The sequence below is a fragment of the Megachile rotundata genome, chromosome 16 (assembly GCF_050947335.1).
Source record: "Megachile rotundata isolate GNS110a chromosome 16, iyMegRotu1, whole genome shotgun sequence".
Classification (NCBI taxonomy): domain Eukaryota; kingdom Metazoa; phylum Arthropoda; class Insecta; order Hymenoptera; family Megachilidae; genus Megachile; species Megachile rotundata.
The window spans coordinates 8,307,074-8,538,791 of record NC_134998.1 but is presented as its reverse complement, the minus strand read 5'-3'; the positions used below and the strand labels follow the sequence as shown (position 1 = coordinate 8,538,791).

The 231,718-nt window shown below is 30.6% G+C and overlaps 44 protein-coding genes and 1 long non-coding RNA gene across 115 annotated transcripts; 27 read left to right on the top strand and 18 right to left on the bottom strand.

Annotated features, from left to right (window-relative positions):
* Nucleotides 1-3,699: 3,699 nt before the first annotated feature.
* LOC100884079 (aminopeptidase N) lies at nucleotides 3,700-12,665 on the bottom strand. Its single transcript, XM_012292693.2, has 10 exons — nucleotides 12,033-12,665; nucleotides 11,808-11,966; nucleotides 9,646-10,283; nucleotides 9,351-9,432; nucleotides 7,374-8,028; nucleotides 6,864-7,051; nucleotides 6,609-6,776; nucleotides 5,242-5,388; nucleotides 5,082-5,157; nucleotides 3,700-5,002 (listed from the first exon to the last, which is right to left on the bottom strand). Exons 1-10 carry the CDS (start codon nucleotides 12,479-12,481, stop codon nucleotides 4,859-4,861), a joined length of 2,706 nt encoding a protein of 901 aa, XP_012148083.2. The 5' UTR covers nucleotides 12,482-12,665; the 3' UTR covers nucleotides 3,700-4,858.
* A 1,285-nt stretch (nucleotides 12,666-13,950) lies between these two features.
* LOC100883967 (dolichyl-diphosphooligosaccharide--protein glycosyltransferase subunit TUSC3) lies at nucleotides 13,951-16,257 on the top strand. 2 transcript variants are annotated; one of them, XM_076540948.1, is made up of 8 exons: nucleotides 13,951-14,285; nucleotides 14,511-14,689; nucleotides 14,760-14,877; nucleotides 14,943-15,083; nucleotides 15,155-15,295; nucleotides 15,379-15,529; nucleotides 15,629-15,794; nucleotides 15,971-16,257. In XM_076540948.1, the coding sequence occupies exons 1-8, from the start codon at nucleotides 14,205-14,207 to the stop codon at nucleotides 15,978-15,980; spliced, it is 987 nt and encodes a 328-aa protein (XP_076397063.1). In that variant the 5' UTR covers nucleotides 13,951-14,204; the 3' UTR covers nucleotides 15,981-16,257. The 2 variants fall into 2 exon arrangements, with proteins under 2 accessions (XP_076397063.1, XP_003706497.2); XM_003706449.3 differs by having other exon boundaries at nucleotides 13,955-14,285; nucleotides 15,995-16,257.
* An 83-nt stretch (nucleotides 16,258-16,340) lies between these two features.
* Nucleotides 16,341-22,170, bottom strand: Rep (Rab escort protein). 3 transcript variants are annotated; one of them, XM_003706426.3, is made up of 12 exons: nucleotides 22,021-22,169; nucleotides 21,863-21,920; nucleotides 21,709-21,775; nucleotides 20,868-21,062; nucleotides 20,624-20,804; nucleotides 20,226-20,463; nucleotides 19,610-19,832; nucleotides 19,318-19,524; nucleotides 19,102-19,226; nucleotides 18,867-19,027; nucleotides 18,384-18,560; nucleotides 16,341-18,263 (listed from the first exon to the last, which is right to left on the bottom strand). In XM_003706426.3, exons 2-12 carry the CDS (start codon nucleotides 21,909-21,911, stop codon nucleotides 18,096-18,098), a joined length of 1,791 nt encoding a protein of 596 aa, XP_003706474.1. In that variant the 5' UTR covers nucleotides 21,912-21,920; nucleotides 22,021-22,169; the 3' UTR covers nucleotides 16,341-18,095. The 3 variants fall into 3 exon arrangements, with proteins under 3 accessions (XP_003706474.1, XP_012148060.1, XP_076397043.1); XM_012292670.2 differs by having other exon boundaries at nucleotides 21,863-21,945; nucleotides 22,021-22,157; XM_076540928.1 differs by lacking the exon at nucleotides 18,384-18,560 and having other exon boundaries at nucleotides 22,021-22,170.
* A 154-nt stretch (nucleotides 22,171-22,324) lies between these two features.
* LOC143263894 (uncharacterized) lies at nucleotides 22,325-33,173 on the top strand. Of its 5 annotated transcripts, none has more exons than XM_076540943.1 (7): nucleotides 22,325-22,567; nucleotides 29,175-29,384; nucleotides 29,494-29,725; nucleotides 29,828-30,096; nucleotides 30,175-30,510; nucleotides 30,582-30,802; nucleotides 31,042-33,173. In XM_076540943.1, exons 2-7 carry the CDS (start codon nucleotides 29,209-29,211, stop codon nucleotides 31,305-31,307), a joined length of 1,500 nt encoding a protein of 499 aa, XP_076397058.1. In that variant the 5' UTR covers nucleotides 22,325-22,567; nucleotides 29,175-29,208; the 3' UTR covers nucleotides 31,308-33,173. The 5 variants fall into 5 exon arrangements, with proteins under 5 accessions (XP_076397058.1, XP_012148073.1, XP_076397057.1 ...); XM_012292683.2 differs by having other exon boundaries at nucleotides 29,152-29,384; XM_076540942.1 differs by lacking the exon at nucleotides 22,325-22,567 and adding an exon at nucleotides 27,657-28,862.
* On the bottom strand, nucleotides 22,755-26,235 carry LOC100883859 (lipase 3). 4 transcript variants are annotated; one of them, XM_012292677.2, is made up of 8 exons: nucleotides 25,965-26,235; nucleotides 25,064-25,349; nucleotides 24,875-24,947; nucleotides 24,550-24,711; nucleotides 23,987-24,216; nucleotides 23,605-23,851; nucleotides 23,267-23,516; nucleotides 22,755-23,159 (listed from the first exon to the last, which is right to left on the bottom strand). In XM_012292677.2, the coding sequence occupies exons 3-8, from the start codon at nucleotides 24,914-24,916 to the stop codon at nucleotides 22,864-22,866; spliced, it is 1,227 nt and encodes a 408-aa protein (XP_012148067.2). In that variant the 5' UTR covers nucleotides 24,917-24,947; nucleotides 25,064-25,349; nucleotides 25,965-26,235; the 3' UTR covers nucleotides 22,755-22,863. The 4 variants fall into 4 exon arrangements, with proteins under 4 accessions (XP_012148067.2, XP_012148063.2, XP_012148065.2 ...); XM_012292673.2 differs by having other exon boundaries at nucleotides 24,875-25,349; nucleotides 25,965-26,234; XM_012292675.2 differs by having other exon boundaries at nucleotides 24,875-25,078; nucleotides 25,965-26,234.
* On the bottom strand, nucleotides 30,309-34,181 carry LOC143265977 (uncharacterized). Of its 4 annotated transcripts, none has more exons than XR_013040827.1 (3): nucleotides 34,026-34,181; nucleotides 31,607-31,704; nucleotides 30,309-31,240 (listed from the first exon to the last, which is right to left on the bottom strand). It is a non-coding gene; the product is annotated as an uncharacterized LOC143265977 (long non-coding RNA). The 4 variants fall into 4 exon arrangements; XR_013040826.1 differs by lacking the exon at nucleotides 34,026-34,181 and adding an exon at nucleotides 33,507-33,615; XR_013040829.1 differs by lacking the exon at nucleotides 34,026-34,181 and adding an exon at nucleotides 32,628-32,768.
* A 153-nt stretch (nucleotides 34,182-34,334) lies between these two features.
* On the top strand, nucleotides 34,335-38,310 carry Liprin-beta (liprin-beta 1). 3 transcript variants are annotated; one of them, XM_012292681.2, is made up of 10 exons: nucleotides 34,335-34,473; nucleotides 34,633-34,790; nucleotides 35,077-35,238; nucleotides 35,377-35,502; nucleotides 35,637-35,718; nucleotides 36,342-36,640; nucleotides 36,824-37,000; nucleotides 37,079-37,450; nucleotides 37,512-37,689; nucleotides 37,759-38,310. In XM_012292681.2, the coding sequence occupies exons 1-9, from the start codon at nucleotides 34,344-34,346 to the stop codon at nucleotides 37,668-37,670; spliced, it is 1,665 nt and encodes a 554-aa protein (XP_012148071.2). In that variant the 5' UTR covers nucleotides 34,335-34,343; the 3' UTR covers nucleotides 37,671-37,689; nucleotides 37,759-38,310. The 3 variants fall into 3 exon arrangements, with proteins under 3 accessions (XP_012148071.2, XP_012148070.2, XP_076397044.1); XM_012292680.2 differs by having other exon boundaries at nucleotides 35,637-35,811; XM_076540929.1 differs by lacking the exons at nucleotides 34,335-34,473; nucleotides 34,633-34,790 and adding an exon at nucleotides 34,864-34,955 and having other exon boundaries at nucleotides 35,637-35,811.
* Nucleotides 38,311-38,573: 263 nt separating this feature from the next.
* On the top strand, nucleotides 38,574-44,247 carry hop (tyrosine-protein kinase hopscotch). Of its 2 annotated transcripts, XM_003706422.3 has the most exons (12): nucleotides 38,576-38,891; nucleotides 39,002-39,300; nucleotides 39,378-39,737; nucleotides 39,952-40,155; nucleotides 40,232-40,512; nucleotides 40,603-40,927; nucleotides 41,014-41,403; nucleotides 41,579-41,958; nucleotides 42,033-42,229; nucleotides 42,312-42,596; nucleotides 42,674-43,011; nucleotides 43,085-44,247. In XM_003706422.3, the coding sequence occupies exons 1-12, from the start codon at nucleotides 38,790-38,792 to the stop codon at nucleotides 43,416-43,418; spliced, it is 3,495 nt and encodes a 1,164-aa protein (XP_003706470.2). In that variant the 5' UTR covers nucleotides 38,576-38,789; the 3' UTR covers nucleotides 43,419-44,247. The 2 variants fall into 2 exon arrangements, with proteins under 2 accessions (XP_012148059.2, XP_003706470.2); XM_012292669.2 differs by lacking the exon at nucleotides 41,014-41,403 and having other exon boundaries at nucleotides 38,574-38,891.
* Nucleotides 44,248-44,285: 38 nt separating this feature from the next.
* On the bottom strand, nucleotides 44,286-45,931 carry RpS30 (ribosomal protein S30). Of its 3 annotated transcripts, none has more exons than XM_003706421.3 (5): nucleotides 45,788-45,931; nucleotides 45,259-45,344; nucleotides 44,733-44,868; nucleotides 44,571-44,626; nucleotides 44,286-44,479 (listed from the first exon to the last, which is right to left on the bottom strand). In XM_003706421.3, exons 2-5 carry the CDS (start codon nucleotides 45,331-45,333, stop codon nucleotides 44,348-44,350), a joined length of 399 nt encoding a protein of 132 aa, XP_003706469.1. In that variant the 5' UTR covers nucleotides 45,334-45,344; nucleotides 45,788-45,931; the 3' UTR covers nucleotides 44,286-44,347. The 3 variants fall into 3 exon arrangements, with proteins under 3 accessions (XP_003706469.1, XP_012148057.1, XP_076397068.1); XM_012292667.2 differs by having other exon boundaries at nucleotides 45,706-45,821; XM_076540953.1 differs by lacking the exon at nucleotides 45,788-45,931 and adding an exon at nucleotides 45,555-45,657.
* Nucleotides 45,932-46,250: 319 nt separating this feature from the next.
* Nucleotides 46,251-54,192, top strand: Dcr-1 (Endoribonuclease Dcr-1). Of its 2 annotated transcripts, XM_003706448.3 has the most exons (20): nucleotides 46,255-46,479; nucleotides 46,553-46,668; nucleotides 46,737-46,896; nucleotides 46,975-47,270; nucleotides 47,368-48,278; nucleotides 48,356-48,534; nucleotides 48,773-48,924; nucleotides 49,005-49,146; nucleotides 49,227-49,457; nucleotides 49,576-49,755; nucleotides 49,836-50,049; nucleotides 50,117-50,289; nucleotides 50,361-50,539; nucleotides 50,611-50,864; nucleotides 50,930-52,101; nucleotides 52,173-52,745; nucleotides 52,823-53,054; nucleotides 53,116-53,336; nucleotides 53,472-53,637; nucleotides 53,715-54,192. In XM_003706448.3, the coding sequence occupies exons 1-20, from the start codon at nucleotides 46,420-46,422 to the stop codon at nucleotides 53,960-53,962; spliced, it is 5,859 nt and encodes a 1,952-aa protein (XP_003706496.2). In that variant the 5' UTR covers nucleotides 46,255-46,419; the 3' UTR covers nucleotides 53,963-54,192. The 2 variants fall into 2 exon arrangements, with proteins under 2 accessions (XP_012148052.2, XP_003706496.2); XM_012292662.2 differs by lacking the exons at nucleotides 52,823-53,054; nucleotides 53,116-53,336; nucleotides 53,472-53,637; nucleotides 53,715-54,192 and having other exon boundaries at nucleotides 46,251-46,479; nucleotides 52,173-52,419; nucleotides 52,520-52,696.
* Nucleotides 54,193-54,764: 572 nt separating this feature from the next.
* On the top strand, nucleotides 54,765-59,384 carry LOC100880950 (fatty acid hydroxylase domain-containing protein 2). Its single transcript, XM_003706420.3, has 6 exons — nucleotides 54,765-54,989; nucleotides 56,811-56,940; nucleotides 57,079-57,182; nucleotides 57,873-58,200; nucleotides 58,333-58,605; nucleotides 58,726-59,384. The coding sequence occupies exons 1-6, from the start codon at nucleotides 54,962-54,964 to the stop codon at nucleotides 58,883-58,885; spliced, it is 1,023 nt and encodes a 340-aa protein (XP_003706468.1). The 5' UTR covers nucleotides 54,765-54,961; the 3' UTR covers nucleotides 58,886-59,384.
* A 1,005-nt stretch (nucleotides 59,385-60,389) lies between these two features.
* LOC100880838 (uncharacterized) lies at nucleotides 60,390-62,890 on the bottom strand. The gene is made up of 2 exons (XM_003706419.3): nucleotides 62,358-62,890; nucleotides 60,390-62,188 (listed from the first exon to the last, which is right to left on the bottom strand). The coding sequence occupies exons 1-2, from the start codon at nucleotides 62,568-62,570 to the stop codon at nucleotides 61,493-61,495; spliced, it is 909 nt and encodes a 302-aa protein (XP_003706467.1). The 5' UTR covers nucleotides 62,571-62,890; the 3' UTR covers nucleotides 60,390-61,492.
* A 1,581-nt stretch (nucleotides 62,891-64,471) lies between these two features.
* LOC100880729 (uncharacterized) lies at nucleotides 64,472-65,873 on the bottom strand. Its single transcript, XM_003706418.3, has 2 exons — nucleotides 65,390-65,873; nucleotides 64,472-65,246 (listed from the first exon to the last, which is right to left on the bottom strand). The coding sequence occupies exons 1-2, from the start codon at nucleotides 65,871-65,873 to the stop codon at nucleotides 64,495-64,497; spliced, it is 1,236 nt and encodes a 411-aa protein (XP_003706466.2). The 3' UTR covers nucleotides 64,472-64,494.
* Nucleotides 65,874-66,516: 643 nt separating this feature from the next.
* On the bottom strand, nucleotides 66,517-69,509 carry Oscillin (glucosamine-6-phosphate isomerase Oscillin). 5 transcript variants are annotated; one of them, XM_076540951.1, is made up of 6 exons: nucleotides 69,368-69,509; nucleotides 68,582-68,737; nucleotides 68,218-68,502; nucleotides 67,790-68,148; nucleotides 67,632-67,713; nucleotides 66,517-66,649 (listed from the first exon to the last, which is right to left on the bottom strand). In XM_076540951.1, exons 2-5 carry the CDS (start codon nucleotides 68,703-68,705, stop codon nucleotides 67,636-67,638), a joined length of 846 nt encoding a protein of 281 aa, XP_076397066.1. In that variant the 5' UTR covers nucleotides 68,706-68,737; nucleotides 69,368-69,509; the 3' UTR covers nucleotides 66,517-66,649; nucleotides 67,632-67,635. The 5 variants fall into 5 exon arrangements, with proteins under 5 accessions (XP_076397066.1, XP_076397065.1, XP_012148045.1 ...); XM_076540950.1 differs by lacking the exon at nucleotides 66,517-66,649 and adding an exon at nucleotides 66,802-67,102; XM_012292655.2 differs by lacking the exon at nucleotides 66,517-66,649 and having other exon boundaries at nucleotides 66,802-67,713; nucleotides 69,368-69,508.
* Nucleotides 69,510-69,804: 295 nt separating this feature from the next.
* On the top strand, nucleotides 69,805-74,128 carry Rtel1 (Regulator of telomere elongation helicase 1). 2 transcript variants are annotated; one of them, XM_076540926.1, is made up of 13 exons: nucleotides 69,805-69,922; nucleotides 70,102-70,377; nucleotides 70,444-70,867; nucleotides 70,937-71,192; nucleotides 71,259-71,519; nucleotides 71,589-71,896; nucleotides 71,967-72,173; nucleotides 72,240-72,402; nucleotides 72,483-72,740; nucleotides 72,815-73,054; nucleotides 73,149-73,625; nucleotides 73,696-73,840; nucleotides 73,918-74,128. In XM_076540926.1, exons 2-13 carry the CDS (start codon nucleotides 70,245-70,247, stop codon nucleotides 73,989-73,991), a joined length of 2,946 nt encoding a protein of 981 aa, XP_076397041.1. In that variant the 5' UTR covers nucleotides 69,805-69,922; nucleotides 70,102-70,244; the 3' UTR covers nucleotides 73,992-74,128. The 2 variants fall into 2 exon arrangements, with proteins under 2 accessions (XP_076397041.1, XP_012148049.2); XM_012292659.2 differs by having other exon boundaries at nucleotides 69,810-69,922; nucleotides 70,034-70,377.
* A 372-nt stretch (nucleotides 74,129-74,500) lies between these two features.
* Nucleotides 74,501-76,519, bottom strand: RpL10Ab (ribosomal protein L10Ab). Its single transcript, XM_003706445.3, has 5 exons — nucleotides 76,370-76,519; nucleotides 75,830-75,985; nucleotides 75,251-75,399; nucleotides 74,845-75,017; nucleotides 74,501-74,732 (listed from the first exon to the last, which is right to left on the bottom strand). The coding sequence occupies exons 1-5, from the start codon at nucleotides 76,372-76,374 to the stop codon at nucleotides 74,562-74,564; spliced, it is 654 nt and encodes a 217-aa protein (XP_003706493.1). The 5' UTR covers nucleotides 76,375-76,519; the 3' UTR covers nucleotides 74,501-74,561.
* A 255-nt stretch (nucleotides 76,520-76,774) lies between these two features.
* Nucleotides 76,775-81,048, top strand: LOC100880617 (TBC domain-containing protein kinase-like protein). 3 transcript variants are annotated; one of them, XM_012292641.2, is made up of 14 exons: nucleotides 76,775-76,920; nucleotides 77,264-77,476; nucleotides 77,543-77,792; nucleotides 77,856-78,084; nucleotides 78,159-78,433; nucleotides 78,500-78,646; nucleotides 78,739-78,859; nucleotides 78,941-79,102; nucleotides 79,168-79,345; nucleotides 79,413-79,619; nucleotides 79,686-79,945; nucleotides 80,015-80,142; nucleotides 80,226-80,388; nucleotides 80,450-80,749. In XM_012292641.2, the coding sequence occupies exons 2-14, from the start codon at nucleotides 77,272-77,274 to the stop codon at nucleotides 80,555-80,557; spliced, it is 2,433 nt and encodes an 810-aa protein (XP_012148031.2). In that variant the 5' UTR covers nucleotides 76,775-76,920; nucleotides 77,264-77,271; the 3' UTR covers nucleotides 80,558-80,749. The 3 variants fall into 3 exon arrangements, with proteins under 3 accessions (XP_012148031.2, XP_076397042.1, XP_012148030.2); XM_076540927.1 differs by lacking the exon at nucleotides 80,450-80,749 and adding an exon at nucleotides 80,909-81,048 and having other exon boundaries at nucleotides 76,787-77,098; XM_012292640.2 differs by having other exon boundaries at nucleotides 76,791-77,098.
* Nucleotides 80,909-86,780, top strand: LOC105663485 (protein broad-minded). The gene is made up of 8 exons (XM_012292644.2): nucleotides 80,909-82,585; nucleotides 82,652-82,989; nucleotides 83,075-83,271; nucleotides 83,343-83,678; nucleotides 83,745-84,064; nucleotides 84,563-84,740; nucleotides 84,868-85,083; nucleotides 85,143-86,780. Exons 1-8 carry the CDS (start codon nucleotides 80,910-80,912, stop codon nucleotides 85,248-85,250), a joined length of 3,369 nt encoding a protein of 1,122 aa, XP_012148034.2. The 5' UTR covers nucleotide 80,909; the 3' UTR covers nucleotides 85,251-86,780.
* AIF (Apoptosis inducing factor) lies at nucleotides 84,224-89,457 on the bottom strand. The gene is made up of 12 exons (XM_012292645.2): nucleotides 88,955-89,457; nucleotides 88,208-88,494; nucleotides 87,994-88,048; nucleotides 87,773-87,927; nucleotides 87,570-87,700; nucleotides 87,326-87,501; nucleotides 87,070-87,261; nucleotides 86,809-87,002; nucleotides 86,479-86,731; nucleotides 86,216-86,403; nucleotides 85,926-86,132; nucleotides 84,224-85,837 (listed from the first exon to the last, which is right to left on the bottom strand). The coding sequence occupies exons 1-12, from the start codon at nucleotides 89,043-89,045 to the stop codon at nucleotides 85,766-85,768; spliced, it is 2,001 nt and encodes a 666-aa protein (XP_012148035.1). The 5' UTR covers nucleotides 89,046-89,457; the 3' UTR covers nucleotides 84,224-85,765.
* A 513-nt stretch (nucleotides 89,458-89,970) lies between these two features.
* On the top strand, nucleotides 89,971-94,167 carry LOC100880317 (T-complex protein 11-like protein 1). 4 transcript variants are annotated; one of them, XM_076540930.1, is made up of 9 exons: nucleotides 89,971-90,245; nucleotides 91,191-91,278; nucleotides 91,549-91,668; nucleotides 92,038-92,157; nucleotides 92,245-92,539; nucleotides 92,607-93,125; nucleotides 93,197-93,381; nucleotides 93,445-93,611; nucleotides 93,670-94,167. In XM_076540930.1, the coding sequence occupies exons 2-9, from the start codon at nucleotides 91,268-91,270 to the stop codon at nucleotides 93,915-93,917; spliced, it is 1,665 nt and encodes a 554-aa protein (XP_076397045.1). In that variant the 5' UTR covers nucleotides 89,971-90,245; nucleotides 91,191-91,267; the 3' UTR covers nucleotides 93,918-94,167. The 4 variants fall into 4 exon arrangements, with proteins under 4 accessions (XP_076397045.1, XP_076397046.1, XP_012148038.2 ...); XM_076540931.1 differs by having other exon boundaries at nucleotides 91,165-91,278; XM_012292648.2 differs by lacking the exon at nucleotides 91,549-91,668 and having other exon boundaries at nucleotides 89,974-90,245; nucleotides 91,165-91,278.
* On the bottom strand, nucleotides 92,037-101,969 carry Dim1 (thioredoxin-like protein Dim1). Its single transcript, XM_003706413.3, has 3 exons — nucleotides 101,830-101,969; nucleotides 101,624-101,760; nucleotides 92,037-101,525 (listed from the first exon to the last, which is right to left on the bottom strand). The coding sequence occupies exons 1-3, from the start codon at nucleotides 101,905-101,907 to the stop codon at nucleotides 101,312-101,314; spliced, it is 429 nt and encodes a 142-aa protein (XP_003706461.1). The 5' UTR covers nucleotides 101,908-101,969; the 3' UTR covers nucleotides 92,037-101,311.
* LOC100883298 (Protein tyrosine phosphatase 52F) lies at nucleotides 94,933-101,520 on the top strand. Of its 6 annotated transcripts, XM_012292652.2 has the most exons (19): nucleotides 94,933-95,072; nucleotides 95,700-96,046; nucleotides 96,216-96,491; nucleotides 96,639-96,914; nucleotides 96,985-97,251; nucleotides 97,319-97,648; nucleotides 97,774-98,088; nucleotides 98,166-98,504; nucleotides 98,674-98,961; nucleotides 99,038-99,241; nucleotides 99,337-99,442; nucleotides 99,530-99,756; nucleotides 99,836-99,912; nucleotides 99,978-100,112; nucleotides 100,180-100,302; nucleotides 100,383-100,531; nucleotides 100,620-100,755; nucleotides 100,831-100,897; nucleotides 100,977-101,520. In XM_012292652.2, the coding sequence occupies exons 1-19, from the start codon at nucleotides 95,053-95,055 to the stop codon at nucleotides 101,069-101,071; spliced, it is 3,777 nt and encodes a 1,258-aa protein (XP_012148042.2). In that variant the 5' UTR covers nucleotides 94,933-95,052; the 3' UTR covers nucleotides 101,072-101,520. The 6 variants fall into 6 exon arrangements, 5 of the variants coding, with proteins under 5 accessions (XP_012148042.2, XP_076397038.1, XP_076397037.1 ...); XM_076540923.1 differs by having other exon boundaries at nucleotides 96,216-96,914; nucleotides 98,445-98,504; XM_076540922.1 differs by having other exon boundaries at nucleotides 96,216-96,914.
* A 465-nt stretch (nucleotides 101,970-102,434) lies between the features above and the next one.
* On the top strand, nucleotides 102,435-104,768 carry Ugalt (UDP-galactose transporter). 6 transcript variants are annotated; one of them, XM_012292637.2, is made up of 6 exons: nucleotides 102,507-102,658; nucleotides 102,743-102,815; nucleotides 102,975-103,052; nucleotides 103,136-103,255; nucleotides 103,341-103,555; nucleotides 103,630-104,768. In XM_012292637.2, exons 3-6 carry the CDS (start codon nucleotides 103,034-103,036, stop codon nucleotides 104,275-104,277), a joined length of 1,002 nt encoding a protein of 333 aa, XP_012148027.2. In that variant the 5' UTR covers nucleotides 102,507-102,658; nucleotides 102,743-102,815; nucleotides 102,975-103,033; the 3' UTR covers nucleotides 104,278-104,768. The 6 variants fall into 6 exon arrangements, with proteins under 6 accessions (XP_076397062.1, XP_076397060.1, XP_012148027.2 ...); XM_076540945.1 differs by lacking the exon at nucleotides 102,743-102,815 and having other exon boundaries at nucleotides 102,438-102,577; XM_012292638.2 differs by lacking the exon at nucleotides 102,743-102,815.
* An 837-nt stretch (nucleotides 104,769-105,605) lies between these two features.
* Nucleotides 105,606-108,630, top strand: Taldo (transaldolase). Its single transcript, XM_003706411.3, has 6 exons — nucleotides 105,606-105,735; nucleotides 106,706-106,829; nucleotides 107,426-107,665; nucleotides 107,738-107,863; nucleotides 107,947-108,083; nucleotides 108,157-108,630. Exons 1-6 carry the CDS (start codon nucleotides 105,639-105,641, stop codon nucleotides 108,429-108,431), a joined length of 999 nt encoding a protein of 332 aa, XP_003706459.2. The 5' UTR covers nucleotides 105,606-105,638; the 3' UTR covers nucleotides 108,432-108,630.
* Nucleotides 108,631-108,832: 202 nt separating this feature from the next.
* Noa36 (zinc finger protein 330 homolog Noa36) lies at nucleotides 108,833-110,956 on the top strand. Its single transcript, XM_003706442.3, has 7 exons — nucleotides 108,833-109,261; nucleotides 109,374-109,544; nucleotides 109,615-109,846; nucleotides 109,926-110,090; nucleotides 110,177-110,254; nucleotides 110,321-110,482; nucleotides 110,559-110,956. Exons 1-7 carry the CDS (start codon nucleotides 109,142-109,144, stop codon nucleotides 110,573-110,575), a joined length of 945 nt encoding a protein of 314 aa, XP_003706490.2. The 5' UTR covers nucleotides 108,833-109,141; the 3' UTR covers nucleotides 110,576-110,956.
* Nucleotides 110,696-112,159, bottom strand: Spase22-23 (Signal peptidase complex subunit Spase22-23). The gene is made up of 5 exons (XM_003706410.3): nucleotides 111,848-112,159; nucleotides 111,500-111,573; nucleotides 111,179-111,267; nucleotides 111,011-111,114; nucleotides 110,696-110,924 (listed from the first exon to the last, which is right to left on the bottom strand). The coding sequence occupies exons 1-5, from the start codon at nucleotides 111,988-111,990 to the stop codon at nucleotides 110,795-110,797; spliced, it is 540 nt and encodes a 179-aa protein (XP_003706458.1). The 5' UTR covers nucleotides 111,991-112,159; the 3' UTR covers nucleotides 110,696-110,794.
* Nucleotides 112,160-112,749: 590 nt separating this feature from the next.
* Nucleotides 112,750-114,813, top strand: Max (MYC associated factor X). Of its 2 annotated transcripts, XM_003706409.3 has the most exons (4): nucleotides 112,750-113,025; nucleotides 113,083-113,142; nucleotides 113,553-113,787; nucleotides 113,930-114,813. In XM_003706409.3, exons 1-4 carry the CDS (start codon nucleotides 112,987-112,989, stop codon nucleotides 114,109-114,111), a joined length of 516 nt encoding a protein of 171 aa, XP_003706457.1. In that variant the 5' UTR covers nucleotides 112,750-112,986; the 3' UTR covers nucleotides 114,112-114,813. The 2 variants fall into 2 exon arrangements, with proteins under 2 accessions (XP_003706457.1, XP_076397067.1); XM_076540952.1 differs by lacking the exons at nucleotides 112,750-113,025; nucleotides 113,083-113,142 and adding an exon at nucleotides 113,235-113,368.
* A 2,454-nt stretch (nucleotides 114,814-117,267) lies between these two features.
* On the top strand, nucleotides 117,268-122,127 carry MED26 (mediator complex subunit 26). Of its 5 annotated transcripts, XM_076540932.1 has the most exons (5): nucleotides 117,268-117,843; nucleotides 117,947-119,056; nucleotides 120,088-120,162; nucleotides 120,316-120,594; nucleotides 120,818-122,127. In XM_076540932.1, exons 2-5 carry the CDS (start codon nucleotides 118,985-118,987, stop codon nucleotides 122,018-122,020), a joined length of 1,629 nt encoding a protein of 542 aa, XP_076397047.1. In that variant the 5' UTR covers nucleotides 117,268-117,843; nucleotides 117,947-118,984; the 3' UTR covers nucleotides 122,021-122,127. The 5 variants fall into 5 exon arrangements, with proteins under 5 accessions (XP_076397047.1, XP_012148023.2, XP_003706456.2 ...); XM_012292633.2 differs by having other exon boundaries at nucleotides 117,268-119,056; XM_003706408.3 differs by having other exon boundaries at nucleotides 117,273-118,168.
* A 3,405-nt stretch (nucleotides 122,128-125,532) lies between these two features.
* Nucleotides 125,533-129,544, top strand: Ras64B (ras-like protein 2). The gene is made up of 4 exons (XM_003706406.3): nucleotides 125,533-126,146; nucleotides 126,833-126,920; nucleotides 127,189-127,400; nucleotides 127,469-129,544. The coding sequence occupies exons 1-4, from the start codon at nucleotides 126,042-126,044 to the stop codon at nucleotides 127,661-127,663; spliced, it is 600 nt and encodes a 199-aa protein (XP_003706454.1). The 5' UTR covers nucleotides 125,533-126,041; the 3' UTR covers nucleotides 127,664-129,544.
* A 5,336-nt stretch (nucleotides 129,545-134,880) lies between these two features.
* Nucleotides 134,881-153,541, bottom strand: RSG7 (regulator of G-protein signaling 7). 7 transcript variants are annotated; one of them, XM_076540940.1, is made up of 16 exons: nucleotides 153,376-153,541; nucleotides 150,685-150,910; nucleotides 150,500-150,596; nucleotides 150,372-150,422; nucleotides 150,132-150,287; nucleotides 149,828-150,051; nucleotides 149,514-149,740; nucleotides 149,276-149,389; nucleotides 149,073-149,198; nucleotides 148,813-148,999; nucleotides 148,627-148,719; nucleotides 148,267-148,322; nucleotides 141,546-147,913; nucleotides 140,902-141,269; nucleotides 140,764-140,824; nucleotides 134,881-140,668 (listed from the first exon to the last, which is right to left on the bottom strand). In XM_076540940.1, the coding sequence occupies exons 1-13, from the start codon at nucleotides 153,402-153,404 to the stop codon at nucleotides 147,904-147,906; spliced, it is 1,596 nt and encodes a 531-aa protein (XP_076397055.1). In that variant the 5' UTR covers nucleotides 153,405-153,541; the 3' UTR covers nucleotides 134,881-140,668; nucleotides 140,764-140,824; nucleotides 140,902-141,269; nucleotides 141,546-147,903. The 7 variants fall into 7 exon arrangements, with proteins under 7 accessions (XP_076397055.1, XP_076397051.1, XP_076397050.1 ...); XM_076540936.1 differs by lacking the exon at nucleotides 148,267-148,322 and having other exon boundaries at nucleotides 134,881-136,738; nucleotides 136,851-140,668; XM_076540935.1 differs by lacking the exon at nucleotides 148,267-148,322.
* On the top strand, nucleotides 140,964-146,752 carry LOC100882967 (monocarboxylate transporter 12). Of its 2 annotated transcripts, XM_012292624.2 has the most exons (5): nucleotides 140,964-141,177; nucleotides 141,591-141,717; nucleotides 142,681-142,860; nucleotides 143,021-143,184; nucleotides 143,262-146,752. In XM_012292624.2, exons 1-5 carry the CDS (start codon nucleotides 140,964-140,966, stop codon nucleotides 144,275-144,277), a joined length of 1,701 nt encoding a protein of 566 aa, XP_012148014.2. In that variant the 3' UTR covers nucleotides 144,278-146,752. The 2 variants fall into 2 exon arrangements, with proteins under 2 accessions (XP_012148014.2, XP_012148018.2); XM_012292628.2 differs by lacking the exon at nucleotides 142,681-142,860.
* An 8-nt stretch (nucleotides 153,542-153,549) lies between the features above and the next one.
* LOC100882855 (uncharacterized) lies at nucleotides 153,550-163,738 on the bottom strand. Of its 2 annotated transcripts, XM_012292616.2 has the most exons (11): nucleotides 163,257-163,738; nucleotides 160,786-160,883; nucleotides 160,431-160,577; nucleotides 160,233-160,352; nucleotides 159,887-160,037; nucleotides 159,390-159,519; nucleotides 159,104-159,257; nucleotides 158,805-158,993; nucleotides 158,604-158,723; nucleotides 155,277-158,533; nucleotides 153,550-153,692 (listed from the first exon to the last, which is right to left on the bottom strand). In XM_012292616.2, exons 1-11 carry the CDS (start codon nucleotides 163,546-163,548, stop codon nucleotides 153,683-153,685), a joined length of 4,668 nt encoding a protein of 1,555 aa, XP_012148006.2. In that variant the 5' UTR covers nucleotides 163,549-163,738; the 3' UTR covers nucleotides 153,550-153,682. The 2 variants fall into 2 exon arrangements, with proteins under 2 accessions (XP_012148006.2, XP_076397036.1); XM_076540921.1 differs by lacking the exons at nucleotides 159,887-160,037; nucleotides 160,786-160,883; nucleotides 163,257-163,738 and having other exon boundaries at nucleotides 160,431-160,572.
* On the top strand, nucleotides 162,936-165,283 carry LOC100879271 (phosducin-like protein 3). Of its 3 annotated transcripts, none has more exons than XM_012292621.2 (4): nucleotides 162,936-163,181; nucleotides 164,283-164,462; nucleotides 164,530-164,731; nucleotides 164,804-165,283. In XM_012292621.2, the coding sequence occupies exons 2-4, from the start codon at nucleotides 164,286-164,288 to the stop codon at nucleotides 165,067-165,069; spliced, it is 645 nt and encodes a 214-aa protein (XP_012148011.1). In that variant the 5' UTR covers nucleotides 162,936-163,181; nucleotides 164,283-164,285; the 3' UTR covers nucleotides 165,070-165,283. The 3 variants fall into 3 exon arrangements, with proteins under 3 accessions (XP_012148011.1, XP_012148009.1, XP_012148010.1); XM_012292619.2 differs by lacking the exon at nucleotides 162,936-163,181 and adding an exon at nucleotides 163,962-164,112; XM_012292620.2 differs by lacking the exon at nucleotides 162,936-163,181 and adding an exon at nucleotides 164,022-164,155.
* A 2,486-nt stretch (nucleotides 165,284-167,769) lies between these two features.
* On the bottom strand, nucleotides 167,770-170,325 carry Scm (Polycomb protein Scm). The gene is made up of 7 exons (XM_003706403.3): nucleotides 170,109-170,325; nucleotides 169,658-169,948; nucleotides 169,326-169,558; nucleotides 168,703-169,270; nucleotides 168,365-168,622; nucleotides 168,088-168,242; nucleotides 167,770-168,018 (listed from the first exon to the last, which is right to left on the bottom strand). Exons 1-7 carry the CDS (start codon nucleotides 170,134-170,136, stop codon nucleotides 167,884-167,886), a joined length of 1,668 nt encoding a protein of 555 aa, XP_003706451.1. The 5' UTR covers nucleotides 170,137-170,325; the 3' UTR covers nucleotides 167,770-167,883.
* Nucleotides 170,326-170,961: 636 nt separating this feature from the next.
* Nucleotides 170,962-175,653, top strand: Pcif1 (Phosphorylated CTD-interacting factor 1). Of its 2 annotated transcripts, XM_003706402.3 has the most exons (6): nucleotides 170,962-171,167; nucleotides 171,698-171,975; nucleotides 172,079-172,234; nucleotides 172,310-172,449; nucleotides 172,523-173,887; nucleotides 173,953-175,653. In XM_003706402.3, the coding sequence occupies exons 2-6, from the start codon at nucleotides 171,721-171,723 to the stop codon at nucleotides 174,221-174,223; spliced, it is 2,187 nt and encodes a 728-aa protein (XP_003706450.1). In that variant the 5' UTR covers nucleotides 170,962-171,167; nucleotides 171,698-171,720; the 3' UTR covers nucleotides 174,224-175,653. The 2 variants fall into 2 exon arrangements, with proteins under 2 accessions (XP_003706450.1, XP_012148005.1); XM_012292615.2 differs by lacking the exon at nucleotides 170,962-171,167 and having other exon boundaries at nucleotides 171,835-171,975; nucleotides 172,079-172,242.
* Nucleotides 175,654-176,635: 982 nt separating this feature from the next.
* JMJD4 (jumonji domain containing 4) lies at nucleotides 176,636-179,049 on the bottom strand. Its single transcript, XM_076540944.1, has 6 exons — nucleotides 178,917-179,049; nucleotides 178,582-178,846; nucleotides 178,176-178,431; nucleotides 177,791-178,088; nucleotides 177,436-177,706; nucleotides 176,636-177,362 (listed from the first exon to the last, which is right to left on the bottom strand). Exons 3-6 carry the CDS (start codon nucleotides 178,408-178,410, stop codon nucleotides 176,907-176,909), a joined length of 1,260 nt encoding a protein of 419 aa, XP_076397059.1. The 5' UTR covers nucleotides 178,411-178,431; nucleotides 178,582-178,846; nucleotides 178,917-179,049; the 3' UTR covers nucleotides 176,636-176,906.
* Nucleotides 179,050-179,262: 213 nt separating this feature from the next.
* On the top strand, nucleotides 179,263-183,944 carry CycY (cyclin Y). 3 transcript variants are annotated; one of them, XR_013040824.1, is made up of 6 exons: nucleotides 179,263-179,699; nucleotides 179,795-180,065; nucleotides 180,191-180,411; nucleotides 180,487-180,773; nucleotides 180,859-181,198; nucleotides 181,520-183,944. XR_013040824.1 is itself a non-coding variant. In XM_012292609.2 (5 exons), the coding sequence occupies exons 1-5, from the start codon at nucleotides 179,604-179,606 to the stop codon at nucleotides 181,145-181,147; spliced, it is 1,164 nt and encodes a 387-aa protein (XP_012147999.2). In that variant the 5' UTR covers nucleotides 179,264-179,603; the 3' UTR covers nucleotides 181,148-181,273. The 3 variants fall into 3 exon arrangements, 1 of the variants encoding a protein (XP_012147999.2); XR_013040825.1 differs by having other exon boundaries at nucleotides 181,459-183,944; XM_012292609.2 differs by lacking the exon at nucleotides 181,520-183,944 and having other exon boundaries at nucleotides 179,264-179,699; nucleotides 180,859-181,273.
* An 842-nt stretch (nucleotides 183,945-184,786) lies between these two features.
* Nucleotides 184,787-187,165, top strand: LOC100878828 (malectin-A). Its single transcript, XM_003706400.3, has 4 exons — nucleotides 184,787-185,554; nucleotides 185,633-185,815; nucleotides 185,897-185,954; nucleotides 186,028-187,165. Exons 1-4 carry the CDS (start codon nucleotides 185,198-185,200, stop codon nucleotides 186,234-186,236), a joined length of 807 nt encoding a protein of 268 aa, XP_003706448.1. The 5' UTR covers nucleotides 184,787-185,197; the 3' UTR covers nucleotides 186,237-187,165.
* Nucleotides 187,166-187,311: 146 nt separating this feature from the next.
* On the top strand, nucleotides 187,312-191,107 carry Xpc (DNA repair protein complementing XP-C cells homolog). The gene is made up of 5 exons (XM_003706438.3): nucleotides 187,312-189,299; nucleotides 189,371-189,576; nucleotides 189,639-189,903; nucleotides 189,973-190,141; nucleotides 190,300-191,107. Exons 1-5 carry the CDS (start codon nucleotides 187,620-187,622, stop codon nucleotides 190,653-190,655), a joined length of 2,676 nt encoding a protein of 891 aa, XP_003706486.2. The 5' UTR covers nucleotides 187,312-187,619; the 3' UTR covers nucleotides 190,656-191,107.
* Nucleotides 191,108-191,133: 26 nt separating this feature from the next.
* Nucleotides 191,134-193,273, top strand: LOC100882527 (uncharacterized). Its single transcript, XM_003706437.3, has 4 exons — nucleotides 191,134-191,394; nucleotides 191,563-192,226; nucleotides 192,299-192,429; nucleotides 192,498-193,273. The coding sequence occupies exons 1-4, from the start codon at nucleotides 191,360-191,362 to the stop codon at nucleotides 192,943-192,945; spliced, it is 1,278 nt and encodes a 425-aa protein (XP_003706485.1). The 5' UTR covers nucleotides 191,134-191,359; the 3' UTR covers nucleotides 192,946-193,273.
* tho2 (THO complex subunit 2-like protein) lies at nucleotides 193,264-202,091 on the bottom strand. Of its 3 annotated transcripts, XR_001096946.2 has the most exons (29): nucleotides 201,922-202,091; nucleotides 201,732-201,775; nucleotides 201,319-201,410; nucleotides 201,109-201,222; nucleotides 200,895-201,010; nucleotides 200,691-200,821; nucleotides 200,248-200,627; nucleotides 199,989-200,167; nucleotides 199,334-199,926; nucleotides 199,031-199,265; nucleotides 197,273-197,390; nucleotides 197,044-197,206; nucleotides 196,780-196,961; nucleotides 196,431-196,715; nucleotides 196,243-196,355; nucleotides 195,975-196,170; nucleotides 195,782-195,910; nucleotides 195,589-195,717; nucleotides 195,261-195,518; nucleotides 195,040-195,191; nucleotides 194,834-194,963; nucleotides 194,653-194,758; nucleotides 194,539-194,573; nucleotides 194,358-194,468; nucleotides 194,172-194,232; nucleotides 194,043-194,104; nucleotides 193,636-193,708; nucleotides 193,493-193,557; nucleotides 193,264-193,401 (listed from the first exon to the last, which is right to left on the bottom strand). XR_001096946.2 is itself a non-coding variant. In XM_012292607.2 (28 exons), the coding sequence occupies exons 1-28, from the start codon at nucleotides 201,984-201,986 to the stop codon at nucleotides 193,371-193,373; spliced, it is 4,275 nt and encodes a 1,424-aa protein (XP_012147997.1). In that variant the 5' UTR covers nucleotides 201,987-202,091; the 3' UTR covers nucleotides 193,264-193,370. The 3 variants fall into 3 exon arrangements, 2 of the variants coding, with proteins under 2 accessions (XP_012147997.1, XP_003706447.1); XM_012292607.2 differs by lacking the exon at nucleotides 193,636-193,708; XM_003706399.3 differs by lacking the exons at nucleotides 193,264-193,401; nucleotides 193,493-193,557 and having other exon boundaries at nucleotides 193,635-193,708.
* A 273-nt stretch (nucleotides 202,092-202,364) lies between these two features.
* Nucleotides 202,365-203,369, top strand: RpL31 (ribosomal protein L31). Its single transcript, XM_003706398.3, has 3 exons — nucleotides 202,365-202,496; nucleotides 202,887-203,113; nucleotides 203,190-203,369. The coding sequence occupies exons 2-3, from the start codon at nucleotides 202,893-202,895 to the stop codon at nucleotides 203,338-203,340; spliced, it is 372 nt and encodes a 123-aa protein (XP_003706446.1). The 5' UTR covers nucleotides 202,365-202,496; nucleotides 202,887-202,892; the 3' UTR covers nucleotides 203,341-203,369.
* A 667-nt stretch (nucleotides 203,370-204,036) lies between these two features.
* LOC100878493 (protein phosphatase 1 regulatory subunit 14B) lies at nucleotides 204,037-209,005 on the top strand. Of its 7 annotated transcripts, none has more exons than XM_076540956.1 (6): nucleotides 204,079-204,188; nucleotides 204,451-204,485; nucleotides 205,059-205,276; nucleotides 205,349-205,438; nucleotides 205,522-205,563; nucleotides 205,810-209,005. In XM_076540956.1, the coding sequence occupies exons 3-6, from the start codon at nucleotides 205,070-205,072 to the stop codon at nucleotides 205,849-205,851; spliced, it is 381 nt and encodes a 126-aa protein (XP_076397071.1). In that variant the 5' UTR covers nucleotides 204,079-204,188; nucleotides 204,451-204,485; nucleotides 205,059-205,069; the 3' UTR covers nucleotides 205,852-209,005. The 7 variants fall into 7 exon arrangements, with proteins under 7 accessions (XP_003706445.1, XP_076397071.1, XP_076397070.1 ...); XM_076540955.1 differs by lacking the exon at nucleotides 204,079-204,188 and adding an exon at nucleotides 204,201-204,301 and having other exon boundaries at nucleotides 206,544-209,005; XM_076540954.1 differs by lacking the exon at nucleotides 204,079-204,188 and adding an exon at nucleotides 204,203-204,301.
* A 205-nt stretch (nucleotides 209,006-209,210) lies between these two features.
* On the bottom strand, nucleotides 209,211-214,520 carry Bap60 (Brahma-associated protein 60). 6 transcript variants are annotated; one of them, XM_076540941.1, is made up of 8 exons: nucleotides 214,397-214,520; nucleotides 214,263-214,345; nucleotides 211,622-211,753; nucleotides 211,377-211,552; nucleotides 210,722-211,079; nucleotides 210,465-210,662; nucleotides 210,124-210,382; nucleotides 209,211-210,010 (listed from the first exon to the last, which is right to left on the bottom strand). In XM_076540941.1, the coding sequence occupies exons 3-8, from the start codon at nucleotides 211,733-211,735 to the stop codon at nucleotides 209,604-209,606; spliced, it is 1,512 nt and encodes a 503-aa protein (XP_076397056.1). In that variant the 5' UTR covers nucleotides 211,736-211,753; nucleotides 214,263-214,345; nucleotides 214,397-214,520; the 3' UTR covers nucleotides 209,211-209,603. The 6 variants fall into 6 exon arrangements, with proteins under 6 accessions (XP_076397056.1, XP_012147987.2, XP_003706444.2 ...); XM_012292597.2 differs by lacking the exons at nucleotides 214,263-214,345; nucleotides 214,397-214,520 and adding an exon at nucleotides 212,361-212,512; XM_003706396.3 differs by lacking the exons at nucleotides 214,263-214,345; nucleotides 214,397-214,520 and adding an exon at nucleotides 212,361-212,512 and having other exon boundaries at nucleotides 210,734-211,079.
* A 24-nt stretch (nucleotides 214,521-214,544) lies between these two features.
* On the top strand, nucleotides 214,545-216,190 carry Mp20 (muscle-specific protein 20 transgelin). Its single transcript, XM_003706395.3, has 4 exons — nucleotides 214,545-214,704; nucleotides 214,876-215,087; nucleotides 215,185-215,305; nucleotides 215,891-216,190. The coding sequence occupies exons 1-4, from the start codon at nucleotides 214,675-214,677 to the stop codon at nucleotides 216,080-216,082; spliced, it is 555 nt and encodes a 184-aa protein (XP_003706443.1). The 5' UTR covers nucleotides 214,545-214,674; the 3' UTR covers nucleotides 216,083-216,190.
* The last annotated feature ends 15,528 nt before the right edge of the window (nucleotides 216,191-231,718 follow it).

The window sequence follows — 231,718 nt, the reverse complement described above, 5'->3', positions numbered from 1 at the left end:
ATGTACGTCATTCGTAATACACGGGAGATTTTCGCAGTTTGCTGAGTGGAACTTTTATGTAGTTACGTGTTTAGTAATTTTTAAGTTGACTCTCGTTATATTGCCGTTTTTGCATGGAGTTCAAGGAAGGGGATTATGGGTTTAGAAAATGGATTAGGAGTAAATGAATTTGATGGTTTTTGAAGTTGGGAAAATATAAACTTTTAGATTTTTCGATTGATGAGGTTTCAAGTTTTTTAAGTCTCAAATTAGCGAGTTCGTAAAATTTCCAAATTATCAAATCTCCCAATTCCTTTATTCTTCAATTCTTTAATTTGTCAATTTCCTAATTTCCCAATACTCTAACTTTCCAGCTTTCTAATTTCCCGACCTTCTAACTTCCCAATTTGCTAATTCCCCAACTCTCTAATTTCCCAATTCTGAAATCCCCAAATTCTCAAATCCCCAATTTCCCAAATCCCCAATTCTCTAATTTCCCAATTCCCTAATTTCGCAATTCTCTAACATCCCAACTCTCTAATTTCCCGATCTCCTAACTTCCCAATTTCCTAATTCTCCAACTCTCTAATCCCTAAATTCCCAAATCCCCAAATTCTCAAATCCAAAATTTCCCAAATCCCCAATTCTCTAATTTCCCAATTCCCTAATTTCCCAATTCCCTAATTTCCCAATTCTCTAATTTCCCAACTCTCTAATTTCCCGATCTCCTAACTTCCCAATTTTCTAATTCTCCAACTCTCTAATTTCCCAATTCTCAAATCCCAAATTTCCCAAATCCCCAATTCTCTAATTTCCCAATTCTCTAACTTCCCAACTCTCTAATTTCCCGATCTCCTAACTTCCCAATTTTCTAATTCTCCAACTCTCTAATTTCCCAATTCTGAAATCCCCAAATTCTCAAATCCCAAATTTCCTAAATCCCCAATTCTCTAATTTCCCAATTCTCTAACTTCCCAACTCTCTAATTTCCCGATCTCCTAACTTCCCAATTTTCTAATTCTCCAACTCTCTAATTTCCCAATTCTGAAATCCCCAAATTCTCAAATCCCAAATTTCCTAAATCCCCAATTCTCTAATTTCCCAATTCTCTAACTTCCCAACTCTCTAATTTCCCGATCTCCTAACTTCCCAATTTTCTAATTCTCCAACTCTCTAATTTCCCAATTCTGAAATCCCCAAATTCTCAAATCCCAAATTGCCTAAATCCCCAATTCTCTAATTTCCCAATTCTCTAACTTCCCAACTCTCTAATTTCCCGATCTCCTAACTTCCCAATTTTCTAATTCTCCAACTCTCTAATTTCCCAATTCTGAAATCCCCAAATTCTCAAATCCCAAATTTCCTAAATCCCCAATTCTCTAATTTCCCAATTCTCTAACTTCCCAACTCTCTAATTTCCCGATCTCCTAACTTCCCAATTTTCTAATTCTCCAACTCTCTAATTTCCCAATTCTGAAATCCCCAAATTCTCAAATCCCAAATTGCCTAAATTCCCAATTCTCTAATTTCCCAATTTTCTCTCTTCCCAACTCTCTAATTTCCCGATCTCCTAACTTCCCAATTTCCTAATTCTCCAACTCTCTAATCCCTAAATTCCTAAATCCCCAAAATCTCAAATCTCCAATTCCCTAATTTCCCAAATCCCCAAATATCCACTCCAAAAATCCCCAAATCCCCAAATTTCCACTCCAAAAATTCCCAAATCCCCAAATTTCCACTCCAAAAATCCCCAAATCCCCCAAACATTAAATTCCTAAATTCTCAAATCCCCAACTTCTCAAATCTCCAAAATTCCAAATTCCTACCACACAAGTTCGACCTTGAAGATTTTCCCCTCCGCTTTCACCGAATAATTCGAGCAACTCATTAACAGACTCTTAATCAGCGCACAAAACTGTAGGAAATCTCATATATTCTCTTTACTAGATATTCAAACAGAAATTCAGTGCTAGACAATGTAATTTGAACTGTTTTATAACTCTGTTTGCCTACCTTCCGTGCGTTATCGGTTTCTTTATCTACAGTAATTAAATTTATTTGTGAAACGCGGCCTGTTACTTCGATAACAAATTAAATACCTTCTACCAATTCAATCGAGACTCATAAAAACACTTCGGATGTATGTATTACATTTTTTTCTTTTTTGATTATGTTCAATTTTTATGATTACTTTTAAACTCGTTTGTAAATTCCCGCCATTTTTTCGAACGATTTAAATCAAATCTTATTATATGTTAACACTGTTATATTTTTGCATAATACAGTTTTTATGCTTGATTATTAATGTATAAATATTTATTCATTTGTTTATAATGAGTTATTAAGAATATTTTAGGTATTTTAGTGGGTATGGAAGAAGTATGTGAATAATTGTAAATAACCTCCTTTCGCTAAGGTCACCTCAGTGTTGTCAGAGCGTCACAAAATGGCGGACACAGAAGAGGACAAAATGTACAGAATTAATTTTTCTGTTTAGCAATGAAAATTGTATTTACGTATAATAATTTATAATAACAATTGTTGATACGTTACATTATAATACACGTTAAATACATAATAATAATAAACTTTATATAAATGTATATGAATACATAATAATAATAAGGTATACATAAATGTACATAAATACGTAATAAAATAAATATACGATAAATGTAATCATGCAGATAATAGATATAATAAACATAAATCTACGATAAAAATATAAAGATTAATAAAGATAACCAATACAATTAATACATAAATATAGACATTATTAATTTCACAAAAAAATTAATGAATAATAATTTTACGAAAACGTATGACAAATCAAGTATCGATCACTATTGCATCGAACCTGAAATTGAATGGCACGTAAATTCTTCGAACGATGACAAATCATCTTTACGGATAACAGAAGTTGGATATTATTACGAAACCGATATTAATTTTCCGTAGTCTTCTTTGATCGATCGAGATAATCGTCGGAATAAAGTACGTGTAAGATCAAGGACGTTGATTATGTATACATAGAGAAGAGTACGTTTAAGAAAATAATTACTGACAAATTGAAAAATTTTTTATTGCGGATGCAATAATGTGTAATGCGTTTTATGAATGAGGCGGAATTGTGATGTCATTGCGCGCCGAATCAATCATTTTCGCACCCTGATAATACAAATCTTGTACATCCGGAACGAAGGACAAGTCATCGTTTTACTCGGAGTTTATTTATGAAAGAGAATGTCTTCGATTTCGCAATTCCATATTCCATAATAATGATACGTGTGATATCAGTTTTTATCTCGATCGTTTAAATCGTGTTCTTTCATTTTAATCCGGAAGGTTTAATATGTTTGATGGAATATGTAGCTTGGAAGATGTAGTGAAAAGAATTGTATAAAATGTTACTTGTTTAAAATAAATTAATTATTAATGATACTATATTGTAGTATTAAATAATACTGTAAAAAAAAACTGTAAAATATACTAAATAGTATTATGTTTTGCAAACCGAGAATTGTATATTTTTTCGAGGGTACAAAGTTCCATATTGTTTTGAAATTAAACTATTGAATAAAGTAGATACTTTTCGAATTATCTCTGATCAAGCTTCCGGGTTTTTCCCGATTTCAGCGATTCGATTATCTCGTTTAATCAGGGCTTGTTAAGGCTTGTTAAGGAATCTTAAATGTTCTTTTTATTTGATATTGTATTCATCAATTTTATTTTGTATTGATACATTGATACATCAATTTTATATTTCATTGGTACATTGATACATTAATACATTGATGCATTGATTCATCAAGTTTCTTCTACATTGATGTATTGGTGTATTGATACATTGATACATTGATACATTGATACATTAATACATTGATGCATTGATTCATCAAGTTTCTTCTACATTGATGTATTGGTGTATTGATACATTGATACATTGATACATTGATACATTAATACATTGATGCATTGATTCATCAAGTTTCTTCTACATTGATGTATTGGTGTATTGATACATTAATACATTGATGCATTGATTCATCAAGTTTCTTCTACATTGATGTATTGGTGTATTGATACATTAATACATTGATGCATTGATTCATCAAGTCTCTTCTACATTAATGTATTGGTGTATTGATACATTGATACATTGATGCATTGATTCATCAAGTCTCTTCTACATTGATGTATTGGTGTATTGATACATTGATACATTGATGCATTGATTCATCAAGTTTCTTCTACATTGATGTATTGGTGTATTGATACATTGATACATTGATGCATTGATTCATCAAATTTCTTCTACATTGATGTATTGGTGTATTGATACATTGATACATTGATGCATTGATTCATCAAGTTTCTTCTACATTGATGTATTGGTGTATTGATACATTGATACATTGATGCATTGATTCATCAAGTTTCTTCTACATTGATGTATTGGTGTATTGATACATTAATACATTGATGCATTGATTCATCAAGTCTCTTCTACATTGATGTATTGGTGTATTGATACATTGATACATTGATGCATTGATTCATCAAGTTTCTTCTACATTGATGTATTGGTATATTGATACATTGATACATTGATACATTGATACATTGATTCATCAAGTCTCTTCTACATTGATGTATTGGTGTATTGATACATTAATACATTGATGCATTGATTCATCAAGTTTCCTCTACATTGATGTATTGGTGTATTGATACATTGATACATTGATACATTGATACATTGATGCATTGATGCATTGATGCATTGATACACCAAATTTTATTAAAATGAAAAAGAATACTGGTATTAAACACACTGTCTCATTATCCTTGTTCTATCAAACTTAAGTTAAATAAAGTCTCAATTAAATTGAAAATACTTCGCGATTCCAGGCGAGAAATGTTCAATCCACTGCACAGTTTCCGAAGCTTTCTTAAGTGCCTTTTCAACGCCATTTAATGACGGTCCAAGTACATCATACCTTTCCTTGACGAACGAACGCAACTGCAAAACGAATATCCACAATCAAATTATATTTCACAAGAAGTGTAACAAGAATAAAAATAAGTAATTCTGGTTATACCATCACCACTTGTTCCGCTGTCGTTATCGCATTGCTGATCGCAGAGATTATTTTGTCCAAGAAATCGTGACCTCTTCTGTAAAATAAAATGAATATTTATCGCCGATGAAATTTTGTGATAACAGATAAGAATATATCGAAAATGCTTGTACCAACTTACAGATTGATAATCGTTGTTAAATTTTTTCCAACGAATTCTAAAACCTTCTCAACGTTGTCTACGTGGCCATTTAGAACAGCGTTCACTATGTTGATTCTGTAATGCTTGCGGACGCCATTTTGGTCTGTAATCGACATTTCGAGATACCTGAAAAAGACATGATTTTTTTTTTATTATATTTTTGTTATTTACAGTGGTAAAATTATCTTCTTTATATTATTATTCTCCGTAGAAATATTGGGTATATAATGGGCACTTTCCCCAATTCCACTTTCCTTAATTCCCACATTTTTTAATTCCACATTCCACAATTCCCACATTCCCCAATTCCCACATTCCCCTATTCCCACATTCCCCAATTCCCACATTTCCCAATTTCCACATTCCGCAATTCTCACATTCCCCGATTCCACTTTCCCCAATTCCCATACTCCCCAATTCCCACATTCCCCAATTCCCACATTCCCCAATTCCCACATTTCCCAATTCCCATACTCCCCAATTCCCACATTCCCCAATTCCACATTCCCCAATTCCATTTTCCCCAATTCCCACATTCCCCAATTCTCACATTCCCCGATTCCATTTTCCCCAATTCCCACATTCCCCAATTCCACTTTCCCCAATTCTCACATTCCCCAATTCCCATACCCTCCAATTCCCACATTCCCCAATTCCCACATTCCCCAATTCTCACATTCCCCAATTCCCATATTCCCCAATTCCCACATTACCCAATTCCATATCCCCAATTCTCAATCTCCCAATTACCAAATTTCCAAATTCTCAAACTTTCAAATCTCCATATTCTCAGCTGACGCCAAACCACCATTTGCAATCGGTGCACATTTAAGATGGCGCCCAAAAGTACAATACCGATGTCAACCCACGAGTTGGCGCGCGAAGCCGACGTGTTTAGAAGAGCTAGTCAGAATAGAAAAATGGACGCCTCACACGTATTTTCGGCGGAACAATTGGCTCTCGCCGGTCACGCGCACCGATTAGGCGAAAAACAATGAGAGTCGGCAAACGTCTCTCGAGTGAGCGAGATAGCCATTGCCTTCAGCAGTTGTTGTCATTATTATTCTTATGCGCCGAAATGTAACTGGAAGTGTTCACGGTGAGGAGCTTCTTTTACTTTGGGTCACGCGCCATCTCGTGGGTTATCTGTATGTCGATTGTCGACATCTGAAGCTGTCTAAAATTTGAAGGTATCATGTGGACAGTTACCGAGAGCACCTATCTAAAGTCTCTTTCGAATGGAACATAAACTTGCATGTGGACACTTATCAAGGGCTATCTAAAATTTGAAGACATGTGGATTATCAAAGTCTATGTAAACTATGCCCTTCCAAAATAAAACTTACTGGTTTATTAAGGTAGCGTTTGTAGTACAGCCAAGAGCTTGCAATAGTAATTCCTGCTCCGTATGCAAGTCGGTTGCTTTCCACAAGTTCAGCATCTGATACCAAACTTCATGGTTGCCAGCTCGTACACCTTCGCAGTAAACGAAACTCTTTGTATCTTTCGGTATACTGCGAGGAAAGAAAAAAAGATGAACTAATTCCTCAATGTTCGGATTATTAATAATAAAAATATTCTGCATTTAAATTGAAAATTACTGCGTTAAAGATGAAGGAAACCACTTCCGGAACAGACTTGTGGCAGTCTTCAGGCAATCAGAATTGCGTAGTAAACAGGAAGCAGATAATATCAGCTCCCGAGATAATTTGTCAGTTATGTCCTCGTTTAGGGATTCGTTAAAACTCAATTTCTCATACATCGGCAGCAATAAACGACCGACGTATCCCTGTTAATGTGGAGCAACGGTTATCTTTCTTATCGAATAACTCAAAATTAATTAGTCTTCCTTTCTAATGTTACTTTTGGTATGCTAATGGTTACGTCCTATTTTCAATTTTACGAGTTCCTACGTTTTTAATTATATACTTCTTAAATTTCTTGGTTTTAAACTATAAAAATTATATCCTGTAGCAAACAATTAACTGACAGCTAGTTATTACACAGTCAATTATCTAGCAGTCACTTGTCGCACTGTCAATTATCTGTCAACTACCAACCCAAAACTCAATTCTCTCGCTTCTATTAAAATATCTCACAACGACACTCACCTGGAAAGCCCCTTGCACATCCGGCGAACCATACAACATCCTATTCAAAAACTTAAAGCTATTCACCGCCGCCACCCAAGGTTCATAATCAATCTCCTGCTGCAAGTACCCCGCAAGATCAAAAGCGATCGAATAATTAAGATAACCTTCTCTCGCCAAATTAAAGGCGTCGTCTACCAACGCAGCTCTATTGACTCTGTGAATCTTCGCATAATCCTTAGATTTCAAATAATCAATAATCATTCTCCAGTTACGTTCATCATAATTCACTCGATAGTACCCCATTTGTTGGACATTGAAAATAACCCAATCACTCGCAGGAATATAAGTCATCATCGTAAACGTATTCTTAGGACTCAACCAATGTTGGACTGTCGTCTTCGAAAAGTCAATAAACGTTTTCGAGACGTAGTTCAATGGTATCCACCACTCGTCCGTCTGGTTTGATCTCAATAAATATCGTTGAAATGGTTGTTGTTCTACTGTTATCCATGCTTTCTCGTAGTCTCGAGTAACGGTTACCAAAGGAAAGCCCGGCTTGTCGGTCCAGGAGTCCATTATACGCTCGACGTGGACGCCATTTTGTTCACCGGACTTGTCCAGAGAAGCTTGGAAGTGGTGATAGAGATCTGATGGTGATGCTGCTTTGTATGACCTGAATTAAATATGATTTTAGGTAAATGTTGAGGTACATAGAATAATATTGGAGTTGTTTTATGTTCTTAGTGATGGCTTAAGTTAACGTACGTATGCTGTATGGACGCTTTGATTTGGAGTTCAAGGGTAAGTGTAATTTTTGTAGTTGGGTATTTGGGGATGTGGGATATGGGGGCGTGGGGATTTGGGGACGTAGGGAAATTGGGGACGTGGGGATTTGGGGACGTTGGGATTCGGGAACGTGGAGATTTGGGGACGTAGGGAAATAGGGGACGTGGAGATTTGGGGACGTGGAGATTTGGGGACGTAGGGATTTGGGGACGTGGAGAAATTGGGGACGTGGGGATTTGGGAACGGGAGGAAATTGGGGACGTGGGGATTTGGGGACGTGGGGAATTTGGGAACGTGGGAATTTGGGAACGTGGAGATTTGGGGACGTGGGGATTTGGGAACGTGGAGAAATTGGGGACGTGGGGAAATTGGGGACGTGGGGATTTGGGAACGTGGGGATTTGGGTACGTGGGGAATTTGGGAACGTGGGAATTTGGGAACGTGGAGATTTGGGGACGTGGGGATTTGGGAACGTGGGGATTTGGAGACGTGGGGATTTGGGAACGTGGAGAAATTGGGGACGTGGGGATTTGGGGACGTGGGGATTTGGAGACGTGGGGATTTGGGGACGTGGGGAATTTGGGAACGTGGGAATTTGGAGCGTGGGGATTTGGGGACGTGGGGATTTGGGAACGTGAGGAAATTGCGGACGTGGGAATTTGGGGACGTGGGGAATTTGGGAACGTGGGAATTTGGGAACATGGGGAAATTGGGGACGTGGGGATTTGGGGACGTGGGGAATTTGGGAACGTGGGAATTTGAAGCGTAGGGATTTGGAAACGTAGGGAATTTGGGGACGTGGCGATTTGGAGACATAGCGATTTGGGGACGTAGCAATTCGGGAACATAAAATTCGGTTGAATTACATCTTCGCAAACTCCCCTATCAAATCGCATAAAAATAAAGTAAGATCAATCATGATTCGATAACAGATACCACAGAAGTAACACTTATAACAATTTATTAAGTAGAAACACTTGTCACGTGTCTCAAACACCAGACTCTTAACTCTTATATCTTCTTTATCAGCACTGGTACTTACTGTTAAAGAAGCTTATCTTAAGTTAAAAACATATTAACTAAACTACAGATACAGCAAAATTGCAGATAGCACCTACTATCATTTTCTTATTGCTTCTCGTTTAATGTTAACAACAGAACCATGTAGAAGCATATTTCAACATTTATAAGTATTTATTGTATACTTACATATTTTTCAAGTAATTTTGCAGACCATCTTGGAAGGCTGGTTCCCCCATCACGTGGGAGAGCATTCGAATCACAGACGCCCCTTAATCACAACATCTTACATTTTAATCTATCCTCTCAACAATTTCCCCAAAAAGAACCTCTATGTTTTCAATTCCAATATAATACACAGTAACATAGAAAAGCTTTTCGCTCTTAAATATTTAAAAAATTCCTTCCTCCTCTAATTTCATCTCTCCCTTAAAAAAAACCCCTAACCTACCTAACCTTAAACCTAACCTAACCAAGAACCTACCCTTCTTATAAGAAACAAAATCCAGCACCCCCATGATGCTGCTAGGACTGCCCACATCCTTCCCATCCATACTCCTAGTATGGTTCTCAGCATCCAGTAACAAAGTAGGCTGCAGTATATCCACAACAAATTTATCCATCATCCCCCAAGTCGGCTGCACCCTCGACAAAGCGAAATACTGGAAATACGAGGCAAATCCCTCCTTCAACCACGCCACATCCCAGAATCTCGGCGTGACCAAATTCCCAAACCACGTGTGAGCGTATTCGTGAGCCATCGTAGTAAATCCATCCACCATTTTCTTTGTCGGAGTCACGCCACCTTCGTACAGCAGCACAGACTCCCTGTACGTGATCATTCCCCAGTTCTCCATGGCGTTGAAGTTGAAATCATTTAAAGCAATCTGCTCCATTTTGGGGACCGGGTTCGGAACCTTGAGGTACTTCGTCAGAAACATGTACAGGGATGAACCTTGATAGAGGCTGGTGGTTCCGTGACGTCGCATGGCCTTCCGGGTCCAGATGCTGAGATTATCGGAGAAGGCTGAGGTTTCTTGCACGAAGTCGTGAATGGCCCAGCCTACTAGGTATGTGGACATCTTTGGTGTTGGGGAGAATGTCGTCACGTAGAGGTCATCGCTGAAAGAGTGATTGTTATGCAGTAGTTGCGGTGTTGATTCTTTTGAAACTTGCAGAGAATGAGTGTCAAGGCTTTGATAGTAAGAGACTGGGAATTTGGTATGCATTACGTGAACATGTGAGGCAGCGATTTGGAGACGTAGGGATATGAGGACGCAGAGACAGAGGGACATCTGATTGGCCGGTGTTTTTTTGTTAATAACTCGAGAACGGAGCTTCAGATTCAATTTTTGTAAAGGGAAAAGTTGTTCAGAATCGCGAACCCAATGGACTTGTGATGGGAGGGGTAGTGTTTGTGAGACACATTTTTACCCTTTCTGAAGGGGTGGACGTAGGGTTGGGGGATATAGGGATTTGGGGGCGCGGGGATTTGGGGACGTGGGGATTTGGGGACTTGGGGATTTGGGGACGTGGGGACGTGGGGATTTGGGGACGTGGGGATTTGGGGACGTGGAGATTTGGGGACGTGGGGATATGGGGACGTGGGGATTTGGAGACGTGAGAAGTTGGGGACGTAGCAAATTGGAGACGTGGGGATTTGGGGATGTGGGGATTTGGGGACGTGGGAATTTGGGGACGTGGGGAATGGGGACGTAGCAAATTGGGGACGTGGGGATTTGGGGACGTGGGGATTTGGGGACGTGGGAATTTGGGGACGTGGGGATTTGGGGACGTGGGGATTTGGGGACGTGGGAATTTGGGGACGTGGGGATTTGGGGACGTGGAGATTTGGGGACGTGGGAATTAGGGGACATGGGAATTTGGGGACGTAGCAAATTGGGGACGTGGGGATTTGGGGACGTGGGGATTTGGGGACGTGGGAATTAGGGGACGTGGGAATTTGGGGACGTGGGGATTTGGGAACGTAACAAATTGGGGACGTGGGGATTTGGGGACATGGGGATTTGGGGACGTGGGGATTTGGGGACGTGGGAATTAGGGGACGTGGGAATTTGGGGACGTGGGGATTTGGGAACGTAACAAATTGGGGACGTGGGGATTTGGGGACATGGGGATTTGGGGACGTGGGAATTTGGAGACGTAGCAAATTGGGGACGTGGGAAGTTGGGGACGTGGGAATTTGGGGACATGGGAATTTGAGGACGTGAGGATTTGGGGACGTGAGGATTTGGGGACGTGAGGATTTGAGGACGTGGGGATTTGGGGACGTAGCAAATTGGGAACGTGGGGATTTGGCGATGTAGCAAATTGGGGACGTGGAAATTTGGGGCCATGGGAATTTGGGGACGTAGCAAATTGGAGACGTGGAGATTTAGGGACGTGGGGATTTGAGAACGTAGCAATTTGGGAACGTGAAAATACACTGCTCCCTGACGTGAATGACCTCTAAATATACAACGTGCGCCACACACATAATAGGTACCATGGTAACGCATAGAACGCTTATTGACTTCCATTTCCTTAATATTAACAATTTTTGAAAGACTCCCAAAAATAACGTAACTTAACATTATATAATAACATCAAATAACAAACACCAAAAAAACATATACCAAAACTTACTACATATGTACAGTACTTTCAGCCACAGTATTACTAGTCGCCGTCTGATCCCGAGTATGACCAACATGGAGGGTGAAGGTCGCTTTCAAATGTGGCTCGTCCATACAAGGAAACGCTTTCCGTGCATGTACCGGTGAAAACTGAGTGACTCCCATGTAGCTAATTAAAATAACTCCTAAAAATTATCATTCTAAAAATAAGTTATCATAAGAAACACATATGTACTTAATATCATGAGGCCCATAGCTGCTTCTGTAAAATCCGAACAAGTCGTCCCGGACTTGACCTTCGAAGTCCAGTGTCAATATATAAACACCGACTTCCAGTTTCGAGGATTCCAGAATATAGAATTGTCGTTGTTTGTTATAAGTTGTGGTGGTGATTGGAACGAGTGAATCGATTGATTTATTTGTTCCTCGGTGGAGAGAGTTGTTTCGGATGAGGAGACCATCGTTGTGGAGGATGACAGTGTCTGTTGTTTGAAGGACGTTCAATGTTATGTCCACGTGACCTTGGAAGGTGAAATTGTCGGCGGCTAGGCGGGTTAGTATCCAAAGGTCGTAGGAAACTGGGACGACCTCTTCGGGAAGACGGTAGGACGCAGGATCAATGTCACCGTTGCATGTCGCTGCTCCGAGGACGATCAGGAAGAATATAGAGATTCCACGCTCCATTGTGTAATTTTGTATGAACTGGGTTTGTTATATTAACGACCAGGTATCTCAACGGATACGTGGACGTTACTGACCGATTTTATCGCATGATACTCTTTTATCGGCCGTTGCTGAGGTGAGCGTGCAGGTAAATCTGATTTCCTCGGGAAAAATGGCGGCTGAGCTCCCCACCTGCTTAATAAAGCATCAGCACTATATTTATTTAGCAGAAATCGATGAATAATACAAATCAAATGAATGATTATTTTTGAAAGAAAACTGGTTCATTCTATAATAAAAAAGTTAGCAATAGTTTGTAATAGATTATTGCTAAAAAAATTAGTTTAAAAAGTTAAACGTATTTCGATAGACTCACCGTTGTACACTTTTTGAAGTTTGAATTTCGCGCGCAAACGAGTGGCGCCATCTCTGCGGCGAACAGGGTGAACTACGCACTTTTGAAACAGTACTTTAATTAGTTCCCATCTTTTGCCGCTAGATGGCGAACCAGAAGAAACCGTGGCGCCGTCTGGTGGCGCGTTTGAGAACTAATGAAACTGCGGTTGAAAAAGTGTGTAGTTCACCCTGTTCGCCGGAGAGATGGCGCCACTAGTCCCATTTTTTAAACAATCGATTTTACGGCTTAATTTACTATAATATACATCAAATTACATCGGAATGCAAGTCTAATCAACTTAGAAATGTATATTATAGTGAATTAAGCTTATAAAATCGGTATTAATTGAGTTTTCAGAAAATTGAACTAGTGGCGCCATCTCTTCGGCGAACAGGGTGAACTACACACTTTTGAAACAGGTAGTTTCATTAGTTCCCATGTACTGCCAGTAGATGGCGACGTGTATCACGTTCTGTCATTGACAGCTAGTGGTGCTGTTCCGAAGACAGCGCGCGAAAATATGAATTTTAAAAACCTGCGACGATTTTCAGAATACTTTCTACTTTTTACTACTTTACAACAAACTATTGTGAACTACTAATTACTTTTGTTACGTAATCTATAGAATTATTGATAAAATCAATAAATAATTTAGTATATTCTCAACGCATCAATTTGTAGCAGATTTTAATACGTATTACTATTGCTATTCATAAATCCACCAATTAATTTTCAGTGAATAATTCTATATAAAAATGTTCCTATTTCCTTATTAGTATTTGTTCAAACAACGAATTTATTAATTATTGCAATTAAAAAATATTGGCGGTAATAGAGTGACGAATTAGAGAACTCGAATTCGATAAACAACCAATCCACTGAAGTCAGGTGTCTATCAAGAGCCTATTCTATATGTTCGAACTATTAAACTTTTCTTTATAAAAATCCTGTATTACATTACGAATATCATAATGTATTGTAACAATTTGTAGTGTATTACAAATATATAAAAATTTGCAAATGTATCAAAATTTTACTTTGTACGACACATTTTACCAGAACATTTTCATACACCCCTGAAAGTACCGGCGAATGGAATACATTTTTTATGCTGATAATTTGCTATTTCTTCGATTAGATCAACAATTCTGATACCCTAAATGATAAGTTTGTTCGAAATAACTTATTAAGATTTCGATATTATTGACATATTCGTAAATCACGGTATCACTGTTTTGCGATGCCACGTTGTATCACACAGACCAATAGGCTTTCTACTTTTTCGGCACAGCTGTAGTTGTTCCCAGTAGAAAATAGGTTGTAATATGTTACTTTACAACAGGAACAATGGATTGTAAAAACTTCTTTATATGTTTAACATTTATTTTAAGTTTAAATTATGTCTGCTGTCAGTACCGAGTAAAAAACGTAAGAATCCATTTCTTTTTGGAATACCTGTCATGAATGCTAAAATGTTGAATGAAATGTTTGGATTTGATAAAATGCATATGTTGGAATATATTTTTGATAACATAACTTAACAAGCAATGTTTACCAATTCAGCATATATAAATATTTCTAATCACAATAATTAAAAGCAAAAATATATATATCTTTATTTTCTGTTTAACATAAAATGATAATATGTTTTAGACTCAAGGTTCTTCGTTATCTGATCGAGTACAACAATTAACAGAGCTAGCTCTGACGAGACCCGTAATCAAATTCAATGGCGCAAGATTCAAAGAATATGTTAAAACTATGCCAAGAAATTATTCTGTCATCGTTATGTTCACTGCAATGGCACCTCAAAGACAGTGCCAGATATGCAGGTAAATTCAATATTAACATATTTTTAATATCCATCACATTTAATTCTAATTGTTATTTATATTTTATCAGGCATGCAAACGATGAATTTGTCATAGTAGCAAATTCATTTCGATATTTACAAGCTCATTCTAAAAAATTATTCTTTGCATCCGTGGATTTTGATGAAGGATCAGATGTGTTTCAAATGGTAGGTATAACATATTTAATTATCTATCTATAAAATGTATATTGTTGAAACTTAAAATTGTACAGATGCGGTTAAACACTGCACCAGTGTACATGCACTTCCCACCAAAAGGAAAACCAAAGCCTGCTGATACCATGGATATTCAAAGAGTTGGATTTGGAGCAGAAGCAATTGCAAAGTGGATATCCGAACGTACTGATATTCAGGTATCCATACACCCAAGTATTTTATAGTTGAAAACCAAAATTGTTAATAATATTGTTAAAATATATTTCAGATTAGAGTATTTAGACCTCCTAATTACTCTGGCACAGTAGCAATAATAATGTTGCTAATACTTATTGGAGGATTCTTGTACCTTAGGCGTAATAACTTAGACTTTATTTATAATAAAACAGTGTGGGGACTTGGAGCATTGGTAACGATTATTTGACAAATATTATAAGTTCATGTATTAATATTTCGTGTAAGTAACTTCTTCTAAAATGGTTTCATTCATAGTTCTTTACGCTTACAATGATTTCTGGTCAAATGTGGAATCACATCAGAGGACCTCCATTCATACATAAATCTGCCAGTGGGAATGTAGCTTACATACATAGCTCATCTCAAGGCCAGTTTATTCTAGAAACGTATATTGTTATGGTGTTGTGTATCCTTTTCACAAAAAAGTACTGATTCAAATTTGCAGTGTGGGCTATTGTAATTAGTAACTGGTATACTGGTATTTTCCTTAATAAAATGTAATTAGATGGAGCAGTGGTTTTAGGTATGATTTTAATGATCGAAGCAGCATCACGCAAAGATGACGTGAAAAAGAGGCGGATATTTGCTATTATAGGGGCAGGTTTAGTTGCTATTTTCTTTAGCCTGTTGTTATCAATATTTAGGAACAAAGCGCAAGGTTACCCATACAGGTATGGAAATTCAAAATAAAGTTTTTCTTATAATTAATAAGATGTAATTACCATAGTGAAGTATACTAGTATATTCATAAGGCTATCCTGTAATATATCTCTAAACCTTTAATGAGTATAGTAGTATACTTCATTTGTTTGCTATTGTTGAGAACTATTATTACATCGTGTCTCAGTGAGGAATAACTTGTTTGTTTCAGCTTGCTGTTCAAGTAGACTTGAAAATCTTTGAAATTATTAATCTTATATTTATCAATTGTATATAGTACAAAAAAAGACTTCTGCTGTCTGTCACAATTAAAAATTGTATTATAAAAGAGAAATCTCACTTACTGTCAGAAGTGTTATAGAGTGACTACAGTTGGCATTTATATATAATATAAAAGAAATGAATGTTTAAAATTCTGTTTTTCAATGCACGTTACTTGAAATATGAAAAATATATATATATATGATACTATAATGCAACATGTTTTTTTTTTAATTCACTTAAATCGTTAAAATTATGTAAATAATTTAATAGGGCAGAGAGAAATAAATGATTGGTTTTTAATTTATATCAGTTTAATGTATTTCAATGCTGAATACGGTGTATTATCAGTTAAATGCAAATAAATGCGCGCACATCAAAGCAATAATGGCAAGAAAACGATATCGACTTTGACATTCAAGCCATTCTACGAACAATGTGTCTAAAAGTTTTCATAGATGTGAGTGAAACTAGCCGATAGCATCTCTTTTCTCTTTTTTTTTTTCAAAACAATAATACAATCAGTGAAATATGTTTTATTTAAAGATCAAACATTGAATGTAAGTGAAAAGAAATCGAAATAAATAAATAAATAGTAGTGCGTAGCGGTATTAAGTATTAAATAAAACTGGTGAATATAAAAGTATATAATGATATAAAACTGATAATATATTGTATAAAAATTATTTTAGAATGATCAAAAAAAAAAACAAAAAAATTCATAAAAACGTGTAACAAAAAATGCGTGATGTTAGCAAATATAAAAATTAATAACACATAATTAAGTAACTAGCGAAATAACTTACAAATACAAATAAATAGTCGAGGAACGATTAGTTTTTCACGGTGTAAATTTGTTCTTATACTAACAGTATATAACGAATAAACTATGCTATGTAATACAATGCATAATAAATACACTAACGATATATAATACTAAATGGTTAATGATATTAACCATTCGATAAAAGGCATTACAATAGTTTTTTATATTATTGATGTATAATAGAGTAACACAGAATGATGTACACGTGTCTTTGCATATACAATATAAAATCAATCAGAATTTTATTAATATATTATAACCACTGAATTCTCAAAAATTTGGTAATTCATAAAATATAATCAATATTACGTAGGCCTTAATTATCTCCACTATGTTAAAACTCAATCACGACAGGAAATAATAAATTTGAAATTAATTTTAAACTTAATTCGAGATGATTAAGAGATTAATTTACAAAAACTACCTACTTAATTCAGTCAAAATTCTACGTTTAGTAGTAATTTTAATCTCTTATATATTATAAAGCTACATTTCGCTTCCTCAAAGTTCAACACAAATCCAAAATTTGACCAAAAAAAGAAAGAAAAGCGAATGCTTTCGGCCAATTGGTCCATAATTCAATAAAAGAGCGAGTGTAATGCAGACTTCAGCGCTAGTCTATTGGAATGTTATTCGAAAAATTTACGAGCAATTTTTTAAATATTCGACGAAACAAAATTTCTTGCTGAAGAGACAATTTCATCTACAAAAACTGCTAGACAAAAGAATATCTCGATCATTTATCTCGTAATAAATAAACTTATATCTTATAATATTATTTAAATAACCATTTAGATAAACATTTTGACTGTCACGATATTTATTACTGCATAATGCATAAATTTCCACAAAATCGCTCATTTTATATCCAGTTTGTGGAAAACTATTACACAATTATGAATAACTTTACTAAGTACTTGAGCGTACAAGTACTAGAAAGAACTAAGTGTATCTAAGAAACTTATTAAGAGCGAAATCACTGGTGACAGAATATTCTATGATTTCAACGTAACAGTCAAAGTGTTAAAATTATTTACTATAATATTTATCACTGTTTACTTATATAAATGATAATTCATCTTCGTAAAAATTAGTTCGTCAATTATTCGGATAAAAATTCTCCAATTTTCAAAGAAAAATGCGCGAAGAACTTCGAATAGAAAAAGGTGTGCGGCTAACGGAATTGGCCTGTATTTTTCAAGATGAAAAGATGGAAAAAGATATCTTAATCCTCTTTCTCAGCCTTCTCAATATCCTGTTTTTCTTCAGCCTCTGTATCACCTTCAAACTTCGGTCCTGGTGCTTCTTCACCTTCAAGTACGATCTCTTCTGGATCCGGTGCGCGAGGAAGAAAATCTTCTTCGGGATACATTGACTTGAAGATGCTCTTTGCCTTGAAAAATTAGAATATTTTATAACAAAAAATCATGCAAAAATTCTTATAAAATAATTCTTTAGTTGCCACTTCAACAATACTATTATTAAATTCTAGCGATAATTAAATAAGCTGAACCTGGTTGACAGCAAAATCAAAATCAAGTTCCAAATCTGGACCAGAGCAAAGATGAAGATTAGTTGGCGCAGAATCCTTTAATTTAATGTCACTCGCAGGTAGATTTAGGTACAATGACCACAAAACCTGAGGCTTTGTACTCTCAGCAGGTTCTTCCTTGTTGTTTTCTTCACCCTCCTATAAATTTCTTTTATTTTTCAATTTGAATATAATTTCCGTGATGAATGTTTAAAACAATTCATAATCAGTTTCTATTTAAAATAAAAACAGTCGAATGAAAGAAACTTACAAAACGAAATTACGACCTGGATGAGAGCTTTTTAGACAAAATTAAGTTTAAAATATATGCAGATAACAAAGGTAGGTTTTAACACAAAAATGGTTTTAAAAATATATAGCTATTAGCATGAAATTTATATCCAACATATATCTAACTAATTAATTATCACTGTAAAGGGAAAACAATTATACAAAAAGACATACCTGAATGTGTCTTTTATCTGGAGAAACAGTCTGCGTATGGCTATGAATAGATGAACGGGTAGCCAATGGATCAAGTGGCTCTGCTTTTAAAAACTTATTAACTGCATAGCTTAAATCTTCTTTCGCATTTGTTGTTCGTTTGCATGTCATATGAACCACGACTGTTTCAAACAAAATAACATATTTAAAATGATCAAAAAGATGTACTAAAAAATTATAGAAATATACCACATACAGAGTCCTTGAGGACAAGCATTTGTAGATGGTCCTAATTCAATCACCGTAACAGGTTCTTGATCAGGTTCTTCTGGAGGATAATATAAAAGTGTTAAGTTCTCTTTTTCACCTTGCATAATTGACCTAAAACAAACGTCATTATAATTTTATTTTATCGCATAATTTACACCGTGTTCGCATAACTAGAATTTGTTTGATTGCTTTTTATTGTTACCTGTCAGTTATAAAAATTCCACGCGATATTCGTTGTTCTCCTTCAGAAGCAACAATTTCTGGCGGCAAATGACCTTGACCAACAATCAGATGTTCTAAACTTATTCTTTGTTTGCCGCTAATAATAGCTTTGCACTTGTCCTTATTTATTATTACGCCATCAAGCTGCCTCTTTAAACAGTAGACACCTCCAAATACTGCACATAATCTGTAAATAATAATAATAATCAATTTATGCCAATAACAATACTAATCATTGTAAAAAAGTAATTCAACAGCTATGATAACTTTACCTACAGAAGCACTGAGGCAATTCACCACTACCATACATAGGCCAAAGAAAAGGTGTATTTCCATATCGTCCAAGACTATTCAGAAAATGCTTTGTACGATTTACACCATCCCTACAGGAAGTCTTTTCAGTGGCCATAGCAATTGCTTGAACAACATAATGCTGCACGATTGGTGTCAAATTTTTTGTGTTTAAATACTCTAAAAAGGTCTTGTCACGGAATCCTATTAATGTATCACATCAATGAATTGTAATGCTGAATTTAGTCAATCTTGCTATGTGTTATACTTTATATACTGTTAAATCTTAACGTTATATCTGCAGCTAACATTATGTTTCATGTTGCTACATTAATACATAGATAATTTTACATTGTCCTAAAGTCTTAAGTTCATATTTCTATTAAAATCACGTTTAATAAAATGTAACTGTGACACTGAGAAATGTATAAGAAGTTTATCACATTGACAAATCAAGTCATCATATTAAAACCCCCTTAAAATTACAAAAGTAACAAGAAAACAACAAATGGTAAAGTAACAGTAAGATTACAAAACAACATTATATTACAAGTTATGTACAATAATAAAAGATTCGATAACAAAGTCAATAGTTACCATCAAATTCTGGACTATCAGCGCCTTGCTCCATGCATGAAGTGAGCAATTGCATTAGCATTCTTTTTTCGACAACGCTAACAGTTTTATTTGCAAATACATCAGCTCTTGAGCAAGGTACTTGCGTTAATTTTCCATCCATAAATGTTGCTACTCTTGACACAGCACGAAATTCCGCGTAACGAGCAATGTTACTAGAAATCAAGAGCTCAACTAGTTCACCACGTGCAAATAGCAACTGTTACAAAAAAATCGGAGTTATCGATTTAAACATTACAATGTAGCAATAGTTAATAGCAATGTCAAGTTCAAAGAGATATATTTATTTTTCTATTGCAACATCTTAATTGATATTGGCATTTTCTGGATTTGACACAAAGTTGCTAATATTTTTGTACCTTTGGTGCCAGATCAATATTAAATTTTCTGTATTCGTTGCTTATACGATCTATGCTCCACTGTTTTACATTCTCTTTCTTTTCAATTTTATCATCATCTACTTTTTCATCGCCACTACCACTGTTATCTCCATTATCAGTCTGAGTATCTTTTGAAGAAACTACTGGTAAATCTACTTCACTGCAATAAAACAAATAATTAAGTTTCGAATTTAAATAAACAACACAAATTATCTGAACTTACTTTGAAATAAACCAAGTTTGTTCAATATTTTCAACAGTAGAATATTGATTACTAGCTTCTAAAAACTGTTCTTCAGGTTTTAAATCTAGATTAAATGCATTTTTGGCATTACTTCCAGAAACTTTCAAATCATCTATCCATTTCTGCAGACCATCAAAATTAAATGTTGCCCATAAGCCTCCATAATATTCATTACTGCAATAACAATGGTTTTAATCAAGATCATTTGTTCTAAATTTCTGATGTAAACTTACTGATTTTTAAGGACAACAAAATTAATACATTGATAATATAAAATATCTTTTACATGTAATATATGTGTAAAGAATAGTATATGACATAAGATAAATTTATCATTCTATGTGACCATCTGATTAACAAGTATAAGTGATATTAGTATACAAGTATTAATTAATTGATGAAATACCCTCATTATGTAATTCCATAACAAGTGACTATATAAAAATCAACTACATAATACATGGCAATATAAAGAGTGGCAATACAACAAATGGTAATGTAACATGTGATGATATAATACAGAATAATAAGGTAGGTATATATGTTCAAATGTAGTAGTTGATACAATAGTAATTTAACAAAAATTATAATTAATGTATTAACAAATGTTGCATAAAAATAGATAAAAAATAGTTTTCTTATTCTTATAATATTTTTTAATTTACAATCAAATTACAATTAAAAGATATCGACTATATTGAAAGCAATATACTTAGAAAAAAAAAGGTCAGCAAAAAATGGAAAAAACAATACAAGTAAAAGAGAAACCGGCTACGTTGCGAGAGCACCGCGCATACGCAAGAAACAGAGCCCAATATACCTGTCTAAGTGAAGAACTTTTTTCCCAATTCTACTTGCTGCTGCTGCAACAATGGATTCCGTCATACCTGTAAAATTATCAAATTCATTATATCTAAGTCACGAAATGAAAAAGTGGTCAAAATAAATGATACATATGTTGCAAAAATCAATACCTGTCCCTACAACAACGACATCGTATTCATTTGGCAGATAGTCCTCCATGGCTTCCAGCTGTAAATTACGACAGACTAAAAGACTTCGAGCACAAACAGTTTTGAAATTCAATGATAAAACAACTTAAAAATCATTTCTAAAAGATTTCGTATATTACATTCAGTGAAGGGCCACTCCTGTTTCTCTCGCGCCCTGAATTTTCACCGTTTCTGAACAGTCTCGAAACGCCACTTTGACAGAACAGAACGCTATAAGCTGGAACTGCACTTAAACCTGATTCGTCTAGGTTTAGAACGCTTTCAGACTAGCCACAAAGTGTGGCACGATGAACGCGCCACACTTGTCGCTATTTTGTAGTGTGGTGAACCACATCGTGATGGCGCTTTAATCACCATACGTACGAAATGTGTAAGACAATGCTCTAGAGTCTAGACTACCGTAGACCTAGTGAATGGCACGAGAACGAATTGATGGGAACGAAGTTTCATAGGTTGCAAATAATGTGCATTTTTGAAAGTAAAAGAAAAAATTAACACGTCTAAGATAAGAATTCGTCAGTAGTTATGATAGCTATTGAATTTATCTGTAAATTATGTGGCAGTGAATGCTCCAAATCTGCATTATACACGTCATTTATATATTGTAACATCACATTTACTAAACAGCCAAGAAAGAAGAACGAGAAATTGTCCCTGTTGTACTAGGTATAGTCATTATTTGTAAAAAATTTTACAATTGCTTTAATATTAATTTCAAAATTCTCTTCTAATGCTATTAAAATGCGAGTAACATTTTATATTAAGAGTAAATACAGATCCAAGTTTGTCATGATCTTGCAGGACTACAAAAATTCAAACTTAGCACTAAAGTCATAATAAAAAGATCAAAAAGTGGTGGAAAAAATATATTTAATTAAACTATTGCTCCTTTGAGTATTATCCTTCACTTTACATTTACAATAATAATAAAATTAAAAATAAACAACTTTATAATAGTTTTTTTATTTAAGTTTCTTTAAAACTGCGATGATGGGATTATAGATCAATGATTTAACATCTCTACCCCATAAATAATCTACATGGTTAAATTTTGGATAGCTGATTTTCCATGTTCCTATAACATTTGGTAGTCTATCCGTCAGCTTTTTGACATCTGCAGGATCTGTTAAAAAATCATGATCACTATAAAACATTGCAACTGGAACTTTTATTTTTTCAAGATCATATTTTGGCGGTTGTGTTGATCCATAAATTTTTAAATTTTCTGTTGGCCCATAATCAAATTTACGAAAAGCTCCTGTTTGAAAGAAAATAGTAATTAAACATACATGATTCTGTATAAGATTTTCATTATACGAATTTTACAAGTTAGGAAACATAAATGAAAAAGATTTAAAAAATCACCTGACAATATACTTTGGCTATAATGAATAATCTGCTTAGCAGAAGCACCAGCTGGAAAATGTCCTAAAATCAGTGGCAGCATAGATTTATCTAGCTGGTCACTACCAAATCCAGCAATTAAAGAGAACCAGCACACACAGAAACCTTTAGTAAAACGGTCTGGAGCATTCCTAATTAAGGTTCCCAAAGCTTGTGCTTGTAATTTGTTGCGTGGAAACCACTGATGTAGATTACAGTAAGAAGATCCCCACTAAAACATACTTACTATAGATATTTGACGTTTATTGTTAGTAAGACTTTGTTCTCTAAATATTTATTTTACATATTTAGAAACACACCTCCAGTAATCCATAAAAATGAACAACTAATTTAAGCAAAGGACTTCTCTGATTTGAGAGAAATGCTACTGGTGCCAAACTAACCATTCCTTTAATTTTCCGATTATATTCAGGTTTTTCACTGATCATTACATAAAATGCAGTGGTACCCTGGCTATAACCCATGTAATAGAGTTCTGTATGTCCAGTATGTTCTAAAATATAGTCTATTGTTGCTGGTAAATCATAATAGCCAATTTCATGCCAACTAAAAGATTATTGAATTATTCACCTGCTAATTAATATAATTATTTCCTTACATATTCATTTATGTATCTTACATTTAGTATCACACTATAATAATTTCAATAATTTTGTTGAATAATTATAAAACTATAATTACCTGAAATTCCAGAATTCTCTGTCCCTAGTTGTATACTGCTTGTGTTTTCTGGAATATGCATTACCCCTTGCATTTCCCAACCAAACATCATAATTATCGTCACACAAAAGATATGCTAAAGCTTTTCCTGGACCCAATAATACCCAGTCAGCTGAACTTGATAGGAGTCCATGATGAATAAGAATTGGTACTCGTTTGTTTATATTATGTGTGATATCATAACTTGAATGCTAAATATTAGATACTTACTTTACTTTAATCTCGACAGAAAGTTTATTATACTATAATTTAATCTAATTTGAATGTCTTTTAACTCTTTCACTACGTTACAGTTTGCTGCAAAAATTATAAAAACATTTAAGCTTACCAAATTACATGATATACCACAGAAATAGAAGCTACTATAAATTATAAATTAGAATGAATAATAAATTAATTGGAAAACAAGAACCTTACTATTAATATTTAAATGTGGCATTTGATACTAATCGTTAGTAGAGAAAGAGTTAAATTACTTTTTGATTTTATAGTTATCTTATTTATTTATTTTATTATTATTTTACCTTTATTATGTTATCATTTAAAATATTTTCATTTTCATTAAAGTCATGGGAATGCTCATATGGTTTCTCAGGGAGAACCCTATGTACACTTAAACAATATCCATCTTCTGTCCAAATGTGATGTGTTTCGGGTATATAATTATGTGACGCAATTAGTTCTGGCTAATACAAACAAAATTTTATTATTTTATGATGTTGACACTGACATAAAAACAATTCATTAAAACTTAGAAGGTATTTAAACGAATTTTAAAAAATGTAGTACTAACAATAATTGTAATTAGAGCACAAGTTACAGCTATTAAAAAAAAATAAAAAAGCTTACTGTTGTCATATGAGTCTCATCCTGGTTGGCCACTGAGGTCATTATATGAACAGCAAATGGAAGAAACTAGTTTCTGCAACGAAAATTACGTCCAACTTTCACCACAAGACACTTTCTTTTTTTGTTACCTGTTACCCTTTTATACTTGAAATATGTGTCAAATAAAAAAATTGTTTTATTTCGTCACACCTTATGAACAGCACCCTATAAATTTCGAAAGATCGAGAAATATCGAAACAATTTTCTGTTATTCAATTTTTTAAAGTATAATTGACGAAGCTAGAAGAAACGCAGCTCGAACTGATAAACAAAATAACTCATGCTCATGAATAACACGTTGTTATTGAATATATTAAAAACACAGAATTATCAATTTATCTTGAAAGCCGCGCACACAGAACAAATGAAGGCATCAATGGGACTATAGATATTCGCACAACTACATGCAAATGTAGATGGATCTGCCATCTATTAGCTGTAATTACAAGTTTGAAGTCGTGTGAGTAAACCACTTGCGTAGATGGATATATAATATTTACAAAAAAATATGTATTACTACATGGCCATTTCAGAGTAAAATTTGCACCGGAAATTATCAAGAACACGTTTCACAAGTGAAATTGTACTGAGCTACAAAGTATGCTTATTAGGGACATCACCCAATTGATACACACTGATTTTGATGAAATTTTTATATGTTATAGAACTCGAAAAAATATTTGACACGTATTTTTTTTTATCAGCAAACATCCACTCTGAAGTGGTGAAAATAACCCTTAAAGTTTGGGTTGAAAAAACTATTTTCGTAAATATCTCGGGAACTATGAGGCCTAGACAAAAAATTCAAAGTGTAAATTTTTCTGTTTTAGAAGGCCAGTAATATAGCGTAAGTGGATTTTTGTAAAATTTATTTGTTCAAAAAATATATTAAAAATTAACATAAATTTGCAAATTTTTTTAATAGAACGTTGTACCATTTTGATCAAATTTCACATACATAAACTATGGGTTCAAAGAAAAAATACGGATAAATTGGAATTTTTAATTTCACTCGTGGAAAAAATATTACTGTCGTTGAAGTTATACGTACATTTTATACCTTCCGTTCGGTTCACGATTGACTTGTGTACATAGTATTCTGGCAATTGTATTATATTATATTTTTTGTACTAATTTATTTAAAAAAAGAATTTAGGGGTCGATAAGTGCCTCTATAAAAATATGGGCCAGAGTAAGATATCCTATGTGTTCCGCGTTCTGGGCGCATACTGGTGACCGTGTGCGACGCACGGAAGATCTAAACGCGTAAATTGTATTTTTGTGAAGCGTAATATCTTCATAATATTGTAGAATACATGCAATTAAAGAAATTGCATCTGTCGATTAAGAATTACCTCACGATTGTAAAATGTATATTGTTAGGTTGGGTAACTTTGGAAATATCAGTTTTGTTATCATTTTATAATTTTTTTTAATTTTGATAAGAAATATCATTTCGCCAAATAAAACTTTGACAGTTTTAAGCATAAAAAAAAACGCTACTGCATTAATACAACCTCGTGATGTATATGGTTATAAAATATGGAAAAATTTCGCGCAAGAAATATCAAATCCTATACCTACATTAGACTTACAAACTAACCTATAGGCATGCGACCGTACGGTTGCATCAGTAGCAGACCGGAATATTTTGATAATCCCGGTGACTTTAGTTTCAATCAAATTAAAGCTACGTCACTTTTACAAAATATGCGCTGACAAATACTGATATCCGTTTCGATTTTATAATACATAACACCACTACATCTTTTACATTTACTACCATTTATATTACATTTCAAAATAAAAGACATAATTTTCAAAATTATAAAAAAATTATAATTTCTGTGTTACTATATATTTTACAATCGCGAGGCAATTCTTAATGAACAGATGTAATTCCTTTAATTGTATATACTCTACATTATTATGAAGATATTACGCTTCACAGAAATACAATTTACGCGTTAAGATTTTCCGTGCGTCGAATACTACCACCAGTACGCGCCCAGAACGCGGAACAAATAGGATATCTGACTCGGGCCCCATATTTTTATAGATGCACTTATCGACCCCTAAATTCTTTTTTTAAATAAATTAATACAAAACATATGATATAATACAATTGCCAGAATACTATGTATAGAAGTCAATCGTGAACCGAACGGAGGGTATAAAATGTACGTATAACTTCAACGACAGTAATATTTTTTCCACGAGCGAAATTAAAAATTCCAATTTATCCGTATTTTTTCTTTGGACCCATAGTTTATCTATGTGAAATTTGATGAAAATGGTACAACGTTTTATTAAAAAAATTTGCAAATTTATGTTAATTTTTAACATATTTTTTGAACAAATAAATTTTTCAAAAATCCACTTACGTCATATTATTGGCCTTCTAAAACAGAAAAATTTGCACTTTGAATTTTTTGTCTAGGCCTCATAGTTTCTGAGATATTTACGAAAACAGTTTTTTCAACCCCAACTTTAAGGGTTATTTTCACCACTTCAGAGTGGATGTTTGCCGATAAAAAAAAATACCAAAAAATATCAATTGGATGATGTCCCTTGTTAGTTACGCGGGACAAAGTTTCCTAACTATTTGAAATTGAATATTTGAAAATTAAAAAATTTTAGAATTTTGAAACCTGAGATTTTTCAAATTTAGGCACTTAAAAATTTGGAAATTCAAAATTTAGATATTTCGGAATGTGAAAATTTGAAGATTTCGTGTTTTAAAAATTATAAAATTTTCAAATATTCGAATTACGTCGACGTCAGAAACAATATAAGAGCGCATGCGCGTTGCCCTTGGTTACTAAACATGTTTTAACCAATCAAAGTTGATATGCGCAAACCTAGCGAAAATTCGTCATATGATGAGCATAATTTCTCGTTGAACGAAGCTAAAAAATATTCAATACATGCACGTAACCTTGTTGTGTAATCCTACATATACATATATTAATAAATTTTTTGCATTCACCCTTAAAAAATTTTGTCGAAGCATATGTATTTTATACAGGAAACCAGTGATCGATTTGCAATGTGTCTCGCCTAACCTATTTACCATAATATCTTGTTTGTTTCCGATAATAGAATAAAATATCAGAAACAAACAATTTCATATCGAGGGGCAAATATTGCGAGCAAAAAATTTGCTTCGGAATTATATCTTTTGAGACTTGAAGGTCACCAAAGTTTTTATAAATACCGCTATGTATTTTTAGCATTATAACATAATAACTGAAGTTAAAACTAATTTAATGCCCTTTAAATAATTTAAAATGCAGAAAGCTCAACTTTAGTGACCTACTTACTGTAAACAAATATTTTCCCATAATAATTTTAATTTGATGTCATATAATTATGGCATAATATTCATTTACGAAGTTGGATAGAAAAATCGACGCTACTACCGATTTGATAAATCGAAAAATGCTACGAAATCGAAATATCATTAAGATCGATAATTTCGATTAATCGATTGTTCAGAAAAAGGTAGTGGAATAGTAGTGTGCGGTGGTTCACAAGGGTATTGTGAATTTCAACTAATAGAGAAACTAAAGCGAAGTAAAAGTTAAAGATGATCGATCACGTGTGATTCGATCAGAAAACATTAGTAGGAACCCGATTTTCATAAAGTAATGCCAAGTATATAGTAACGAATTCAGCCAAATGGGTGAAAAACTGCGTCATCACTGACGGATTCTCCCGAAACTGGGACAAAGTGCAGTGTACTCTGGCATTGCGCTTTACCGGAATCTCACTCCATGTCCTAGTACCCTCCCCTCTCTTTCTTCACTCTCTCACTCTCTCTTCTTCTTTTTCTATCTCTCCCTCTCATTTTCTCTCTTCCTTTTTCTCTTCTCTCCTTCTTCTCTTTCTTGCTCTCAGGCTTGACCAATCGTCTCGTCATCCCCGAACCCTGGATCGAAATTGACAGGTAAACATCAAGATTTTCGAAATTTTTATTAAATTGCTCGTAATCCGAATAATTTTCTCTCCATAATATTTCTCACCATTTATTTTATCTAGATTTTACCATTTCATTATCAGTATTGCTGCTTTATTAAGCACTATATATTAAAAAGTTCTGTAGAAGTAGATATACTGTATTTTTCTTCCTAAATACCTTTTAATATTCTATATATGTTATCACAATTTATTGCAAGTAAAGCAAGTTGTAGTGTGAGGAAAAGAAGAGATTAAATTGTTGGTTTTTAATATCGTAGGTAATCAATAACGAATGGTGCAGGTTGAACGACAGAGTGTTTGGAGGGTTCGATACCATGTCAGATGGGGTTGATGCTGGCGGCGGGGAAAACGAGGTAGATTCCCATTCCTGTTCTCACACTGATGTTGGAGAGTCGTCAAACACAAGAGAAGAGGAGAATTTAGACCCAGACAATGAGGCAGCCTTAAACACCAATTATGATAGCAGTGATGGTGCTGTGCCTGCTTTTAGGTCTGTCGTCTTCATGTAATTGATTTTTTCAAATTTAAAAAGTTGCAGTAAACATTTAGATAATCAAGATTTTAAATAGCATATCAAAGGATCCATAACATGTGGACAGGTGTGAAAGGTGTGAAAACTATGAGACTATAAATAAAACAGCATTTTGTGCTCATCAAGACCAATGTTTGGCTAGTGCTGAGCCAGGGGAAAGTGCAGAAAATATAGAAGCTGTTGAAAATGATGGGGATGGAGAAGAAAGTCATCCTGGAATTCGTTCTCATAGAAAAATGTTTGAATGTGATGTTTGCAATATGCAGTTCTCAAATGGAGCTAACATGAGGCGGCACAAAGTATTAATTACATTCTATTTAAGTCATAATATCAACAATTTTCAAAATTAAATTATTCTATAAATATAAGTTATTATAAGATAAATGTAAATTTAATTATAGATGAGACATACTGGTGTAAAACCGTATGAATGTCGTGTGTGCCAAAAAAGATTTTTTCGCAAGGATCATTTGGCAGAACACTTCACAACTCATTCTAAAACTCTGCCATATCATTGTCCAATTTGTAACCGAGGTTTCCAAAGACAAATTGCGATGAGAGCCCATTTTCAGAATGAACATGTTGGTCAACATGACATGGTTAAATCTTGCCCTTTGTGCAATTATCGTGCAGCAACTATGAAGTGCCTCAGGTTACACTTTTTTAATAGGTTAATATTTCATTAATTCAATACTGTTACATTTTTATGATAAGCTAATTACATTTAATTGAATAATTATCGTTTTAGACATGGAATAGATTTAGATAATCCAGGACCAAACAGTTCAAGTTCATTAATGAACAGTTGTACTCCAGGTGAAGCTATGCCTTCTGCGCCTCTTTCAGACAGTGGAGATAGTACTGGAAATCGTTCAGCAGACAATGCAACGCCGCCAATGCATTTTCTGACACCTCACATAGAAATATCAATTCCTTATCCGGAACAAACTCCAAATCAACGAAATCCAAGTCCTGCTCCGCTAAACGGAGATAGCCCAAATAGTCCTCAAAGTGCAGATAGTAACAGTAATGCACCAAGTAGTAGTCATCACCAGTTACCTATTAACAGTAGTGGCATTCACAGGTATGAAAGATGTTTAACAAGTCAAAATTAATCTATTTTTAATTCAGTCTCATCTAGCTTTCTAATTAAAGGAATCTTAGCGGAAACGAAGATACGATTACGCCTTCTATTTCACTAATTCCTATTAAGCAAGAACCAAACAGCAATGGAACAGAAGAAAACGGAGCAACATCCAGCAACCTTCCACTACCATCATTGATCAAAGTTTCTCCATTAAAGTCCCTTCTTCGAGATGATTTACGACGCAAACTTTCATCTGGTTCTGGAAATAATAACAACAACAATAATAATGGTAATTCAACTGTTTTATTATACAAATTACTGCTGCCGTCAATAAGTTTATACGTTTATTTATAAACGTTGATTTATGTTTATTAATATTTTACCACTTAAATGTTGGATTTAGATGAGTCTATATAAAATATAAATTTGACAATTTTTTACTTTGTTACTGATAACTTTACTTCAGTTGACACTTGTATAAACATTTTTTATAATAATTTTTTATTTGTATAATTCATACAAGTGTAGATTCAATTCATTTTGTAATAGGTAATAACACTTCAAATTCAAATTCCCATTCAAGAGGAGAACCTCCTAGTTCAACGAGGCCCGATCAACGAAGCAATGGGCTTCAATGTACTCATTGTAAAATTACTTTCCCTGATCAAACACTGTATTTTCTGCATAAGGGGTGTCATAGTGAAAGTAATCCTTGGAAATGCAACATCTGTGGAGAACAATGTTGCAATTTGTACCAATTTAATTCACATCTGCTAAGCAAAAGTCATCAGTAGTAAAAACAAAAATAACGTTCTTTATAGAGTCGTAGAATCTCGATTATTTAAATATTTATTAAATAGTATAAACGAATTTAATATGATTCATAATAAAGAATACTAAAAGCTTGAACCAAAAAGAAATACATTTTATAAAGTACAAACAAAAGTATTTGTATTTGAACGTTTGGATCAATGTTTTTAATTATTTAGTATCTGCGTCGATAGATACATCTCGATTTATGTTAAAAATCAAATAATCGAGATTCAAGGACTGATATTGAGATCTGGAAGAAGTTGTGCCTTCACCAAAATACCTTTGCCAACATTCGCATTCGTCCAAATCGTGCTAATTTATGATGGTATGAACAATCCGTCCATGGGGCTTTATTAAAACGTATTCCAGAAGCTCTATCTATAATTTTAAACCTAGTTGTGTATACTTAGATTTAAAACAAAAAAATAAAAAGTGAATACCAATTCTTTTTGCACGCCGTCTTATGTTTGACACTTTTGTAAAATTGGTCATTAAATTTTATATATATATAATATATATCACTTATTTTATTACATTTAAATGAATGTGAATAAATAGTTATTAATTTAATATGAAAAAAAGATAATTAATATTCTATTGTATACAAATTAGATTTCGATCATTAATTTATTATTATGGTGCAAAAAAAGAATCGGGTTATATGTATCGTTATATATAAATATTAATATATAAATAGAAGGTGATAGCTGAATATTGTATCAGCTTAAGAAATATTTTATATAGAAATATTTGTACAAAGAAGTATTAAATCTAAAAAAAATACATAAAGAAGTTATGTTATATTTCAGAGGTATATATTAATACCAGAACGAATTGTTACACGACTATTCAAATTAAATTTTATAAAAGTATTTATGATTCACGATTTAAAACAGAATTCTATATAAAACTAAAAATTAGGAAAAAGCAAAAAATGAGATGGGATTAGAATTTAAAATTAAATAGAAGTTAAATCAATATTAGCTTTAATACAAATTAGTACAAGAAATTCATTTTTTTGTGAAGTAACAAAATATGATTTTCCACTCTAGTGTTTATATAAAAATGTTATGTATATACATTTATATAAAATACCCAATTTGTGCCCAGATTTACATACGTTATTGCTTCTGAAAATTATATACAAAAGTATATTGAAATAAAGGCATGTCTACAAAGTGAATCATATTTAGTACTATGTTAAAAGTATAAAAGATAACAAAGTGTGGCCGGTTATGCAGTTAAATTGGGTATTTTGTATATATTTTATTTTAAACAAATATAACTAGAGATGTACGCACGGAAACTGTTGTCAATGGTTGTAATTATTTAAAAATCGTTCCATAAATTGTGTAGTATTTAAAACAACTATTATATTATTATGATATTATTATTATTATTGTATTGTTTATTAACACATAAGTTATTTATTGTTACTTTGCATTCCAATGTGCTAGATTTTAAATACGTCCGATTCTTGACAACGTTCTTCTATTTTTTCTTTCCTTTTTTTTTTCATTTTTCTATCTTATCTTTCGTCTACAGTATTTGACAGTTTGAAAAATTAAAATTTTTCAAACTAATTATTTTTGTTATCAAATAAAGCTCTAATTAATTAAAATCAACTAAGGTTACAGAAGAAACGTTTATTTCAATAACATAATATTAAACTTTAACTATTTTTAATGCATTAAGGAAAACACAGACCAACTAAGAAATTATTAATTAATAGTAGTTGATTGTTAATTATGAAATAAGCTGTATGAAACAAAGAAGTTTAAATTAACATTGTCAAAGCACAAATTTCTTTAACACCTTATATAAATACACCCACTATAAAATTAAAATATGAAAGATGTTTTTTTTTTTAATGTAAAAATAAAAGAAACGTAATGAGCCATATGCTAGGTTGTCAAAGAATACTGTTTTTAACAACAAATATGTCCTAATATTATAGCAAAAATCTTAGAACAAAAAAGTAATTGTTTCAATCATACACTAATTCCATTATAAATACAGTAGATATGAATTCATTTTAAATAAAACTAATAAAATAAAGATATATAATAAATGATGTATTTTTAATTAAATGACACTTGTAATTAATATAATTTGCGACTTTTAGAGAAATGGTTCATTTTTCTATTAAATTATTTTAGAATGAAAGTTTATAAAAATACCATTGCTTCCATTTGAAATTGATAACTTGATAAATGTTAATATTAACTTTTTTGTACAAAAATTGGACCAAGGAGTCGGGTTCTCGATTCCCTTGTACCGGTACTGCATGTATATAATCCTATATAAATATAGATATGTATAGGCATAGTATATAGGTCCATGTTGTGAACTGTGGATTCATCGACAAAAGCGTGCGCAATATTATACATGGTGATAAATTATTGAGTATTATTTGTAACACCTGTTGTCGTTTGTTGACTTTTCGATTGAATCCAACTACTGTCTCTGATTTTAAACAGATTTTAAAAGACTTGTGTAAAAAATTCAAATCTGAATCATGATGCAAAGAGGTAATTAAGCATTTTTAGTAAAAGCACAGTAAACTTTCCTTTCCCATTATTATTTTTATTAAATATTGAAATATTAATCGATTTTTAGAACAGAGAATACAAAAGCCTGTTAGTACAGATTAATATTATTAATTTCTTTGTTAAATATATAAATAGTTTAATAAATACGCCATTTTGAAATGTGACTTTGACATTTTGTTTTATGTTTCTTGCTTTCTTTTTGTCCTTTTTCTAACATTGTTGATCTAAACACAAGGTTATGATTTAAATTCATTTATAAAGATAAATATAAATTTATATAACAACGAATTTGTAAGTTGCAGAAAATGCAATTCTATTAATTTTTCTCTCAATTTACTGTTTCAGAAGTATTAAATAAATTTAGAAACTTGTGTTATAGTTTATATAATGTGTAGGAAATGATAACTTCAATGCATAATATATATAGCTTTTCATGTATGTATCTTTAACATATAGGAATCAACAATGGGTAAAAGCGAAGAAAAAAATGAAAGTACAATATGCCCAAGTGAACCAAGTTTTCTTACAAAGCCATCAAGTAAGGCTAGTAAGATGCTAGAAGCTGCTTTATTACAGATGGATGACATAATTTCTGGTAAATCTATTATTTTTATTGTTATACCTCACAAAAAAATTCATATCATTTATAGAATGAATCTGACTTATTGAGAACGGTAGGCTTTAGCCTTCTCATAAATGTTTAATAATTATTTAAAACATGCTTAAAATTTTATATATTATATATACTTAATAGGTGCTTGCTCAGAAAGTAATAATGAAGGAAACATGGAATGGAAGGATCCTATTAAAGAGGCTACAAAAAATCTTTTAACAGCAATTAAAAGTTCTCCTAGACCTCCGTCTCCTCCAGATATAACTACTACAAAAATTTTACTGGAATGGATGCAACCAGTTAGTAAATTTGAATATTTATATTTATATGTTCATTCATTATACTACATTATTTGATAGTATTGTGTTGTAGATTATGAACTAAAGAACTGAACTAGAAGATAAATTACAAGTTTGTTGTTCTTTTTTATTAAAGGAAACAATATGACAGAAAAATTCACTTAGGTATTATTTTGGATTAGGAAATTGTATTAAATAATTGTTTGAAATTTAAGTATTAAAACAATTATTATTGTGTTTACCTTAAACATTAATATATCATTTGTACAAAATTATAATGTTGCAGGAACGCTTAAGAAAATTAGAAAATGAACGTGAGACATTGCACATGGAAGTATCTGTTTTATCAGAACGGGTGGATGCACAATGTAATAAAATCCAAGAATTGGAAGATATGTTACGGGAAAAAAAGGATTCACTTAGAAGAATGGAGGAGGCATTACAAAAAGTAATTTTATTATCTTATTTATATAATTATAACATGTTTATAATGCTATTATTTCTTTATGTTACTGTATTTTAATTTAATTTGTACTTACATTTTACTATTATTTCCATTTTATTTTAACGATTTTGCTTTTTAAAGGAAATACTTTCAAGAAGCGCTTTAGAAACACAAAAATTAGAGCTTTTAAGCTCTTTATCAGAAATGAAACTCAGACAAGCAAGTTTAGAACATGAAAATCTTCGAAGTACAAGTACCGTATCAAATGTAAGTTAATAGGAATATACAGAATTAAGTATAAATCTAAATATAAAAAAAAGTTTTAAATACGCCTTTTTAAAATTTATATATAACTGTAATGAAAAATAGAGGAAAACATTAGTGTTAGTGGTTTATTATAGGGAGAAAGATTTGGAAGGCATACGAGTCAGTATAGTAGTCTTCCAAGGCCACCGAGTTCTTCGAAGAAAGGCGTAGTGTTTGGTAAGATACCCAGTTTAGTTTATGGAGCACACACGACGGTACCATTGGCCGTTAGAGGAGCATCCGCGAGATGCCTGTCTGCACCTACCTTAGGTTGCGATTGATTTCTCCTTTAAGCATGCATCTTTAGTTTTTGTTTCTTTAATACCTATGTATTTTTTTTGTATGACAGGCAGTCGTGGCTAATATCGAAAAACTTACGTTCATTAACAGTGATTGAAGTTGTTTTTTTAAAGCTTTATTTTCGTGTTTGCATGAATATTTTTATTCGTTTATTCAGCTTTTTATTCGATTGAATAATACATTAAATTAATAATAGTAAACAATAAAGCAATAGTACATATTGAAAATATTTATACAAACTGTTTTATTTTTTAAATGCAATAAATCAGTAGTAATTGATAACATATTTTTTTATTAATATTTTGCGACTAAAAAACATTAAAATATGTAATATTTTAGCCTGATTTAATAATAGCACATAAGAAAGAAAAACGAAAAGGAAATAGAATTAATAATACTCTTGAGTGATTGACTTAATCGACATGTACCAAAGTGTTAGCCATGTATAGTAAACTAAATTGCATATTATAAAATTCTTTAATTATTTGTTTTTATTTCAGCCGAAGAAGAGAAAGCAATTATCATAGAAAACTCGAATTCTCGGGTAGAATTAATTACACAGAAACCTTTGGCAGAACTTTCAATGGAAGAAATTGGAAATTGGCTCGCAAATCTAGGATTAGAATGTTATGCGGGTGAACTTAGACGTTGGGGTGCAACCGGATCAAAGTTATTTGAATGTTCGCAGCAGCAATTAGAAAAGGAACTAGAAATTAAGAATGTTTTTCATAAAAAGAAATTATTGTATGCGATAGAGTCAGAAAAATCCGGTAGTGTTCAATTTCTTGGAGCAGATAAGGTATTTTTTATTGTTTCATCATGAATGGTGTATGTATTTATAAATATATTTATTATTATTATTATATGTATATTTATCATCTTTCACTGTTATTGTTATACAATTTTTTGTATTATAATTTAAAGCTATTTAAAGTGCATGCAAAATATGGTTACGAGTACCATAAATTTTGAAAAATTACAGATGGACAGTGCAGCTGTTTTAAGATGGCTTGATGATATTGGCCTGCCACAGCATAAAGATGCTTTTCAAAATGCTAAAATTGATGGAAGAATGCTGCATCGACTTACTACTGAAGACCTTTTAAATCTCGGCGTCACCGCACAATTGCATGCAGCAAGTCTCAGACGAGGAATTCAGGTATTTCTATATATTTGATTATACATTAATCGCTATAATTCTCCTATCTTTGTTAAAAGAATATATTTAATTTTATAGATACTGAGAGAACTAAATTTTGAATTCGATAATCTTGAAAGAAGATCTATAAACGGGAACGGAATGGACGGTAATAATGTACGTCTTTGGACAAACCATAGAGTGATGGAATGGCTGAGAATGGTTGATTTAGCAGAGTATGCTCCAAATATGAGAGGATCTGGCGTACATGGAGGTTTAATGGTGTACGAAGGCAGATTTACTTCGGAACTATTAGCCACAATACTTAGTATTTCTCCTGGGAAAACTCTACTTCGTAGACATTTAACTACACATTTCAATCAAATTCTTGGTAGAGAAATTGTACAAAGAAAAAGAGAAATAGAGAACACTCTTGGATTCGTTCCACTCACGCTTACTGCTCGTCTAAAGGTAATTTTTTGAAAATTATTTTCATTTCAAATTTATATAACATTTTAAATATGTGATTCAGGTACCAAAGAAATCTCAGTTCACTTTAAAACGTAAAAAAAGCAAAAATGAAGCAGATTATGGTAACTTGGTTTGTCCTCTGGAAACTTCATCACCGGACACTCCGTCAACGCCCACTTCGACCCCGGGCAGTCCCAATTTGAATTCACCTACATTTTAAATATATACATATCAGTCTTGTAAGTTTAATATATAATCTTTTCATTTTATAATTTGTTCTATTTATTAGAATTGTTTAATTCTTTCAGATCCAAGGGCCAACAATCAAAAAAATGTGATTGATTACTTAAATAAGAAATCATCGGGATCATCTATTTCTACTTCTTTATACATCATTAATCAAATTAAAACAATAACAATTGTTTATATTAAACAATGATAATTGAATAACAATTGTTTTCAAAAATATAACTATTGTTTTTATGCAATGAACTTTTCTGAAATGAATTTATACTTCTGATATAACTGTCTTCTATTTAATATATTCTTGTTGTAATTTTCTGTCTTGCAAGCAATAGTCTTCCTCATGTTCAGTTCTATAGAAATTGAATATTTGGTTGGACAAATAAATACCATAAAGTGCCATTTTATATATTGTATATTAAACTGTAAGCGTATATGTCATGTATAAATGCTTTATCAAGCATATACATAGGTAATGAATGGACAATATTCGTTTACTTTTCTGACGTTCATATTTTGAAATAAATTATACAATTGTGATTTTTTATCACTGGAATTATTGTATATTTATATATATCTATATTATAAATATTAAATATACGTATGTGTATTATGTTCGAGACATGTTTTTAAATTCCTATACTGTGTACTCCAATATCCCTAGACCCCTAGTTTTCTGTATCCCTAGTATCTAAAAGGTTATTATTACGGTAAAAGAATGAATAAACAAGCAGTCGGATAAAGTTGAGATAATAGAAAACTTAGTTTTAATATATTAAATAATAATTTTATTCATTTAATTTGAGCTATTTATCAATTTATTATTAATTTAAATATTTTTAATTAATCTTTCTTTGAATAAATATAGATATAGCTTGTTTAACCAATCTACAATAGTTGCATAAATTTAATATTTTTACCAATATGTATGAATAACATAGTTGTGACGTAATCTTTAGTTTATTATCATGGCTATCGTGCTTTTTCATTGACATGCGCACAGAGTTCAGTTTGCGTTGTAAACGTTGTAAATAAACGATACGCAATGGGATAATTGAAGTAACAAAATGTGAGAACGATATAATTGTTTAAAACAATGGAAAACGATCGACACGCGATCGTTTATGTTGCAAATGAGGAAAAGGAATTAACTTATCCAATTACTTATGGACAAACAATTGAAGATCTTTGTATCAAGGTATATGAAATTATTTAAAAACTATAGTTATTCTTTCTTTATTCAGCTATATTTTAGCATAAAATTGGCCTTTTATTTAGTGCATTAATAAATAATAATAAATCTTTCAGATCTGTAAATATTTAGGCATAGGTCCAGTGGCCAAGCATCTTTTTGCCCTTAGAAATCATCACACAAAACTATGGTATTCGCTGGCTCATCGTTTAGAAGCAAAAGATAAAAACAAGTTTGATTTTAGACTAAGATTTAAACCATCGAGCTTATATAGATTAAAACAAATTGATGCAAATGCTTATGATTACTACTTTCAACAAGCACGTTCAGATGTTATGGATAATAAGGTACCAGATATTGTTTATGAGAGACATAAACAAGAATTAATTGGTCTTGGTGTTAGTGATATGTACAGGTTTGTATATAATCTGTCATCTGAAAATATTATAGTTTCTTAATATTAATATCAATTAATATACTTGTTGTTTATAGAGTGATGTTAGAAAAGAAAGTACCAAGAGAAACAGTAGAATCTGAATACAGAAAATATATTCCTAAAGAATGTATAAAGCGCCATGCATTTTTTATCAAAAAACCAATTCATAATGCACTTCGTAAAATATCTGGTTATGATGCAAATTATGTTAAAGAGCAATATTTGAAACAGTTTCAATGCATGGCACCAAATTATCCATCTGAAGAATATGAAGCTTTAATGGATAGAGGTTTTCAAAATCCTCCGGCAAAAGTGTCTTTGAGAATCAATGTAAATGAAGTGAAATATTATGAAACAGTTGCTACTTCATGGACTACATTGTGTGCAATTGAAGATTTATGTTTTATTTCTATAAGGTTCAAAAATTAGTCATTTCTCTAAATATAAAATTCTTTTTTGTATAGAGTAGCAGATTACATAATTTTTATAACATAAATTTCTTTGTTACACATGCAGAATGTTAAAGGAAAAATTATTCAAACTTAAATGAAGTTTTATTTATAAAATGTTTGTATTTTACCATGCAGGATAATTCATTATACTTATACTATAATTTTATTTATTTTTTAGACAAGATAATACAGTGGAAATATCACGAAAGAATGGTATACCTTCGTATTTAAAATTTTCAAAAAACACATTCTTAATGTCCTTCGTTTCTGCGCTGGATGGTTATTATCGTTTAGCAGTTAAATGGACATTTAACTTGTGTGGTGAAATTGTTACTCCTTCTTTGGAAAGATTATATAAATTAAAATGCCATGGTCCAGTTGGGTAAGATTCTGTTTATATCAATTAATGTAATTGTGATACATTACTATTGTTACTAAAGAACTATTCATTATTATAGGCAAGAATTCTCATATGCAAAACTACAAGAGAAACGAGCAAATAAACCAGGCTGTTACCTTCTCAGGGAAAGTGAAACTGAGTATGACGTATATTATTTAGATGGATACAATAAAGAAGGAAAGCTATTTTCTAAAAGAATAGAAGAAAAAGTTTTATCAAATGATTTTATCATTGTCGGTAGTCCTAATCGCTACAATTCATTGGCACAGTGTGTTTTGTCTTTTCAAGATTCTGAAGGACAGTCATATCTTACAGAATGTTTACCACCTTCAGAGTATGGTAAATTAAATGAACTGTAATGGATAAATTTTCAAAGCAAAACTTGTTATTTAAAGTACAAAAGAACTGATTTATGTTTTAATTGTTCAGATAAATCACCACTGCTACTTTGTGCTCCTGAAAGTGCAGTTAGCGAAGTTGCAGCAGATGAAGAAATTGTTGCTTCAGTTTTAGAAACTGGACCACGTTGTGTACCTCAAAATCAACTTGAAATTTATAAACCTTTCTTAAGAACCACTAGAAGCCAGCATTATTCACCGACAGTTCTTCATAGAGCAATCTGGAGATTAACTAAAGGGAAAAAATTAGAAGTCGCACTTAAAATTTTGAAACAAGAAGAAGAGACAAATTATACAAAAGAATTTTTAGAACTTGCTGGAAAATGGTCTCAGCTACGATCCGGGACTCTTGTGAGGTAGATATTTTGAAATTAACTTCAACAACAAAACTGTACATGTCAAAATCATATTGTTAGTATAATAATTTGATGTACTCTATCAGGTTATATGGTTTAACAGTAACACCATCGATTGGAATGCTTTTGGAATTGGTACGGCATGGTACTCTTGATGAATATTTACGTAGTTCTTCTTCTCAAACTGTTAAAACTGTAGATATGGTAGAAGCTACAGCTTGTCTAGCTACCGCTCTTTGGCATCTCGAAGAGAACGGTGTAGTTCATGGTAACATTAGATGCAATAAACTCCTAGTACATGCCCATACTAATAACAGCTTTGTAGTAAAACTTGCCGATCCAGGAATATTTGTGTATAAGGAAACAGATATTCATTGGTTACCTCCAGAAACATACAACAATCCAGAATTAGCTAGGTATAGTTTCCAAGCAGACGTTTGGGCTGTGGGAACGACAATTTGGCAAATCTTTGCTAGGTAAAATAAAATAATCAACAATTTTATTTTATTATTACAGTATTATCTAAACTTACTCCAATAGAATGATCTTTTATTATACAAAATAAATTTTTGCTTAATGCCTACTGTAAACAAAAATATTTATTAATTCTCGTATATGCAATGTAATAAGTTGAATATTACTCCATTTTAGAGGAGCCACGTTATTAGAATTTCAAAATGCTGCTGTTATGAAGAAATATTATGAATCTGGGAAACGTTTGCCTATTCCAAATGGCTGTCCTACAGAAGTGTATAGACTGATGCTTGACTGTTGGGGAGATCTAAATGGCTCTAGAAAACAACCACAAGCAATTATGAGAGATATTAATCAAATTTTGTATCAAGTATATAATTCTCGCAGAAGTCATGCTTATGCAACAGCATTTCCTAAACTGTTTAGTTCTGAATTAAAAAAGCATAGTCAAGATAATTCTGATACCAGTGATGATAACAAGTCAATAAATAGTGAATCAAGGGCTAGTAGTCTTCTTACTGACAATACAAGTCTTCCTTGGAATGATACGGATGATAGTAAGATAATAATTTATTTTTTATAATGATATTCGTTTAAATGATGATTTTACATACTCTTACTTTAATTGCAGGTACACAAAGTTTAATTAACTTTAACGGTACCAGTGTAGGTAGTACAGAAGACTTGTCTGCATACTTAAGTTGGTTATCCAATACAAGAAGAGATTCAGAAGGTGGTTCAATATCTCAAAATAATGTTCCTAATATGAATTGTATTGATCACTCTGCTCAAACACTGCGAATAAGACATCCCGGTGACTTAGATGAGGTAATTAGGTTCTTCTTTTCCAAAAGTTAATCATTTATTTAAAGTACAATAATAAAATTAGATTGTATTAAATAAAAAACAGATGATAGGAAGAAATGAACAAGGAGTTGAAGAAGACTCCGACTCCAGAGGAAGCAGTAACGATTCGTTAGGTCAAATGCGAGGAATTTATGAATTAGATATCGATTGCAATGTAATTTTGCAAGGTAGAATTGGTCAAGGTTTCTACGGGGAGGTTTATAGGGGAACTCTCGAGAGAGAAAATGGAAAAGATACAGAACCTCAACAAGTTGCTATTAAAAAATTAAAAACCAAAGCACTCGAAGCAGACATAAGGGATTTCGAAAGAGAAATTGCCATAATGAAGGTAGTATCATCATTCATAAATTCGATATTAATAATAATACTTCAGTAACAAAGATATAATGAAATTTAATTTTATAGACTCTGAAACATCCGAACGTAGTAGAAATTTTGGGAGTAATATCAGAGCCTGAAGTTTGTTTAGTAATGGAATATGTAAAGCACGGTTCATTACAAAGTTATCTATTAATTCATAAACAAGAATTATCGCATAAGAGATTATTAGGGTTTGCATTGGATATTGCAACAGGAATGGAATATTTAGGTAGCATGAGTATTGTTCATAGAGATCTTGCTGCAAGAAATATTTTAGTTGCTGACGAAAACAAGGTGAAAATCAGCGATTTTGGGCTGGCACAAGTTACTGGAAAAAATGATTATTATATTTTACAAACTGATCGTGGTCTTCCTATTAAATGGTATTTAATTTTCCCATTTATTGTTTTACGTTGTACCAACATAAGTAAGTAAATTCAACTATACTTTTTGTAGGTATGCTCCAGAAAGTATTCGAGATGGGAAATTCTCAACTCGATCAGATGTATGGTCTTTTGGTGTAACAATGTACGAAACATTTGGTTATGGAGAAGAACCGCGATTACCTGGGCTCGATTCAAGTATAGAACGTCTTCAAAATGAGCAAGAAAAAGGAAGTACTGAACTATTAGCTGCGCTAGAAAGAGGCACTCGTCTTCCTTGCCCATCTACTTGCCCTCAAGCGATTTATATAAAACTTATGTATCCCTGTTGGCATTTACAAAGTCATCAAAGGCCAGATTTTGCAACTCTTTGCAAAGATATCAGAGATTTACTTCTTCAGTACTAGGAAACAAAAATAGAAGCTACGCGTTATTAGATCCTTTTGTACTTTGAAAATGTAAATGAAAGAGAGAGTTCAGTGATTTTTAATTGTACAGTTTCATTGAGTTTTGATGTATTGTCTTAATAATACAGTTTTAAATAACTTTGATTTATGGACAGATTAGATTAACAATATATAGTTTATTATATTTTAACTACTGCTATTGAGAATAATATTTTTTAAAAGTGAAGAAATACGTTTTCTTGTTGCAGCTGAAGTATTATATAATGTATAAAGTATTCAATTATCAAGTAAATAATTGATGATTTTATCAATAATTTAAATAAAATAATCGAAGAATAAATAATAATTGTGGTACTGCATAGATAAGTGTTTCATAATAATGAATTTTTAATAATGAATTCATTAATCTTTACAATTAATGACTACCATACACTTTTAAGATAGTGAAGTTTATACCACAATAAACAATGTACAAACAAAAATAAGTATTGAAATAGAAAGCCTCTGATATGTTTGGTGTCTGAAATTTTTTACTTGTATCTAGTCCATAAGTTTTATCAAATTTTTGTTTCGAGTTAGAAAATGCATAGTGTGTATGCATTGATGTATGTATGTATATTTACGTATTTACTACATTCTGAAGTATGTGCAAGTGTGTATTTATAATTTTATTTTACGGTTATGTATGTAATTTCTCATAAATTGTAAATTGTTTTACGAAGGAACATATTTTTGTTGAGTTTGTTTCATAGACTCTGTAACACTTCTTTAATATTTGTAAATATTTCATGTATTGATTAAAGTTAATCAAAATTATTAATGATTTTAATTCAAATCGAGATTTTTAATACAATGGGAAATAAACTGTTTTGTTTAAAGTTTTTTTTTTAATTTATTTTCAGCATCATTACATGTGTAGTTTTATACAATTATGAATTAGAATTAGCGTTTGGTCCGCGACGACGACCAAAGGATTGGACAACGTTCACGAATCTTCTGTTATATTGGATCCTTCTTTTAGCTCGGCCAGTCTTCTTCTTACTCTTTTCCTGCTTTTCTACCTATACAATGGAAGATAAAAATTTGTAAAAACCAGACCAAGTTTAAAGTGACTATTTGTTTTCAATCAATTACTAATTGTAATTCACTTACTTTTGGGGTTTGTGCCTTTACTTTTCCAGCACGAGCTAAAGACCCATGCACCTTACCTTAAAAATTAAAATAGTACAATTAACATTATTACTTATTTAAATATGAAATACACAATTTAAGTTCTGAATAGTATAGTAACTTGAAAAGGAAATGAATACTTACCACCAGGAAGAGAAACTGTTAGTTCCAAAACATTGGATGTAAGTTCTCCTACTAATGCTTCATTTTGTAACAGAAAGCCAGAACAGTACAGATTGAACTCTGTGTTTGCAGCAGCATCTAACTCCACAATTTTTTTCTGCAAAATGAATGTAATTTACATTCTCACATGAAGTCATTTGCAACCAAATAAACAATGTTAATTACTTTATCATGCATGTTTTTGTAAAATATAAGCATGATTAAATATAATATTGTTAACGAACAATTGCGAATGATGACCAATAAAAATGTATTTGATCACCAGCTCATAAATTCGTTGTTTGATATTGCGTCGTTGCTCGTGCCAGAAATATAAAGATCTACTTCTGGATTATCATTCGACGCAATTATTGAAGAGATATGCCTACTTAGATAATGAAAAAATTGTTTCCTTTATATTTTAAATACAGATGTTTTTATCTAACTTTGAAATTAAAAAAGTTATTCAGATTTTAACTAAGACAATATAATAACATCATCAATGTACCTTTAATTCTGCAATAGTCTCATTTTCATGTGACTCGACAACAGTCGTGTGATCTCCTCTAATTTGTAGCTGCATGTTTGCTCGCTCTGAAAACAGTGAAATTTATATACAAATAATTTAATATGCATAAAACATTGCTTTAAATAAAATTATTATCTAAACTGAATACAAGTTATATACAAATAAACGATTACTCTTTTATACACGTGCACACGTATAAAATATTATCATGTACATATGCAGCATATAACTTTAAGAAAAATAAACTTTAAACAAACCACTTTAAAAATTTTTACTTCGGTTTAATTTTATAGGCGTAAAATACGGATAACAAAGATGTTCAATGAAAAATGGATGATTAACACATGTTAATACAAAAAACATATTTAACTGTTAGGTAACCATTTTTGTTATTAAAATATGTTTATAATATAAAATGCCACTAACCAAATGTTTTACTAATATAGATTAACCGTTTACTAATATATTTATAATACGAAAAGGAAGAAACAATGGAATACGAACTTACTTGCAACGCAATAACGACTGAAAAGACTCTCGAATTGAAGTTGTTAAAAATTGTAATCAACTATCGATAATGGACGATTAATCGATTTTGTTATCATCGATAATGATTTATCAGTAATAATCATAAATTTTATTTTCTTTATCACATTTTCAATTAATTTCAAGGTTTATAAGATAGTATACGACGATAAAACTTGGTAAAAGTGTTACACATACATAATACTTTTAAATGCTTTATACAGTACTTTCTCAGTTACAATTTTACTCGTGTACGTATTATAAAATTTTATTATATTTCCTGTAAAAGTAAAGAAAGAAACATTGAATATTCTATATTATAATTATAAAACTAAATAAAAATGATAACCAATCAAATTGCGATCTGCAAATAGTGTCCCTATGCGAAATTATAGGGAAAATACTAGGGGATTCCTTTCCCAATATTTTCCCTAACCATCGTTCAGTCGACTGTTCACATATAATCACACATACAAGTACTGCATATGTCAATCGTATCCGTAGCTGCTCTGTCTTGATTCTAAAATTGAATTGAAATCTGACAACAAAACTTAATAAAATACAAACATAAATGCATTTTTCTTTTAGTTACAAACAGTACAAGTTATAGGTTCCATGGCATTTCCACTAAACGATCAGATTTATACAAAATCTTTTACACCTAGAGAATACCAAGTAAGTTACTTGAAAGATTTTGTATGAAGGTATTATTTATTATATGCTGAATTTAAAATAATCGTTCTTATAGGTAGAATTGTTTTATGCAGCAAGAAATAAAAATATTATTGTCTGTCTAGGAAAAAGTTATGAACAAACTTTTATAGTTATAAAATTGATTCAAGAATTTGCTGCGAACAATAGAAGGTAGTACAATACAGCTATGATTAATTTTTCTTTTTAATTCTATTTGGATCTTTTGTATGTACATTTAGGCCACTAAGTGAAGGAGGAAAACGTTCATTGTACATATTAACAGATGAGGAAAAATGTATTATAAAAGCAAGTTACATACAACAATTGACAGATTTAAAAGTATTAATGTATACTGCTTGTTCATCCAACGAATTTGTAGACAAATTTGAAACTTCTCATGTAAGATACACAAATGTTTTTATGACCCTTTTTGTATTTATGTATTCAATATCTTTCATTTATGAAATTTCTCTTTAGGTACTAGTTTTAACATCTGAAGTATGTACAAAATTATTGGCTGAGAAAAAAATTTTACCACATCAGATAAATCTAGTCATAGTTGATGAGTGCCATAAATTTATAAATGATAATAAATTAAAATTTATTTTGCAAACTTTTCTATCTTGCACTGATGTTCCTAGAATTATAGGATTAGCTGTACCATTGTTTAATTTAACACAAGAACCTGGGAGACTAGGTTTAGAAATAGAAAAAGTAGAAACCACATTTCAGTGTGAAGTTGAAACAGCTAGTGATATATTATCTATATTAAGGTAAATACATTTTTTTACTGTGTCAGCATAATTCAGAAATAGAAATATTTACTTTGTAGCAGTAATTAAAATTATAATAATGGTAATTATTAAACAGGTATAGTCCTAAGGCTAAAGAATACATAGTGGAATATTGTAATGGTGAAAAAGGAGAGTTACACATTACTATTAAAAATTATATATTACATGCTATTGAATTTTTACGCGATCATCGTCATGATCCAACAGAAATTTATAATGAAGAGTTTTATGAGGATATTCAAAAAATACCTGATCCTACAGAGAAGCCCTTTGAAATGATGCAAGACTTTTTACATGTATTAGAAACTCTTGGACCATGGTGTGCCGATCGTGCCGCACTTGCTCTTTTGATATTAACAGAAAAATTGAAAATAAAAACCCCTTATGAAAGGCATTATTTATTATTGAACATGGTCGCATCAGTTTTTATGAAGATACGAGCTTTGTGCGATAATGCATTTGAAATTTTGTCTGATAAAGAGAGGATATATAAGTATACTACTCCAAAAGTTCATAGATTATTGCAAGTCTTGAAAACCTATACACCATATTATAACAAGGATGTCAAAAATTCTGATAGTAAAATAAATGGTGAAAATAGTTCTCAAAAATTACATGTAAATAACAGAGAAAATTATATTAGAGATAAATTTATTCATGGCAGGAAAGGTAATGAAGAAAATGATAAAAGACCATTTAAATTTCAAAGACATATGCGTGGAGCTACGGATCCTGATTTACTCTGTGGAGTAATCTTTGTAGATAAAGGATTTGTAGCAAAGGTTCTGTTTTATTTATTAAATGAAATATCTGCACATGATGAAGATTTAGAATTTTTATCGCCTCTTTATACGATTGAAAGGAATACAGATGATGTCAGTTATTCAAAAGATTTAGAAATAGAACACAAAAAACAAGAAGAAGTTTTGAAAAAATTTAGGATACATGAATGTAATTTATTAATTTCAACTTCCATTTTAGAAGAAGGTTTGTTATCAATTAACTTTATCATTAAAAAATAATTTTTTAAAGCAATGAATTAAACTTCACATTATTTTTATTAGGCATTGATATTCCAAAATGTAACTTTGTAATGAGATATGATTTTCCAAAAACGTATCAGTCCTATGTACAATGTAAAAGTCGAGCTAGAGCTATAGATGCCTTACATGTATTATTAGTACCAAAAGAAACGTCAAAGGAGTGCATTTGGCAATTAGCACAGTATCATTATATAGAAAAGGTACTAAGTTATAATATACATTATTTTCTCAACTATTTTAATCATGAATTACGGTAAAATTTAATTGAATATATAAAATGGATCTGATGCTTAATTAATGATTATAATGTCTACTCGATTTAATTTATTCATGACCTTCAGTGTGTACCAGTTTTAATATCAACCATTTAATGTGGTTCATTACCTGTGTCCATCCCAGTCGAAAATTTTAATGGAAGAGCATCAATCTATTTTGTAGACTTTGTTAATAAAGTGTTCTAATAACGAACCATCTGAAGAAGAAGAAAACGAAGCAGACATGTATGCTGCTATGATACCACACTATAAACCGCTCAGTGAAGATGATGCACCTAAAGTAACGTTTAATTCTGCTATATCATTGGTAAACAGGTAATATAATATGAACGTTCTAAAGGCTTTTTATTAAAGTTTCCAGCATTATTTCATGCTAGAAAATTTTTTCCATGTAGGTACTGTGCCAAATTACCTAGTGATACTTTTACAAGACTAACTCCAGAGTGGTCTATTGAGCAGATAAATTTAGACAATATGCCTATGTACGTCTGTTCTTTACGGTTACCTATAAATTCTCCAGTGAAATATGCTGTATCGGTAAATATTTGTTTTATAATGATTTAGAAGTTACATGTTAAGAAGTTATAATTACATGCTCATTTATAATATCATTTCAGTCATATCCTATGCCTAATAGAGCTATGGCAAGACGAATGGCTGCCTTGCAATTATGTATTGATTTACACAGAAAGAATGAAATAGATGATAATTTACTACCTATTGGGAAGGAAAATTTTAAAGCTAAACCAGAAGATGCAGAAGTACCCGCTTTACCAGATGAAATTAAAGTAGATTTTTCTGAAGCTCGACCTGGAACAACTAAACGGAGACAATATTATTATAAAAAGGTTTGATTTAGTAAAAGTGCATTAGCATGCAACAGCAGAAAATTTATTCAGGATGGAAAATGTCCACATTTGAGAAACAGTGCCTTTAAAATTATCAAATTAATAATGAATTTTTCAGACAGCTAACGCGTTAACAGATTGTAGACCAATAGTCGGAGCTCCTTCTTATCTGTATCATATTAATATGGTTCTAAGTTGTGCCTTACCTGAAGAACAAAATACCAGAGGTCGGCGGATATATCCTCCTGAAGAATCAGCTATTGGTTTTGGTATTATAACACTGAAAGAAATTCCTAAAGTAATAAGTAAACCATAAAAACACTTATCTTAAGATATCACAAAATATGCATCAAAGTAATGCTTAATTCTTTGTTTCAGTTATGTCCATTCCCTATTTACACCAGATCAGGAGAAGTGCATGTACAGTTGAAACTCAGTAAATGCACCGTAGTTTTAAATGAAATACAAATAGAAAAAATTTCCACCTTCCTTAATTATACTTTTACAAATGTATTACGATTGCAACAATATTTAATGCTTTTTGATCCTAATGCTTCAGAGAACTCGTATATGATTGTACCTGTAAAATTAGGTAATTACGGAAATTTTTATTAATATTAGTATTTAACACTATGTATATGACTTTACATTTTTAACAGATACTGAGTCTGACGTCACTGTAGACTGGGAATTTTTGGAATGTATATACAACAATCGAACTACAGTGCCAACTAAAGTTCCGGAGGAGGATAGAAAAGACTTTAAATTTGATGCATCAAAGTATCAGGATGCAGTAATTATGCCTTGGTATAGAAATCAAGACCAACCTCAGGTATATTAATAGAATTATAGTTAAGAAAAATTACAATTTTAAGTATAATTAATTCTCTTTATGTATTTCAGTATTTTTATGTTGCTGAAATTTGCACAAACTTAAATCCTAAATCTTCCTTTCCTGGCGATGATTATAGTACCTTCGAAGAATATTATTTTAAGAAATATGAAATACAAATACAAAATTTAGATCAACCTCTGTTAGACGTGGATCACACATCAGCTAGATTAAACTTTCTAACACCCAGGTAGTATACAAAATTTTTATAATTATAATTCTAGGAAATAACATGTACATTTTGTAATGATTCTTTTGTAGGTATGTTAACCGGAAAGGTGTTGCTTTACCTACAAGTAGCGAGGAAACCAAACGAGCAAAACGAGAAAATTTAGAACAGAAGCAGATTCTTGTGGCCGAGTTGTGCGCAATTCATCCGTTTCCTGCATCATTATGGAGACAAGCAGTTTGTCTACCATGTATTTTATATAGAATTAATGCCTTATTACTTGCCAATCAAATACGATGTCAAGTTGCACAAATGATAAATTTAGGACAACAAAATTTAGCTCCTGGTATGTATAATGAGAAGTTTTTTCATATTTTTATAATATTAATATATGATATTGTTCATTCATAGATTTTGAGTGGCCAGCATTAGACTTTGGCTGGAGTTTAGCAGAAGTTCTAAAGAAGTCCAAAGAATCTGAAAAAACGAAGGTGGCTAAAACTGAAACTACCCAATCAAATTCTTTAAGTAATACGGTGGAAAAATATCAAGCTATGCCTGAAAAGACGATGAACAACTTTAACGAACTTGATATGGAGGATTTGAATGATAAAGAATATGAACTTGAATTAGAAAATGATAACTTAACAGATAAAGAGTTAGAAATATCAAATGAAGAACAGGAATTAGAAATTGGCACTTGGTCAAATGACATGGCAGTGAACGCTATTGATTGCGAAACGAATGACTTGAAGTCATTTCCAGTGAATGTAACTGTTTTACCAAATAATTTCAACTGGAGCGACATTCGATACGGTTCTCCTGCATGCGAATCGGACTATGACGGATATGTATCGGATGATATTTATAGCGATGGATTTGCAGACACATCCGATGAAAGTGAAGATGAAAATAGAGGATTACGCATTTCCTATATGGGAGAGAATGTGGCAGAAGCCATAGAGGACGAAAAACAAATATCTAAACAAGAGATAAATAAAAAAATTTTAGATTTATTAGAAACGGAAAAAAATTTAGACACTTTATGGTCTTATACAGAAGAAAAGGAAGAATCTTTAATCGCAAAACACAAATTAACTCACTATGAATTTACAAAACTAAGAGAATGTGAAATAATGGAGAATGGATCTTTTATATCCTGTGATAACGAAATAATAATTAAAAGGAAAAATTCGTTTAATTCACCGTTTGAAGACAATTCATCAGATTATAGACACAAACCTTATGTACAAAATATTGTTAACAAGTTTACCACAGAAGTATTAAATAACAACAACATTTCACAGCCAGTAAAACAAAAATCAAACAGTTCCAAATTTACATATCATCCGAGCAATAATCTTTTTAGTTTCGATTTCCAACCGGAATTGGAAAATCATCCAGGACCAAGTCCCAGTTTAATTTTGCAAGCTTTGACTATGTCCAACGCGAATGATGGTATTAATTTAGAGCGGTTAGAAACTATTGGAGATTCTTTTTTAAAATATGCCATAACTACTTATTTGTATTGTACTTATGATAACATACATGAAGGCAAACTGAGTCACTTAAGATCAAAACAGGTATTAAAAGTGAAACATTATCTATCCTATCTTATATTTTTTTCTTTTTAGTGAAATGAAATTTCTTTTAGGTGAGCAATTTAAATTTATACAGATTAGGAAGGCAGAAAATGTTGGGTGAGAGTATGATAGCGACAAAATTTGAACCACACGACAACTGGTTGCCACCATGTTATTATGTTCCAAAGGAACTTGAACAAGCACTTATTAAATCTGGCATACCTTCTACCTTATGGAACCAAGCTGACATTCCAACTTTACAAGCTGTCAATCCAAACGAGATAACTCAACTTGTTCGAGAAACAGAACAGAAATTGGGTATCATGAAAGATGAACTTGTTAGGAATGAAGCTATACTTTCAAACAATCTAGATAACTTGCGTTGTTTTATACCTTACAATTTAATTACTCAACATAGCATTCCTGATAAAAGTATCGCAGACTGTGTGGAAGCATTGATTGGAGCCTACTTAATTGCTTGTGGACCTAGAGGAGCATTACTTTTCATGGCTTGGTTAGGGATTCATGTTTTACCCATGGAAGAAATTTGTATTGTACAAGAAACTGAACCAGAAGAAAGAATTCCTGGTAGTACACCATACGTAAAAGGAACGAACGATCAGGGTGAAGTAACATGGATACAGGTAATTAAAATTGAACGATTATAAATAAATCTTTAACTAAATTCAATTTTAAATAATAAAGAAAATTATCATTATAGATTCGTTATGGAAAGTTGGAGGAACCACAAAATCCTCTGCTTCGATACATCCCTAATCCAGAACAGGAATTATTGATGATGCTCGATGGATACGAAGAACTGGAGAAAAATATAGGATATAAATTTAATGATATAAGTTACCTGTTGCAAGCATTTACTCATGCGTCATATCAACCCAATAAGTTAACAGACTGTTATCAACGTTTAGAATTTCTTGGAGATGCAGTTTTAGGTAATTTATTGTATTAAATTCTTTCATTATAATTTATTTAATTTATTATTTATAATTTTAGATTATTTAATAACGAGGCATTTGTATGAAGATGCTCGACAACACTCTCCAGGAGCTTTAACGGATTTGCGATCAGCTTTAGTTAACAATACTATATTTGCTTCTTTAGCGGTTAGATGTGGATTTCATAAATATTTTCGACATCTTTCTCCGGGTTTAAGCGTTGTAATAAATCGTTTTGTTAGAATTCAAGAAGAAAACGGACATTCCATTAGTGAGGAGGTAAGCAGTTTATTTGAAAGAATACATTGGACTTAAGTAGATTAATAAGTCCAAAAATAATTGGAAACTAGAACATAATATATATTCTACATTATGGTGCAAACAAGTGATACAATTGTATATTTAATTTTGCAGTATTATTTAATTGGGGAAGAAAAATGTGAGGAAGCTGAAGACGTGGAAGTACCAAAAGCATTAGGTGATGTTTTTGAATCATTAGCTGGTGCAATTTATTTAGATAGTGGGATGTCTTTAGATGCAGTATGGAGTGTATATTACGTGATCATGAAAAATGAAATCGGTAATTACTTCTTTCTTTTATTTGTACATGTATCTTGCAAAAGGTGAAATAGTAATGTATGTACTTTATTATTTCAGAACAATTCAGCACCAATGTTCCTAAATCTCCAATTAGAGAATTATTGGAATTAGAACCTGAAACAGCGAAATTCGGGAAACCAGAAAAATTGGCCGATGGACATAGAGTTAGAGTTACAGTGGATGTTTTTGGCAAAGGGTCCTTCAAAGGAATTGGAAGAAATTACAGGATTGCAAAGTGTACAGCTGCAAAATGTGCTCTAAAGAAATTAAAACAAATGCAAAATTATCCAAGAGACAAAGTATGACAACACACACATTATTAAAATAGAATTAGAATACAAGAAACAAAGTAAATCTCTTTACTATTATTTAAATTTCGTTCATTTGCGTTTACGAACTTTTAATATTAATAATTTTCATGTTTTTAACTTAATGTAATGTTACCTTAATATTAAAATATGAACCTGTAAAGTTGAGTTAAACAGAATAAGATTTATTACCATAGTTGTTAATAAAATTTCTGAAGTACATATTTCATCAAGCTGTAAATATTTAAAACAATAATAATGATATACTACACTTATAAATTAAAAGACTACTCTAAATATGTAATGTACAGTCAACAGCCTTATTAAGTATAGGGGAACAAATACCATAGGAAAACTTAAGTCCTAAATTACCAAATCCCTAGATCCTTTAAAAGCTTAAAATATCAAATTCTCATATTCCAAAATTTTTAAACGCGGAGTTTCTCAGCTTCTCCATATGAAGGCGCTACTTTATTCTGAGAGCTACTTTTACCTCTCTGACAAAAGTAAACATATTCTTTGAATATGTTATGTATCACATTACATCCACAAATCCGTTAGGCTCCGCTGAATCAACAGGGAGAGAAAGAAAAGGTCTCTCCTACCATTTACCCAACTTTCTCATGTTCAGGCCTTGACAGTTCAACAAAGTCTGACTTCTGTCAACGCTCATAAAAAACAAGAATGAATCAGACAAGTAGTGGGAGATTTCTCCTCCGTTCCTCCTTCAATCACGGGAAACCTATAGTGTTCATGTGTGTCGTTTATTATACGTATATATATGCTTTCACACACGAACTTAGAGTGTATATGAGAAATCATACACATCTATACGTGCATTTAAGCTGTAGGGTACGCGCTTAGTGCTACGGCGCATTTGCTAGTAGCAACGGTCTGCGTTTATCGACTAACGCGTGTGTTTTGTGGCTAATGCGATCCACTGACTCTGAATACGAGAATTGACGTGTTTCTTCGTAAACGTTACCATTGTTAAACATGATGGATGTGCAGAGCCAATACAAAGGTCAGGAAAAATCTTTCAATTCTTTCTCATTGACATTTGGATAAGACATGCTCAGACAGAAGATAATTTAACCACCGTGACAAATACCGCGAACAAAACAATTCGTTAAATATTTCTGTAACTGTTAGGTATCTGTCAAAAATTGATCGCATTTAAGTATTTATTACTGTTTATTACATTTTCAACTGTTCTGACGTCAAAATGTATTGACAGGGACAGAATCGTTGATATATAGTTTTGAAGGAACAACAGTTGTAGGTGGAGATGTAAATAAACGCGTGTTAATCGATTTTCCGAGGCTGTTCATTTATCTTCGTTGATGATATCGATTTTATACTTGTCGTAATTACGAGGAATTGCTTCTACTTTATTGGACTTCTAACAGTGATAAAAAATTTGTATTTACATAAAGACATTAACATGACCCATCGCACTATGAAACTACTCCATCCCCCTTCATTCGACATGTTCGACGACAAACATCAACAGAGTCGTTAATGCAAACTACATCACGAATTACGTAGTTAGTAATTTGTTTACCTATTTCATTTTTTCTTAATCATTAATGAATATTCCATTATACACACGTTATTTTTAGTTAGAAAAGTTCGTAATTTATAAATATCGAAAACATGATATATTTACGGCGAATAGTAAACCTAGCTTTTACAATACATACTTTAGATATTATTCTACTTTCTAATTTATCTTCAAGCATTAGCCGCCTTACATTCACCTAGTGTTTAACAAATCGAATTTGTTTTTAATTATCCATAATTCAAATTACGTATGTTATTACGCTAATACAAATAGAATCAAATATATCAATAGTACCGCTCGAAAATAAACGGGGGCGTAATGGGGTGAATTATACGAGAGCAATGTGTGACCTTAATCAAGTTAAATCATCACGTGCGATTCAATTTTCGAATCAAGTCGCATAATAACTAAGTAGAATATCTTTGTTGCAAGCAATACCTCTTTACTACAAAAATATCTTTCATTATGCACATATTTAAAAATATGTGCAAAATCAATTTAGTGTTTATTATTTTGATTTATTTTTTATTCATATAACCAGTAACGTAATTAAATGAAACCTTCAAAGGTCTTAATTCGTCCTTGGTGCTCCTCTGTAATTTATTTTAGAATTTTGCCGAATACTGTACACGCCGGTTAAATATCAGCGCGTCATGTTAAATTTGCATTTGAACATTTCACTCTACCTTTAATCTAGTTGGACATTTAAGAAAGTTGCTTATGTGTCTACCATTTGGATTACACGTTCTTTCTAACGTGATTTACCTAAGCCCGTAACCCGTTTAAAGTGTTTTATGTTTGTACCAAGCACTTGAAACAATAGATTATTTTTATAGCCGCGAAGAATAACAGTGAAGCGGTTCCTTCATGCTTACCGCTTCGTTGTTCTTCGCATTTATACTCATGTATGTATTTAGCATTTGCGGACAAAAACTGGTGTTAATGTTTGAAATTTTGTGTCTACAAAAATTTTAAATTGTTTGATATATTTCAAACATTCTACAAGTTTAATTTATTTGCGTCGATTGAACAAAATATTTTTCCATCGCATCTCACGTTTACGTAAACGTGTTCAGCTGTTTCTTGATATCATCTATTTATCTCCAGTCAACCTTGAACTTCCACAGATCGTTCAGCGTATAACGAATGACCATATAACGTGTGGCGATATAACGCAACTTAATGCTAATTCCTTTTATTTCCTCGTTATTTTTAATTCTCATTAACATCGATTATAATTTCAAAATTGTTAATAATTACATACAAAAAATTATTTTGCAGTGATTCCTGCGAGAAGCGATGGCTGTAAAAATCAAACACCGCCAACCCTGCTTTCAAGTTTAAGAAGCGTTCTTTTCGTAATCGGAACGGTAGTGATTGGATTCGCTGCATTCTGCAACTCACTAACATGGTAAATTTTAAAGGATAAGGTATACAATCAATTCCTGTACATTCATGTTTTGATCTCACAAGAAAATCCTGTTTTTGAGGAATTTTTTATTTTCCTCTACAATGATTATCATATTATCATGTTTCCTTTGTTCTTCAGGCATTTGCAGAGATTCTGGGGAGCATCTGGAGATTTCTGGCAAGCACAATGGGACAAAATTTTAGATAAATTGGGAGACGATCCTGTAACCCTTTGGGTTTATGGTACAAAAAAATGAAACTTGAAGAGTTAAGATGTTCTTAAACAAATGCTGTTTGAAATACTCTAAGGAGAATTCAAATAGAACCTAGATGAACTTAGTCTTGGAAGAGCAGGGAGAGACACAAACATCATAAAATCTGTTTGAAATAAAAACTGAATGACAAACAGCATTTATCTTTGAACACTACACATTAATCAATAAATATTGTACAGAGTGTTTGAAAGGAGGAGTCTTAAGACTTCATTATATAAGTAAAATATATTTAAACAAGCTCCTAGCTTATTAGCAATCTTCACATTTTTGTCTATGAAGTTATCTTTGTTGATACTAATAATACTCTGGTATTATCAGACAATCTTGAGCAAATGTACTCATAAGTATGTTCTTATAACAACTCTTCTGTTTACATTCAATATATTGTAAAGTGACAGAACGCTGAATGCTTTGCACAGTGACTCATTACTTTATCTACATACTGTCACAAGCACCACATTTTCCTAGGAAAAATGATAATGTAGAGGAAAAACCTTGTTCATTAATTGTTTGGAAAATGTTTACATTTACAAATGTACAAATGTATAGTCGTGAAAGCTTTTATCTAAAGTCTTTGAGCAAAAGTCTTGACCCTTTGGTTCTTTATACACCCTGTATTTCTTGTTAACAATTAATAACTTAGATTAATTTCTCGTAGGATCGTTGGGACTGACGTTTGTCGTGTACTGGTTGTTCGGTGGTATTTATACGATCCTAGACATAACCAATCGACCAGCAGCTTTGAGAAGATACAAAATACAGCCGGGCACGAATGAGCCCGTCGACACAAGGGAATTGTGTAAAGTAATCGCTCAAGTACTGTTCAATCAGATCATTGTTGGACTTCCTCTGGCATACGTCAGTTATCACTTTATGGAATGGCGCGGTTATCCCCCTGTACGCGAATTGCCGACCTTCCACTGGGTGCTCGTTGAAATCGCCATTCATATATTGTGCGAGGAAATTGGATTTTATTACTCGCACAGGTACATATTTATGTTCTTCAATTCGTTTAAAATAATATGATGAAATTCATATTAAGATAAATTTACCCCTGTCCCTATCTGGCTATGTTCATGGGCTGTAATTATTTTATTAAATGTATAATCACATTACAGATTCCTGCATAGCCGCTATTTGTATAAATATATACACAAACAGCACCATGAATGGACAGCCCCTATAGCTGTAACGTCGCTGTATTGCCATCCTTTAGAACATATTGGATCAAACCTGTTGCCACCATTTTTGGGAGTATTCATTGTAGGTTCTCACGTGGCTACAGCTTGGCTTTGGTTCTCCCTTGCTATTCTTTCCACGTTAAATGCTCATTCTGGATATCACTTGCCATTCTTTCCATCTCCAGAAGCTCATGATTTCCACCATCTAAAGTAAGTAATTGAATACATTTAATATCATGTGAAAACTAAATTTATGTAACAGATCTAATTTGGATGTTGCAATTTAAAAGATTAAAATTCCATCAAATTTTATTTATTATATTGTTTCAGATTCAACCAGTGTTACGGTGTTTTAGGAGTGTTAGACCGTATTCACGGAACAGATACACAGTTTCGTAATTCTAGAGCTTATCAGCGACATGTAATAATGCTTAGCTTAGTACCACCAAGAGAAGCTTTTCCGGATCAAGCTAAATATAAATCTAAATAAAAAAGTTTTGTTGAGTGCCATCATTAAATATGAAAGTTCGTTGTGAAACTATATTTAGTATAAAAATGCAAGTATAAAATACTTCAGGGTTTTAAATACTTTCTTCGTTTGTATTATTTTTCATCGAAAGCGGTTAATACGCCGCTAAAATTTCATCTATGTAACTCAACCGAAGATCAATTTTTCGTATGTTTTTCTATTTTCACGAACAAATTTTTTCTTTGTATATACGAGAACCGTATATTTTAAAATAATTTCGTACTATGTGTAACCTCCGTTAATATAAACACGATTATGGTGTGGTCGTAATATGATATTATTGTTAAAGACTGTTCGTTTTTTGTACAATATCGTACTCAATTTAATGGTATTACAGTATTTTTAAGAATCTATAGACGGAATCCAATGTTCCATCTTAAAGAAGGGAACAAACATTACTTTAAATTAATTTATTATATGTTATTAGTTTATTTTATTATTAAATAAAAACTTTTACGTATTTTACCTTTTTTATCTACCAAACTTAAATATATATTTATGGAATTAATTCTAAATGTTCAGATGAAAATTGTAATTCCCATTTGTTGTGAGATATATTGAAAAGGCATTTAAAATTGCACATTTACATTTGCTTAAAATATGGTAATCCCCCTCGTTTTGGGCTCCGTCCATATATTCTTACAGCTTTGATTTTTAATCAAAACTTTCAAATAGATAAACAATCGTTTTAAACGTACAATGACATTGTATTGCGTTTTCTTTTTTCTTCTGAATCTAAAATTGTAATAAGATCCCTGGAATATTATAAAAATTTTACCATAACTTTAAAGGATGAACTTTAGATTATTAGAATATCTTTTTTACGACAAAATATACTGTTGGGAAATCTAGAATTATATCGAGTACTGTTATCAAGTCGAATTACTATTTTTATATTTAGTTCCATAATGAAAGCAATGACTTAATATAAATTTAATCTAAGATGAAATTATGATTATGATATTATAGTAAAAAAAGAAAATAATTATTCTAGATTGTGGTCGATTTTAAAGCTTCAAATTTTCAAAACGAATAGAATCAAACTGTTTAAATCGATTAATCATATTCTTCTCTAATCAAAACTTATGCACATAATGAAAACACGCAGATCGAATCATGGAATTGACGCTTCATTATTCTTCTTTATTTCTTTTTGATGTAAAAATATTTTTGTTATTTACACAAATCCATGAGAGAAACTGTAACGAAAAGTATTAAAGTAATTAAATGTATAAAGGCAATATAAATCTCAGTATTTGTCAGTTATTATATACAGTGGCTACATTATTCTATAACTATTTGTCAAGATATACTTTGTAATTTATATGCAATTTTAATGTCAATAATTTTATGTACCCACATAAAAAGCTTATTAATAAAATTCACAAAATCAAAATGTCTTACAATTTTTTTTCTATGGTAATAAATAATGTATTACCAACGCTAAGTAGAAGATAAAACAGCATTTTTAGTTACAAGTGTTTATATTTTATAACAATACAAATTATTTTTTTACATACATATATAAAAATAGTTATTGCTTCATTACATTTTTGATCAAATATAAATTCTACAAATGATAAACCAAAATGGAAATTCATAGAATTCCATTTTAACGAATAACAATCGCAAAAATCTTATCTGATAAAATAATTGCATTAACCATCCCTTATATTTAGTTCAGTATAATTTTATAAATGAGCATTCGATACCCATTCATTCTTTATGGCAATCACTATGATTTTGTACAAACTTTCTTCAGTAATAAAAATGAAAATGCAATGCCATTAAATTAATACAAATAGTTACAAACATCTTATTACGCAAATCAAATATTTCTTTGGTGGGCTAGATATTATTTTACAATTTATAAATTAACATAGAATGGATTTTCACTAAATTTCAGAAGAAAATTTTAACGAAAAGGAAATCATATGGAAACGTTATATCTAATCGAATGTATTTAAAATGAACGTCGCTTCTGAGCTGCGTAAAAAATTAATTTTTTTTTTAAAAGAAAATATTCTGAAATCTTGGCACATTTATTTTTACAGCAAAATCTAACTTTAAATTTAGCTATAACAAATTATTAACAAATTATTTTTGCACAAAACTGTGTCATTAAAAAGAAGATTTCAAAAATTGTTTTATATTTACATATGTATAAAACTGTACATTTTAATAAGTTTGCAAAACTTACTCAAATCAAAGCTCATTTTGAAATACCTTATTTATAATGCTCATAGAGTATTTTAATTACCATAATGTTGTAAATGAACTCATTATTTCCATATTGTCTTTCCCATATACCTTTTTACTTTCCAAGTTTCAACTTTAACAAATAGATGATAGCTTCTTGCTTATAAATTTCTATAAGTAATAAATCTCATATTACGGCAGTAGCATAGTACAAATATATGTAGAGCAAGTTGCAATAGAACAAAAGATTTAACCCTTTATGTAAATGCTTTGATATATATTGATCGAAGCTTGATTACTTGTGTACATTTTATACTGAGTATATAAAAGCATTATTGTGAACCAACTTTATAAACAAGTTTGTAAATATTAATCATTGTACATTCCATCAATAAGAAAATCCATTCTCCGGTAATGTCTTTTGTCCCAACAATCTCTACCTTGTTTATATATCATAAAAATAATAGCACCTAGTATTGGCAGAGATATAAGAGTAACAATAACTGGCAAAACATAATCAATTTTCTTTGACATTCCTAAATGTGCACCTTTTGTATGCGATATAAATGCTCGCTTATCACTGTTAGGTCCTACTACTGTAGCTGTTGGTTTTGGTCGATGTTCTTGAACTGAAGATGCTGTTACAGCAGTGCTTTTTGTTACATTTTCTTGAGATACATTTGCAGAATTTATGGTACTATTTACAGCAGTAATATTTAATTTCAATTTGTTCGTATTAAGAGCAATATGTTTCTCATCATTGTGAGTAGTATTTGCTACTGAAGAAGATTCAGTTATTAGTTTCGTATTATTCGATGTCATCAATTCAGTATGAGTAACATTTTCTTGTTTCATATTCAACATTTCATTTGCCCCTTTTCTTGACACAATTTTATTAATCTTTCTGTTCCCTGTACTTTGAATATTGTCCTCTTCTTTTAATAAAGTGTCTTGCTTATTCAAACTATCAGAAATATTTGTTAAATGAGAAGCAACACCACCCATAGTAGAAGAAATAGAAATTGGACCACCTTCTCCGGCAACCTGAGGAGTGGCACCATTGTTCTGAAATTATATTTGTACACATTTCAATTTGCACTTCAATTACTGTAGTTTCCCTATATACATTTATTGTTGAAACAAAGAAATCTTATATTTAAGAACAATCATTTAAAATTCTGTGGAGCCACTGACACATTAAATGTCAAACTGAATAAATATTATTATTACGTACTTTCAATGTTTCAGTGAATCCAACAGATTCAGTTGTGGAATGAACAAATGAGGATAACGTTTGTTGTTCATCCTTTGAAAGTGCACTTGAACCAGATGTCAAAGGTGCAGTACCATCTGTTTTAACCACATCGCTCCTAGACAAGGTTAGAATAGATACGATCCATACAAACAGAATTAATCCATGAAAATTCTGCATCACAAGCAAACCCATTATTTTAATAACAAAATGAAATTTCGGTATATTTCTGGTCGCAGATAAATCTGCTTAAAAGTTTTATAAAAATATAAAAAAATTGTTTAAAGTGGCCTCTACCACTATAAAACTGCCTGCTCCATCGCAAATACGCACTAACTGTTGCGTAAATATACAGTGCATGAGATAGTAACGCGATTTTACATTTTCCTATAATTTTCAATTTAATTTAACTTTTTAATAATATTCATAGATAAATATCAATTCAATTCTATTTTTTTACATTTCTAGTATATATCTTAAATTCTAAATTATCGAATATAATTACTTTATTAATACATGACAAACTATCAAAATAAACGAAACAAAAGTGCCGATACAGTGAAAATTCGTTGTGGGTAAATCAGGGATTCTTCGCGTACCCACAATGGGTACAATACCGATTCATTACGAATACAATGTGGGTAAATTGTGGATTTGTTGCAGACCCATCGTTGGCGCGAATAAAATATGATTTTTACAACATTTATAATATGAATAATTTTATTGATACAAAATGTGAAGAAAACAATCTATTGTTTTAAGAATGTCCCATTCTTTAATCACATAATGTAATAAGATTTACATCTTTTTTAAATATTGTTGATTTTACTTACCTGCAACTTTTTCAATTTTGTTCCTCATAATAAAAATCATTGTATAAATATTATTATATTTAATTTCTGCATTTGTTTTAAAATTATGTTTTCAAATTAAACAAATTATGTTTAGTAAATGTAATTGTATTTAAAAACCTCCTAGATTTATCTAAGTTTTCAAATTAAGGGTAAGTAAATACTGATATAATAAAAACAAAGTCCAAGAAAGATTATACATCATGTCTGGGTTTATCTTCAAAATTATTGGAATTTATCTGAAATTCCTGTTTATCATTTGAATCACTCACATTGATAAAAGATATAAAACTGATAAATAATTGAAATTGTGACATGTGCTATTTTATACTTCACATTAATCTTATTTAATACTTGGTCTAATTACGTTATTCTTTAAATAATATAACATATAAACAATTTGTTTATCATTATTTTTTTAGCAGTATCCAATTATTTGAAATTACAGTTTTTTACAAAATTGATAAAGTTTTTTAATGAAAGTTTAATTTATAAAAAAGTTATGAAATATTTAATACTGCAATCTTTTAATAGAAAAAAAAAAATAAAGTGAACTTCAATGAATACTTGATTCAAACAATTTGTTATAAACTGTTACAATCTGTTATAATTTTTGCAACCAAAAGAAACTTAATAATCTTTCATTAAAAAAAATATTTTCTTGTAAAGCTTTGATAATAAAATTTCCATTCAGAGATATAATTAGAGAGAATTCCATTTCCATGGAAGTATGACTATTCAGAACTAATGATTTATGTTACATTTTTTAAGAGGCCTTTTTCTTTGCAAGTCATTCCATGCTGATATCTCAACCCCAGACGAAAATGCGATATAACAATCAGTTTGTATCATCAACGACGTGACGGTGTTATATTTCCTCCCACATTGATACGGGTCTTTATCGGAACAATTGACGCAAATGAAATTTTACTTTAGTTTTCATAAAACAGAACTGACTTCAATCGCTATCAATATCATTTAGTCAAATTAAAATCTGATCATTTGACAGCTTATTGCTATCAGTTTAGATAAAGGAGATTTAAAACGAATTGAGTATTAAAATTCTTTCAACAGGTATTAACGAATCCACGTGCTAGCTTCCCTCAATTAATCCGAAAAGTAGTATACAATTTTCTTAGACTTTTTAACATAGATACATCCTATTACATTGAAACGTAACGTATCAGAATAAATGTATGATTTTGGAAAATGGAATCCAGGAAAATATGAAGCCTAAACCTGTACTTATAATTGTTCTATAGATTTATTTAAATCCAATTACGTTTAGCAAAGGATAACACCACTCTGCGTAGTCGTTCAACGAACAACTCGCTTCCGTCGTACTCGACAATGGCATTCTGCATCTTGTCGTAATTAAAATCGTCAATGTCTTTCGTGCTGAGAGTGAGTAACTTGACCATGAAGCATGCATGGATGAACTCACGCTCCGCGTCATTGTCGATCTTCTTCTTGAATTCCTCTTTCGTGAAGGCGTCCGTGTTGCATCCCATTTTGCTCAACGTGTTCACGAACGAATCGTAATACAGATCCATCAGATCGTCTATCTGCTCGTCGGTCACTTCCAGGTCCACGCTCGAGTATAGGAAAAATATCAAATCGCGCAGTGGACTGGCGTATAAGTACATCTGGAAATCGACGAATTTCACGCTGTCGAGTACACCCTTGTTATTGCGATGGAACATAACGTTGTTCACCCAGAAGTCGGAATGGATGATGCTCGTCCACGGTTCTTGGTAAGAGTCTGTCCAGATATTGTCGGCGGTCACTTCCGACAGGATCTTAAAGCATCTCTCGAAGTACGGGCTCATTTCAGGATCGTTTTTGATTTTGATCAGAATGGACTTGAAGGCGCTTCCACCGATGTCCTCTCCTGGTAAGCATTTAGCGTACATCTTGAACACCTCGAACATACCCGGCTTCTTTTGCTTGGTGGCGATTCCTAAGGCGTGGAATCTCGCTAGAGTTTTCACTGTCGCTGTCGCGTGCTCCAGATCGTAACCTGTGGAGAAATATCGTTATGAAACAAACTTGAATAAAATATTGGGTGTCCTACATGGGTAGGATTTGGAAGCATAGTAATATTATAACAAATGACTTCTTTTTCCTATGATTAATTTTTCCAGGATCAATTACTAATTTTACCTTTAGTCCTTTCGCCAGTGTAATAACCCTTGATCTTTAAATTTTCCATCAGAATAACAGCGTCATCGTCAAAATCAGCGTCAGGTCGCGAAGACAGCCTGGAGCCATAGAATTTGGGCAAGATGTCGAACAATTCGCTCTCCCTGAATCCACACTCGAGTTCCAGTTTATTATACGTTGGTACAATGTTGTCGTACATGAAGATCTCCTTTATGAAAGTACGGGAACTGTTGAACAAACGTTTCTGGAACTCTGTAGGTGGTACCATCTTGGCGATCAGGTGAAGTTCCTCATTCTTCCCGGTTTTTTTGTTGGTCAGCTCGACGTGGACGCTGAAGATGGAACTCCCATAATTCTCTCCAGGCGGTAGCAACGGCTTGGTGGTGTAATTCTCCACAATTATTTGATTGTCGAGTTTCTCGCGCAAGACGGACTCGATATCGCGGAGAACAACTTCCTTCAGCTCCGTGTCACTGTTACTCATGTTTACGCGGGAATGAGAGAAATCTGTGTACTTAGCAAAAGTGGAACCGTTTCTCGATGAGCTACGGTCGCGGGATCCTCAAACAATAACTTTATTTCTTGCGAGTAATCATTGGTTTTATAAAAGCTGCTCAAATACGGAGATTAATATTCTTATCAATCAATTCTGTCCTCGTATTATGGATTACGTAATGCTGACCAATACACATTACTTTCAGTTTTCACAAAACACCGATTTATTGTATCCCCGGTGCCGATGTCCCCATTTATCATCACTGGCTACGATGATAGTGATCGTTGCTTCGCGGAATGTCTCCCACTTTTACGGTCTCGTTTAGTACACGAATGCTATCATAGACTCTGAACTTAACAAATTATCTATTTAACTCCACGTGTGTAGATGAGGCTGTTGAATAGGTGCGACTTTTGGAACGAGATTCGTCGCACTATTGCAAATTATATGTACAAATAGTTCCTCATTGGTTTGCATGTTTTTTACTGCCGAAAATCTTCAGCTTATTCTAAGTCCATATTTTATTATCTCCTGTAAAATTTGTAGAAAATCGCAGAACATATTTTCTGACTTACTTGATGAGTCACATTAGTTTTATATAAAATACATTTTTAAATAGCAAAGATATTTTGTGCTCCTGCCCTCTTCATTTATCAACTCACGAGCAAATGAGTCATTACTACCTTCTTCGAATGTGGGTTAAATCCATAAAAGTCTGAAGATTTAAAAAGTTGACCTTCTTAATGTTAAGTTCTGTAAGTGATCTGTAATAAACTTTTCAATATCAATACATATCTTGTAAAAGTCTCAATTGTGTATTCTTCATAGAGTTATATAAAAACTAATCCTTAATAGATAAATTCTGAAGATAAAAAATTCTATTAGAGTAAAGTACAATTATAGGTTTGAAAGAAACTTACGTGATAAAAAGGGTAAGTTTATTCATGAAAAAGTATAATAATACAAAAATATAATATTTTTGTTTTTTGAAAACAAAAATTATAAGAATATAATAACTTGTGTTTTAATAAAACAAATACGTATATGTATTATACACTCATATAGTGTTTATAATAAAAGGTAATTCATTATGTAACATGCACGATATTCGTGTTACCTTCCACAGATCCGTCTTTTTAAATTCTTTTTTTATTCGAGACTTCAAAATTTTCTTAACGTTTAACAGTAATATTAAGTCTATAAATGTTCCATAAATTCTGTAAAAGATAAAACATTACAGACTGTACTGTATTAAGGACCCATACAACTGAGTCACTTTGCGGTCGAAATGGCGATGAAATCATAAACAAATAAGTAATATACATTACAACGACTATATGATAACCATAAACGTATAAGATAAATAAAAGATATCCGTATTTTTTATAAATGTGAACAAACATTCAGAGTGAAACAGAAATAATAGATATACTCGGTAAATTATGTTTCTACTAATTGTATATATATGTAATCAAAAATTATGAATTTCGCACTTCAAATAAAGTACATTATGTTATTCCGCATTTTTCTCTGATCTGTATACATGGAATTATTCTTATTTCTACTTGCATTACCATTTCGACCATATCTTATAATTCCTCTTATCATATTATCTTTCCTTTTCTTGAACTCATCAAATACTGATAACAAACAAATCTTACAGAATTTTCGTTCGAACAAATACAGCTTTGTAAATATAAAACGTATCCAAAAATTATGTCCATATAACAATAAAGAAATAAGTACCATTTTAACAGTTTTGTAATGAACAACGGGTAATTGCATCTCCATCTTCTTCAATCAATTTGTGATGTACAGCACTGAGGGCCTGTGTACCATATAAATTCATTGTAATAGAATAGTTCAACTAAAATGTATGTATCTTTAAGTCTAAAAATATATACCTTAAAGTACTTCACAGTTTTCACACGTAACTCTAGAGTTGCATCTTCATCACAAATAATTATTGTACGAGGATGTTGTTGAAAGGCTGATACAGTCCACATATGATTAATACCTTCCTCTATTGCTTTGTAAAGAGCAAATGCTTTATGAGATCCTGTAATGAGAATCATTACTTCCTTAGCATCCATCACTGTACCTACACCAACAGTTAGTGCTTGTTTTGGAACTTTAGAAATATCATTTCCAAAGAATCTTGCATTGGCTTGTAAGGTATCTTGTGCCAGTGTCTTTACTCTTGTACGCGATACTAAAGAGGAACCTGGTTCATTAAAAGCTATGTGACCATCTGGACCAATACCTGCAAAAATAATACTTTGTTGTACTAAAATTTCTTGATTCATAATATTATTACTTTAATATTACGTACCACCAATAAACAGTTCAATTCCACCAGCATCTTTGATGCTCTGCTCGAAATCATCGCATTCTTTTACAAGATCTACTGCATTGCCATCAAGAATATGTACATTTTCTGGATTGATATTTATATGCTTGAAAAAGTTATTATACATATAATAATGGTAAGATTCTGGATGACTTCTGGGTAAATCAACGTATTCGTCCATGTTGAATGTTTTTACATATTCGAAGGAAAGTTTTCCTGCTTTGTGATATTCTATAAGTTTTTTATACATTCCCAAAGGTGTACCACCTAGATAATAAATAGTTATAAATAATTACAAGCATATTTTTCAAATAAATTTATGTTAAAAGTTTAGAAAAGCACATACCTGTTGGAAGACCAAGAACAAAATATTTATCCTTATTTGGTTGAAAATCATTAATTCTTTTCATAACATATTTTGCAGACCATTCTGCTACATGATCTACTGTATCACAAATGACTAAACGCATTTTAAATTTATATTGTACAAACTTCTTTAATACTGAAAGAAAATGTAAAATTATAAGAAATAATTCAAGAAATATATTACAAATTTTAATAATTTATAAAAATGTAATAACTAATTTTAATAATACAATTAATGCCTCACTAAATTGTGTAGAAATAATATATACTGTGATTTACCAAGGCCTGATTGAATTTACAATGTATATGTACAGAGATATCTCAGTGTCATAGACTCTTTATCCGAACATAAACAATGAATGATATTCTTGATTTAAACTTTGTACTACATTTAAAATAACTTTCTTCAAATAAATCATGTATAAGTGTTGCTTTCATTCGTTATTTTGTTTTTTATGCCTTTTATATTTAACATTTATAAAAAATGGTAAATGATTAAATGTATTATGTTTTTTCATTCGGAATTTATTAAAATACATATTTGCATATGGTATGTATACAACGTGCGTTTATATTAAACTCATGTATGGACTTTTGTGGCTCGTTTAGAGGTCAATAACCAATGGCTGTTCACCTCAGGAGGATGCCACTCTTATTTTATTTAACATTTTGACTTATATATTTCAGAAATCTTTTACAAATGTAGAGAACAGCGATTAGCACTTGTTAAATAGAAGATACATAAACGGAACTAACGAATACGAACCTGAAAAAAACTAAGAGCAATTTTTACGGTATAATCGGCCAATCACTGTATCAGCTGATATGCGACTAACCTAATCTCGTTCTTTGTTGCAATACTTTGCAAAGCAATTAATATTCTACTCAAAGATAAACGATGCTTTAAGAATAGATTATTGAAAACAGCTGATTCATAATTTAGCAATACACAATCCCGATTATCTAAAAAATGTCAATCAAGAATAACAACTTTTAACGTCTATTCAATCATATAAATGTTAGCATTACAAATATAATTTAGCAAATGCGTCAACTTTTGTTTCGATCAATGTTTATCGTTACTATACCGCTAGAACAAAAGTCGGTATATTTAAAATATATCAATTTTTGTAAATATGAATATGAACACCTGTTCAGGAATGGCACAAGGAGGCGCTAGAGCATTACAAATTTTGTTTATAAAATTTATAAGTGTTCGAAGTTTCAAGAGTTTAGAGTTCGAAGTGTTTTGATCTTGAAGCGCTGCGAAAAACACTCCAAATTTGAGAATGTCTCAAATTTGAAGTACTTTAAGTTTCAAGTATATCGAATTTAAAACGTTCCTTGTTCAAAACGTTCCAAATTTGAAATGTTTCAAATTTGATGTATTATGAGTTTAAAGAATCGAATTCTGAAATATTGTGTGTTGTAGGCATTTTGAACTCGAAGCGTTCCTTTGAAAGAAACTGAATTCATTTCTTTTGTTCCGTATGATTTTAGAACTGTCTCTACACCTAACCAATAGTTGTCAAGTCCTCCGTTTGGCGGGAATATGTGCTTAATATTCCCGCTTGTTGCAATTAGTGTTTGCTCCTTATGTTGTAAATAAATTTACTTGTATATTTCCTGAAATTCATAATAAGATGCCCGAAATAACAATTAATAATATTATCGTCAATTTTCCTTTTAAACCGTATTCTGTACAAGAAGAATATATGACCAAAGTGATAGAATGCCTCCAGAACAATAAAAATGGTGTTTTGGAATCACCAACTGGTACAGTTAAATTATCTATGTACCTGTTCTGCTAATGACCAAATTAACTAATGAAATGTATTTTAGGAACTGGAAAAACTCTCAGTCTTTTATGTTCCTCCTTAAGTTGGTTATTGACAAGAAAAGCTCAAATGCAAGCACAATCGTTGATAGGTGCAGTAGATAATCCCACTTTTGGAGGACATTTTTTTAAAAAGTTAAACAATGAGCTTAAAGAAGCTACGGGTAGCACAAAACCTTCTACTGGTTTTACTTGGGCAGCACCAAAAATTATTTATGCATCTAGAACACATTCCCAACTTTCTCAGGCGATGCAAGAATTGAAAAGAACTTCTTACAAACATGTAAGTGTGGCTGTATTAGGATCTCGAGATCAACTTTGTATTCATCCAGAAGTTTCTAAAGAAACCAATTCTTCCAACAAGATACATATGTGTCATTCTAAACTAAAATCTAGGACATGTTTTTATTACAATAATGTTGAAACCAGGTAAAATATTCTTATTAAGTTATTTTAATTAACTTCATTAACAGGATTAATAAAAGATAAATCTTTTAGGAAAGAAGATCCTTTTTTTAAACAAGAAGTATTAGATATAGAAGATTTAGTTAAAGCAGGTCAAAAATACAGATGTTGCCCATATTTTTTATCTAGAGAACTTAAACAAACTGCAGATATTACCTTTATGCCATATAATTATTTATTAGATCCAAAATCACGAAGATCTCAAGGTATAGATTTACAAAACTGTGTTGTTCTCCTAGATGAGGCACACAATATTGAAAAAATATGTGAGGAAGCAGCATCTTTACAGGTATTAAAATAATGCAATAATATTTAGCATAAATTAGTTGTAACTTCATGAGATCATGAATTATAGATATGTAGTACTGATATTGCAATGTGCATTGAAGAATTATCAGTAGTAATGGAAGACATGGCTAAAGAAATGACAGAACAGAACGATTTTTTAACAGAAACAACAAATGTTCAAAAAGATTTTACTGCTGATGACTTATGTATCTTAAAATCTATGTTTTTGGAATTAGAAAAGGCTATTGATGCAATAGAAATCAAAAAACGTGAAGAAGGAGATACACACCCTAGTGGATTCATTTTTGAATTATTAGAAAAAGCACAAGTAAATAATTAATAAATAGTCATAAGTCATTTATTGACGTGAAATACAAAAAATTAATATGTTCAACAGTTGACCCACGGTAAAGAGCAACTTGTAATAGACAAATTAGATAAAATTGTATTTTACTTATCAACTGCAAGTATATCTCCATTTGCAAGGAAGGGTAATGCTCTCCAAAAATTCAGTGACCTGCTAAGAACCGTGTTTAGCAGTGGCAATAGCGCTCGTTATAAAGAGAAAATTAAACAATGCTATAAAGTATATATTCAGGTAGAAGAACCAAAAAAAGGTAAAAAAGATGTTTGGGAATCGAAAAAAAAGGTCTTGAAGAATGAAGGAAAAATTATTAGCTATTGGTGCTTCAGCCCTGGATATAGGTATTTTTTTTTCCTTGAGTTAAATTTACATATTTTCATGTTAATTATAATGGTATGATATTTTACAAAGCATGCACCAACTGATGGAACAAGGTGTGCATTCAATAGTGTTAACAAGTGGAACATTATCTCCCTTACAACCTTTTATATCTGATCTTGGAATACCAATTGAAGTTCAATTAGAAAATCCACATATTGTAAAAGGAGATCAAATATGTGTAGGTGTCCTTAGTCAAGGCCCTGATGGCTATTCTTTAAATTCTTCTTTTAATACAAGGTATGGCTAAAAGAATAAGACTATAACGTATATGGGAACCCATACAGTTATGACATTTTATTTTAGGAATGATCCAAAATACATAATGTCTCTTGGTAGAACAATATTTAATTTTAGCTGCCTTATTCCTGAAGGTTTACTAGTTTTTTTCCCTTCGTATCCAGTAATGAAAAAATGTAGAGAGGAATGGCAAAATGTTGGTTTGTGGACTAAAATAGCAGAACGTAAGGTAATTATTATTTATATTTGTTATATAATTATTTATATTATTTATATAAATACAGCAGAACATTCATTTATGCTCATTAGCCAATATATGTAGAACCGCAATACAGAGATGAATTTGCGAGTATTATGAGTGAATATTACGAAAAAATTAATGATCCTTCTCATAAAGGAGCTATTTTTATGGCGGTTTGTAGAGGTAAAGTGAGTGAAGGACTCGATTTTGCTAATGCAAATGGAAGAGCTGTGCTAATAACTGGCCTACCATTCCCACCTTTAAAAGATCCTAGAGTTATATTGAAACAACAATACTTAGAAGAAATGAAACGTTTGGATAAAGAAGTAATTAAAATTTTAATACATAAGATTTTAAGTATATATATACAAATGTTCTAATTGTGCTTTTGATCCCTTAGACTTTATCTGGACAGCAATGGTATCAACTGGAAGCATCACGGGCTGTGAATCAAGCTATTGGTCGTATAATTCGTCATAAAAACGACTACGGAGCTATAATCCTTTGCGATTGTAGATTTGAGAATCCAAGTTTCAAAAAGCAGTTGTCTGCGTGGCTCAGGCCCCACGTTAAAAAGTTTAATAATTTTGGTGTTATTACAAAAGACTTAAGAGACTTTTTTAAATATGCGAACCGTGCCGTAAGATTCATTTTTCATATGAAAGAAATAATTGGCTATTAAAATATCGATGATATTTGTTATAGCTTCTATTTACTGTCAAATCATTTTTTAGTTCCCGCAACCAAATAGTGGCATGTATTCGAGTGTTTCACTGTCAGCAACATCTGCGTCGTTTGACACGATTGCATCTCGAACGTCAAAGAATACTTCTAAAGCAAATGATCACACAACTCGAGTAGAAGACAATTTTAACATTGATTTATATGTTGATGGAAACGAAACAGATAAAAAGCCTACTGAAGTAAAAAAGAAAAGTTTCTTCGAAATTTTAGCGACCGATTCGAAACCTATGATCAATTTTAGTGATTGTAAATTAAAAGAACAACAAAACTTTTCTGAATCAGCAAAAAGTACTACTGGATCAGCCCCAAAGAGAAGAAAGATAAAAATATTACCAATGGAATGCAATGAGTATGTATCCGGTCCTTCTACCGCTTCAGATGCAAATGTAACAAATTCTCAACAAAATCATACAGAAGCTGACGACAGTACCGATAAAAAAGCTTTAGGCAAAACATACTTAAAAAAGGTAAATGGCAAAATTTATTATTTTTTAAGCTAAGTGTATGTGGCATAATGGACATGCATTATATTTTTAGGTAAAATGTTCATTATCAGAATCCAATTATAAAATATTTGCAAAAATGATACAAGACTATAACAGCACAAATAATTTTGAAGAATTGTTAAAAGTACTTCAGACTCTGTTTCCACCCAACAAAGGATTACTTCATTTATTTATAGGTATTTTTTATTGCTTATTATCAACGATAACTTTGTGTTATATACTTCCAATGACTTTAAAAATATGTAATTTTCAGGGTTTAAACATTTTTTAAAGAAACAGCATATCGCTCCATTCGAAAGCCATGTTGCACTTTTAGGAAATACGTAATTGTAACCGTCATGTGACAAGTGATGAAAAAAATAAAAAAAATTCGATTTTAGTTTTATAAGTAAATGTACTTTGCGTATTTTATATTTTTGTATTAACTAAAAATGTGATAACAAATAATTTAATTTTTCATCCAATGCATTGTAGTTTTTTACTCAATCACTAACTTCCGTTGAAAATGTATTGATACATTCGACCAACGCAAACGTGTTACAGACGTACGAAGTCTGTATTAAAATTACAATTAGAACTTATACAACATGGTAAGGAACTAAATTTGTACAACGGTATTTTTAATACTTATATAAATACAATAGTGCCGCTTGAGTTGTCCGCAACTCTGAATCTTATTTGACCAAGTTTCAAGAAAAGTAATATAATTCCAGAATATCCTACATATGTACATACTTCTTTATTCTTTGTATATTAGGAATAATCTTTAAAAAGTGTAACGATGGCCAACTTTCAAGGCAGAATCACGGTCAACTTTTGCAATAGCACTGAATAAATATTGGAATTATATTCTCTTTTTTTATTTAATGCACATCAAAAACAATTGTACTAACTAAATTAGTACAGTCTTTGAGGGGGTCCCATGGAAGATTTGATGTGAAGAGAGCGCACATTTTGCCAGTGCTTCTTCAACAATGAAACCAAAAAGTTGATTGAAAGATGTACATTTTGAACCAGTTCATCTGGAGTCATTTCGACGTGTCCTACTGCTACAGAGAGACACAGTACCTATGAACATAATTTTTAAATTATATAGCACATTGTAATTTTTGTAAACAGTTCTGTTAATAATTTATATGTAAAAGGAATTAATCAGTTTTTTAATCATAAGTTACTGTACCTTTTTCATTTGGAATTTAATTGTGGCTTTGACCTCGTCAATTTTTCCAACCATCGATTCTTGGTGAGAAAGGAGACCAGGGAATTTACCAGCTTTATTCAGCCCAGGTCCAACAATACGTGGGATTTGTTTAATTAGAGATTCGCTGGCCAAAAACGCATCATATTTTTTGGCTAAAAACAATGCATTCAATTTAATTTCAGGTTAACATACAACCTAAGATTATAACTAATTTATAAATATGTCTCAACGCGGATTGCGGAGCGGAGCAACGAATACAACGCTCCTCACCTAGCGAAGAATTTAATTTTCTTCCGTTCGACGACCACTGCTACAAATTATTTATTAACAATGGTGCTTTTTGGAAGATAACAAATATTAAATCCATCTAATAAATAACACCCACCTAATTTCTTTACAAGCTTCTTATTTTTATTCAATTTTTTTAATGCTTCTGCATCCATGTATGGAATATTATTAGCTTTAGCTTCATCACAATGTTGTTGATCACCCAGAACGCAAACTTGCATTTTTGGTCTTGGAATATTCTTCAACCTTTAACAATTGTGTTAATATTTAATTTTCATTACTATGATATTATATAATTGTATTGACTTAAAATTTTATTTAATTCAAAAATTTTTAAATATAATTGAAAACCAATGTTCTCAGTAATGTATATGGTATCCACACGAATTATTTAGATAATACATGCAATATGATAACCATCATTGAACATTGCTTTCCATAAATAATCATCACAGTTAAGTATTAACTTACCAACAGGATCATATATTATGATCCTGCAATAAAAATAACGGTTAAAAACCTCCCCAATTTATTTAAGACCCTGGGTAAAGGTCCGCCAGGTAAAACCCAGCTTCCTGACTATACCATGAGGCAAGCTTTTCAGATTTCAATTAACAAAAATTTTCTAACTGTTATGAAAAATGAAAAGAATCCTCAATGTCAGGTAGAAACATACTTGACAGTGCCCGAGAAACGTTTGTCCTTTTGCGGATCATAATTCTTCAATCCAATTTGCAGTTCCACAGTTTCTAAAAATTTCCTTTTTTTATCTTGCGAGTGTTGAAGAACAGTGTTCACACATTCGTAAAGAGTATCACGCGATACTTTAGACCTGTTGATCAGAATTGTTATAAGTAGGAAATATTAATAAAATATGAAGTAGAGACCCATATGGAAATGAGAACACCATGTATTAGATATCTGATTTCATTCAACCATGCAGTTATTTGTAGAATTTAAATGTATTTTAATTAAATGATTCAAGGTTTATAATGATGTGAATTGTAATTATAAACTCAAACCAACACTGGTTAAAATATTTCATAGATAAAGTGTGGATGAAGATGTAAAGAATTGAACATGATGTCTGAGATTAGTGTTCATTATATAAAATATTTATAACCACGATGAAATAATATACTAAAGCAAATTAATTTACTAATAATGAAAGAATAAAACGATGGATTACTAAGATATTGAAAGATTTAATACTCACGTCATTTTAGGTTTGGATAGAAGACGACCAGCGCACAAAGTGAACTGCCTAACTCGAGATTAAAACCGGAAAAGAACGACCGATCTGTGGTAACCAGAAACACGAAAGAAGAAGTAGTTTGTATATACTAGATAGGAAACAGTAGTAAATTTTAAGGTTGTCTCATATAGTTCCTGAGATTGACACAGTTGGCGTGGTGAACATCGACAGTGCAGTTTAGACAAATATTTCATAATCTCATCTTTTTGGAAATTATTACATTCTAAGTAATGTTATATACGTTTTGATTATTTCAATTTTTATGTAGTTTAATAATTTATTTCATTAATTATTATATAAATAGTTTTAATGACTATTTTCAGGAGACACTTTTGTAATACTCCTCACTTCATGTCTATATCACAGACCATATACAGGGTGGATAAATATATATGGATGACAAAATCATGGTCCAGGGGAGTATCAATGGGAGTACCTAATAATGCAATAAAAAATAGACATTTACAAGAGGTTGCTTGTCATTCATTCGTATGAAGAAAATTAATGGACAGGTTTACTTTTAATCTTTTTGTTGATGATAAATTTAATTAATTTAATCACGAAAAAATGTAAACCTAAACAATTTTTAATAAAACTTTCTTACAAGTGGGAGTACCATTAATACATTTTGAGGTTAATAATGTAAATACAATATTAACCTGTTTTATAATTATATGTAAATATATTAGTGTACGTATATTTTTTATATTATATAATGAAGAACAATTTGTACACAATGTTAACAATTAACAGTAATATTAATTTCCTAATTATTGCTTCTTCTTGCTTCTAAATTAAGTTGCTAATTATAATAAGGTGCTGAAGTTAATATTATCATATTTTATATCATTATAGGCTACAAAATGTGTCCAGCACTGTTAGAAAATGAAGAGCGCTGTTTTGGTGGAATGACATTTTTTGCACAAAGTCATCCAGTAGAACTTTGCGGAAGTAATGGTTTACCTCTTACACCAAACTCAATAACTATATATGGAAAATCACAATTTCTGAAAACTATTCATCATCCATACTTATCTACTTATCTGGATATAATTAGAAGCAAACATGGTAACTTTTTATATATATGGATATCATATATTTATATAGTTAAAATATATACAAATTTATTTACAGAACGGATAGTAGTTGTGACAGAATACAATGGTGACCCACTCAGCAGCAAAGAAAATTTAAATCTTGATGATATTATTAAAATAGCATTTCAATGCTTATTAGGATTGGAACATATGAATGCATTAGGTTTGGTACATAGACACTTAAGTTCTGATAATATACTCATTAACACAAGTGGAAATGTGCAATTGTATAATTTTGGATTATACTATATGACTGATAGTGGGAGAAATGTATCTTTTCCTATTGGGTAGGTACTAATAAAGCCAAAAATATTTAATAACATAAAAGTTATAATTATAATTATTTGCAGATATCCAAAATACACAGCACCTGAAATATTTTTAAGCCCAGGTGTTAGTAGTCCAAAAGTGGATTCTTGGTCTTTAGGAATGATTATAGGAGAATTATTACTAGGAAAATCAATATGGCCAAATGTGAAATTATCTCAGTGCTTGCGAAAGGTTCTTAGTTTAATACATTGTGAAACTTCTGTATTTGAACGTATTGCAAGAGAAAATAATTGTTATCACATTTACAAGGTATACTTTTTTGTTGATATATATTACAGACTTTTATTAATATTTACACTATTGATAGTTTATTATTATATCAGGAATTACCTGATAAGGTAAAAGAGTTTATAGATTCCTGTCTTCAAATTCATCCTTCAAAACGTAAAACACCTGAGGAATTGTTAAAACTTACAATATTTGAACATTTTTTATCAAAAAATGAAAAAGAAAAAGAAGAAAGTCTTTACAAAAATGTTATAGTTAGAAAAATGGATGAATTATATTACTTATGGCAATTAGCAGGTGGAGATATTACTGCAGAATTAAAGAAGCAAGGACTTATCAGATCAACACCACCCATTTTATCTATACCAAAGTAATTTTGACTATTTTACAAATCGATTCTATAACAACAGAGCACCATATATTATTTCGTTTTTAGTTTGGTAATACTTTTAGGTCAAATGTTTGGTCAAAGAGACACAGCAGGCTTACTTGATTTGCGTGTAGTAAAAATTCCGCTTGATACACTACGTCAACGTCTATCTCACATTCCGTATATAGCAAATTATCCATGGTTGACAAATCAGTAGGTATTGAATATTTACATATATGTACATAGAATTAATATAGATATAAAACATTTACGCATCTACTAAATTTTTATCAATTTTTTTGTAGAATGCGTATCCAATTACAGGAAGATCTAATGGATGCTTCTTCACAGTTACCATTAATTATAAGAGAAAGAGACACAGAGTATCAGTTTTATAGGATTGTTTTGTATGATAGATTATTACAGGTATTATATTATTTGTATAAAATTTTATTAATAATGTGTATACAGTGAGATCTCTTTATATGGCACTTTTTTATTATTTAGGTTTACCCAATTACTCGGGAAGCTATCATTGAAGAAGCACACAAAGATATACCTCCACCTGTTAGAGGAGCTGTCTGGGCAGCATTGCTTGGTATTACTGGTGATATTCAGAAACGTTATGATATGATTGACAAAGAAACTCCTACCCATACAGACAGACAGGTAATTTATTGATAATTTTACTGTGTCATTTATATTCACGTTTTAGTGTATTAATCATTTTTTAGATAGAAGTAGATATACCAAGATGTCATCAATACAGTGAGCTATTATCATCTGGTGCTGGTCATGAAAGGCTTCAAAGATTACTCAAAGCATGGGTTCGAAATAACCCTCATTATGTTTATTGGCAAGGATTAGATTCGCTAACGGCTCCATTCCTTTATCTCAATTTTAATAATGAAGGTAATACACGTACTGTACACTTCTTATCTTGATTGTTCTAAATTTTGTTAATATTATTCCATTTCAGCTAGAGCATTTGAATGTCTGTCTGCATTTATACCAAAATATCTTCATAAATTCTTTTTGAAAGATAATTCTGCCATCATACAAGAATACCTAGGAAAATTTTCGCAAATAATAGCCTTTCATGATCCTCAGTTGGCAAATCACCTTAGATCAATTAACTTTGTACCAGAATTGTTTGCTATACCGTGGTTTTTAACAATGTTTTCACGTAAGTTATTTATTATAGATGTTAATTACCTAGAATATTTCTATTAAATTACATGTTGGCTTTCAGATGTATTTCCACTTCATAAAATATTGCATTTATGGGATAAACTTTTGCTAGGAGATTCGTCATTTCCACTTCTTGTTGGTTTAGCAATATTAAAGCAATTACGCGATTCTCTGTTAACTTCTGGTTTCAACGAGTGCATCCTTCTGTTTTCTGATCTTCCTGAAATTGATATAGAATTATGTGTTAAGGATTCTATGACGATGTATCAAACTACACCACCTAGTATCACTTACAGAAAATTTCAGTTCAATCAACCTAAGGTATACAAATAAATTTATACATATTCTCGAATAATTTTACAAGTTTAAATACAGAATACTATGCTATAGGATGCAAGTTGGTCTGAACCAGAACCAGGTACTGAGAAAATGCCAAGAATTAGTGTTGATGATTTTATGAATTTGTTAGATAACAACCCTGAGAGATTAATATCTGTAGATATACGTAATAATATACAGTAAGTATTTAATTGTTAAAAAAATAGAAATTCAGTTTAGAAGTATGTAACTGATACATATAAATATAATTTGCCTTTCATAGATTTGAAAGAGGTGCTGTGGTAGGCAGTATTAACATTCCATTTACTAGTGTACAACTATCTCAAACTCATATCGAAACACTTGGATCACATGCGAAGCCGCTCGCTGAAAGTAAAAACAGTATAGTTGTAATTATTGGACCTCATGATCAAAATAATGCGTTGGTAAATATCATGTTATAAAATATACTTTTTATTGGTGTTAAAATTAAAATATCTTCTGCAGTTTGCAGATTTTCTTGTGAAATGTGGCATAACTGGTGTATGTTCGCTACAAGGAGGAATTTATGCTTTACGAAAGAAATTTCCGAATGTTATAGTAGCTGCGCGTTGACAGTAATATATAAATACTCCAAATCCCATTTTTGATGTTTTTTAATTATAAATTTTGTAAAAGTTTAATGACGCTTTAGTATCTTACGAAATTTTATAACAATGAGACATATATAAAAATGTGATTACAAATATGTATAAAACATGTCTCATATAAGAAAAAATATTAAAAATTTGTTATACATATAAAGCATACATTATATCTTTATATACTTTCGTCAGTAGCCATAGAAACAGAATCAAAACATTACAGTTATAGTCTACAAATTTCATCTACATTTAGCTACATTTAGTTTCTACTTTTAGTTTCAATTTGTATAATTGTGTAAATAAATTTATATTATTTTTTAAGTATGGAAAATAATATTTCTTCAAATCTTCAAAAGTGGATTAAAAAGTGCTTAAGAAAAGAGTTTGAATCAAAGATACAAAAATCATTAGACGAACATGTGAGCTACACTGAAATCGCTAAAAGAATTATACACTCTAAAGAAATGTCCACTTTGTTGAATTCTATGAAAGCGACAGTTGCTGAGCAATCAGCGTCAAGATCTACATCGACTATAATTTCTGATTCTCGGCCTCAGTCATCATTTTCTTACATTAGTGATCAAACAAGCGAAGATTGGAATTCTCCGTTAAATAACGATGAATATTACAATATTATTATTAACAAAATCAGTCAAGATAAACCTGCTCATGTTAGATTATCTGGTTATGAAATTCTTTTAAAAAGCGAATTATCGAATTTGAATAACAATCCAATATGGGACTCGCTTCGGAAGGCTTTGCTAGATGGTCTCACAGATGAGAGTAGATCTATTTTTGAATCTAGCTTACAAGTACATGCAAATTTGCTAATTTGTTTACAATCACATGATGTATATACAAATATACTGGATGCCTTTAATGCTCAATACCATTCACAGAAGACATTTGAAATATTACCTACTCTAATTGCCGGCGTTAATTTTAAGTTTTTTTTGCATGAAAGAGTATTTCGCATTACACATTTATTGATTCGTTTTAATGAAGAAAAGATAAAAGGCGCAAGACACGCTGATAAAAGTACAGAAGAATTAATAGAACAATTCATAACATTTTTAAGTACACACGAATTTGATAGTTTAATGCAACCTAAGCCATTAAATATATTAAATATAATTTCCATACTGGAGCCACGTGCAGATTGGAGTAAGAAATGGATTGTCAATCTTACTACTAGAAAAATGTTTTTAACAGCATTAGGAAAGTCGCCAAGTTTATTGCAACAAATAATGAATTACACAAAGAAAGGAATGGAAGAGCTTCCTCATTCTGTAACAGTTTCTATTTATGATGATCCAATGGAAGTTATCATTAATGGAAATACCATAGAAACAGTAACATATCTTCATTGTTTATGCTTTGTATCACAACTTTGTGCTTATGATGCAGGGCGAAGACTTTTAACAGAAAGTATATCTGAACCTCCTTTCTCAGTTTCTGAATTTCTAACTACTTGTTTAAAAGCCTTAAATAAATTAGGTATGGAAACATTAAATGGGGTATATGATGTTTCTTGTTATGCTTTACAAATTATTTTAGATAAACCAACTATTTTATATGATCATGAATTTTATCATATTGCATTATGTCATTTATCTTCTCTATCTGAAAATAATATTAAGATATGGGTACATACATTAAATATTATTCTGCATATGTTGGACACAGCGGATGGTTCTTCATTTCTTATTACAGAATGTAAAGAGCATACAGTAAATTTTGAAAACACCATATCAAAATGTCCAGCCATGTTTATCGTAATGATAGCATCTAACATGTTAAAACAACCTTTTTCTATAATAAATATCGAATATCTACTGAAACTATTTAAAGTAATGGAAAAGTTATTTGATATATTTGATGTATATGAGATTGTACAACATAAAGTAGAAAACGAATTTTATCCTGCTGTGTCATATTTTTACAATAAGTTAAATAAATCTTATCCTGAAAATGAAAATAAAGTCCAACAAATGAACAGGTAATTTTTACTTATAGATTATATACTTATCAACAAAATATCAATATTAACAAATTTTTTCTTTAGTGCAGTTAATTCATTATTGCTTAAAATGGTATATATACCATTTGCATTGAAAGCTCTTGTTCAAGAGTTATCAGTATTCCAAGAATTAATTGAAGGATCTATTGCACCCTTGAGGATGTCATGGACATCAATGGAAGTAGTTAATTTTATATCAACTGCAGCCTTTTTTCAATTGGGATATGATGTAATTGCGAATCTTGCATCTCACGTTTTATCAAACTTGCTTTTAGAAACATGTAAAATATTAGAAATTCCACATTATTTTTATGATCCATGGGATCATGAAAATATTCAAAAGTTTCTACATATATTAACATTTTTTTCTCTTAATTTTAAATGTAAGCATAATAATTCTAGTATCACTATATTTAATTATACTATTAACATTTATTAATAATAATTATTTATTTTAAATTCTATTAGGTTATTCTGCATTTATGTCAAATTTAAATGAATCAGATAGTAGTGAAGAACAGAATTACCCACCTAACTTATTTGAACTTTTTAAAAGTTCAATAAACCCTGAATCAAATTATCATTACTTGGGACTTCTGTCATTAAATGCAGTCATTTGGAATTTAAATATTTGTCTATATTTACTAGAATTACTGAATTTCCAGGTAACAAATCAATGCTTCTTATGAATAAGCTGCTACAATTTTCTTTTTTCATTGGTGCCAATGTTTTTTAGAACATATTATTAGAGCTTCAAAATTCAAATACAGAAGCTGGAAATGAAGAATTAAGCCCTATATGTATTGATGATTATACTATAATGAGAAAAAAAATTATATCCAAAACATATTTTATGATAAGTACAGATGAAGAAGAAGCTTCTGAATCAGAAGTATATGATCTGGCAAAATCATCTTCTTGGAAATCAAATACAAAAGACACATATTTTTCTGAAACTGAATATGATTCAGAATTGGAAAGTTTACTTCGAGAAAATAAACCTGGACTGTTAGACAGTAACTGGGTTCAACAAATTAGAGATGCATATAAAGCATCATCTGATCCATTAAAGGTTAATATATTTTTCAGTTTTGCTTGATATACACCAGTGTTTTTACAAAGTAACTTATTTGTTTAGAGAACAGTACTGATTCAATTAGTAGATCAGATGCAGAAAGCAATTCCCACTGCAGAATGGGATGAACATTTTCAATGGCAGGAAAATATATCATCAAGTACAGATTTCTGGTTTCCAGAAGAAATTCATGGAATTAACTTAGCTTTACATTATGCAGAACAAAGTGAGCTGTTAGAAAATACTGTTAAAATGAAAGAAACACTACAAGAATTTATTAATAGCTGTTATGCATTTATAAAATATGAGAGACCAAAACGATTTGATGGATTTGATTGGTTCTTGTCAACGGTATTTATTATTTGTAAAGGAGATATACAGAGGTACATTTTATTTTTGTTATGTATTATCTTCTAAGAGTGAGATTTCATGTTTTATCAAACTGGCTCTTATAAACTTGTTACTCTTGTATACAAAAAAGCACCCATAAAAAGATTATATTCAGGAATTCCCATAATGTAAATGTAAATGAAGCAAGAAACTCAGTGTTAAACATTAATTTTTTATTGTTTATATATTACACTTCATACAGATGCCTCAGTTGACCGCGAATACACCCTTCATTAACAATTTAAAATGTTTTTAATCAAACAACTTTTATAAAAATTTGCAAAAGTATTTTGATAAAAAACAATTCAAATGGTTAATATTTTGTCGAAGAAAAAACGTGGGATAACTCTAGCTAGTCAAAGTATCATCATTGGCAGGTCTCAGGTTGAAAACTTAGTCATCATTTTTAATGACAATGCGCATAATAAGACAGTTATTTATCATCACTGACCTACTAAAATAAAATGATACTATGAATTTGATAATTACAGGTGCAAAATATTTGTTGCACAATTAATTAAATTCCCAGTAACCGCATTTTTATGGCCAAATTTGGGGAAAGTTTTAGACAAGCATATGGAAGAAGAATATGGTACACAATTTACATTTATGCAAGTTTTAGAAAGCATAGTTAGTAATGAATTTCCCCATATCAAATTTGCTCTTAAGGTAAATATACACATTAAGATATTACACTTTTTTCTATACGCAACATTCAATCTACAAAATTATATTTCTATTTAGTAAAAACATATTATGTCTTGCAATGAATTCTATAATAATTTTGTAAATACAGGATACTTGTGGAATGAACTGGTCCTTAATATGTAACTTAATGATATCTCAATGTTTCTGGGGCTTACTTTCTTGGCCTCAAATTATGCATTTTTTCGCTATTTGTATTTTATATTCATCTGACTATATAATATACTATTGTGTGTCACTGTTGTACCACTGTCAACGTATAATAATGGAAGATATAACAAGTGGAAAAATGTGGCCTGAACATATGGTATGTACATAAAAAATTTAGATTTTAGGAAATAATAACGATGTTTACATTATTTGCAGGTATTCAATGAATATAAATCTCATGAGTACATTAAATTTATGGATACATTAGATAAAAGATATGGAAATAAAATTTTACCAAAATTTGTTCTTAAAGGATTCAGTTAAACTAAGTTTTCAAAATACGGAGATCTATAAGATATAAATCAAAACAGTATCTTCCAATAATTGTTCATAATTAATAAAATTATAAAAGAACGTTAAAGTAAATATTTAAACGCATAAAAATTAACAACTTTATCGAAATATTTGCTATAATATATGGCATTTACATACACATACAGGTTCTATAATGTAACAAAATATATTGCGCAGATATACAATCATAATGATATTGTTGGAAAGAATATTAAACTCTGATTAATTAATTAATAAAACAATTTTTCATTTATTTTATAATAAAATTCACAGTCTGCAATGATCTAACACGTGTGAATATCTGATAGATTCCTTTTGAAAATATTTTGTATCTGGTATGTGCAGTATTTATACAAACGTACCTTTCAAACTTAGTAACAAGATTTTAGATTTTTTTATTGGTAAAATCTTTCAGAATTAGTAGATAAATAATCATATATACACAAATGACGCAATATTGTCATTTCATTTTTGCACTAATGGAATCAGTCATCGTGAATAGTAAATAGTTTGGCTACTTCATTTAAATCATCATATTTTGTGCCCTTAGCAAGTACCTAAAATAAATATATAAAACACAGTAGAAAAATATATCTTTAAACAATATAAATAACGTAATTATGCTAATATATTTTATGGACGCACCTGTCTAGCAATAGACATCCGGTTAAAGATATTCCAAAGGACTATTCCAACCACAATATCATCACGTAAATAAAAAATAACTCCTTTTCCAAAGTCTTCATACTTTTTAGAGGTTTCTTCTGTCGATTTTGAAGCATCAGTACGTATACATCTATCATCTTCTTTCGAATTTTGTTGATCGGAATTTTCTGTTTGCGTTGTTACCTTCTACATTGTACAAATATAAATTACAAAAATATATAATGTTATGTTAGAATATACAATTATAAAATATTTGAAACATTTATTACCTCTTTATCTGAGGACTGCGTTGTTTTACTCGAAGTATCGATGGCTGTTAGTGAAGTATCATCAGTTTTTTCTGTTTTTACAAAGACACCTACAGTTGGCAGTGCAGAATCGACAATACCTATTGCCTCAAATCCAACTTCCGGTCCCAAATCGGACCAAAACATCGACTGGTGCAGATATGGTTTTCCTGGTAAAAATACAGAAATAAATTTCATTTAAATCGATTCTTATTGTAAACTATATTGAATAAATTTTTACTTACTTGCACCAGTCATATTTTCTCCTGCTAGCCTTCCTGAAATTACAGCATGGTCATGATGTTCTACTCTTCTTCTACCAAGCCTGATATCATAAAAGCAAGCTGCATCTCCAGCAACCCAAAGGTTGCTTCTTGCTTCTAGTTCTGCATTAACCAGGAAGCCGCCTATTTCAGGATCTGTTTCTAAATGCGAAACTTTCGCCAATTCCGTATTTGGTTCAACGCCTACTGCTACTATTACTTCATCAGCCTCAATCTATTCATGTAAAAAATAAAAAAAATAAAGATTTATGGTACAATTTAAACTTTTTCATGAAAATATTTAACACGCACAACATTATCTCCTGTAAGAGTAAGCGATAAACGTCCATTCTTATAATAATAATCCTCGACCTCAGAATCAGGAATACAATTAACGCCCTCTAATTTTGCTTTTTCTGTTGCCCATTCGCTTAAATATTGTGGTAATATTTGATCCATTATAAATTTCTCCTTATATACTTGATGTACTTTTTTGTTTTCAGGTACTAGATAAAAATGAAATTATTTTACTTTCAATACCATTACTCTGAAAAAGGAATAATAAAAACGTACAATTACGAGCAAGAGAGCAAGCGAGTTCTGTTCCGAGAAATCCTCCGCCAATTATTACTATATTTTTACATTTAGGATTATGCACACTTTCTTCCAAATCAAGAAAATCTTCTTTTGTTCTAAATGTTTTAATTTTATCTTTAACTTCATCTTGAAGTGACTCAAATACTGGAAGATTTTTAGGTGATGCACCTAAAAAAATATGTATTATATATATATATGTATATATATACACAAACAAATCAATTATACTTACCAGTTGCAATAAGACATTTGTCATATTTTATTTCATAACCATCATCTAACGTTACAGTTTTGTTTGGGACATCAATTTTTGTGACTTTCCAACCTGTTGCTACAGTTACACCACCTTTTTCCGACTCAATCAACTTATCAACTTCTGAATAAAATTCGGGTGGCTCATAAAATATACTATAATGTGAATAAGCATACAATGAAACACTACCAATTAATTATTTAACTAATAAATAAATAATTACCTTCTTTGAGCTCCATTCCATTGCTTAAAAAGTAACTCAGCACTTGTTTTTCTATCTGTATTGTACCATAGTTCCTTGGACAATGGTGGTCTCATATATGGTAAATCTTCTTCTTCTGTTATTATTAAAACCTATAACAGATGTTAACATACTACACTCATCATAGTTAAATTGATATATATTACAAGACTATTATAACTTACCTTAGCTCTAGGATCCCTAGATTTAATAGACCTAAATGCAGAAAATGCAGCTGTTCCTCCACCTATTAAAAGGTAAGGTACATCTTTGGGGAATGAACTAGAAGTAGGTGGTAATTTAGCCTTATCAGATTTTCTATGTTTTCTCTCCTTTTTACCTGAAATCACTTTTCTAAGTTTCAACGAATTATATGATTGTAAGTCATAATGTAATTGACTCTTACCTACATCCTTTTCAGAATCTGATTTCTTAGATGTAAACCAATTTGTGGAAGATATCTATAGGATATGTTTTAATAAAGATGTTAAAGAAATAAAAAGAGTTCCGTGTTTTGTAATTCATATAAAAAATTGTATTAAATGTTATTTTATATGACCAAAAGATAAACTAAAATGAAACAAAATAAAGTATTACAATATAATGTTTTGCTATCATACCGCATATATTGTAACTCCAGCTATAATTAAAGTTGCCAATATCTTCCAATAAGGTGGTGATGGTGGTTTACCATTAGGACTCTGTGAATCTGGTTGACAAACTTCATAACAAGATGGTGGACAAGATGCATTAGGATAAGATTCACAAGACGGTAGAGATCTTTTTGGTTTTGAACTAGTTTTGTCAGGTACACATTCTTCTGGTTTTATGGTGGTGCCTGCTGGCTTATAAGTTTTCTTGTCATCTGAGTTGCTACTATACCATGAATTATTAACACTAGTAATTCCTAAAATAAATAAAAGGTAATAAATAATTGCAAAAAACATGAATTATGTATAAATAATTCATTATACGCATTTTATTAAAAAATGTTAATATACAGAAACAGTAACCTGAGTTTATTAACATTAAGTGAAAGGCATACTAAACATATTTATTAACAAATTGCCTATAATGATCAATATAAATACTTGAAGTGATTAGAACAGGGTTGAGGTTATATCGCGTGGTGTATAATTTCTATAAAGTGCATTATATGTAATGTTAAAAAAATATTGATTAGAAGATAATATTACTTAAACATGTACGTACAATTGAAAAATATGATTGTTAACTATAATCATAAAAATATGAAATGAGTTATTAATTTAATATTTGGTCGGAGCAGGAAACAAGTTCGAAAACAGAAGAAACTTCTTTTAAAATTAAATCATTCAATTTTGACGTACAATCAAATTAACACTTACCAATATATTTTAAAGGTCGGCAGAAATGATTAAGATGCGAATGCCTCGTAAGTTTTGGCAATTGTCCGATAACTCTACCACAGCTTAACATTTTTGACCGGCCAATTTTGGCCTTATGCAATATGGAGGTGGCGCGTGCGGCCGGTTTTGTTGTCCACGCGCACTACTGAAAGCCGCTTTACACTTTTCTGGTTACATGTAATTAGCACCGAACACTCCATTACCAACTTTCTTTTGTGACAAAATTGACGTATTCACCATTCATTGATTTGGAAACATTTGTACAATAATCTTATGTACAATACTGAAAGTATAAGACAATTTATTAAGACTTGTATACGGTGACTGCGCAATGACAATCGTCCAAGTTCATTCTATTTAGCGGGCTCCGGCCCATGAGATTTATTTGTACACTGATATCGATAGATAAGACAAACGAAATCAAGAATCAATATTGATCATAGATGGATGCATAAAAAGAAAATTCAAATAAAAAATAGGGACGAATGAGTAGTTCAAGATAACTCGGTACGTCGGGTACCCGAGTATTTAAACAGCGGCCAGTTCGGAAAAAATCGGACGCAATCGGGCGCGAGAAATTTGAAAATATTTGAATTTAGAAATTTAAAAATTTAAGGATTTAGAAGCTTTTTCATTTTTAAATTTGTAAATTTACAAATTTTGAAATTTTAATGTTGGAACTGTGATTACAGAGTTACAACACATTGTAAAATTGATAACTTTAGGGTCAACGTAAACAAACAATTGTAGATTATAATACATTCAATAAACTACTGATTTCTTTATCTGTAACAAAGAACATTCAATTCAGGTGGGATTATTTATCGGGACCAATAAACCTTCGCAAATTCAAGGTGGACTACGATGAGTCACGTTGTTTTCCAAACAAGGTTCGTGTTGAAACTTTTTGAGAAATGACGTGTTCTTATTGTTGTAGTATAGCAGAAACTTATTATTGAATATCCATACAATCGCAAATAATTATATACCCAAATTTATAATTTTATTAAATAAAATCGTTTTTGTTATTGTTCGCTTTCTTCTCAAACAGTTGTTTCACAGAGGACGCTACAGTTTTGAAACTGAATGTGTACCTAACTTTACTGTCAAACATCAACCTAGAAAGTTGTAAATATACAAATTATAGCTCTTCAAAACAAAATTGATTTTCGAATATGATTTACTTATAAAATTATTTACAAATCTAAAGTAAAAAATATGAAGTAAAATATGATGAACTCTGCAACATTCTGATAAAGCATCAAATTAGGTAAGATATCATTTATTATTTACGCATTTTGATTCTTTGGTGAAAGTGTATTTACTGCATAATTGCGTTGTAAAATATTGAATCCAAAAAAAGTAATTATTCAGCAAAAGAACTAAGTTTACAGGTTGTACTGCAAGGTCAATTGTGTTTGTAAAAATGCATATTATTAGATTTGATCAAAATATGAATACATATGATATAAATTTGATACATGAAAATAGTTTAATGTAATTTGTAAATAAAATTGCTATGAATAAGCTTTATCCTATTGCCATGCTATGGATAAACTGAAATTTATTTTAATTATTTAGAATGAAATATTCTATGGAAGTTGTAATCTGATAAAAATGATAAATATGTTAGAATGTTTTTGTTTACGTAATTGAAGATTTTAAATATGTTTAACAAAGGAAGGAAAAAGTGAAGGGTATATAAGACAATACAAATCAAGATGTTAATTTTATTAAAGACTAATTGAATACATAACGCTAACCTGTGAGAAAATAAAAACAAACAAGTTATTAGCATATAATGATTTGTTAGTTCTGGCATTCTTAAATTTTGATTTTGGCAGTATGCATTTGTGGAAAGATTCAGAACTGTTGGCACAGAATATTAAGTTTAATTCAATAAGTACATTCATATTTCTGCATAAGAATAAAATGTTGTATTATGCATTTGAAAATGTATTTAATTAAAATATGCTATTTGTATTTATTTGTCACCAAAAACTATAGCAGAATTTTAAAACGAACAACTTTCATGTGAATGTTAAGAATTATTGTAATTTAACTATTAATCATTTAATTGAAATGATGTGTAAATATAAGGTACATTATCATAAATAAAAATATGTTGTTGGTCTGACCAAGCAGGAAGGATCATTCTTATATGTACCTTGTGAATGTTCTTTTTATAGCTAAAGTTTGACCTCTTTTTCTTCAGTGACTAGTGCATTCAACAACCAGCTGCTTCTGAGTACAGATCATGCTTCAACAAAATATTTAAATCAAATATTAATCATGCCAGATAGGTATACTTTTTATGTGTTATATTTTAATTTTTATTAAATTAATTAAATTAGCGATCATGTGAATTATTACATTTTATTATTTAACTGTGAAAATTGTTTATTTAAAAAGATATCAGCTGATTTGCAGGTAAATGTGAACTAAATATTTTTTTAAAAATAAGAGTAATAATTTATGGGTGTCATTATTTTATTACTATTCCTTAATTTTTAATTGTTCATAAATGCTTTAGAGTTGATTGGTAAATATATGATTAAATGCTATTTTATTAGGAGTAAAATTTGGATTGGTGTTGGAGTAATATGGGGTATTACTCTTGGCTGTTTCTTCATTAGTAGCAAATGTTCAAGATCAATGGCACTATTAAATTTTATTCCGGGTATTTTGTTTTGGTCAGTGCCATGTACCTTTGTATAATGCTATAATTAAATATCTAATATGTGTATTCTTAATTATATCCCTTCTTTTGTTTTCTTATTCTTAATATGTCTATTACAATTTCATATGTGTTAATTATAGCATACAAACAGAATTGTGCAATTTAAATGAGTGAAATTAATATGAGTTAGCTATTAATATTAATTGTAACATGTACCTAATAATTAATCTGTGTATTGATTTAATAATTATCTTTAGCATGATTATTTTTATTATTTTAATAATATCTACTGTATTACTAAATAATCATTACTCTTCATTACTATGTTATAATTTTGGCTGCAATTAATTGACAAGATATAATAATGTATTTTATCATATAGGAACCAGAAAATGGAGAATGATGATGACCAAAAATGCAACATTAACAAACCTGGCACATCTGCGCCTGTAGATTATCAATCTAATTCAAATCCTGATACAGAAGAGGAAAATGCAAGAGGGTACATTATAAATATTTGTATTATTTATTTGCTAACATATTTCAATTCTGTGTTAACATAATTTGCGATTAAATTAATGTTGTGTAGGCAGAAGATTTCAGATTTTATGGTAGGAGGTTTAGTAGGAGCATCCCCGCCAAAATTTGTTACTCTTGAAGAAATTATAAAAGCTGCAAATGGCATGAGAAATATGGCATTAGCACATGAAATTGCGGTGGACAAAAATTTTCAATTACAGAAGCTTGATCCAGATGATGGTACATTCCACAAAAGAGTAAAAGATATCATGCATAAAGCTTTTTGGAGTTTGTTAGCTGAACAGTTAGCTGAAGATCCTCCAAATTATACACAGGCATTGGTTTTATTAAAAGAAATTAAAGAGGTATTATATATGTATAGAAATAATATATTTATATGAATATATGCATTAATACTTTTACTTCGTGCAGACATTAGATGAGTTAGTGTTACCACACCATGCAAAAATTCGAGAGAACTTGAATGAGGTACTTGATATAGATTTAATCAAACAACAAGCAGAAAAGGGTGTTCTAGATTTTCATCATTATGCACAATATGTGATCTCAATAATGAGCAAAGTTTGTGCACCAGTAAGAGATGAAAAGATTGCAGAACTTAGTCAACAGACAGATGTTATTGAAATATTCAAAGGAATAATGGAAGTGCTACAGTTAATGCGCCTTGATTTAGCGAATTTCACTATCACTATGATGAGACCAAATATAGTTGCTTCCAGTATTGAATATGAGAAAGCAAAGTTTACTGAATTTTTGAAAATTAATACTAATGGTTTGCAATATACTGAAAAATGGTTACTAAGCCATTTTGATCCAACAAAAGTTACAGCCAGTTCATCTGATATTAATGCTGTAAGACAACTTACACATTCTCTTTTAACCGAAGCATATCTTGATCTTCTAGAGTGGGATTTTAATCCGGATGCAGAAGTATGTTGTCAAGTGTCTGTTTCATCAATACCATTAGTTTTGATAATTATGTAAATTTTCTTTTTTTTCAGACTCTAATGCTTGATCAGGGTAGATTATTAGAATTACGCGATAAAACCAGCAGATTAAGCATTATGGGATCCGTGATATTACTCGTAAACAATACGGTTGGTCCACCGGTACATGGGGTGTCAAGTTTAAAAAAAGAAATTAAACAACATCTTAATGTACTATTGGACACTGTGCATTCAAATAAGTATGTGCATATCATGTATACATAATAAAATTACAAAGTGAATTTCATATGTATTATTGCTAGGGATTTGGAATCCATAATACCCAATGTTGTGTTACAAATTAAAATGGACTTGAATGCGACATTGCAAGAAATTGGTTCTGAACCCTTAACTCCGCAGCTGGAAACGTTACTAGAAGGACAAATATTAGACCTTATTAAGCCAGACCATAAAATCAGACATCTTATAAGTACGTATTGGATACAAATTTATGACATCAGCCTCGTTCATTTTATATCGTTTTCCAGGTTTGAGAATTCGGCAATTTTTGCAAAAAATAATATCATCTCAATCTGCTGCTCCACAGCACGTACCACCAGGACTTTCATCACTTCAAGAAGAATTAACAGCCATAGCGGCTCAGTTTTTAATACTTATTTCCCATAACAGAAGCGTGTTTGGAGAATACTATCAAGAAATCGTTACCAATACACTTATTAAAAAAGAAATTGAAGACAATAAAGATATAAGCGGAGTTCATGGTATGGAATTATAAAAAAAAGGTTGAACTTTTCAACTAATCATTACAAGAAAAGCATATTACGTGTTCATAAAATAGTACATTAATTAAAACATAAGTGATGTATATACATATATTTTAAAATAACAGTTTTTATTTGATTTCATAAGTTAAATTTTATAACAAAACAGAAAAACGTATAAAAATACATAAACATGAATGTTGCACAGAAAAGGTTCTGATACTGCTATAAGTTACAAATGATGTAATAAAAAAAAAAGAAAAACATATGTTTACAAAACATATGAAATAGTAATTGATTTGTTTTTAATATTATGTAAGCATTATTTTATACATAAATTAATTATAATTTAACATTCACTAACTAGTATTACGATTTGCTACGACTTACTTTCTATACTTGGTGCTTTAAGATATTTTTTTTATAAATACCACACTAGAATGCAATACTAAACATTAAGATGTAATATATATTTGTATATAGGTATGGAAATTAAACCAATTTCTACTAAAAATTATTCTATTTTTGAAATTGTCTAAACTTATTTCTTGATGTTGGATTTTTCCAAGTATACAAAATATACATCCTTGTACAGTTTTAATAAAATTTATCAATTTTGAAAAGTATATAAATGTACAATATTCTATGGTTGACATTGCCAGCTATCATGCTTGGTTTGCTATCTTTTTAAATATGTGGAACATGATATAATGACCACTCGATAAGTAGCCGTCTTTAAGACTAGCTAAATAACGGCTATTTATCGAACCTTTACTTATAACTACTGTGTTCGTAACATTTTATGTATGGTATAAAAGCGAATGTGTATGTGTGGGTGCGTTTGTGTCAATTTTATGTAAATTACGTCTGTGTTTTACTTATATGTTAGCGCTTTATAATCTAATATACATCCAAGGTAGTAGTGATTTTCAGTACAAGTAAATTTATAATCAGCGCACAAAATTTTAAACAAAAATGTACAATGAATATCAGAATACTCGAAAGAAGAATGGAAATGTGTAGTACAGTGTTTGGATAACAGAGTAGTGGCAGAGTGCTTTCTCAAGAGCTTAAAATGGACTTGAGATTCTTATCAGCGATATCAATGACCAGAGTGGATAAACGAAAAGCTGTCAGTTAGTGATCACAATGATTATCGAAAGAATATCGTACGTACTTGATTTCTAAAATTGTCTCTCATATCATTACCAGTTCCATTGGCCAACATGTGTGTCTAAATTTTTTACCATTTTGTTTTCGTTTTATTAACCATTGTGAGCTCATTTTTGCGCGGATGCATATTGAAGAAGTACAAGAGATCAAGAAAGCAAATCTGTGTATGTGATTGTTTTTATGGATTTATAATTAATATGGTAACAATATATAAAAAAAAATTGTGAAATATTTCTATTATTTTGTAACGTGTATACTGGTCTACAGACATTCTGTTTTCTTTTGGAATCTAATATTATCATGGATCAAGAGTTAATATGAAGATTATTAATACAATTGATCTACGATCGACAATAATGCATTAGTCAGAACTGCGCGATTTAATCATCGATCAAATTAATACCGATCTTAATACCGAGAAATGTAGAAATAGAACTTTTTAATTGTTGATGATTGGCGTAATCTGTTGCAAACAATGCGAAGCGTATTTTTCTTTTATACGCTAATTCTATAAGTATTTCAAAATCGATAACAATCCCAGTAATGTTATTTAAAATTGTCGCATCAAACAATTTGTTGAATCGCATATAAATTTCAGACATAAAATTGTACTTTGTTTACAGTTCTCCAAAAATCATGATTGTAAGGAAACAATTGCAACTACTGATTTACACGTTTCAAATTATCTGTATACTTGGAAACATAAGTTTAATTAATTCAGAAGGAAATGGAACGACAGAAATTTTATCGTTAAATCGCTTAAAATATTCGACGTCTTCTAAAGTAAACAATACGTATTTGGAAATATCTAGAAATGCTGAGAATTTTTCTGATAAAATATGTGATCAAACCGAGCCCCTGTTGCATGATGGCACTTTCAACATACCACAATATGATTCTAGTACGCTGAACAGTAATGAAAATTCGGCGGAAAGTTTTGAAATTGAATTACTTCTGTGTAATACGACAGGTACATTTAGTTATGTATTTGTAATATGTGAAATTAACTTTTAGAATATGGAGAGTACTCTCCAAACTGTTTGATGTGCTTAAATGTTAATTGAGCTTGTTTTGAATACTTTATTAAAAATATTCTGTAAATAGTAGCACAGTACATTTTATTTCCTCTTTGTTTATAGATCATAAAAAGGTACAGAATCTGACGGTTGATTATGTGAGTACTGAATGGGTATATCTATCCTGGCAACCTCCCTGTGAAAATGCACTGAACGAATCATTCACGTATTTAATTTACGTGTGCTTGAATGAAACATGCGTTAAAGCAAACGCAAGTACTACACAATACAACGCCACTAATTTAGATCCATGTAGTGAATACTTATTTACCGTAATAGTTGTCGATAAACATCCGGAACCGGTTGGAGTTAGTGCAGAAGCAAAAACGGATTACAACAGTAAAGTTGCATTTATTATTATCATGTTGCAAAATTACTTTAAACTTTATTTAATAATTAAAGACAATTTCTTTTCAATGGAAAACATTGTAAGAGATTTTAGAAATCTTACACATTCTTTTATTACATTGCTATGTTACATTTTAGTTACAGAAATTGGAGAAATTCAAGGTATGGTGGTACATACCACTACTAATACAATTAATTTAAGTTGGAAAGAGCCATCAAAATATCCAACATGTGTACAGGGTTATATGATTACAAAATGTTCTGATGATGTCTGCAATAATATAACAGTTACAAATACATACTATTTGGCAAAAAATTTGGAACCGTGTACAGAGTATTTTTTTATAATTAAAGCTGTTTCATATTTAGTTCAATCTAGTGGCCACAATATTACTTTAAAAACAAATTCACCAAGTATGTTAATAAATATGTACTAACAGTAACTAGGTTTTGTTCAGAAAATAGTAATAATTATTTTGAATAGAACCCAGTAGACCTCAAGAGCCAACTGTAAAAGTCAGTGCATTTTCTTTAAATATTGTGTGGCAACCACCAAAAGTGGGATCAATGTGTGTTGCACACTATCGTGTAACTATTACCCCAGAACTAAAAACAATTATCATAACTGGAACAAATGTAACAGTAGATGGTTTACATGCATGTACTTCTTATGATGTTTATATTACTGCAGTAGATGAAGACAATAATGATGGAGATATGCTTTCCATAAATGCAAGTACAGCATCAACAGGTATTTATTATAGTTGCATTTATTATATTGCATACTTCTGTTTGTAATTGATTTTTTTATTCACTAGTATCAAGACCACCAATATTAACAGAATTTTACGTTACAATGAATAGTATAATGCTTTCTTGGAAAATTGAAAAAGGTAATAGTAGCTGTATTCTAAATTCTCTGAAAGCCACATGCAACTATACAGCAAGTGCTGGACATGGTTATGATCATGTAAATGGAAACGTTGAAGAACCTATAAATTCTTGTATTCAGGATGAATTTATGCTTATAAATTCAGTGATGAAAGATCTTAGTCCATTTACAACATATATATGTTGGGCATATGTCAATAATGAAGCAGGTGTTAGTGAATTAAGCGAATTAACAAAAGTAGATACAGAAGAAGATAGTAAGTACAGATAAATGCATTAAAATTACATATATGTGTGTGACTTACAATTGATTTAATCAGTTAACTTAGCCACTGTGAAAAACAAAGAAGATAATAACAACTTAAAATGTTTGATATTTTAGTACCATCTGCACCTATAATGAATATTAGAAATATAACATATTCACAGTTTACACTTGCATGGGAACAACCAACGTATCTAGCAGGAAATTTACAAGAATTTGAAATTATAATGAAATGGGAAATACATTTTCCAACACCTGATTGGTGCCCTCTAAAACCCTCAAACGATACCATATATTTAAACGGATCTACGTTTATTTATGATTATCCTAAAGCGATACCGCACACAAATTATACATTAAAAATTAGAGCAAAAACAAAAGCGGGTTGGGGAAATTATGGTGATGATATAGTATTTCAAACACCAGCTGGAGGTGATTGATTATCAAGTAAAATTATAATTATTAATATTTTAATAATATCAAACTACATTAATTATTTATAATCACAGTGTCAGGAATGGTATCTAATTTTTCTTACTTGATTAAAAACAATGAAAACAATAAAAATACATTGGATACTATTTTAAAATGGGGCTTTCCATGTTCTTTGAATGGAATAATGGAATACTTTAATATATTTGTACATGGAACTAGAAGAAATTATACACCACATTCTTTTATGATTAAAAAACTTGTTGAAAATAATATTAATAAAAATGATATAATTTCAATTAATTTAAATGAATTGAAAGCAGAGTATAATTATACTTTCGAAATATCTGTTAAAGTTAAAGAAGTTAAGAAGCTTGGTGTACCTGCAAAACACAATGTGTTATATCCTGCTGGAAGTATGTACATATTTTAATTTATAAACATTAATTTTGTTAATAAATGCATCTAGCTGTAATAAATTTAAAATAAAATATATTTTACTGTATATATGTCTTGTCTGTATCTTTTTACTAATCTGTAAATTTACCTATCAGTTACAACTTACTAAATCTTTAAATATTTTAGTTCCATCTCAACCTGATGAGGACTATATAAAATCTATAACTTTAGATCCATCTAAAGCCCAAAGAACTACTACATCAGCTACACTTTTACTTCCCTTATTTCCTGATACAAATGGCGACATTATTTATTATTCTATCATAGTATCGCGAATTGAATATAATACTGCATCCAATACTAGATTTAATTTTACAAATCATACATGGCCAAATATATCATCCTGGGAAGAATCTATGTTACAAGACTTTAGTGTACCTTATCAAACTACAAGATTGTGGTGGGATCCCTATCGTAGGTGATACATTTTTATAATAAATTTATAAATTTATCTATGAGTAAATAGATTATTATATACTTTTTCTTACAGCTAATCATGTTGCTGATTATGGTGAAGTAAAGGCAGTTAAATATACTGTTGGTGAAGAACTGAATTGTCAAGAATTTTCTTCCAATACAAATAAAAAAGTTTATTGTAATGGACCTCTTAAATCAAATACGTGGTATCATGTTAGAATGAGAGCGTTTACTCGTGGTGGATATGCTGATTCAACAACCTTTGTGATAAAAACTAGTTAGTACTTTATATTTTATTCTATTGTTACAATTTAATTAATCTCGTAATAACTTTTACCTAATTATCTTTTAAAATATTTTATTTCATACTAGATGCTGATGTAAATATTGGACTTGTTATTGGAGTAATCTTTGGTATTTTATTTTTCGGAGTTTTAACAACAATGATGTTATTAGTACGCAAATGTTCACCTCAAGTGTAAGTATAACTTACTTTTTATATCAATTTTTTTACAAAAGATAAAAACTATAAAATTATAATGCTGTTTTGTTATTATTTTTTTAGAATAATATGGCGATTTCTACATTCTGATATGTCTGGATCACCAGTTCCTACACCATTTACAAAGAAAAAGTTTATAGCTCACTGTCAACAACTCATTGAGAACCCTGGAAAATTAAGCAATGAATTTCAATTGCTTCAAACTCTGAGTGTTGATTTACAAATGCCAGCTAATACTGCCTGTTTACAAGCTAATAGAAAGAAAAATAGATATTCTGATATCCTTCCATGTAAATGCTTATAGTTATGTACAAAGGATACGAAAACATGCTTTTTAAAAATTTTACTAAGCTCATTTTATATTTTCAGATGACTTTTCCAGAGTAAAATTGGAAGTCATTGATAATGATCCTAATACTGATTATATTAATGCATCCTTTATTAAAGTGAGTAAACAAACAGTAATCATTTTTTTTTGAATTTATATTAATATCACGTTTATCATTTTTAGGGATACAGTGGAGAAGATGAATATATAGCTTGTCAAGGTCCAAAAGAGGAAACTACATTTGACTTTTGGAGAATGATAGAACAATATGATGTTAATATAATAGTTATGTTGACTGATTTAATTGAAAATGGCAAAGTAAGATTCTTTTGAACTAATGATTGAAACATTATTATAATTTGATCATAAAACCATTATTTTACAGGAGAAATGTTATCAATATTTTCCAATAATTAAAGAAACTTTTAGGTATGAAAATATGACTATAAGATGTACAAGTGAGCTGGAATATAGGTCTTACACACAAAGAACATTAGTTCTGCAAAAGGTAGAAACTTCAAGTATGAAACTTGATATACAATATTATAAAATAAAGTATTATTTCATTATACTTTAAATATATTATAGGAAAACAAAAAGAGAAATATAACACATTTACATTTTAAAGAATGGCCAGATCATGATATTCCAGAAGGTTTTGATTCAATGATTAATTTTTGTCAAATTGTTCGTCGTTATATACTGGCAAACAAAGGATATCTTGTGGTTCACTGCAGGTAGAGATACACAAAATAGCAATACATGTTCTAAATAGTGACCTATAATAAATTCTATTATTTTATCATTATATTTTCTTTAATGCAGTGCAGGAATTGGCAGAACTGGTACTTTAATTGCATTAGATATACTTTTACAGCATCTCCGAGATAACAGAAAATTGGATGTATTTGGAACAGTGTATAGATTACGGCATCATAGAATAAATATGGTTCAGAAAGAAGTAAGAAAATTCAGCGTTTAGTATGAATATTAACATAAATTACATTTTATTTACAATCTTGCATTAAATTTTCAGAGCCAATATGCATATATATACAACTTTATAAAACAGGTACTAAAAAATCCATACTGTTTAAAAACTTGTAAGTTTCTTGTACTAGTTATTTGAAAAACTGTTTGAAATATTTTTAGCTGTAAGTACTAAAATTATAATGTTTTTAGATAAACCTCCACCTATGAATCCTTCATATAAAAACAGTTCCAAAAGAAATAAACATGGTACCACGTTCAAATATAGATCTGGTCAAGAACTTTGAAATATATATGTATGAATTTAAGTAGCAATTCATACATAATTATAAATATGTAGATAGTACTTGTATATATATATGTATGATTTCAAATAAATTATATAAATTTACATTATATAATTCTATTTTCAATCACAACATTCTTTTATTTATTAATATAAACTTAATTATCACATTTTCTCATCAAGTTACAAATACATCAATATAAAATAATTATTTCTCACAAAATTCTATTACTAAAATAAATTAATATCTATATTTTGTAGAATAATCTTTAGGTGAAACAACTAAACCTCTACCTTTTCTGGCACCTCTATAGACTGTTTCGATGATATCAATCATTTCCTGTTTGTCTTCCAATGTCCAATTTATTTTGTTATTGTTTCCTGTACCCAAGTCAATCATTATGTGCTTATTTCTGAAGAAGAACATTACTGTGCAAGGATCGTATAACTCGTACCTAGACATATTAAATTTCAATATATACTCTAATACTCAGATACACTTATATGAATTTATGGCTGAACTTCTATAATTCAAACTACAGTTCAAACTTACATTTTGTTAAAGTCAGGTACTTGTGTAATATCAACTAAATAAATAACAGCAAAGTTTTTCACTTTCTCTGCAATATTGTAAAGAACTTCGTCCATTTTCATACACATTGGATCCCAGTCATGACCAAATCTAATAACCTGAAGAAAAGTAATACATAAATATTTAGAATATTTAGAAAATTCAGAATGTGAATGTTTCAAACTCACTACTACTCTGTCTTCTTCCGACAAAATTGCCTGATCCACCTGCCACCCATTGTGAAGATGCGATAGCATATAAGACATTTTTTATGTATTAAATACACGTCAAAAAAGAATTAAACAGTTTTATTTAGTACAACTTATTCTAATTTAACCTTTGATTAAAGAACACTCTTTTAAGAGCGTAGTCTAATCATTGACACAACAATATATATTTATCACAATTACTTAAATTAATCTGTATAATATTTATTATATGATTAAATATATATATGTCACTTATAAATTATAAATTTTCTAATTGTTTGAATTCTTTTCACCGAATAATCAACATCAACACTACTACGCACCTGCACAATATTAACACGCTAACCAATATAAATTAGTAACAATTTAAAAGTCCCTAGTTTTGATTTGCTCCTATATATTATATTTTGATTAGTATAATTTTATTTTATTTAAAATTACCTACTTTTTGTACTTTCTGCTAGAATGTAATAAATTTTACATTAAAAATTTCATGCTTTTCTTTATAAAAATAGTAAAAATAAACTTTTTTCGTATGTTACAATTATGTATAATTATTTTTATTTAAGTTTTGTTTTATCTCAATAGGCTCAAATTTAAATATTTACAACACTAATATATTTTTAACATCTCAAACTATATTGATATGTTAATCATATCTTCATATGAATTCGTTTCTTAGTTCATACATTTCGGGTAGGAAGTGATATAAAAGGAATGTATACGTGTACGTATATATATTGTAAATACATTTTTTATTTACATTGCTGTTCTTTTTTATGAAAATGCAAAATAAGGTAAATTAAAAGTAAGTAATTGTATATAAAAAATGGAAAATTATGATAGCTGACTGAAAATAGTAAACGTTTTGATATTTTGTATTATAAATTAGCATCTACATAAGTAAAATATGTGCTTAGATTTATAAAGCAACAGTGTTTTATACATTAACAGCAGTATTAAAGGTTTGTATGAAAAAATTAAATTAAATTTATTTATATATAATTTGAAACTTGTAGTGTGCAAAAATAATATGATAAATCTATTATATATTTACTTATGTGTCAAATTTAAGATTTTTATTTTATATTTCTATATTTTATTCATAATATGTTATTTTCCAGATAAGATGATCCTCTAGTATCCACAATTAATAATTTGCATGTAAAAAGGAACTATAGTTATGATTAAACAACAGCAACGTAAATATAAATTTTACGCTTATCATTAAAAATATTCTATTTAATAATTTACTTAATACATTGTTAATTCATTTATTTTGTAGGAAGTAGCCAAACTTTAAAATATATTAGTTTAATTACACTAACAGTACAAAATGCCTTAGTTGGACTTAGTATGCGCTATGCGCGTACAAGATCTGGAGATATGTTTCTTTCATCAACTGGTATCTATATTATATTTTTATAAATTAATGTATATATAAGATACGTATATAATTATTGTTGCTTAATAATAATTATTTTTTTCAGCTGTCGTTATGGCAGAAGTTGTGAAATTTATAACATGTTTAATATTGGTTCTTAGTGAAGAAGGAAGTTTTCCAAAATTTATTGATTCATTACACTCACAAATTATAAAACAACCTGTTGATACTTTAAAAGTATGTGTGCCATCGCTTCTATACACTATACAAAACAACCTTTTGTATGTATCAGCATCTAATTTAGATGCAGCAACTTATCAGGTATGTTATATTTTATATATTCCTATTTTTCTTTTTTAATATCACTGATTATTTTCATGTGTATTATTTTTTAGGTGACATACCAACTTAAAATTTTAACAACAGCCTTTTTTGCTGTAGTAATACTAAAACGGTCACTAAGAAATACTCAATGGGGAGCACTGATATTATTAATAATAGGAGTAGTATTAGTTCAGCTAGCACAAAACTCAGAGACTGCTTTACCATCTGGTATAGAACAAAATCATTTGCTTGGATTCTCAGCTGCCCTAAGCGCATGTTTTTTATCAGGATTTGCAGGAATATATTTTGAAAAAATATTGAAAGACTCAAATAAATCTGTATGGATAAGGAATATACAGTTAAGTTTTCTGTCATTACCTTTTGGATTAATGACATGTTTTATAAATGATGGTGGAATGCTAAGAAAACAAGGTTTTTTCTTTGGTTATGATTTATTTGTTTATTATTTGGTCGTACTCCAAGCAGGTGGAGGTCTTATCGTTGCCATGGTAGTTAAATATGCTGATAACATACTTAAAGGTTTTGCAACATCTTTAGCTATTATAATATCTTGTATAGCATCTATATATCTTTTTGATTTCAAGTTAACTGTACAATTTTCTTTAGGTGCTTTTCTAGTAATATGTTCAATCTTTATGTATGGATATCAACCAAAATCCTCATTTGTAGATACACACTCTCTCAGTAATAAGGTTTGATATAAACTAAAAGAAGTTTATCTATGAGATAAACGGGATATTATCGAGGACAGAGAATTTTCTAATATACAATATGCAACAATATAATTTGATTATATTTTTCATGTATAATAGTTACTACGCGTTCCATACGGCATATCACTTCTTTTATCATTATATTTCGTTATTTTTCGTTATATCGCCTATACAAAAATTTGAATATATTTCATAATATTCATAATAGCGTAACATGGCGATAGCTCATGTTTCAAAATCTAATACCATAATCTGTTACCAGATTACTTATTGTTATCATAAATGTATTAATCATACATTTGAGTAAAACATATATGTAATATGGAAATTAATTGGAAAATATGTAAACACGATTTTACATTAAATTAACAAAGTACATATGTTAATATGTAAAAATATTGTGGACATTGAAGTACAGTTACAGAAAATTATAAATAGGTAATTCTCATTAAAGAATAAAATTTTGTTCCAACTCATATATGTACATATATTTTTATACTATCTTTTATTGTGTATATACAATATATATGAGTATGTATATATACAATATATATACATACACATACTTCAAATGTACTTAACTGATAGACAAGATATATTTTTCCATTTATATTGTACTTAATTTTTAATAAATATATTTAACAGTATATACTTGTATATACATGAATTGCATAAGTATATTTATTTGGAAAATAAATTAATAAATACAAAATTAATGCAAAACAATTTTTGTATTTCATAATGGAATTAAATTATAAGAGCAGTTGTAATTTTGAATAACAGCTACTGTGCAACATAAAATTCTTCTGGTTAAAGGGAAATATAAAGAGCTTTCTCATAAATTTCCAAACTTGGAATGTTAGAAGTTTTAAATGTTCAAATTCAGAAATTTAGAGTTGCAAAAGTCGTTTCGTTTTGCAACGACTCTCCTTTCTCTTTAAGAATATTCTGTCCATGAGTGGGAGGTCATGTACAACTTCCCCTTACTTGAGGGAAGCCAAGGATTCGCGCTATTATTTAATTTGTTACTAAACTGTTAACATAATCAACTTGAACAAAATTCGTATTGCTGAACAATGAAATGTACAATTAAATAAAAGCATATTAGAGTACAATTAAGGAGTGTACGGCAATAAAAGTTTCTGCAAGATAATTTATGTTGAAATAATCTCTATGTTGATAAACGAAACCGAACAGAAGTTATGTAATAATGGCGAAACTGGAGGGAAATGAGACCATAGTTTCATATAAGTTGGTAATCCTGTAAAATATCGTGAGTGCTGATCGTTCCAGCGTAAGAAGCAGGAATTTCGATCTACGGCCGGTATATAAAAGTATCGATTAGAATGAGCGAGCCTCAATCGAAGAAAGTCAAGATGACGAGCTCTTTGGCACAGTTGAAAGAATTAACAACAATTGTCGCCGATACCGGCGACTTTCAAGGTAAGCGTAAATACAAACTTCTTATGAACTTTCGTTGTTCGAGCAGATATGATCAAAGGTGAAGGTGACTGTCAGAAAGCGTGGCCGGAAAGCGCAAATGGCGCACTCTTCGTTTGTTTTTGAAACGCAAAAACCTATTCAACTTATTTAAACAAATTATTTATCGTATAAAATTTGTATGCGATATATGTAGGTACACGCGTGTAAATAGTATAACGTTCAAAGTATTTTCAATAGCGTATATTGAAGATATAATACCAATGTAGAGTATATTACGCGATGCTGGAAGGGGAAGTTACAAAATTTTCCGATCTTACGATTGCATTTTTACCGTTTTTATAACAATTATGTTTTTGTTTACAAGAATTCAATGCGAACAAATGATTATAAATTTATTATTTGTAATTTATGATCTTTGTTATATTATTATAAATCAATATTTTTTTAAATGTAAATAGTTATTACTATGTAAGTACACTTTCTAAAACTTTATGTAATGAATTTGTTTGACTTTGAATGCAAAGTTCAAAGTAAAATAAATGTGCTGTTTGTGAGCCTTACTAATTTATTTTCTTTCAAAATTTATTTTCTTTTTTGAAAATATTTAGTAAGAAATATATCTCAGGATACAATTTCTTTTTTATGTTTATGTAATAATCATTTTAATAATTATTATACGCTATTTCGTTCCATTAAATGCAAAAGTTTTTGCTGTTTATCATGTAACATAGTCATAAGCATGTGATTATCATAACTATCATTGCTTTGACCTATAGGTCTCCCAGATGACCCTTGAAGTATTTATATAAATACGTTACAGTAAATGTAATCTATTAATGATAATCCTTAAATGTATTATGTGAAATTATATTATTCATTGCCAAGTATAATAGAAGTATTGATAAATTAATTATTATTTAATTATTGTTAATTAAATTATTTAATAATTATTAATTTTAATTATTTTCAGCTATGGAACAATTTAAACCTAAGGATGCAACTACAAATCCTTCTCTGATCCTTGCTGCAGCTAACCAAAAAAAATATGCTCACTTAATAGATAAGGCAGTGCAATATGGAAAAAAGTTTGGATCGTAAGTATATTTTATATTGTATCACTTATGTTTAAAGTAGTATTATATAGTTAATGTTCTTAATGAATTTCTGATGTTCTAATTTATATGAACTATGTATGTTACAGAAAAAATGTAATATTTTATAATGTAATGTAATGTACTTTTAATATAATTAATATATGTTTACAAATGTTGAATCAATAGTACACATTTTAAAATGAAAATCCACTTATTGAGTAGTATTATAATTGTAAAAAATTGTTGTCTTTATTTTAACATATAGATGTAGATGTAGATGTAGATGTTGACGTTTTAGTGCAGTTAAAATTAATTTAAGATATTATAGGCATTATACAGAAAAAATGAATTTTATGAATAAAATATACATATCAAGAAATATCCAGGAATGAAAATAAATCTAAATAAAAATGTAGAAAATTCTGTCAAGATTATGTTAAGATTTATAAAAAGAAAAATGAAAAGAGGATAATGAAGCAGAGTATGTAACAGGAAAGATAATTCTATTCAAAGCGGTAACAGTGGTAATAATGAAATTAATGTAAGAGCATTATTTTAGATAATTTTTTAAATGAAATGAATTAAATTTGTTTCAGTACTCTAGCAGAACAAATTGAGGCAGCTTTAGATATCACGTGTGTCCTCTTTGGTAAAGAAATTCTAAATATTATACCAGGTAGAGTTTCAACAGAAGTAGATGCTAGGTTGTCTTTCAATAAAGAAGCTAGCATTGAAAAAGCAAAACGGTTAATTGCCTTGTATGAAGAATTTGGAATAAACAAAGATCGTGTGCTCATTAAGCTTGCTTCTACATGGGAAGGAATTCAAGCAGCAAAGTAAGCTACACATTTTAAAAGTAACATAATACCTAAAGAAGATATGTATTCTATAAAAATATATTTTGATAGAGAACTGGAGGAAAAATATGGAATTCACTGTAATTTGACATTACTGTTTTCTTTTGCACAAGCAGTTGCATGTGCAGAAGCTGGTGTAACTCTTATATCTCCATTTGTTGGCAGAATCTTAGATTGGTAAGATACAAATCTTAAACGATATATTTATGAATAAAATATTTATCAATTACAGCATTAATAATGTTAACACGACTTCTTAGGTACGTATCAAATACGGATAAAAAGTCTTATGATGCTAAAGAAGACCCAGGTGTTGTGTCTGTAACCAAAATTTATAATTACTATAAAAAGTTTGGATACAAAACTGTTGTTATGGGTGCTTCATTTAGAAACGTTGGTAAGTATCAAATATTAAAATATTTAAAAATAAAAATTGTATAATATTGAAATGTTATCATTTTTATGTTCAGGTGAAATCAAAGAATTGGCTGGTTGTGATTTCTTAACTATAAGTCCCAAATTATTGGAAGAATTGGAAAAGAGTAATGATCCGATTCGCAAGGTACTTACTCCAGAATTAGCGAAAAAAAGTGATCTTCAAAAGATCAGCTTAGATGAAGCTGAATTTAGGTGGCTTTTAAACGAGGATCAAATGGCATCAGATAAGTTAAGCGAAGGTATTCGCAAGTTTGCAGTTGATGTGCGCAAATTGGAAAAATTATTACAAGATAAATTACAATCTTAAACATAAGGAAGACATTTTTTAATGTATCTATGTAATAAATATCGTATTGTAAACAGTAATATTAAAAATAACTATTTTAAGCAAAACGTTTTGATTATATAATATATTTCACTTTGTAATTGTACAAGGTGTGAACAGTGTACAAATTTGTACAGAAATTGTAACATTTGTTAAATAAAATTGGAATTTTTGAGGGAAATTATGTTATACAAATATTTCAGTATATTTCTCTCTTGTTATATTGCCTATTTTAGAATGTTTTATATCAAAAAAATTAAAGGTATTTTGAAAGCCTCATTTTAACACGTATTTTAAAATTTAATTTTTGTGTACGCTATCTGAAATGCATAACTAAAGCCATCTAACAGTGAACAGCAGAATTAGGACAATAGAAAATTGCAGATTTTTTTGCAAAATTAGTAGCTTTCACGCTTTTCCGTGAAGAGCAGAATATTCTACGACATTAACAGAATCGCTATCATAATGCGCTCAAAAAATTAAAAACGAAAGTGAAGTATAATGCATTTTGTGGATTACAAAATATGTAGCCATCTAGCGGTAAAAGGTGGTAGGGATCTGTATCTCGTGGCTACTTTGCTAAAGGAGCCAAATGTGCACTGAGTGTACCAAAACATTTATTTAAAGTATTTTTATATAATAAAGATATATAAATTATAATATAGTTACGTGAATTAGTGTAAAATAACAAAATGCCAAAGAAAAAGACAGGACAAAGAAGAAAAGCTGAAAAACAAAAGTTAAGGCAAAAAGAAATTAGAGCAGCAAAGGATCAAATAAATTTAGCTAAATTTCCTTGCAATGCAGTGATGGCAAGTAGTTATATATTATTGTATTTTAATAATATTTAATTTATAACCTCTTAATACATTTGCATATTATATTTTATTTCCCAATTAATGTTTATATTTATTTGCTATAAAGGAATGTGATAAATGTAACAAGAAACAAAAAAGTAGAGCTTTCTGCTATTTTTGCCAAAGTGTACAACGTTTACCTATGTGTGCTCATTGTGGAAAAGTAAAATGTATGTTAAAAACTGGAGATTGTGTGGTTCGTCATCCTGGAGTATTTACTACTGGTTTAGGTATGGTGGTAAGTAGATATGATTTATCTATAATAATATTAAAAAATATTGTAATATAAATGTTTAAACTATAAACAGGGAGCTATATGTGATCATTGCGAAGCATGGGTCTGCCATGGAAGACGTTGTCTTACAACTCATGCCTGTATGTGTCCATTAATGGATGCAATTTGTCAGGAATGTGAGAGAGGTGTTTGGGATCATGGTGGTAGGATATTTCGATGTTCATTTTGTGATTGTTTTCTTTGTGAAGATGATCAATTTGAACATCAAGCATCGTGTCAAGTTCTAGAAGCAGAAAGTTTTAAATGTAAGAATGTAGCAATATTTTAATCAGCAATATTTTTATAATTCCTCTTCTATTTGTTATAAATAATTAACATTTTTAGGTCAGTCCTGCAATCGTTTGGGACAATATTCTTGTTTGAGATGTAAGACATGTTATTGTGAAGATCATGTTCGAAGAAAAGGATTTAAATATGATAAGAACAAACCCATACCTTGTCCTAAATGTGGCTTTGAAACATCTCAAACGAAAGATCTTAGCATGTCAAGTAATATATTAATTTTTGAATTAATTATTTATCAATATGCAATTTTTAAGTAAGTGTTTATATAAGTTAATTTTATTTTATTGCAGCAAGAAGTCATAAATTTGGAAGACAAAATCAAAGTGGACTATATGAATCTGATGATGAAACTGGATATAGCTGCTATGGTAAAAAAATTATTTTAGTAACTATTATTGTAAAACGTGTTATGTATATGTTGTTTTGTATTTCAGGAAGCCAATCTCACAACTATGATCAAGATAATGAAGCTGAGGATGATGAGGAAGACGATTATGACGGTGATGAGGACGATGATGATGACGATGACGAGGAGGAACAAGAAAACGAGTCATTAAGCGAAAACGAAGAGAACGAGAACAACACATCACTTAAATGTAATCATTAATAAAAACAATATACAATTGAATATTAAATTTTCATTTATATACAATAACCAATATCCTGTTTCAGTTTTTAATAAATTATAATTCTACATGTTTATACCATGTACACATAAAATAAATTATATTTTTATATAGAAGTATATTCATGGTATAACCAAATTAGGAACAGAAAAGAACAATGACCTAACATTCAATCATGACACATGAAAATAATATTACATTTATTATGGATTGACTTTGTGTAGAATAATTAAAAGTTTTATAAAATAACGAATATAAATTTATCACATATATAAATGTATGTTATACACGTAATGAGGTATATTCAGATGGAAATGCAAATGTATGAGAACCAAGGGCATTGACACTTGGTAAAAGTCCAGCATTTGGTATAATATTCCATGATAAAGTTAATGTTACGTTTTTATTTCCTCTAAAAGAATAAATAAAAATTAATTATATATATTTTTGGTAATTGCATTTCTATACTTTACCCCATTATTATTTATTCCAAATTACCTTAATCCATTACCATCATCCCAGAAGTAATACTTCGTATTCATATTTTTAAAATCAAGTACAGCATTATCTCCACGGAGTACTATTTTATCCCATAACACTACCTGAAGTAAAGAATAATTTATAGTATAATATTCTACATCGAAATAAGTATTATTAGACACAAACCTGATTGAATTCATTATTTTCTGTCTGATATTCAGCAGTGAGATATAAAAATAATTGTTTAACATTCCAATTAAATAACTGAGTGAGATGTATATTTATGTAAAGAAAATATACATATAGTTTTGATTAGACTGTGAATATTGATGCATCATGATGTATCAAAGTCTACAAAGAATATATAAATTCTACAATCTGTACATCGTAAATCTCTGTGCTATACAGAGTTCAATATATCATAAATACATAAATATCCACAGCTTTGTTATATCATTAAATACATATTATTTGTATTACATTAGTTGAGAAGATAAAAAAGGATATCAGTTTGTAAGTCAAATGTTAAATAACCCAAATCATTTTTTTCTCTTGAAGCACTATAATCTGGAACATTTTTACTAGAAAACAAATGAAATGCTATTAATTATTAAATATGTACAGTATGTCAGTTACAACAACTACATTACACAAAGTCATATTTTTCATGTACATCATTCTGTACATATCTTTTTGTAACATAAGTTATATTTAAAAAGAGATAAAGTACAAAATTTATTGATGCAAAAAGAAAAAGTACGATATAATACGTAAATCAATTATATTCCAGAATCATAAAATAATAAATATATTTGTATGAAAACATGTGATACTAAATGAATAAGTCATACTTACACTACTACTTTGACAGTATTTAATGTTGCATTTGCTCTATAATCAATAAATACGGTAGATAGAAAACAACAAAACGTTAAACACGCCGAAACACTTAATGTATATGCTAAAATAGCATTGCCACGCATGAAAACAGAATGCATTTTTGACGGCAACTGTTAAAGATGGCGATGGTGGTTGAAAAAGGGGCTGATGTGGCGCCTCATTCCTATATACGCTCGTCGCCACTAGACGGCGCATAACATTGAAGCGGCTTTCTCGCTAGTGCTCGATGAGCCTCCAGACACTATAAATAGTTGTTGTTCATCCCTCAATTACATCCCTCTGTCAAAGGCGCAAAACCATTTAGTAGGCTTCATTTAGTAACAAAGAGTGTTTGTGAAGTGCACACTACTAGTTTGTTTCTTTTATATATGATTTCATAATGAAAGAAAGAAGGGGTCTCCCCACGAACGGTGGAAAATATTGTTAGAGGGTGGGAGATCCCTTACTTTCTCCTTCTTTTCTTTCTCCCTCTCTTGCCACCTTTCCAATTTTCGAACACCACCATTTTCCAGCTATCGCCAAAAGAAAATTACATAATTATAAAAATACGAGTAATGTATCAAAAATTTTCCTAACCACGGCAAACTGAACTTCAAGTTTCTTTTCAACGTCACCGATTTCACAAGCATTGCTGCAACTTTTTTAGTGTTCAAAAATACCCCGAACATTATACGATATGATCATAAATAAAACAAATTTGACTACAGAAAGTTCATTTCCGTGCTACATGCGCCACCTACACACGACTGAAGGTAGTAACAGTACAATGTTTTCTTTTTTATAAAAGAAACTAATGATTTTTCTGTAAAATATAAATCAATTTTGAAAGGCGTTTAATTTGTGATAAAATGCCAAATCTGATTATAATGTTTCTCTTCTTTTGGTATATAATTTTCCAATAAATCACAAAAATATAGACAGGCTCTACACTTGTTCAAAATAAAATCTCTATTTCGATAAACCATTGGTAACTTTTATGCTTTCCTGTCAAATCCTTGTGTATATGTGTACTGCGTGCTACGTTCATATATATCACTCGAGTACTGGATAAGCTCTTTTGTTTACCAATTACTCGGGCAACCAAGAAAATTATAATGAGTGACGATGATCGAGACATCGACATTGAGAGTGATGTAAGTTCTTAAAAAAGTGCCCTTTCAATGAGTGTTATTAAAGACATCGTTTTTCAGGAAGGCGATGACTCTGACTCCAGGCAAAGGCATTCAAACAATACACAATATTATTCTCAGGTAAGTTCATTCTTTATTCTTATTTCCTTTGTTTCGTTTTAAATAGTTTATCTATTCTATGCTTATTAATTATCTATCAGTATACCAATCATTTATTCGAAAAATCTGAAGTTTATATGTCTTTGAGGTTAAACAGACGCTTTCCACTTAATTTAACTAATAGCTAGTAAGAAACAATATTTTGTTTCCAAATAATTTATCTTTTAATATTTCAAACAAAATGAAGGTATTTGTAATATAATTATAATGTAAATTTTCACTATTTCTTGTAATATTATAGACTGATACAAGTTTGACAACAGTATGTCAATATTGTTATTTTGTACTGTTTATATGTGTATTTTATAATTTTCTAAAATTACTCAAATTTACAATTTTAAAAGCAAAAGAAGAACATATGTGACTTTTAGGCAGAAAAACGTGCACATCACAATGCTTTGGAACGCAAACGCAGAGATCATATTAAAGATAGTTTCTCAAGTCTCAGAGATTCCGTTCCTGCATTGCAAGGAGAAAAAGTTGCAAGCAGAGCACAGATACTCAAAAAAGCTGCTGAGTATATACAATTCATGCGACGCAAAAATTCTTCACACCAGCAGGATATTGATGACTTGAAACGGCAAAATAATCTTTTAGAGTCTCAAAGTAATTATTAATCTTATTTGCATTGGATATTTAATCTCAGTTAGCCTTAATATTACTTTGAAACAACTTATAGCTTATGTACATTTATTTTCAACTTATTATAGCCAAGCTTTTACACTGTTTCAAAATATATTGTTTGCAGTTCGAGCACTTGAGAAAGCAAAGATGACAGGTAACTTTGCAGCTGAGACTTGTGAAGTCACAAAGTCAGAAGGTGTACCAATGTCAGGATACAATGATACAGAATCTGAATCTTCAGACAGTGAAGCAAGCAGGACTGTACGTCAAACAAAAAAACTAAAAGTTGGAGGACTTCATCATTGACCAATACTTTGATTCAGTTTTTGTTTTCATGAAAACTATTCTTTTTTCGTGATCCAACTCTATACAAATATTTATTTAAAACAAAAAAAAAAGGGAGGGGTGACTATTGCTCACTGAAATCTACAAAGCAATTTTTCAGTGAAGTCTTGAATGTCTTAGAGCCAGTGTACAAAAATATACAAAATATAGGTAATATTATTGCTTAATTCAAAGATCTATGGTATAGTACATTGTGAATACTTTGGAATAATCTTGTGAAATGTTCTATTTATAAATTTATAGAAAATTTGGGACTATTTTGTTGATTGAATAATGATTCGACGCGAGTTTATATCATATAATAATATTGTCAAATACTTTTACTTATTTTTGGAATGAATTGTACTGGTAGAATAATCGCTTGATTGAGTTAAAGCGGTAAGAAATATTGAGCTATTTTACTAATACAGTTTTAAGTAATGCAATGTAATTTTCTATCAGTTTCAATTTCTGATTTGATTCCATTTTCATATAAGTATTTGTTTTTTTTTTTAATTATTTATAGAAATCATTATTTAGTCATTCCATCGACTAAATATGTGCTCAATTGTAATATTTACAATACATTTAAAATTATGTTGTCGTTTAAATAAGAGTTTAATTATATTAATACAAATTTTATTATTAGAAGAGTAATAAAAATTAAAAAATTGAATATAATAATTTTATTGCTTTCTTAACCTTAATATTTTTTTTATAACAATGAGTAAACATTAGTTTACAGTATATTATATAAAATTAAAGTTAAAGTTAAATTTAATTGAATAAGAATATCCATTAAAAAAGTAATAAAATTTGAATAATTCCAATTTTCTATGGTTCATTAATGAGGACAGTGACATAATAGGATACAGCGATAAGAAACTACAAAATCCCTATCCTATATGTCAAACTGCATCAATTAACCAGAATGTAGATGTTATTATATGGATTACAAGTTGCAATTAATTAGTCGGTAATATATTTTTGCAATCAAAAGTATATAATTATACTAGGGTAATAGTTATAAAGTAAATAACATGATAACAAATATTTATTAAGAAAATTATTAAGCAATAAAATATTAAAGTCAAAAAACAATATTATGTTGAATAGTAAAAATATCTGTCCTTTTAAAAGTATACGTAGACAGATACTGCTTAAATAGACTAGTAGAATTATTCGATTCATATACAATTATAGTTTCAAATTTTGTGATAGTTTTATTTATAATTATACAAAATAAATTATAGTATATAAGCACTTTTGGAAGTAATTTCCATATAAATGTATGAAAAATCAGATAACCATATGTTTTGTTTAACTCAGATTTATGGTTATGATTACTTTTATGTTTTAATACAAATTTATACAACTGATTTTGCTGAACAGTTTATAAATAACACATAAAAGTAGAAAATTTTATTGTTTTATATTTTAGAAAGATTTATCAACTGAATAGTTAAGTATTATCTTTTTTACCATAATAAGAAGGTATAATATATACTTCATATAAAAAATAAAACATTAAAATAATTTACAAAACAATATGTAACAGTGCTTATACACATGAGAATTAGGATTCATACAAGAAATACTTTTGAAATAATACTGTATTATCATATAATGAATAAAATTAATTTATGTGTATAATGTAGTTGTTTACGTTTGCATGCAAAAGTATTTTGTTATATGCAATTTCGCAAATAATTTTGACAAAACATATTTACCGTATAATATGCACTCAGTGTGAATATTATATAAGTGGGCCTTTTATGTTTTATGATCACAAACTTAACAATTTATTTATTCGTCTACTATGTTAAATTTTTACTTTTTTTACTATTTATTACGAACATAAAATAGGAGGGCCATTTCTATGCATACAAAAAATACACGAATACGACTTTATCACGAAGTTCTAGAAAAATTTACATTTGACATCGATGATTTCATTTACTCGTGGCTGTTGCTGAAGATTTCGCAAAAACGACAAATTTCAGAGAAATATGCAAATCTTATCCTCGCGTACATTTTTCTACGAATTAGGTTATGGATACCACACTAGAACTTCATACTACTTTTCACCTAATCATTTTAACGTTACATTCTTGCACATATGCACTCGCACTTTAATAAAACAAACAATCTCTAATTCTTTGACAGAAAGTTGCGATTAATTAATGTACAATTTCTCTTATTAATCATGTTACATACATAATGTTTATGGTAATTAATTTTGAAAGTAATAATTGTAATGATTAATAGAGCTATGAATTCCCATTTTGGTAATAAAATTAATATCAATTACAATATGCATATATTTTTTGTATAATTAATTAAAAGAATATATATATATATATATATATATATATATATATATATATATATATATATGTACGTATATATAACTTTTATATATATAAGAATAGTATATATTCAATAATACAAATGCAACCATGTAATTATGATTGTTTATCATGTTGGTAGTACTGTATCCACCTAACTTCATTCTATACCCAGAAAACCCCATTTTTAATATGTTTTATATAACACATTCAATTAATTTAATATATTATTAATTACATATACATTAATTAGAATTTCATAATACTTGTTATAAAATCAGTGAATTGTTTACTCAAGTCGTAAAGGGAATCGGTAAACTGGAAAAAACTATACAATCGTGACTAATTACGCATGCGCATTAGTAAATAATAATGCGTCGTAGGTACTGTGTACATCACAATGTACTATTACAATAATGTATTGTAATATTGCACAACGTAACTTCACGCAATCTAGCATTAACTTTATAAATTATTCAATTGATATTTTATTTAGGAAAAGCAATTTTCGGGAAGATAACTTTCATATTTCTCTCTACAAACGTTTTTGAAACATTGCGCACAAAGTTCGTCAATGACCGAGTGCGCATGCGTGATCGAACAAAAATGCTAGGGACATTTACATAAACATTTATACAGCGCTCTCTTTCTATTTTTATGTCATATTCATGTACACGTAGCATATGGATTACGCACTCTGGTCTTATGATTTAAACATAATTATAATGTTAATTATACATTTTTATTAATATATATCATACCCAAATATTTATTTTAAAATATCACGTTGTATAAGCTTACTGTACATAACTAGATGACTATTTACACAGCTGATAACCTAGAAAAATCTCTAATCACGATAAGTTGTAATCTTATAACTTATAACGTACTCTATTTTCATGGTCATGCACTTGGTGGGAAAAAAATAAACGAATAGTGATAGCCACTTGTAATAACGCATTACGTTTAAAATAAGACAAATATTGTATTGAATCTTCTTAAGAATATTTATAAAATGAACACAGGTGAAGTGATATTTCATTTATCGGGTGGAATATCCTACTATCAATAGTAATTAAAAACCACAAAACTATGTGACCGCTGGGTATATACTTCCGTTGTCAAGATCGTCTGAAGTACGCATGCGCGTTGTCATAGACTACAAACTATACGCAGTCGAACACGGTTAAGATGCGCAGAAATATACCAAAATTCGACGTATAGTTAGGTCGTTCTTTCGCAGTAAATATAAATAAAGAGTGGAAATAAAAAAAACTGTAAATATTATTTCTTTTAAAGGCTGTTTATATGAAGCTTTTAAAGCCCAAGAAAGGATTATTGTGATTATTCATAGTGTTTATGAGAAGTAAGTTTTGATATATTCGACGAGTAAATAACCATTTGATAAAGAGAAGTTTATTTTTCTTAGACATTTAGTTTTAATCATTTATAGCTTTGTTTATTTCCAGTCTTGAAACATAAAAGAAAAACTAGTGACATGAAGTTAGCTGCTGAATATCGGTATTCGATTCGAGCGCCATTTGATCGCGGTAGTGGGGATAGAAGGGAGGTGTGGTAACGGTTAGGAGTGTCATCCAACCACGAGAGGAGCTAGTAGCGTTTGCCTGGCAGTATGAGGCGGCGTGGGGCTAGGGACGATGCATGGGCTGCGACTAGGAGGCACTTGGGAGGTAGGGAGGGCATGCGAGCGGAGCACAGTTCAGTAGTCGCCATTGCAAGTCCCCCGTGCTCTCGTATTCGTGACACTCGGACGCGTGGAGCCGATTTTACGCTAACCTAATCTCCCCGCGAGGGCCCTAAGTGTGCCCCCCCGATGCAGAGATATTGCACCGAGCTCACCGAAAGATTGTTGAAATCTCTTGATAAGGAATACAATGTAAGTAGCGGGATGAATCCGCGATGCGCCGTCCGTCCGTTCACGCAAACGGCTATCGGGCCACTCTCGATCCACCGTGCGCCGTGTGCCTGTACCAGTGGCGTGCGCGAGAGTCACTGAGAGTGTAGTTGTAAGCGACGGCTCCGCGTGTGAGTGAGTTATACGTTTCCTGTGTGTACGTACGAACGTACGATGCAATGCCAGTCAGACGAACTCTTCTCTTTCCACGAGTGTGTGCGACGTCGAAACGTTAAACGCGTTTGTCGACCGTACCCGAAGCATAACCTCAATGTCGCAGCTGAAATGCCCAACGACCGAATACGACTGTTTGAAACACCTTCGTGCTTCTTTTTCTTTTCAGTCTCTTCTCTTTATTTCAGATTTTCGTCACCCCCAAATCATGTACCGTATTGTCCACCTTTTAGTATTAACAGGCGCAGTTCGCAGAAAGCTACGAAGTACCGAAACGTTTTGCAAGCATTTTATATCTATGGCCCGATTGCCGTTTTATCATTGAACGTTTCTTACTGCACTGTAATGAAATTACGTTGAACGTGCTATTGCTGATGAATTATTTAGGAAATTCATAGACACGTGTTGATTATCTTGCATGTTGCTGTTGTTCAATAAATCTTGTACAAATTATACTATTATTGACAATTCTTCATTTGCTATTCAAATAGTATGATCTTTATATTGATATTTGATCTTATTGTAACATTGATATTGCTGTATGAATAAAAAGGAAATCAACAATTTTTTACTATATTTCTAATGATACAAGCAGCTAAATATGTTGCACTGTAATGAGCCAGTGATTGATTCTAGAAAAGATTTAGATTGTAGATGTTGATTTACCAAAGATTCAAAACTTGTGTATATTAATAAAGAATTGTATTAAGATATTTAACTATTAAATTTAACCCTTTTTAATAATCTATTTGACTTTATGAAAATAAATTAATTTGTTGAGACATTAACTATTTAATTGTATTTTAATCATAGTTATCAAATGATTTTAATGTAACTACATATATTTGAAATGTTACATTGAATCAAATCTTTTTACATAATACTATGTAATAATGGTATTTTAATTTCTTACATACTTGAGTCAAAAGCAAGCATGGCAGAAATTTGTTTTTATTCTATTATTACAATGTAATGTTAATACACATACAATATATCAAAGCTGCAAAGTATAGAGATTCAGAGTACAGATTACATCATTTGTATATACTTTGCATACTTCGATACATCATAAATGTATCAAAATCCATAGTCTGTTTGTTATAAACACTGTTAAATATCTTTATGGATTCTTATACAAAAAAATAGATGGCAAATTAGAATATATATATTAGGAAATCAATAAATTAACATGTTTATTACTGCTATTTAAAGAAAAAGCTCACACTTCACAACTCAAGTATAAAATTTGTATAATTTTATGTAATGTTACTTGTGGTTTTAAACACATACTATTAAAATATTCAATTTGGTATGACCGATATGTGATGCTAAATCTTGAACAATTCTTATGGTGTCACATATATGCGATGGCTGGTAACATGTAGTAAAATATATAGTTTATCAATGCATTGTTGTCACTAAACATAAATTATGCATTATAAAAATGTAAGATAATGTAGTGAAACTTTGACTAATTGTTTTTGTATATATTATTTACTTATTGTATCTAAATCTTGTTAGGTCATCGACATGGGAGCTGTTGTGGATGTCATTACGGCCCTGGAAAAGACGGCGATCACAAAGGAGGTACTTGAGGTAAAAACTTTGAAATCTAAAATATATGATTCTTTTAACAATTCCAAATGTTACATCATCTATATGCAGTACTATATTGTTTAATCACATTGTATTGTCATGTTTAATTCAATTTCTATTATCTAATTATGCAAATGCTGTTACTTACTTTAGATTACAAGACTTGGAAAATATATTAATGAACTTCGACGAAAAACAAATAATGATGCCTTGGCTAAACGTGCGAAGGATCTGGTACGACGTTGGCGTGATATGGTTTTGCCTTCTGCTCATTCTACTCCACAACCCACACCAGCTGATACAGCACCACCTGCTCTTAATGGAGCAAAACCACATAGTCCTGCATTAAGATGTTTAAAGCCACAAAGTCCAGCATTGAGAGGTTTGGTACCTTCACAAAGTCCACTGTTGAGGGATACCACTCCACTCAGAGTAAGTTATTAAAATTTTGGTTTTGTATTTTAAACTGAATATATTGTACATCTTTTACTAGTATACTTTTTATTGCAATTTATTGTATCATTTAAATTTTGATAAGATATAACATATTCTTTGACTTTCTTTAAGAATTAACTTCAATAAATACATCTCATCTGTATACTAGTTAGTTAAATTAATAAAATATGGTGAAAATTTGATGTTGTTACTATTACAGGTGCTTAGCCCAGTTTTGTCTGTGCATAGTGATCATTCACATTCTCCTAATGCATCATCAAACAAGCAGTCAATTACAGTGACCAGCAACCACAGAACAAGTTCTGATGTGCCACCTACGCTTGGTTCTTCGAGCCAACATCATTCGATGGAAGCAGTGCCACGAACTCACAGTTCAAACAAACGTCTTCGAAAAGATGACCTTAAGGACCAACCTAGTTATCAACATCATGGTTCAGACTCAATCACCGAAAGTGAATCCTTGGTTAAAAAGCAACGTCTCAACGGCGAAAATATAAGTGGTAATTTAAATTTGCAAGTGCCTAGCCCCACATTTAAAGAAAGAATCTCTGATCAGTTTATGGAGTCTTCCACCGATCCTGATGATTCAGGACCAAAGAAACGTGGTAGAAAGAAAGGCAGTAAATCTATGAAGAAGCAACCAATTTTAGAAGATCGTGTAAAAGAAAAACTAGCTAGTATCTCAAGGAATCCTAAATTAAAGACGACCCAAGAATTGCTGGCTGATCTACGGGCACGCGGCACCAATTCTAGCGTTAATTCAAGTGCTCTACCTAGTCAAAGTGTAGAATCACCCAGCATGGAAGACATTCTGAGAAGTAACAATGAACAAGTATCAAAGTTCCTTCGTTGTCCTCAGAACAATTTATCTCATAGGAATACAGTTTCTGAAGCCTCACCAGAAAGTCGGTTAAAGCCCACAGAAAACTGTCATGATGTACCATCTAAGTGTGAAGAATCAGGTGTAGTGTACAAAGAAAAATCGGTTACAAATTTTCAAAAAAGCCAACCAGAGCAGTGTAAAGATTTAACAGTCGAAGAAATACTGGCTAAGTTACCACCTATAGATCCAAGTTCGATTGATTGGAGTGAGTGTGAAACGGAAACAACCGAAGATCAAAATAGTACTGAATATCCACCTAGACAAGTTACAGCGGAAGACATAGAAAGGTTACATTCGCAGTGCATAGAAGGACTGAATGGAAACTTCCAACCAAAACTGTCGTCTTTAACTTCTTGTAGCGAGAGACAAGAGGTAAAGGAAGGAGTATCAGAAATCAATGGTGTAAACAATGTGTATAGCCAATCTGGCGAAGAATTTCGAGAATGGCATCAGATGCTAGCAAGGCCCAGTTATGATGGCCAGATCCTCCACATATTGCCTTATGTTATTATTGATTAGTAATTTTATTATCTTATCCTATTATTATTCTCAAACTTGTGAAGATTCCCTACAAATATTAAAGAGATTGATCAATGATCGATCTATTAAACCAATTTCTATCGCAACTTATGATTGCTCTTTATTTCTATGAATGTTCACGTTACTACCACCCTTGTCATCATTAAGATTCCCATTATTATACAAATTGAAACTATGATTTTAAATAAGCAAATCAATCTCTCTATAGAAATAACTGGAAATCATTTTTAATATAATTATCATTGTTGACAACATTGTTTGTTGTCACAGAGATTAAGTAATTGCTTTATCAGTAACGATCGTTTACTATTATGATTATCGTCGTTGTAATCATTTATCATCGTCATCACCATCATCGTAATTATTGTTATTGTTGTTATTCTTGCTGCTATTATTATTACTATTATCATTTTCATTATTATTATTATTATTATTAATTATTATTATCATTATTATTCATTGACACCGACAGCATTTCTTACACAGAACTGGAGTATAAAAACATATTTGGAAAAAATCAAAAGACATAATAATGGGCCTCTGAAATATTACGTAGCTCTAATGTTCGTAACAGTGTATCTATATTCGAGTCTTAAATGTATTCTTTTGAATGCTTCTCTTTCGTCGTTTGTATTATATTATGATCACTGCTATTACCATTCTTCATAATATTACCAACATTATTGCTATTCTATAAATATTAGGACAATTAATTCCAGATTTATGAAAGAATGAAAAAATTGGAGCATTGTTTAATTATTATGAATGAAAGAACTAAAACTTCAAACTAAAGATTGAAAAATTAAAGAGAATAATTATTATTTGAATCTATACAGCTATTTATGTCAGACAATATATTGTAATTCATTCTTTTGTTGTAAATCAAATATAAACGATTTTGTTCTTCTGTTAAAAGGAAAAATAAGGTACACAATTAAAATCAAACAGTGTGTTTTGGCCTACACATAGAAGGAAAAATTATTTTGGAAATTATATCCATAACGATATTAAGTATTAAAAGAAATTCATACGTCAAAAGCTAGGATCATCTCACTTACTGCAAAGTATCATTTGATTTATTCAAACAAATATTATTTTAAGATATTCTTGAAGGACGATGTTAGAAGAGAAATATAAAGAATAATTATGGCAAAAGGTATGGTTATACCATGCCAAGGTAATGCTATAATAATTCACATGCTTATCAATATAATATTTTGTTTATGGATTTAAAATATTTATTAAAATGTACAGAAACTGTCATTTGAATATGATGTGAAAAATAATTTTTTGGGCGTGGTAAAAGTAGTCGAACCGAATATAACGGGGCCTTAATTAAAGTTTAAAAGTAAAAAATGATATTTGTCTAATAAGGTATTATGTTGCATATACTTGTAGCGAAGGTAACATGGTTCAAGTATGTTGTAAATTTTTCTATCACAATTTTATTTCATACAGTGTGGATATAGCGCAGGAGAATGAAAGTGAAAGTTAAAAAGGAATTTTATTTCAAGAAAATTACAATTATATTGATGGGGAAAATGCGTTATGTGCAATGTTCAGTGTTCCAGTGTGATGTTTCAAATGTCTTAAACATGGATTTTTTTTGTAACAAAAGAGAATAAAATATTTAATTATCTGAAAGTGTAAATATCTGTATCGTTCAAAATCACGAAGCACTGGAACCAAAAATATACTAACATTTTCTGTAATAACCAAATAATATTGTGTTATGTAAAAAAAGAAAGAAAACAAATGTACATATTATGCAACTATACCGTGTATAATGAATGCTTTGTGAAACATTATGAATTAGAAAAGAAAAAACCTCTCAGTTTATATGTGTTCATTTTTTGATAATAACAATTACCTTCAGTTTTGCTTAATCGTTTTCTAACTATCTAAGATTTATACTAGGCTTTCACTAATAAATTGGTGAAGAAGCTAAAAATCATATTCTGAAATCATTTGTCACTTTGAATTGAGCTTGAAAATAATGGTTAAAGATAGTGAGATATTTCCAAAATAATGTATATACGCATTTTTATAGTTTCTCGTGTTTATTGTCCATTTATATTGATTAAAACGCCTTGCTTTACAAATATATAATAAGTATTTTGTTTATACAGATATTTGTATACCTTTGTATTTAAGATTAAAGACACAAGTTAATATAATTGAATATCACAACAGTACACGTAGTTTCAAAATTGTTGAATAATTATTTCGAATAATTTCAAAGCATATAATTTGATTCAAGATTACATTTAAGTTATCTATATGATAATTTATTTCATTTCTTTCATTGTATTCATTCTTCGATTAATTACCCCGATGTTAAAGGGAATTTCATTGATTTAGCATAATTTTTAGTTGCCAAGAATACAATCTGTGAAAGTATTTTAATTTTCATCAAACTTACTTGGATGAGTTTCAAACAAATCTTCAATTGCATCAAGCTATATGCTTTGCTATCATTATGATTGCAGAGCGTGCGTTGTTTATTATGTAATGCATTGATAGCGATTTAGTTGCAAAGTAACAAGTGAAATATTTTGTTCTAATAATGAAAGAAAAAAAATTCTATATTTCTACACGGATATCCACTTCTTTATATGCAATATTTCGAATTTTCAATTGAACATTAACCACGCGATAAGTATCTTTTTATTTATCGAAAATCGTTACGGACGATCGATTAAACGATTCGCATATTTTATACTAAAAGCGCTTATCTTCGAAATGAAATCCCGTGCCTTTTGTACCTCTGCAATTTTATCACGACTCGACGATTGTTGAAAAATGGTATATAAAATAATTGACCAAATAAAAATGAAACGAACTCGACGGTAGTAAAGCAATATTACTGATAACACGTGATTTCACTATGGAAATATTTAATTTTTATTTAATTACCATCCGTTCGATTTATTGTTAAACCAGAGCCAATACCTACGTATTTAAAGTCCACCAACAAATGCTATTTGAAAGAGTTCAATAATAAACTAAGTTCGAAAACTATCGATATACATCATGATTTATATTCCTATTATTATTTTGTTTCGATTTAATCGTTTGTATAAATCGATATATTTAATGTCACACGGTCTTCAACGAACATTATCACACCATTTACATTATATTATAATTTATGTGATATACCTGTTTTCGTATAATATATTTGATTTGAAATGAATTATTGCGATTATGTTTTAAATTTATTAACATGTATTTATATTCTTTTATCGACTGTTAAAAAAGTATTCTTTTTAAGAGGGGTGAGTATAACTAAACCGCACAGTTGAATGATTCAGATAACTATCACTTACTATATTTCGATTATTTGAAATTTATACTTACACTATAATTATACTTAATTATATTTATAAATTTATTAATACCGTTACTACAGAGTAATTTAGTATATTATTATAAATATTATTAAATAATACAATAGATATAACATGACATTTGTTAAATACTAGTATACAAATTTGATTGATTGACTGATTGATGTTATATGGGCCTCGACTGCTATGATCATTGGTCAGTATACAAATTTAAATGATTTCAAATCGAGATAAATACACTCAAGAGGGCGGTATTTAAGATAGCGACTGCGCAATCAATCGAAATAGCACAATGTTGTACACATGCATATGTATACATGTGTATAGGTGTAGTATATACATATATGTATAAGGTGGGGATAGTCTGGTATTTGTCTCACTTCATTCCTTACTCGGTGTTTAGTGAGTTCGCGTTCATAGAAGACTCACGATATGTTTAATCGTTCTTGAGTCGTGAACTGTAGTATTAGTAAGGAAATATGCAGTATTTGGTATATCACCCCTATTCGTGAAAGAACGCTTAGTGCAGTGCCTGCATGTGAATGCGCCTCGATTTTGTATTTTTCCCATATTTCGTCGTACAGTTTTCAATATGTGTCAGTGAATTTTTCCAAGTAAATCTATCATCAATCTAATCAATTGTATGAAAAATGTCGAAGCCCGGTGATAAACAAAGCTACGCGCAGACATATAAACTTGTTGTCGTAGGTGGGGGTGGTGTCGGAAAATCTGCGATCACAATACAATTCATTCAAGTAAGTACTTTTTATGGCCAATAGGTGTACCCGACTTGTATGTGGGTGTACATGTACATATACGTATACGTATGCAGCGTTATGTTGCACGTGTACAAATATATTTATTATATGTATATGTATATATTTATATGTATATGATACGTGTGTACATGTATATATATGACATTTATTTGTGCATTGCTAGATTTGTCAATTAGATTCGTTTGATATCTACGTCATCGTCTATCCCTTCAAATAAGGCAATAATGATTTTTCTAGGCGCATCCACAATACTGACCGAATAATAAAATGTTCTAATAGAAAACAAATATTGGAGTATTAGATTTCAAATGCGATTATTTCTGAAATTACGCTAATCTAAACATTAGAAGAACGCGTTACATTCTTCTACCGATTATGTTACACAATCAGGGATTGCACTGCTAATATAGTCATATAACTTTGCAATGCTTTGTTTGATGAATTTGCATGTTATCCTGATAATGTATGAAATGAGTACTGTGCTCATATCTTGTATCAATAATGTATAATACATATTTCAATTCTAATGGAAAATAAAAATTTCTTTTTCTTTGTCACAATTTTTTATGTTTAGAAAATATATTGTTATACATTAGATTGGAAATAGAACACCTATGCACTATTTTCTTATTGTCTATATTGATTTTATTCACACTTTCCAGAGCTATTTTGTAACTGATTATGACCCAACCATCGAAGATTCTTATACCAAACAATGTGTTATTGATGATATACCTGCAAAACTTGACAGTAAGTAAATTATTGGGACCATGATACTGTACACTGATTATTGTTTGAAAGTTGTTTGTATAAGCGTAATAACTGTTATAATTTATATTTTATGTTGATTTTCATGCAGTTCCATAATGAACCAAGGGTTTGTTATTGTAAGACTATAATTTCTTAACCAGTATTTAATCAAAGACTTAAAGTAATGAAGCTCGAAAAAATATTTAAAATATTATATGTTCTATAATAGTTGGAATAATTAGACTAATAATATTTTATGATGTTTTAGTATTAGATACTGCAGGTCAAGAAGAGTTTAGTGCAATGCGAGAACAGTACATGAGAAGTGGCGAAGGTTTTCTCCTTGTATTTGCAGTAACGGACCATTCATCTTTCGATGAAATATTGAAATTTCATAGACAAATTCTTAGAGTAAAAGATCGTGATGAATTTCCTATGCTTATGGTTGGGAACAAAGCAGATTTGGATTATCACAGAGTTGTAAGTAAATGTTATTGTTATTATAAGTAAGTAATAAATACTATATTAATTTAAACTGTTTGTTGTAGGTGTCAGTCGAAGAAGCTCAAAATATGGCTCGTCAATTAAAAATACCTTATATAGAGTGCAGTGCAAAATTAAGAATGAATGTAGATCAAGCTTTTCATGAATTAGTAAGAATTGTTAGAAAATTTCAGTTATCTGAAAGACCACCGCTAAAGTTAAATGATAAAAAGAACAAAAAAAAGTGTTGTATGTTGTAATATACAATGTATTCTTGATCAGTTAAATATTACGAAATGACTAATTTAATACGAAAATTACAAATTTGATAATGGCAATTATGAAAGCACAAATGGTGGTATAATTTTAAGACACCAATGAATCTTGTCAAACGTATTTAACTGTTCTATGAGGAATACCAAAAAGGCATCTTTTTGGTAGCAAAACTTATTTATACAAACAGAATTGCTAGCTCATAATTTTTACCAACGAAGATAAATTTTATATATACATGTAATCCTATTCTAACAAACTTTGTAATAACATGATCATTTCTTCTCACAAAATGGTATAATATACAGGGTGCCTTGATTATATCCAATCACTATACTTTTCCGTCTTCTACAGCAAAACGATAATAACATTATATTTGAAAATTGGTATTCGGAATTATTTTAATTGTAGATTGCTACATTATTTAACTATTACTACATACTAAAATGTATTGTGTTAGAAATTCTGCTTTACCTGTGGTTTATTTATAACCACTCTTCTGATATTGATTATCGTATGATATCTTATCAGCTACTTATGTTGCAAGAGATATTTGAATGGTCTTTTACTTTTACTGTGACCATTTCTCCTTTCTCTTCACATTTTTTACACGTTTAATTGTTTTTATTGAATATTTGATTCAATTAGATGTGCATACATTTTGTCTTTTAGAAACCTCTTGAAAACAAGTATGTGATGCCCTGTATATTATGTACAAGATGTTTAGTCTAACATTCAATTGTATATAACCAGGTAAACAGCTATCTATTTGGAAAATCAATTTTGACCTTTTATAGGAAAATTATTTTAATACAAAATATTTTAGATACAACGTTATACCTCTTTAATCGTTGATTCTGTGTTCTAAGGATAGATATATTTTTTTGTAACATAGTTCTTTTACGAAGTAGCTAATAATAAAATAATTGACTAATCAATTTACATTAATGAAGAAAAGAGTATTGTATGTAAAATATTAAAATAATGTTCTTATTTTCTTATCTCACACATACTAGATCATTTCTAATTTATTATTAAAATTATAATTTAAACAATGGACGCACGTCCTCATTTTTATGCCTTTTACATTTATTATATTAAAATGTATAAAACATATGAAAAATAAGTTTTTTTATGTACTAACAATAGCACTAGTGAATAATAAATTAGTACAACTCTCAAGTACATAATATAATATAAAAAATGTTAGTATTCTGAATGCTGCACCTAAAAAAAAATATATACAATATACTAAAATGAAATTATAGTGGATAATATAAAATAATAATGAATTATTTTAGATTATTATGTAACATTTTGCATAATTTCTAACAAACTATTGACAGTAATACATAATTAAAAAACAAATGTTTGCAATATTTAATAAGTTTCAAATGATAAACAAACAATTAAAAAAAGATAACAGTTCGTAGTATGTAATTATGTCTCCAACCAGGAAAAGAAGAATAGTTTTTGGTTTTTAAATGTTTTTGAAGCAAAAAATAATTTGTACAAACGTCATACACAAAAGTATCAAATTTAAAATATGGTTACCATATCATTGTCTAATCATTAAAAAAGTATTTATTAGTTATGATTTTTATAAAATTGTAAAAAGCAATGGGTTGTTAAGACGCTTTTGTAAATACTTTATATTATTTAAATTTGAATATATTTGTACGAATTTCTCGACAAAAGAAGTATGATTTAACACGCGTAATAAAAACTCAATAATGTACTGCAAAATGTATTGAATTACAAAAGGAACCAATATTGTAATAGTATTTATAAAACATATACAATGTAATTACAAAATTCACAAATTGTGTAACATAAATATATAACAAATAAAAATACTTGTTTTCATATTCTAGTACAAATACTATGATAATAATATAAATTTCATCTACTGTTACTATAAAAAATATTTTTACATACTGAATTTATATATTAATTTTTGGAGAGTAATAAGAAAACTTATGTAACAAGATTTTTTTTATATTAATCTATATGTACGATGCAAATATATAAAGCATTAATTTATTAACAATATTGTTTTTGTATTTATGAACAATGTACATTTAACAATTTTGGATTACTACTATTGAAGTATAGAAAAAAAATAAAATATAGACATTCTTTATTTAATAAATTCCTAAGAATTTTTTCCAAATCTTTACATAAAAATGCTATTGTTGTAAGTCATAAATCCTTTTACAAAAAATATGAAAAGGGAAGAAAATATCAAACCATGATTTTAAATATTGAAGTATAATGATTTTTTTATTTGATTACGTTATTAGCTCACTCGAGAGGACTTAATGACTGGTTCAATTAATATCGCAAAATTTAATATTGTTATTCGGTAACAAAATAACGATAGCTTTTGCACAACGGAACATTCACCCTAATTTAGTCGGTAAACAACTGGCACGCAAGGTGGTCAAACGGGATTCCCACCGTGGCTATTCTTAACCAGACCAGGCTAATATTGAATCCGCTCAATTACTTCCAGCTATACTCGCATCGCTAATAAATATAACTGTTATCATCGATTTTTTAATCCTTTTTTTACATCACATTGTACATACGTCCAATGTATCAAATTATTCCAAGACAAAATTTTGAGCGAAAAGTAATTTCACGTTAACGCGTTAATTGTTAAAGTGCGGAGACAAATATTGAAATGGAAATTTAAAAAAATGAAAATTATTATATCTAATAATACTAAAATTAATTATTGAATTTAATCTCCCTCTCTGTTATTTTACGTTGTTAGTACAATATTGACGTAACTCGAAGTTTGTCTTCTCGTCTTTTACTAATTATTCCATTATACAAAATTCAAATTGTCAGTCAACTGTTGACTGTGGGGATATTTAACGTGTTAAACAATTTGGCACACACGAATGTGCGTCTATTTTTATTTTTAACAATAATTAAACGGAAAAATAAAATTGAACGATCATCGCAAATAATCTTGAACGCAATTTCCCGAAAAAAGGAAGTTACATATATTTACATAACAACAGAAAAATGTTATTCCTTCGTGGAACATCATCAGCAGTTTCGCGTCGATGTACTTTTATTTCATTTACTCGCGGGAAAGAGTAGCCGGTCGTGACTTCTCGGTTAAGAAGAAAGACGGTCAGGAAAGAAACAAGACCGCGAGGAAGAAGAATGGCCGGGTTAAAAATAGCGGCGCGCGTTTTCAAATAAAAACTGATAAGCAACCTGCAGGATAATGATTAAGGAGAAGGAAAAGAAGAGAAGTCGGAGAAAAGAAAAAAAGCGAAAGCAACGTGACGAGGCGGCAAAAAGGCAACAAGAAAGAACGTACCTTGATAAAAAGAAGATTCACCGAAACCAAACCACGACTGTTCGGACGGAGAGAAGATTCTCGCCGGTATCATGCCGGTCCCGATGGAATAATATGTAATATTTTATTATTTTATTTAAACGAACAGTGTTTATCTCCATTTTGTTTTTGATAATTTTATCATGTACATGTCGTTACGCGTATAGCCGTGTGTTATATCGTCACGTACTATACTTGTTACTTTGTATATAGCTTCATGTTATATTACCACACTTTCAATCGTATGTGTTAACTTTCCACGCGTTATATTGCCGTTATATTGCCGCGCGTTATATTGCCACATGATATATCGCCACGCAAGTAAAACTGCACGCATTCTATTTCTACAAGTTAAATCTGCACGCGTTAAATCTCCTCGCGTTATATTGCCGCGCGATATATTGCCACGCGTTATATTGCCGTGTGATATATTGCTACGCAAGTAGAACTCCACGCATTCTATTTCTATAAGTTAAATTTGCACGCGTTAAATTTCCTCGCGTTATATTGCCGCTCGTTACATTGCCACATGATATATCGCCACCCAAGTAGAATTACACGCATTCTATTTTCACGCGTCATATTTTCACGAGTTAGATCTCTACGCGTTATATTGCCTCGCAATATATCGCCGCAAGAGATCTCTACGCGTTCTACTTTCATGAGTTAGATCCCGACGCGTTAGATCTCGACGCTTTCTATTTCCACGCGTTAGATCTCTACGCTTTCTATTTCCACGCGATATATCGCTACGCGTTCCATCTCGCGTTATATTTCCACGGTTTAAATCTCCATGCGGTCCACGCGATATATCGATACACGTTGGATCTCCGCGCGTTATAGCTAGATCTCTATACGCGTATATCGCAACGATATTGTCATACATTCTACACGTAGTCACGCGTTATATCGCCACGTTATATTGCTCACTCGCCGAGAATAATATATGGTGGTCAAGTTTGGTTATGTGTTGGTACGAATAAAGGTGAGAACCGGTGGTGTACAGGTCCTGGAAGGAGGAATCTCCCACCCCGTAGCTTTTACCCATGCGTTTCGCATGATTTACCGACCATACAATCAAGTGCATCTAACGCCAAACGATCAAAGTGAACTCGTCTATCTCCGTACCATGTACGGAATCGAAATTTCATCGAAACTCCGAGCGATCTAGAGACCCGGTAAGATGTTGGAAGGAATCAGCTGAAATTTCGCTGGGAACTTGGCGCACGGAGTCAACGTGACGTCGCAGTAGTAAGTAAAATTGTGATGTAATGAAAACACGGTCGACTCCCGTGAAAATCTGTCGAGTATTGGCAAATTTTTCTCACTCGTTCCCGATCGTACGAATAATTCGACGTGCCTAACGATCGCGCGTCACTACGGTTATTAAATTATAACCATGCTGCTATCGCGTTCTCTTCGAATCGACGATGTTGGTTCCGTATTTTTCTCGAGAACAAATAAAGCAACGTTTCGTCACCACTTTCCTGTTGCGTTACATAAACGCATCCGCGGTGTACGCGTAGAAACTCGAACAGCGCTAGTTTATCTATCCTGTTTAAACAAATCGTTTGTTTAACATCGATCGTATTCTTGATACAGCGTATCGGAAACACGTCGAGTTTTGCCGATCGTAACTCAACTGGCGGAGGACATGCAACGATCTAGTGGTTCGAACCGTGTTGGCGCGAAGATGCTTCGATTTATGATGCCGTGATATGCTAACCATTTTCGTTTCGTTTAAAGCCGAGGGCAACCTTCGGGTGTCCCTCCGCCTCCAGCTTGAGCTGGACTGAAAGAAAAGGAAGAGGGAAAGGAACGAGTTCTTCGGTGCCTGGTGCACAGTCTAGTTCAAGACTCACGATGATAGTGAACGTTCGATGAAGATTCCTCCGGCCGGCTGCCCTTCTCTGCCTAAAATCAGAAGCTAGTGTCACGGACGAGTGAACTTTTCGCACGGGTTACAGGTCAGTCGACGCTCGTTATTCCACCGTCAAAAATTTTACCCGGAATCGATGCTTTCGCGCCAATTCGCTTTCGTTTAGCGAACGAAAAATTAGCAACTTATACCGGTAATCGACACGAGGTGTGTTTTAACACTACAATGTCAATTTTCGCGTCCCGCTATTTTCTATTCTACGTTTCATTTTTTACTATTTAATATTGTTTCGCGTAAACTGCTAGGTCGACCTCTTTGTGCCGGGCGCGCTCGAGCGCCCGACTCGACACGCGATATCGCGTGACCGGATTTTTCTAAGTTACCACCACGCGATATCGCGTGGCCGGATTTTTCTATGTAACCATCACGCGATATCGCGTGATCGGATTTTTCTAAGTTGCAATTTTAGACAAATTTTGAAGTCTTGTACACGATTTTACACGGACGTTATAATAATAAAAAGATGCTGATTTACAGGTGCGCACGTGAACGTACCGAGATAAACTTGTTAGAAACGAGAGAATATCGTAACAATGATCGTTATTTAAATCTGAAGCTATACCGGTATTTAATGTAGATCTCGTTGCGTGCAATTGCGTATGAAACTGATATTGGCTAAGGAGAAGTCAATTAAAAAGAAACGAACGATCCGTGCGGCACGAATGGAATTAGTCACGCTATTAATTGATTCATGCACGTTGATCTTATCGGAAAAAAATTGTTCGGTATAATCGATAATCGATACTTTCAGATATTTTAGATTGTTTTTAAATTAATAGATCGGCATTGTTTGCGCCGGTAATTATGGAAAGTTGAGAAAATATTCTTTGTACATTTCATAGACGAAGTTTCAATCTAAATACTACTGTAAGCATTATTACGTAAAGGCGATATTCATGAAATTACTAGTATAAATTATTATATAGAATTGATCGTTATCTAATGTGAACAAATTTAATTGTGTACTCTGCAAACGAGTTGTCGTGATTGGTATTTAAATATTTTACAAAAGATTTTTCGTAAAGTAAAATTATTTAATATCGATTATAGTATATTTTTTATTAAGTTGGGTTAGTATATTTTAATCAAAATATTATAACAATTTGTGGTTTTCATTTTATCAATTTTAATAATTAAAATGTCTCCATTTAGAGCTGTAGAATTTGAAAGAACGTAAAAATTGACGAAAAAGAAGTATATAAAATACTTGTAAATGTTGATAAATATATATAATATTTATATTTCAATGAACTATTAATTAATAGTCATGAAAACAGTATAAAATGTATGAAAGAAATAAGTGTATATAGAGTGTATATATTTTGAATATTTGAAATTTCGCGCCCCGTTAATAGACGAATTTAACTATCTAATATCGATTGGAGTACCGCGAAATTTTGAAAACGAAAAATAGCATATATGATTTTGTCTTCTAATTTATCCACAAAACATCTTATAAATCGACGAAATTAGAATATATAATTAATAAAATCGCTAATAAACTCCATATTATTATAAATCGAAGAAATTAGATACATAATTGAAAGTAGCGCGAAATTTGGAAACGAAAAATAGCGTATACGATTTTGCTTTCTAATTTGTCTATAAATAAACATCGATGAAAGTATAATTGATAAAGCAATTGTCAATACTCTTGTCCCACGAGTGCATAAGCTTCGTGGAAAAATTATTTTTAGCACAAAATCGTTGAATCCGTTGTTTATAAAAGTAATTTAATCGGTGACTATCTTCGGAATTACTTACGATCCTGCGAAGGTTTTTCAGACGGCAACAAATCATAGTCATTAATGCCGAGTTCCTTGAAAGTTCATGCCAGCATGCGTGCATATCAATGCTCGCAAGCATTATTTGAAAGAAAGAGAAAAGATGGTTTATCCATAAACGTCTGCAACTTATGAAAAAAAGTTTATTCATAAAACTCGTAGATCCTTCTTAAAAGAAAATATAAAGAAATTCGTGAGATACTTGAAGTTTGATAAGGAGACATTCCACGCAAAAATTTCACGTATCTCACGAATTGTTGACTGTTTACATTTGAACACATTCGACATTATCAGGATGTGTACAGATTGCACACTACTGTAAGAATGCATTTTCAGGTTTTTCGAATTTGAACATTTCGCGAAGATCCGTCAGTTAAGGTCGTATTTTTTTGTTGCTAAAATGACTGCAGAGAAGACACTATTTATAGATATCCGTATTGAGAAATATCGATACAGGTACACAGTGTAACCTGCAGGACTTGTTTCCTCGCAAAGAGCCATAAGAGGTTGCGGAGATCAGGATATTTAAGAAGTTCTTTACATTCTTAGCTCTGTCTCGGCGGTACTTAAGGTGGGTAATTTAAAAAGCATCGTATCGCTCGAGGCATTGCTGGTCTTTCCTCTAACGTTATTTTTGATCATTATAAAAACGTTTCGCAACCATTCAGAATCGAATTAGCCTTCGATCTACGAATACTTTTCAATCGCAGAATTTACGAGTTCTAAATCTCCTTCTTAACGATTTTTCAGCAAAGTCGTCGATTCGCAAACATTCGTGACATGCCTATTAGTGGTTCTTCATGCTTGCTCGATTCATGCGCAATTTTAGCGCGTTCAAGTACGTTTAGCAAAGTGTCAATTGCTTCGTGGTAATTGATGTCTCGTGTTGCCACTGAAAACTGTTCCACAACGTGTGGAAAGGTTGACCGGTTATTTGAACATCGTCGGGAATCTCAAACGTTGTTTGATTTCTTGGTCATCTCGTATTTCAGCTCGGTATCAATTTATTCCTGTACGATCTTGCTCGTCATTCAGGCTTGGAAAAATCGATTGGAAAACCTGCTTAATCGATGGATCATCGTTACATTAACGCTTCAATTTACATTATAATTTTTTACAGCGAAAATAATTCTAGGAATTTGTTTTTTATGTGGAGTCTTACATGATCTCATTTTATAATAAACACTGATGGCGCTAATAGCAACAAAAAACTTGAACAAGTATATATTACACAGGACAATAATACTGTACATGATACTAGCATTAATAGTAACAAAAGAATTCGAACAAGTATATTATAACAGAGTCAATACTGTACATAGTACTAGTATTAATAGTAACAAAATAATTCGAACAAGTATACAAGATGTCTCACGATTAATGTCCCTGAAATAGGACGTAGCTGACGTGATTCTGAATAAAATTTCCCTTTGCAAAAATGTGATTTGAAGCTCCGTTTTTGAATTATTAAGGAAAAACACGGACCAATCAGAGCGCGATGCGCGCGCAGACGCGAGACAGCTTCGAGCCTAGCGGCTGAGCGCGCGTATTCCTCGCGCTCTGATTGGTCCGCGTTTTTCCTTAATAATTCAAAAACGAAGCTTCAAATCGCACTTTTACAAAGGGAAATCTTATTCAAAATTAAGTCGGCTACGTTTCAAGGACATACACCAGTTATGAGACACCCTGTATATGGTATTATAGAATACTGTGATACTAGAATTAATAGTAACAAAAGAATTTGAACAAATATATATAGTATTACAGAGTCAATATTGTACGCGATGCCAGCAGTAATAGCAGCAAAATAAAAAATGATAAATGTAAGAGTAATTGTGAAAACGTAGCACGATGGAACAGACTCAGACGGGTTCTTGTACTTGGAGAAAAACATAGTGCAAGGGGCGAGTCGACAAAGGGAAAGGTTTCCATATTCCTGTTTAACTGCTATGATTTCTTTGGCAGTTGCGTCAGTCAATTGCTGCAATGTGAATGAGAAAAGTGCATGAGGATTCTTATGCAAGTTATAATTGATCTCAATGTACAAATCATGTTACTAATGCTACAAATAATTTTGATTATTATAATTGTACCTGAAGTGTAATGCAGAGTGGCGGGGGCTTAAGGGAGGTTCCGCTCTAGCGCGCACGAAAGTGGGTCATATTTAGGAATGATGAAAAAGCTACGCCAGCTACGACACATCTTCCACGTATCTGTTAAATCTCCCGCCTTGAAAACTGTGAAGCTTCGAGTTTAAATTCTGAAAACCTCTGTATGTTTAAAACAGAAAATCTTTTACAAGAATTTTGCATATCGGTTCGTAATTGTAAAGACACCATAAGACGCTTACGATCGACTAGATCAGCGCAACAGATCTAGATCAATCATAGAAAATGTAATTAGAAAGGCAACGTTTCAAGGGTCATCGCGAACCTTAGAATTTCCATAGGTGTTTACTCGACCGCTAAACGTGTCACTGTTATTTTCAACAGTGCTTGAATAAATTCGATAGAGTCTCATTACCATCATCCGTGAACGACACCTATAAATCCTTATCGTGTCAGACTCGGTTCGCATTTATTTCCATCCAACAAAGTTCATCTATTTTTATTGGATTGTTCAGCGTTCGTCGCACGTAAACACAGAAATCATTACAACGTTGTTTACTCCTGATTAATCATCGATTGTAAACGGAGCACGTTTACCTTACGGTTTCATTGAACGCGTGTTCTAATGAAAATTGCATTTATTCCGGACAGCTACGTAAGACAGATCCAGCATGCTATATCACGTACAGATCTTTCTAGAGTAACGCTAGAAGATCACGAACACTATCACTTTAGCTGTCATTAATTATTCAGGCATCGTGCATCGATTTGCGAAACGATTTATTATGTATTTATTTACTAAATTAAATACCGTGACCACGCTGGCGATATATGGGATCACTCTTACGCACGATGAATATTATAGTCACTGAAGTTACTGTAGTGCTAGTTGAAGTTACTGCATATAGGGATTCATAGTGATCTAGGGATTTTTGACGAAGTTTACACTGATCTAGAGGTCCCTAGGGATGTTTACACACTGATCTACAGGTCCCTAGGGATGTTTACACACTGATCTACAGGTCCCTAGGGATGTTCACAAAGATGTAGAGACTTCGGGGAAGGTTTACAGTCATCTAGGGAATTAAGAGAAAGACTACAGTGATCTAGAGATCCCTAGAGATATTTACAAAGATTTAGGGACTTCAGGGAAGGTTTACAGTCATCTAGGGATTTATGAGGAAGTCTACAGTGATCTAGGTATCCCTAGAGATGTTTACAAAGATTTAGGGGCTTCAGAGAAGGTTTACAGTCATCTAGGAATTTGTGGTGAAGTCTACAGTGATCTAGGTATCCCTAGAGATATTTACAAAGATTTAGGGACTTCAGGGAAGGTTTACAGTCATCTAGGGATTTATGAAGAAATCTACAGTGATCTAGGTATCCCTAGAGATGTTTACAAAGATTTAGAGCCTTCAAGAAAGGTTTACAGTAATCTAGGGATTTGTGAGGACGTCTACAGTGATCTAGGGATCCCTAGGAATGTTCTCAAATATAAGATTTCAAAAAAGCTTTATACTGATTTATGAATTCAAAGGAAAACCCATAATGATCTCAAAACTCTATACTGATCCACTACTTCAAATGAAGTTTATGCTGATCTAAGAATCCATAGAAATTGATAGAATAATTAATATCAATTTGAAGTAAACCTTCCTATCAAGTTTAATTTACCTTACTTTGTTGTAATTTGATTTTGTAGAGACAACATTTATAAAACAACTTTGAATTGAATGTTTTTGTACAAAAAATATTTAAAGAGAGAAACACTTTAGTTAGTAAGGCGATTGTGCATATTTAACATAACTATGCTTAGCATTGTGATAACTTTATCCGAAGTTATGACGATAGTGTACAAAGCGAAAAGCGTATAACATGTACCGCAGTGTAATTTGCACATTTTCAGGCATTTAACTACCGTCGATAAGGATTAAAAAATATGTACGTTGATTAAGGAAAATCGTTTCGAAAATTGCCTCGTAATAAATTGCAACAGTCCGATGGCTGATTTAATACTGTTTACATCGATATCGACGGAATTACGACGGATTCCAGCACAGGAAGGTACGGACGAAATCATGAATAATTTGGACCGTTAATCAAAGTCCAATAACAAACGGGATTTTTCATTAACGAGAATCGATTTAAAACTTGTTTAGTATTTTAGGATAGTTACGTTGACTAACAGTCGTTCGACAACCAGGAAAATTTGTAATAAAGTAATTATTCTTCTGCTTTTATATCATGAATATTTCATACTTCTCACGAGTTTGGTGCAAAAAAATAGCAAGTAATTATGCTACATTTTAGCTATAAGCAATTACGTGAATTAAATTCTAATTTTTTTTCTTAAGGAAAGATTCATGATTTTCCTTAGCCACTCTTTACATGAATAATTCATGTAGGGACAAATGCGTATAAAAACTTGTTATCATGCAAAACAATAAGTGATTACAATGATTGCGTTACATGGAATTCTTTGGGTGATTTATTGAGATATTCCTTCTATGATTTGAAAGATGAATCGAGTTACGTAATCGAAATTGTGCTCAAACGACCAGTTCAGAATACATAAAAATACAGACTAATTCAATAATTATATTCTATAGGAGACTGTGTTATATCAATATATATAATAACAATGTTATATCAGTATACATGTGTTATATCAATGTACATAATTGTAACATAATTGTATACTATTATGTATATTATTATACATATTATTATGCATATATGAATATATGTATATGTATTTCCAAGGATATACATTATGTATATTATTATGTATGTTGATATAACACATGTATATTGACTTAACACAATCTCTTGTAGAATATAATTATCTCTTGTTGAATATGTATATGTGTCCCTACATCACAATTAAATCTTTGTGTCCCTATATTCTTATATCTCCAATTTCCTATACCCTAAGTTCTCTCTAAATCTGTATCTACAAATCCTTACATCTCCAATATCTCTAAAATCTAATATGGCTAGACAACAGTCACCATCAATATCCCTACATTTCCCTAATTTTATTTAAATTTAAACATCTCATAAAGAGAAATTCTAAATGAAAATCTCGCTATCATATGACGAAAGCAATAAATAATAAAACATGTTTTGTTTTCCTCGAGTGAAACAGCTATACACGTTCACTTTATCCTGTAACCTTGGTCCAAATACCAGAGTGTAGAAATTTTGTTTTTCCGTCGATCCCGAAATTCGTCCGTTCTTCTATTAAACGTCTTGGAAGCAATTAATTTGTTGTCGAAGTTCGTACGAAATGCTTCTCGTTTCGAAGAAAAAACTGATTACTTCAATAATTCACCGCGTCGATCGCTACAGTGATAATGGGCGTATGTAGTCAGACACAGTCGCCGCTACAACCGATGCTCAGACACTTTGTGTTAGAAACATTGATAAAGCGATTATACAATCATCTTCGCGAAGTTTCAAACTTTAAATTGATATGCTATACATATCATTGCGCAATACTTTTATGTCATGTAATTGTGTTGGACTTTTCAGGTTTTGTAATCGTTTGACATGCAACAACGTGCATTATTTACTACTGGCTAACTGCCATTTTCTATTAAGAATATTAACGAAACGTTCCATTAGACATTTTCGAATCACTCAACTTTGTATCGAGCGCTACGATGCATTTTCATATCTTCGGATCTTGTTTTGAAATCGTTCATCTAATATGCAATAATGTAGTTGAAATATTTCTACATCGGTCGTTTCATTAAACTTCAAGCTTATGAATGGCATATTGCTGTACTCTTCAACATGACCTAAAATGATGTAACATGTATGATAAAAATTTTAAATGAGTCATTAAGTATGTTAAAAATTTTAGATGAGTCATAGAGTATGTTAAAAATTTTACGTAGTCACTTGCGATAACGTCTCCACACGTGTAGAAAACTAAATATAAAAATATCCTTAATCTGGAATTTAAAAATTCTCGAAGTAATTAACCTGTACAAATTATTCTATAAATTAATTTCTTGCAACGTTATCATACCGTTTCTAATTCTAATATGTTTTCAGGATAATTCAGAAGTCGTGAATCGCCTCTCTGCAACAATGACGATGAAAAGCGTGAAAACGAAAATGGTACCGCCGGACGGAGGGTGGGGATGGGTTGTCCTTTCTTCGGCGCTCGTAGTCAATTTCCTTATTCCGGGAACCGTCAAATCATTCGGCGTCCTTTTCGTGGAGTTCCTCCACGTGTTTAAGGCCTCGTCCACCGCCGCCTCGTGGATGCCGGCTTTATGTTACTTCTTATACAACTCGTTAGGTAAATGATTTATTACAACCCGCCCTTTTTTCTTTGTAACTAGCTGCAATATAGCTCGTGAGTTATCGTCGAAAAAGTACGCGATTTGTAATCTGCAAACGAAATGAAAGAAATGCTTATGAATTTAAATAGAATCGCAAATCACGCGGTGAATACATTTTGCATCGTATAACAGGTGTAACTGCGACGTGTTTTAACACGTATTTCTAGAAAAAAATAATCATTCCTGTTGTTCACTTGTAATTTTCCTGTTAGTACCTGTTAGATTAGATACGAATACATTCTGAGAACATTAAATATTGATGACCAATAATTTTGTCTGTTTTTTATGTAATACAATAAATATATTGTCACACACAGTTCCTCACTTGTTTCGCATTAATTTTGTTCAAAAGTATTCTTCTTTCTTTTAGGTCCATTATCGAGTATCTTATCCACCAGGTACTCTTATAAAGTAGTTACCATTATCGGTGGTACATTTGCGGCCTGTGGGATGATGTCGAGTTATTTCGCCAATTCGGTTACATATTTATACGTTAGGTAGGTTATTTATTTTAGAACATGAATATTTTTTTGCTTTAATACCTGACGTCATATTCCGAGAATATCTTGGAAACATAATGTAATACAGTGCGAGTCATCTAATTGGCCGCCTCGATTAACTCTATTAATTGTAGAGGTATAAGTACCAATTATTTGCAAAAATTTGAATCTTGTATGAACTGTAAGATCGACGAAAAATGTCAAGTTCGATTAGTATCATTTCAATAGCCAATAAAACGGAACAATATTTATGCAAGTTTAGAGCGTCGCCGACTCCCCAGACGGCTCGCCGTATCTTGTTTCATGATCTTAACCAAGTAAACACAACTAGGTGTTTGTTACCAATGATCATCGGTTTACGATAAATTGTTGGTCAAACAGATGATAATTATATATTACATCCTTGAATTCGGCTTAAGATGCATAACAGAATGCTAATATATATGCTAATATTCATAATAGTACGCTAAATATGCGGTAGAACATAGTTAAAAAATACATACAGGATGCGACCGAATTCGCGGTAAAACCATAACAGTGACCTTTATTTAAAATTAAACATCCCTCGTACGAGGCATCTTTTCTAGAAAATTAGTTTTGAAGATCTGCCAAGCACTTGTTGACTTTACTAACGCTCGCTGAACGACACTTTCACGAACAGAATATTTGTATACAATGCTTATACAACTTTCACAAATGACTAGAATTAAGATAGTTTTAAAGAATTACAATTCGCTTTTATTAATAACTGAAATTGTTTTCGTTGCTTAATTACATAACACTATGACGGCCCCAAACAAATTACTAAATGAATTATGCTTGAAAATCAATTTTCAAACAAAATTAAATATGTATGAAATTAAATATCAAAATCATGAGTGTACCACAAATTCGGCTGGACTCTGTATAAAACAAAAATCGAATGTTAATTAATAGAAAGTTGAAATTTACTTTATATAGCTACGGCTTAATGGTTGGAATTGGGGCCGGTTTAACATTTCCACCAACAGTGTATATCGTAACTTCATACTTTGAAAAACTCAGAGGCTTCGCTAATGGTCTGTGCATTTCTGGTAGTGCGATTGGAACTATTGTACTACCACCATTCTTACAATATCTACTCGACTGTTTTGGTTACAGGTAACATATTTACATTAGAAATAAATAATGTTTTCTAACTAACTATAATATGATTTTTTGTATTATCTCCTGATAATACCTTAAATATATAATGAATAACTGTAATTAGAATAAAATAAAACATCTTAAAATCTAAGAAACATATCATTTATCTTTTCAGAGGTGCTGTGCTAATCATGGGTGCACTAACATTAAATACATTAGTCTGTGGTTTACTGTACCATCCTGTTGAAGAACATATGATTCCTGCACCAATTGAAAAAGGAATTGACAATGAGGCATTAACCATAGATGAACCAGTTCTTGATAAAAAAAAACCGACAGGTAACAAGTTAAAAACATACAAAGTAATCTAATACCAAAATCTCTAAACCAACTCACAATGTCATTATTCATTACAGAAAATGAAACATTAGACAATGAGACTAAATTGAATGAAGAACACTGTTGTAAAGATGAAAGGACAATTGACAATTCTAAAGTAGAACACTGTTCTAAGGATAAATATGAAGATACAAGTGAAAATAAAAGAAGTGAGAAGATGAAAGATATTTTACATGAGAAGGACAAAGATTCTAATGTAGAAGACACTCCAAACGATCAAGATGCTAATGTATTGAACAAAGAAAGCAATACTTCTGAAATCAATGTAACATGTAATAAATTAAAGACTGAAAAATTAGATTTGAATGACCATTTGCAAAATAAGCACAAAGAAGAAAAAATTTCTGAATGTTCAAAGAAAGATTTAGGAGAGTTATCAAGTGCAAAAACGTCATCGACCAAGGTAGAAACAAAAAGTAGACGACATTTTTTCGACTGGAGTGTACTTAAAGATCCAATTTATTTAGTGATTCTTATTTCTAATTCCACTTCAGCTATTAGTAATACTAATTTTATGATCCTGCTACCATCATATGCTATTTCACAAGGTTTTGATAAAAACTCCTCTGCTTTACTTTTGTCAGTTGTTTCTGCTCTTGATTTAGTTGGAAGGATCAGTGGTGCTTCTCTGTCAGACATTGATTTTGTGCCAAAGTACTATTATTTTGTCGGTGGACTCGGAACTAGTGGAATAGCCCTGGCACTGTTACCAATGGCAACAAGTTACACGATGCTGTCATTTTTCTGTGCACTGTTTGGATTATCTTCTGGAATGTATATTGGCATCACAACAGTTATCCTAGCTGATATGCTTGGTACAGAAAAACTTAGTTCATCTTATGGAATATCATTATTTATTAATGGAGTTTTGCAGTTGATTGGTCCACCTATTTGTGGTGTTGTGTTTGAGACTGTAGGATCATACAAACCAATCTTTTTAGCATTTGGCATTATACTTATTTTGGGTACTGCATTGTGGGCAGTAGTGCCTCTTATAAAGAGGAATCATAAAAAAAATTTACAGATTGTATAACAGTTCATAATTGTTAGCCTTTTTATGATAAAATTATGCGAAATTGTAAAGTATTATAGGTTTTTCAACATTCAGCATCGTAACTGCCATTTAAATAATTATATAGAAATTGTTTTCTATAGGCCATTTCATTTTTGTCACCAAACGTTATGAATTAGTCAATTATTTGAAGGTATGTAACAATGTATCATTAGTATTATTACTCTACTGAATATCGATTACAATCTTATAGCCGATTCAAATATACAATCTGATGTGTGTGCCTTTAACACACTTAGTGCCTCATAGTGTAATTACTCTAATTAATTAATCAGCTCAAAACAGTTCTGTTAAAAAAGAAATAGGAATGTAATTAGTATATAAAATAATTGGATTATTATTATATATTCCAATACAGTTGCACAGTAACAATATTGCTTAGTTAGTACATGACATGAAATGTATGTAATAAAATGAAATAACAAAAATCAAAAAATAAGATTAAAAGAATGGAGATAATAGTATTAATAAAATAGTACATAAGTTATAAGATTTTTGAAATCTTAAACATAGAACTAAGTATAATAAACGATATTAATCATAATTAAGGGACATGACAATATGAAAAATGTTGTAACATGTAATCATCATATTGTCAAACCTTTTAAAACGTAAATATGTTTTGATCATATTTATAAATATTTATTTTATAATCAAAGTAGTAGATATAAAAGTTATTTTAAATATCATAATGATTGTTGTTAAAAAATTGTTTAACAACAATCATAAACAGTAACATTAAATAATTTAGTTGTTGAAAATAATGAAAATATTAATACTACTTTAGGATAAAAAAATAAGCATCAGTTTGCTCTTTACAGAGAGCCATTCAAAAATTCACAATTGTACCAAAGTATTATTTTGTATACTACTGTCAATTTTCAATAGTTTCTTGGTGCTTAAACTTGATATATTAATTTTTTTATCATTATTGTACAGTGTATGTATGTGTTATCAAATTTTATATCCATTCCAAGAATGTATTTATAAAGATTCAGAATTTCTATTGTGCAATATTTTTATTGTTATTAAAATTTTTCTAGTGATAACATATACATGAATATGTTTGAATAAACATATATTTTTATACATTTCATTAGCCTTAAATGAACAAACCAGCCACTTTTGATAAATAAAACAATTGCTTTATAGTTCATAGATATGTACAATTTCTTCAAATTTCTCTGTTGAATAACACTAAACAAATTGATATAATCTATAATGTGTTAGTAACTACTGCTGCTTCACATATGAGTTGTGAATCTATTAATAAATGTAAAATATAATAATTTTATCATTTTAAAAAGTATTGCAAAATTAATTAAACATTTAATAGATAAACAATGCAATGCAATGATAATACAAATATTTCCAATTTCTTGTAATACAATAATGCATAGATTACTAATTATTTTGAAAAATTATTATGGAAATGAATTACTATATGTACATGTAAAATCTTAATTACTATACCAAATACTCAATTATTTTTATTTATGTTAGATATAAATTATAGTATGATGTTGTAGGGAAAAACAACAATCTGAATTTTTGTGCATATATTCAATTACAAATTCATTCTTATATTTGTAAGAATGTAATTCTACTGTGTTTGTACGATATAAATTCTTTATGCTTAAGATTTATTTATGAACTGACTGATGTACTTGGAGATTATTTTACCTGCTCAATTACAATTAATGTGAATTAAAATTAATGTAATTGTAGTTAAAAAATATTAGTACTATATAGTAATTTTGATCACACATACTTTATTAAAAAGCATAATAGAAATGTTTGCATTCAATATTTTTATTTAAAATTACCAGGCAATTCTTATAACTAAATGTTAGTAAATGCATTTTGTATTCAAACTGATGAGAATTATATTTTTTTATAATCATTTGGTATGTATACTATATGTAAAAATACTTTTAATAGTTTTATTTAAGAATCTCACACTTAGTCCTACATATTCCTTTAAAACAGTATTTAGAATATTCTATAACATAACACGAATTAGATTAAATGTTGAAACTTTAAATTTCAATTAAGTACTGTAGTTGTACTTTTATTTCTTTCAATTACTTTTAATGTTTGAAAACTTAGACTAAAATTATAGTATAACAGTGAAAAATGTTTTTGGTACAAATCTTTTATAGTAAATATATATTTCTGCTACTTTAATTCCAAATGCTATGTATTAAGGAGTGCATAATATGTAAAGAATCATTTTTTTATGGGTGCACGTGTATTGGAGACTTCAAAACTATGGTATTGAATGTTTGGTAAATTGATGAAGTAAAAAGTCAAATTAAATGTATGATCAGTTTTTAGTACATTAAATAAAACATGTACATGATAAATAATACATGTATAATAATATTATAGTTTCTGTAAATACACGCTAATAAATTCTATTATCATTGAATAGAAGTATAGTATTTGTTGTTCATGCGACATTCTATTTACACTTTATTATTGTGCTGTATAACTAACTTACAATAGTAAATATTACAAGACTACAAATATTCAGTATTTCCCATATAATACACCTTATCTACCGTCGTATTTTTCTACCCATGAAAAATATAATTGATATGAAAATAGGTGTACAGTATCCTATTGTTTCGTCTTTTTTTTTTTATTAAATCTTAAAGAAATGTCGTAGAATTATAAGCATCTTCTAAGGCATACAAAGTTATATTTTGCTGAGGAAGTAGGAGTTATGTTAATGTTTGATTTCAATCAATGCATTGGAGAACATTATTTTAAAGATATGGAAGAATGTAATAGAATATGCCCCTTTAAAATTTGATTTGTTAGTAATCTCTATATATCATTAACTATATATCATGCACCTAAATTTATAACTGTTATAAAGGTAATTGAATATTTCTTTTCTTCCTTTTTCTTTCAAATTAAATTTAAATATTATTCAGTGCAATTTGTTGAAATAGATTTTGTAACCTACCTAATAAACATGAATATCAACTTATTGAAATATCATCTGTTTTAAAAATATTAAAAACATTGAAGTTCTTGAGTATTTTTTAAAACTTACATGTAGAATTATTACCCTACAATTGTACTATTTATTTCGGTTAGACTACATTTTGAGAAAATATATTTTAATAATGTAAGCAAAATTAAGCACTATATATAATATTATACCTATATTATTCTAAATATGTATATATATTTAAAATAAAATTTATTATAACATATGAACTTCCCATAATAATGAAATATATTACGCGATAAATTATTTACAAAACTTATCTCAATTTTTGAAAAATGATCTTAATATACTAAATTTGTACACATGGACAAAAATAAACAATATAGGTACATATATCAAGAAACCTGATTGTGCTAAACAGTATTTTAGTACTTACTTCAATGAAGAATGGATACATCTAACAGTACTTTAATGAATAATGATCCTCTTCAAACTCTTTTGCGAATAAGAACCTAACACGAAGTTTTGAGAAATTTCCACAACCAAGAAAATTTATGGAGCAGCGATTACGATGTAGCCGTCGTGTCCCTGCGTCCGCTGAACGACACAATTGAACGAATACCTTTTACCGACGTCTGAAATAATTGAAGTAAAAAAAAATAAATTAAAAAAACAAATTGATTAATAAGTACATGTAATTTCCTAGCATCCATAAATGTTATTTCTAAAAATTTGTTAGTATTACATTATATTATAACTTTTGACTTTAAATATAAAATGATGGCGTTAATGATAATGTTGTTAAAGATGATGAAAATGGTAACGATAATAGTTATTGATATTTAAGTTTGAATCATTAAATAAATATTAAATTATAACATAAAAAATGTATCTGCTAAATGTAAAGAATCAATCAAACAAGGACAAAAAATAAAAAGTTCGTAAATTTGTTAAGATCATATTAAAAAAAAAGCAAAATGATACATACAATGTTGGAAGTAAGGCTGCAGTTAAAAGTCGAATTAACAAAAGGTTGAAGAATGCCTGGAAGAAAAAAATATATACCAATAAAAAATCTGTTAACAAAATACTACAAAAATTTTATGAAACAAAATTTGTTGAAAATTAAAGTAATGAACATAAAAATATATAGCACTAGGATGTAATGTGTTGGAATATGGAGCGATGAGATATAGAGCACCGAGATAATTGCATGATAACACCAAGCAAATAACAAGCATAAAGAATAACAAAATCTCAGTTATAATAACAATAATATCATACATTATTACGTTAATTAGCATTGTTTTAATATACTAAAATATAAATTCATCAATGACATATTGACCTTTTTCTTCGAGCCATTGAGAAAGTCTTTGTACATTTCCGAACGAAGATACCTGGAGTAACTATCGCTTTTCATCAGATGATAAACGTGTGCCTAAAATTTAATAATACCAAATATTCTCGTTACTTCATTTGTTGAGTAATCAATTGTTTTGTTTTTAACAAAATATTTTTTTGAAATCTATACCGCTGCAATGTCAAAACACCATCGATCAGCTTTCTGTAAATTCTTCTTTGTTATTTCGTAAGACTGAGAATCGACGTTAATCGGACAACTAGCATCTGGACCCAAATACTCATTCCAGATTTCGTTCACTTTAGTCTGAACTTCTTTTTGTGGTAAAGCCTTCAATTCCTGAACAGCTTCCCAAAATCTAAGTTAAAAAAAGTTTTATACTTTCAATTTGCATTTATACTTATTTCAAGAGATAGAGACTGGTAACTCACTTTAAATTTTCACCACTAAATTCTTTATCCAGGAACCGTATAAACTGTTCTCTACCAACAGGATCTTGTAACAGTTCTTGCAAACTAAAAGCCCATCTTTTTACTCTTCTTGTAGATACTTCTTTTCTATTTTACAAAAGTCACATTTTTTATTTTTAACGTATTAAAAACATACGGGACAATAAAAATAAATATATACATACGCTAATCTTTCTTGTTCCCACATTTCTGAATTATCTGATATCCATGGATTTGTGAGCTCAGGTTGTATGAAAAAGGGATCATACTCTACATACTGCTCAAAATATGCTATTAAACTAAAATAATTAAAATATATCCTTATATAAACTTAACAGGTTAATGAAATTAATAGTATATAATTTAAATTAATCAATAATAAGATATATCATTGGTACTGAATAGCTGTTAATATTTACTTACGCTTCAGAAACTTTTGAAACTTTTATGTTTGTTCTATCTAATCTAGACTTCAACATTTCAATTTCTTTATTTAGGACATCTACTGAAGACATTGCGTATGATTCTGAATGTGGAGAAATTTGACTACCACTTATACCGAGTTGTAAATGCTTATTTGATCTTGAAATCGGTTTATATGTGCGGCACGCCTTCTTGATATCTAATTCTGTTGTATTAACGCATCCCGGCTGAAATACATTATAACAATATGAAAAATGATAAATATTATTATATTGCTATTAAGTACATAAACATTGCATAATTGAAGTTATTACCATTGGTCTGTATACATCCCAAAAAGCTCTTTCTTGACTATCTAATACCTTTCGCTCTAATTTGTCTCTTTTTTTGTCAACTTTACTTTGTGCTTCTGCTTGCATAAAGATAAATTCCCACTTTCGTGAAAACATCTTTTGCAACTTAGCCAAATTCTCGGCTTCGTAATCCGCTAATTCTAAACGAGTTTTATTCTGCATTGTACGTTTACATAAATAAACAGCTGTAATATTTTAAACAAATATTTTTATCTGTACAATTCTTGGTCAATTTGAAAAAAAAAAGATAAAACACTTTTCCTACCATAATCAGTATTCTCTGGTTCCCAGCAATTTGATGGCCAAAAATATGGTGTTTGAAACCTGTAGAAAGTATTGTCATTTTTTACAGTAAGGCAGTGGTCATCGATAGGGAAAAAGTATCCATGGGATGCCATAAGATGTGCTACATGAAGTGCTTCTATCAAATTATTAAATACATAGTTTTAGTTTAATATATTTTTTCATACAGTTCTTATTCATGTTTCTAAAATGTCAATTATACCTTGATCATCTATAACCATGGTTTTCATCATCCAAGATATTAAATCTGTACCTAAAATAATAAGCAATCGATTACTTTAATTTTTATATAAACAAATGGACATATAAAATAAATGATGAATATATTACCAGTAAAAACAGAAGGTGTTTTTGTCATAAAATTCTTTACTGTTTTCACTGGGACACCTGAAACTTCATCTGACATTTTTTCTACGATACTTTCCATCTAAAACATACAAATACAAAATACAATAAGAAAGAAATTTATCTCAAATATACTAAATGATTAAAATGAACATTTTTAATATATTTACTTTCTGATACACAAGAAAATTTGGTGTATCTTCGACACACGAGGCAGTGATATGATATGTTGGACTACTAGGAGATTTGTCAACTGCTTCATCGTGTTGATTGTTATATTGAATTATTTGAGTATCTCTGCTTCTCAGTCGTTCTGTTGTTCCTCCGACATCACTGTTTTCATTCGGTTTTCGGCGACATGCCGATTTTTCAGAATTCATAGTTACCATATCCAAGCTACATAAATATAGATATTAACTAATCTGTATATATAATTTTAAGTTGTTACTACATAATAGTAACGATCATTGATTACCAACATGGTACATATTAAATCATATCAACCAAATTCTTTTGATAAATTGCTTAAAAGTATGCTTACCTTAAAAAACTTTAGTTCCTCATAATATAAACAAAAATAGAGTACTATATCAACATCATATTTATCAGGATCTAAACCAATATCTAACAGACTCATTGGTCATTTTTTTGCAAGACTTACAATTACACATTTCAAACAAGTTATGGAAAACAAAAAATGACAGAATACACTATATAAAAGAAAATTTAAATAAACATTGCTGTTGATGGTACTTTAAACATTCAACTAACACTGTATTATATCACAAAATGAAGCTTATAAAACAATTCACCTAATTTAGTGAAAAAATAAAATAATTATTACTGATTAAGTGATAAACACAGTATAATTTTCATTTTCATTTAACAAGTAATTTTCTGTGAAGTGTAGCAGTCACGTTTTTGGTAAACAAATAAGTATTCTTTAATCGTATTCCATCTTTCATTTCAAAACTTAATTTTCACAGTTAAATACGTATTTGAAGCACGAATCTTTAATTTTGTTACACGATCAATATTCCAAAATCGCAAGACACGAACACTGCGTTTTTCACAATTTACACTTGAAAGAGCTTATGTTAGATTCAGATGCATTTTTCCAATTATTTAAGAAATAAACGTCAAGTGAATTTTACTTATAGACAATGAATTATTTTGTACAACTAAAATAAGATCAGCATCCTTTCCTAAGGGATAATTCCTTCATGTATTGAAGACGCGACTGCGCGTACGATTTCAGATTTCTATCAACAGTACCGCCATTATCACCGGGCAAACGGGGCACTTGCCCTGGGCCCCGCGGTAAAATTGAAATTATTAGAAATAACATATAATTGTTTTAATACATCCATCCGAATACAAAATTTACATAAAATGTTTTTTTTATAACAAAAATTACATTGACATTTAAACGTGTATTAATGTTATCGGTAATATATTTAAGTACTTCATATGTATTAATTAAATTATTAAAATACATTTCCATAAATAATTTTTATTTCTTTACTTCTGGATGCAATAAAATCTTTAATAAATTCAATTCCTTCTCAATATACAAGTTATATGCAATCCATTTCAGAATGTATCTACACACATGTAGTTTTATATAAACTTAATGTACACAAAATATATATATATTTTTTATATAAAAAAAAATATATATACACAAAACAATTATAGCGTATTTAACATTTTACCATTGTTAAGTTATCAATAATATTCATGTTTATGAATTATTAAAAAATGTCATAATTCTCAGTAAAGTGTGAATGTGGCTGAGTGTAACTGCTTTTAGAAAGTATTGGATTTGATTTACAAATGTATTAAAAAGATTAAATTAACAATTTATATACTATTATTTCCAAATCCAGAAGATTATTATCAATTACAATATTATAGTCTCATTATACAAATTTTATCATCCTCTTTTTTTTTATACAATAATAGATTTTAGAAGTAAAATTATATACAAAACATAATATGGCATTTGAGTTATTAATCACTGGTGCTAATAAATGTTTAGCATAAGTTGTTAAATTAATAGAATAACATTTATATCACATCAGTTTCATTCTTGTGTCTCTAGCAATGATATTTTCTTTTGTATAACTTTCATATACTAATTTATAGAAATAAAATATTAAAGAAAATAACAGTATGATTGTACAATATAACAAGTGTATGTTTTTTTTACATAGCAAAGATTCAACTGTACATAATGGTTATAGTTAAGTCAAACATTCTTTAATTTGTACTTATATGTAATAAAAATATATTATATCAAGTTTAAAATTGTTTACAATAAATAAAAATCTGTCGTTACAGAATTATAATAATACTTTCCTTCCGTATTTATCAAAGAATTGACTCAAAATTTTGTTCAAAACCAACATTGTAATGTATGCCAATATGAATATAATAATTTGTTTATTTATATCACATTATGCACACATATGTACACATATAGTATCATAATAATGTAATTATATACATCCATTTCTATATTATACACAATTTCGATTGTGTGCAAATTATTTATAAAAATAAATTGTAACAAATAACACGTTTAAATAATTAAAATTCTGAACTACACTTTTTAAATATCAAAATACTCATTGTTAGATTCCTAAAATTGAATTTGACATTTATATTTTTAACTCACACCATAATATATAATAGACAATTGTTTTCTAGACTAGAATCAACCACTTACTAATTTTTTTTAAATTTATATAGACACATGTATATTACTTCATTTTCTTTGTTTCGCTTTAAATAAAAGCTGAGAAAACCTAATTGTGAATTGTCTAGATTATTCTATATGACAGATAGACAAGAATTACCTATTTGTCTTCTTTTGTAGAATATACATTTCTTAAAACAATTCCATAGAATTCCAAAATTCTACTGTACATGAATATCACCCACTTTTAATAACTTTTGAATAACATCTTTCAAATCTTCCACTTTGCATATCGTTGATACTCTGGTTCAAGATCCAACGTTTCAAATTCGTCGATTTCATCAATATTAAAATCATATAAACTGTTATTTTCTTCAATATATTTTCTTCTTTCTAATTCCATATCTTCATTTTCTTCTTCACTTTCTTCTTCTTCTTCTTCTTCATCATCATCACTGTCTTTTGTCTTATTTTGTGCTACAAAACCATGTCAGTAATATTTATTATACAATGTCATATTTTTAATATTTTTATAACGAATGTTTATAATTTATATTGAAACTTATAAATAATATTTTAGTACAGTAAAGTAAAAATTTTGTTTAATGTAGTAAAAACGGAATACCAAAATATAGTGAATGTAGAATAAATTAATAAGCTGCTCAAAAATATTAATGATAATAATTAATCAAATCAAATCATACTTCAATTAATATGATTATAATATAAGCAATATGAAGTGTAGCAAACATTATAAAAAAGCCAACAAAGATATTGCAATAATACAATTTTATTTAAAATTCATTTATGATATAACAACAAATATAGATATATACATAATAAATAAATATTATGCATTTCTTAATGTAACTTAAATAATTTTAATAATTAACAATATCAAACACAACAATAAAATTATTTCATATTTAAATTTCGAAAACTGAAAAAGTTCAAATGTTTATTTGAAAATAGAAACACTTTCCAAAAAACAATATAGTAAATATACAACAGAAGAAAATACATATTAGTTTGCTCTGAAAATTTATATTCACTTAACTTCTATAAGAAATATATATTACTTTACTGTATTAATATTTAATAAACATTTGCTATAAATTTACAAAATATAAAATTTGTAAAGAGCATTTGATTTTAATATTAATAAAATACCTGTCAGAAATTCTAATTTTTTACTATCTAAAAAATATATTGTTTTTATATGTTAAGTGTTAAATAAATTCAGCATTATATGGACAAAAAGTGTTACATTCTCATATTAGATCAAGGAAATAAACAAAAATGAGATGAATATTTATGGTACTCTTTTGGAGGATAATTAATATGATTTTATTAGTTCAACAGACGTTATTGTAAGTGCAAGCGAGGCATAAGATAATGTTGAAATCAGCAGACAGAAAAAGCATTGCTTTTCAAATAAAATATAAAATTCAATGTAACATTACTTATACAAATTTTATTGTGATAAATATTTATAAATATTTTTGTTTCTTAATAAATGCCTAATATGTCTTTTTTTATAAAACAATATATTTTATAAATTTACATAAATTTGTATAATAGATTAACTTTATTATTTTATATACAATTTAAATATTAACAACTCTTAGTTTGCCACATCAAATGTAACAGCAAAAAATGAAGTTGTACGAAATAGTATTTAACAATCTTAACCATAGAATTATTGTTTTCACTGTAAGCTGCAAATTAAAACCTTTATTTGCTCAAAACTTTTTCAATTCCATAACATATCCTGATTTATATTTACTTTAACAGGATACTAGTAAATTTACTGTAATGTTTACAGTTACAGTCTGTAGCCAATTACATTGAACTAAAACTTTGTTTTAACAATAATTTGGATTTTTAATATTTTACATTTTCTGAGAAAATTTGTACCATTTAACGCAGAGAGTTTCTATTGTAATTATATATGAAGATTGATATTTATAGAATGAAATAAATTCCATCTTCTTTTCATTAAGATAAAATAAATTTTTTGAATGCAAATGTACGTATGTTTCTTTAATATCTTTTACTCACCTTGTTGCATGAATTACTGATGAAGATTCAGCAATTTTAGTACTTTGATCAGAAATAATTTTAATTGTCTTATTGCTTGCCGTGTTCACTGTACTCGTTGAACACATAGTTGTGGCAACTGCACATTTGATTGCATTAAAATATTTATGAGCTGTCTCATTTGTGTCATTTGAATTTGTACATTTTAAATGTTGAGTAGTAGTTGGTTCAAAATTACTGAGCGTATGAATATTTTCTGAGGAATTATTCTCCGTATCATTTGTTTCTAAGCAAGGCACGTCTCTCTTCAAATGGACATTAGAATCTACTTTTATGCGTGTAGAAGGACATTCGGAATCAATTTTAAAATTATCACATTCTTGAAATTTTCTCTTGTCAAAATGCATACTTTTTTCAACATTATCATTTATAGAAATATCATCTTCAACTTCGATAAGTCGATCATTTTTATGAATATTTTCTGATGTTCCAGTTATAGCATTCGTAGATGAATAACATATTTGAGCTGAATTATAAAATGAAGTCTTTATTTTAACAGCATTGTCTGGCCAGTTGTTGGAAGGAATATTTTCTTTATCTGACGTCTCACTGATTGAGATATCTTTTATACAATGTATCAGATCTCTAAGAACAGACCTATTAACGTTTGTTATATAAGAGTACGTTTTTGGTATAGGCATAACAATGTTTGCTTTTCTAACTGTACTAGTACTTTCCATAATAAAATTATTAACATCTGTTTTCTTTGTAATAAATGTTTGTATCATTCTCTGCATAATTGGTGCTCTTATATCTTTATAAAGTATCAAAGTACATAACTGTGTATTACTATCATTCCTAAAGTCAAAATTAGTATCTTTACATGTACAATTTATATTTGATATCTTTGTTTCAGATGTATTATTTACAGTTGCATTTCTCCAATGCGTACTATTATTTACACAAAATACATTTAATTTTTCTACTTCATTGCTTGGCATATTATGATTATCTGTACAAACATTTTTATCCTTATTACTACCAAAACTATGTATTCCAATAACTTCATTATTCAAACAATTATTAGAAGAATTTGATTCCACGTTTGTCTTCAGCGTGTTATAATACGTATGTTTCCCATCGCATACAAAACATGCCGAATTATCTTCCGTATTATTTACATTAAAAGTAGAATTATTCTCAATATTATCTTTTGCGTCTAAATTTAATATTACTAAACTGCGCATTCTGTCAGATTTATTTACAGTATTTGTATCATTGCTTACTCCATACATTATGCTACAAGATAAGGAATCGCTATCACTAGTAAAATTAATACTGTTTGTTGAAGTTTTATTACTCATTTCTTCTATCAATATGGAATCTACTTTGTCTAATGTTTTCGTTATATTTCCTTTCTTTACATCACTTTTAACTGCTTTTAAAGCAGAATATTCAGGTATACCTATTAACTTAGGTACAGGTACAATCATTTTGTTATCTGAGACATGCTTCGATGACCTACTATTCACAATTTTATAACACGTATCAATTACATTCGAAACGATGCAATTTGCAGTTAATATTACATTTTTATCAGTAATCCCAGCACCATACTTTGATCGTATATTTTCTGGTACTAACTGGTCATTCAGATTTGGAACACTAATTTCTTGTTCTTTCGAATGTACATTTAATTCCTCGGTTTTATTATTATCATCATTATTATCATCATTATTATCTTCATATTCTTCTTTTGAATCAGTTAAATTATTATCATAATCTTCTTGAAGTAAAAGATCTACATCTTTGGAGTAAGACTCATTGCTCTGTCTAGAATCATTTAAATTACCTTCAAATTTAAATGATGGAACCATGTTTGTTAAGGTTTGTAAACTTGGTATTTGAGACAGATTGAAAAATCTTGTCGATTTGTTTTTCAGTGCCAACAAAGACGCTTCTGTTTCACGACTGTAAATTTTATCTTTCTTGTCCTTTATATAATAATGGAATTTGTCTCCGAGCGTCATCATGCTGCTTATACTACCTTGCAACGTGTTTTTAGATTTCATCTGATTAATAGGCGCAGAATCAGAAAAGAAACAGCTAGGATGTTGAAATAATGCAAGTAGCTTTCCTAAATTAGAACTACTTTTTTGCATGTAAGGATCGTGTTTTGTTTGTGAATGTAATTGTATACTCTCGTCATAAGAAGTGTTTGTTAACTTTTCTGCCACATTGTCTTTATCAATAGTTACCGGCTTATCGTCCATTACAGTACAGTTAGAATTTTTATCATTTTTATCACTTTTGTTTATATTTACAGATATTGGTGCATTCTGTGTATCTTCATCGTGATAATTTTTTACGTCCTGTATATTTCCTGTTGCCATAACATTTCCCAATTGTATTGAAGCAGTATTTTGATTACTCAGTACATCATTATATTCTTTATCTTCTAAAGTACTAGAGCTTACTTTGTCATCGGGTTCAGTTTGGAAAGCGGCCTTATCAAGACATTGATCTGTATTTAATTTTTCTATATTAGAACATTCAGATATTAATGACGTATCTGTTTTCTTGACTAAATTTGAATCTAAGCAAGATACATTGTTGGAAGTTTTTTCTAAACATTCAGCATTTTGATCATTACTCGTTTTTGATTCAGATATAAATACATTATCAAAGTCATTCAAATCAACTGATTCGTTTGTACTAATTTTGCAATTTAAATCAATAAGATCAGTATCAGTTGTGGTAACAATAGGTTTAGGTAAAGATACATTTGCTGATTCAACAACTGAAACACGAAATCTAGATGGCCCACTTGCAGAAGAAGTAACATAGGTAGGTGATGATCCAAGGGATGAAAGAACAACTGGTGACGAAGATACTGGGGATTCTGTAGAACATGACGCTTCTGGAACTCGAGACACCACAAACCGACTTCGAGAAGGACTTGGTACTGGACTGACTACGGGTGAAGAGGCTGGACTAGGAATTGGGGAACGAAGACGACCTCCATTAATACGTTTTGGTTCGAGCATTGATCGTCCAGATTCGTCTTTTTGTATCGCAATCATGGATGATAAAGAACATGGCAGTGTTTGACAAGTAAGCGAAATTTTACGGGAGATTGTACTACAGAATCTGCTATGAAATGAACTTTGAAAACCTTCGATATTTTCTTCTAAAGTACGACTTTGCGCGTTTTCTGAACAACTGCTTCGAATTTCGGCTACAAACTGCATATACTGTTGCAAGGTCTGGGTTAGAACCTATTATAAAAAGAAAAAATATGTAGTGTTATTTAATGGACTTATAAGATATAACAACTTATTTACTTACTATATCCATGTTAGGTTCATCGTCCAAATCTATTTTAGTAATACTTTTATTTTTTTTCATAGCAGAACTGAGAGCTTGCATTCCAGTTAATTGAATATTATTATTTCGTAAATCTATCCTCTAAAAATAATAAAAAAGATACCATATTTAATACAAAATGGTTTATGATTTTCACGACAATTTAACGTCTTCCATATTTACTTGTAAAATTTGATTTATTTCAATAATCTCTGATAATGTAACAATTCCGTCGCATGTAAGATCAGTTGCCTGTATTCCCAATTGTAGTAAAACACGGTTCTTTTTCAGTGCATCTTTAATAGCAAATAATAATTCATCAGTCAACATGTTTTTGCCAATGTTTAATGTTTCCAATGTTTTAGACAATGCCTATATAAACAAATAGCATTAATGTAGCATAGTTACAAATAAATATATAAAAAAATATTATATATATAATTTATGTATGCATCATTATAACAAAATATAAAATCACATACTATAATGCGTGCGAAGTAAGGAGATGATTTTTTTGTAAGTTGGTTATTCCATAATACTAATATATTTAAACCTTTACCACTCTTGTCTTCATTTATTTGGTTGATGAGACCCTCTAACATATCACGTACACCATCATCTTGGATGATGTTGTTACTAAAAGAAAGATACAATAACATGTAATAAATAATATAAAACATTACCAGATATTAGCTGAAAACGATAAACACTTTTATTAACTTTTCAGTTTTTTTTTCAACTTAACTATTACTTTTTGTTAATACATACCTAACATCAAGTAGTTGTATGTGATTATTTAACCTAAGAAGAGAACCAAGCTGTATTGCATCATATAAATTTAAATTATTGTCAGCTAAATAAAGTTCTCTTATTCCAGTGTTCATTTTTAATGCTGCAACTATTAGAAGAAACATACCATTACTTTGTTAAAAACTTTCTTTATTCATTGGGAATGATTACAAGTACGTCGTTTTTTGTACATCAAAGTAATATTTGCTATTTATAAAATATAATTTAAGGCATAGCAATAGTTTTAATAAAATCTCATATAATTACTAATTATCTATATTTAAGAGTATCATATAAGAGATATAAATTATTCAAACAGTCCACATTTTGATACCTATTTATTATGTGTATACTTTGTATATATGTATAAAAATGTGTATGTAATGATTTGTCTATAATGAATTGTTCATGAATGTATTCTACAATTATTTTAAAATGAAAAACAAAACTATCAAACTGTATCACATGATAAATACCTAGTGTGATGATACATCTCCCTGAAAGCCCACAATTTTCTAATTTAAGCACATGTAGATGGCAGACTAATGGTAATGCACGACTCAAGATATTCATGTATTGTTCATTAAGTATTATATCCTTAGCTTCAAGATGTTCTAAACATTGGGTCTAGACAAATAATAGTTGCATTAATTATATACTGAATAATGAATAAATAAACCTTAAACACACATACTAATATCACTTTTACTTTTGATATTTTCTCAGTCATCCTACATACAATAATCAATGAAACAAGTACAATTAGATCATATTTAAAACTGAAAATTATCTCTTTGTTAACAAAACATGTACTACATATACCTTTCTTATCATATTTGCACATGCTTGCCAGCCATGAATCCCAATGTCCTTATTAGATGAAATATTTAAGTGTTTTGCAGATTCATAATACTCTATCATATCAAATAATATCACAGCACTCTACAATAACAAAAAAACATATGTTATCAAACAATGTTTAAATAATTTTATCAAAAAATTATAAATTGAAGAAAATACCTCATCGTTCAAAGATGTGGCTTCTAAATCAACTTTATTAAATTGAACTCTTTTAAAAATTTCTTCCAATGCTTCTGCATGATTAGGATCCAATTTCTGTCCTTTTAAATTTAGTTCTTCATTTCGTGCTTTAGATATATCTAAAGTCTGTGTAATCAAATGAAATAAAAATACTTATATATCAACAAATATTTCTAATAAGAAAAATATAATAATTTAGTAAAATTATTGCATTAAAATTGTTCTGCTTATTTTACATATTATAAGTGTATAGACATTTGCAATTTATGTTTCAAGAAATATTTATTCACAAGTATAATATCATAAATTAATATCATAAAAAAAATATTTTTACCTCTAGTTGATTTATAACAGTTTCCAGAGCATCTGCATTATGTCTTATACAGGATTCTTTATATGCCACGATTAAATCTTCAAGGTTCACATTTTCAGCTGTAAACAATTAATCAATATATCGTTAGAATATAAAACATCTTAAAAATACTAAGATGTAAATGATTTAGAAAAATGATGCTTTGTGAAAACTGTAAAATATGTATATATTTAATAAAATATAGCTAATGATATGTATTATAAATTTAATTTTGAACTTCAGTTTATATTTATTTTGATAAATATGGTCTTTTTTAACACGTTCACTGCGGTGTTCATTGGTGACTCACCAAGTTTTTCATTTGTAGCAATGACTTGATCATTAATTACTGTCTATATTTCCATTGAATGTTCACCTCACTATCACAAGAAAGCAAGTTGATAAATTTGACCCTGGAAGCAGAGGATCAAGACCAAATCAACTCTTCATTTTTCTCTTGGAAGTGTAGCCAAATATTTACTTGTACTTTATTATGATATGAATCAAATATATACTTTATTGGAAATATAAAATGTGCATTAAAAAATGAATTTTTCTTTCAGTGCCTAAATTTCTTTTCATTTAAAAGTTAGCTTCCACTTATAATTCCACAGAGAACGTATTAATACAACAATGTACATTACATACTTAAATTTTATTGTTCAAACTTGTTAAAGTATTAAAATGCTTCCACATATTATAAATTTGCCATTTAAAAAAATATATGTAACTCTCATTATATTGGTATATAAACATGAAATAGAACTGATAAAATATAAACTGGAGAATATAAGAAAGCGTTTACAATATAAAACATAATTCAAAATATTTTTTTTTTAATAGAGGAGTAGAATTAAAAAAATATATTTTAAGAACAACTTACAGGTTAATTATATACAGTACATACTTTAATATTGCATCAAACTTATAATTAGTATATGGTTCGCATTGTGAAATGTTCTGTATTTGGCATGACCTATAAAAAACCTAATAGCTTAGTAATACATTATCCACTATACAAGTAAATAATTATCAAAATTATATTGATAAATTATAGAAATAATTGTAATAACTATATTCCAGGTAATAATAACCCGTTTAAAATAAATTTACAAAAGTTATTTTATTAATTCTCATTTAAACTACACAGTAATTATAAAATTAAAACTAAATGTAAAAGTGAACATTAAATGTATTACATAAAAGTAATTAGTTTTATAAAATATAATATGTGTTAAACCTTATGTAAATGTATTTACAATATTATTACATTCTGTATACTAAAGATAATAGACATTTTTTAATTAAAATAATTATGTAATCTAGATTATTTCTAAAAAAATACAAACAAACAAATGTCACATACATAGATTTATTTATATACTAGAAGACTAGATTCTTCTTTTACTTCTTCTCCTTCTTCTTCCTCCAGATACATTTTTTCATGTACAAACTTTCATCAGAAAGATTTGTTTATAACTAACAATTACAAATTTTTATTTTCTATACTACTATATCCTTATTTTTACTAATACTTTAGAGTACAATCTATACTACAAACAATGTTTTTACAACACATAATCATTAGACATGGCTGCAGAAACAGAAAATGTTATGGGACAAATAAATAAAACTCCTCCCAAAGGCTTTGATAAATAAGCATAATGTAGGAGATTTATTTTTAAGAATCATTCCATAATTTTTCCTATTTCTACTGTCCTATCCAGGATTATATAGCAACATTTCGCTGCAAAGAATAAGCATATGCACAATTTTAATTGATAACTTAATATATATCGTTACAAGGTATTAAGTAGGTAGAAAATGATTATACTTAACATGAATTTTAAATTTAGTTAATTATTTACCCCATAGTAGATAACAATGTAACTTCAACAAAAATTATAAGAATTATAGCAAATTTGTATTTCTTACAATAATCTTGAAACTAATGCAAACTTTCTCAAATGTACTAAAAGCACAATTTTAACTTTTAAGGGGAATCAACCCCATACAATGAAACTCCACTTATCTACAATTTATTTATCTGAATTATGGTCAAGAATCAAATTGAATTAGATGCACTTGAACTACTATTATACAAACCACCAAATATTAATAGCAAAAGTTACTGAACTCTTATTATCTGAGCATCCAGTAATACAAACTGTATTGTCCCTCGACCAGTTAAGATAAATGGAGTTTTACCATAGTTCAGCTTAGTTGCTATAACTCTCCAGACATACCCTACATCTAACCACATCAGAAGTGGCATTTCCCTTTAAATCATCAACATTCGTTAACTGTTACCTGAAGATAAAATATTAATCCTTAAAAGTTGATGATAAAAATGTTATACTTCATCATTGCTCAGACAGGTAAGCGAATAAACTGTGATTGTAATGAGAAATGAGTGAAAAAAACTTATGCAAGACGAAGGAGATTATTCTCACCGAGTTTCCATGGATTGGCCGGTTCCAAATATCCCGTAACCAAGAGATTGTCATTTGTTGGAAAACTCACACGCCGCGGTAACTTTCTTTTGCTCAATGCCAAAGAACTCCGTAATTTTTTCCCATCAATTAATATATAAGGGGAGAGTGGAACGTTGCCTGTACCGAATCGTGATCTTCTGGTAGTATGTGATATCGTTCTTGGAGGAAGTTTCTCAGGATCGACCTCGTCTTTCAAGGTCGTAAGCGAATTCTCGCAGATCTGGCCTGCCGAATCCGCTTCTCCACTCATATTCAACAAATTTCGAACATATTTTATTAATTGAAATTTACTTCACGTACGCACGCATATGCATGCACACACACACACACAGCACACAATATGTCAACGCGACTGTTCGAACAATCGTTAAACGCGCGTACCGAAGCAAACACGAGTTACTCGTATATTACGTCCGCCATCTTCATTACTGATCAACAAGTCGACAACTGTGGAACACATAATGCAACTAGAAAAATTTTCATATACTTTGACATATAATTAATTATTCTATTTTCTTATCAATTTCTTATATTATGTAATATATAAGTAACATAATTAAAAGTTATTAATTATAAAAGAATTATAAAAATGAACCAATTAAAACTGTCTGCAAACTATGAATGAAAACGCGTCATTCGACGCTACGGTTCTCTCGTGAAATAAAGTATAGTTGAAAATTATCGGTTATATAGAAAATATATACAAGAATATACTATTAAGAACTACGTACTATATTCTTATAAGTGTATATAATACACTTCTTTCATTTTGACAGACGAAAATTCCTTATACGGCTAAACTGAAATCGCACCAGTAAGAATAATTTTGTTAAGAGAGAATTAATGATTTCATTGATGTACGGAATAATAACAACTAATCCAAAACGAGTTTATTTATCTTTTATTGATAATAAAGAATAAAATTATTTATTTAAGGTTTGTATGATATAATCTGTATATTTATCATAATTGTTATTTTAATAGAAAATGGAGAAAGTTTTGCAACAAACGGTAATAGAAGCAACACATTGTGTCGAGAAACAATTGGATGCTGAAATAGAAAAATTGGATAATTTAGATATCAGTGATATCGAAAAATTACGCGAACAACGTTTGAAGAAATTAAAATTACTTCAACAACAGAAACAAAACTGGCTGTCTTTGGTAATATTTTTATCAATATGATTTAATTATACAAAATTGTCAGTTGTATAATAATATATCATTGTAGGGTCATGGCGAATATACAGAACTGCAGAATGAAAAAGAATTTTTTGAAGTATCGAAAAAGTCTGAAAATATTGTTTGTTTATTTTATAAAGATGATTCACCAAGATGTAAAATAGTAGATCATCATTTTAAGATTCTTGCAAAAAAGCATATAGAAGCAAAATTTTGTAAATTGAATGTAATGCAATGTCCATTTTTAACTGGTAAGCCAATGAAGTGTAATTAATGTAATAATTTAAAAGTCCTAAATAGTAATCTAAATTTTGCATTTTCAGAACGCCTAAAGATTAAAATTATTCCTACAATAGCTATTATTGTAAATGGGAAAACTAAAGATTATATTGTGGGATTCACTGATTTAGGAAATTGTGATGATTTTTCAACAGAAACATTGGAATATAGAATTTCACTAGCAGGTGCAATTACATATGAAGACAATCATCCTTCAGAACATAACAAAAAACAATGGTTATCGTATGCTCCAAAATCTAAAACCATTAAAGGACCTGCTTCAAACTCAGATGATTCTGATGATGACTAATGAATCAGAAAAATTCACAGTATTGCTTTCTGTACTTGTTAAATTATTCTGTGTTGTTCATAATCTGCATTTTTAATTGTATAAGAATTAAATAATGAAAATTTATAGTCATCAAATGAATAATGGTAAACAATTTACCAATGATATTGTAAAATTACTGTATTTCACATTTTGTTGTATACTTTTAGTATTTTATAAATTGCTATAAAAACTATTGAAGTATTCTAAATTTCATTATATTCCTTGTAAGTAAAATATAAAAAATCATAAATATTTTATTTCTTTATAAAAAGCTATAAAGAATTAGATGCTTAATAATGTTTATATGCAAATAATTTAGAAGAGAAATGTATTATGACTACCTCCTTCTTTGTTTTATTCTCTAATTTATTTTTTGCTTATTATCAAATATTATAGCAATGAAAATATTCCTCATAAATTACTTAATTTTCTCAAAGTATTGAAATTAAAAAAATTATTTTTATATGGATTATGTACAAATAAAAATATTTCTATGTGCTGTAAATAGTCTTATTGAAATTCTATATATATGCGAATGAAAACATAGTTAGTATTTTTTTTCTGTTTATTTATATTTTTTTATGGAAACATTGATACAAGCATAGTAAGTAATTGTATAAAAATATAGAAAATTCAAGCAAATTAATTTCAAACAGGAACAAATAATATTATATACTTTAATTAAACAATTTATTGTAATATTTTACTAATGAAACAATATAAGTATATTGTTTTTAAAGTAATTACTATACATTTACAAAATTCTTGAAAAACATTACAAAAGCTATAATTTTCAAAAGTAATAACAGTAAATAAATATGAAAGAATTACAACATAGAATTCATATTTTATTTCAATTTTATACCATAAAAAGTAAAGTATGGACTTCTGGTATCTTTGAAAGTTATTACTTTAAGGTATTTGATTCAAATTCATTTAACTATTTTTTATTCAATTTTAATTTCATTATCTCTACATACATACAACCATTCATGAAAGAATAAATAATTTACCACATCATCTTTAATTTTATGGTAAATTGTAATGTATTTCACATTAACATGAGATTTCAATGGTAAATTGAATTTAAAGCGGACTCTACAACTATGACTATAGTTTAATTACGATTGCTTTAAATGCATTACTTATGTACACTTATAACTTTTTATATTTATATACAAGAAATCCATGTTTTAAACTTCATAATAGGTTAAATAGAGGTTGAAGTGGAGAAATATTCTATCTCTTACACCTGTACAGTTCTTAACAACTAATTTTTAGCATTAACACTATGCAATATATCACAGAGATAATTTTGCACACCTTGTTAGCTTCTATATATATACATATTAAAATGGAAGTTATATTTATACGATTACTGTGCAATAAGTGTAATATTTCAATATTACTGAAGAAAACGAAGAAAAAAAGATAGAAGAAAATAAATGAAAGTAATACTGTATTCACAAAAACTATAAGAATGATATAAATTACCTTATAATGCCCCTGTTCATGAATTACTTCAAATACTTCACTTTTTAATTATTTTCTTGTGATATCACATTAACAAATATATTATGTAATATTTAGAAATTCTTTTTACATAAAAATTTAAATGTAAGAAACACATGTGTAATCGTTATTATAAAAAATATAAATATTTACTTATATAAAATATAAAAATATATATTCTAAAACACAAATAACATAGCAATTCGACTTTATTTGAATTACATGTTCAATGTGTGTTTTATTACATATTTGTTATTCTTCAAAGAAATGAAATGCTAAAATATGTAAAAAAAATGCAATTACATGGTTTAATATAATTTAATATAAAATAACTCTGTTCGTGTTTTCAATTTTCAATCTCACGATTGCATATTTTTCTTCATAAATATGAACTTATTACACGCAGTATTTAAACACATTTGCGAATTACATTGGCAAATTGAAAGAAAAATAACGTAAAATCGCATTATACAGTGAATATAAAGCAAAATATTTCTTGCTTTTTTTTGTGTGTATATATATATATATATATAAAATTATACTGTATTATTTGATTTATCACTACATTATTAAGTAAATAACGTAATTACATATAAAGATGATTTTTAAATACATGGTACTAAATAGAACATAATTACACTTTGTACACCCGTCTTTTACGGTTTGTTTTTTAGTTAAAATATATGAAGGATGAAGTTTCGCTTCAATATTATTCATCTTGACAACTTACTTTAAATTATAAATTGAAAAATACAGTAGATATATCATTCATTGTACTATAGTATTTTATATCGTTTCTCATATGAATATAGCCTGAAAGCCGTGAAATTACTTATGTAATAAAAATTATTTTATTAAGGAAATATGTACGATCACAACAAAGTTTAAAAAAGACAAATGTAATATAAAACTATTTTCTTAGCATGGTACTTATTTATATTTAGAGTTGAATTAACTAGCCTAATTAGGTTGTATATATAAGAAGATACTGTTAATTTTGTCACTATCAAAAAACTGTATATTCACATAATCAATGTAATCTTACATTTTTCAGAGGAAAATAACATTTAAATACTAAAATAAAATTAAACTTTGATTCTTTTTCTTAAGATCTATGTTGATTAGTAAATGAACAGGTTACGAAAGATTATAATCAATATATTCACATAATTTTAACAACTTATATATTATTTTGTTCTCGATAATGAAAACAAATTTGACCAGCCAGTTTAAGTAATGCGTCAATTTAACTCACTGTACATTTTTTGATGTTTGATAAAGTCATAGAAGTATATGCCTTCTGCCTTTAATACGATTTACCAAGTTGCATATTTTAAGCGCTGGCCCAAGTTTCAGTCCCATGTATTTCATCATCATGTCAGAATTCAAAAGTAATAAAGCTTTTCCGTCAATTTCCTGAAAATAATTATTGTTATTAGTTGGCATACAAGTATTATAATTTTTCTATAATATATATTAACATACATGTTTTCTAAATAAATCTGCATGCTGTCCTAATGCAGGATCGGTAACACCGATGTAATGTATTACATCTTCAATTGTCCATTCTGCTGGTTCTGCAGAAGGTGTACGGTTTGTGGTAGTTTCAGATTGGGTAGTAGAAGTTGCTGCTTCAAGTTCTAATTATAATGATAATACACCTTTTATTGTTAATGGACGACTTATATACTAATTTTTCGTAATAAATATGAAAATGTATTGAAAAACATAAACACACTTTGTGACTCCTAAATATATTTACCTGGAACGGATTTTCGTGGTTGCTTTGCAGCTGTTGGTGATGATAGTGTAGAATTATCCAACTGCATACTATTCTCTATAGTATCTGATTTGGTATTAGCTGTACTAGTATCGGGTTCTGTGGCTGGTTGCGGCGGAGCACTGGAACCAGCAGGACTCACCAATGCAACGGCCGGTTCTCCATTAGTGCCCGCACCAGATACTGCCATTACTGGTAAGATATTACTAGTTCTTGACTTAAATCTATTAGGCCCAGTTGCTACAAACATTGGAATACATTATCAATTACTTACATGTACAAATTATGAATAAAATCAACTCAGAAAATGTTATACTTACATTTCTGTCTTGGTGGTTGTAATGGATGACCACTTTTAAAGCACCAACCGGCAGGAAAAATATCTCTGGAGTCAAAACGACACCAATAATCAAATGCTCCTCTCCATCCATCAAATGTAATGTGAATCATATCATCTTTAACAGCACCAACAGTCGCCGTACATATAAGTTGCGGATTCTTTTTATCTATGGCTTCTAATTTATGTCCAACTTCAAACAAGTTAGAACGTGGTGTTTTTGGTTCACGTTTAAACACTTTTGCAGGGGCCATTTCTGCACCATTCAATGTTTTCAAAAGAAACATTGGCCAACTAGAAGCATTCATTCGGAAGCCTAATGGAGGTTGCAGCATTCCACCAGATTTTTCACAATGACCAATTGGATGAATTTCATTACTGTCAACCAAACGCCAGAAATCATTTTTGTTATCTGAGCCATCCAACCTTAATCTTAAACGAGGACCAAGGACACCAACTACAGTTGCAATACATGTTGATGTTAAATTACGAGGGTCTAATGCTTCTAACTTCATACCCATTTTAAACTCGTTAGTTGGTGGAACTTCATGCTAAAATAAAATTTCCTTTAGTTGAAGCTTAATTTTTGTTATTGACTTAATGTACCTGTTTAAAACATTCAATTGGTGCTGCTTGACTGTTTGTTTCTTTCAAATACAGATCCCAATCAAAAGTTTGGTATGTTTCATATTGAAATGGGCCGGTAGAAGTTGACGGAGGATGAGATACATTTGTGTGATTTGTACTTGTAAATGATTGAGTTGTAGATGGAATATTATTTCCACTTATTAATCCGGATGGCGTAAGAGATGGCGCAGGTGATGAATGGTCCCTATTATCTGCAATGAAAGGTCAGTTACTAACAGAACTTTAATATTTTATAATTTTTTGTATTAATGTTTTTACTCATTACTTTGAAGTTTTTATAAGTTACTAACTTTTCTTCATATCCACTTGCCCTTCTCTCTTCTGATGTTTATTCAAACAAAACGAAGAACAAAAGTCTTTTGTGGGTCCATCCTTCTGTTCTAATCTCACTGGTGTGCCTCTGATAACGTTGTCACATTGAACGCAAGCTCCTCGTACGTAAGCTTTGCGAAATTCAGACAAACATGTTTCTGAACAAAATTCCTTTTTTCCATGCTGCGTTGGAAGGACATACTTTAAAGGCTGTTTAGTTTCGCCACACCATGTACAGGAATTTTTTGATTTTGGTGGTCTTCCTGGACCTATATTATCAAATTTGTATATTTTGAACTTAATATACTGTAATGAATATAATAATAAACATTTACTCAAACTATTAGTTTATATCTATTACAAAAATTAACAGAAAAAGGCAAAATTGTCTAAAATACAAGGTTACTTTGAACTATAATAACTGTATACCTCGCATTTTGCTTTGTGTAGACGACATAATTCCTCATAGAAAGACGGTAAGTTGATACTAAAACTTACTGCATAACGTTACTAGTATAATTTAATAATTAAGGACATCTTTGCGTCCATTAATAAAATAAATTTTGGAAGCACGGTCAAGTATTACATTGAAAAAGCTTCACTTGTACGTAACTTGTGAATATTGTCCATCTCATGAGAGAGTAATTTTACTAAATGACGAATTTTCGTTCTTTCTGCGCATGTTAATCAAGTTTTTGATCTATACACTCTATAATCTATGATCATGCACATGCGCTCTTATGACAATCTTGGCGCCTAAAGTGTATATCCGATGGACAGAAAGTTTAACGAATTTTTAGTTTTATTAATCACGATATGTTTTAAGCGAAACATTTTTTCTGTATTCATATATTTAAAAAGTGTATTTAAAGGATTGAACAGAATATTTCTTTTATCGTGTTTGTTTCTCACATCATCAAATGATTTTGTTGTTCATTTATTTTGTCCCACCATGTATAAAACCACGAAGACGAAAACAGATTGTAGAAGGGCTTCATATTCGTGATGAGGAATATTCCTAGGCTGCGCGCATTTTAGTTCTCTCAAAGAATAAAATATAATTTTAATTTTTTTCACGTTCCGTTTATAAATAGCATAATATTTAATACTCTTTTAAATATTACGATGCAATATATTATAAAATTACTTTTGGAAAATTTTAATAAAAAATGATAAGATTAAGTTCTGTTGGCTTACGCAATCAAACATTTATAACGTATTTATATAAAAAAAGATGTAAATAACAAATTATACCAGTATTTTATATTAATTAATATCATTTCGATATTCCTTCCGATGTAAAATGTTTTTTCTACATCAATTTGCTGTTCATTGTGATGAATAGCTTAAACTTCGCTATCGCTAGAATTTCAGTTCAAGCAAATGGTATCTTACGGATGGAGGTCGTTGCGTCAAATTCCACAAATCATGAATGAATTCTAAGTTCTGTTGTACATTTTCTACAAATTAAGGATATTCTTAACCCTCGTAAGTTTAATATTAATGTCTGAATGATTTTTACAAATTTACATAATCATGCACGATGAAAAATCAGGAATTTATCAAACGTTTTTGTAGTATGTAAACAAACATTGAGTTACGAAATGTTGTCATATAATTTCTGTTTTTATATTTATAAGTTCACCGAAGATAAAGAAAGTTATAATTTCTTTTTATTTCAATTAACAATAAAATAACGAAAATTAATTCAATTTCAGAAAATATAAGACTATTTTGTGTTGAAATAGACTTCTTATTTTAACAAACATAATGTTTCTATTTTTACGTTTATAAATCATTTATAACTTTTATACAAGTAATAATAGCTTTTTTAACAATTTAATTAAATAAATAACTAAACAAGAAGAAGAAACAGGAACTGACACAATGAAATAAAACATATAATAAAAATAACATTAAATTTTTATGAATGATACGTGTATACATATGTGTGTATATATGTTAATTATATATTTTGAAATGTTCATTAAAAAACATAATTATATTATGTGTTAAAGTATTCAATAAAACACTTTAAACAATGAATGAAGTAAGTGGAGGAAAACAAGATATACCTAATACTTCTACTTGGGAGACATTGTCTGGGCAATCAGCATCGTTATCTACTATGCATCATCATCATCAATCGTTACAACAAGATGCAAATACAGCAGTTACACAAGTTATAGTTCCTACTCCTGTAAAACTTCAAGCACCTATGTTAAATTCAACGCAAACCGTAGGTGATCATTGTTCACAACTCGGTCATATGCAACAATCAAATTTGATAACGCAGGTAATCAAATGTTTAAGAAATCTGTGAGTCAAACTAGTTTAATGTAATTATAAATTACATCAAAGCATTTTCTTTGAAAAAAATTTTACTTTAATAACTGTAGGGTACACCACCGGGAACGTTTCCAGAAACTGAACTTTCACCTGAACTTCAGCAACAAGGATGGAAAAAGTTTTGGAGCAAACGAGAAAATCGTCCATATTTTTGGAATAAATTAACTGGAGAATCTTTATGGGTAATACCGCCTTTAAAACCTCAGGTACTAAGGTATAAACTTTGGTTGTAAACTGATAGAAACATGAACTTATATGTGTCAACTGTGCTTATATTCAAGTTTGACCCAATTACGGATCCACTTGGTATTTGTGCTGTTCCACCTGTTTCTGGCAATGGAGCTATTCCTCCAGGAGGAACGCTTAAACGTAGAGCTTCGGAAGATAGCGTTGTCCCAGCAGCGAAGAAATTTGTATTAGCGTATGTTTAAATATTTTAAATTATTACATTAAGGTATTTTTAAATGTTTTAATATATTCCATTCTAATATTAGTGGTCCATGGGACTTGGAAATTCCAACAAATGTCATAATATATGAGAGAGCTCCATCAAATTTACCTCATGTTCACCCTGAAACGGAAGCATTACGATGTGGTTTACTTGCAAAATTGAGGCAATGTTATCAAGAATTGTGTCATACTCGTGAATCGATAGATGCTCCTAAGGATTCTTTTAACAGATGGCTAATGGAAAGAAAAGTTATAGATTGTGGCTCAGATCCTCTCTTACCAAGTCAGTGTTTTCCTGAAATTTCCATGTCTATGTACCGCGAAATTATGAACGATATCCCTATTAAATTAGTCCGACCAAAATTTACCGGTGATGCGAGGAAACAATTATCACGATATGCAGAAGCTGCAAAGAAAATGATAGAATCAAGAGCAGCTTCGTCAGAGAGTAGAAAAGTCGTAAAATGGAATGCAGAAGATACTTTTCAGTGGTTAAGACGAACAGTTGGTGCTACGTTTGATGATTTCCAAGATCGTCTTGCACATTTAAAACGACAGTGTCAACCACACCTTACAGAGACTGTAAAAGCTAGTGTTGAGGGTATCTGCTTAAAAATTTATCACTTATCAACGGAATACGCAAAAAAAGTCAAACATAAAAACAATCAAATTTTAAAAGATAACGGATTAGGAAATGTTATACCCTTAGGGGGACCAGCCAGTACGCAAAGAAAAGTTTGGTGTTACCCCATACAATTTTCTCTTCCAACTTCCCGGCTTCCGCAAGTGGATTATCTTCCTGAACGTGAACAAACAATGTTGCGCTTTCATGGTGATACCGTGTGTATTAATAATATGCATCTTGCAAAATTAGAACACCTATACAGATATAATTGCTTTGATGACAAAAAGTTTGAAATGTTTTTACCTCGCGTTTGGTGTATGTTGAAACGTTATCAGACATATTTTGGAATCAACGAGGGACAAGCAACGCAAATGGCCCTCCCTGTTACAGTCTTTGAATGTCTTCAAAGATCATTTGGTGTGACATTTGAATGTTTTGCGTCTCCGTTAAACTGCTACTTTAGACAATACTGTTCAGCATTCGCTGACACGGATTCTTATTTCGGATCAAGGGGACCTTTCTTGGACTTCAGACCTGTCAGTGGCTCGTTTCAAGCTAATCCACCATATTGCGAAGAACTTATGGAAGCTATGGTTAACCATTTCGAACGTCTTTTAGCTGATTCAGCAGAACCTTTATCTTTTGTGGTATTTTTACCTGAATGGAGAGATCCAGCACCTAATGCTCTCATAAAATTAGAAAGCAGCCATTTTAAAAGAAAACAGGTGGTAGTACCTGCTATGGAACATGAATACAGACATGGATTTCAGCATATACTACCAAAGTATGTTTTAATACTATAATGTACATGCTGGAACAACGTAATTATAAATGCTTTATTTATTTCAGAGGCGAAGTTAATATTAGAGCAGCACATGGAACATTAGTAGTATGGTTACAAAATACAGCTGGTACTGCTCGTTGGGGACCTACAGAGGAAAGAGTTGAAGCATTATTGGAAGCATGGCGTCCAGGAAGAGAAAGAGAACGAGATAGACAAGAACTTCTATCACCACCAAGGCAAACACATCAGCCGATACCTTCCATGCCTATTCCTGTTTTAACAACGCCTACGACTCCAACAGTACCGTTACAAACATTATCCACACATCCTATATAATTATCATTAAACAGTGTCCTGGAGAAAAGTAGCGAAAAGTAAAATAATTCGATACTTTCATTTTAATTTTTCTCTACAATTGGTCTATCGCAGAGAACATTCGATATATAATTTATCAATTCATTAAGTACAGACATGTGGAATACAATGTTTACTAATTCTTACCGGTTTAATTGTGTATACTTCAGGCATTATTTATATATTCATTTGAATCTTAATTCACTTCATCTAAAGAAGATAAATTGGTATACAAATAAGTATGTATGTATACATATATAAATATTATTTAAATAATTATATTTTTATTACGCCGTACAAATTTTATCAAAATTCTGTCTATTAAGAATAGAAAAAAATTATTATTTACTAATTATTAATAACTCTTTTGTGATGTTTATCAGAGAGTGCAATTCAATTCCATTATCTATTTTCACAAAAAAGAAATGTTGAAATATGTAAAATGTGACAATGAAAAATATGTATCTATTATATAGGTATAAAAAACATTATTCGATACTGATATGAAATCACGTTGCGTGGAGTCTAATCTTTGTAATAGTGTTAATTGTTGGTAATTAATAAGAGGACTTTGTAAAACGTGATACCTTAATTGAGGTACTTGCCATGCAAGCAAAAATTGGTACTATTATGAAAAGTTAAGGAAAAAATGCAATAGTTGCGTATGCGTGTCGCATGCCTGTGTGTGTAAATAATGAAGTACATATTATATTTGCTTGTTTTTAAATTAGCGTATTAGTTTGTACGAAAATAATTTAAAGTAATATCTCTTTTTTATACCTTTTATCCATGACAATCTTTTCTTTTAATATGAAGTAACAAAAAACATGCGGAAACACCCTTTTTTCTGAATGTATTATCAGTGCAATATTTTATACAAATCTTTAATAGAACTTATATGAGGAATATGTACAGAAATATATTAACTTCTTTCACAACAAAAATCATTTTTGTTACTTTTTAATGAATTTTTTAGACTTTGAAATGAATGTTTCATAAGTTCATATGTTCACAAAGTACGCGGCAAAAAATAATTTATTGCTCCACTTATGAAATCATTTGCAATAAGTTCAGTAAAATCACTTTTTAAATCAAGCGTATCTGAACTGAATAGATTTGTTCAATCCGCATACGCATACAGTCATATCCATGTTATTTAATAGTTACAAAGTAAGATTAAGCACAGAATTTTTGTACAAGGAAAAATATTTCTTTTCTTTTAATACTTCTTTGGTTGCTAATGTACAAGTATAATTTATAAAAATTAAATATAAAACATGTAATATGTTTTTACTATGAATTTTCTTTGAATGTTGAAATTGCTGTTACATTTAAAATTACAACTCAAATCTTGATAATACATCAAAAGATAATTTATTTATAATTTTACATTAATAACATAAAAAAATATTTTACAGTAAACAAAATACATACGGCATAAGGAAATTATTTATAACTATTTGATAAATACCTTACATATGTTACATTATAATATTATAAATAGTTTTATTATTTTTGTTTATAAATAATACATATATATATGTATAACATGTACATGTAACATATCTTATACATTTTGTATATTTTTATTAATAATAAATTGTACATAACTGTACATACATCATACATATACATATATAAGGCACTTGTGCATATATAATTTGTAAGATGTAAGACAATATAGAAGAATTTACAAGCACTTATTATTTTAATACTTACAACTCCCACGAAGATGATAAAATAACGTATATATAGATATACTGTACAATTGTTAGGTACTGTACAAATAAGCAAATAAAATTTTGCATTTTATAAAAGCAATTTGCTATTATTAAAATAGGACAATGTTGCTTTTTTATATATTTGTAAATATTAAAGTACGTTAAGATGTGAAGTGAGAAATTTAAACCAGGACCATTTTCACAAGGAGAATGTTTTAAAGAAAATTTGTTTTACATAAAAAAATAAATGATGGTATTTACCATAGTGTTCCAGTCTTAGGCTTAAATAATTTTCAACATTGAAAATCAGAAATATACGCACCATAATTTATAATTAATAATTTTTCCTTTATTGTTTGATCACAATTTTTTATGTTATTTGTTTCAAGTGTACTGAAATGAGATTTAATTTTACATGAATATAATTTTTGTCATAGAAAACTATTTAAATGCATAATAAAAATACAATAAAATTTATTTTTCTTTACAGTACATTATGTACAGTATTTACAATATACAATCTTATAAATGTTAAACATATATACATATAATAATTTATAACTATTATATTAACTTAGATATCACAAAATAGAATTTATTATTCATAATAAGAAAAAGTATGTTAATCACTAAAGCTATAAGAGAATAAACAATGTTGTATTATATTATATCATTATTAATGTTATATTAATAATGTTATTGTATGAATAAAATAGTATATTATATATTATCTTCTTATAAATTACTTGCAATTTAAATTCAACAAAAAAATTTATTCATTCTGTTTTCCTCTTACTTTACACTTGCAGTAAGATAAATATAATCTTTCTTTAAATTATATTACAAAAATTTAATACTCTACATTATTTACATATTATATACTATTTACATAAAAAATAGAAATATTTTTGGTCATTTATTTTAATTTAGCTATAATTTTTCCATCACACTGAAACTTTTTCGACATCATAATGAGATTGTAAAACTAATAAAATTTTGTTTAACAGTTTATGACCTTGATTCTTTTCACAAATTAAATGATAAATAGATTTCTCTTCCATATCTCTGATAAAATCTATCAATACTAATTTTATCGAATGAAGATCAAATATACAATGATTAGATCCAAACTTATATTTGTTAAAGCTTATTACTTCCTCTTTTTGTGAAAACATGTTTAATCGTGTTTGAGCTATAAATTTTAAGAAATCAAAAAATAGAAAATAGTCCATTCCATATGTTGATTTTAATATTAGTTGACATTGTTCTGCCCAATCATTCATATCTTTGCAATCATTAACTTCTTTCATTACTGAAGACAATTCTTTTTTCAAACCATGCCACACATTCATAATATTACATCCATTAATCCAGTTATGATTAATAGAAATAGTATCTTCCTATAAAAAAAATATTATAAGGGAAATTATATACAATGTAAATTTCATTTTGAAAACATCTAAGTATACTTACTATGTTCCATACTTGATGATGCCACCCAGATGGTACAAACATAATTTCACCTTCTGTTTGAATCACATCAATATACTTTAATGCCCGTTTATCATAGGCTTTATATTTTGAGTAATCATTAAGCTCTTCAGAAGTTGCATCATATATTAATTCTCCATGAATATCTCTTAGAAAATCTTCTTGACCTGGAGGAAACAGTAACCAACGTTTCTTTCCAACTATGTTTGCAGACCAACTATAAGATCCAAATACATCTGCATGCAATGGTGTCCTAAAGATCATAAATTTCCTTTTCTTATACAATTTTCAAAGATAAAAAATTCAATACTTAAAAATTATACAAATATTCATTTACCATGTCCCTTTTGGTCCCATGTACACAAATCTATAATCATCATTTAATTCAGGATTAGCAATATAATATTCATTCAGCCAATCAGATGCAAAGTATTGAGGGACATTATACATTGGAGCATTAGGGAATAATTTTGGACAATGCCAATCTTTTAAATACAAAAGTGGCATAGAATCTGAATAATTACTTTTTGCATATTCTATCCAATAATTTAAGTAATCTTTCATTTGCATATCATCTTTCGATTGAGAATTATAATATTTTTTATTGCAATCTGCAACTGGTACCACGCAATTTCCTATAAATAAATAATATAAGTGAATATAATATAAACTATATTATCAATACATACAATCAAATATATATACGTTTATAATTAATTTACCAAACAATATATCAAGAACATCAAAGTCCGGTGCGTTATCCAAGTTCCACTGTCTTTTACATGACCAATTTTCTGTTATGCTTGATTTAAAGATACATGGTTTATTCGGGATTAAATATTTTGTAAAGAATTCATCGTATGTTACCGAAGGGTCGATGTAATCTACCCAGTCAATTATGGCGGTATTTTTCTCGGTACATAACCTATTATTCTGAATTTCAAGTTCGTGAAACATCGCGCGCTTTCACTTTTTTCACTAAAACATAATAACTGAACTTCATTACATTTTTATACCTACGCAGCTACTCATCGAAACATCGAAATCAATAGTGATGTATAGCTGTTTTTAAAAGCTTGCGACATTTCTTTTAAGTAGATAACAATGCCATAACTAATTTAAAATCACCTTGAAATTTCATTAACTGGTGCGCTTGCGTATCTATTTTGCATAATATATTTCTAATCATATTATCACTTCTTAGGATATACATATTATTTTTATTGTAAGTCATCCACTGAAAGTTATCATCATTTATCAGTATTTCTTCACTTGCGTGAGATCCTTGGCAATAGTATAGTCGTTAGTCCCGTTAGTGTTGAGCAAACGGAGCATGTGCCCTGAGCTCTATGTTTAGAAGCTTTTGAATTTCATAAAAATTGGCTATAATAATCTAAATATCAAAATTTGTATCAATATAGAGCATGAGATCTGATGACGCTGTAAAAGTAAATCATACACACATGATCATTTAACGCGTGGCAACATAACTCGTGATGATCGCTTGGTCATTTGTACTGAACATGACAATAATTTAGTACAATGTTAATGCGATATTTTTACATAAAAGTCAAAATTGGGATAATACTTTATAAAATTGATTGCAAAATTGTATGTATCTGATTTTACAAAATAAATTCTTAAAATCCCTAGCTTTTGACCAATGATATTGAATATGACTATAATGAAAAGTTCCAGTCTTCATAGAGAATACATAAAAAGTTTTTAACAAAACACCAATGAAATTATGTTTACGCAAAGCTGCTCAAAAACTTGAAGTCAAACATCTTTCATGTATACATGTATGCTATAGTTCATGCATGAATATGCAATATCAAAACAAGAGTCTGAGGGCGGCGTGCAAGAAAACATCTAAAAAAAATTAAAATAATTACATTAAATGTATAGTAAGGATGAGAATGGCGTACAACAAGGACAAATCGTATTATAGCTCGTGTATACGAGCAGAAATGAAATTTGACTGACCGATGATTTTAACAATAATTCAACCGGCACAAAGCGTGCTTGAAGGCGTTGTCATTGTAATAGACATTTATCGAGTTATTAGTTGCAATAAATTTACAAAGTGGTTTTTGAAATTTTTACATACAATTTTTATGTTGAAATTTATTCATTTTTGTTGATTATACATGGTGCGTTTAAGCATCAATGTAGATGAAAAAGAATGTACATTAACATTGCTGCTAACTTTATCAGCTGATTGTCACCTAAAAGCAACATGTGAAGTATGTGTTGTGAGGAACTTTAAACTAAATCATCTATACAATCACCGTGATATTAACTATTGTAGTTTGATTTATATTTAATAAACTTTCATTAGAGTAAAAGCAATAGAGACATCAACGAGTCTCTTACAAGAATGGGAAATAAAAGTAGTTGCTGTGTTAATTCCAGTCCACAAGTTGGACGTAAAGAATTAGGATCTGAAGGAATTACGCGTGGTCTTGAGGAACATCTACCGGAAGGTGGAATTAGCGTTAATAATTTACAACATATTAGTGAACGCGAACCAGAAGACTGGGATTCAGATCCATCATTACACCCTTGTGCTGGTACTATTTTTATGGAACGGTCTAAACAAGCTATCGAAAGTAGGTATATCTGGTATTAGTCAATTTGTTATTTATGATTTATGTTATATAATATAAGCATCTCATACATTTAAAAATCTGCATGATCAGTCTTATTATCATTATTAACTTGATATATCTTTTAGATGGCATGGTAAGAAAAAAGAGTCAGCACCAAATTGCAGATGTAAGGTCTTTAAAAAAGAGTAGCAGTTGCAGTACAATATATTTAGATGACAGTACTGTTTCACAACCAAATCTCAAAAATACTGTGAAATGTGTTGCCTTAGCTGTTTATTACCATATTAAAAATAGAACTTCACAGAGACAAATTGATATATTTGATGAAAAGCTTCATCCTTTAACGGTGAATTAATTATGAGCATGTTATATTCATTTTTATTCAAGCATATATATTCATTTATGGTTTCTTTACTTGTAGAGGGAAGGTGTTACAGAAGATTATGATAAGCAAAATCCAGAACACAAACAAATTTATAAATTTGTAAAGACCTTATTCAATGCTGCTCAACTTACAGCTGAATGTGCCATCATAACGTTAGTTTATTTAGAACGTTTACTTACTTATGCGGAAATAGATATAACACCAGCCAATTGGAAACGAATTGTACTTGGAGCTATTTTACTAGCATCAAAAGTTTGGGATGATCAGGCAGTGTGGAATGTGGATTATTGCCAAATTCTTAAAGATATTACAGTAGAAGATATGTAAGTTTATTTATCTACTTTTTATAAGAGTTAAATATACATAAAAGTACTTTTATTAAATATTTTATATTTAATATTTGATTAGGAATGAATTAGAAAGGCAGTTTTTGGAAATGCTACAATTCAATATAAATGTTCCTTCAAGCGTGTATGCTAAATATTATTTTGATCTCCGCACACTTGCAGAAGCAAATGAATTAACATTCCCTAGTGAACCACTCAGCAAAGAGAAAGCTCAAAAGTTGGAAGCTATGTCCAGAGTTTACGAAGATAAAGTTACTGCTGAAGCTTTACGTACCGGTTTTAAAAAATGGTCAAGTTTAGATAACATATGCATAGGCGGACCTAGACGTAGTATTGCCATTCTATCCTAAATATTGGATATAAGTGGATACATTACTTATGTCCATGCCTTCTTAATCAAGGTACGTGAAAAAGACAAGTTTTGTTGTCCTACTCTAGTATCGATGACTTTAAAAATTTCACAAGCATATCATTTTTACCGTTCGGTAATTTTTATGTTCTTTTATTTGAATATTTTAATGCAATACAAGTTTCATAAACATTATTTAACAAGTTTCTGAAGTTTTTAATTTTGTTTGATTAACTCTTATGATTCCAGTCTTTTTCTACAATTCTAATAATAAAATATTGTAGCATGTGAATTATTAATATTTGTTTTTAGAAGAAATCAAGAAATCTGTATAAATTAATTTCCACTTAAATCTTTTTTTTTATCTCAATAGCTTATCAAACTACTTCCTACAATTTCGCGAAAAATTAATTTTTGATCAGGGACCTTTTAATGCATTAACATAAAATATTACATAGGTAAAGTTAATAATAAAACTTTTTACTACTAACAATGTCAGTGCTTCTTTTATTAAATGAAACAAATTGTGATATATATAAGTTATTTTTTATCTAAAATAGTTTACATATTAACTAAATGATTTAATAGATAAGCTTATAGCAAATTTACTAGTAACTATATAGAAAATTATAAAAATATTATGCATTGTAAGATTTAGTTTGAATTTAATCTTATTAAATTCATTTGTGCATAAATTTGATGCATTTTAACAAATTTATTATATATAGTTTAAATAAATATATTTAAAAAATTTGTAAATTAAAGTTCATATATTTTGTATTTGAATACGGATCTTTTAATTTTGTGTTCATATTTGCTTTAAATTAAACAAAAGTATTCTTATTAAATTATCATAATCACAATATACATCTTTTGAAAGTTTTGACAATGCGAATTGTAATTATCATTATTTTTATATTATACCAATATAAATTTCTTTATCATTTATCCAGTTGTCAATTACATGCGCAGATAAAATAACTTTTTAAACACAACTAATTATTTGTAAGCATAATTCATTATATGCATCCTGTGTGATCAAAATCGTCAATATTTAAAACATTGTGCAAAACTACACAATTCTGATTAATTATTACAAGTAATTATTGTAGATAATTAAACAGAATTATAAGAAGTATACATGGCTATACTGTTTATTAGTTTCAACGTATAACACATTTGCATTTATTACGTATTTGATTAAAGTATTTTTATTTAAATAAACATATTTAAGCATAAAAGTAATCTTGTAATATTCGTAAACTAATACATGCCTTAAAAGGATAGTATAATTCTTCATGAACATGCCAATCCATTTATGTGTTAATATTTTCATACACTTAATTATTGACAGGTAAAGATTTTAAAACCTGTTTTTCAACTCATTTAATTATTTTTATGTATATTATATTAATAGAATGTCATTGTAGAATGGCATGCAAAGTATTATTTATTGTATGTATAAGTAAAATTTTATCAGTGTTTCACAATTTTTGTTTCTTAATTTACACACATTAATATCAAATCTAACAATGGTGTACATTTCTGTACATACAGGATTTTGATCATTCAGTTACATATATGATTATTAAATATTAATATATGAAAATATTCTTATATTAATTTGTAATTAATAAAAAGGGTCATAATTTGTAACGATTACAATATTTTAATAAAACTATTAGCAAAGCAGCTTGTTTATTGTAAATATAAAATTATATGCTTAAGTACAATTTATTATAGAATATATTATTTGCAATTTCAATAAATTTGAAATACTTCAAGTAATAAAACGTAAATCATTTTTAGTTGATTAATAATAAATTTTTCTCTTATAAAGTAATACAATTTGTAATATTAATTTTAAACCGTTTAAAATAAAAAAGAAACAAGTTTCTACAAAAATTAATGCATTTTAATATAAGATTTTTAATTTACTGTTTTAAAGAATAAATGCTTATATAACTTGTAGAATTTTTATTGCATCATTAGTATTCCTTTATTAACATTGCAATGGAGTTTTACCAAATTGGTTCAATCGAACAAAAGAAATATTTATTGTATACTGAAAAGAAGTCCAAATTTTTTAAAAGACTATCATGCTTTAAGAGTAACAATTAGATATTGGTATAAAATTTAATAGTGCCAAAATGTAATAGTATATCTATGTAATTTTAAATGGCATTAATAGCATAAGCAGATAATAATATTAATGTATTTACATTTTTTAGCTAGGTGTTTTAGTTTTTATACAGAATGCAGATATATGTATTTTTTATCATAACAAAAAGTCAATTTTATACATTGTTAGAAAATTATGTAACATGACACAGAAATCAGATGAAGAAAAATAAAATGTAAATAAATTGATACATTAATATACTAAAGTTTGTTCATTTTAATACTGATTTCTTAATGAATTAAGATTTATATCATCTTATATAATAGAATTACTACTAGTATAAAATATTTTTAGAGATAAAATTACATTGTAAAGACAATCTTGAAATCTTGTTGCGTCCTACAAAGTATACTATTACTATGCTTGGTCTATGTATCCTTGTAAGTTTATACTTGTTGATGTAATACTGTAATAGTAATTGAAATATTGTTTATTTAATATTTATCATTGAAGTTTATTTTTTCTGACAGCTACATAATGTTATTTTAGATAATTTATGTTTCTTCAAATTGCTATTATTAATGATCATTTTTTGTATAAACAAATGTTAATTTAATAATACAAATTTTTGTATGAAATAAATTTATGTTGTATTACTACTTTTCAACAAGATCAACATTAGATGTATTTATTATAATAATAATATTTTAAAAAATAATAGTTGCATTTATTAGAAAAGTAATAACAATATTATTGCAGTAGTATATTTTTTTCCCTCTACATTACATATGTAAAATTGGTATTGCGGCACATGGATGAGCTCGAGGCTTGCAAGCTATCGATTGGTACCCGAATATTATTGAGAATATCCAATAGATTTATTGGATGCAATATCAATATTTACTTATTAAGCTGAAAATGTCAAAACTCATTTATTCATCCAGGAGGCAAATGGGTCTCCCTTTCCATCCTTCGAAGTCAAACGCACTCGTGCGTCTGTGATCCAAGAAGGACGCGCTTATTTTAAAGGAAGATGATTGTACTGTATATAATGAAAACATATATTTACAAGTAAATATGTTTTCAGTTGATGTTTAATTAGTTTTCATACGTATAAGTATTTTATTCTACATGCAAAATGTTAAAACATAATTTTCCCACAGCTATTTCAATTGAACTCAGTCGGTAATGAAACAATTGAAAGCTGGCCATACATATTATAGAATTCAATTAAATTTGTAGTAAAATCGATGTGTATCATACGTAGATTAAATATTAAGTATTAAATAATCTATTTATGATTAAATAAACTGTAGTTTTAGTTGAACTTTTTACGAATAAAATTTTCATTATTTAAAATAGTACATGCAATTTGTAGATATAGAAATATAGAAATGCAGTATGAAGCTTCAGTTATCCAGATTTGATTGACTGATTTTTCATTTAAAAATGTTTAATTTGTACCAAATAAAAGTTATTCAAAATTGAATAATGGCTTATTTCGTCATTTTGTCGCGCAATGGCTTTTTGCCCTAATAGATATGCTCTATTTCTACGTTCTTATGTCTGTGATACAGCGCTGTATTTAAAGGCGGTTTTGTATGTCACCTAACCTGATAAATTCACTGGCCACGTATTAATAACATGGCTATCCGCGACATACATATGGTTCAGGACATGTAATTTGCGATAAAATAGTGATGTGATTTGTTGACAAAAGAAGTAAATTGTAATACCTTTGATTTCATTCAGTCCCGAATTTAATTCAACGAACGATATGGAGGTTTCTTTATAGTTGTCATCGATGTGTTGTTAGCTTTAAATGCTTCGTATTTTAACCTGTAATCTAACTTGCCGGTTAGAACCAATTCAGCAAGTTATGAACTTGATCAGTTCCAAAAAATTGAGCATTACTATACAATAAGAAAGATGATTTCAGGATGGGAAGTATACTTTTTGACGTTATCAACATTGTTGCTTGCTTGTTGCGTACAAAATCTTCAGAGTCTGGAGGTAATATATGCGATAAATGCTGGTGGAGGGTCACACACTGATAGTTATGGAATTCGCTATGCTAGAGACCCTTTAATGGGTAAAGTTGGAACAGCGTCTGATTATGGCAAGCAGCTAATTATTGGACGCGTGAATGCCATTGATCAAATACTGTATCAAACAGAACGTTATCATCATAGCACTTTTGGCTATGATATCCCCATTAATGAAGATGGAGATTACGTTATGATATTGAAGTTTTGTGAAGTTTATTTCAACTCTCCTAATATGAAGGTACGATTTTGTTGCTTTATAAGTAAAATATATTGAAAATATTTTGTATACTCACTTTATTTAAAAATGTATTTTCAGGTGTTCGATGTAGTGTTAAATGGAGACCATACCGTTGTTACTGACTTAGATATTTTTGAAAGAGTTGGTCGTGGTATAGCACACGATGAATATATTCCATTTAAAGTTCAAGCTGGAAAATTAATATACAACGATGAAGAGTCTGATATACTAGCTGGAAAAATCAGAGTGGAATTCATAAAAGTATTACAATCATTTGTATTATTCTTATACAGATCTTTCATTAGTTTTAGGGTTTAAATATATCTAATTAATTAATTACAGGGTTATAGAGATAATCCAAAAATAAATGCCATTGCTGTTGTAAAAGGAAGTATAGAAGGTATTAAGATTACTATATGTTTTAAGGAAAAGAACTTAGACCATATTTTATAACTGATTTCAATTTTTTTCAGACATACCACAATTAGGTCCAATTCCTCAAGAACCAGAAGAGTATCACAATATACAAGAAGACGAAGAAGAATCTACAGTTCGTAGTCGGCACACAAGTGGTCCAAGAACTCCAGATCCTTATTCAATTGATGATTCTTCAGTAATGTTACCAGTCTTTGTAGCTATTGGGGCATTTATTCCTTTATTATTTTGCCTATGTAAACTATAGGCAGCAAAAATTTTGTGCACATAAATGCCTTGTACTTAAGAATAATAGTGTTCTAATCATCTTAGGTCAAATTAGCGCATGAGAAGCTGCCTATGTTGATTCTGTACATAGAAAGAACATTCTTGTTTTTAAGCTACGTCATTGCACTTTATTGAAGCTGTTTATCATTAATTTAATGAAATGAACATATCTATATATATGTTTTTGTACAATGAACTACTAAAATTAAGAACAAAACTAGAGACATAGAAAAGGTGGGGATTTGTGCAGTCATGACTTTTGTTGCGAATTTAATGTGTTCATTCACGAGTTATTTAATTTTTAACAATAGAATCAAGTTAGGAATTAGCGCAAAGGTTTGCACAGATCTTATTCATCTTTTCTTCTACAACTCAATTCCAAGTATTGTACATATGTTGCAAGCACATATTTATTAAGTTTAAGAGAAACTGGTAACTTCATAGAAGAATATATCGGACTTCGATACTAGAGCAACAAGAACCATCAAAATGGTGGGTTTCAGACTTCTTCATTTTAAGTCATAATCATTAAAGGAGTTTTTTGTTAAAATGTACATCGATGTTTGTGTACAAAAGACAAAGAATGATTATGTATGCTATTTTATTTTTCATTGTATAACGTTCAACATCGGTTGCTCTAGTGTTAAGTGTGCTATGTAATTATTTTGCCATACGCACATGTAATAACGTTATAAGTGAATTTTATAATTTAATATCGTAGAAAATGTACGAAATCACTATCTTAATTATGTTTTGAATAATTTTTATGTGAAAAGTTTATTTATCTTTATAATCGGTACGATTGTATTTAGTCAAAAATGGGAACGAATCCAATAGTCCGTCAGATACCAAAGTGATTTCACTCTTTTGCAGATAAGAGCAAATAAAGCTGTTATTATTGTCCTACAATGATTTTCATTAATTCCCATAATGCGATAGTGCATGCATTAATAATATGCGATATTCTCGCATTCATCAAAAGGTACCATAAATCTACTCGGCCACTATTTTCATGTAGACACGAACAGAACAGAAACCATCGGTAAGGTAGTGAACTACGTGAAGATAGTATATTTTTTTTTTCGAGTCGCTAAAAACAGTTTTCATAGATGCTTCCATTCGCAAAAAGAGCTTATTTGCAAAATTTGACATAATTCGAAGCATGACAGTTTTCCTAAGAATAGCCGAAAAAAGAATATTAACTTGTTTATTTGAAGCCTTAAGCGCACCCTACGAATGTACCGATTTATACACACATATATACATCGGTGTAAACTTATAAAACGCAATCACACATAATCTGACGCAAGACTACAAGAGTAGATCTGATAACGTAAAGGTAATAATACAAATAATTGTCAAGATGAACGGCTTATCGGAAAATGATAGTTCTGATAGTAGCGATGAATTTACAATTGATTCAGAGAAAAATAATTCACATTCAAAATTCTTCACCAAAACAAGGTCTAAGTCTAACAGAATTGCATCTGATAGCGACACCGAAAATGAAAGCACCGATGAAGAAGATTTTAACGATGTCAATCAAACAAATAACATTGAACTTTTTACTCAGGTTTTAAAAAATTTAGAATATTCACAAAATCTTGGAATCAACAATGATAATAATGGAAAAGAACAGTCTGAGGACTGTCCTGTGTTGTCAAAGAAAGAAGGAAAAATACAAAACTTGAACACAGAAACACAGGATAATGTGTCTTTCAGTGAAATAAATGAACTTCTTCTTCAGGGTGAAAGTAGTACAAAGTCATCACGGAAGTCGAATTCTTTGAATACTGTAAAAAATGAAGATGTCGAAACTTCTAATGAATATACCATCCCAAAAGATGGTGTTAAAATAACTTTACCTGGTACAAGTCTTCAAATATTCAAGAAAAAAAAAAAGAAAGGAGGCCCAGACTTAAAAGCAATTTTGAGAAAACGAATAAGAGCTAGTGAATTATTGATGGAAAAAGTAGGATTACTCTGTTGGTTAGCCTATGGATTCTTTTTAAATCGCCAGATTAATCAGCCTGAAATAATGTCATCTGTATTGTCTTTAATTTCAGCTTCTAATTATCCAAAAAAAAGAATTGATCTTGTATATTTAGAAAAGTTTACCAAATGGTTTAAGCATATATTTTCATTTGAAACCGTTGAAACCAATGGTAATAAACGTATAAATAAAGAAGTATTATTGAAGATAATACAGGAAAAAAAAATTTCTGATTATAAAGAACTTGTACTATTGTATATTGTTGCATTAAGAGCTCTAGGTTTAAATTGTCGGTTGGTAATATCTCTTTCACCACCACATAGAGCATTATCAACTAATAATCCATTATTTAAACCTGAAAACTCTAAAGGAGAGAGCAAATCAAAAAGTAAATCTAATGTAGCTAAAGAAGGAAATGCATCAAAAAAAGTTAAGAAAGAAAAAAAGGAAGAAGTTGATAGTACAAACATAATTAAAAATAGTCCAGAAGCAAAGAAGAATGCTAATATGGAAGCAAAAAAAAAGGCAGCTGAAATTTTACGTTCCAAGCCACCAAAGAATACAAAGAAGAACAAATCTGTTGATGTCAAAACTGATAGCAAGGCATCTTCAACATCGAATAATAAGAATAGTGATACAAAAGATGAATCTAAAAATATGGATCAGGAAAAAAGTACAATAAATTTGAGACAATTAAGATCTCGTAAGGTGAATGCTGCTTCTAATGATAATACAACAGTAACAGAAACTGATGGTACAAAATCAAAATATTATATAAAAGAAGAGTCTACTGATTCTGAAGCAGAATTTCAACCTACACCAAAACGTCCAGCAAGTACGAAGAATTCGGATAAGAAAGAAATACCAAAAGCTTCTAAAAGTAATAACAAACGTAATACAAAATTATTGTCTTCTGATAGTGAAACCGATGAAACAAATAAAACAAAGAAAGCACAGGATATTTGGGCTGAAGTATATTTAGAATCAGAGGAAAGTTGGATTTGTGCAAGTGTAATGGATGAAAAGATCCATTGTGTGACAGATATATATGTGAGCAAACTACTATTATATCTTTCATGTATAATTATTTATATGATAATAGTAGTTACGTTTCATTACAGAAAAAAGCAAAAAAGCCTGTATTATACATAGTTGCTTGGAATTCTGAGAGTTTAATAAAAGATGTGACTAGACGTTATTGTCCTCATTGGCTCACAGTTACACGTAAACAACGTATTGATGAGAAATGGTGGCAAGAAACTTTATCCTATTGGAAGGAAAAAGACACTGCTATTTCTAAAGCTGAAGATGAGATGTTGTTACAAAAGTATGTATTTAATTAAACATTTATTGGTGAGAAATTCATATTTAATATTACATGTTTTTTAGGGAATTGGAGCAGCCATTGCCTAAAACAATTGGTGAATGCAAAGGACATCCATTGTATGTAATTGCAAGACATTTACTGAAATTTGAAGCATTATATCCTCCAGACTGTGTACCACTAGGACACACCAACACAGGTGATGCTATTTACTCACGTCATTGTGTGCATACACTTCGTTCAAGGGAAACATGGTTGAAACAGGCGAGAGTCGTAAAACCTAAACAAGAACCTTACAAGATAGTTAAATCTCGTCCAAAGTATGATAAGGTAATATATTAATTCCATACATTCTTCATTTGCAAACACTTTGTATGTAATCACAATAATTGCATATAGCTTTCGGGAATGAGAATTAAAGATTCAGCATTAGAAATATTTGGTGAATGGCAAACTATGCCATATGAACCACCAGAAGCTAAAGATGGTATTGTTCCACGCAATGAGTATGGAAATGTAGATTTGTTCCAGCAGTCTATGCTTCCAAAAGGCACCGTTCACATAAATCGTAAGTCATCAAAACGTCTGGCAATTTTATTAGTTTTTCAACTGTTATTTAATTTACCGAAATCTCACTTAATGCTCGATGATTAGATAAACACTATTAGAAAGATATAATTTATCTTTTGTTATGATCACTGTATTCATAAAAGAACAATACTACAGTTCCAGGTCTAAATCGTATTGCTAAAAAGCTAAATATTGACTGTGCACCAGCAGTGGTGGGTTTCAATTTTGGATGTATGGGCGCGGTACCCGCTATCGAAGGTTACATTGTTTGCTCAGAATTTGAAGATACGCTACGAGAAGCTTGGGAAGCAGAGCAAGTTGAAGCTGCTAAACGAGCAAGAGAGAAACAAGATAAACGAGTATACGGTAACTGGAAGAAGTTAATTCATGGATTACTCATAAGGGAACGACTGGCAATGAAATATGAATTTTCGAAAGAAGATAAATCGGTTACGCCCAATAAACGATCAAAAAGTAAAAAAGCAGATGCGAAGAAACCTAAAATTTCCTAAGTTTCTATGTTTATAGAACGATCTCTATTATATTGGACAGAAAAAATTTTCAGTTCTTAATTTATATGCGAATGAAAGGAAAACGTTGTAAATAATTAAAAAGTGGTTGCAGGACAACTTATACTCTACTCAGTATTACATTTACGCGATTTATTGTAAAATGTACAAAATGTACAATATTGTGATATATATATTTCTAAAATAGATATCTTCTTTGTGTGTTTGTGATGAAGAAAAATGTTAATATATACATTTGAAGGATTTTTAACTTTTTTTGATATTGTTCTAATTAATTTTTTGTAAGTTAGTAAATAACATTTGATATACTTCGTTAAATAGTTTGTATGCATGAGTGTGTGAAAAGGAATTGTGGAATTCTTATTTACATAATGCATATGAATGAAGCAATTTTTGTAAAGCAATATATACTAATAAATTCTTATGTTTCTATATGTATTGTTTATCTAAAGCAAAGTGTAATCATCAAAAGATCATCTAATCATGTTTGATTTGCGCCTCTTTCCGCCACACACATAAAACCGTGTGTCTATGATATCATCCAACCATATCGATCTTGTATTGACGTTTAAAGATTTAAACTTTGTGTATACAGAAAACTGATGTGTTTACTTTTAAAAAGAAACAGTTCTATGAATTACAAATATATTTTTATTTAACGATCGTATAAAATTATTTAATATAATATGGATCAAGAATATTTTTCTGATATGTACCAATGGTAAATAAATTCAAATAAAACATTAATATTTCTCAAGAAAAAAGTACAGGTTAAGTTGTACACACGATCGATAGAATTTACATTTTAAACACTCTATTAGTAATTAAAATTGTATGGTATTACTTTCAAATGTGTGATTTTTTATTATAATTCATATTTTGCTTGTAGGTTTGAAAAGTGTGGAGTCATATCGAATATAAGAACGCATCTTCGACAGAATTTAATAAATGCGTTGAAAAGCAAAGATTTCACTTTAAAGCCAGGAATTCCCAAGTCTGCAAAACAATATATCTACGATTTACTGATAGCAGAATATTTGTTGAATCACAATTATGCTTATACTTTATCCGTATTTGCCAGTGAAGCACCTTTGTTAATAGATTTTTCTAAAAAGACAGTTCAGTGCCCGGAGGATGATGAGAAATGTAGTACAGAAAAATTGCGGAGTGATTATGTATTGCATGCTTTAGAAACATTAGGTATAAATCCCCATGATCCTAAGGGACAATATGTAATATCACAATATGTTGAAAATGATATGCCGCTTCTTTTATGTATATTAAAATGTATCACAATGTTCTCCTATAACATACATAATGATGTGCCACTAAAAGAGAAGGTACTTCTGTGTAATGAATGCACACAAACTGAATTTTCTTGGCAGTCACATAATGTACATGTAGAGAAATTAACTATGTTGAAGAAAAAAATAATTATGCATAAACAGATAGTTAATCATAAGTTGCGTGAAAGAGAAATGATGTTAAAAGAACAAGCAGTGGTTATTGAACAACAGCTTGAAATATTAAATAAAAAGCTGCAACAAGTTCAGGTAATAAGGATCAGTTATATGAATGTTAAGTTGAATTTCAATGAAAATTAAAAATTATTTCAATTTTGACAGGATGTAATGCATTCACTGAGTTTAAAAGAGAAACATATAAAGGAAAAAAAGCAGAATAAAGAGCAGCAAATTTTACAAAAAGAAATGGAATTAACATTGAAAGAAAAATTATTGTTACAAGAAGTAGATAGGTAAATCCATATTTAAATATAATTTGTGTATCTTTATATGAATAAGTATTTCATTATAAATTTTGTAGATTGCAGAGAGAACAAGATCTAAAAAAATTACAAGAACAAAAGCAGATACAAACAGAACCTTCAGTAAACAAAGTATCTTATCCTACATTTAAAAATATGGAAGTACAAACAGATGATGCTATAGATGATATTGTACAAAGAGATAAGATCAAAGTTCTTACTAAAGAGAAGGAAGAACTAACAGCCCTTGTACAAGACCAGCAATCAAAGATTGAACAGATAACACAACGAGCTCTTCAGTTATCTCATCAAATAGAAGAAATACGTTTATTAAGACCTACCAACATAGAAGTTCCAATACAAACTGTTAACGCAAATACGATTGTCAGTGAGAGTAGTTCAACGGAAGATATTCTTCAAGATGCAAAGCTGAGACTTAAACGTTTAGAAGAAGAAAGTTTGAAGGCAGATCAGTATTATTATAACTTCATCAATAATTCATCATGACGTTACTTTTATAGTAACTCAATAGCAGTAAAAAATATACATAAATTTTACAGTATAATATTATTTATATTAATTTTTTTATACTAATTTAATTTCCTCAGTTTTCAGAGGAAATCTGATACAGCAATTTTGTAATCAATGAAAAATGAAATGACACAAATACCACGTAAACGGTTTTTATTGCAGTTGCTAGTTTCTATTATAAATTATATAAAATTTGTATTATATGTACAAATCTGAGATTGAATTGAACGTATACCAAAGATTTTTTGTTACCTAGTTTATTTTATAAAATTGGACGTTAATATAATATACAAATTAATCGCTATTTTTTTCTTTATTATTATTCGAATTCTACCTTAATTACATGCAACACCAAACGTAGTATATAAAATGTTAAGTCAAATTTTGTCCATTGTTGTACATCATCTTCGCTTGGGATCCGAACTCCTTCTAGTGCTCGTAGTTAAGGATTATATTTAATTAAGACTATATGATGATATAATGATATAAAAACAATATTTTTGAATGGGTATAAAAAGGATATTGTTTGTCCCGGGTTTCGCGACCCTCCCGTTCATGAGTACGTTCCTTTGTGTAGGGTGACTTTTCCTGAAAATATATTTTTACATAAATCTTTTGAATGCCATGGTTTTCTGCAATTGGCGTTTGGGTACTTGATAGTATCACCTAGTTTTTCTGGTCTTTGCTATTGTCTCCCATTTCGTCTTTTCAATGTACTCGAAGCGGACGTCTTTATCAACTAAGGGGTCAAGGAATAGTGTTAGAAAAATGATTAAAAAGTTAATTTATGGGTAGAATGTTGGGATAAATGCAAACTGTGATGTTACAGGATTTACAAAATGTGTAATATGTCTTTGTAAAATGTGTAATATGTCAAATATTTTCGTCAAAAAGGGACATTTATGCGCGAATGTCTTTTAACATAGATATCAATTTTACACCGGGAGTACAACTAATGACCTACTCATGAAAGTACTGACTCTATCATCAATGACTAAACTATTTTCTTTTAAACATGATACTCCCTATCTTTGCTGGATGAATAAAAGGAAATGCAAATTAAAACAACTAACCTTGTTATAATGATGCTTTTCTCTGTGTTCGGGAATATCGCCGTTTTGATGTGCTCCTTTTGCTAAAAAAATAATCAATTATTGTTCATAGCGAAATGAAGATTTTAAGGTGGAAGAACAAACAATTACCCCTTTCGTCATCTTTTCTTCTCTTCTGTTCTGTTGTAACTGCGGATTCATCCGCTCTATCCTGTTCAAACACAAGAAGTGTACATACACATTAAATAGATTATAATGATTACATATTTCAAACTTGGGATATAGGTATAAAAACCTCCAAGTTTTTTATTTTTACTATAAATATAAAATGCTTACCCTTTTCCGTCCCAATTTCTTTTCTCTTCGCAGTTCCTTTTGTTCGTCCCTCATTTTACTTTTACTGGAGCGTTCTTTTTTGTCGAGATTACCATCTGTCCGTCTTCCCTCCTGTTAACAGAAATTATCAAGTTAGAACATAGTATTTTAAGAAAAGAAGTGACAGGTCAATAATCCACACCTTTGGTACACTTTCAACTTTTCTTCTTTTGGCATCTGAAATTAAATATCAATATTATAATTTATAAATAGATCAAAGTAGTCTCAACAATTTTTGTAACTTTTTAATGCAAACCTCTGTCTGATCCATCCTGTGTTGGCCCAGAGCTAGCACTACTATTAGATACACTAGAAAGATCACGGTCTAAATTGTCTACTCCACTTCCGTAATAATGTTCTTCCTGCAATTATATATGGATTACAGAATGATGTATTTTTAAACGTTATCTATCGATTTATATAGTACATGCAATTACTTTATAATATTTTCGATCTTTTTTATCCATCGAGTCTTCTTCTTTAATTTCTTCTTTCTTTATATGTTTATCCTTTCCTTCTGAACTTTCTTTGTTCTCTTCCTTTTTCCTAATTTTTTCCGAACTTTCACTATGATACAGAAATAGCAGACAAATTTAAATTTGTTATTATTAATAAACATTTGTATATTTATTATGTAACTTACTGATGCAATTGACTGGATGCAGTTCGTTTTTCTCGTTGATCTTTATTTTCTTTTTCTATTCTTGTGTCACCATTGGTGATTTCTTTGTTTGATATGCCATCACCAACTTTCTCTGACGTATCATTATTTGGAGTATCTTGTGTCTTTCCAGTCTACATAAAAATGTAAAAATAAACTGCCTGACGCAGTATTTATATTATAAAATGAATCTAATTATATACCTTATCTCCCACATGATGAAAATCTGCTTCACGAATCATGTTTGGTGTCTTAGCTTTTAACTGACCACTGTATGAGGTAGCCAAAACATGTAAATCCTGACGCTGACCACGTTCTTCTTCTCTCACTTTTTCTACTTTTCGTTCAAGAATTTGAGATAACTTAGCCAAAACAGGAAAATGTGGCAATATTTTGATTAATATTATTAAAGAATTTCTTATTTGTACATAGTCCTTGGAGTCCAGGCAGACCACAATAGCCTGTAGAAGAAGGAAGTACAATGTTGATATTCCAATCTTTGATTTTTTAAAAAATATATGCACACAATACCTTTGTAATTTTGTAATGCCATTTATGGCACACGTGTCTATAATTTTCAAATCCTACCATGTCGTTTGCTTCAGAAAATTGATTACTAACGCGAAACTTCGTTACGAATCCCGGATAATTACTACATTCCTGAAATAAAATATGGACACGTAACAATTTTTGAAATTAGTTTAAAATACACGAAAAAATATACCTTATCAAATATGGCTTTTTCAGAGTGCCACCTCATCACTGTTTCCAGCATAGCGCACAGAAATCTCCCGTAACGATTTGCTTCGTTTTCAGTGCATGAGGTAACTGAATATGTTATATCACAGAAGAGCTGGAAGATTAAATTTAATTTAATTATTAATTGCGCACACGTTTCATTAATTAATTGTACTTACTCTGTCATAGCAAAGAAGTGTTGAGAAGTTAGCAGTTTTTAGTGAATGTATAGTGTGAACAAATTTGGCGCAGTACATGGCATCTACGGTGGTAAATGTACACCGAGGAAACAGACACAATTGTAGGAACTGTGTTATCGTTTCATTCTTTGCAGATTTTGCGCTTCGAGATAAGAACCATGTATCTTTCTCTTGCCTAATATGACAATGTTAACAACAAAATAAGGTCATGAACTATCTTTTTTCTTGGTGTAAATATATAATTTACCTTAAATATGCAAAAACTTTCTCAACGTGTTCCTCCTGTTTTCTCCTTTCGTCTTGTAATTTCTCAATTAAGGTTGTGTATCTTTCCTGTTCTTTCTTCCCTTTGCTAACATTCTAGAAGAAATATATAAATTGATCATCACTACTTTGTAAAAATTTCCTATTTCTATAAAGAACTTTCTAACGTACCACATCTTTGGAGTCGGCACTTTGTGCCGCAAATTGTTTCAATTTGTTAATTTCCCTTTGATAACTTTCAACAGGAACATACAAATCATACATGGACAGTGACCAAAATGTTACTAAGAATTGTGGAGAGATATCTTCCCATACTTTTAAAGGATGTAAAGGTCTAACGGACTGAGCAACTGGTGCCATTACAGCTTGTGCAGCTTCTGCGTACTTTGCTTGTTTCATAGCAGTAGACATTTTTTTGTAATTTGGATCAGCTTTACGCAGGGCATCATACTTAATCTGAAAATGGTACACAAGTAGTATTAAGTACATTAGAAGTCGCAGAATTTATAAAATTACTTACATTAATAGCGTGCACAAACATTGGTCTTGCAAGAAAAAATGCAACATCAGAATGTATGTGATTGTCTTGGAGCATAGAATGTATAGAAGGAAGTCTTTCCACATATTCATCTACTGTCATTGTAGAGCCCAAAAATGTTCCAAATTGTACTAATGTATCTTGGCATTGGTCATACAATTTTCCTACAATTTTATATTAGATTATACTTTCATAGTTCTTTCAATGTTATTAGAAGAAAAGGATGAAGTATAAAAGTATATTTACCAACAAGTTTAAGGTGTGACTTATCTGTTTCTCTATATACGACACAATGTTTTTGTTGTGCCATTAAAAGACACAGAGCCACAGCAAGATCATGTTCAGCAAGAGCTTCTTTCAGTCGTTGAGAAGATTTTTTTGTATTACGGACTTGACTAAAGTAACCGGCCTAAAAAATTATTTGTTTACTTCATTGTGAATTATTTGTCGAGTCATTGCTATGATTGAAAGTTACCTCATTTTTCAATAAGTCTCCACCTGCCATGGCATTCAGTTGATCTGAGGTCATTTCTTCGGCAGCTTCAATACCTGCCATTTTTTGTACTATTTCTTTTAGTATTAATAAATCTAAGCTGTAAACAAAAATAAATAAATCGCTAAATTACAGAGTATCAAAAAATTTTAGTGTTCATCTCTTGTTATTGATCCTATTGTAATAGGATTTGTACTAAATCCTATTGTCCTTCTTTTAACAATTTTAACAATAATAGTGCAAGTGAACTATTAACATTGTTTCTTAAATGTATGATGTTTATATATTGGCATAGTAAACCAATTAGATTGTTTTGTTTTATACATTTAACATTGTACAAATACAATAAACTTTTTCCACTGTTTTCTTGAAAATTATTATAAAGAATCCTCATTTTATACTTTTTATTGCAGAGATCCATACACGTGACTAGTTTTTATTCCTCTGAATAATATTTTCCAAAACTACAGTTTATAAATATTATCCTGTATTTTACCCATTAACTAAGATTTTAATTATTTTTCTTTCTTTTTTAACTTTGAAATACCTAGAAAGAAAAAGTATAATTCAAAACACTTCATCTTCATCATGCTTTAGTAATATTGCTTAAATAATTATTAAAATCAGCTCTGTAATAAACAGTTTCATTTACCTTGTCCTTCTAAGTTTTCATTTTATTGGTGGCAATATTTTTGGTCATTTTTAAAATATGTGTAAATCATTTGTATTCACATATTTTAGATATTCAATAGTTAGGTATTCTTATGGACGATTTTTCATTAATTAGTCCATTCCTTTATGTTATATTTATACATTCTTTATTACTGTTCCATATTGAACTCCAAATCTCCTGATTACTTTGATCATTACTTTCGTTCAATCTCAGTCCCTTCTTCAAAGTTCCTTTTTGTTTTCTCTCTATCTTTTATTACTGTATCGAGCTCCTTCCACACGTGAAAACATGCAAACATGTTTTTTAAAACTAATTTATATTTAATGACTTTAAAATGCTGAACTCTTGCTTTATTCTTGTTTATATTAATATATAATAGTATATTATGAATTAAATAATTTGAAGGTACAAAAATCTTCTCAAAAATGATATCAATCTTCTTTGAGCTTTGTTGTTTGAATATTACATGAATCAGTAAAGAACAAAAATATTTGCAATATTGTGAGAAAAGATGTGTTTAAAAGAAATGAAGAGAGTACTGTATATTGCCACACATTTGAAACGATCATCGGTAAATTTCCTTTGTAATGAAAAATTTGTAAACTTTATTTATTCAATGTACTAGGTGTTTCCATTTTATCAACTATTACAGCAGAGTGATAGTATATGTATGTTCACTGCAATTAAAAAGTCTTCATAATAAATATATTACAATTTAACTAACTTCTTTCATATATTTGTGAGTATTAAATATTCTGGAATTACAAACAGTGGATCAAATTTGTATTTCATCTCGTTTTTCAATCTCTTCTTTGCCATATTACACCGATATTTAATTAAGGTTATACATATGAATGTGTTTGTAAAGGTATCGAATATGTCACAGTAATGATAATTATCTTCCTTTTAAAAAAAGTATTAATTTACTTTGTACATCTAATATTTGAGAAACAACGCAACAAAAATAAATGAAAAATTCTATAGAATCTGGACGAAGTTATTTGACTTCTAATTAAAAGATACATATTCTTAGATTAAGAAAAATTAGTTTATCTTGTACAATGTACCTTTTTTGTGCTTTAAGTTGATTAGCTACATACTGCAACAAACCCGTAAGTTCGATATTGTATTTTTTGAATATGGCTCCACAAAATGAAGCAAGGGACTGTAACCACAAAGATATACTGGTGCCATCATGTTTAAACCTATCCCTATCAGCACCAGCTAACGCTTCCACAAGACAATAACCAAGTACATCATACGAAATATTTGTCAGGTATTTTAAAGAGTCTACAACAGGTCCTGTAACACATCAAACAATTAGAAATATGAATACTGAAAAATATACCATCTCTCGGAGATTCACGTACCTATAAGATTATCATACAACTGAATTTGTATAAGAACATAATCAAATAATACACCGGGCGAAGAATGAGTCAATTTGCCTATTGACCTTCCTACAGGTTTAATTGTTTCCTTGCTTACTCTCTTCATAATTGATTTAATTTTCTTCTGTGCATCTGCTCTTTTCCGCAGCAGAGCAGCGTGTTGTAAAGGTGTATCATTTTTCCAGCGGGCATACAAACAATACCGATTCTGATATGGGTAGTATTTTAAAATGTTCCACAATTCTTCAGCGACACAACAATTACAATCCATAAAAGACAATGAAGGTAATAACGCTACGTCAAGTATAGTCAATACGTCATAATATAAATTATTATTTTTATCCACTGGTTGCTTATTAGAATCTAATGGGCACTGCTTTATAACTGCGTGACATAATCTCATGATTTTGTACATTAAAACAGGATCATGATGCAAATTTGGACCAAGAACTATGAGCATTGGTAATAATTGATCATGTATGTCTTCGAAGTTTTCTATTGGTTTTGGTGCAAGAGAACTCTTTAGAGGAGGAACTCTTCTGCCTTGTAATTTTGGTGATATGATACAGTGTCTGAAATATATGGTATTATGGTATAAAAATTGAACAGTAATCAAAGATTGTTGTTAACTTACTTGCGATAAACGGGTTCAATAAGAGATTGAATCATTTTACACAATGCTAATGCAATAGGACGCTGATCTGTAAGACTGTGCTCTGGTAATCGAACAAATAAGTTTTGTGCTACCTCCCAAGCTCCTATTTCCAACAATGCTTCACATAATCCGAATTTCTGATTACTCGCATATTTATCCTTTTACATAAAAATAGTGTCAACAAAGTTATTTGAATACCAATATTGATCAGAATGAAATCATACATATGTCTAGATACCTGTAGATTTTCTTTTTCTTCCTGTACTTCTTCCTTATCTTTAGTAGAAATTACGCTTAATTTACGAACATATTCCTTTGCCTGTTTCATTGCCTGTTCATGTTCTTTGATGATAGTTTTATCATCTGGTACTAGCCAGGGCAATATATCATCTAACTTAATAACACCATGTTGCAACATAAGTGCAGTAACTTTTTGTAGTGAGAACGGGGTAGCATTGACCATAGAACAATATTTAAATCCTAAAACTTCACAGAGTACCTGCTGATCACTCATGTAAGAACGAATTAAAGGAATAAAAAATGCATCATCCTGAGGTCGATTTTCAAAAGTTTCTAGTAAAATATCAAGTACTCTGTTAGGGTCAAGATTAAAATATCCTATAAAAAGAACATACATGTAATGTCATATTATGTATCAATCAAAATATATTAAAAACATACCAATAAGAGATTTAACAATTTCTAGTATTGATGCTACTTCATTTTCTGGACGTTCCTGATTCAATTCCACTATAAGCTTAGAGTATCCTTCACTTTCCTCTCTAAATAAATTAAACTTACGTTGCTTGTAACTGTAAGAAGTATACATTTTATATAGATTTTGTTTCAAATACAATTAATAGTTACTAAAAAAGATGTACATACTATAATTTTGTTTTCACTTTGATGAATTTGGTTTGAAAACTCTTATTTTTTAATGTTCCTACATCTTGTAACGTGTCAATTTCTAAACGTTCTTTCAATATCCTATCTGTAAGAAACTATACAAAAAGCATATGACATCAATTAACTCTGTCATTACAAATTTTGTTTACATTATATAAATAGTTCAATCATTTTTGGTATCTTAAAATGATACCTTTTCTGATTCTTTCACAATGTAATAGAAGTTATTCCTTTCTTCGTTAAGTGCTTCTGCATCAATCAGAGTAAATATGTCCACTATTGCAGATGGTATTGCTCCATCGATATTCTGGAAATAGATACATATTCCATATATGAAACATGTGTTATTACATTATTTTATTTAATGTAACAACATGTACAACTGATAAATTATTAATCTTACCATCAGTTCACCTAATGTCTGAACTACATTGTCCCTTTTTATGTTCCCATGGATTCCATTTGTTATTAATTCGTATAATCCTCTTCTCCATTCTAAAAGTAGAAACAATACCACACGAAGATATAAAAAACTACAAATTTATGAAGTACTTGTAACAGGTTGCACAACATTTCAGAACCATGAGACTAACATGTACATTAATTCTAAATAAATAACTGTAACATTAATATTTATGAATATTCTTTATTCAAAAGTGTACACAAAAGATTGATATAATTTAATGCTGCTAATTTATTCATAGAACTGAAAATGTTGACAGAATTGAAAATGCGGAGGCAAAGAACATTTCACGTGAATAAAGTCTGTACTGAAACTCATGCTACAGGGTAAATTCGGGAATTGTTGAGATTTACCTGCAGTGTTGCCTTCCTTAAATTTGTGCTTGATTAACTTGAGGCTGCAAACAGTTGTTAATTGACAATTAACTCTTCAGAAGAGCGAGAAACAGGAGAGATAAGTTGCAACCATCAATTGCACAGAGTATGTAGTATCAATTCAATATTAATCGAACGCACTTCGGACGTTAACGCGTTAACCACTTACAAATCATTTTTTCCATGTTTATCCCATGCTTTCCATATTTCTGAATTCCACATTTTACCAGCCATTTTAATTCCATGAAAAGCTTTTTACGATTAAAAACAATTGTATTAACATCACAGGTTAACAGACTCCATTTTCCACCATTACAAGCGTCCCCGAAGCTATCGTAGCGCGATCTTTCTTATACCATAAATTATATTTATCCTAGTAAGAGAACTTTATTAACAAAAACCATCTTCGATAACAATTATTTATAATAATAAAGACATATGTATTTATATTATAACAACCGAACATGTGTGTTATAGCAAATCATATATCTGTTCCGAATTACTGGATTTCTATACTCCGAATTTTCACATTCATAAATCTGCATACTTAGTTATCCAGTAAAAAATTGTATTAGACGATTAATTATAATTAATAACTTATTTTACAATATTTTATATATATATTTCTGATTTATTTATATAATAAATGAAACGGAATATTTTTTCCCTAACATTACGTAAACCCGATAACTTTAGGAACCCCTAGAACACGGTTCTTTTACATCGGAACCATTAGCAAGAGAGGTAATGTCAGTTTTCAGTAAAATAAAATCCTGAAACATCTGGCTGTTAATATTGAAAGATAAATAACTTTTCATAAAATTCTATTAATTAATTGAAGTAGAATAATATACACTTAATATCATTAATGTTATTACATTCAACTTATTGTATAAGTCAATTGGACATCACCGTCGTTTTGTTTACTGCTTTATCTATAAACATATGATCTAAATTAGAAAAATATAATTTAATATTTTCATACACCAATAAATTAGTTATATCCAATATAGAATTTATGTATTTGTTTTCTGGCTGTCATCTGTAATTAGTTTACAATTTAAATTGTAAGGTTTGTTCATAATTTTTTGGTTATGTCACGTTGTCATACTAAGTCGTGTACTTTGTTTTCAGTACAAAATGGCCAAATCTACAGAAAAGAAGGGAAAAAGTGCTATCAACGAGGTTGTAACTCGTGAATACACTGTAAATCTTCATAAACGCCTTCATGGAGTTGGATTTAAGAAGCGAGCTCCAAGAGCAATAAAGGAAATCCGTAAGTTTGCTGAAAAACAAATGGGAACTCCAGATGTGAGGATTGACACCCGCCTGAACAAGCAGCTTTGGTCCAAGGGAATAAGGTAAATTTTATATTTTCATTGATCAAGAATAATTCAAAATTATTTACAATAAAATAAAAATGTCATATGATTTTAGGAATGTACCATTCAGAGTTCGTGTCCGATTAAGCAGAAGAAGAAATGACGATGAAGATTCAGCTAATAAATTATACACACTTGTTACATATATACCAGTAGCTTCTTTCAAAGGTTTACAAACTGAAAATGTTGATGCAAGTCAGGACTAAATTCTAATTAATAAATAATTTTCATCAAATCCTGTGTTGCAAATTTGTTCAACGTATTACCTATTCAAGTTAACAACTAACGTTTGATCGATAAGTTATTACTTGTTAGAAATTTATTACAATGTTTTTTGTCGAATAGTTTTTGAATAAAAAAAAATCAATATTGTAAATTGTTTTTGATAATTCTATAAACAATATTGGAACTTCATACACCAAAATCCCTATTATTCGACAAAAAATCATATTTGAATCGTGCAGTGCGGCTAACTTCAGTAGATAATTAGTATTGGCCCCACTGCTATACGCTTCTATTATATGGTCATATATACGGTGGACAAAAATAAATAAATAGGGCCAAAGGAATGATGATGTAAGGTACACATAATCAAGCAATGTCCTGTAAATTACATTCGATTTTCAACAAGTTTCTAGAGCTACCAAGTTCTCAGATCCTTCAACTACATAAGAGCGAAGGAGCTCAACTAAAGAATCTAAAAAAATAGATCTCTGTATATATAGTCTCGGCGTCACAAAAGCTGCAATGCAATTGCGCGTTGCCCTGGTTACCAAACATTCTTAACCAATTAGAGCCAACATGCGCAGAACAAATAAAAACTTGTCGTCTACTGCGTTTGTTCTTCCATTGAACGAATAATAACTGATTTCTGTCAGTATTTGCTGTATCTAAAAATGGGAACATTTCTTGCCGTGCTTGGTAAGCATGGCTAGTAGAAAAATGCTATATAATTATCTGCTAACTTCAAGAAAGTTTATTATTCGTTCAGTTTCTGGCAGTACGACAGTGTTACGGTTCGAATAGTGTACGTTGTGAAAAAAAAGCAGTGAGTGTAAGTAACGTCAAGTAATCGTACGAATGAACTTTGGAAATACTGTTTTTAGATTAATTAGCTCATTCTGTACCGAAATAACAAGTTTTATCTTTGTTTATGCTTCTGCTAACGCAAGTTCTTGATCTTTTATTAAAGCGCTGAGCAAAGGCTTTTCATATCGCTTTATTTACATGACCTGAAGCTACATTTTGTTTTCTTCTTTTAATTTGTTATATTGCATTTTATCAAAACGTAACGTTTTTTTATTTCAATGCTCCAGGTGTTTGCGCAGTTACGGCGTCGCGTCTCACCGAGGTTACATTTGCATTCAATAGCGTTTCAGTTAATAAAATTGAGGTTCCATTGTTTATTGTAGCATGGGAGAAGCGGTTGGCATGTGCGTGATTCTTTCGCATCATTAAGAACGGTCTCACACACAACAAGCTTGAGTGTTGCAATTATTTCCTTCAATTAATCTGATTTAGTTTGTCAATGATCGATCATGCGATTAATCCGCTCAAACAGATTCTATAATTAATTCTTACATAGTGAATGGAATTTCACCGACTAACAGAAAATCAGGAAGTTTCGTAATTTTCATGCTTCTATTAAATTATCTTTTTATCAGTCGTGCTATATCATAATACTTAATCCTTTTCTCGGTCGATTTTATATAACCATTACAGAAATCTTATTATATTCAGGGAAAAAGAATTATGTCAGTATAATTTTTATTTTATCCAGTACATTGATATTGTATAAAAATATTTCATTATTTCTTGTAATACATCTGTATATCATTTTATAAACATTGTTTTAATTGTCTCATTAATTTAATAATTTTAATTTTCTTTTTTTTATTACTTAAATATATTTTTGAAAAATTAGGTAGTTTTATAATGGAAGGAGGTGGTGTACTTACGGCAGAGCGCAGTCCAGCACGTGCGAATCTGCATGTGGCTTTTAGTGAAAAAGGAGAAGTAAAGGAACGCAGAGAGAAATTTCTGACAGCCAAATATGGGTCCCATCAAATGTCCCTTATTCGTAAAAGGCTTGCAGTAGAAATGTGGTTATTTGATGAACTAGAAAAATTATATGAATCAGTTGTAAGTTACAGATGAAATTTTTTTCCAAAGATAAATTTTTTACAGTTTCAAATATCAACATTTAATTTACAGAATGAAAGTGGTAAAAATCGAGAAGTTGAAATTGACATTGATGAACTTCTTGATATGGATAGTGACGAGCATAGACGAAGATTTTTACAAGTATGTATGAGCATATACAAGTAACTGAACATCGGTCAATATGTTAATAACTTCATGAATTATTATTTTGTTTTATCTTATAGGACTTACTGGTTGATACAAAGAAACCACCACATGATATAAATGTAAGTGTGTAGAAACATGTGTCTTGTTACTTGTTGCTTTAATATTCCTTTTCTTACAATTTACTCAAATACTTTGTGACTAATTTATTAATTCAGAACAGTAGAAGGTATTGGTACATTACTATATTATTGGAATTGGTATTGGAAGCATAGTAGAAGGGTTTGATGTAGTGTTTCAGGAGTAGCTTTTGTACAAGTTAGTAACTGTAACTAACATGTATTTATATGTTTCTTTCTATGTTTCAGAAATTCATTAATGATTTACTTGAAAAAGCTAAAACACTTTGAAGAACTTTCATGTTCTTTTATGATATTTACATGTTTGCAAGGACTTTTTTGAAGCATTAACAAATTTGCTCAGATTTGGAACGAGTCAAAGACATATTTCAAGCCTTATCGAGTTGCGCAGACGTGACTCAAATGCCAATTTATCATTACTTGGATTGAACTTAAAACGGGGAAAACATCAAATTATTCTAGCGTATATTATTTCATATTGAAATCGTAAACATTAGTATCTGACTTATCTCAGTACAATGGCTAACTTTGTTAGTTATTTATGTGCGCATCGCATATCAAAGTAATAAACCTCACAGTACACAAACTGCCTTGCTGTACGATCCATCCAGTGTGATGTATAGTAGAAAAGTTTGTTCTACGCTCTAATTTTGTATGCCTTCTATACTCCATCGTTCATAGTAATATTTATGTTGTTAAGGAATTATTAATTAACAATACTTCCCAACGCTGTAACTATACCAAATGATTTCTATACATATCCTACGTTTATTGAATTATCCCAACAAATTGGGTTAAAATGATTAATATCTTTATGTTTTAGCGTAATGAATTAATACAATTTTATTTATGTTAGAAGGTACTTTAAGGGAGTAATTTGCAAAATGTCGCATCAAATGCTTGTACGAATTAAAAAAAAAATAATTCTATTTGATATTATAATAAAAGCGTGTATGTTTCAGATGATATTATCACTGGCATAGTAGTAGTTAAAACGTGGAAATGACACCTATCGTTGCTTCGGTACCGAATCAGTATTTGAGAAAATTGTTGTTAAGCAGAATTTTAGTCTGACGTAAGTGTTTCTTGATTAAATTTGATAATAATGATTGATTAAATTTCAACGCTTTTGTTAAGTCGTTAGAAAAAAAAATAAAACACAAAAACATTCCTAAATTTAGAAAAATAGATTTTACGGTGTATTAACATTTTTTAATAACTTTGTTACTTATATAATCATGTTGTTAATTTCAAGATTTTAAATTCATATTTATACGTGTTATACTTGTTTAAATTATTAAGGAGGAAAGATCTATCATTTTAATTGATCTTTGATTCGTATATTTGTCGTGAAAAAAGAACATGCAAGTACTCTGTTTTAATAGACTCATTTTGATAAACTGTAAACATAATATATATTATTCATGTGATGTATAGTACAAATGAATGATTATGTTATGAGAAAATCACCGTCGCGACAGAGCGCAATTATAGGTGACATTTATACGCTTTGTAGACAGTCATTTAACATACGAGCTATTGTGTAAAATGTATCAATAGTAATGTAAAAAAGGAAGGCTTCGAACCCGAAACTTCCAGATACTTGGATCTCTTGCACCGGATGTATCTCTCATAATTACTTAAACATTGTACCAAAAGACTGCACAAAATGGAATTTTACCTTCCTCTTAAAAACTAGATGCGTACAGAAATCACAACGGCAAACAAGATGATGAGATAGACATATTTATCAAGGATCGAATACATAATATTGGATGTTGAATGAAGCAAGAAGTTTAGCAGATGCACTGGCATAGAAAGTTTTGTGTTTTTTACGCTGGATTAAATGTAAAGCAATACCCACAATGTGATCACTTGAGCTACGCATTCATGGGAAAGGAAACAGAAAAGAAACTGTTACGAGGCTCTACAACTCTCCTGTATTGCAAAGAGCAATATGACCATTGTAGCGTTTTCACTCCCCAGTTAAAATTGTGGAAGACAACAGCAAAAAGAGTTTCATCCAAGCAAGGACTAGTGAAATGAATCATGATTATTTATGAGATATTAGGGTGTACAGAGATTCACCTGCCACTCATCGTTTGGCAACATGTGATCTTTGTGGACTTTCGTCATGGGCATAGAACAATGTGTTTAGACTTTCTACCTTTAAAAACTTCCATACGATGTAGGTGAATAATGTCGTCTAATTAAAAAGCATTGAACTCGTCTTGTCACCCGTATACATACATACATATACATATATATATATATTTAAAACTTTATACGACGGAATATATGTGAATGTGTAATTAAGATTAGGAATAAATCTATATACAATAAACCTTGATCTCATTAAGTGCAATCGTTGACGTGTTTGTTCTACTAGTTGAACCGGGGGTCATGACATTTGATGGGTGACTATAGCGAACGAATACGTCAGAATTCAATCAGAGTTTATTGTATTAGAAACGATACAATCAATTGGTGCACTTGTGATTTAGTGTTGTAAAACAGTATGCGATCTTGCGATAGAATTATGTTTCATCGAATCGAAATTGTGAAGTTTTGAAATTTTATCGCCGAAAAACAAACGATAATGTAAATCCTTTACTTTTTTTATTTCTGCATTGCGCGATAAATAGAACTATGATCAAGTGCTTCTGCGTGTAAGGGTGCGTTCAAACTGAACGAGCAAGAGCATTTTTTCGTGCGAAAGTTTATCGAGCGAATGTTCGTGAACTTTAAACTAAGCGTTCGATGCGATGAATTGAATTACGTCGATTTGAGTCGTGTCAAATTTTATTACGTTAAATTGGATTACATCGAAACCGATTATAACTAATTGTATCGTGTAGAGTGTTGGATTAACAGGCATTCTTGTTAGAGCATTCGCTCGCCTAATTTGAATGCACCCTAATGCTTGTGTCGGTATGCGATGTTTCGCAATGCATCGTTTCGGCTTGGTGTTTCTAAAAAAAGAAAAGCGTAGGAATTCATGTGTAATTGGAATGATGTATCTCTAGATTATTTTCTCAAGTGATTCGTTTACAGAAAATGAGAAGTATTCGATATCTCTAGGTGGAAATGTAATTCTAAATGGCACTGGAATTTCCCATCCACGTGTGAATGTTTATCTGGAATGTTTAATGTTGTAACATTGAATCAAATTAATCTACGATAGTGTTAAGTAATGGAAACGAGCACTTTTACACAGGATAAAAAATCGAACTTCCATATTCATCGCGTGATTCGCGAGAAAAAAAAGAAGGAAATAGACGTTTTAAAATCCCTGTACCCTATGTTTTAAATTGGCGATAGTACCGTTTCTATGAGGAAACAATATTTTGCATCAACATGTACTGATTATGTAAGAGATTGTATTTACTTGCACAAAATAACAATTGGATAAAAGAAAAATTAATTATTCTCCCTTGTTTTATCCTCTTCTATCACAATTAATTTTTAAGATTTAACCTTAATTGATGAAATTTTACATACAGTATTAATAAATTATGCATTTATTGAAACATGATTACAAATAAAAAGTACATTACAAATTAACGCGTTTAAAATTCATTTTGATTTCCATCAGTCGGTAGAATAAAATCGATGTTTAAATACAATAATCTTACTGAAAATATTTATTCATCAATATGGGACCAGGTTTCACATTATTTCAACGAATTATATCAAAGGTTTATTCATTATATTATACAGTTATAGTGCATGTAGCGAATCGTGATACATATTTTCATAAAAAAGGCGGCATGAACAAAGATATATGATATAACTTGACGTAAATAAATTTGCTTCAAATCATCGGTCATGACACTATACATCTTGTTCTTTCGCTTCTCGACATTCGTAAAAATATGTCACCCTACCATCGTCTGCACTAAACGTCACAGAATACCAAGTCAAGCGTAAAACACGTTAATCGATCGATTTTGCAATTGAAGCAAAGAAAAGAATCGTATAAATACTTTACATTAGCAATGCTTCAAATCGTTACGGTTCTCTTATGAATTCCGGATGCCAAGTGCCTGTTCTAACTCTGCACGTTTCTGTTGAACCTTCGTGTAGAAGTACCTGCAAACAGCTTCTTGTGCCCAGGGTTGATAATAAAACTCTGCCCTACGTTCCTCTTCTGGATTACCAACAACGTCTATCATCGTTTTCAAGTCTCTCGTTTGGGATATAATCCATTTGTTAATAAATTGTTGAGGATCTTTGGCAAAACTTAGGAAAAATTCTCGGTTTGTTTTCAACTGATTGATCGTTTCGACTGTTTCGTGAATTTTGTTATCCAGACTTTGTATTTCCTGTTGACTCGCCGTTGAAAGTAGGAAGTTGTTCATTTGAGTTTTCAATGTGTCGTCGACTTCTACGTCTATATCATAACATGCAGTCTGTTTTGTTTCTGTACCTATGGCATAATAAAAAGGTTACATTATAAACGGCTCTTGTTCGACTTTTAACATTTAAAATGTTAAAGAATCGGGTTACCCCACAGCTTAAATTATCTATGGTTATATATACCTTCCACGCTAATAACATGGTTTATTACAATAGGGTCAGGCGGATGAAGTAGCGGATTCAGTCGTTGTGGTATCTCTGCAAATTTCATTCTTGAACAAGCAAATATTTGTTCCAAATACTTATCACAGTTTATGAATTCCCTTTCATGACTGTCCTGAAGTTTGTGTGTTTTAATATACTGCCACAGTGCGGAGATGATAACAGGTCGCGTTTGCGTGTGTACTCCTAAAAGTCGTGCTAATCTGGGGTCTAATTTAAACTGTAAAAGAAAAAGTGTGTTTTTAAGTCTGGATCCTTTATTCAAACTTTAGTTGGAAGTAATTGTTTGTAAACTGCATTACTTGTAACGGCTGGTAATCAAGGAGCAAAAGAATAGTGCATCGAACATTCTTGTCCCCAGGTCTTTTCACTTGGAAACCATCGGTTTCTTGCGTCGTCAATGTACGATGCCACTCAACCAAATGATTATCAGGTCCATATAAATCTTTATCCAATTCTATAACTAGACTTTTAAAGAATGAAGAAAATTTCCTTTTTACCTAGAAATTAAAATATTAATTCGATACTCTTAATCTCTGTGCAACATCCAGTTACGTACATTGCTTTTTACCTTATTAGGATCATTTTTTGTATCATCTAATAGACGACCTTCGACCCTAAGTTCCCAAGATGCAACAGAACCCTCTTCTCCTTCTCCAGCTTCTTTCGCTGGATAGAAGGTATTGGAAATAAATATTCGTAATTTTCTTTTCTGTTTCATGGGACGTTTCAGTGCTTCTTGTATGTCTAATCGTTTCCGCATTATCGTGGCGTCTAATTTTCTTTCAAATGCAAGTAAATCCATGTATGCTTGAGATTCTGGTACTAAATCACGTACTTTCTGTGGCAGTATCTTATCCGCCAATTTTTTCTTCTTCTTGGATGTGGAATGTGAAAAATCACTGTTCCAAAAATACCTAAATGAGTTTGTGTAAAAATCATAGATTCAAAAATCAATAAACCAATTTTGAAGCTTATGAAATGCAGTGAAGTTCCTGGTAAATTTGTAAATGGTATTTTAACATTTGTGCCATGATGAAAAAAAGTCAAAGGTAATTGAACGCAAAATCATAAGTATCAGTAAACTAGTTTCAAGAAGAAAGAATCTTTAATGCAGTCATAAAACGAATTATTGAACACAACAGATTAATGAGCATAATGATAAATACATGAATACAAAATTAAAGTACAACATGCACCACAGATAGACTTACGGCTTTTGTTGAGACATAGGTATACGTTGATCCGCGCTTCTCTTTCCAACTGGTGGGGTAGGCATTGGTCCTTGACGCAAATTCGAATATGGTTGATTCCCTCTGATTATACTAGCTGGACCAGGGCCTGTGTTTGCCATTTGGGGAGGCGGAGTAAACCCAGACCTTTGCTGCATCTGTATACAAATTTCATTTATAGACTCTGTTACCATATACACATTAATAACATCACACAATATACTCACAGGAAAATTTGGATTAGAATATTGGCGTAAATTTGGAGGTACAGATGATGCTGCGTATCTTTGAGGCGGTGGGCCATTATTCCCTGTATTTGGTACAGGAAACCTTTGCGCCATGTCTCTTTGGTGACTATCCTAACGATTGAAACCAACAAGCTCTTTATTTACATACATATTCGTGTTTTGTTTGTAGCTTAATACAGAAACCACTTCATGTAAAGTCATTCGTATTTCGTTGTACAGTAAGATCACATGAACCATTACTGAAGTATACAATCTTTTATTAAACACGTAAATTTATTTACACTTTCTTGTCTTACATAAAATTGTTTATTTATATGTACACAAATAACCGATAAAATATCTTTATAACAAATAATACACTTTACCTGACAAGTTAACTATGAGAAAACAAACACATAACCTTCAAAGGTGTACTTAATTATAACTCTACATAGGTTACAATTAATCACACTATTTTAAAAGTACATTGACAACGATTCATTGAATAATCAAATTCATAAAGCGAAGTAAATAAATGTACAAAGAAAACAGATATTAAAAACACTGTTTTCGGAGCTTCTCTCGGTTGTCCGTCAGATTCCAGTACATTTTTACATCACAACACAGTTGACTTAAAAGTGTTTCAGACAGTGAATTTCTGTGCTTCAATGCGAATCAGACTGCGAGGAAAACGAAGAAAGAGGAAAACGAGTTCGGCGAATAACGAAAAACCACCTACGTCTTCAAAGTTTTTGTCCACTTTCTGTGGAGGCTGCTGGAAAGCGGTAGATCACGCACGGATAATTTTTAGGTTCAGTCGTGCAGAGGGCGCTAATGTCGGTTGGAGTTTATGTGAATTTTCTTATTGGAGCATTTGGGTGTAATGTAGGCTTGCGATAAGGGTAGGTAAGGGGTAAATGTAGGAGGAAAATTTATTTACCGCTGGTTTTTGGTTTAGGAAAGTTGGGAGAGCCAGGGAGAGACGGGGAGAGCCAGGGAGAGTCAGAGTCGTCCAAATAGAGTTGGAAGGATCCAGCAAGATTTGGAAGAGTTTCCCATTTACAATAAAATACTGTTTTCGAAAACCTGCACAATTGTTTACGTGGATGCAAATATACATCGACACCTTGAATTCCTTCTAACATTAAATAAATGATTAATAGATGGTAATAATAGAATACCTTGAATGCCACCCCCGCGAGTTGCATTTTCATGAAACTAATTAATCACGAGATACAAGGATTTAATTTTGGACAGTTCATCTCTAAATCGTCTATAAATATACAAGACTAATTCCTCAGTCTAGAAAGTTTTATCAAATTTAAAAACAATGTGTTACCATCGCACGTGAATTTATCGGTAATAAAACTTTACCTACAAAGCGGTTTCTATGAGGAATCATGGGAACGATTGAAATAGCGAAAATCTCCGAATCAAGAAAAGTTTGCATTTCCACGCCGGAGAGGGGGAGGCATGCAGAACGCAACGATTATATTTAAACTTGACTCACCACTCAGCAATTTCGCCAAATGATCATTTTCCTGCATATCGAATTAAGAAACCGAGTTCTAAATAAATATTATCATGTCTCGGTAAACCCGTAGGGCGAAAGGCCCTATACAGAGGCGCCCTCTTCAAGCTTAATTTTTAAACCTTTTCCCGCCTTTTTGCTCTTCGAGTTCCACAAGAATTCAAAAAGTGGATCACGTAATAATAACTCGCTCCATATAGCGGCTGGTTTATTTAAAGAAAAAAACCATCGACTCTTTACGCAACTTCATTTTGTTTTTCCTTTTTATCAGAATATTTAGACCGCCGGATGCAGGCGACGGTTTCTGGAACGCTTATTACGACACAGCGGATGTAGCTGAAATTTAGTACAAATACTGTTTTTCTTTTTCTTGCTTTTTGGGACAGCTTTTTGGTTCTTATACATTTTGGTGGGTAAATTACTCAAAACTGAGTTAGGGTGCAATTTGAGTAATTTTGGGATTTTAAGTTAGGGTGCAACTTGAGTAATTTTGGGATTTTAAGTTAGGGTGCAACTTGAGTAATTTTGGGATTTTAAGTTAGGGTGCAACTTGAGTAATTTTGGGATTTTAAGTTAGGGTGCAACTTGAGTAATTTTAAAATTTTAAGTTAGGGTGCAACTTGAGTAATTTTAGAATTTTTAGTTAGGGTGCAACTTGAGTAATTTTGGGATTTTAAGTTAGGGTGCAATTTGAGCAATTTTGGAATTTTAACTACTTGCAGCTTTTTTGGGAGTAGTTTCTTTTTTGGTGGGTAAATGACTCAAAACTGAGTTAAGGTGCAACTTGAGTGATTTTGGAATTTTAGCTATTTCTCTCTTTAGGATCTTACAGCCCTAGATTTCTATATTCATAGATTTTTATATTAGTAGACATATGTATTTTTCGATTCATATTTGGATCCACAAATTGCTACAACTCCAGACTTTCAAATTCTTATACTTCCAGCTATTTACTCCCTAAAGATTCCTAATTCTCCACGTTTCTAATTCCTCCAGTTTATAATTTAAACAGAATGTTACCTCAGAGACATTTAAATTCTCATACTTCCACTATTTACTCCCCCATTCCTTCACTTCTCTACTTCTCCATAAAAGAGTTATGTCACTCACCCCACTTCATCCAGCGTCCACCCTGCAAATCCCTCAGACCACAAAGGATCCTCCCTCGGACCAGCATGTCCACAAAGATCCACCTACAATTTTCCTACAATTACACGGTGAATGATCGTCGTACCTCGACATACCTTGGCAGCCGTGATTTTGGAAATCCTACGTGTTCCTCTGTCCAAGTGAATAAGCTGCTAATATTAGACGACTGAAAAGCGTGGAAAGCGCGCACACATAGCCGGGATGTCGTCTTTTTTCGACTCTGTGAAACGTGTATACACACGGGTCCAATCGCATTGGACAGCTCCGACGGAAGCGTGGGCCGTGTTCCCGCCATCATGCTGGGGGTATAAGAGGGACCAAGCCTCGGACCAAGCACTTCAGTCCTCTGAACGAAACAACACAAGGTACAAGGATGGCTCTTGAACGTCAAGTGCGCGCCAAGGTAACGTGGAACACGAGGATCGTGCATTGTGATCATTGGAACATGGTGACTTGTGACATACTTGGTTTATCACATTGTTTGGTGACATCGTGATCTATTTGTGAAACTTGGAAAAGGGTTCCAATGATCTGGTTAGGTTCGATAGGCGTCTCATTGGATTTCTCGTTGCAGATCGCTGGAAAGCGTAACCCGGAACAGGAGAAGGAAGCCCAGGAATGGATCGAGACCATTCTTGGAAAGAAGTTCCCTCCTGGTGAACTTTTTGAGGACGTCATCAAGGACGGCCAGGTTCTGTGTCATCTGATGAACAAGATCTCCCCTGGATCGGTCCCTAAGATCAATACTACTGGTGGTCAATTCAAAATGATGGAGAACATCAACATGTAAGTAGTTACTGGGATCAGCTTCGTTCATTTCAAGCTTTATGCGCATTTAATTGGACGTGGATCTAGAACAGTTTGTAATCGGTCTTTGCTTTAGGTTCCAGAAAGCTCTGAAGGAGTACGGGGTGGACGACGTTGACGTGTTCCAAACGGTTGACCTATGGGAGAAGAAAGACATTGCGCAGGTGGTGGTGACCCTGTTCGCTTTGGGACGCACGGTACGTGAACTTAATTTGGGGTTTCGAGGTCTGGGCTGAAGGTTACATCTTGAGGAGACAGTATGATGCACATAGCATCAGCTTAATTTGGGGTTGTAAGGTCTGGGCTGAAGGTTACATCTTGGGGAGACAGTATCATGCACATAGCATCAGCTTAATTTGGGGTTGCAAGGTCTGGGCTGAAGGTTACATTTTGAGAAGACAGTATCATGCACATAGCATCAGCTTAATTCGGGGTTGCATGGTCTGGGCTGAAGGTTACACCTTGAGGAGACAGTGTCATGCACATAGCATCAGTACTAACTGATGTAGTCACTGTTTATTTGTGAAGTCTTTAACTCTTATTGGTCCAAACTAGCTACCTCCAGATGTGGGATCTCTTAAAGACCTCCTAAATATCTCCTAAAGACCTAGAGATCTAGTCTCTAACCTGAACTAGATCTAGGACCTAGTCTCTAACCTAGACCTAGGACCTAACCTAGCCTAGAACCTAGTCTCAGACCCAATCTAGATTGAAGGATCCCAAATTTCCTCATAAGCTCTTCACGAATTCAGCAGCCATGATGAATTTTCACTTATTTGCAGACATACAAGCACCCAGAATGGAAGGGACCCTACCTAGGCCCGAAACCCGCAGACGAATGCAAACGCGAGTTCACAGAAGAGCAATTGCGTGCCGGTGAATCGGTGATCGGTCTACAAGCTGGCTCCAACAAGGGCGCCACTCAATCCGGCCAGAGCATCGGTGCCACCCGCAAGATCCTCCTTGGAAAGTGAACCATCGATCCACTCCGTTAGACCCGAAAATTGTGTATTTTGTATGTACATGTATATACGTTATGTATTTATTTTGTATTTTCTAATTAAACCATCCATACACACATATATCGATTGTTTACGAAGTTGTCAGGACTTATCCTACATCCGGTCATGCTTTTTAGATATTTTTAGAAAATAAATCATTCTACAGGAAAAACAGGCTGTCTCGATTTTTGGCCCGGAACCTCGCTATTTTCCTGCGCTGGGGGCTTCGGGAATAGAATAGAATTTGGGGTGGAATTGCAATAGCGCTAACTGGGATTTATATAGCAGGGAAATATGAGGTTCTGTCATACAATGTAATTAATAGAGAAATTTTGATGTAAAGAAAATGTAACAGGGCTTGTGAGAATAAGGTTCCGTGTGAATGGACCCTGTTCTTAATTGATTCCATTAATTCAAGCCAATAATCTTGTCATCGTTTCAAAATACAAAATTTGATGAAAACAAGTGTACCGGTTATTCGAAACATGTCCTCATTAATTATTTGGACAAATGAGGCCGACATTCCTGAGTTTTCTAGAATCTTCCAAATGAAAATACTGTCTCGGCCAACGTTGGTTTTACAATATCTGGCGGTAATAGAAACATTCGTGTCCAGATTTTCTTTGATCTTTAAATACGCGGTTTTCTTGATTTATCGAAGTTGCGTTCTACAGATTAAGACTCAATTCCGAGGAATATTTCGTACAACAACCCGAGGAAATCATGGGGTTTGAACAACAAACTGCTGCATTGAGTTTTGCGACGATGGTTGAGGTTATGGTTACACGGGATATAATTAGATCCGGAGAAAACAGTGTAAATCCTTGCGAGAAGGTTATAATAGCCCACTGAAAATAGAGATCACATGTGTTATGGTAGAGTAAACGAAATTCATGCCATTTGAAACGTTTGGGTTTTGAACAAGGATTGGTCCTTCAAAGTTTCACGTTCAAACGTAATCATATGTTTATTTTAAATTAAAAATTGCAATAAACCTAATCATACGTTTGTTATTTAAAATAATTTCAAATTGCAATAAACGTAATCATACGTTTTCATTTAAAATTGCAAATTGCAGTAAACGTATAAATAAATCAGACTAAAATTATTCAAACGTTTCAATTCATAATTTTATTTACGTATTATTTCATTATTAATTTACTTCCTATATCATTAAAAAATTCTTCTTTGAAAGGGGCTCCCGAATGTCAGACGCCATTTTAGTACGGACCTGATTTCCCGAACGATGTTGTTAATGTTTCCTTTCTTGTGTCCTAATAAAGCCGCAACAGAATTTATTAAAAGCATTGGGTTACGTTGTTGGACACCGTGCAAAAGAGTGTCTGTCGCGGTTATTGGACTTGTAACAAGTTTTCTAGTAAATTAAATCTCTGTTCGTTGACTGGTTTAGATACATTTTGGTGCGGCGAAACTTTCTTTGGATGACAGGAGACGTAGAGGTTCTAAGATAGACGTAGACGTCCTAACACTCTTTTAGCTATTCAAGATTACTTGTGAAGGTGGGAGCTTTGTTTAAGATCATTCTAAGTTTTTCTAGGTTTTTACTTATGATGTTGCTGTGGAAATGGACACGTGTTACATATTAGCATATTGTACTATTACGTAGCATATACTACTATGCGTTGCTTTGCAAGGTGTTATATTGGCACGTGTTATCGTGCGTTGTATCTCCATGCGTTATAATAGCACGCGTTGTACCTTTACGCGTTATAATATCACGCGTTGTATCTCCACGCGTTATACTATTACGCATGGTGTCGTCACACGTTCTACTGTCACGCGCTGTACCGTCACGCGCTATATTTCCACGCGTTATACCTCCACGTGTAGGATCTCCACGCGTTGTATCACCACGCGTCCTACCGTCACGCGCTGTACCGTCACGCGCTATATTTCCACGCGTTATACCTCCACGTGTAGTATTTCCACGCGTTGTATCACCACGCGTCCTACTGTCACGCGCTGTACCGTCACGCGCTATATTTCCACGTGTTATACCTCCACGTGTAGGATCTCCACGCGTTGTATCACCACGCGTCCTACCGTCACGCGCTATATTTCCACGCGTTATACCTCCACGTGTAGTATCTCCACGCGTTGTATCATCACGCGTCCTACTGTCACGCGCTATATTTCCACGCGTTATACCTCCACGTGTAGTATCTCCACGCGTTGTACCGTCACGCGCTATATTTCCACGCGTTATACCTCTACGCGTTGTATCACCACGCATCCTACCGTCACGCGTTATACATCCACGTGTAGTATCTCCACGCGTTGTATCACCACGCGTCCTACCGTCACGCGTTATACCTCCATGTGTAGTATCTCCACGCGTTGTATCACCGCGCGTCCTACTGTCACGCGCTGTACCGTCACGCGCTATATTTCCACGCGTTATACCTCCACGCGTTGTATCACCACGCATCCTACCGTCGCGCGCTATACCTCCACGTGTAGTATCTCCACGCGTTGTATCACCACGCGTCCTACCGTCACGCGCTATATTTCCACGCGTTATACCTCCACGTGTAGTATCTCCACGCGTTGTACCGTCACGCGCTATATTTCCACGCGTTATACCTCTACGCGTTGTATCACCACGCATCCTACCGTCACGCGTTATACATCCACGTGTAGTATCTCCACGCGTTGTATCACCACGCGTCCTACCGTCACGCGCTATACCTCCACGTGTAATATCTCCACGCGTTGTATCACCACGCGTCCTACCTTCACGCGCTATATTTCCACGCGTTATACCTCCACGTGTAGTATCTCCACGCGTTGTACAGTCACGTATGGTGTTACCACGCGTTGCATCTCCACAATTGCTTCCGCCATGCGTTGTATTATTACGCGATGTACTATCACGCGTTTTATCACCACGCATTGAATTGCTTAGCGTCGTATCGCCACGCGTTATACGATAATGCAGCGAACAGTCAATTTAATATCCTTCTTCTCCCTTAGATTAGAATTCCTCTAATCTCTCGCTAGATGCACTTAGTCTCTCCTTAGAACTACTCGTAGAACTATGTAAATTTTACTGTGGAGGACTAGGTAAGCCCAGTGTAAGTCCTATAGTCTTATAGTATAATATGTATACTGTCCAGTACTTAACTTATCCGAGTACAATATCTACGCACTCTAGTACCTAATCTTAGCCTAGTACAATACCTACACCTTTCTTAGATGTTCCCTATATCCTCCTATGATTTGAGAAGCTTAAATTGCATAAATTTTGACATCATTCTGTCAAGCTTCACTCGACCTATAAGTGTTATCTTACCTCTTTCGAAGTAGTTATGATCTAGTTATGATCAGACCTACTTGTATACTTGGATCACATCTTTACTGACAGTCAACAACAGGTGGAAGAAAATTGAATTGCAGCGGAACACAGTGGACGCAAGCCGACGAAAATAGTGTGATATTGTAATTGGTATTGTGTATCGTCGTTGTATATTCAAGTTGGCACGGCCTTCGTTCGTAACAGGTCGGTCTAAATTTATTTTCACCTCTTCCAGATGCGCGAAGACTATCTACGCCTCGGTCCGTACAATTTTGGAAAAGCGAGTGGAGAACCGTTCTCGTTCGATTAAATTTGATCGAACGACGTAGTTAATTTATGGAATATTTTGTTGAAGAATGATTTCTTTCGCGTAGGGGAAAAATGGTTAAAGGAGATGAGTCTTTGATTTTGAGTCTTGTCGAATATAAATATTTTTGATATTTCGAACTAAAATTAAATATGCAATAAACCTCTGAATTCGCAAACTGAGTCGACACATTCCCTGGCAAAAGTATTCCTGTATGTCGATATACTTTCATGTGTATATACTTTTGTAACGAAACAGTTTTATTGCTCATACGTGCACTGTAGTTGTAGTTAAATTTAGAGTTTCGACTATTATTGATTATTATTATTATTTTGATAATTGAGTCACGTGACTCGGTTTGTAAACGTACAGTAAGGATTAGAAATTGGGCACGATCCGTTATTTTCGAGGGTGAGACTGTTGTGGGTGGCAGCGTTATTTGTAGCGAGAAAAATGATTGTTTACTGCCAACTATAAAATATTCGAGAAATAACGTTGGACAGAATTCGTGACTCACGTGCAATATTTTTAATATTTCTATAAAATTTGGGGGGTAATTGTAATTACAGTTCTTTACACTTCATCCAATGTTATCTTAAAATATTCAACTTCCAACTCGGAAGGTTTAAATTAAAATTTGAAATTTAAAAATTTTCAAAAATATCGGGAGTTGACTTTTGGTGAGCAGAGTAAATTGGGGAAAATTTTGAAATATTGTCATGTTTCGATTCTGACTAAATTTTGTAAGCAAGCTTCTTTTTTTAAAAGGTATCTGTGCGAACAGCTTTTGGTCATTCATACGAAAATTACCATTCCCTATATTACCGACGAGGCACAGTACAGTGTGCGAATTGCACTAAAAACATTATTTGCATGTATAGACCCACCGGGTATATTATAAACATTCTAAAATCAATATTAATGAATATGTAATAAATATATAGCATATTAATCATTAAAATCGATGTAAATTGCATTTTTTTAAAAATCGAACATGTGGCGCCATCTCTCCGGCGAACAGGTTGAACTACACACTTTTGAAACTGTAGTTTAATTAGTTCCCACCTGTTGCCGCTAGATGCAGTGTTGGGCAGTTCGAGTGCATGCGCAGTAAGCTATCCGTAGAAGTCCTCAGTAGCGTATACACTTTGATGAAATATAGGGTATCATTAGGCCCTAGTAAGGAAAAAAAAATAAATCTGAAGAAAATTGCAGGAAAGAGAATAAAAGGGTTAAATAATACAACAGATTATATATAATAAAAGTAATATTAAATTTATTTATGATTATTATTATTTTTTACGTTTGCAACTGATGTGTTATATCAAAACCAATATTTGTTGTAAGAGCAAAGGAAAAAGATACCGCTCGTTTTTTATGCATGTTAACAAAATAAAATCCATGTATTTCTTTGTTATTGTTTCTCTGATATTATAATTTTCACACGTATGAAATATAGTTATTCAAAGAGGTCCTTCGAAGTCGTTTTTCTTAAATAATAAATTCATTTAATGTTTTAAAAGTCATTGTGCTTTTGTGTTATTTCAAATATAATAATCTCCTATATTCCATCATATTATTCCCATTATATTATATTATATAATTCACGATATATACATATATGTATATTAATAAATAATCATTTTGCAACATATCTGCAAGATTAAGTTAAAAAAAATTAATAAATTTAAATAATTACAACAATAAATTTGTTAATAAACTACCAAAAAATATAAAATTATAAAAAATATGACGTTAGAATAATTATACAGCAACCAATGAGATTGGCTGCACGCTATTGGTGGATTACATGATGTCTGATTGGCTACTGTACACTAGCAATCACTCTTGCACTTCGATTTGATCTATTGGTCGATTACGTGATGTTTAATTGGCTTCTGTAAACTACCAATCGCACTTACACTTGAAGAGGTCGCCGCTGCTCAGTTTTGTTTTGGAAGTCGAGGAGGTCGGATCGGCCCTGTCAACATTTACCGGTACGAGTCAAGGGTTTACTTTACCGATATTGTGCTTGTCCCTGTATTACCTACTGTGCTTTAATAAGTGTTTAGTGTGTTTTAATAAATATTTTTTAATAAATATGCGGGTGTATTAACAAATTTTATGGTGTGATTCTACAAGTGTCAGTGACTTAACCAGTGTGTTACCTGTATGCATATACGGATATATTAGTGTACCTAGTGTGTTATTACTAGTGTTTAATGTGCTTTAATAATTATTTTTTATTAATTATGGGGGTGTATTAATAAAATTTATGGTGTGGTTCTACAAGTATCAGTGACTTTATTAGTGTGTTTCCTTAAGTGATTGTGCATGTGTATACGGATTTATTACTGTGTTTTATGGTGCGGTTATTTGAATGTTTTATTAATTTTTTACTGTTTTAATGTATTTTGTGGAGTGATTATTTAAGTGCTTTTACAAACTGTTATTGGGTGTTGGTGTACTTTATGCAATGATTATTTAAGTGTTTTGGTATAGTGTTACTGGTGCTTTAGTGTACTTTATGCAATGATTATTTACGTGTTTTGACATATTGTTACTGGTGGTTTAGTGTATTATGTGGAATGATTATTTAAGTGTTTTGACATATTGTTACTGGTGTTTTAATATATTTTATGGAGTGGTTATTTAAATGTTTTAACAAATTGCTACTGGTGTTTTAGTGTGTATTATGGAGTGGTTATTTAAATGTTTTGGAATACTTGCACTGGTGTTTTAATGTGTTTTACCATGTAGTTATCTATGTGTTTCGGTATAAATTTGCAAACCTTTTAACCTGTGCCATACAATAATTATTCAAGTGCATTGACATATTTTTTCGAATATTTTATAATGTTTCACTGAGTGACTATACGTTTCGATATACGTTTGCAAATTTATTACTGATTTTTGTAATGTAGTACTGCATGCATGCTTAACTTGTTTATTAACTGTTTGCGTTTCAAAAATGTGTACGTTACTCGAAATGCAAATTGATTGACAGTTACTAAATTGTTGTCCTGCTATGATTACAGGTCACGCTGCCAATCCAATGGACAAACTGTCAAATCCAAACGTTGTCAAAGCAGTTCAAAGCAGTCCAAAGCAGTCCAAATCTCTGATGCTTCACCGGTAAAGCGATCGCAGTGGCGCAAGTCAACGAACGGTGAGTCGCATGCTTTATGGTTCCTCCGGTTCCCATCATGTCGTAGGACGAATGGTCCGAAGCGACACGGGAACTGGTTGTATTTTATATTTTTGAGCGAGCATAGTGACCACGACTGTACGATCGTGCAAAATTCGTACAAACTGTTTATTTCATTTATTAGCTCAGGTTAGGGCTTTCTTGTACATCGCGTTTTAACTTAACTTCTTTACGAATCAAATTAAAATTAGTATATTGAAGTCGGATGACCCTCCGATTTCGTGCTAGTTTACTTTTAAAGTCACTTTCAATTTTATTTTCACTTTCAATTGTATCGCGAACTCTTTTTGAATACACATATGTACAAGAAAGTATCGCGAAAAACAGATTTCGATATCAAAGTTATTTACGAATGTTTGAGTCATTTAGAAATTTACTTTGATATTAGAAATCTGTTAAAAATCAAACAATCGTATACTTAGATTTTTGCAAAGTGATCTTCCATTTTCCATTTTGAAAGTTTTTTAAAGTTAGAGTCAATTTTTGCTGGAAGACACTTTATTAGCATGTTTCTAATCACGTTTTTTAGCTCAGGATTTTCAGCACACATGAAGAAAACTGGTAGGTCAAAATACATGTGGCCGTGTTCATTTTTATGCTCTATACTCATGCGCGTGCTTAGATGCTACTCGCATGGGTTAGGGCAGGTGGACACGGTTTAGTTTTAAGATGTTTTGGCGATCGACAAATTGACAGTGAATTATCGACACAAGTTACACGTGTGTGTGTGGTTAGGTCGTGGACCTTGTGTCGATTTATTTTTTAAATTTTCCAAAATTCTATTTGAAAATGCATACAAAATGCAAGTCGAGTCATTTGAAAATGCATACAAAATGCAAGTAGAGTCATTTCAAAGTTATATAAATTGATTAAGTAAAAAAATTGTATGAGTAGTTGAAATTATTACATGTACATATTACATTAAATATTCGAAAGAATACGAAAATGAAATATGTTAAGTTCACTGTCGATTGTCGATCGATTTCAGCAAAAAGGTATGAACTTAGAGTGTGAATGTAGTATTGAACTCGGGTGTCGGAGACGTCCCGGGACGTACTCCCTAGGATTAGGCTTATTTGCACCCGGGTGGTATGTGTGAGAACCGTGGAGTGTGTGTTTGTGTGAATGGACTTTGCAATTTTTTAAATATAGCGATAGGCAGGCAGGTAGCTTACTTCTGGTGTGAATGAGTTAGTTTTAAGTAGGTAGGGCCAGAGCAAGCTTTCACGTTTCTCTATCCTCCTCTCTCACACGTGAGATGCTTGCATCTGGGGGGTTCACGAAAAATCGAGAAGAGAAAAATTAAATATGAATATATTTAATATCTCTTGAACTCGATTGTTCGTTCAGGCCAGGCCTTTTAGTTTGTAAGTCGCAGTCGGGTTCTAGATCCGACTGCAAAAATGAAGTATACAGTGAAGTGAAGTGAAGTGTAGTGAAATAAAATAATCTGCTCGGACATTCTTTTACGGACAGCGCATTCTAAGAATCGCTGGTCGTATTTTTATTTTGTGTAATTATTTTTCTTACCAAACTAACTTATATTACATAAAATTTCGATTTTGTTATCGATCGAAATAAATGGATAGTGATGCAATTTTATTTTTATAAAATTGTCTGCTATCCGTTTATGGAGATTGATAGTAAAATTGAGAATTTATGTAATTGAAAAATAAGAATGTCCGAGTTACCGTAAAATTTCGCGAGTGATTTTTGTGAGGCTGTGCCGAAGAGAGAAGAGGCTATATGCCGAAGAGCCCCGGCAAAATTGCCAAAGAAGAGGGGAACTATCAATGGCTGTCCATCCTAGGATGGACAGTCATTTTGTCACTATGCTCGCTATTATTTTCTTGTGTTTTACATGTATTTTTTTGAACGATACAAAATGTATCGTTTTGCTCGAATTTTTACGAGCAAAGCCACCCGCGATTTTTATGCCCTCCCAATTAAATTTCGAGATTAAAGATTTTTTCATAACTTCGCGATTAAATTATGAGATTAGAGATTTTTGTATCCCTTCGCGATTCGAGATTTTTATGCCCGCCCAATTAAATTTCACGATTAGAGATGTTTGAGTCCCTTCGCGATTACATTACGAAATTAGAGATTTTTGCATCCCTTCGCGATTAAATTATGAAATTAAAAATTTTTGTATCCCTTCGCGATTAAATTACGAAATTAAAAATTTTTGTATTCCTTCACGATTAAATTTCGAGCTCCGAGATTTTTATATCCCTTCGCGATTTTATCTCGAGCTTCTCGAGATTTGTATACCCTTTCGCGACTGTAATTTCCCCGATTTTTATGTGTTAATTATTTTTCTCTGTTTCAGGAATTGATTTCGAATAAATTGTTTTATTGTTGATTGATCTTAATTTCGTAATTGTCATTGTGGTTTCTGTTTCTCGATAGGGTTGTTTCACTTCTTCTCGTACAATTTTATAATATAATAAAATTTTGTATGTTTCAGATTTTATTTTTTGGTAAGTTAATGCTCTCTTTTCTCAAATTTCTGTCTTAATAAATTTTTGTCTGTTTAGTGTTTCTTCTTTGCTAACTTTTGTCGTTTTCTCAAATCCGCAATTCTCATTGCGTTTTGTATTTTTTGAAATTCTTGTACGAAATAAAGAAAAATTTTCCTCCTCCTCCCACAATTTTCTGTGTTAATAGAATTTTGTCTGTTTCAGATTTTTATTTTACGTAAGTAATGAAATAATTTATATTTGTCTTAATAAAATTTTATCTGTTTCAGAATTTAATTTTGGTAAGTCTGTTCAATGCATTAGTTTTTTAATTCCGAGCTTGTGGGAGGAAGGGTGGGCTCGGGCGCAAGTTTTTCGTCACGACACGTGACGAAAAGCTTGCGCAAATTGTAAGTGCCTTTTGTTCTAACTTGCACTCATCTTTACGTCAATTTTTTAACTTGTTAGATATTAGTTTGTAGTAGTAGCCTATCATTTTTATTAACAGTTGCTTTAAACTTAAAAGAAAGTTCTTCCAACTCTCTTCTTTTACTCTTTTCTTTACTTACTTTTACATTATACGAGTGCAATTTTAGAACAAAAGGCACATTTAGGGCTTTAATTTTATGTAAGTGTTTTCAATGTTCCATATTTGTCTTAATCATTTTTGTATGTTTCAGGTTTTAATTTTATGTAAGCAACTTATTTATTCATATGTGTCTTAATTGTATTTGTCTGTTTCAGGTTTTTAGCGAGTCGATTCGAGGTTTATTTAATTTTTATTCTGAAATGTCAATATAAATTGTCAGCAGGAATTATTGATACACCTATTTATTCTATAGGTAATAGGTCATCATTGAAGACGTCAATCATCGTGGGATCATCGTGGGATCATCGTGGGATCATCGTGGGATCATCGAGGGATGCGTGCGTTACTTTTAAGCTAATTTTATGCGTGCGTGAATTCTAAGTTAAGTGTGCTCGTGGGCAGGGCGGGTGGGTCCTTGTAAGTACCTCTCATTCCAACTTGCACTCATCTTCTCAATTCTCAAACTTTGTACGCGTTAGCTTGTAGTATACCCACTTATTTTTTGTCAATCGTTCTGCGCCCAAGTGGATCATTGGGGGTTCATAGCGCTGTGAACACGCGGTAGAGGTGAGCTGCAAGTGCCGGTGTAGCGCGAGTGATATTCTTTGCCCGGCGGGGCCGAACGGGGGGAGCACCTCTCATAGCATGATGTGCCCCCCCGATCTGCCGCCATACTGCCAAGGGGCATCACGGTAAGGGTGTCCTCTGTATAAGTCGCCCGCGCGTCAGAAATGGGAAACCCTCCGCCAACTGGGGTGTATCACTCGTTCTTGCCAAAGGTATCTTCGGTTCATCTTTGCCGTCGTGGTTCACGTAAGCCACTATGGACTGCCCTTTGACCCATGGAAAGCAAGGTTCGCTTGGCGAAAAATAATGGTCCCCTTTTTTCACAGAAAGTTCTTCTAACTTTCTTAGCTTCTTTGCGAAAGTTCTTCTAACTTTCTTAGCTTCTTTGCGAAAGTTCTTCTAACTTTCTTTTTTGCCCCTTTGCTTTTTTACTTCGTCATAGATTATTTGAGTGCAATCTTAGAATGAGAGGTACCCTGCGGCGTTAGAATAAGTTAAGCGTGCGTGTGTGGGATCCCATGCAATTAGTATTAAGTTAATGTATGTGTGTGTGTGTGTGATACAAGTTCTTTACTGGATTGTGGTAAAGAACTTGTATATGCGAGCGTATGAGCTGAGTAGAGTTAGTACTCATTTATCCTTCTGATAAATGAGGTTGCGTTTGGAGGGAGGATGGGATTTGGAGTCAGGGTGGGTCACTATCGTAGCCACCTCCACGTGGTGTGACCCGGTAATCGGTATAGTTCTCTAAAGATTTTCTAAGTCATTAGAAAACTATACCGAGCTGAGAGCTACGGTTTTATTTCGCGATTTTATTTCTAATTTTCAGGTCCTTTTATTACATTTTCTATTTTATGAATACCTTGGTGGGATGAAGTAATGATTCCCTCCTTTGCTTAATTTTCTATTTTTCGTGGGGTTAAGTAAAATTATTGTCCCTTGCTTAATTTTCTATTTTGTGGGTGGGCTAAAGTAATATTTCACTCCTTTGCTTAATTTCCTATGTTAATAAAATTTTGTCTGTTTCAGCATTTAATTTTTCGTAAGTTCTTACATTGTTCTGTCTTCTGAAATTTCTGTGTTAATAAATTTTTGTCTGTTTCAGCATTTAATTATTGGTAAGTTATATTCTCTGTTCTGAAATTTCTATCTTAATAAATTTTTGTGTCTTTCAGAGTTGAATTTTTGGTAAGTTCTGTTGAGTGTATATTAGTTTTACACTTGTTCCGAGCTGTGGGAGGAAGGGTGGGCTCGGGCGTAAGTTTTTCGTCACAATCTGTGGCGAAAAGCTTACGCGTTTTTTAGTGCCTCTTGTTCTACCTTGCACTCATTCTCACGACAATTTTTCAACTTTTTACATATTAAACATTTTTCATTATTTTTATTTATTGTAGACTTTTACATTTAAAGCATTTTATTTATTCTTGTGAAATGATTGAAACATAAAAGAAAGTTCTTCAAACTTTCTCTTTATTTTCTTTATTTTTCTTTTGTATAATTTTACTTTATACGAGTGCAAGTTTAGAACAAGAGGCACATGTAGAGTCTTTAGAAATATTAATTTGTGTGATTGAAATGGAATTGCAATTGCAATTGCATTTTTTAAATGTGTAAATGCTTTTATTTTCAGCTTTTGTTTTCAGATTCATCGAAATTTTATTTTGTATTTTAAGGAACTTGAATATTTCGTCATTTTTCCGGGTTCTGCAGTTTTCAAATTTCATAATGATTTTACTTCAGGTTTTTAAATGTATCATTTTCTTATTATTTTAGTCGGAGTTTCGAACTTTTGGATTTCTTGAGGATTTTAATTCGGATTTTGAGGTTTCAAATCTCATCCTAATTTTATTTCAAGCTTTGCAGTTTTAAGAATGTTATCGTAACTTTATTTCGGGTTTTGTGGTTTCTAAATCTCCTAATTTTATTTCGGATTCTGAGGCTTGCAAACTCAAACAATTTCGATTTTTTAAGTGTTGTGTTTCGAATCAAAAGTGATTTCATTTTTTCTCTTCCAATTTCCTATTATAATTTCTTTTATCTGTTTCAGGTTTTTACTTCCTGTAAGTAATTCTTAATGTTTCATTCTTGTCTTAATTATTTTTCTATGTTTCAGGATTTAATTTTATGTAAGTAATTTTTGAATTAATCCTTTTTGTATGTTTCAGGTTTTAATTTTATGTAAGTAATTTTTATTGTTTCATATTTGTCTTAAATATTTTTGTCTATTGCAGGTCTTAATTTTAAGTAAGTAATTTTTAATGGTTTACATTAATCTTAATCATTTTTGTATGTTTCAGGTTTTAATTTTATGTAAGTAATTTTTACTGTTTCGAATATTTGTCTTCATTACTTTTTGTATATTTCAGGTTTTATTTTTATGTAAGTAATTTTTAATGTCTCGTATTTGTCTTAATTATTTTTGTATGTTTCAGGTTTTAATTTCATGTAAGTAATTTTTAATGATTCATGTTTGTCTTAAACAATTTTGTATGTTTCAGGTTTTTATTTTATGTAAGTAATTTTTAATATTTTATATTTGTCTTAATTATTTTTGTATGTCTCAGGTTTTAATTTCAAATAGGTAATTTTTAATGATTCATGTTTGTCTTAATCAATTTTGTATGTTTCAGGTTTTATTTTTGTGTAAGTATTTTTTAATGTTTCATATTTGTCTTAATTACTTTTTGTATGTTTCAGGTTTTATTTTTATGTAAGTAATTTTTAATGTCTCGTATTTGTCTTAATTATTTTTGTATGTTTCAGGTTTTAATTTCATGTAAGTAATTTTTAATGATTCATGTTTGTCTTAAACAATTTTGTATGTTTCAGGTTTTTATTTTATGTAAGTAATTTTTAATATTTTATATTTGTCTTAATTATTTTTGTATGTCTCAGCTTTTAATTTCAAGTAGGTAATTTTTAATGATTCATGTTTGTCTTAATCATTTTTGTCTGTTTCAGGTTTTTATTTTATGTAAGTAATTTTTACTGTTTCTAATATTTGTCTTAATTACTTTTTGTATATTTCAGGTTTTATTTTTATGTAAGTAATTTTTAATGTTTCATATTTGTCTTAATTATTTTTTGTCTGTTTCAGGTTTTAATTTCAAGTAAGTAATTTTTAATGGTTTATATTTGTCATAATTATTTTTGTATGTTTCAAGTTTTAATTTCAAGTAAGTAATTTTTAATGGTTTATATTTGTCTTACACATTTTTGTCTGTTTCAGGTTTTTATTTTATGTAAGTAATTTTTAATGGTTTATATTTGTCTTAATTACTTTTTGTCTGTTTCAGGTTTTAATTTCAAGTAAGTAATTTTTAATGGTTTATATTTGTCTTAATTACTTTTTGTCTGTTTCAGGTTTTAATTTCAAGTAAGTAATTTTTAATGATTTATATTTGTCATAATTATTTTTGTATGTTTCAGGTTTTATTTTTATGTAAGTATTTTTTAATGTTTCATATTTGTCTTAATTACTTTTTGTCTGTTTCAGGTTTTAATTTTATGTAAGTATTTTATTTATTCATATGTGTCTTAATTGTACTTGTACATTTCAGGTATTGTTTTTGGTAAGTTATGTTCAGTGCATTAGTTTTACATTAATTCCGAGCTTGTGGGCGGAAGGGTGGGCTCGGGCGCAGGTTTTTCGTCACGATACGTGACGAAAAGCTTGCGCAAATTGTGCCTTCTGTTCTAACTTGCACTCATCTTTACAATTTTTTAACTTATAACATATCAGTTTACTAGATTAGTAGTAATAACCTATCATTTTTATTGTCAATTGCAAACATAAAAGAAAGTTCTTCTAACTTTCTTCTTCAACCTTTCTCTTTACAAAGTTTTAAATTATAGGAGTGCAATTTTAGAACAGAAGGCACATTTAGGACTTTTGTTTTAAGTATTGTAGTGTGCGTGAGTGTGTGAAAATGTGAGTACAGGATGCAGGACCTATTTAGTTTGAGTTTTTCAGATTTTAAATGATTTTATTTTTTATTTCAAGGATTTCAGGACTTCTTTCTATTTTATTTCTTGCTTAGAAGTTTTCAAGTCTTCTCTATTTTATTTCTTTGTGCAAAGGTTTCAAGTCTCTTCTCTATTTTATTCCTTGTATTTTATTTCTTTTCTATATTTTATTTCTTGCTGCGAATTTTTCACCATTCTGCTAATTTATTTCTGGGGCCGAACTCTTCAAGTCTCTTCGCTATTTTATTTCTTGCTCCGAAGTTTTCAAGACTCTTCGCTATTTTATTTCTTGCTCCAAAGTTTTCAAGACTATTCCTTATTTTATTTCTTCCACTACATTATTTTGTTATTTGATTGGTTTTTAATAAGGGTTAAAGGGTACTTTCATATCATGTATGAATATTATACACGAAGATTGAAGACATCGATCATCGTGGGATCATCGAGGGATCATCAAGGGATGCATGCGTTAGTTTTAAGTCGATTAAGCTTTAAGTTACTTTTAAGTTGTTTGCTCGTGGGTGGGCGGGTGGGTCCCTGTAAGTGCCTCTTATTCTAACTTGCACTCATCTTGACAATTCTCAATCTTTGTACGCGTTAGCTTGTAGTATTCTCAGTTATTTTTTGTCAATCGTTCCGAACCCAAGTGGATCATTGGGGGTTCATAGCGCTGTGAACACGCGGCAGAGGTGAGCTGCAAGTGCTGGTGTAGCGCCAGGGACACATCTCTGCGGGGCCGATCGATTGATGAACCATCTCGATCTGCCGCCTCACGGCAGGGGTCTCCTCTCTGCGGTCAGACTTGCTTCAAACGCAAGCGGGGAGAAATGGGAGACCCTCCGCGGATGTGTCACTCGTTCTTGCCAGTATTTTCGGTTCATCTCTGTCTCGTGGTTCACGTAAGACACTATGGACTACCCTTTGACCCATGGAAGGCGAGGTTCACTTGGCGAAAAATACTGATCCCCTTATTTCACAGAAAGTTCTTCTAACTTTCTTTTTTTCTTGTCAGAAAGTTCTTCCAACTTTCTTTTGTTTTAGTAGAAGATTCTTCTAACTTACTTTGCTTCTAATAGAAAGTTCTTCTAACTTTCTTCCCCTTTGCTTTTTGAATACGTCATAGATTATTTGAGTGCAATCTTAGAAAAAGAGGTACCGTGCGGCGTTTATTTGGGATCCCAAAAAATTAGTATT

Bases quoted from the DNA above. Each gene is read 5' to 3' on its own strand.
- Xpc (XM_003706438.3), top strand. From the start codon at position 187,620: ATGAACGGCTTATCGGAAAATGATAGTTCTGATAGTAGCGATGAATTT. The intron at 189,300-189,370 runs GTGAGCAAACTA...GTTTCATTACAG, and splicing joins ATTGTGTGACAGATATATAT to AAAAAAGCAAAAAAGCCTGT. The intron at 189,904-189,972 runs GTAATATATTAA...AATTGCATATAG, and splicing joins CTCGTCCAAAGTATGATAAG to CTTTCGGGAATGAGAATTAA.
- Pcif1 (XM_003706402.3), top strand. From the start codon at position 171,721: ATGAATGAAGTAAGTGGAGGAAAACAAGATATACCTAATACTTCTACT. The intron at 171,976-172,078 runs GTAATCAAATGT...TAATAACTGTAG, and splicing joins AATCAAATTTGATAACGCAG to GGTACACCACCGGGAACGTT. The intron at 172,450-172,522 runs GTATGTTTAAAT...TTCTAATATTAG, and splicing joins GCGAAGAAATTTGTATTAGC to TGGTCCATGGGACTTGGAAA.
- LOC100882855 (XM_012292616.2), bottom strand. From the start codon at position 163,548: ATGAGTGGAGAAGCGGATTCGGCAGGCCAGATCTGCGAGAATTCGCTT. The intron at 160,038-160,232 runs GTATATGTAGTA...TTATTTGTCTAG, and splicing joins GTGCAAATATGATAAGAAAG to ACCCAATGTTTAGAACATCT. The intron at 159,520-159,886 runs GTATTTATCATG...TTCTTCTAATAG, and splicing joins GAGATGTATCATCACACTAG to TTGCAGCATTAAAAATGAAC.
- LOC100880317 (XM_076540930.1), top strand. The intron at 92,158-92,244 runs GTACATTATAAA...AATGTTGTGTAG, and splicing joins GAAGAGGAAAATGCAAGAGG to GCAGAAGATTTCAGATTTTA. The intron at 93,382-93,444 runs GTATGTGCATAT...TATTATTGCTAG, and splicing joins GACACTGTGCATTCAAATAA to GGATTTGGAATCCATAATAC.
- tho2 (XM_012292607.2), bottom strand. From the start codon at position 201,986: ATGGCTGGTAAAATGTGGAATTCAGAAATATGGAAAGCATGGGATAAA. The intron at 200,628-200,690 runs GTATGTTTTTAA...TTCTTTTTATAG, and splicing joins AATTGTTAAATCTCTTATTG to GATATTTTAATCTTGACCCT. The intron at 195,911-195,974 runs GTAAGTACAATT...TTAATCTTCCAG, and splicing joins CACTTCTTTGCTATGACAGA to CTCTTCTGTGATATAACATA.
- LOC100883298 (XM_076540922.1), top strand. From the start codon at position 95,053: ATGATTATCGAAAGAATATC. The intron at 96,915-96,984 runs GTATGTTAATAA...TATTTTGAATAG, and splicing joins TTTAAAAACAAATTCACCAA to AACCCAGTAGACCTCAAGAG. The intron at 97,252-97,318 runs GTATTTATTATA...TTTATTCACTAG, and splicing joins TGCAAGTACAGCATCAACAG to TATCAAGACCACCAATATTA.
- LOC100880950 (XM_003706420.3), top strand. From the start codon at position 54,962: ATGATGGATGTGCAGAGCCAATACAAAG. The intron at 54,990-56,810 runs GTCAGGAAAAAT...ATTATTTTGCAG, and splicing joins TGTGCAGAGCCAATACAAAG to TGATTCCTGCGAGAAGCGAT. The intron at 58,606-58,725 runs GTAAGTAATTGA...ATATTGTTTCAG, and splicing joins CATGATTTCCACCATCTAAA to ATTCAACCAGTGTTACGGTG.
- LOC100878828 (XM_003706400.3), top strand. From the start codon at position 185,198: ATGATTTCAGGATGGGAAGTATACTTTTTGACGTTATCAACATTGTTG. The intron at 185,555-185,632 runs GTACGATTTTGT...ATGTATTTTCAG, and splicing joins TCAACTCTCCTAATATGAAG to GTGTTCGATGTAGTGTTAAA. The intron at 185,955-186,027 runs GTATTAAGATTA...AATTTTTTTCAG, and splicing joins TGTAAAAGGAAGTATAGAAG to ACATACCACAATTAGGTCCA.
- LOC100882527 (XM_003706437.3), top strand. From the start codon at position 191,360: ATGGATCAAGAATATTTTTCTGATATGTACCAATG. The intron at 191,395-191,562 runs GTAAATAAATTC...TTTTGCTTGTAG, and splicing joins TTTTCTGATATGTACCAATG to GTTTGAAAAGTGTGGAGTCA. The intron at 192,227-192,298 runs GTAATAAGGATC...CAATTTTGACAG, and splicing joins AAAAGCTGCAACAAGTTCAG to GATGTAATGCATTCACTGAG.
- LOC100880729 (XM_003706418.3), bottom strand. From the start codon at position 65,873: ATGAGTAACAGTGACACGGAGCTGAAGGAAGTTGTTCTCCGCGATATC. The intron at 65,247-65,389 runs GTAAAATTAGTA...ATTTCTCCACAG, and splicing joins CACTGGCGAAAGGACTAAAG to GTTACGATCTGGAGCACGCG.
- LOC100884079 (XM_012292693.2), bottom strand. From the start codon at position 12,481: ATGGAGCGTGGAATCTCTATATTCTTCCTGATCGTCCTCGGAGCAGCG. The intron at 6,777-6,863 runs GTAATTTTCAAT...CTTTCCTCGCAG, and splicing joins TTTCCTTCATCTTTAACGCA to TATACCGAAAGATACAAAGA. The intron at 5,003-5,081 runs GTATAACCAGAA...TTCGTTTTGCAG, and splicing joins CAGCGGAACAAGTGGTGATG to TTGCGTTCGTTCGTCAAGGA.
- Mp20 (XM_003706395.3), top strand. From the start codon at position 214,675: ATGGCTCTTGAACGTCAAGTGCGCGCCAAG. The intron at 214,705-214,875 runs GTAACGTGGAAC...TTCTCGTTGCAG, and splicing joins AACGTCAAGTGCGCGCCAAG to ATCGCTGGAAAGCGTAACCC. The intron at 215,088-215,184 runs GTAAGTAGTTAC...TCTTTGCTTTAG, and splicing joins ATGATGGAGAACATCAACAT to GTTCCAGAAAGCTCTGAAGG.
- LOC100883967 (XM_003706449.3), top strand. From the start codon at position 14,205: ATGGATTGTAAAAACTTCTTTATATGTTTAACATTTATTTTAAGTTTA. The intron at 14,690-14,759 runs GTAAATTCAATA...ATATTTTATCAG, and splicing joins AGACAGTGCCAGATATGCAG to GCATGCAAACGATGAATTTG. The intron at 15,530-15,628 runs GTATCCTTTTCA...AAATGTAATTAG, and splicing joins GTATATTGTTATGGTGTTGT to ATGGAGCAGTGGTTTTAGGT.
- Liprin-beta (XM_012292680.2), top strand. From the start codon at position 34,344: ATGGGTAAAAGCGAAGAAAAAAATGAAAGTACAATATGCCCAAGTGAA. The intron at 34,474-34,632 runs GTAAATCTATTA...TATACTTAATAG, and splicing joins GATGGATGACATAATTTCTG to GTGCTTGCTCAGAAAGTAAT. The intron at 35,812-36,341 runs GTTGCGATTGAT...TTTTTATTTCAG, and splicing joins CCTGTCTGCACCTACCTTAG to CCGAAGAAGAGAAAGCAATT.
- RpS30 (XM_076540953.1), bottom strand. From the start codon at position 45,642: ATGTTTTTTGTATTAACATGTGTTAATCATCCATTTTTCATTGAACAT. The intron at 45,345-45,554 runs GTAAAAATTTTT...CACTGTTTTCAG, and splicing joins GCCTATAAAATTAAACCGAA to AGCGAGCAAACATGCAGCTA. The intron at 44,627-44,732 runs GTAAGTATTCAT...TTAATTTTTAAG, and splicing joins AACAGTTTCTCTTCCTGGTG to GTAAGGTGCATGGGTCTTTA.
- LOC100878493 (XM_076540954.1), top strand. The intron at 205,439-205,521 runs GTATGTATGAGC...TTTATCTTATAG, and splicing joins ATAGACGAAGATTTTTACAA to GACTTACTGGTTGATACAAA. The intron at 205,564-205,809 runs GTAAGTGTGTAG...TCTATGTTTCAG, and splicing joins AACCACCACATGATATAAAT to AAATTCATTAATGATTTACT.
- Dim1 (XM_003706413.3), bottom strand. From the start codon at position 101,907: ATGTCTTATATGCTATCGCATCTTCACAATGGGTGGCAGGTGGATCAG. The intron at 101,761-101,829 runs GTGAGTTTGAAA...ACTTTTCTTCAG, and splicing joins CGGAAGAAGACAGAGTAGTA to GTTATTAGATTTGGTCATGA. The intron at 101,526-101,623 runs GTAAGTTTGAAC...TAATATGTCTAG, and splicing joins GTACCTGACTTTAACAAAAT to GTACGAGTTATACGATCCTT.
- Rtel1 (XM_076540926.1), top strand. From the start codon at position 70,245: ATGCCCGAAATAACAATTAATAATATTATCGTCAATTTTCCTTTTAAA. The intron at 70,378-70,443 runs GTACAGTTAAAT...AATGTATTTTAG, and splicing joins TGTTTTGGAATCACCAACTG to GAACTGGAAAAACTCTCAGT. The intron at 73,841-73,917 runs GTATTTTTTATT...TGTAATTTTCAG, and splicing joins ATTACTTCATTTATTTATAG to GGTTTAAACATTTTTTAAAG.
- LOC100880617 (XM_012292641.2), top strand. From the start codon at position 77,272: ATGTGTCCAGCACTGTTAGAAAATGAAGAGCGCTGTTTTGGTGGAATG. The intron at 78,434-78,499 runs GTAATTTTGACT...TTTCGTTTTTAG, and splicing joins CCCATTTTATCTATACCAAA to TTTGGTAATACTTTTAGGTC. The intron at 79,346-79,412 runs GTAATACACGTA...ATTCCATTTCAG, and splicing joins TCTCAATTTTAATAATGAAG to CTAGAGCATTTGAATGTCTG.
- LOC143263894 (XM_076540943.1), top strand. From the start codon at position 29,209: ATGTCAGATGGGGTTGATGCTGGCGGCGGGGAAAACGAGGTAGATTCC. The intron at 29,385-29,493 runs GTCTGTCGTCTT...ACATGTGGACAG, and splicing joins GGTGCTGTGCCTGCTTTTAG to GTGTGAAAGGTGTGAAAACT. The intron at 29,726-29,827 runs GTATTAATTACA...ATTTAATTATAG, and splicing joins CTAACATGAGGCGGCACAAA to ATGAGACATACTGGTGTAAA.
- Dcr-1 (XM_003706448.3), top strand. From the start codon at position 46,420: ATGGCATTTCCACTAAACGATCAGATTTATACAAAATCTTTTACACCT. The intron at 46,669-46,736 runs GTAGTACAATAC...ATGTACATTTAG, and splicing joins TTTGCTGCGAACAATAGAAG to GCCACTAAGTGAAGGAGGAA. The intron at 48,279-48,355 runs GTTTGTTATCAA...TATTTTTATTAG, and splicing joins AACTTCCATTTTAGAAGAAG to GCATTGATATTCCAAAATGT.
- Rep (XM_003706426.3), bottom strand. From the start codon at position 21,911: ATGGAGGACTATCTGCCAAATGAATACGATGTCGTTGTTGTAGGGACA. The intron at 20,464-20,623 runs GTACAAAAATAT...TTTTTGTAACAG, and splicing joins ATATTGATCTGGCACCAAAG to TTGCTATTTGCACGTGGTGA. The intron at 19,227-19,317 runs GTAACAATAAAA...CGTTTGTTTTAG, and splicing joins GGAATTTTTATAACTGACAG to GTCAATTATGCAAGGTGAAA.
- JMJD4 (XM_076540944.1), bottom strand. From the start codon at position 178,410: ATGTTTCACGAACTTGAAATTCAGAATAATAGGTTATGTACCGAGAAA. The intron at 177,707-177,790 runs GTAAATGAATAT...TATGATCTTTAG, and splicing joins ATGGGACCAAAAGGGACATG to GACACCATTGCATGCAGATG. The intron at 177,363-177,435 runs GTAAGTATACTT...TTTTTTTTATAG, and splicing joins ATCATCAAGTATGGAACATA to GAAGATACTATTTCTATTAA.
- Spase22-23 (XM_003706410.3), bottom strand. From the start codon at position 111,990: ATGCATTCTGTTTTCATGCGTGGCAATGCTATTTTAGCATATACATTA. The intron at 111,574-111,847 runs GTAAGTATGACT...TTTGTTTTCTAG, and splicing joins AATACTGTCAAAGTAGTAGT to TAAAAATGTTCCAGATTATA. The intron at 111,268-111,499 runs ATATCCTTTTTT...ACATAAATATAC, and splicing joins AACATTTGACTTACAAACTG to ATCTCACTCAGTTATTTAAT.
- MED26 (XM_076540932.1), top strand. From the start codon at position 118,985: ATGTTGCTGTTGTTCAATAAATCTTGTACAAATTATACTATTATTGAC. The intron at 119,057-120,087 runs GTATGATCTTTA...AAATCTTGTTAG, and splicing joins CTTCATTTGCTATTCAAATA to GTCATCGACATGGGAGCTGT. The intron at 120,163-120,315 runs GTAAAAACTTTG...TACTTACTTTAG, and splicing joins TCACAAAGGAGGTACTTGAG to ATTACAAGACTTGGAAAATA.
- LOC100882967 (XM_012292624.2), top strand. From the start codon at position 140,964: ATGACGATGAAAAGCGTGAAAACGAAAATGGTACCGCCGGACGGAGGG. The intron at 142,861-143,020 runs GTAACATATTTA...TTATCTTTTCAG, and splicing joins CTCGACTGTTTTGGTTACAG to AGGTGCTGTGCTAATCATGG. The intron at 143,185-143,261 runs GTAACAAGTTAA...TATTCATTACAG, and splicing joins TGATAAAAAAAAACCGACAG to AAAATGAAACATTAGACAAT.
- Oscillin (XM_076540951.1), bottom strand. From the start codon at position 68,705: ATGCGTTTAGTCATTTGTGATACAGTAGATCATGTAGCAGAATGGTCT. The intron at 68,503-68,581 runs GTATGTGCTTTT...TTTATTATCTAG, and splicing joins TGTTCTTGGTCTTCCAACAG to GTGGTACACCTTTGGGAATG. The intron at 67,714-67,789 runs GTATATATTTTT...TATGGTACACAG, and splicing joins AAACTGTGAAGTACTTTAAG to GCCCTCAGTGCTGTACATCA.
- Max (XM_003706409.3), top strand. From the start codon at position 112,987: ATGAGTGACGATGATCGAGACATCGACATTGAGAGTGAT. The intron at 113,026-113,082 runs GTAAGTTCTTAA...ATCGTTTTTCAG, and splicing joins ACATCGACATTGAGAGTGAT to GAAGGCGATGACTCTGACTC. The intron at 113,143-113,552 runs GTAAGTTCATTC...TGTGACTTTTAG, and splicing joins ATACACAATATTATTCTCAG to GCAGAAAAACGTGCACATCA.
- CycY (XM_012292609.2), top strand. From the start codon at position 179,604: ATGGTGCGTTTAAGCATCAATGTAGATGAAAAAGAATGTACATTAACA. The intron at 179,700-179,794 runs GTATGTGTTGTG...AACTTTCATTAG, and splicing joins ACCTAAAAGCAACATGTGAA to AGTAAAAGCAATAGAGACAT. The intron at 180,412-180,486 runs GTGAATTAATTA...CTTTACTTGTAG, and splicing joins AAAAGCTTCATCCTTTAACG to AGGGAAGGTGTTACAGAAGA.
- Bap60 (XM_076540941.1), bottom strand. From the start codon at position 211,735: ATGGCGCAAAGGTTTCCTGTACCAAATACAGGGAATAATGGCCCACCG. The intron at 211,553-211,621 runs GTGAGTATATTG...ATTTGTATACAG, and splicing joins ATTCTAATCCAAATTTTCCT to ATGCAGCAAAGGTCTGGGTT. The intron at 210,011-210,123 runs GTATATATAACC...ATTATGCCATAG, and splicing joins CCATGTTATTAGCGTGGAAG to GTACAGAAACAAAACAGACT.
- RSG7 (XM_076540935.1), bottom strand. From the start codon at position 153,404: ATGTATATTCTACAAAAGAAGACAAATAG. The intron at 150,288-150,371 runs GTATAATTGACA...ATAATTTGATAG, and splicing joins CATGGTTATAGATGATCAAG to AAGCACTTCATGTAGCACAT. The intron at 149,741-149,827 runs GTAATAACTTCA...AATGTATTTCAG, and splicing joins GGGATGTATACAGACCAATG to CCGGGATGCGTTAATACAAC.
- Scm (XM_003706403.3), bottom strand. From the start codon at position 170,136: ATGTCGTCTACACAAAGCAAAATGCGAG. The intron at 169,271-169,325 runs GTACATTAAGTC...ATTTTATTTTAG, and splicing joins CAATTGAATGTTTTAAACAG to CATGAAGTTCCACCAACTAA. The intron at 168,019-168,087 runs GTATGTTAATAT...AATTATTTTCAG, and splicing joins CAGATTTATTTAGAAAACAT to GAAATTGACGGAAAAGCTTT.
- RpL31 (XM_003706398.3), top strand. From the start codon at position 202,893: ATGGCCAAATCTACAGAAAAGAAGGGAAAAAGTGCTATCAACGAGGTT. The intron at 203,114-203,189 runs GTAAATTTTATA...ATATGATTTTAG, and splicing joins CTTTGGTCCAAGGGAATAAG to GAATGTACCATTCAGAGTTC.
- Ugalt (XM_076540945.1), top strand. The intron at 103,256-103,340 runs GTATCTATATTA...TATTTTTTTCAG, and splicing joins TATGTTTCTTTCATCAACTG to CTGTCGTTATGGCAGAAGTT. The intron at 103,556-103,629 runs GTATGTTATATT...ATTATTTTTTAG, and splicing joins TAGATGCAGCAACTTATCAG to GTGACATACCAACTTAAAAT.
- Ras64B (XM_003706406.3), top strand. From the start codon at position 126,042: ATGTCGAAGCCCGGTGATAAACAAAGCTACGCGCAGACATATAAACTT. The intron at 126,147-126,832 runs GTAAGTACTTTT...CACACTTTCCAG, and splicing joins TCACAATACAATTCATTCAA to AGCTATTTTGTAACTGATTA. The intron at 127,401-127,468 runs GTAAGTAAATGT...TGTTTGTTGTAG, and splicing joins ATTTGGATTATCACAGAGTT to GTGTCAGTCGAAGAAGCTCA.
- LOC100883859 (XM_012292677.2), bottom strand. From the start codon at position 24,916: ATGACCTCAGTGGCCAACCAGGATGAGACTCATATGACAACA. The intron at 24,217-24,549 runs GTAAAATAATAA...TCTAATATTTAG, and splicing joins TAAATGATAACATAATAAAG to CATTCAAGTTATGATATCAC. The intron at 23,852-23,986 runs GTAATTATAGTT...ATAATCTTTTAG, and splicing joins AGAGAATTCTGGAATTTCAG to TTGGCATGAAATTGGCTATT.
- Noa36 (XM_003706442.3), top strand. From the start codon at position 109,142: ATGCCAAAGAAAAAGACAGGACAAAGAAGAAAAGCTGAAAAACAAAAG. The intron at 109,262-109,373 runs GCAAGTAGTTAT...TTTGCTATAAAG, and splicing joins TTCCTTGCAATGCAGTGATG to GAATGTGATAAATGTAACAA. The intron at 109,847-109,925 runs GTAAGAATGTAG...TAACATTTTTAG, and splicing joins AGAAGCAGAAAGTTTTAAAT to GTCAGTCCTGCAATCGTTTG.
- AIF (XM_012292645.2), bottom strand. From the start codon at position 89,045: ATGTTAAGCTGTGGTAGAGTTATCGGACAATTGCCAAAACTTACGAGG. The intron at 86,732-86,808 runs GTGCGTGTTAAA...TTACATGAATAG, and splicing joins CTCTTACAGGAGATAATGTT to ATTGAGGCTGATGAAGTAAT. The intron at 86,133-86,215 runs GTAATAAATGTT...TGTACAATGTAG, and splicing joins CGCAGTCCTCAGATAAAGAG to AAGGTAACAACGCAAACAGA.
- LOC105663485 (XM_012292644.2), top strand. From the start codon at position 80,910: ATGGAAAATAATATTTCTTCAAATCTTCAAAAGTGGATTAAAAAGTGC. The intron at 82,990-83,074 runs GTAAGCATAATA...AAATTCTATTAG, and splicing joins TTTTTCTCTTAATTTTAAAT to GTTATTCTGCATTTATGTCA. The intron at 83,679-83,744 runs GTTAATATATTT...TTATTTGTTTAG, and splicing joins CATCATCTGATCCATTAAAG to AGAACAGTACTGATTCAATT.
- RpL10Ab (XM_003706445.3), bottom strand. The intron at 75,400-75,829 runs GTATGTTTCTAC...CAATTGTTAAAG, and splicing joins CGTTTCTCGGGCACTGTCAA to GTTGAAGAATATTCCAAGAC. The intron at 74,733-74,844 runs GTACAGTAACTT...TTATGTTCATAG, and splicing joins TTAAATTCCAAATGAAAAAG to GTACTGTGTCTCTCTGTAGC.
- LOC100879271 (XM_012292621.2), top strand. From the start codon at position 164,286: ATGGAGAAAGTTTTGCAACAAACGGTAATAGAAGCAACACATTGTGTC. The intron at 164,463-164,529 runs GTAATATTTTTA...ATATCATTGTAG, and splicing joins AACAAAACTGGCTGTCTTTG to GGTCATGGCGAATATACAGA. The intron at 164,732-164,803 runs GTAAGCCAATGA...TTGCATTTTCAG, and splicing joins GCAATGTCCATTTTTAACTG to AACGCCTAAAGATTAAAATT.
- Taldo (XM_003706411.3), top strand. From the start codon at position 105,639: ATGAGCGAGCCTCAATCGAAGAAAGTCAAGATGACGAGCTCTTTGGCA. The intron at 107,864-107,946 runs GTAAGATACAAA...ACGACTTCTTAG, and splicing joins GTTGGCAGAATCTTAGATTG to GTACGTATCAAATACGGATA. The intron at 108,084-108,156 runs GTAAGTATCAAA...TTTTATGTTCAG, and splicing joins TGCTTCATTTAGAAACGTTG to GTGAAATCAAAGAATTGGCT.
- hop (XM_003706422.3), top strand. From the start codon at position 38,790: ATGGAAAACGATCGACACGCGATCGTTTATGTTGCAAATGAGGAAAAG. The intron at 40,156-40,231 runs GTAAGATTCTGT...TCATTATTATAG, and splicing joins AAATGCCATGGTCCAGTTGG to GCAAGAATTCTCATATGCAA. The intron at 43,012-43,084 runs GTATTTAATTTT...TACTTTTTGTAG, and splicing joins CGTGGTCTTCCTATTAAATG to GTATGCTCCAGAAAGTATTC.
- LOC100880838 (XM_003706419.3), bottom strand. From the start codon at position 62,570: ATGGGTTTGCTTGTGATGCAGAATTTTCATGGATTAATTCTGTTTGTA. The intron at 62,189-62,357 runs GTACGTAATAAT...ATATAATTTCAG, and splicing joins GATTCACTGAAACATTGAAA to AACAATGGTGCCACTCCTCA.